Consider the following 236907-nt stretch of genomic DNA (forward strand, 5'->3'; position numbering starts at 1 on the left):
GCGGCCGCGGGGACGACGGGGAAACGACGGGAAGAGTAAAAATTCAAGACGATCGTCGGTTGAATTTCAAAGTCGCGCTGCGGACACGAGCCGAATATCCAAGACAGAACCAGCGCGTGTATCGTCGGCACGAACGCTGTTCGGATATTTCGAATAAAAACCAGCCGCGCGGTGCGGAACGCACGCGTAACGCGTACGCGCGCGCGTCAGTTTTTCCCCGGTGAAAAACTGGTATTTAATTATACCGTCCGGTTCGACGTGATTTCCTGTAATTAAATCCTGTCGCCATAAAATTACCAGGTCGAAGCGTAGCGACGATATTTTTCAATTAAAAGAAAAATATATTCGATTACGTCCGGCCTGGGTTTCGCGATCGCCTCTCGCCACCCCCAACTCCCGACACACCACCGCCTACCCCCGCGAACAACTATTTTCCCTTCGTTTCCTTTTTTTTGCCTCTCTTTCTCCCTCTCTCTCTCTCTCTGTCTCTCTCTCTCTCTCTCTCTCTCTCTCTCTTTCGCTCTTTTTCTGTCTCTCTTCCCCTATTTTCTGCTCCTCTTTTTTTTATTATTCGTTTTAACTCACTCCCGGCCTGCCGAACGCCCTTTCGACGGTAACGATACTCCATAACCCGCATCCGACACGGTCCACATAATCGGTATCGCGGCGGTGAATGCTAGGCGATTATCGACGCACTTTTCCGTACAAATTAATTGGCCCAATTATCGGGACCGAACAATTACCTACTGGCGACCAATTAGATCAACGCCGGTCGTGTGCTCGCATCATCCCCCTCCGGCCCCGCTCCGCCTAACCCCCGTTGCCGCTCATCGCGAGCGCGGTCCGGCAAGAAATAATTGGTGCTCCCGGTTCACCGCCCGCCTAGCACCGAAAACCGTGGACAGAATGATCGCCGACGAAAAAATATTACGGACTGCTCCTACTGAGCGAGGAAACTTTCAGAATCAACGGTAAGAAGATAAACATTCAGACTCGACTAGCTAAGATTCTTAGAAACTGATACCTAGAGAATACATCGCTGAAGTCAGCGAAGAATCATCTTCTACCTTCTCTCCTTTCTAATCAATCTTTTCATTAACACTAGAACTACAGAGCACTTAAGTCTTTCTAACATTCCTTTATAAAAGCTACAATGAATTTATTAAGATTCCAATTGTATTTCAGTTTAGGTATTCCTAAATCAACTTCTTTAATCATTTCTTAACACTAGAACTACCGTACCAGTCAAAATGACTGGTTTCAGTTTTCCTGTTTCGTAATTATTGATATCTTCAAAGCATTGAATATTCGAAATGATTTTGAAAATAGTTTCACTTGAATATAATGAATGTCTGAAGAAACCGAAAATAATCTATTGTTACAATATTCATAGCGATTATATTTCAGTCGTATCAAATGCTTGGTAGTTCTAGTGTTAAACAAGTATCTGTACCTCACAGTAATCCTGAAATAAGAAATTAGAAATTGGTCACTTTTCCCTATAGTTCTAGGGTCACGAACAGAAAAACACTCACCCTATACCTTCTCAAAGCTAGAGATTCTCAAAAGATAAACAATTACCAGACGAAATATACGAAAACCCAAGATCCCCAGGAACTTACGGATCCGTCGCTGGAGAACCGTCTTAATCCTCGATCGATCTCCGGAAGAATCCAGTTCCGGGTCGCCGAATAAATAAAAACGACGAAGTATCCAGAGTGTCGGCGGCTGGTCCGTTGTCAAGAAGAATCGCCGCGTGACTGGGAATTCCCGCGGTGCACTTTGATTTTCGCGGGTTTCGCCGCGGCACGAGCGTATCCGGCGGCAAGGGTTGTCGGGGGTCGCGTTCCCGGACCGGAGGTAATCACACACGGTTAGCACATGTTGGCCGAAGCCAATTCCCGAAAAAGGCCGCAGCTCGTCCTCTAAGACGACCGCTTGTCTTGGGGGGGTGACTGGGGGGTCCCGGGGGCTGCCGGGCGAGAGGAGCTGGCCCGCGGGGGTGGAAAAGGGACGGAGACGGCAGGGAGGCGGCGCCGTAGGCGGGTCGCAGTTTTTCCAGGTGCAGTGCGCATGCGGCCACTTTTATACCCCACCAACGGGGGCTCCCGCCGCCTTGGCGTTCTTAAAGGCTTCTTAGGGTGAGTTTTGTCCCCTACTTCCGCGCCAGCCGTCGCGCACACACCCTCCCCGCCGTCGGTGTGTGCCCGGTGGTGGGGTGGAACCGAGGCTTCCCAAAGGGTTGCAACGACGACACGATGCTTGCGGACGATGACAGTCTCGGTGAACCTCCGGCGACTAGAATCTTTTTGCAGTCGAATGGGATCGAATCTATTAGCTGCGAAGGGGGTGAGTTCACGGTTGGTTCTGCGGGAATTGTTTCGGGAAGGGTTTCGGGGATGGTGATTTAGAATGGAACGAGGTGGCGGGATGGATGGGTTTAGAGAGTATAGAGTATCTTTGCTGGGTATTAGGAGTATTGAGATCGGGAGAGATTTGAAGTTGGTTTTTGGTAGCGTAGATTGATTTTGGGGTTAGGAGTTGAAAGGTACTAAAATAATAAGGAAAGTAAGTTAATGGTTAATGAACTGTAGGAGACAGAAGTTCCATTGTTTAAATGGATACTTAGGAAATCATGTGATTGTTGAAATTAATTAAACTATTGTACTTCGTGGTATCTATTTCAAACAATGTGAGGTTCAAGGATTAACTGAATTGACTTCCACGAGCGTGTGAAGGAAATTTAAATAAAATTCTCATTGTAGACTGTGGGGCTTGCAGTTTATCAAGGTTTATTACATTCGACGAAGTACCTAACGCGGTATATAACGAAAGAAGGGACTGGCCGGTGTCGAAGGAGTTAGCTAGTCAGTCGGGGATGTTGTGCAAGCGTATCATCGGCACAAGATTCCGCGTTTCCAAGTCCGCGCCGATCCTACGTAACAAGATTGTCGAGAGAAACCAAAGGAGTAGCGCTAAGGAGTTGTTGGTCTGGAGGCGGCTGAAATCAGATTAGCAGCCAGACGCGTAATCGGGGCTTCTCGACAGCTACCAGCGGACATCGCGTCTCAGCGCGGAGCTGCATCGTCTAATCATCGATGCTGCCTCGTAAAACAACTGAGCCTTCCACCACCCGACGATCTTCGCACACAGACGCACTATTAACCCATAACTTTCTTACCCTCTTCCGAACAAACTTTCGCCATTATTCTCCCCATGGATCCCGGGATACTTAAAAAAAGAAACAGGAACGGAGAAAGAGGAAGAGGGAAACTTTATACCGACAACATCTAGAAAACACAAAACGAATACAGAGGGAAAATTAATACTGAAAATAATTAATCAGATCCTACATGCGAACTAAAAGGTTCCTGAACCTAGTTAATTACCCACCAAGAATTTCCGATGAGTTCCAGAAAATTTGGACATAATCTTTATACCGACAGTATACAGAAAAGACAAGAGGAATAGAGAGAGAAAATTAATACTGAAAACAATCAGATTCTACATGCGAACTGAAGATTCCTGACATTGAACCTAGTTAATTATCCAGCAAGAATTTTCTATATATTCCAGAAAATTTCGACATATTCTTCAGATCACCAGATTCTTCAAGGAAAAGGAGTAAGAAGGCAACTTTACACCGATATCAAGTAGAGAAGGAATAGAGAGATCCTGCACGTGTGCCAAAAGATCGCTGACATTGAATCTAGTTAATTATCCACCGAGAATTCCCTCCATATTCAAGAAAACTTCAACACAATCCTTGGATCACGAGATTCTCCAAGGAAAAAGAGTAAGAAGGAAAGTTTGCTGAATAGCAATCAAAGAAAAGGAACAAGGATCAGGGTCGAGGGGTGCAAAACCATGAATCAGATTCCACCTGTTTACCAAAAGCTTCCTGACATCGGATCTCGTCACGATTTTCCACCGAGGACTGTCTCTATACGTTCAAGAAGAAAATTGCCAAAGGAGAACGTCGCGGATGGGGTGGACTGTAGGGGGCTCATTTTTCGATAGGGGTTGCAACCGAGACGACGCTGAGCGACCTACGCGCCGCGAGAACGAAAGAGAGAGAGAGAGAGAAAGAGAAGAGAAGAGAAACGAGAGGGGAAGAGAGAAGGGAAGAGGAAGAACGCCTCGTCGCGGAGAAAATAAGAAAGCAAATTACCTAGCAGTCACCTACCCCTAGGGGTGGCGGAGGTGTCGATATGACATGTAGGGAGACAAGGGACCTCCGGCTGGCAACCCCTGGGGTTTATTACAAGGGTGGAATCAAATACACCGGGTGTCAAAAAATGAAACGCCACCCCACCGCGTGCTTCCTTCCCTAGCACCGGGAACGCTCGTGGGATGAGGTCACGGTGAGTTACGAAAAGGGTGGGAGGGGTTCCAGTTGTAACCGAGTCGGATGGTTCTTCGCGGGCTGGGGACTGCAGATGGCTTTTCCTTTGTTGGAGGTTCGATGGAATATTCTGCTACGTTGGCTTGGAAACATTTTATTTGATAAATCATTGGGTTAATTCGATTAATTGGATTAGGGTGTATTAATTGGATTGAGGCTAGAAATATAGGTACATGACGGTATTGTCTTTTTTTTATGGAATATTCTGCTACGTTGGCTTGGAAAAATTTTGATAAACCATTGGGGTAATTTTATTAGTTGGATTAGGATTCATTAATTGGATTAGGCTATTGAGAAAATATATGTAGGACACCTATTATTTTTTAGTGTACCCTAATTTGTAAGGGGTTGGCTTTCTACAAACGTAACACATTTAGTTTTGTTCGTTCCGTTACGTTTATAGAAAATTGATATCTGAGTTATTAAAATAGTTCTATCGATTAGATTAATATAGATTAGATTGATATGATACTAGAATTGTACTTTCTTACATAACGGTACTGGTTCTCTATAAAATCTTAAGCAATTCTTCGTTAAAGCCTGAATCAACGGTTGTTTCAGGCTTTAGCAAAATTAAAAATCCTCCCCTAAAGAAGTCTTCCAAAGAATGACTGGAAAATCCTGTCGAACGGTCCTCTCTTTCCCCAATCTCGAAATTTCCTAGGAATAATCAATTCCACCCTCGGCTTATTACAGAAAATCGTTGTCTTCCGCGGAACCGCCGTCGGAGACGACGTCTGAGGGGATATCGTCGTTCTCCCCTGCATCGTCACCCCATTTGCCGGCTTCGCGCTCTTGTTTGTTTCGTAATCTTTAAGATCGGAAGGGTTCGGGGCTGTAACGCGCCCGGGAATCTATTGCCCGACGCGGTAACTTCCGCTCCCCTTGATTCTCGATCGAACAGACCTCAAGAATTCCATCGAGCAGCAAATGAAAGAAATTCTAGAAACCCTTTGTTCCGTGAAAAATCTGTTTTCTTTGATATGAAACGATGTAGGGTAGAACGAGGATTAGTTTCCGGTGATAAGGACGATTCATTTCCACCCTTCAACGGCGAAACTTCTTGCCAGCGGGACGCCGGAACGAGGAGTGATTAAATATTATGACCAGCGCAATCTTCGAGGACGCCGCTTACGAAAAACGTTACTTAGTGTAATTAAAAGGACGTTCCGTAGGCGGCGTTAGCGCGCTGGCGCGACGTGCACACGCGACAGGAACACAATTTTCCCATTCGAGCCCCTTGATCGTGTTAATCCTTTTGTGCGAGCTGCCCTGTGTTCTGGTTTAACCTGCTGCGCTTCGAGAACGAGCGATGCACTGGGAACTAGGAGAATTTTGGTATTCTGTCGGTCAGCGAACTGATTGTTTCGTATTATTTATTAAATTGATCAAGGAAATTCCTATTTCATTAAATGTAGTTTAAAAAGATCTGTATTAGAAAGAAATTCCTTATTGTTATTAGTTGAATAGTATATTATTTGAAAAAATTGCCTGCGTTAAGTAGAATATTAATCGGAAATTATATCAAACCTTAACGAAGTAATTTTTAATTTGTGTTGTGCTAGGTTCTGTGAAGTTGTTTACTCTTGTTATCTAGGTTACGGTATTTTTCTGTTGTACGTCATGTTGTAATGCTTCCTGCCCTCAAGCGTTAATTGTTAATATAATTTTAGAATTTAGAAATTCATTTCTCGTTTCGAGATGTTTGAGAAATTGAGGACAAGATGGCAATCCAGTTATAGTTCTCTGGTGTCTCATCTTTACGTTGCACTTGCAATTAGCCGTGTTCACGAAAAACGCATAAAATCCGCAGTCTACCGATAATAGTCCGAGAGATATGCCCTCGACGAATGTGTTCAGCGATTATGAACAGTAGTCCCTCAGTGAAACGAGTGTCCCGGATGATGCACGATGAAAACGTCTTCCAGACGACGGTAATGTCGTCTTGGACACAAGCTGCCGAGACGAGGGTCCGTTAGTGTCAAGAAACGACTCGTCACACGAGGGGTGCACTCCCGCCGACCTCCGCCCCCGCGTGTTCCCCCGACTCCACCTAACTTTCTCACCGTTTCTGAGCAACCTCCGATTACCCTGGTTACGGGAGCGTCTCGAGTGTCTCAAATGTTCCAGCGGTGGCGAATCACGGATTCCCTTACCGCCTCTGCGATCTCGTTTCTCCGGGAACAAAGAAAAATCGCTGGTACTAAATTGTGCCTCATATTTGTACGTTTCGTCCAGATAAACTACTGAATTCTGATCAAGTCGATACATTCTTCAATTGCAGGACTTTCTTTGATATTCCATGGTACTCTTTAATAGCAACAATGAAACTTCCCTTCGAAAATGTAGCTTCCAGTGTGATTAGTTTCGAAAACTGTGTTTCGAGGAAAGATTCTCTCACTAGATTTCTGAAAATAATACCTGACATTCCTAGAGAATTGAAGAACTAAAAGTTCGAAGGTTCTTCAGCAGATCGTTGGAACGTGCAGCTGTCATTAATGGTATGGCAGTAAAATACTAAGTATATCATTCCTTATATGACAAAACCTTTGCTCACTGAATGATTCCTCTCTAAAAAAGTATATACAAAAAATACATAACATTGATCTACATTATCCTCTCACGCAACCAGTCCTTCACATACTCTACCAACAGAAACTCAACATGTTGAAGGCACGACTTCATACAGCAAAATACACAAAACGAAAAGATTCGAATATGAAATCATTCAATTGAATTGCATTATTCATCGAGCTGAATGTCACCGCATTATCCAGCATTATTTATAATACATAAATCTTTCTTGACAGTCATCGTCTAATTAAATGAACTGTAGTAATTCAATTTGGTTGGGGTCACCGATAACCCCCATGTCATCCAACGTGTCAAACTCTTGACTACCTACCAAAATTTCCAAAACCAATCTACCCAGGATCTCCCAAAGCCACTCAACTAAAAATTCACGATTCACCATCAGACGTCCAACAATTACACCCCAAAGATCCAACCCCTAACGACCCAGCATCTGACCGAACAATTCCTACGAAGATCCATCTCACACGCATTGCTCCATCATCCGAGGCCATCATCGCGATATTAAATCCGCCCCAGCATTCGGAATCTTTCGAACGTCGCCGACGTCTTCCAGCACCTGTGCTCATTTACTTCGAGGGTGGATAGTCGTTGCTTGGTGACCTCGTAGATTAAAGACGAGCGGCAAGTACAGCGGTCCCAGGCGACCCTTTATGTTCAGCCACGTTTCCACGGTGCTTCGACTACGTAGGGGACGAGGGCCGAGGGACAGAGGGGGGTGGGTGGGTCACGCCGAGCGGAAGATGGGAAAGCTACGGCGGGATGGAAGGAAGCAAGGTGGTAAGACTCACGGCAGGACGGCGGTTGGTCGGAGGTTACAAGGTGGAGCCGGAGCTGCTGTCGTGGCTCTAATAAGCTAACCCCCGGCCCTCGTTCCACCTTACGAGCTCTCGCGATCCCTTCGCAAGGGGACAGAGGGCACGCCGGGTCGCCGGTGCAATTTGATAAACTGTCAACGGGGAACCAGCCTTGCCACGCGAGACTGTCTGGAAAACCGAGCGTGTTCCTCGGTTATCGGGTTTCGTTTCGATCCCTGTCTTGACCCGGCGACTTAATTGATGCGGAATTGTCGGGGCTAATGTCCGCCGATAATGCGGTTAAGCGACTGCCACTCGGCTGCCCGTGAACAACCGGAATTTAAGGGTTGACCGAGTGGTTTCCGGTTTCGGGGAGCCGAGGAGCGTCGAGTTTTTGTTCCACGCGGTTTTTAGAGAACGTTGGTTGAGTGTTCGGGAGGCCGGGGTGGTTGGAGGCTGTGGGATAGTGGTATTTTGTGATTGATCTCTTGTGGCGTGGGTAATTTTGAGATTGATTGGTGAGATTGATTGATATGGTAAACCTGTTGAGGTTTCTTGTGAATTTATTACGAGGCGAATTATTTGGGAATAATAATGAATTGGTGATATGGATATTGTGATGTAAGTAATCACTGTTTTGTGATATAAATAGTTTGTAAGTAATTGTTCACTGGTAATATTGATGAATACAACAGTTTCGAGGTTTCTTGTAACGTCAGTAATCCCAGTTTTGCGATGAAAATAATTATTAATATTATCAATTGATAATTGTCTACTAATTGTTTTATGGTTATTTAGTAATTATTTAGTAGATTATTTAGTAATTATTCGCGTAACATAATAGTAATTACTTGAGATACCTAGAGAGAGTTGTATTTATTAATATTATCAATTGATAATTGTCTACTAATTATTTTATGATTATTTAGTAATTATTTAGTAGATTATTTAGTAATTATTCGCGTAGCATAATAGTAATTACTTGAGATACCTAGAGAAGGTTGTATTTATTAATATTATCAATTGATAATTGTCTACTAATTATTCTATGATTATTCAGTAATTGTTTAGTAGATTATTTAGTAATTATTCGCATAGAATAATAGTAATTACTTGACTAGATACCTAGAGAGAGTTGTATTCATTAATATTTTTTCCAACACAAGCATCTGCCTCAATGCAAATTACTAAACAATCATCAACCAGTAACATCAATATAACCATCCAAAACAAATCCAAGACATCACACCCAACCATTCAGCGACCTCCCAAACCCTGTAAAGCAAACTAAACACTAATCCATTCGACTGAACTCAACAGATGATCCCGTTCGGATTCCATTCCGCCCAAGAACTGAAACTCCGAGACACGCGCAATTTCCATGCAAATAACCGGGCCCATAATTCGAGGATGCGGCTTCTGGGGAAAAAGATTACGTCAGTTAGTTCCGGGCTAGGGGTCGCGTACCGTAGGAAGCCCGAAGTTATTAACCTTCAGAGTAGACCGAAGTGACTGGCGCACAATTTCATTATCAGCGATCGCTTCTATCGTGAATCCTGTTTTCGATACCGTTGGATATATTGATCCTTACAGCTGGACCTGTACCCGATGGACCGAGCCGGGCAGCTGCGCGCCGCAGGACCTTGAAGACCACCAGGAACCCCAGCCTCTTGGGAAATGATACCACTTTGTAAGGAGCGAATGGAAATGACCCTAGGATCGCCTCCGGCCCGGACTCCTCTCATGGGTCGTTCTTGGTCAGAGACGATGACGACTGCGAGGGACACCGGCTACGATACTACTCTGATTAAGGAGCGGTCGTGTACAGACCGTCCCTTCAACTATCCCTTAACCGTCTACACGCGGTAGCTCCATTCTTTGTAATTGCCGACCGAAGTGTCTTCGTCGCCGATCGTTTGAGGCGGAATTTTATTGATGTAAGATTGCTTGAATCTATCGAGGGCTGGGTGTTATTTATATTTAATACTACATTTACGGAACTCGTCTCTTTGACGGATATTGCATTTTTTAATTATTTATTTAGTATCAGTTTAAGTCGAGTTTCATTCGTGCAATTATGCGAATACGCGTTGCAATAATATGGTTTTGACGTAATTTTCGCGATTTATATAGACGAACACATAGTTTTTTGGAAATAATAGAATAAAGTTTAGAATAAATGTAATCTAGTGTTCATCGGTTACTGATTTAGTGATTTAATGATGGTTGTTGATTAATTGTGGATTTATGGAGGTTCATTATATTATTTCTAGGAAATTTGGTTTACATACATCGTGAAATTTGTAGATTAAAAGAGTTTAATTGTTACTGAATAATTGAATTGAACAGCAAGACTACTTTATTTTAATATTTCATATATCGATGTGTTATACAAAGCTTGATGTTCAATATTAAACTTTATCATTTCGCTGTGTCATGTTTATAATAATGACTGAGTCTATATTATATAGAATTAAATTAATAGAAAGAACACCTCAAAAGCAAACATCTTACAGCAAAACTATAAAATTGAATATTTAGTATTTCAAATGAAACTTTCCATTGCTATAGAAAATATTTAAATAAAACTACTTCGTCCCTTAATTTATCTGTGAATTATCTTTAGATCAGTTTCAAACAGTGTCGTCTGTCTCGTCGAAAAATGTTGAATATTTCCAGTGAAAAACTTCCCGGCGCAAGTGGTTAACAAATTTGAATCGCCAGATTCAACAGAAAAATCAACAGAACGTTCAATAAATAGATACGAATTTCATCCTCATCGCAACAAATTCGAAATAAAAATGTTAAATATTCCCAGTGAAAAACTTTCCAGATCAAGTGGTTAACAAATTTGAATCGCCAGATTCAACAGAATAATCAACAGAACGATCAATAAATAGATACAAGTTTCATCTTCATCGCGACAAATTCGAGCGATGAAAATTCTGTTAGAATCCATGTCGGGCCCGCGCGCTTCAAGTTGAACGGCGTCGTCGGTCGATCCTGCTCGGAAATAGATATCGACGCGTGCCCCCGAGGGATTTGTAGTTCTTCACGCAACACCGGGACCGCGTGTACCATCCTGATTCAAAAAGACGGTCCGCGCCAGAGTCTCTCCAGGGGGCAGTTTTAAAATTCAACCCCCATACGAGATCTAAAGGGCCGCACGCTACACGGTGCTCATATCAATACGTGGGATCAATAGAAAGATGCCGTCGCCAGGTCCTGGCCAGTGGATTCTCGATGCAGGATATCGGCGGACCGATTCCGGGGGAATTACACGCAGTAAATTTGGCTAGGGGTGGCTCACACCCCTTCTGCCCCCGTCTTCTGAAAAACAATTATCGTAACTCAGATTTCAGCGGGATTCTCATCGATTAATCTCTTGTTTTACAATATCGTGTGAGAAGCGAAGGTTACTAATATGGTTTAACACTAGGTTTACGGAACGCGTTAATTTGACGCAGATTGAATTTTATAAACATTATTTGGTAAATGTTTCAATCCGTTTTCGTTGATCCAATTACACGAATATGAATCCTGATTGTCTATTTCTATATCTACAGTTTCCTAAATCTAAATGAACGAATATCAACTTCCCCGGGAAAAATAGAATAAACTGTACAATAAATGCCCGAAAACCTAGTGTTAACCCTTAGCAAGCAGGTTGAAATGATAGAGAATAAGGGAATTATGTACTGACTTCTTGCTGTTAGTAGCTGAATCCTTCGTTTCCAACTTAGTATTACAAACGTGGAAGTTTAACCTCGACAGAATGTCGACATTCGTCTGTGAAGAGTTAATAGTTGGATATCGATTAACCCTTAGCACTCCAGGTTGTTTTGTAATCAGGAACTGCGACTAATTTTTATAGTATTCCTAGCAAAAATGAGAAATATTTCTTCGATCTTTTATTTTCTTTCTTAGTAGAAAATTTGGATGTGTGGAGAATCTTTAGGGTAGTTTTTTTAAGATTCATTAAAATATTTAGTTTTGAATATTTTATGTTTTGAATATTTTTTTGGCTACTCATTGATCAGATACAAGTGAATGAGGCCGGCGTTTGGGCTAGTGACCGATACGTTGCCCGCGCTCAGGCTTTAACCCTTTGCACTCCATAGGCTCCTCTCAGTCGCCACTCGATTTGGTACAGAAAAATTATGGAGTATAACATTTAATGTTAAGTTTCATGTGATGTTCATTAATATGTGAAACATTAAAATAAAACAGTCTCTTTCTTCAATTTATATACGATTTTTCGTGAAGCCAGTTTCAAGAAATGTTAATTATATTCCATCGGAAAGTGTTGGGTATTTTTGGTAGAGAACTCTTGGAGTGCAAAGGGTTAAATGTCTCTTAGATCGCCGGCGCTCAATGCGCTAAAAATATACTTCATTCTCATTCTCACATGTACAATCTCAAAGTTGTCAGACTGCTGGGAAATCTCGTCAAATTTCGTCGAAACGAGCAAACGTTCCCAGAGCAGACAGAATCCCTTTAGTCCGTTATCAATATCTCCGTCGATACTCGTCGAATCTGTCCGACAGATCGCTTCGTTCTCTTTTTTTATGACCGTCCCTTTTTTCCGTTCGCGCGAAACCGTTTACACTGTTCCTCGGCCCGTGTGTCTTCCGCGAAGGGAATCCTTCGGTAATCCAGATTTATTTATCCCTCGATAATGTCCAGTCGCCTGGTGCATCGGGCGTCGCGACTCCTCCCCGTGTTTTCCATAAATCAAGCGCACCTTCTCCCCTATAAATAACTGGCTCTCTCGGTGCCGCAGCGAGCGACCTGGCGAAAATTGATCGGCACTGGGTTAAGTTTCGATGCGTGTCGGCTACGGCCGCGTCACATACGGCTACGTTAGGTACCTGTATAGATAGGTACTCGCGCGCACGCCGCCACCGCCGCTAATCGTATCGATCCCAGCACTCTTAATCCATTAATGAACTTCCCGGGCTCGTTTTACGCCGGCTACCTGGGGCTTTTCACGCCTCTGTCCTCGGCACGCGCGACGTAACACGGTCTGGTTCCTCGGTTCTTAACATTATTTCTATCGAACGTGTTAAAAGACGTCGTTCGCGATTTTACCTTAAAATTACCTTCCATTTCCCGTATATTCTGAATTGACTGTTCGGATTTACTAACGATTGTGAAATTAACTGTAGGGAATGTTCGAAATTCAATTGAGGAATGATTGAACAGAAAATAATTTTAACACATTGCACTACGAAAATTTGTCGCTAGAAATATTCAATTTAGTTTTATGAGATATAGATGACTTTTTAAACTAACTTAAGAAGGAATCTATTTCCACGTTTCACGTATCGACAGATTACTCAAGACAATGTTAACACGTTGGCTGCCACGAGAATTTCGAGCGTTTCGTTATACCAAGATTTATTCCTTTGTAATGCATGAAAATAGTATTAGAAACAATTATTAATGTTCTGGTATAATAGTTCTCATATTACACTGTTATCTAGCTTCTTGTGTTCTGAATATTTTGATTCAATGGCAATTTTCTTGTTGTAATTGTTTTCAATTTGGAAGCTCCGATCACCGGTGACCCCCATGGCAGTCAACGTGTTAAATACGAAATTTTACAATTTTGATGCAACAATCGAGTGGTGACTGGCATCTTTCGAGTGCAAAGGGTTAAAATAGAATTTCAAGAGCATTCTGATACCTTCGTGTTTCAAACGATGAGTAGAAATGTTAATTGAAATTAGGTTTCCACTCTCCTTTTAGTGTTCTTGATTGTGATAATTATGAACATGGTCAAAGTGAATATTTAAAAGAAATGAGTTTATTATATCGTTTCATACTAGATTAACCCTCTATGGGCCGAATTTTGTTTCGTGATTATAACAAAATTTACGCAGTATGAAATTAATAAATATCAACATATGCACATAAATTAAAAATGTATTCAACAGTTTTAATAGTTTTATTAAAACGAATATATTTTGCAACTTTGAAGTTATAATGACGTTGAACGTAAACGTCTGCGCGTATAAAAGTTCAAGTTGATTAATCATTTAATGTCATCCGTCATTTTGCAATAAAAAATTAAATGAATCAATTTAACTTAGTCTATTAATGTGTGACTTCAAAGTTACATGAGCTTATAGAGGGTTAGAATAAAAAAAATATATGACATAGACCAGTTTCATAATTATGGATATAATTATGGGAAATGGACGAAGGAAATTAAGAATGAGTGTGTTGCAGGAGTCATCGAAAGAGGCTTGTATTCTCCCACGATAATTACATCGTCAGCGGCAGCCCCGTACCGAATTCTGTTTTCATTCTTGCCCTCGCCCCCATGCATTCTGCATACGGGGATTGACTGGAAATCCTTGCTTACAAGGGCTGGTAAACAAGCGATAGGTTCACCCGATGCCCGGCCGTCTTCCACGCGACGACAAATTCCTCAAATATTTATCTGTCTTTCCCTTCGTACCCTTCAATCGTCGTCGTCGCCGCCCCCAAAACGCCACTTCCGTTTCACGACGCCCGGGAGAGTATGTCAATCCGGACGCCTATCGACGTATGACAAATACCTCGTCCCCGATGCTTGCACTTTCCGTCAGCCCTGACGACCGGGACAAAAGGAAGTGTCGGGGGGATGAGAAGAGTCTGCACGGGGGTGGCTTGGCGCGCCGAGTCACCGTGGCCTCTTTCCTTCCAATTCTCCATTTTTTTGGCGCATGTATATATAAATATATATATATATATATATATATATGCGTGTGTGTGTGTGTGTGTATATGTAAGAAACATCCCCTGCTGAATTCCGAATATAATAATTCGACGCCTTGTTATAGGGGTTGGGAGATTCTGCAGAAGAAAAAGAGGAAAGTAGAAGAATAGAAAGCAATTAAGACTCTGCGATGAATTTAGTAATATTGAAAATTTGCTGGTATCTAAGAATATCAGTAGAAACTTTGAGTAGACCTAAGCATAGAATTTTTGAAAAACAGAGATTTCGACTGATGCAATTATGCGAATACTCATTACAATCCTGTGTTCTTAAAGCACTAATCTACGATTTCTCCTTTCTACTATTACCGATACAAATAATAGAAGTTTCCCTAAGAAATTATAAAAAAAACCAAATCATGACGCAAACTGAATCACAAATCAATTAAAGCTCCAATAAACACGCTCTTACAGTTTCCATAAAAACATTTAAGAAAGTCCATTCAACTCCTCGGTAGTTCCACTGTCAAGAAGCAAGAAGAACACCAAGCAATCCCATCTGAAAATTTCAATAAATCGAAACAGTCGTTCACCCCCACTTTTCCCTCATCCAGTGAAAGCAGTCGTACCCTGAGCAAGATTCCCGAAGCTCCGATGGGCGTAGGCCGCGTGTTCCTGACACACGCCGGTAGTTCGCAATTAATTTATTTTTCTGCAGTCGGCCGTTAATTGTTAAACTTAGATGGGCGGTCGTCGGCAATCCCGCGGCGGGACTAAGACACTGCGGGGACAGGATCCGGGACGCGTGACAGGACCGACGGAGGAGCGAAACGCGGGTGTCGCCGAAGAGGGAACAGGAACGATGACGATCGACACTCCGGGGTGCAAAGGGTGAGGGACCGAGCGGAGGGTGGAGAATCCGCTAGGCAGGGCGCCGGTGAATCGAGAAGTTCGGCTAGGGAACCGAGGCAGGAAGCCAAGGAGCGACGCGAACACTGGATTGGGTTACCGGGATAATTAGAATGATGATTAGGAGAGAAGCACGCCTCGTTGACCAATTCTTTCTTCAGTCCTCCGACCGATGTTGCTTTTAAGATCGGCTTTCCTTTCACCCTCTCGCTCGTTTTTCGTGGTTGCACACTGAATTGTACCTAACATTCCTAGAGAATTCAAGAACTGAAAGTTCGAAGGTTCTTCGACAGATCGTTGGAACGTGCAGCTGTCATTAACCCTTTGCACTCCAGAAGCTTTTTACCGGAAATATTCAATATTTTCTAAAGACTGATGACATTTTCTTAGATTGAATTAAGAAATCTCACATGCATTGAGGAAGAGAAATGTTTTCTTTCAATATTTCGTACATTGATGCATTATACAAAGTTTAATATTAAGTATCTTTAATATTCTATTCCATAATTCTCTAAACTCTTATCTAATAGCTAATTAGAATAACTAATCTCTTATTCTCTAAACTTTACAGTTTTGCTGTGTCAAATCATTTGACTGAGAGGCGCCTCTGGAGTGCAAAGGGTTAATGGTATGACAGCAAGTACTGAGTATAACATGTTAAATACTATACGTTAAATTACTGTTATACGAAACAAGCATTACTTCCTTTTATAAACACTCTGGATCAAAACCTTTGCTCACACTGAATGATTCCTCTCGAAAAAAGTATATGCAAAGAATACATAACATTGACCTACATTATCCTCACACACAACCAGTCCCTCACATACTCTACCAACAGAAACTCCTCAGCACGTTGAATGCACGACTTCATACAGCAAAATACACAAAACGAAAAGAAGTGAACTCGCTCGTTTTTCTTGGCTGAGCACGGTGCCCACTAGTAGATTTTCTACGGGAATCTTTGATTCTAAATGGATAATTTGATAGATGAGTCGATGGAGGGTTTCTAGATGAATTGTAGCTAAATAGAGTTAATACATTGCGTACCGGCTAATTTTCAGAAAACTGAATTGTGATGGCAATTTTCACTGAGGTTAACTTATATCACTATACACAGAAAAATTCAGATATCATATTGTTATGTAATATATTTTAAACAGATAATCAATTCGAATTAAATTTTATATTTTTTCAATGCTGTGGTAATTAGCAAAGTTACATAGCTAAGTGTCTTTATATAAAAACAAGATAAACATTGCAATAATAGATTATTTTCAGTTTCTTCAGAGATTTTTTATTCTAATGAAAATACTTATCTTCTGGATCATTTCAAATATTGAATGCTTTTAATTCCTTGCCCTACAATATAGTGTCAGACCCATAAAGATTTCAAATAGAGTTTAACAAACATAAATATTATTCAATTTGTTTGAATGTAAATTATAGTCTATTCCTCGGTCATCAATGATTATACCTTAGATCACACATTGACATAAAACAATACTCGAATTTATTTTCAATAAATTATTCAGGACAAAGTAGCCAGATCGTTCACAGTTCAGAATCATAATGGGTTAAAATAATCATTTCAAAACAAAACAATCGGTCATTTTGACGGATAGTTCTACCATTAACAAGTTCTCCAGTAAGAAATTGAGAATCTCCAAGAGCCAAGGACTTAATGATGAACTAAACGAAGCTAAGAAGCTGCGGAGCACGTTTAATATGTCCACCACGCTTCACCGAAGGATCATGTACCCATTGCCAGTTAGTTAGGAGAGAATTTATGTGCGCAGGGAGAAGCAGCAGGGCAGCCGATAAAAGGAAGGAGGCAAAAAACGCTGAAGCTAACCAAATTCATCGAGGACCACGGGTAACCATCAAGACACGGTAGGCGGAATGGCTGTCGACAAGGTTCGACCGGTGATATTACAACACCCAAGCGACGCATTTTTATGCGCGCCAGCGTGATTGGTCGTTCAAGTTGATCCCTCCGGGATCGCTTAACCGGATGCCGGGTAACCATCGTAAAAAAAAGGAAGGCAAGAAGAAAATCGCTGAGTGGCCCGCGTCACGGCGGAGCTGAATATTTAGGCCGCGCCGATGGAATTATCAGGTGTCCGGCGGCCGTACGTTTTCTTAAGCAGCCATGAAAGATTTTTCGAGGGAAATAGTGTCGGACAGTTACACAGTTTCTGTACTCGACGCTGCTTAGCCCCATCCGCGTTGAAGTACACGTGAATATTTGATCGGCCCTTCAACCTTCGCCTCTTTCGCCCTCCCACAACGTTCGCCTCTTACCTAACCCTCAGTCCCAGCTGCGGTGAATTATTTAACGCCCCCAGGGACACCAGTTACCAACATACATCTTTGTGTCAGCGAGATTCTCAAACTCTTTGTTCTCGTCGCTCGCCGATGACATAATGGACCAACGGCCTCGATGGACGCTCTTCGAGAACGCTGATGGTAATTAGGCTTTCGAGCAGACTGAATTTATATTAATAAAGCTGTAGATTTTTTAACCCTTTGAACTCTGTAGGCTCCAATATTCCACTAGTTATAATATTACATATTTGAATAAATCTTGAAGAAACTACCCTAAAATTATTCGATTTTCCACACACCCAAATTTTCTACTAAGGAGAATAAAAGATCGAAGAAATGTTATATTTCTCATTTTGGCTAGGACTACTATAAAAATTAATTGCAGTTGCTGATAGATTACAAAGCAACCTGGAGTGCTAAGGGTTAATCTATCGTCTGCATGATTTTGAATTTATGAATTTTTCGATTTAAGGATGAATGCGTGTTTTTATAGAGGGGAGATATTACGGGAATGCTGTCGGAATGATGGTATGGAGTCGATGATGGTCGATGCATAATTGAGACGTATTTATTATAATAATAACTTCCCAAGGATCGGGTAATCGTTCCCGTGATTAACGCGCGTACTCGTTGCCCCCGCGATAAATGAATTCACGCGGTTCCACGTGAAATCGAGTTTTGATTGCTTTAATTAATCGCCGCGTGTAAGGTGAAAGACAAATTTCCAGCGTTTAACGTCCATTCGTTTTAAATTAAATTAGGCCGGAACAGGGAGGACAAAGAGACGACGGGAGCGCGACACGGGGTGGAATCGGCAAACTCGGGGTGATGCGGGGAACGATCACGTAGGGAAATCAATATTTTTCGTGTAGTCAAATTATTAATTTTCTTCGGTTAAAATTTTCAGATGGTGTTAAAAATAACAATCGTTATTCATGTAGTGTTTTAAATTAATAATATTTCATGAAGAGCTTCGAATCATTCGTGATCGATTAGAAAGTGTACAGTAGCGCTCAGTGTTTATTCTACCATGGACTGTACCAGTTTAACTAACTGACAGTAGTTAAATAATTCTCTGTCAAGGTGATTGAAACAAATTTGAAAATATATCAAGTATATGTCTATGAATCTTTGAATTTTCGTTCAACCCTTGTTAAACACATCGCCGCAATAAAATTTACGTAATAAGTTAATATAACCGATTAATATGTTAGTAAATGTATTTTAGTTGATAAATTATAAATTATACAATAGTAATCTTATTATTATTGTGAACAACAAAGGTTTTGAGTAATTGTTCAGTACAGAAACGGATGATTCTTACCGCTTCTACCGTAAGAATCTACGTAAATAGCGGCACGAATTATTTGCTCTTTAAATCTGCACCAAATGACCCGTGGCGCCATCCGTGGTAAAACGCTCAAACTGGTAGCCAATCATTACCGACGAGGTAGTGAGCTAAAATGACTGTGGCGCCATCCGTGGCGAAACACTGAAACTAGTAGCCAATCATTATCGACGGAGGAATAAACTCTGATTACTCGTGGCGCCATCTTTCAGCAATATGACGACGTTAGTAGCAAAATAAGTACAATCATTCTGCCGCTAGATGACGGGACTAATCTTGGATTTAAATTAAACTGAACCGCTTTTTAAAAGTATCTGTTTTTTCTAATGTGAATTCAAATATGTAATTAAAAACAATTAATGTAAAAATGCTATGAAATTTGCACTCCCTTTAACTAATTATCCCTTCCAAATTACCTCTGCGAAATAATTATCTTGATTTTATCATGTTTAGTGTAAGTACAATCAAACTCTAGAATTGTCGGCCGCTAGATGTCGCTAGTGAATTCACCACCGTTTTACAAAATTCCTATCATATATTATTTTTGATTAATATTAAGAAGTAGTCTGTATTTAAATAAATCGCAAAAACGAAAGACTGTCATTTAAATTTTCAGACAATCGTTCAATTCAATTCAATTATAAGCTTTAAGCGAAAAGAATCACTTTGTTCGTTCAAGTATTCTATTATTATTATTTAATTTATAATTCTAATACTCTTACACTTATCATTTCAACTATTATATTAACATCATAGAACCTCGAAGCACGGAAACACTGTCGACAATTGAAATAAAACGTAAGAGGAACGAAAAAGAATAGACAGCACCTTTCCCCAAGACACGCGTAACTCACTTTACCGAATAAGACGAAAACACGTCGCATAAATTATCCCGTTGTCTCACGTTTCTGGGACGCTGCTTCCGCTTCACAAATATGCGGTTATTCATTCATCTCGAGTCTGTCGATTGTAATTAGCATCACGTATTGCCAGTAAAACGTTAGACAGCGGAGCTTATCGGGAATTTCTGGGCGTTCGTATCGGTTAGCCGGGGCATCGATCGTTCAACTCGTCGAATTGTATTGAGCCGAGGTTAAAAGCCCGGACCGCGGCACTTCAAAGGGCAATGTGCACGCGTGCATAACTTATTGATGAGCTTCCACCTTTCATTGAAAGTTCACGGGCCCGTTTTGACGAAAAAAACAATCAGTATTCGGCGAGGTTCATCGAAAGTATCCGTCCCCTCGACACGATTCACCTCTGCGTTTCCAGGATGGACAGTAAATCGCGTTCCTTCGCAGCCTAAAACACTTCTCCGTCATTAGAGAGCCATTTCCTTAATGAATTTCTCACTCAACGACGCCTCGTGCCTTTATTCTTTGAAACTGAACATGACTTTGCTTCTTTTCTAAGAATTCCATTGAAAATGGAATCTTAAATGAAAATTAGAATCTGTTCTCTTTGTACACGAAGCAGTTCCATTGTATAGATAAGCATCTACAACAAACTGCAATCAATCTATCCAATCAACGCGTTTCCGTGAAATACATTTCTCAAATAAATCCCAGTAAACTACCTACCTACAACCATTACCATTCAACTGTACACAGCAAAATCAATTCCTAACACGCAGCAATTAGAGTAATCCAATAAATCTACCCATATACAAATTCTCCAAAAGACTAAGGAAGAAATCCTTACAATCCAAACTCCAACATTCAAAGTCAAACCATCCACACGACGAGCCGTCCAGATAACGGAACGCCGCACAAAACAGCCATTCGCATAAAGTATACTTCGCTGAAGCATCTCGGAGCGCAACCGACATCCATCTCGAACGGAACGACTCAGGGGTTGAAGAGGGGTGGCAAGAACAGGAATTCCCTGGATCTCGATCCGCGCGACTACGCGGTATCGCCGCGAACGACCGTGCAGGACTCGTCCTCACGTTGATCGTCCCGATTTTTCTTGCGGGTCCGCGGCGAGCCGGTAATTGGCCGTCATCCGGAACCGTCGAAGCGTCCGTCGAGGAGACGCGGCTAGGCGAGCGAGCGAGCGAACGAGCGAGCGACCGAGCGAGTATCCGATGGGCCCATAAATCAATTAATTTTAGCCAGGTTCGATACGCCGGTGGCTCGGCTTTAATTTAAATTCTTTCGGAAGCCTTTGGACTCGGTTTCGGTGCGCCGAAGAGGAGACTGTCCGCTCGGCCAGTCCGCTAAAACCGCGTCTCCGCCGATGTCGAACGATCCGCGCTTCGCTCTGGTGGGGGGCTGATTGGTAACTTACGGGGCGAGGAGAGACAGACTCCGGCGAGGAGCAAAACGAGCCGGAGACACGCGGTGGGACGGAGAAAGAGCGGAACCGGGAGAAAGAGGGACGGAGCAGGGGAGAGTAGACGCCACCTTAAGTATTTCTGATCGAATTCCAAATGGCTGGTTCGTCGTCCGGTCGGACGGTCGGTAAGAATTCAAACCGTGACGAGCAAATGGACAAGAGAGCGTGTGCGTCGCTTGATCGTGGAACTGGCGGCGGGTAGGGTTGGGGAAGGGGCGGGAGCAGGCAGGGGTGGACAGAGGCATCGCGAAACCGAGAAAGAAAGGGACAGGTAAAATAAGGAACGGTGAAAATCGCGACGCAAAAAGGCGACCGCGAGTCCCGTCAAACCTCTCGCCACCCCTTTCGCCTCGACCCCGCCCCCCTCTCGCCGGGGAGAGTCTAATCAGTTCGCGGGTCGATCGATGAACCCTGACGATACCTTTGCTCGTCGTTTTTCGACGTTTTTCCCCGCTCTTTTCTGGACGACGCACCACGGAACGAAACTGCTAATAGTCCTTACGTAATTCGGTCTCTCCCTTGGGAAGATCGGCGGAGCGAGAGAGAGAGAGCCAGTCCCATCGGAATCGGATTATTTATAGGCAAGACCGGTCGGTGGACTGGCTAATTTAACTTAATACGGTGATCTCCGGGAGAGGATCGAAGCCTGGCGGGGGCTCGAATGGTCATTCATTTGCGGATCGTCAGTTTTCGATGCGAATACGATGGACATGTTTGATGGATGATGGACAAGGGAAGTTTCTGGGGACTTTGGGGGTGGAGGTAGCTACTAGGACATAGTTCTATGATTATCGGTTACTAATGCTTTACTAATACTCGTCAATATATTGCAAAACATTCGTGAATTTACAATCCTCTTACAGCTTGTTCTCTTTGAAAAAAACAACCCCTAGACAACATTCACGAGAAACTTCTGTACGTGAACAGATAATACCTGCAAAGCGCAGGGATCAACACAATCAGCCTGTAATTACAAAAGAAACCAGCGAAAGGATTCCACGAGGCATTCATCGGACATAAACAGGAAGGGATGATTCCCAGCGAACTGTCGCATTTGAATCGGTCGCAGCCGGCTCGAGGAGCCAAGGAGCCGCGGGTTTCGGGGAGCATCGAACTCGATCTCCCGTTTCGAAATCCGAATATTAATGACGCTCATAGGTCCGCGGAACGGGGTGACGAGGGAACACGCAGTTGCACGCGTCTGTTCCTCCGTTCGGAAGATAGATTTTGCATAGGTCGCCGCGTAGTAGGGGTGGGGAATTACTTTTCATGAGAACGTAACCGGGATCGTATATCAAAACGCACGGCTACGCGACGACGGATCGAGGATTCCGTGATGCGGCGGCGGGTCACGGTGAAATCATTCGTTATCGCGGCGATTCGTGAAATTCCGATCCGTAGGAGGGGCCGGTGAGCCGAGGCACGCCATTTTGTGTCTCATCGGCTTGTAACGACCGGCACAAAGCGCATCGCGTGCAAGCTAATGAGAGTAATCACTTAATAAAGGCGGCCCGGCATCGCGTGACCCTCAACACGCGCATAACTGAGAATCAATATTTGATTTCGAGGTTTCTGCCGCGCGCCCGGCGCATCTTCTCTCTCTCTCACCCCCTCACCACCCAACCTCTCTCACTCTATCTCTCTCTTTCTTTCTAGAGTGCCTGTTTTTTTCTCGCCTCCACCCTCCCCGGGTTACCGGTAAACAAGACCGAGCCGGTATGTTTCTTTTCTTTGTTTTTTGCCTCCTTTTCCCTTCCTTTTTTCTGTGTTTTTCTGGCATTTTATTTGGCCGTTTTGTTGTTACCGCGGTTGTCGTTGTTGTTTTGCGGATAGACGCCACTTTACGAGAATAACATGCATTTTACTGCTCACCGGGAAATTGGCCGAGCATCCCCTTCCCTCGTTTTTTTTTCGGCTCTCACGTGTTGTTCTCGCGCCACGGACGCCACGCGAGATGGATACTTCCGAGAGGGACCGGTCACGCTTCCTTCCACGTTTCCTTCGAACACGAGCCAACTCGTGTCCGGCCAATTTGTCCGATTCGGCGGGCACCGTGTTTGTCTTCGCAGATGCGCCGAGCGATCCTCTTCCACTTCGGCTTCGATCTGTGGTTCAGCGGTTGCAATAAATTCGATTTGAATTTAACTGGGGCCTGGGAGTATCAATCTTTCCTTTATCATCTATTCCTTCTGTTGATATCGAAACTATCCTGTAAATTAACTGTTGATAGCTAAATGCAATAATCAAATTTCACTAGAAAAATTCTAGATGATTCGAGTTTTAACTATTAACGGAGCAATGCCGCCATATAAGCGGAATGGCATATTAACTCTTTGCACTCGGAAGTTTTTCACTGGAAGTATTTGAACGTTTTTTCATGAGATAAAGACGATATTTTGTGAAACTAACTCGAAGAGAAATTATACGTACATTGAGGAACAAAGCTATTTTATTGGAATATTTTTTAAATTGATGAATTATATAAGGTATAATATTAAGTATCAAATTCTATAGTTTTACTGTATGAAACCAGGTGGTGAGTGATAGTTACCTTTCGAGTGCAAAGGGTTAATTTTATCACTGCTATTGCAATATTTACAATTAACACGTTAAGTATCGTGCTAGGACTTCTATAAATTTCTTTCCACTTGTTACCTATCGTTAAGTATCTCTTAACGACAAGTTAACTTGAAACTCTTCCGATCTTAACGATCAAAACGTCTCCAGATTCTCTTTTATTTTCATCTAGTAATTACAAACGGGCAAATGAAATATTCCCAAGGCGCAACGTGTAATAAAACATCCCCCGGGAGAAATGAAATTCTTCAGGTTCACGTGCCTCGCGAATTAATCTCCGAAATCACGGATTTGCATAAGCATGCGCGGCGCGGCCAATACTGATTAATTAACTCCCCCGTTGGGCGGGCCGGGTCCGTAAATAATATTCGAAGAAGCGAGAGAGCGAGCGGTGGCCGCGAGCCGCCGCGCGGTTTTTTCCGATCGCCGTCCCGTACCTATCTCGTGGCCGAATCGTACGAGCCGGGTTTTTGTTATTCCGTGGCGGTGAGATCTGGTAACGATCGGTTCCCACATGGTGGAATTAGCATCGTGCCGTCATCAGTCACTCGTTTTGACACGCCGAAAATAAATAGTCCGGCGTGGATCCCAGTGCCTCGACGGAGAAAGACAGAGGTACGCGGCAGAAACGGAGGGACAGAGGGAGAAACAGGGGAAAAAAGGGGTAGCTCCTCGATTCGACGACTTTGGCGAACTCGGATCGCTTTCTGCGCGCTCGAAACGTGGAAACACGTTCGATCGTGAAGCGAAGCCGCGAATTTTCCACACATGATCGCGCCTCTCCATCCATCAAATCCACGGGACGCAGATTTTTAACGGATATAATCGAGTCCAGGGAACCATTTGTCATCCGGCAGCCAGCACCGGGGCTTTCTCCGGGTTCCGTGGCTTGGGAGAAGTCGGACCCTTTTCCTTTTTCCACGCGAATCCCAAGGATGCCCCTGGCTTGATGATGTAACCTTTCGCTTTGCTTTTTTTCCGTCGAGGTTTTTTTACGGAATTGATGAATCTGTTGGCCGTTGCTCGCGTCTGGAGGAAGGTGTGTTTTAATGATGTGCTATTGAGAGAGGGGTGGAGTGGTTCTTCCTTGATGGGGTTGCGTGGTTGGCGAATGTTCGTGCTGGAAGAATTTTTGGCTTGTGAATGTTAGAGGATTGTAGATCTTTTAGTAAAGATTCTGGGATGAATAAGATGATAATGCTTTGTAGTCGGGAGACTTTCGGTCAATTGATTTGACAAGGTAAAATTATGAAGCTTGATATTTAATATTGAACTTTGTATAGTGCGTCGATATGTGAAGTATTGAAATAAAACAGTTTTGCTCCTTGATTTACGTGCGATTTCTCGTCAAGTTAGTTTCGGACATATTTCGAGCGAAACACTTCTGGAATACGAACGGTTAAAAATGTGAGATATTTGAGTTTCAAATGAGCGATTTCGAAATATTACCGAATGAATTCGACGAAAATGTGTCCAAAGATAGAAGGTTCGAGGATTAAACGATTAGGTCAAAGAAGGGTTCCCATTAGAGGCTAAAATTGGCGAGTCCGTGAAGCAAGCGAACGAGGGTAAGCCGCGTGAAGGGTTGAAAAGAGAAGGCCCAGGTGAAAAACGAATTTTTATCCAGCCGGTCCGTACAAAATTCTAATTTGACGTTAGAAACTGACGGGCAAAAGGGTGAAAAGGAAGTGGGGGGTTCATTTCACCCCTTGGGAAAGGATTTTTACGTATTATACGCGGCGATACCCGTCTCTGCTGCGAAAGGGTGAGACACGGTCCGGGGTAGAGGGGTGAAATCGTAGGAAATGATAAACAGGGTGAATCTTATTCAAATAGAAAGACAAGATCCTGGATTCGAGAGAGGAACCCCCTCGGATCCTCCGTTGCCCAACCGCGTCTACCTGAGCCATGGGAAAAAGGACTACGGGACTTCCAACTTTTCGATCGTTTCCTCTCAATTTTTTCATCCTATGGGGATTAAACGTTGCGTAGATTCTTAGATAACGTAATAGCAGTTTGCAGAAAGGCAATTTCAAAACTTCACAAGGAATTGACTTGGAAGGAATTGTGAAGACTTCTTCGAAGATTCTCTGTCAATATAATCCTCAAAATGAATGTCCGAACAATATTAACCCCTTGGCGTACTGTTTACTTTCGCCGCTAAGCTCGTGTACCATTTTACTATCGAAAATTTGGAAGAAGTGCAACAAAATTGTCCATTCTACTTGAAGTGGAAATTTTATTTGAAGATAATACAATGATAGCAAAATAGTTGTTTGCTTTGATCCGTGGGTAATGAATAACATCGATTGTTGTTAAATTAGTCTAGAAATCTTCACGAGTCTCACTTGTTATTGCACGGCAAGGCGTTAATCGAACAAATCTTTAACTACAACCTATCTAAAAACTTTGAAGTAACAAATCTGCGAATTCGCAAGCTAAAACATTCTATTTTCTCAAAACGAATATCTACTGAAGTCCCTACGCACACAGATTTCTCCGGCCATTCGATCCATCGCAGAGGAAAGCAAAAATTCCTGTAATCAATACAACGCAATTTCGTAGACCGAGAGCGATTAATCACCGAAAAGGGACAAGGCCGAAGGGGTTGGTGTCCTCGTTCCCGTGGAACGCGATCGCCGCGACCGAAACCGACACTGGGCCCGGGGCCCAGGACGTTCCGCCGCGGGATCAGGATCTCCGCGCGCAGACAGTATCAGGATCTAGCGTCAAACTCGATCAAAAGCCACTGGCGCGATCCGAGGGAGCGTAGAACCGGCTTGGCGAACGAGGTAAAAAGAACTCGGCCCTGCTCGCCGAGCAACAAGACTCTGTACAGGGTGAACAGGGGGAGGAGAGGGGTAGGCGCAGAGGCGAAGTCCGAAAATTCGAAATCCCTTGAGAAAACACAGCTGCCCGGCAGGTAACGCGCGAGGGTTCCGTCAATCTGGAAGAACCAGAAAGGAACCACGTCACGCAACGCGCGCGTAAACCCGAGGAAACGAGGAAAGGGGCGGAGGGGGTTGGCGGGACGGAAAGATGACATCTTGCGCAATTTTTTTCCCCTCTTTCACGGGTCTGCGGCGGTCTTCCCTAAAACTGGTCCTTATTCAAAACGCGAGAAAGAGAGGATTGAAAGGGTTCACCGTTGGGTATTCGATTTCCTCGCGAGACTCTCCCCTCCGCCGCCCCTCGCCATCGTTTCCCCTTTCTCGTGGAAGCTACCTGCCCCAGTGTTTTCGCTTCTCGGGTTACTAAAGACGCGGAAATCCAGAAGTCGCGGAGCGCGCGCCCACGGAGACCTTCTCCCCGTTTCTCCCCTTCTTTTACAATTTCTGGCGTCCTTCTTTATTCCAGGAGGGATTCAATGGCGCGATTTCGATCGTCTCTATCCCTCTTTCTCCCGGATCTCTCACTCTACGCCCGTTTCTTTTTTTTTCTTTTTTACGCGACGATCGAGAAGGTCCTGCCTCGTCTTCTTCTCCGAACCCCTTCTTCCCTCTCTCGCGAGTTTTCTCCTTTCTTCCACTATCCGGGGAGGTTCTTAACCCCTTTTTTTCCGTCAGCTGCCGCGCAACAGCTGTATACGCTCGGCCCGGGCCTCGGGGTACGCGTTTCTCGTGTGCGTGAGCGAGACGACGCTTTGTGCGCGTGCACACGTACGCGCGACGCGTGAACTGTTGCGTCGATCGAGCCGCGATATTATCCAGGATCGTTATCGACGCCTCGCATCGCGCCACGATTTCAACCCCGCGGAACAGGGCGACGGAGGCTATTGTAACGCTTTATGGGATTTTTCGAGGTCGCTCCTGGTCGAGTTTCGGCGGCGGGAGGGAATTTCGGGGAGCATTGTTCCGCGGAGCTGTTCTCGAGACGCGCTGTTTAGACTGAGGGTCGATCGCCTGAATTATTGTTGGACAAGGTTGGAAGGGTTGCAGAGTTTCGACGTGGTCGACGCGATTTTTGATTTCAGATGAAGAGATTGGAGATGTTTCTCATTCGGATGGTTTCCGAGGCATGACGAGGGTTGATATTAATAGTAAAACTACCGAGCAGTTGACTTCTTGAAATTTCTTGTAGCAACTTTAAGAGTATCTGAGGCTTTAATCGATCAATTCAGTTTGCGTATTGGTAAATCAACTTCTTCAGTAATTTCTCAGAAAAAGATCTGTTTGTATTTTAATAATTGCAGGATGAAGGAACGAGGGAGATCATTTGGACCCGTCTGGTAATTTTCACCCTTTGCGGTCCGAAGTGTTCTTGGTTTCTCAGTTTGAGGTTCACGTCGACGTTAGTTCATTCAATTACAGCTTAATATCACGTTCTATTTATTTATTCAAGAATATTTCGGAGTCATTGAAATATTACCTTTAAATGCTATAATCCTGATACTACAAATAAATATAGAAAAAATGGTTAAAACAGGTAGAGGCTGCAATACAATATGTCGAGTCTGACTCGGCATAGGACTGCTAAGGGTTAATATTGATCTATATATTCTTTTGGTGATCTCAAAAGTTGACAGATGAAAGGGAATACTAAAAGACTAAATACTAAGTTCTACTTGAACCAGTACTTTCAAACCTGATCCTCAATGAAATATCAATTTCCCAAGCTGTCCACTGCACAATATGAGAAACGCAGTTCTTCAAGACCCATTAGATGATCGACCAACCCATCAAGATCCCTCAGCTCCACAGCTCCACGTAAATTCACTTTCCCAAGATGCATCGTTCAGCTAAAGTGTCTCTAAACAAAACGGATTCTCCGGAATCAAAGCAATCTTGAAGAGCTCCTCGGCGATGCCGCGCGAAATTCTCACGCCAGCGCTGCCAGGCAAATATTTGAAAGACACGTAACGCGAAGACACTTTCCTTGGAGATCCTCCAGAGTACTCTAAACAAAGGTGATCCTTCAGGATCGTTCGTGGAGGAGTTCTCCGCGAATTTCTCACGCGGCGCAGCGACGATTACTAAGGCGACAGTTTAGAGGATGCTGGCTCGCTCGGTGTGCCTGTTGCGCGTCTCTCGTGTTGTTGTTTGGGTAATTGAATTCGGACAGCTTCGAGTGGCCGAGAGGGACGGTTCCCGGGCGCGCCGCGCGCCGCGGCGTCTGAAAAATCTCGAGTCAGAGGCCCGAGGCGTGATCCCCCGTTCGAAACGTGACTCGCGTGAAATTCTTCAGATCTTACGGGGGCCCACACGAGAAAAGAGGGGCCGGGCGGTGGGAGGAACGGTGGAAGAGAAAAAAAGAGAAAAATCCTGTTTCGGGGATCGTGGATCGGCTTAGCGTCGTCTATGGATCTAACCGTGTATGAAACGAACGGACCCCAGCCCCTGAAAGGAACGGAGTCACTGTAAAAATAGCTCGAGATAATGGAAACCGTTGAATGGGTACACGTGTCCCGACGGAAAAGAGGAGAAATCGTGATCCTCGTGGATTCCTTTACTCGTCAATGATCTTCCTTCCGAAGACGCCAACTCTTCGACATTTCTATCGTGCTTAACCCTTCGCAGACGGGAGTTCCTTCGACTTCTGATACCTCTGTTCAAGAAGAACTGAATTATGGAAAAATGGAATATGTATCCTTCGTTGTTTGAATGATTGACACCTTGGCTGGTAACGTGGAGACTCGTGATGATTTTAAAGAGAATTTAGCAAAAACAAATATTACTCGCGTCTTGTAGATTCGAATGAAATATCATGTTCCAGTTGTCAATTATTATATTTTAGAGCAAACGACATACAATATGCATACAATTTTTCTCTTTGTTCAATATGTTGTTGATGACAAAGTTATTGTGTTAATCACAGTTGAGAAATAAATTAAGATGAGAAAATAATGAAATGGATTCTAACGTATTGACTGTCCAAACTGAAGTTTCCACGGAGTGAAATGCAGATAATACAAGAAATACGGTGCGAAATTATTTAATTAAGTCCTACCGTTGTTCTTTGTACGTTTATCTTGCTAAGTGCCACTGGTTTATATTACATTATTCATAATATTGAAAGGTTTACGAATAATATGATTCAGCTGAACGAACGACAGTAATTCGGTTGGAGTACTCAAGTGATCTGAATTGTCATTGACGGTTTGACAAATTTATTGGTTACCGTTAGCGTGAAAGTCACTCGAGCCAGAGACGTGGCAGAGTTCGTTGCACCCTGTCCCTCCCTTTGAATTCCTCGCCGAGGCGTCGCCCCTCTCGAACACCCCCGCGCCGACTTCTCACTTCGCGCGGTCTAGTGGCTCTTCCGATCCGAAAAATCATGCGGCCGTGTGATCCACCCGTTAAGTTTCACTTCCTGAGCCACTCGAAGCCTCGTTCAATGGCGTAGAAGCGACTGCAATTAACTCTGCCGGCTGTTCCGCACCCTTTCTCCGGACAATTTTCATTCAGGAAACCGCGGTCATTAAAGTTTTGGCAAGATTGGATCAAATACTAGTCGTGAAATACTCGAGGTGGACGTTAAAACGTTACGAAGGAAGCCTGACGAATGTGATCGTTGTTTTTTACCATTTTCAGCCTTGGTTCTAACTGATTATCTCATTTGTTTCATTGAAATTTCATTTTCGAGGGGTGAAGAGTGACTAATGGTATTTTGAGTGAAAGGATAGATACTGTATTATTTCGTGGAACTGTTCGTGAATATTTATATCTACTCGGGGATTAGTTGTTTGATTAATTAACATTTCATAGAACAATTACGCAGAAGGGTGGAATTTACGAGGAGCATGGAGGCGGCAGAGAAATGTTGGAAAACGGATGGGGATGTTTATAAATATCCGTCGTCGAGGACACGTAATTTTGGCTACGCCGGTGCGGAGACCATTATCATCCACCAGAACCATCCTCCTCTTCATCGTCTTCGTCATTTTTGGAGGCGTTCAGAGACCAAAAGTCGATGAGATAGGGAGTTGAGAAACAGCAGGCACCGAGAGCATCCCCTTTTTCCCACTGGTGTGCCTCTGCGTCGATTCCTAAGAAAGGAACGCGCACATGGCCCGCTTTGCCGCCACTTATCGGTCGACTTTATAATTTTAGATTTCGGAATACCATGATTCGTGTTCCACGGAGCCTGACGTCGATAGCTGGCGAAAAAAACGCCGGACGCAATTAAATACCGTGAGGAGCTGGAATATTTTCGACTCGGACTGCCGAATTATTTCTTCAGGGTGACTTCACAATTCCCGAAACTCTCGTTGTGATCCTGTTATTTATAAGATTCAGATTCTGTGCAATTAAAGGTGGTGAAATATTTAAATTATATCGGTAGATATTATTTTCATAAAACTAGATAATTCCTGTGTATTATTTCGTAAATTCTCTCTACCCCCACTGTGAAATATATTATTTGGAAAATAATTTTAATGTACTATGATAAAATAGCAGTAATGCTTGTTTACTGTTTGTTTAATAAAACTATTATAAATAGTAGTAGCTTCAAATCAAATTACATACTTCCCACCCTAAGAAGTTCCAGAAACTTCAAACTTCCAAATATCAACTCACCCTATGCCCAAGATTACCTAGAAAAACCTACAAATTGAAAAACGATCAAATTACGAAGGATTAATTTTTAAACATCAACCTGCCGCGCCCCTGTTTTATCAACCCCTATTCCAAATATTGCTTCCAGAGCAAGAACCACAATTCCCAGAGCCAGTGGACTAAAATAAATCCTCAGTTTCCTCGTATTTGTCAGCCCAGCAATTCCCATAACCAAACACGCCTGGGGGTGGTTTTTTCGGATTCGTTTCCTCGCTCCATCCTCCCTTGAAATTGGAAATCGGGGGCGTGACAGGTTGTGGGAAACAGGCTAATTCCGAGCTCGCCCACGCGCCACCTCCTCAAGGGTTGCGGACCTCCGGTTTCCGGGGTTGAATATTTTTGGAAATTTTGTTTTGGTAATTTGCAACCGTGCTTCCTCGGGGGGAGAAAAAAATTATGCTGCAATGGAACAGGGGAGAGAGTCCTAGGGAAACCGGGGAAACTGCAGGGGGTCGGATCCAAGTATCGATTAATCATCCCCGTTTCTATTTACCTTCGTACCTGATCGTTTCATTTTTTTTCTTTCTCCTCCCTTCCCTCGAGTTTCACCCTCTTCTTCGAAATTCCATCGTTTCCGAAAATTCTTCGATCACGCGCGTTGCGTTTTTTCCATCGTCCTCCGACTCGCCCTCGCGAGATTTTCTATCGGGAAGGGGTTTCCTCTTTCTCCCGGATCCATCGATCAGGCACACGTGAAAGAGTTCCATGGCAGCGTGAAAATTCTAATGATCGAGCGGCATGAGAACTTTCTTAATCGTTCCATGGATTTTCGCGGTTTTGATCGACGATTCCTCGGAAAACCGTTGCTCCCGCGATTTTCAGACGATTCCGGGGGAAAGTTTGGATACCGTGGCGCGTAAAAATGAACGTTCCACCGGTGAGACTGTTGCTTTACGGTCGATCTTGTTTTAGCTGAATATTTCTGCCCGTTAAACGCGGCCACGAGAATATCGAAGATTCAATTTGCACCGAATTAAAAATTGATTTAGTGTGCAGTAAAATCGAGGCTACTCCGACGGAGGTGCATTAAAATTGAGGTTGATCTCGCTAAGAAAATAATTCTGCCACCAGAGAAGCTATAAACTTCGAACACTTTAGACCAGGACGTCACAAAAAAGGGCTCGATAAAAATCTCCGGAGTGAACCACCTTTTTTCGTGGCTGTACCGAGCGCGGTCAATCACTTTACACGGGGAACAAGACAAATTACCGCACTCCAAGACCGTTTTTTCGTCGGCGTTTCCCACGCAATATCCTCGTTTCGGGGGTGCGGAGCGTTTTTACTCGGTAAGGACACGGCGCGGCCATTTGGTACCTGATTCCTCGTTAATTCCATCTGCCGGTGCGTGTCTCTCCCTTCCCGTGGAAACGCATCCCCGCGAGGAAAGCCAGTTTTTGTCGCGCCGGAAGTCCTGATCCTACTCCGATCCGCTCGTAACCCTTCACGGGATTTTTTGTTTTCCACCCAAATACACGGGCGATATTGTCGTGGGAACGCGGCGGATACGCGCGGACGTGATTCAAACCGGCCCACCTTGTAGAGATTAGTGTACTATATTTAAATACCGTGCGCTGGAAACAGACGCTTTTTCGAGAAACCCATCAAAACGTGCCTCGTTCGAACCCTCTCGAGTGAGCCACGGTGTCTCGGGGTATCGACAATTAAGAATTTCGTCGTAAACATGTCCAACATGTGGAATCTGTCATCGTTAAATTAAGTAGATTAACGTATCCGTAATTCTCGATATCTTCAATACGTGGGACGCTCAAACTGAAATTATAAATACTTCAACGACGTGAATATATTTTCCAATTTCAATTAACGCGACATTGTGATGTATAAAATCTTCTAAATTTATTTAACATTCGATTCCTTTAACCTTCCAAGTTCCCGAGACCGGAAGTTTCATCAGAATCCATAGAATAAAATATGATCCATTGAAATTCGATCGAAAATCGGTAATCACCGCGGGATCGATCGGTGCAAACGATAAAGAAGACCCATAATATCTCGATACAACGGAGATTGCTATTCACTTACCGATAAGATAATGCGAGTCAAAAGCCGCGAAAAAATAGAGAAACGGGGGAAAAAAACGAGAAACGTTAATGTTTCGCGTGCCACGTCGGTGATCAAACTATCGATTATCGAGTTCGCCGAGTGTGGATAATTCGCCGCGATCGTTGGCCAATTAAAAGGACACCGGACTTGCCGGGTATCCGTATCTTTTCTTTTTTTTTCTCTCCGTTCCCTTTTCGCATGCTGTTATTATTATTGTTGTTTCCGTTGGAATCGCTGGGCAAGAGATTCGGGAGTTCGTTGTCGTCGATCGGATCGGATCGATCGATCGTCCGCAAGAGTAAACCGGTAATCTAGTTGGCTACACGTGTATACATCGCCGGTGGAGACCTTGAGGAGAGCCGCAGCTGCATCGTTGCACCGCCCCATCGAGAAGGTAAAGGACAAACGTATAATATGATCTAACAGATCGCAGTCAGCAGCGGCGCGGGCTCGCGCGAATCGCGAAATCTCGATCCATAGATCCTCTCCCGTCCCGCTCTACCTCCGTGGCCTGGCCCGATCTTGAAATTTTATCGGCCGGTCTAGGCTTCCCCATTGTTCCGCGCTACGCCAGCCGGTTTATTATTTAATCTTCCTTTTCGTGGGAATAATTGCGCCGGGGAAAATTGTTCTTGCGCTAGGAGCGCAACTACTCGCTCCGACTACTCGCGGCCTGTAGAATCTTTGGCGAGAGCAAGATGGCCGCCCGTGAGCCTCCGACTCTCGGTTCTTGCGATAGAAACATGCGTTCGTTTCGTTCGAACGCGAACGAATATATTATTCTTATCGACGTGATCGTTTGAGAGAAGATTTCATAATTTTGTATTGAATGATAATTACTCTGAAATTGTAATGTTGTACTTAGAATTCGGAATATCGCTTTGATCGCACAGGAAATTTTCAAACTTCGAATGAAAAATTACGAGTTTCTCCTGACTGAAAGTTAGCAAGCTACAAAATAAATTGATTAAAACTGATTGTAAAGTTAGAAGTATAATAACGAATGAAACACAGATACACGATTCACAGGAATATTCATTTCGAAAGTACGGAGAAAATCCACGCGAAATCGTTAGACATTCCAAGTTCCAGTAACGTTACGTTAGGCACTGATCGAGATAATCGATCCATTAGCGCAGATACGGATAATTGAGCCCGCCGTTTAAGTAATTCAACGTCGACGTGGCCGATCCGGCGAGATCGGTCGGCCGAGCGAAGCCAGCGGTTGACCACCACTGCGGGCATTCAGCGATTCAGGGTCTGTTGGGCCCTTCTACGATAATTACACGGTGCGAGCTGCGAGTCGGCCCAGGAATATATGTTCGATCGGCCGGTTTTTGAATTATTTGAAAAGAGACAGACCCTGGTATAACCGCGATATTATGGTATCGCGATTCCTCCTCCTCGAACCTTCGATCCCTTTTCTCCCTTCTTTTACGACTTTTTCTACCCTCTCTGCCTCCTCCCGCTCCTTATTCCCCGGCTCGTTTTGCTCGGTTTGCATCCTCGCCACCTCGGAGCCGCGCCGGCTGCTTTTGAAAATCCCGGGGGAACATTCGGACGCGCCTTGACCGACATTTTCGAACGAAACGCGCGGTAAACATAAAATACTATTCATATTAACGCCCAGTCTCCATTTTCAGCGAAATTACTGTCGTCGTCGAATTAAATGAATTCACATTATACCGCCGATCCGTTAGAAAGGAACGGCGCGCACGTTTAAGAACGCGTCCGACAGAGATGACGCGTACCGTCCACTTTAGAAGCTGGTCCCCTTCCATCGATTAGATTAGATAGCGACTTGTCACCGTATAATCGGAAACAATAAATGTTCCCTCTCAATTATCTGCTAGTTTTCGCTGTCGACACTCCACATATTCTTCGCCGAGATTATCGGTCACCGTGAATTTCAATTGCCGCGAATTTATTCGGGACGTTTTATCTGTTTCCCAGCGTATCATCGATCGATAAATGGGAATCTAGCAACGCGTGGCCGAAAATCGGGGTCGCGATTAGCTAATCTGCGATCCCGATCGCCGGCACGCCGACGCGAGATGCATTTTCGGCGGATCGATTCGTGGGCCCGGGTCCCGGAGTCATTACCTGGCCCAGAAAAACAATGGTCCCCCGGTTGATACGCTCTCCCCACGGTCCGAATGGCCGCGGCCGCGTCCGCCCCTGGTCGCAGATGTTATAATTTCGAAATAGCATAATCTCCCGGACGAGCGCTCGAAGATCGACTGTAGATCGGGACGGGAATGTCGGGGTGGGAACGGCGAAAAAAAAGGAGGGGCGAAGGGGTACGCGGATCGGGCACCACGTTCCCGCCAATGACAAGAATCAGAGGAGTCCTGGTGATTAGAGGCTGATTGCTGACGGAAACGGAACGGGCTGTCATTACGGGAAAACTTATGCAATTGCAGGCTTCTCGGGGGATTCATATTACACCTGACCCTCGATTTGCGCGGTTCTTTCTTGCGTGAGTTCTTTCTTTTTTTCACGGTAAATTAGAACACTGTTTACGAGGCAGTTTGTATAAGATAAAATGTACTTCTCGCTTTATAGAATGACGTTTATTTGTTTATAGTTTTTAGAATAGTTTTTATATTTTTGTAGGATAATACTTATATCTTCTGAAATGTCATTAGTATTGTTTCTTTTGTTTGGTTGCGTGAAGCAAGTATGCAAGTGATTAGATTTTGTTAATCGTTTATGGCTTTCTCCGAGATTTGTGCCACGAACGCAGAAGGAATATTCAGTTCGATATTCCTTCGATATTCTGACTTCTTTACAATACCGCGCACGCCCACCGCGTTCAATTAATTAATCCGCGCCAGTGTTTTCCTCTCAGCGTAACGCTATCTCCGTCAGATCTTCGATCGCCGAGGCTCGCGGTAACGATAAAGCGGCCCTATTTCACATCAGTTGTCACTGTAATTCCTGCGAGGCTCTAATTTCAAGGCGATTGGCAGAGAAAAAGAGAGAAACGACGAAGGAAATCGTGAAACGGAAAAGGGGAAACGATAACAGGATTCTTCGGAATTGATTAATGATCTCATGCGTGCTTGAGCTGTCCCAGGTGATTCATCCGAAAACAATATAATAGAAGTCTAAACGTATTATTCTATCATTCCACAAATTCCTAAAATTCAACGAACGTTCGTCGATCGTTCACCGACATTCGACGGACAAAGTATTCGTTAAAGCCAACGATCATTCTCGAAAACTAAATGTATTCTTCGAAATTCAATGTTATCAACACGATAAGGATCGATTCGTTCGATCGATTTTCAACACGGCATAACCAATTACCAAGGGGATGAAGATAGAATAGAAATTCGAATCGCAAAACGTACGTGTGGTTCGACCAAGAACAAAAGAAGAGAGAGACGGAGAGAAACGAGAGACGCGACGTAAAAGCGGAGCAACACGGGAGACAGAGAGGAAGGAGAAGGGGGACCTTTATCTGGCCCCACTCCTGCCGCAATGCGGCGGCCCTATATGTGCACCTCCAACCCTTCCTCCCTACCACCTCGACAGTTTCGCGAGCCTCGGGCGGGATTTTTAAATTTTGTCACGTTCAAGTTTAAACACAGTCATTTGTTGCGATCTCGGCCGACCAGTGCCTATGCCTTTTGCCAATGCCGATCTTGTCCTCTCCTCCTCGTCCCCCCGTCCACCCCGCCCCGTTCTCCTCGCCCTTGCCGCGGTTCTCTGATTTCTTGATTACATTCCTCCTTTGTCTCCAGAATTCATAGGTACGCCTTTTTCGTCCTCTCATCATGCTCGCCTTCGACGTCCGCTGGACGGCCTCACCTTCATTCCCTACGCCTCTCGTGGCCTCTTCGACATGCTTGTCCGCGGCCCCCGGCCGCCATTTTGTCGCGTAACTCGTCGCGGGGGAATCGTTGCTTCTCGCCGAATGCTTTTTATAATATAATCGTTCTTTCGATCGGACGAAACAGAGTTATTTATGACGCTTTCGGGTTGAATATGGTTTAATCGAATTAACCCTTTGCACTCGAAAGGTGACTAGTCACCACTTGATTTGATACAGCAAAACTATGAAGTTGAATATTTACTATTTCAAATTAAACTTCGTATTGCAATGTGAAATATTTAAATAAAATAGCTTTGTTGCGTAATTTATCTGTGAATTATCGTTAAATTAGTTTCAAACGATGTCGTCTTTATCTCATCAGACAATGTTCAAATATTTCTACTGAAAAACTTCCGAGTGCAAAGGGTTAACTGTGAAGTAAAAATAAAAGAAGAACCGGTGCAGGTAATTGTATAGTAGAATTTAAACTGCTTTTTTCCGATCGTTGGCGAAGAGTTTGTGGAATATCATTGGAAGTTACTGATTCTAAATATTTTATTTATCTAGTCAATTGAATAGATTAAAAGGGAGAAACACGTTTCGAAACGATACAGGCTCTCTAGCGAGTTAGTTTTAATTATATGTTCAATTAATTTGACAGAAGGTTCCAAGCGGTAGTGTAGAACGCGGAGTCAAGGAAACCAGGAATTCGTAATTTCGTAGGCTGTTAGACACGGATCGTTACCGGCAGAAAAATCTCCGGGCGAGCGCGCTTTGGAAGTCCAGCTCTGGAAGAAATGCCACGGCCGGGCAATTAATCATATTTCGAAAATCATTCCGGCCGCTGAGATCTGGCCGAGCAGATAGAGTCGAAGAGCTCCTCGAAACTCCAGAGTCATAGGGAGCCACTATACGCGCAGGGTGTTTGACCGAGCAAAGCTCTTTCTCTCTACGGAATCTTTCTCGTTCGTCTGTTTTTTTCGACGCTCCCTTTCTCTCGCTCCTCGTCCTTTTTTCTTTAATACATTCCGAGTCTGGCCCGAGAAAGAAGAGAAAGAAGAATGATAAGTTCACCCTTCGAGCCGGACGAGTTCCGACCGATCGAGTTTCCATGTTTTCGGGGAGTCTTTTTTTTAACAGCTTGACGTCTCTATCTCCGAGTATCTTTTTATTGCGATATCTTTATCGAATCTTCTCTTTTATCGTACACCGTAACAAACAAATTTCAGAAATGTATATCTCAAAATATTCAAGAACCCTCGATTTCTATTGAACGAGACAACCCCTTTACAGAATTCCACGGAATATTCTATAAACATTAAGATAGAGGTGTGTAGATAGAGAAAATGACTAATAATTTCGAATATACGTCGAAGTCGGCATCGTAGGAGAGGGGAACGTGGAACGAGAAATAAGAGCAACGATTACGAGGGGGAGAGAAAGCGGAGCGAGCTGCGAAGGGGTAGGGGGAGTTTCTGCGGCGTGATGTATTAGTTTCAACGCATACAGAGAACGAGGTTTCGGCCTCGTGGCCATTACAATGCGTCGAGGAGTTCTCCAGTTCGAGATATCTCGAATCGGAGCGCGTTCGATTCATTTAAGAGATAAGATCTTTCGTTCGAAATATGAATATTATATTATAAGCGCAGTCAGTGCTGGCTCCCCCCCTCCCGCCCGGCCGTTCGGCCTTTTGCTCCAGTCTCTCCCCCACTGTTCCTTCTTTTACTCTTTTCTCCGGTCGTCTCTTCTTTTTCCACCCTTCCTGCTCCTTCCCCCGCTGCCAAACCGAATGCCTGCATTACCGCAGCAACACGAACCCCATCTCCACCCCTCTACCACGCCGTTGCTCCGGCGAGAAGCTTCACCCCGCAGGTGTGATTAATTAACGCTCGGAGTTTCCAGTTTTCAGATATTTTTCTCCTACCCGTCGCGGTCCCTTCTCATCACTCTTCTTGACAGAGACCGGATAGACGCGAGAAACGATATTCCGCTTTTTGTTTCTGTTCGGGGGGTTGCTTGATTGAACGCTCCGGCTGGGAGTGCGTACTGTTGAACGATCGAGGAATCTTCGAAAATATAGAGTATCTCACACCTTATTCCCTCTCAATAGGAAGCTTCTAAAATATCAAACTACAGGCGAATAATAAAAGATCGTCTCCATCGTCTCCTCACTCAACCCTTTGCGGACGAAACCTACGGCAGATCCTGTCGAATTACACATCGGATGCTTAAATGATAGAGAAAAAAGAAAACGTACTGATCTTTCGCTGTTTCAGTAACTAAATTGTTCGTGTGCAACTTAATATTACAAATATGAGAGTTCGATCTCGGCGGAGTGTCGACATTCGTCCGCAAAGGGTTGATACACCGAAACTATAAAACTACAGAACAAATCACAATATCTCTATCACACTTTCCCATCCTCCCAATCCCCAGCTCTCTAAACATCTCAACCCCTAACCTCGTCACAGGTCATCACCATAAACCGACCGAAACGTGGGCATCAGTCCGCGAAAAGGGGTGACGACGTCGCGTCAGGGATCGTCGCGGGACACGTCGGATTCCGTTGAAGGGCGGCAACCGTGGAAAGCGATGGCGATCTAGCGGATCGTTCAATAAAGCAAAGTCGAAGGGACGTTTATGTATCGGGGCGCGGGTCTTCGGAGGGGGACGGCGCAAGAAGCTCGATGGAAGAGTGGAGGGGTTTAAGGGGGGCGAGCGAGAGAGCGCGCGGAGGGTGTAAAGTGACTAGAGAGAGGATCCGTGGGACGTGGACGAGATAATAATAATAGATGATCGTGTATTACAAGCTATAAACGTCAGCCGGCTCGGTTTCCTCTTTTATTTTCCGCGGATGGTCGCGTGTGCACGCGTAAAACGCGCGAGAGGGCCCCCGGCCCGAGACCGGGGCCCGCGGTACTTACCACTCCCGCTGTAATCACTTTACCGCGAGCTTTTAAACGACATTCTGATCGTGCCCGTCCGCCCGTATATACGCTCCACGTCCCCGTCGCTGTGTCTGTGGCAGCGTGCGTGTGCCCGGGCCCCGCTCCCCGTCCGTGTTCGTTCTTATTGTTGCAAGAACCGAGGAGCCGGCTGTAATTTCACCGATACCACCGAAGAGAATGAACCGTACCGATGGTAGGCGTACCCCCGCGGCGTTATTAGAATTTAGATTGAAAATTAAGGATTCCACGGACTTTTACTCTTTATATTCGGCCACGGTGCTGCTCCCATCGGGGATCGCTTTCGCCCGGGAATTACTTTTTCGTGCCCGCTTCCAGCGCAGCGCGGCGCGGCGTAGACATACGCGCCGCGCGTTTTAAACCACGAACGGATTCGTTCGGCGAGTTTAATTGTGCCCCGGTGGACGCTCGCGTTGACCCGTGGTACGCGAGGAGTCTAGCGACGAGCAATGCTTTTTGCGCGGTTTAATGAAATAGAAAGTTTCACGCTCGATATGGTTTCGGTTTAATCTTGCGATCTGATCCCGGGACAAGTTGATCGGTCGACTTGGGAAAAAAGAGGTTAGTAATTAGATGAGTATCTGTAAGTTTGTTTATCGTAATCGTGTTTTTTTGTCGAGGGACTTGTTCTAGTCCGTTTCCTAGTCTCGGAAATGAAGTTTCTCATGTAGAAGTTTTCGATGCTTCCAAGTTCTTTCACATCTCCGCTGGGAAACGAGGATCATTTCTCAAAGATTCTATCTCAGGGAAGGGCGACAAGTAAAAAAGTATCGAAATTAAAATCGTCCGGCGAGCGCTATCAATTTCAGAGAGCCGCGGTCGGAATTCCTCGGTGTCTGGAAATCCACGAAACAGGCCGGCGATCTCACTTTTCATTCGAAATATCGTTTTACCCGCGGCCGCGGCGACCTAATCCCGATTCTCGTCTATGTTACATTAACATACATATGAGGGACGCGCGCGGAGATTAAATCAACGTGCGTGTACTCATATCGGCCGCGTGTGTGAACTAACCGTGGCGGGAGCAAGAGGCGTGCGGCGGGGGCCAGAGAGGCGAGCTCGAAAAAGGGTCCAGGGGTCCCGAGACTCCTCTCTGTCTCTCTCTTGTCCCTTCCTCGTCCCGTTCGCCCTCTTCTCTCTCGCTTGCCCGCTCAATCTCTCTCTTTCTCGATCTTTCGCTCGGTTCTCGGCCAGGCAGTCGTTCATTTTTTACTTTCAAAAATCATGACGATGCTCATTTTTCTGACTCGTGAAGAATTCTTCAAACTGACGTGTAACCAAACGGGGTCCCGGGTTTTTCGGTGGGCGGCGGGCCAGCCGGGCAGGGGGAGGGCGAGACGGAGTCACCTCGGAGGCTCGAAATCCTCCACCTATGAGCCCACGATATTCCACGGGGGAATCCTTTCTGTATCCTATTCTTCGCCGGGGCCCCGTTCCTCGAAAATCACTCGGCGTTTCGTCGGATTCTTATTTTCCTTGGAAACAAGCCGCACGGGACCCGAAGCCTGACGCGCGAGCGAGCGAGCGAACGAGCGCGCGATCCCCTTTTTCACGGACCGTTTCTGGCCCCGCTCCGTGTTGTCATTATTCCGGCCTTTTTATGGTTACGTCCGGCGTGCGGAGTTATTAAGTTATTAGTAATTATACGGAGCCCCCGGTGTTTCTCGCGACGCGCGATCCGGATGCATGGTATTATCGCCGCGGCCCGCGAGCATGGAGATCAACGCGTCCGCCGAGTGTCATGCGGTTCCGTAATTGCCGTTTCGCTGTTAGCGTGAAAATGTCCGAGTTTGATTTGTGTCTTTCGGTTTGGACGTCTTATCATTGGATTTTTGTAAGCTTCGATAAGATCGACGTGTCTAGTTCGATAAGATTTTACGGAGGATCGCGGAGAAAGCCTCGAGAAGGAAATAATGGGGAAGAATATTCTATACAGCGAGTTAATTTTTCAATTAGAAAGGCGCGGTTCTTGCCTTCTCTAGCCGTCCGACTAAATCCTATTAGCCCCGATAAAAAAAGGAGCGCGGTGTAATTTATTCTACGAAAAGGAGGAACAAGATAATGACAGAATATTGCCGGAATAATTTACTTCGTATTTCCGGAATACGCGAATCTGCATAAATTAAACGGAACAAGAAAGCAGACAATAACAGAGTGTATCGAATTCCACGGAGCCGATCTTCTAATCTCTGTTACATCTCTTCCGCTCCAAATGGCCAGTTTTTCTCATCGTCGACCAGTTGTTACAGTCATGAGCGAGTTAATCGGTAAATACCGAGAGATGTTTTAGAAAGCGAGAGGCAGATAGGGGAACAGGGACAGGGAGAAGCAGAGAGTGTCCGAGAGAGTGAAAGAAAGAAAAAGAGAGAGAGAGAGAGAGAGAGAGAGAGAGAGAGAGAGAGAGTGACTGAGAGGGGGAGAAGGGGGAAAAGGGAGAAGAGAGAAGCGAGCAGATGAAGAGGGCGAATGAGCAGGGCCTTAGCAAAGGCTGATTGGCCGTGTAATCCCCATTAGGCCCCACGAATCGATTCCCGTCCGTCCGCGTACGTTCGATATTCAAATAATCGAACAATGGGGCCCTGCCGCTCAAACGCCGCTCTCGACTCCAACGGCAAAAGGAACAAATTTAAATAATCATAATCACGATAATGCCCCGAGGACCGGGGCAATGAAAGAGGACTCCTCGAGGCGGGCAACGCGGCCCGACAAAAAGAGGACCGCGCTGCCACGGTTTATTCTTCGAGTAACGAAAAAATCGGGGGAACCTTTTTTTCCCGCTACGGACACGGGAACTGTACGCGCACCGATAAATTCTTTGACGGTGAATGATTTCCATTGGCCGGTCGCCGATAAACTTATTGGCGTTGCCGAGGACAAATAGACTTTTCTCTCTAAGAGTTTTGTTCGACGCATTCGGCGATCCATAGGAATGATTGATTTTCTTGTAGGTTTCGGTCAGCTGAAAATTAAAATTTTTCGTTAATTAGATGGATCATTGGCATTAATGAGGACAAATAGTTATTTCGAAGAGTTTTGTTCGAGGAATTCGGCGATCGATGGGAATGATTGATTTTTCTGTTGGTTTTGGGTAGCTGAAAATTAAAATTTGTCGTTAATTGGATGGATGATGTTCAGAGGTTTGGATTATAAAGAATAGAGAACTGTTTCGGTGGAGTTTTTGGGAGATTAAGTTGATCGAATAGTTTCTAGAGGTGAGAGGAATGATTATAGAAGATTCTTTTATTTTTGAAAGGCGTGTGTCGGAATTTCGAGACGAGAAGACGCTCGAGGGAACGGAATATTGTTCTGGAGCAGATTCAACGCGAGACGGTTACGAGGAAGCGTGACTGGGTTTGCAGAATTGAAGCAGCTCCTATCTAGGAGTATTTAATAAATATAAGAGGACCGATGGTTTATCGAACGGTGAACCAGCCGGCGATTTATCGGCCGGATTACCGCGAATCAACTCCGATTTCATCTCGCCCGTCAAACTTGATGACGCGCGGGAAAGTGAAACCGACTGTCTATATTAGTTTCCAGCCGGTTGACGTCATTGGACCCATTCCCATCGTCATCGTGGCTGCGATAATTCCGAAACGGAGTCGCGGAAGAACTCGATGATCCGTTCCGGTCGGCCAAACGAGTCTAAACTTCGAAAAAGGCACGACTCCTCGGAATAATAATTACCAATACACATTACAATCCTTCTCCTCCAGAATCGACGAACTTCGAATCGTATTTTAGTGTTACTTTCGAATTGGAATATTTATGTATGCTCCGCGTCCTCTTTGACGGTTTCAGAAGTCTTTAATCCGACTGATTCAAAAGTCTGATGGCCCAGAAAAAAGGGAGAGTAATCCCTGGAGTCATATATTAATCTAATTAATACGGATTCACGTGTCGTCCTTGGATTTGGAGAGAGGCCGAGGATTCATTCATTCGCGGTCATGAGAAATCACCCTCCCCATTTTGCCCCATACGAAAAGAGTCTTCCCGATGAAACCACCTGACTATGATGGATCGGCCGTGTGTCTATCCGTATTCGTTCTAGACGCGACGCTAACCGGTCGGTCGTTTTGCCGTAAAAACTGACGCAAATGTCTCGTGAGAAAGAAAAGGTCCCTCCAGAACGTGAAAAGAAGATATTCGGCCGACAGCCGACAGAAAAAATTGACGGAACACTCGGAACCTCTGTTCTTGCCGTGTCCAATCGGAGCGAGAATTAAAATCGAACGGTCCCTTCACTCTTGACACAACGATCTTCTTTAGATATCGCAAAAAACGGGGAATTGAACTAATATCTTCGATAGAATCGTCCACTGGATTCGAAAGTGTGCTTAAAGAATGAATCTATTCACCGTGGAGAACTTCTTCAATATTAAAACGATTATTTTCCTACGGTTGTGTTTGATTTAAATGAAGCTCGAATGATTCACGATTCATTTAAATATTTGTATACCCCATAACTCTTGAACTGTTAAGTTCTACACCGTGCAGGAAGCTCCGCCGACGTTTTACCTTTTAATCAGAAACCAAACAACATTTTTCCCTGGAAATAATCCAACGCATATGTCAGAGTTTCACAAGAGCCTCGAAGGGTTCGGTGTCGATCGAGTGAGCCGAGCGAAGCAGAATTTTCAAGAGGGCAGCCCGGAGCACCGGCAAGATAAATCGTTGGACCGAGAGGGGCTGTCAAACAGCTCGCGGTGCTGTTCGACGAATAAATTTCCGAGTGCTGTTGAATACTTCGTTACCACGTTTAAACAATGTCCATCGGGATAATAAATAACCGGTGAACAATGGCGGCCCGGAGAAGTAGCTCGCAATTACGAGTCAATCAATGCATATTCATATTCGAACGAGCGTTCCTGGAATACAAAAACTCCTCTCGTTCCTCTTCTCCTTCTTCTTCTTCTTCTTCTTCTTCTTCTTCTTCCACCTCCGCCTGTTCTTCTTTCTCTTCTCTTCCCTTTCTGTGCCACGGTGTCGAGTCTGCCCACGCAGAAGAACGCGCGGAAAGAGAAGAAGACGAAAAGGAGAGAAGGCAGATGCGGATCGGGGAGGCGGGCGGGGCGCGGATCGAGAAATGGGAGGGCGAAGGGATCGGGAATCGACGAGCGATTCGAGAAACGCAGCGGAAAGATTCCATAACGTCGTACAAAGAGAGCAAACCATCGGGAGAAATTAATAAGCAGCCGCGGCTGCTAGCGCTCCGAAGAAGAAGAAGAAGAGAAGAAGAAGGAGGAGGAGGAGGAGGAGGAGGAGGACGAGGAACTGGCGGCGAGAGAGAGAAGAGAGGAAACGGGGAGAGCCTCCTGTGTGGGAAGAGAGAAAAACGGACGAATGGGTCTGTGCACTTCGACGATCTGTTCCTTTCGTTCACTCGATATGTCCCTTTCCTCCCGGATGATAACTTTGATCGAGGGGAACTTCATTTTGTGAGCCGATCGTTGCGTCCTGTTTGCTCCTTCCGATAGAAACTTGAGCGGTCTTTATTTATCGCCGAGATTTAATATTCAGTTTCCTTATTGATTCGAGAAGATAAATAGTGACGTAAATATTAATATCGATAACTATTATGAATGAGCAATTATATTCAGAGATGATAGGAAGTCGAATTGGGCGGTAATAGGTTAACAACCTTTGACTCGATCAATTGGAATTGGTTATTCTTATGTTTCTTTTAATCATTTTTATGCATCTTTTGTCAATGAAACAGTATCGTGTTACTTTACGTTTTCCACGTAAACATTCCTGGAACACCATTAAGAGATAAATCTTCCACGCGGGAGAATGTTTTGGTTGCCCATATAAGGGTTGAAAAATGCGAAAAAGCATTTCGGTCAACCAGCAACGATCCCCGTTCTGCTAATTGAAAAATCAGGATTGGTAACCGAATACCCCCGATAACTCTTCCTTTATATTACGTCGAAAAACATTCGTGTCCGAGCCAGTTACTTACTCAAAAGATAATTTGCCTCATCCGGCAAGAAGAAATTCGATTCCCATCCGAGAAGCTGGCGCGGAGAGCGGTTCTATTGAAAGCAATCAGAAACAATATCGGGCTGCCTTTTCCATTCCCCAGTTAGAAACTCTATCGAACAAGCACGAGGTCAGCGTCTCGCGAGCAAACAAGCGATTCCCCTGAAACGTTTATCTAATTGACCATTAACAATACCGATATTCTCGAATCCGCTATGTCAGTGCCGAGTGCCGACCGTCGACCGTGGAACGACGATGATACGTATGATGGCGAGGAGGCGGAGGGGGAAAAAAAAGAAGCTAGAAAAGTCAAGTAACTACTCGTTCGAAATTTAAACGGTCCTGATGGACCATGAACAACGGCACCGCGAGGGGTGAAGAGGGACCGACGGAGATCGAACGTCTAAAGGGGGTGGCAAGATGGAAGCGAGAGATCCATCGGTTGGGCCCGAGGTCTTCGGGGTCCGAGGCATCCTTTAAAATTGGAATAATAATGTTCTTTCATCTCTCTGAACTCGAAATGATGACTCGACGCCTTTCAATATTGTGGGAACAAAAATCGGTTAGGAACACGTCGGCCGGTTTCTTCGTCTTCTTTTTCTTCTTTCGCTTCTTCCTTTTCTTCCACTTCGTCTTCTTCATTATATTCGGCGAGGAGACACGAACAGCGCGATGGCTACGTTTTATCTAGATTCAGGGAACACGAAAGTGTTGCCTCGATAGTGACGTTTTCGGGAAGGTCTCGACACCGATGCATCTTTGAATTGGAAAGTAACTCCGATTTTTTGAAAAATGCCTTAAAGATTAGATTGAATCATAGAACGTTGAGAAATCGAAAATTGACGTTGGTCAATTCAAACAGATGTGGTTATATAATTTATTAAAGAGTTTTAGGGGATGAATTTCAAGTTTGAAGACCTCTTACACTCGGAACAAAGCTTTACGCATTCCTCCGCTGAAAATCGTCGGTATGAAGCTTCACTACGCCTCGTGGAATTTCCGGCTACAATCAAGATTAACCAGCGGGATGTCGCAGACGCTTTCTTTTAAACATTTTCACGGGATGATTGGCGAACGTTTGCGCCTCTCCCGACAAAAGGCATTAACGACGCTATTGAGAGGTGGATGAAATTAAAAAGGAACGTAAACGACCGGCTCGACAAAAGAGAGAAGAGACGATTTGTAATTAATGCGCGAATGTTAGAAGTGGGGGGGTGCCACGGGGGGGATGGAGGATCGAGAAAGACGCGGAAAAAAATGACGTAAGTCATCCTACGAAGCATTAGATTGAGCTTGATTACGAGTAATTATTCTTACTGCACGGTTTCGTACGTCCTTATAACGTCTGGTAACGAGGCCGGCGATCTTTGATCATTGCCTCGATCGAGATACACATCGCCGGCACGCAGAACGCGTCGAACCCAGAGATTGATCGGAGTTGTCTCTCGATCTTCTGCACCTTGGTGAAAAGATCTCATCGCGAGCCTTCCAAAATCGACCGAATAAAACTCTCTGCCGCTCTCTGTAACTCATACTCGACGATCGACGGTACATAAAGCGATTCAGGGATGATTCTCTTTCGTAGAAATGAAAAGGGATTAAACTCGGAAGTTTCAGGATGCAGAGAATTTCAAGGAAATCGTACACCGGACAATGAAAAAAGTCGAATAACAGAGCGGAGAGCACACGAAAAATGATAGTAGCTGGAAGATAGCAAAACGGACAGAGTTCAGAAGAGCTGTAACAGTAGTAAGATAAAAGAAGCGGAAGCAGTGGCTGTAGGGTGCTATGGCGGAATTCAATTATGATGATAGAGGTATGATACTAAGGAGTTACAGTGGGAGGAGGGCACAACGGAGCCATGTTAGTAACAGAGTAATATGGCAGAATTCAATTATGATTATGGAGGCTTGGTAATAAATTGTTATAGTGAAACGTATGGCGATAGAGAGGAATAGTAATTCAAAATTACAGCGCGCTGCTACCAATAATGATAAAATTGAAATTATTTACGATTTTAAATAAAATGTCGAGCCGTAATAGTTTCAAATCCCTCTGGATAAAAGATCTTTTAACCCCTCCGTCTTATAACAGCGAACCGTACGACCGACAAAAACGGTAAATCGAACGCAAATACCATAAACATTTAACTCCGGCAACATTCAGCCACAACAGAAACATGTTTCCCTATTGAAAAATCCAAGCACCGAAGAACACATTGAAACCGTCCAATAAACAAGTAACTCAAATAAGTTACAACCCTCTCCGACACCTAATTTCCTCCCCCCCCCCCCCTAAAGAATCGCATCGAGAGCCTAGATCCGACAACAGATCGCTAATTGCCATTCATGATTCCGGTAAAACGAGAAAAAGGAAGGAGAAACCTACAAAAAGCCAAGACGATCCCTCGTCCACCCTCGATCCTGGATCCTCGATACTCTTCCCCGGGTTCGCACGCATGTCCCGGGGGGACACCGATGAATAACGAACGTCTTTTCCACGCCTCCGAAATGTTGGTGATTAGCCGTGAAATATCGGTTTTCGTATACGAAGAAATTACACGCGGCGAGGGCCCGGGAGAAGCGAGGAAGGCCGTGGATCCCCGCGACGAAAAATGGAGCATAGCGGCTGCGCGGCGTCGGCGGCGGCTGCGGCTGCGGCTGCGGCGGCGGCGGCGGCGGAGGACGGTGGTGGTGGTGGATGCACGCCACGTAATATAAAAGCTCAGATTCGCATCGTTCGGGTACCAGCGCGCCGCCATAAATAACACCGGCCGCTAATCTACGCTCATTAATTCATCTCCGGGGGATTCATTTTTCGCGGGGAGGCGAGCCTCTCTGCCTCTTCCTCTCTTCCTCGCTAGAGCGCAACGGAGCGCACGCGCGAAACGCAGAAAATCCGTGGCGCGGATCGAGGGTACAACGCGGCCGCTCGCGATCGCTCGCCGTGGTCCACGGGGCCCGCTCTCGTCGGGATGGGAGTGGCCGAAAAACGGCGAGCGGCGAGAAACCGATTTGAGAGCCGGGGCACCGAACAATTAAACGTCGCCCGGGCCAACGGAACACGTAGGAAGGGAGAAACACGGGGAAGAAAGGGCAGAGAGTAAGGAGACGGGGGCGAGGAAGAAGAAGAAGAAGATGATGAAGAAGCAAAACGCAGAAGAAGACGAAGAAGAAGAAGAAGAAGGAGAAGAAACATAGGAAGAAGACGAAGAAGGAGAAGAAAAGTATGGAAGCAGCGGCCAAAGAGCAGAAGAAACGAAACCAAAGGGGAGAGAGAGAGTATAGTAGGAGTTCCAGCCAGTCGAAAGTCTCTCCGCGTGGCGGAGAGGGGAAAAAAAGGATGAAAATCGCGGTTGTAAAATCCACGCGGGTTGCACCAAACGCAATTAACCGCTAAACCCGAATCCCCATAGGGGCCCGGGATACGCTCGGTATATAGGTGGAGAGAGTGCCGCAGAAGAAGGGAACAACGGGTGGACCCGGTGAGTACCGGGCGAAAGAAGAAGAAAAGAAGACACCGTGGAAAGAAAGAAAGAGGAAAGAGAGCGTCGTTCGTCGCTTGTGAAGGTGGAGCACGTGGAAGAGACGAGGAAAGATTACCAAGAGATGGAGAGAGAGAGAGAGATTGGTGGACCAAGAGAAATGGAGGAAGAGGAAGGGAGAGAAGAAGAGTACGCGGAGGGTAGAGGGAACGGGGAGAAGGGAGAAAGAGAGAAAGAGATCTGGCCCTCTCGACGACTACTTTCGGTCTGACCAGCCCTGCCAGCCCTTAGGGCTCCAGACGGAACGCTTTTAAAATTTATTGACAATCATAAATTTCGAAAATAAAACCTTATATTCCGAGAGGCGCGCGCGTGCTCTCCACACGCACAGCCAGGGACGGTGTTCCGCAGGGACATGGCGATCTTTCAGGGTGTGCGCGCCGGGTTTGTGACTCTTGCAGGAGGCTGCATACACGGCTGCAGAAAAGGTTTCTGCCCAGACGCGGACGGTGCCCCGAACTTCGTTTTCTCTCTTCTGCGTGGCCCGTACAACCACCGTCGTGGTAGCAGTCCCGGGATCGTTTTCTCTTCAGTTGCTCGTTTTCTCGGGGTGCTCGAAACAAAAGAATTCGTTACGAATTTGCCTCCCCCTACTCTCCACGCCGGCTACGGCCCCCTTTCCTCTTCGGAACCGTTTTCGTTCCTCGCCCCTTCCCCTCGGACATTCTCTCTCACCCTCTCTCTCTCTCTCACTCTCTCTCTCTCTCTCTCTCTCACACACACACACTCTCTCTTTCTTCCTTTCTCTGTATCGTTGTTCCACGGCTTGCCAATTTTTCGTCGTGGATCGGGGCCGACGTGTGCTCTCGCTCCTCCATCCCTCTCATTTTCGGGCCCGGGCGTTATTAGTGGCATTGCTCGAAATTGGAGGGAAGCTGGAACCCTCTTTCGAGTTTGAAGGAGGACCGAAGGATTTCAGCACAGAGAAATGGGAATTGGGTTATGTGTTTATAAGTAGATTAATCATTCGCGTAGAACGTGAGATGATTTTTAATGGAATTACAATTGTTTTCGCTTGGCAGCGTTGTGTATTTGAAATCATTGTTGTTTATTTTGTATAGTAAAATTGGAACTGTAAATATATTTGTTTGAAGGATTATTTAAACGATGATAGCAAAAGTCAGAAATTAATTGCAACGTATAATGTATGGAAAAGAGTTTTAGACTGGAAAATTCATCATCAATTATTCATCCCCGATGATTGGAAGCTCGCCTTCGAGCTATCGGTCCCCACATTTCTCTGCAGAGATGATGCGACAATTGTCCTAAAGCCTCGATCCACGGTCGGACGTGTTTAAAAAGACGAAAAGAAAGAAGGATGAGTCGAAGTTTCAATGTTAATAAGCGGCTCCCCTGCCTCTGACAGCCATTGTAATGACTTCTTATTCGATCCCTCGCCTATCCACTCCGGTTATCTTCGTTTCTGGTATGCATCGAGCGAGAGGGATGACCCTCTGGAAATTCTCACGATTTCTCGTGGCCGCAGGATCCATCTTATCGATCGAATCTCGGGGAAGAGATAGAGACCGACTATGACTCTTTCGATCGGTGGACGCACAGAATTTCTGTGGAACCTGCTGTGTGTCGAGCAGGATCTGAAAATCTCACTGCTCGAATCATTCCACGGGATCGATGAACAGGGTCATTTATTATTGGAGCAATCGAGACGTTTTTACGAAGAACGAGGACTCTCCTTCCACGAAACCGCCGTTGCGATATCCACACACTTGTTCCGGCCGATGGAGGCTAGGCATTCATCATTTCTCTAGTTGTCACTTTGCCGACTCAACCTACAACCAGAGTTCTGCGGACAATGAAAGCCGGGCTCGCGTGGGTGGATGCTTTCTTCAGGTGTCCAGGTGTCTGGCGATCTTCCATGTTTCACCATTCGTCTTCAGTCGAGAGTTGCCTTGTTCGACTGTTTCTGCGATTCGACGTCTTCATTTCTGGCCTGACCGGAAAAATATTACGTTACAACCATCGGAACGGTAAAACTTTCTTTGCGGGCCAAAAAAACGAACGTCTTTCGAATAATACTTTCAAAATACTTTCAACCAATAAAGATGCGAACGTATGAATAACGGCTGCCAATCTTTCCATACTATTTACTCTACTTTAAGAACAATATTCTATAAATCAAATGCTGCCAAAAGATTTGTTCATATCCTTCGTAATAAATTCTGCTAACGCACCGTAACCAAAGAAAGATGCTTCCTGTTCTACCTGTGGTTACACAGGACTTTTTTCTGTCGCGTTCCGCTTAAATGGAGCCAAAGCAAAGCGAGTTGCGCGTACAACACGTGGGCCAACGTTGAACGAGAACGAACGTATCCTGTAACATCTAGGGAACGAAAATGTCGCTAAAAATCGACCAGACGTCGGAAGGCGGAACCCGGACGCGGCGATCGTCAGAGCGGGATTGTGAAATAGGAACCAGTTTCCGCGGAGACGTCTAAGTACGCGTGTCGCGCACGGTCTTAATCAATTAGTCACACGGCTCGGGTCGTTTCGATCGTAATTTGCTTACCGGCATAATAAACCTCGTCGATCTCTTCGAAAGCCTGCCGTTCTCTCCGCCCCCGCCGACCCCCCCTCCCCCCTCCCCCGCCACCATTCGCGGGTTCTGGCGAGGAAACGACACGGTTGTCGTGTTTATAAGCGTAGCCGGGCCTGGAATCCGACGTGTTTAAAAATCCGCCGGCGGAACGATACCGCAAATAACAATTCGAGACGATCGGATGAAACACGACACGCGATATACCCCGTGAATGACGCGGCTGACAGGCGCGGGTGGATCATCGGGGCCGGCCGATCGAGCCGGCGCGCGACGATTTAGGGGCCGCTCTCGTCCTTGTTTCTTGCGCTCCTCCGCCGGCTGGACGTCGTGCGCTTTCGAACTGCCAATAAAATTTTTTGCGCGTGGCCGCGATGCATGCGCGCGGAACGATACCCGGCTCCAAAGAAGCGGGATTAAAACGGCGTTCGTTAGAAAGACGGCTTCCTCGGGGACCGATCGACAGCTTCGGATCGCGGTATTCAAATGGGATGCGAAAGATACTGCCGCAGCCGCCGCTGCTGCTGCTTTAACGGATAAATAAATCGTGTTTGTCGATGAAGTTTTACGATTTCAAGGTGGCACAGGATTTATCGACGCGTTTCCCGTCATTCCTGTGCTTCACTTTGGAAGGGAGCATGCCGTTTTATGTGGCTGCTCGACGCCGGGATTCGCGTGATTGTACAATAATGTCTGTAACGGTAATATCTTTCGATGATCTAGTTGGCAAATCTGTTCTATCTCAACGTCTACCTTAACGAGTATCCAGTGTAAAGTTCTCTCCTTGACTTCCGCCTCGTCTTCCAGATAATTCCCATAGCTCGCGAAGGAATCTGCAAAAATGCACCCGAGGATTCGCTATCGCGCGATCTGCGAGCGGAAGATTAATGGAAAATCATTTACCCCATCGTTTCCGTTCCTCTTCGGCCTCCTTGTTCCTCGCGCGCGTATCGAGGCGTCCATCCAGCGCCGGGAATTTAGTTAAACCACGAAAGGCGCTCGGTGAGTCCGCGTCGATGGAGATGGTTGGGTCACCAGGATGAAGGAGGGGAAGGGGTCACGGGAGTAAAGGGTTGGCGGGATGGGGGGGGTTGGCTGGGAAGGGAGGAGGGGGCGAATTCATCATCAGTCCAAGTCAGGAATTATAACGGAGCGATTCATCACGAGAGGCCACCGATCCGTCATGCCGATCCACGTGTGCAAGCCGTTTTTGAATATCCCGCGGACGTATATCTGTATATCTCAGTTAACCCACGTAATATCCAACCGGGATGGTTTTTCACCGGCGACCTTGACGGCTTTAAGACTTCTCCTCCCTCGAACAATGCGAGGAATTTTTACGGTGGCCCGCGAGCGAAATGCAAATCCCTCCGTACTACCCTACCGTACCCCCCTCCTGCGCTCGTTCTGTTATTTATATCTGACCGCGCTCACCCCCTTTCACCCCCTTCCTTTGATTAATCGATCGCCTCATTAATTATGACAGTCTATTATGTATGCATTGCCTCGCGAGACGGTTGGTGCACGGTCGCTTGTACATTGAACGAGAGGTGGTCGCGATTGGTGGAGGGAATCGATGGAAACGAGAGAATTTATTCCGTGCCCCTTTCACCAACGAGGCTGGTTCGTTTCTGAGGAATTGTTCTTTCTTTGGGACCGTTTGAAGAATTACACTCTTACTTCTAGGAGACCTAAGTGAATTTTATTAAGATTCTTCTTGTGTCTTTATATTTTGAAGAACTTACCTTTACCATGATCTTCTGAAACAATAACTCTAAAAATAATGCTTCGTCATGATCTTTCTACATTCTTCCCTCTCCCTCTACAGCTCATTTCGGAAATTTTCCACATTTCCACCCCACAGAGTAGCAATCATCAGTCGAATCCATCTACCCAGACCCCCACGATTCAAAGCCACGATGGTTCTAGACCACGGTCGTAGACGCAGCGGCGTTTCTATTGATTATCGCACTTCGTCGGCTGCTCGTATCATCCGCCTGTCCGTCCATCATTGTTTTATACGGCAACGCGTACCAGTACGCCTATCAGCCGATCAATTAACGGGATCGATTAAGTCGTAACCATATCCCGACGCCTGATAAACTGGCGGCGATACGATTTTTTTCTCCCGGCCAACGAATCGACGAATTGCCGTGGTCCGCGAGCTGCGTTTACCGGCCATAAACCATCGTTCGAGTGTACCTGGTGGTAACATAAATTCGGGTCACTTTTAATTTCGACGCGGCAACACCGTAATCACAAAACCCGAGGGCCGAGATCCATGGCCGACCCCGCGCGGCCGATAAATATATCGATACACGTATTTATCGAGGCGAGGCTCGTCGGATCGCGGCCCGTTTTCTCGATTAAAATGAGCGACAGTGTTCCCGGTACGCGGCCACCGCGCACCAGGAAACGGAAGTGACGTCACCCAGTCGACTCGAGCTTCGCCTGCGCGACCGTTCACTCGGGACTGTTTCGTTTATTGGAATCGTTTGTTTGCTTTGACCCGGAGGAAGCCTTGCCGATGCAGTGGGACTTTGCCCCGACGAGCGACCCGCCGAAATTATGCTGCCTCGTGAACCGACATCGTATGCACTCCGTTGCATTCCAAATACTTCGCAGCCGTTGTCTACGGTGACGACTGTACAATAGAGAAGTGAAGAAAATGAAAAGAAAAGAGTGAAAAGATACGTTAGAAAATGTGTTGCCTCTAAATTTCTTAAATTTATTTTCCACGATCATCTTGCGGTGGTTTACGTTTCATATTAATTGGAGTTCGATGACTGATCGTTCGTACTCCACGGCGTTTATTTTCCTCCTTGTTTTTGATTGAACTCAATGGCTCCTTTATTAAGTCGTTCCTCGAGCATCGTGGAACCTTCCACGCCACTTTTTCCGCTCGATGACCACGAAGCACAGGCGCGCTCTCTTTCCCGGGCAGGTTTTCGGCCAACCGATTTACCGATCGATACGTGGAATCGATTGTGTATTTACGCGCCGGCGGACCACTCGAGTCCCCCGCTCTGGACACTGACCGAGGGAATCGGATAACGTTTACGTGCGAACCGGGGTCCCATTCACAGAACGTACGTGCTTTTCTGTACGAGCGAAGAGATGTGGCCCACGGTGGAACAACACGTCTCTTTTCAAAAGTTTCTAAATGCATGACTGCGCCCGTGATACGTGTAAACGGCCCTGTCCCTGTCACGCTCCGACGGCGACTCGTTTTTACTTCGTTAACCGCGATCGACGAACGATAACGCACCGTTACCGATCAATTTCGGCCGCCCTTCCTTTCGTCGGATACGACAAATCACCCGTTCCACCTTTGCGCGAATTAATAACGTTTGTCCTGCGTTCCTTTAAGAAGAAGCTTTTCTTTAGTGATTCCTTTGGAATTCAAACTGAACCACTGAGCTTTGAGAAAGAAACTTCACAGGACAATCACGTAGCTGTATATCGATAAATTTTTGTGTCTTCGCGAGAGAATTTTGCGGAACGAATAATCGACTGTAACGATCATACTACTCGAGAATCTAAATATCTGTATAGATCCATAACGTTTCACTGCCAAATTGTGGATTACTCGAAGATAGAAATAGTTTGTAAATTAGACGACGTTCACAGTCGAACAACAAAGAAAGAAATATTTTTAACTATCAACGCGTCCTCCAGAGCGAACTTTTCTCCAAACAGTTTCGCGGAAGGTGCATAGAGAGATGGCCGGTCACGAACCGGGTCGATCGGGGGCGTCGATCGATCGTATTTAAATAAATCCATTAAACCGGGCACGCTGCGAACGTCAAACGGCCGATCGTACTGGTTTTTTTCGTTTCCAGGATCGGCCGGTGGCCACCGGTATCACCGGCAGCCTCCTCCACCTTCTCTAATTGACCACGATCCGCGATCTTGCACCCCCGACGGGCCACGGGGTAGGGGGAGACACACGGACAGAACGAAACGGTGGAGTGTAACGGCCTGGCGACGGAGGGGGCGAGGCGAGGAGGACGCGGGGACCACGGTTAGGCAGGGCGGGCGGGCGCGATTTTTGAAATTTCAAATCCGGATTTGCGTTGCAGATGCAGAAGCCCCCTTGGGGCAATGTCGCGCTCGCGGAGTATAATGTTTTCCTCTCAATTAAGCCTTAATTAAGTTAAAATTAACATCGTGGATTTCTCCCTTCCCCACGTCCCTTCCAGGGAGCACCCACCTCGAGTCCTCTCCAGCTTTGGGTGGCCTGAGCCGCGTACAGCCACTGGCAAAAATCGATCCCGAAATTATCGATCGGTTCCCGTGGCCAGTCCTCCTCTGGAATCGAGTATCCCGTTCGCCGAACGGTTCCCACGTGCAACGTCGACGCGCAATCGTAGGAAATAAGAAAAAGATACCGAATCGATCGGATGAAAGGATCTACATAACAATCGGGATCCTCTTTGGACACGACCTTCGAAAGATACCGGAGCTCATTTCCAAGGATACTCCGTGGTACGTAGGGGGTCCCGGAGGATCATTTTCCATTCGGCGTATCGGAACGCGCCCCACGGAGAGAGGGAGTGCATCCGAGTGATTCGATTGTAGAAAACGCTTCATCATAAACGATCCACGGAATAATCGGCTGTCTCTTTCTCTCGGCGGGCCCCGAGCGGGTCAGACTTTTGTCCGAGGATGTACGGGCTGGTGGCTAGCACCACCGCGAAGGTGTCCACCACCACCACTGCATACGTGTGGTATGGGTTCTACTGGGAATCGAAAGCCTTCAGATAAACCAGCCTTCATTAGGGCGAGGATGATCAGACAACGCGATGGCCAACGTTGCTGGGCTCCTGGCTCCTGGGCTGCTGCTCCCGGCTCCTGGCTGCTGCTGCTGCTGCTGCTCGGCCTGCCGGCTGCTGGTGCTGTTGCTGATGCGCCAGGGCTGCCGATGCTGCGCGCCGCCGCTCACCACGACACATAGACGCTGGATTGACCGTGGACACGCTCGCGCCCAGACGATCCCCGTGTGTCCCCGTGTGTGTCCCCGGCCCGGTTGTCTTCGTGGCTGCCTCCTGTGTTCCTACTCACCGTGGGTCCCTTGTCCGGCCGGGGATTATGCTAAAAGGACACACGGGGAGCGCTTCCACGTCTCGAATTAGGAAGACTCTTCGCAAGTTTTATCACTACCGGAATTCTGACCCGGGACCCTTCCTTGCCGCGACGCGTCAACCTGGACCTCTCTGCCACCGCGTAATCGATGAATAGGAATCGCACCGCTCAGGCCCCTCGCGTTGCTCTTCTTTTTTGGGGGGCGTCCTTCTAGAGCGAGCTGAGACGAGGATGAGCATCGGGATCGGGGATTTGCCGGTTCGTGGACGGTTCTTGGGGATTTGAAGGATGAGTGAAATTTCATTATTTCCAGTTCCGTTTGGTTGAATTGTCTGGATATGGCATTTGTAATCGAGGCTTGAGTAAAGGAATTCTCGAATCTTAGTAGTAAACAGTTGATAGCAGATGGGAGATTGCAGTAGTAGATTCGAGAGATAATCAATGGAAGACTAAGACACACGAATAACCTTTCAATATTCATAGTTCCTATATCATCCTTCAGTGAATAGAATCAACGACCGAACGCAGAAACGCGAGTTCCACATAAATCCCATCGAAGGTTTCCCCGAACGTATCGGGTCTCTCGACGAGCATCGCCATAATCCTTCTCCCAACGAACATGATTCATCGAGGAACACCTTGGTGCCCTCCCCCCGAAACTTTTGCGAGCCGGCAGACATTTCTCTCTTCCACGGAGAGCGCAACTACCGAGCGGCCGGTGCGGTGGTTCGCCACACGGTTCTAAGTTTAACCATTTCTCATGCGGTTCCAGTTCCCCGCTGTCGAGTGTATCTCGACGGCAAGACAACGCTCCATCATCGGGCCGCGACTATTCAATCAAACTCTCGAAAGAGCCGGGGCCGGAACGGGGTCCGAAGGCACCGGTCACGTGTGGTTGCACGCAACGTGACGAGCAATGGTGCGTGCCAGCGCGTCCCGGGTGTCCGGGCCCGGCCCCGTTGGGTCCGAGGCATGGAAACGAGCTCGACGGGGCCGGGGCGAGCAATTTTCCGGAACGTCTCAGTTCCAGGCTACGATAGATTTCCAGAACGATTAGAGGCCGGCTCAATTTCCTCCTTTTATCGTTCCACGGGACGCCCGACCCGCTCGCGCACGATTTTTATTCGATTCGCGGCCGCGTAATTCTATTGTTTTCACGGACTATTAAGTGGCCGGGTAATGGCCCGCTTCCGGTCGGACGAAGGATGCCCCGTGGAACCGTGGAGTCGGAGCCGACCGATGCTCGGTGGAACTCGTCGAATGCAGGAAAGGGCGCGGCCCGGGCAGCCTAATTCCTTGAAAGATTAAGGAGAGGCATCGGCTGCCTTCTACACGGCTCGCCTCGACCTCCATTTCTGCCCGCGACCTCTCCCCGTCCACCTTTTACCCTACGTCTGCCCTTCGGGGTCCCACTATAACGCTCGTTATCCACGAACCAGTCGCTATTTCGCTTCCTTTCTCACGTCGTTTGTCCTCCCTCGCGATTCCGTGCCGGCCGGGATTATGATTTACGATCAATACCCGCGAGATCCTCGCTCGCGCTCACCCTTTTCCCTGCCCTTACGGAGAAACCGGGGACGATCGGCGGACAGCCCGTGGGATACACTTTCGGGCGACGCGGGAACGCTGCGCCCGTAAAATCTGTCGGAATTGAAATTCTTCGAGGGATGCGACGACGACGGCTGAGAGTTGCTTCGATGTTTACTCGTACGTCCATGGAAGATGAATGAAATAAGCTGAGGGCAAAGGGAAGATCGTATTGAAACTAAATGCAGCCACGATGCAGGGAAATTGAAAAATTGTTAGTGTAAAAATTGATAAAGAGATAGTAAAGAAAATGAAACGTTTCAGGGAGTAGAGATTGTGCAAACGCTTTTGTAGTCTAGTTGCAATAAACATTGAGTATCCCTTTCTTAATCGTGATGGTTATGAATGAAAAGGTTCTTCGATTTCGCGTCTGCCCACAGTAAGTTCCTAGAATGCATCGACACACGTTAGCGCGTGTCGACGCCGACATCGTGAGTAGAATGTCCACGACTGATTAATTTCGAACGTTTAACCTACATGCGAGTAGTAAGCGAAGGTCCCTGTCAGACAGCGCGTATCATATCTACATAGACCTCGGCCGTGCCACGTAGGATCAGTCTGCTTCGATCGATACTCGATCAATGACTCAATTAACGCTACCACTTATCCGATTCTACATTAACATTTCCATTGACGTGCTAAAGCATAACCTGCTACACGCTTGACGATAAATATTCCTTGCTTTCGTAGAGTTGTCGTGCGAGGAGCATCGATATAAGAGTAGAATACATTTCTTAAGGCATAAGGAAACTAGGGAGTTCGAAGCTCGGATCTGAAAATCACTAGAAAAACAGGTTTTCAAGAATTAATGCAATAATGCAATAAAAGAAAATCTAAGAAAGAGGTATTCAATTTTGAAATCTTTTCATTCCGATCTAAAACAAGGAACAAACGAAGGAAATTAAAAAGCAACAAAAGTTCGCAAATCAGTAGCCTCCAAAGAATAACTTCTTCCATCGAGTCCACGAAATCCCAAGCAAACTCCCTTTGAAACATAAAAAAATCGACAAGTCCGGCAACAAGGCTAATCACAGACCTCTAGGATCATACTCAGACCAAATACAAAACCACGAAAATCGTGAAAAACCAGTGGCAGTTGGCAATAAGCAGAAAAAATGGAGGGAAGCCCGAAAGGATGATCTCCGGTAGGCGAGCGTTGTCTCCGTTCGTATCGTAGCGGCGCGTATCGAGCCGGTCTACGTAAAAGTGCAGTCTATAGTCTCGAAAGCGTAGAGAGACCGACCGAGCGGCCGCGAGAGAAGGAGCGACCGCGATATCGAGTTAAAAGAGAGGAGGAGAGAGAGCCAGAGAGGGAGAGTGCGTCCTCGGGAGGCCCTCGAGGTTGGTCGGAGGTGGCTCCGCCTCGTGTCCGCCTCCAGAACCCGATTGGATGGCAAATTCTCCCGCCTCGAGGCTCATTTGTTTATTAATGTTGTAATCACCCGCGTGATCCTCTTTTGTCCCGTTCCCTCCGTTTCTTCCACACGGCTCTTGTCCCGCGGAATGCGACCAGTTCCGTCTCGCTTCTTGCCATCCTCTCCTCGTCCTTCGGCTCTCCACTCCTCTTCATTCGTTCCTCGGCAGCCTCCCTCTCGCTCGCTCCACGAGTCTTTTCTGGTCGATTCCGATTGCTCTCTCCCTGTCTGTCTCTCCTTCTCTCCCGCCCCTCCGAACGCGAGCAAACACTCTCTCCGTCAGCCCTCATTCTCTTTCTCTGCGTTATCGCTCACGGTCTCGCTCATTTTCTCCCTCCGTTCCTCGCCGCCCTCCCGAGGAGAAAGAGAGAAGCAGTACTATGGTAGGTATAGCTCTTTCTCACCCTTTCTCTCTCCTTCTCTCTCCTCTCTCCGTCGTTTCTTCTCATCGTCGTCGTTGTCGTTGTTCCCCTCGCTTTTCTTCGTCCTTTTCTTCAGCCGCGGGTGGCTCCTTTTCCACCCGAGTTCGCGCCGATCGCCCTCTCTTTCCCTCGTCCTGGTCCCGACGATTTTGTCCTTCTCCGCTTCAACTCCTTCTCCTACTCCACCACCTCCTCCTCCTCCTCCTTCTCTTTCTCCACCTCCTCCTCCACCTCCTACTCCTCTCCTTCTACCACGGCGAGGTTCTTCTTATTCTTATTCCAGTTCGTTTTGCTCGCTGTCGATCGCGGTTCTGTTCGAATGCGCTCTTCGAATTTAAACGCGCCTCGGTGTCTTGTATCGCTTCGTAAATGAACGAATGCCATGCCCGCCGCTTTATTGCGCCCGGGAATCGCTGTTAAACGATCATTTTCTGAGCTTTCATTAGCTTCCCATCGTGGATCCTTCGCCTCGCTCGCCCCGTGCCTCCCCCCTGCAGCCGCCCCCCGCCCCCTTCGCCGCGGTCTTCGACGTCGATGGTTAACGATCGACGGGGATGACGATCCTAGCTGGAATTCTGCGGAACGCGATGAAGACCGATTTCAGCGATTAACGCGCCGCGGACTCTCTGGGCGCTCGATTAAATTTATCCGTTCTGTTATTTGATCGTTTTGGCTGATTGAAAGACAGTAACTTCAGCAGCTCAATGTCTTCGGGATAGTCAAAATAATGGACATTGTACGGCGTGTCTGTATGCACCGGAGAGGTAGCGAGTCGCCTGATGCAGCGTTTGATTAATTAAATTCGATTAAACGGAGTCGGACGGAAGTTCTGGTTTGGAAATGTTATGAAGCGGTTCTATGGGGAGTAAATATTACCTTGGAAATTGACTGACGAGCTGTGATTGGCTTTTGAATGAGGATTAATCCTTTCTCGGCGTGAGTAGAGTTCCTTGTCGACGGAGGATGATCCCTGATATTTGATGATGACGTTTAATCGAGGTTTCCCTCGTCGGAGTCCAGGATTTCGTGGCCCGACCCGGTGACGGACTGTTTATTTGAGCTGTCTTCGACGCCGTCACGAAGGCAGGAAGCGTCCCGACGACGAGATCGACGTTGAGGGACGTTTACTCAGCGAGTCTGACGTCTTGGGCGAAATCCAAGATGTCGGGGGCTTGCTCGCTAGCGACGTGGAACAACAAGCCGAGCTGAAAGGATCTAAATAGCCGTTCCACAACGGGGGAAACCGTTTTCCCTCGATAAATTTTATTTTTGGAGCCGGGAGTTCGATAAATTCGAAGCAAAGTCGGCGCGTACGGTATCGCGGGACTTTTATCAACAGTTTCGTTCTTATATCGACAGATATGGGTTTGATCCACTGAAATTGTTCTTCGAATTATTATTTGAATTTTTTGAAGTCCTTGAATTCAACTTTGTGAATGGAATACCTGAACGATATGAAGTTGTTGGCGTAATTCTTAAGTAGAACTTCGTCGAACCCACAGCGATGAAGATTTATTCCTACACGACGTGATATTAAAGCCAATTCTTCTTCGTGGAAGAGATAATGATTAAGTAGAAGACTCGGTTTTGTAACTAGATTATAAAGGAAAAATCAACCGTTACTAAAACAATCCGCGAGAGTATTTTGTTACCAACAAATAAGTGTACTTAGTACAGGCGGGTGTACACAGATAATTTTTTATGGATTTTATATGTTCCGTTACGCATTTACCGGCAGCGTTTTACATTTGTTGCACAAATTTGCCGGCGTTAACGAGCCCGTCTCTCCGCTCCAGTTTTATCGAGATCGAAATGGCGTGCACGTGGACGAAAACACTTAACGCAATCATCCCGATCCTTTTCGGGATGCCCTCACGTACGCCGGCCTCACGTGAAATCCGATTTCATGGTCGTCGATTATTCTCCGATCGGTTAATTGAAGAGATCCGTGGGGATCGTCACGGGAGTCGGCTCAACTGTCATTAACAGGCTTGCCATTAGCGTTTTCTTGATGTTGTTAACTTTTCGGCTCGTACACAATGTAAATTCAATGTTTCGTTAATGGCCCGGTTTCACTGATTCACCGCGCTGGCTGGGAGGTTATCAAAAGTATAGATACGTCCGGGCACACGCTCTTGAAAGCACAAAATGTCCACCGATTACTCAAGTTATCACCCGAAAGGATTAAGGGCAAGCATTTCGAATCTCTCGCTAATGTATTTTACAGTCACGAAACCTTTAATTGATACAAAACACCGCCAAAATTTCATATAAAAATTTCATCCATTGCGTTTCCCTTAATTAGAAGCACCATCGAATCTCTAATCAAAAAATCTATCGCAAGGAAAGACGATGCAACGAGTACGTACGAAATAAAATAAATGGCACACCGACCTCGTATTTAAGAATCAAACCTTACAACAATCTCCTATCAAAACCTGCCTTCCCTCCTGCCAACTTCTACAAATAAACAATACCATTCCCCTCCCAGACACAACAGAACCACAACAATACCAGAAATAAACCGAATCTTCATCCTCGCGCGAGTCAGAACCATCCTCCACCCCTCGAAACTCGGCAACCGATCATCCACCCGCCATCAGGATCACGGTAGATAGGTGGGCCTCGGAAAGTTTCCTTGTTTCCACGCGCGGACGTGTTCCAAATGTAGAATTCCTCGCGCGGAGGGCGTGGCGCGCCGGGTACGCTTCGTTGTTATTCCGAAATGACGAATCATAATGTATAATGCCCGGGCCTTTTTCTCCGGCGGCGGTGTTGGTGCACGTAGGTGCACCTGTCCGTGAAAGCACCTTTGGTAGTAAAGTGATATGCCACCCCCTCCCTTCGACCGCCTTCCCCCGCGCCCCGCACGAAACAGCCGTGTGTTCTATTTCTATCCTCGTCCCATCGGGTTCCCTCTTTCGTTCGTATTCGTTCGCGCTCCCTTCTTCTTTTCTGCAGCGTCCAGGTTTGGCCCCTGTAACGGGGCCCCGGCCCGGCTAGTACTTACACGGCTTATTCAAATGAACCCGGGATTGCTCGATGTATCTCGGGACTAACTGGATTCTCAAAATTAAAAAAGGAGTGTGTACGAGGACGGGGAACGGGGCGAAGGCGGCTAAGGCAGAGTGGAACGAGCCGCCGAAACGAAGCGGTTCGAGGAATGCTTTTGCTTCTTTTCTATCACCGGCAGCTACGCTCCGATCCTTTCTCGCTCTTTGCTCCTCGCTTGCTTGCTCCTCTTCTTATTCTTCTTCTTCGCCCTCCTCTTCTTCTTCTTCTTCTTCTTCGACCAGCGTCCCCATCCTCCTTGCCCCCGCCGCATCGTCTTGGTCTTATCGTTTCGTTTCTGTTAACGTTCGCCTCGTCATCGTGCCCTTCGTCGTTTAGTAATCGCTCTTTCTTCTTGCTCTCGGGACGGTTTCAAGGAGTGGCGCTGCGACAAACCGAACGCCGCCCTCCCCACGCCGCTGACACCCGCCCCAACCCCCGGAGGACTTGTCCACGGTATTGTTCGAGGAGACGGGAAGAGTCACTCCCGAGATCGATGCCTCCGATCGAAGTTTTCGGAGAAACTTCAACGGATTGTCTTCTCGTTGCGAGGCAGGCTATCAGGGGATGCGATCGACTGGAAATGAAACAATGAGGTTCAATGTGTTGAGGAGGATCGTTGAGAAATGGGATTCTCAAGTATTTGTGTTTTACGTCCTGTAATTCAGATTTCGATGCATGTGGCTGTGTTTATGAGGATAGAGGGAAGGGAAAATTTGCCATTTGCTGATGGTTTTCTATCATTAAAATCTCATCTATCTAAAGTCGCTTCTTACCGTTGAAAATATAGAAGAAACCTTTCGATTCAGGCAACAGACATTTGTCACCACCTCGGAGGCCCATTTTCCGATCCAAACCGATCGCCATTGTGTCTTTTCACGCGAGAGATGCAATTCATCGCGAAGAAATTGCGTAACCGCAGCCTGGAAGCTCGGGGATCCTATTAAACACGTGTTTATTGGGTTTCCTGACATCTGGAAAGGGTCGAGCGTGAAAATCCTACATTTTCCCGCCTCCAACTGACGTAAGGCGCTCCCATTCATCCGTTTTCGGTTCCTACCCGCCCGTTGCGAATTCCAAAACCGTGGACACTCGCCTGCTGACATCCTGCAGGAGAAATCAGGTCGGAAACCCTGCAGGTCGACCGTTTTGTCCGTTCCTCGTGCGTCTAGTAGATCGAACAATGGCGAATTGCGTGACTCGACACGTCCGCTCAGCTGCTCGTGCCCTAAAAAATATGTTTGACCAACAGATTTCCAAGTTTCCAGCTTTCGAGAGATTTATCCGCTGGTGCTTTATCGTGTTTACCAAGAGCGTTATAGAACGACGAGACGGTTCGGCGAAAGAGACAAATGGAAAACGGTGATTCCGACGCGGTGAGCTAACGATCGAATGACTCGCGGATTCGTGAAACCGATCGCAATTTAAATTCGAAAGTCTCGCGTCCGCTCCCGGAACTCCCGACCGGTAAATGACATTTCGCGTCGATCGCGCGGATCGATACACTCGGGGTGTGGCGGTAACGATGCTGCGGATGAGGCGATACTTTGTTGCGCGGCCGCAAAAAAGAAAGTTCCTGTCACTGGCGTCATCCCGGTGACAATTTATTCGGACGTTAAATTTGGAGCATAACCATTATTACTCATCTCTCCCTTTATTGTTATTTATCTTCCCCCGCGTAGCTTTATAAATCCTCGTCGACGAGAAGGCCTCCATAGACACGAACGCAACGGAAATCTCACGACAAATGAAGTCCAAAGCACAAAGAAACCAAAGTAATTAATACGAGGAAAAAATACTAAAAAGATCCATCCGTTTCCCGAGACCTTACAACGTACAGACTCACTTGCCTCGAGCTCGCAGTGCACCTTCCGCGTGGTGCATCGCGGCGAGACGCATCCGGCGCGGTTACGATAACGCCGCGGGGCGATTAATTTCCCAAAGATGACCAGGCCGGTTCTTTATTCGTCCAGTATCCGGTCGCAAGCGGTTGCAGACGCAACAGTTTGCAAGCTGGTGGGGCACGTTTTACGGAGAAACGACTAAGCATAATATTGATATAGCCGGTACGCGAGCGCCCGCGCCCGCGCGCGAGCGCGCGACGTTGATATCGTTCGAGCGATACCGCCGCGGTTGTCCGCCCGGTCCCGCCAGGGTTCCATTCGTCCTGGCCGGTGAGCCACATCGTCCCAGCGATCCCTGGAAACTCACCGGGGGCTTCCCTTCGCCCTTTGCCGCGCGTCTCGCATCGCCGGAGAGCCGGACCCCTTTTCTGTCGGGCCCCGGAGGCCCAGATAACGCGAGCATGCGGCGTGGGCGAGCAACCGTACGCTCCGATGCGGTTCGGATTTCTGCAATTGCACGCTCACCTCCGTCGGGTTTCTCTCCTTCGTTATTTTTCTCGAACCTTCCTCTTGTCCTCTAACGCTTCTACTGTTTCTCTTTTGTTCTCATTGATAATTTATTTCGAGATACTAGGCATTCCCGAAATTCTCTTCTTGGAACACTGATTCGCTCTATAACGCGAAATTATTTTCTTTGGACGCGTTGACGTTTTGCAAAGATCAGACAGAAAGGGACTGGATAATGAGATATTGTATTCTTTTACGAGGATAACGATTACTTCTAATTGACGGCTAATTCGAAGGCAAACTTCTGCAAGCGTCAATAATACGTTTTACCTTCTTAGGAGACCACCCGATAATCCTATGGCCAGGTATAATGAAACGGTCCCAGCTCACAAAAGCACCTGGCCGCAACAATGTCCTCGTTGTTAGCTTTTGCGGCTGCACCGGCTGTGACCAGCGGGTCACTCGACGGGTCAGTTTCTATGGACATCGATTGCTCCACCTGTTCCTCGTGCTTCCATCGATCTGAAGGAAACTTCGATACGTCGGATAATGCTTCACGAATCTTCAATTAATCACAGAATATTCTTATCGTCGTAATCAAGAATAATTTACATCGGAACTCAACCCTGGAAACATTGCTTCTACGTGTAGCTTAACAAATCTATTTAGATCCGATTTTAACAAGTCTCTATCTATTGTCCATTGTTATCGCACAATGGCTCCTTCGAGATACTCGGACGTGTTGGCCGAGCCTAGGCCCAGGGTTTCTGGTTTTAGAAGCTGCATACGCAGGACGTCGAGGATCCGAACTCGATCAGGATTGTCTCTCGGCCGAGAAGTAAAAAACGAGTAAAATAAAAGAATCCTGCGTCTCCCCGGCGCAGAATCCGACCTGTTAATAATCCAGACGGATCATAAGTCAGCCGGGTGTCTACCTGCGGCGCGACATTTCACGCGGCCTGTTCTCGGGCAGGTACAATGCAGGAGGCGGTTGCCCACACAGAACCCCAGCTTACACATCCACCGAGCGATGTAAACTCGCTCGGTCAGTATAAAATCCTCCCGGTACTGTTCGCGATGGCGACAAGGCCAGCGCTCGTATTTCAATTCCCCGTGAGTCGAATTCGAGTCAGCCGCCCCGTATCTGCGCCCCGTTCGATAACGGAATTCTTTCCGCCGTATCGTTCAATCTGCCCGTCGGAGAGCGCTGGCCCGGTTCCGGTGTCGCTGTTCCGGTATCGCGATCGATAACGCAGCCCGAGACGAGAAATTTCGCGAGTTCTTTGATCCTCGGACCTCAATAGGACGGATTCTCTAGTACCTCTCCTCTTCTTCCTCTTCTTCGTTGAATTCTTCGTCGAGTGAACCTAGTGTACTGGTTCATCAATTCCGAGACGAGAAGTTTCGCGAGTTTTTTCATCGTTGAACATCAATAGGCTACGTTCTCTATGATCTCTTCTATTTCTTTCTATTGGTATTTTTCATCGTCAAGTTACTCACGGTGAACCCGGTATTCTGGTTAGTTCATTACTGTTAGCGTACTTGATCATTTAATTAGTTCATTCCAGTGTTTTGTGACCTGCTAGCGAGGTGCTCCGATTTTTATTATCGAAGCGATAATTAATCTTCATTGAAGTGTACAAATCGTTGCGTTCTACATAATTGAATATGTCGTAAACGCATAAAGATCGCGGCACATTTGTTAGGGAGACTAATAATCAGATGCAGAGCCGTGTAATTATTGTAAGTGGTTATTAACAGCACTTGCCTCAGTTTTTCATCCGTTCCGTCCGTCTAATGCCAGCATACCTACCGTGGAAAATATTACACAGTTTTAATCACCGTGACTTCTGTTATTTGTCTTTTACGCTGACAATGAAATATAAACTCTCTGGAGGTTATAATGAGTCTAGAAAAGAATTTCGAATACAATGTACGTCGTGGATCGAAATAATGGTCTCTCTTAATGAGGGAAGGGAAAGAAAATGGGGGCAGAGCGAATGGAAAATCGCGAGCAGAAGGGAATTTCCGGTTCCGTTTCGGGGCACCGAAAATCGAGAAGCGTCGCTTACACGCGTCGATGCGTGTACCGGCGTCGAACCCCACGTAGGATCGCGTCGTATGCTAATCAGCCGATAAATCAGGGAAGGACATCTCGGGTTGCCGATTCATTACCGAAATGGCAGCTGCCAATTGGCGCGCATGTGCCGATTACGAGCGCGCGGGGTGACTTTTGCCGGCGAAACGAGCGAGTTTAAATAGGAGTCCTCACGATGGAAATAAGGGTACCGAGGTCCGCGGCCGAGTGTTCGCGTGAACGTGTGTGTACGCGCGCTAGCGCGCTGCGTGCACGTTCGGTGATCAATGAACCGCTTCCGTGGGACGAGCACGCTAAGTGGTATCTGCTTTGCATTGCTTTGCAAGATGAATTGTGGGCCGCTCGTACCACGTGCTCCACTTTCTTCCGCTCCATTGTTGTTTGCCTCCTGTATTTGCGCTCCCCCGGAAAAAATCTACAGCCTCGATGGATTTATTTATTTATTCATATGCGACGGTCGTTTCTACTCTCTGTAATTGGACCGTGTTTAAAAGCCAGTTGCGTGGATCTCTGTTTCATTGTTTTTCTATCTGACTTTGCGCGACAGTAACGGTGATCGCTGTTTCACGTATGGAGCAGGTTATACGAGTTTCCCTTTCGCGTTTGTGTAATTTTCTGTTGGGCGATTGATAGTATTTTTTCTAAAGAATTTTGATTTTCAGGACATCAATGTTAGCGTTTAAGTTGAGGGTAGAGAATAGGAAATATACGTGGATATTAAGAAAGGGGTGAGTATCGAGTACTCAGTATTTACCTTGTTACACGACGAGCTGGATAATTTGCATACCTCTGGCTTCACGCAAACGACTTTCGCCTAATTACAACTCTTAAAGAGACATTTATCCGCGATCGCCGGATGAGGTCCAAAATCTGTAGGCAGCTCGCGGCGCGTCAAACACGTCCAATCGATTTATCTCGCGAGGCGCGAACACCGCAGCCGTGTTCCCGTTAAGCAACGATTTATCAAGCCGGCGCGTTAATGTATTCGTAAAAACGGGCGCAGCTGCTGCCGCTGCTGCTGCTGTTGCTCCGCTGCTGCGCCAACGTGTCTTATACAATGAGCCGACATGCACGGACCAACACACCGAAACACGGGAAGGGTGGCGATGATTTTTCGTGAACGGTGCCGAGCGAAAAATAAGAGAGCCGAAACAGAAACCGAGTAACGAGAGACACATATTTAAAAACAGAACCCGTCGGCCGGGCAAGAATTAAATTCTTCCGTCGTGGGAAAAAAAGGAAACCGATTTCACGGGTTGATATATTCGATTACAGGTTCGTTAAATGAAAAATTGTCACGCTAAAACGTTTTCACCTTTGACAAATTAAACGATCAATATCCTCGACTAAAATATACCCTTTCCCTCTACGAACGAAACTCGTGTCTCCTTCTCGGATGTTTCATTATGCAGCGAAGGGGTTGACGAAAGCCTACGGTAGCCACGGCGATTCTCGAGCACGGGAATTCGTGTAAAGCTCACGAGATAATACCGGGTGTCGTGAAAAAAAGAAGGAGATCGCCGGGTTCGTGTACGGTAGGATAATAAAAGAGAAAAGGAGAGGACAGGGGGCGGAAAGGGGATGACGAGGATTTTCAATCGACAATCAATGAAGCGCGTCCGCGGGATTAAAGGTCCAATGGAGAAAGATAGATCTAGATTCGCGGTACTGGCTGAGCCAATCGGATCTGGTTCAAGGAACCCCGGGGACCCGCGGCTGTATTTGCAATGCAAAGCAGGCGAGACCGTGCGTCGTAGCTACCGGCGAACGAGAGCCTCGCACACGCCATACGTCCTCTTCCTTTCGAAACCGTCCTCCTCCTCTTTGTCGCGCCACGACACATGGCTACGTTCGATTATTTAGATATGCAGATGATCCCGCGGAAAGACCGACCGGGACACGGAATAACCGAGATCGCACGCTGGCGGGAGCGAGATAACCCGAGCGGAGGGAAATGGAAAATATTCTCTCCCTCCCACTTTCGCCGGTCTTCCTGCCTCTTTCTCTCTCCCGTTCGAATCGGCCAACCGCGATGCCAACGTGAATTGCGTGCGCACGGAAGGGCCGGGACCATTTATACCCGTAGATACTGCTACCGGTGAAATATGTAACAGCCGCGGAGCTAAATTCACAGAGGGAAATGGGAAATCCCCCTTTTTCCTTTTTGCCCCGTACCACCGGTGATTAACGCTTCGCTTATGGTTTACTCGGACGAACGTTTGCCACCGATCATTATCAGCCGGAAACTTATTAATGGACTCTTTAATCCCTGTTTATGTATATTGATTTGTTCTCCGCTATCGGGATGGCGTCGTTTGAAATCCCCCGAGACCGCGAGCCGTTTAATCCACTTTGTCCATTACCGGGCAGGGAAAAAAGGAGCGTTACGGGGATACGATCGAAGAAAATCGTGCAAAACGACACTGGAATCGGCAATGGAGTACAATAACTGTCTCGGGGATGATATTCGTAACGGAATATACGATTTCTCTGTGTGCGACGGTGATTTCCTACGCATTGGCTTCTCCGGTGGCTTAATCAGATATTCATTGCCGTTGAATGGAACATTTCCTTTTTCCATGGAGTGACAAACTGCTGACTCCGCCCCCTGATGCTTGGAGAACACCCTGGAATTGAAATAATCTAAGCTGAAAAACTATCAGAAAATGGTCGAGCTGTTGGAAAAGAACGTAGGAAAGCCATTGATGTATCTCTCTTCAAGCTGACATTGCTAGGGGTAGCAACCCCCACCTTATATGAACGAAGGGAGCTCATTGTTGGCCAAGAATTTGCATGTCGACGCACTTTTCGACGCGTGTTCAGGAAGGGGTGGTCCCTGGCTAAGCTGCCCCCACCAGGATGCTCATTTTTTCGGGCATATGCGTGCCCTATTCTAGATCGTCCGGGGTCCCAATGGCGGGTGTCATCGACACCGATCTCTACCCCGTGCGTCGAGAGCGATTTTCTTGGTGATTTATCATCCCCCGGCCCGTAGCTCGTTTGCATACTGCGCCATGGCGCATTTAATCCCTTCGACGACGCGTGTGCGTCCATTTTACCACCTCGGGTCCCTCGTGAACTACTTTCCCAGACGTCGCAGAAGTCTATTTGCTAAAAACATTTCATATCATCTGAATATTCCTATGAATTTCCTAAGACGATCATCTTTCACAGCTTTTAAAATTGCAACAGTGGTTGCATCGTTAATTGAATTCATTCTATCGTTTAAATACCAGCTTGTATAATATGAAACAGTGTATTTAAATTAGGACACAGTGGAATAATTTCTCAGGTGAACAGGAAACCTGAAATTTCATTGTAAAACGTAGCATGCTCGATGGAAGAGCGGCGGCTAAGAATACCCCACACGCTTCCTGTCCTGTCCCCATTCGCCGGCGTTGAAATCACCGGCGTGTCTTCCCGGAAAGAAGTTACCGAGTCATCGACAAGATTTCTTCAATTAATGGCCGGATGATAGGAGAGGCCACTATGTAGTGGAATTGTCGCGAAGTATCAGAGTCGGTCCGCTTTAGACCAGTTGACAATTAAAACACGTTTATTGCGCCAATTTGCTAATCATTGGGTGAAATAAACGGCGGCCGGGTATCGTGGACAAGATACCGCTATAATTACATAAGTGAGGAAGACAGGCAGGCCTGGGTCCATCCGCGTTCTTTTTCTTCGTTCGTCCGTTCGTTCGTTCGTTCATTCGTCTACCGTGGGCCCACTCACGCCGATTTTCTCCTCCCTTTTTCTATCCTTTTTGCGCCACGGATTCGTCTTCGCCTGGCGTGTCGACTGTCCCGATTATCGATCGACCACCTTGACGACGGCTCGGGAATTAATTGGGACGACCTCGTTAGCGGCGGATATCGGCGACCATCGAAAAAGAAATCGAGGGTTTTCGTTTGCACCCGTAAAAAAATCCTGCTCTTTTATTTGGCCAGGTAGGAGAACCCGGCGCAAGAAACGCAGCTGCTCGAATCAATTTTTATTGAACAAGTCCTTCGTTGCTCTTTGTCTCCGCCATGTTGTACCGGGATTCCATTCTTCCCTTCCTCGAAGCTTCTCGGTATTCCATAGAACAATCCCATATAAATATTTCGTGCAAGACTTCCGTCACAACCGACAACAATGCAACTTTCCATTCGACAACAGATTCAATTCTATTCAAATCTTCGTTCAATCCTCCATCCCTAATCTTTATAAACCTTAAATACAATAATTAACACGTTGAATGCCGTGGGGATCACCGATGACTCCCAACTAAATCGAATTACCACAGTTCTCTCAATTATACGATGATTAATTGAGAACACATCTATATTATAAATAATGCTACCTATTGTGACATTCAGCTAGACGAACACGCAATAATAATTCAATTCAATCAAATATTTTCATAATATACTCTTTCCATTTTATGTATATTATACTATGAAATCATATTAATCAAATATTATAAATATTCTAATATAAAATACTATAACCAACTACACCAGAAATCAAACAAACGCCACAAAACCAATCACATCTTCCATCCTACATTTCCATTAATTTCATAATTCCATATTCCACACGTTACTAACCGAATAATCTAATAATCCACGCTCCGAATCATCGCCTAATTAAACCCCGAACCGATCAATATTCCGAGCACCAAACGGAAACAACGAACCGATCGATTCCCGCGCGCGCGCCGCGGAATTTGAATTTCGTTCCTAATTTACCTATCGATATCGGCCGGGATCTCGCGAGCCGCGTTCACAGCGGTGCTACATAGTCGCGCATGCGCACTGCGGAATTGGTATTCCCGGTTCGCGCCGGTCGGGCAAAAACGTGCCGCGCTGAAACAAACGAAGAAAGGGAACAGGAGGCCGAGAGAATAGAGTTGTAAAGCGAACGACGAGTAGCTGCCAGTTTTTCCGAACGTGTTTCCTCCGCGGACTCGTGCAGCGACGTGTAGATCGGTGCTCCGGCGCGCGCACACGGCGAACCCACACACTCCCGGGGAAGCAGTCCAACGCCGGGGCCGAGATAGCACCGGAGAGGTTTTATCAGACGGCAAAACAATGACTGGATCTTCGACGAATCTGGTATTCCTTAATGATTTACTCTGATCTCTCGCCAAATTAAGAGGCGAATATATTTGAATAATCGCGTATGCAAATCGAACGCGGTTAATGCTCCAGCCGCCTTCCAACCCGTAACGCGCGCCAGCGAGTCAGGTTATAATGAGACTTTAACACATTGAATAGCATGTTACTGATTAAGGGAGATAGAATTATTAGCTGAGAGCTGAACATTAATCTAGGTAATAAGATACTGATAATGGTAATTGGTAATGAAACTCGGTTATTTATTTTAGACTGTGTTTTCACTCCGGTATAGGGTGCATTTATATTCTGGGCATGCGCGGGAGAAAAAATGGCGGAAGTAATGTTGAATATGAATCGTGGAATATGGGCTGGGAGTTGATTTAAGTTCCTTGGTTTTGGTTATGTTTGATGTGTGAGTGAATATGGTTTGAAATTTGTATTATTAAGAGTTTGGTGGTGGCAAGTGGTAAGGAAACTCGATTATTTATTTTAGACCGTGTTTTCAGTCCGGTATAGAGTGCATTTATATTCTGGGTATGCGCGGGAGAAAAAATGGCGGGAGAAAAAATGGCGGGAGTTATGGTGAATTTGAATCGTGGTATATGGGCTGAGAGTTGATTTAAGTTCTTTGGTTTTGGTTATGCTTGATATGCGAGTGAATATGGTTTATAATTTGTATTATTAAAATTTTTGTGGTGGCACGTGGTAAGGAAACTCGGTTATTTAATTTAGACCATGTTTTCAGTTCGATGTAGGCTGTGTTTGTATTCTGGGCATGCGCAGAGGTGGGCCGTTGAAAAAATGGCGGGAGTAATGTTGAATTTGAATTCCGGTGTAGAAAATCGGTTGGAACCTGATTTAAGTTTCTTGTTGTTGGTTATGTTTGAAATGTGGGTGAATACGATTTAAAATTCTATTTCAAATATTCGATTGGTTAATAAAAACGAGGAATATTTAAATAAGCCATTCGAAAAATATAAGAATCTCAATAAGCGAAATTAACTTCCAAACTGAGAACTTTAAATAACTGAGAACTCTAAATTGTTCTGTAAAAATCTCAATAGTGCAATTATTAAAACTTGAGTTGGTTTGCAATTCAATTTGTGTTTTGCTAAATCCGTTTCTTTAGTACTTTTTCAGAGAAGCATCTGTGATCTGTTGAATATCTGGAAAAACTGAAATCAGGTGATTTTGACTCATCCGGTAGTTTTCCATTATTCAACGAAACAGTACAAGTGCGTGACCTATACCTGCCTTATAATTAATTCCATCAGGAATTCAATTACATCAACGCGCAGCTTCACCTACAATGTCTAGATCCAGAAGAAGTTCCTAAATCATCTTGAAACTGAATCAGCGGTTCGTGCAGCTCGTCCATATTTCATAAAAGTCTATCGGGTTTTTCCTTCTCTCGGGAGAGTTCTGCCTCTCCCTCGCCGTCCTTCTCTCTCGCAGTCTTTCTCCCGGTGCCTCGAGGCGCCTCGTGGGAATGAAGCCAAAGGCGGAATAGAGTCGTAGAGCTGCCAGTTTTTCCCGATGAGCTTGCAGCGATCTATCCTCGCCGCGGACACGGTCTCTCGCCGAGTCCCTCCGTGTTCCCGGTTCTTCCTATCCACCGGCGTGTTCCGCGAGCGTGTGCGTGGCGAAGGGAGGGACACGCGTGCACACGGCCGACTTGGAAGCGCGAACGCGAGGGGACACGCGCTAACCTGGAACGCCTCGTGCATACGAGATCGACGAGGTTTTCACGAACACGTCTCTTTCCTCTTGGACACGCGATGACCGCGGCGATTCGAGATCCGATGCTATTTACAAGTAATTCATAAACGTCACTGATTCACTGAAATTTCCGATTTCATAAAGATTGAACGTAGCCATTCAATGGTTCCATCCGAGACGCAATACGATTGCACTCGATGCACTTGGTAAGAACGCATAGAAATTTGCAATAAGAGTACGAAACTTAGATTAGTCTAGGAAATATTCTATTGCTTAGTCTACCGCTGTTCAAATATATCACTTGCGACCAATAATCTATATTCCAGAGAAGAGAGTGAGTAGATATTCGATCGTCTGTACATTGAGAAATGGCGAAACTATCTAGCATAAATGTATCCAGAAAAGTCCAGGTTTCAATCAATCAAATTTGAAACAGCAATCGTCTACCTAATCTCTTTCCTGATGAACCGTGACTGAAAAAACCGGCAGCACAGATGTTGCTATCCCTGCGATCTCGGTGAACCATATAGCATTCGAAGAAAGTTGTTCGCGAATCGCAATTGGCCACGATTCCGGGAAAGAGGACGATAAATAACATCGTTGGTCTGTTCGCAGGCCACCGCGACCGATTTGTTCAGTTCGCGAGCGATTGGCGTGCGTGGCGGGCACGCGACCGCGTGGCCAAGCTTCATTCACCGGGATAGAAACGCGGTTGGCGTCGTTCGTGCGGAACTGCTTCCGATTTCCGTGATCGTTTCCGAAGAAACGGGCCCCGTTGGTGCGTGGGCCGGCGCCGATGGAACCGGGACACCGACGCAAACGCGGGGCGACCGGCAGCAGTGCGGCGTCGCCATGGTGAGTGAAATCTTCTCAAATAGAGCACGATGGCGGACGCGTTCCACCTCCGGCCGATCCGACTTCGTTCCGCGCCCTATTGTTACCTAGTTACGTTCCTTTCCATCTGGGATGATCATTCCAAGGGTCAATCACCCCGGCAGGCTTAACTTATAAATTACAGAATTTATTGTAGGATGAACTTCTGTTAAGACGCTTCCCGTACCCTCCTTACAGCTTGATCCCCTTCCCGTAGCTTTATTAAAGGACATAAATTCGATATTATTATATAATTTATGGAGCCCCTGTCCGCGGAAAATAAAATCGCGCGGTTGCAGAGGGCCGCTGTTTTATTAAAGGATATAATTTTCATACTTTTCGCGCGCCTTAAGCGGCCATCCATCTTCGCGCGAATGAGATTGTAAATTGCTGGAAACAAACTGTTATCGTAGGGATTTCGTTCTTGTGTTTTCTGGTTTACAGTTATACAATCGCCGTTGGCTATCGAATTTCTGCGGAAACCGGGGAATTCGAGTCGTCGCCGATTAAATGGATAACCGCGGCGGCTCCCTGTGCATAGCGCTCGGCTGTTACGATTTGGATTTATGAATTAAGCCGGGGCATTCATCAAATTTCTAGAGAGAACGCGCTACTTCCAGCCGCGATCAAAGAGTCGGCCTGACCTTTATAATGATCTGATAATATTCCAGAGCGAAGTCGGTAGTCCGGTCGCTATCGCGTGGGTGGCTCGCGCTGCGTTCCCCGTTCCCTATCGCGATTTAATCGAACGCGAATTACACGGGTTATTGAGCGATCCTTAAAAAACCACCGCCGCCGTTCGGATCCCGGCTGGTTATTGGTGTCCTTGCCGGTGGCCCGATAACGCGGCCACCGCGCTTTGGAGGTCGGGGTTTCTGTATTAGTAGAATCGTATAAATCCACGGCGGCATTCCCATTCCTGCGCCGATAGCGGGAAATCCTTTCTGGACTAGAAACGCAGATAGCAAAACCGTTCATTAAGCATAAAAATCAATTAAGAGCACCGTCGGTTCTCCATTGCGATGCAGGAATCGTACTGAAATGGTAACGGGCGTAGCTAGCGACTCGATTTAAGCGGGATAGAGACGACAGATGAATTCCCCGTGAAATCGATAAGTCTTATCCGAATCGGCTGAAACGAAGGAAAAAGCTTGGACTAAGCCTGATCGAACCGAGACACCTGGTAAACAGGATTGCGGCGTCGCGTCGTTCCGTTTCGGTTGTTTTTTCTTTTTTTCGATCGAATACGAAGAAAACGAGCACCGACACGCGTTGACAGCGCTGCCACACGCAGGTGGGTGCGTGCCAGTGTGCTCTCACCGTTCTGCGTGCCATTGTCGCGGATGTGTTGGGCATAAAAGAGGCGTGTTAATTCGCGTAGCCGCATTGTCGGCCGCTCTCGGACCCCGGGCCCGTCCGAATTCCCCCCGCCGAGCGGAGCCGAGCCGGCCGGGCCCGGACGATTCCACGGGCCTTTTATCTCGATCTAAAAAATTCCGAAAATCCCAGGATCCCTTCGCGGAGGACACGCTTATTAAGGTGCGGGCCGCGTAATCGTCGAATCGGCCCGAGCGAAATCGTTTCAGGGACACGATCGTTACGTTTATCCGACCATCAGACCCCGTTAAACGGTTTTATCTGCCGGAAAGTTATTAACAAGCGTGTTAGGTCGCTTGGGAACCGACCATACAGATAAACACACCAGTCGCGCTAATAGCCTACGATGTGAATTAAGTTTCCTCATCGCTCGGAAGCCGATTAGATAGACCGTCGACGTGTAATTACTTCACAGCCCCGGACTTGTCGAATCGCGGGAAAAATCGTTGACTTATCTCCCATCGTACATCGATGGTCGATCTAATTTTCTAGCGGATTACGCTCGAACGGTGGACGGTCTGTCGGCGTTAGATCAATCTCTAGATTTGATATCCTCGCGCGGGGACATCGATCCTTTGTACTCGAATCCTCTTACTATTAATTACAAATCCTATTAGCCGCGAGATATCCTACTATAAATTATCATACAATTTTTGTTAGTCGATTGATTCCCGTATTAGAGGATCACCTGAAGAATACTGCACCAGTTATATTGCTTCGCCAACTTTTCTCCGACCTGTAATTCCAATTTATCGCCGGGCATTCTGTTACCATATGATTCTCTCGTACGCAACAATTTTTCAATATATACCACGAAATCCTCTTGCTATTTATCCACAACTTTTCTCGAATTCTACTGTCACTGGAAAAGCTATTACCGCGGCGAAGAAAGAAATTGGAGTGACGCTTTGCATCAGCCGCAACCGATTGCATAATCGTCCCCCGTGGCTGGTCTAGAAGAGAGCCACTCGGTATTCAATTTCAACCAGTTGCAATTTGTCTCATGAAATCGCGGGGCCGCGCGACGAACGGTCGCGGCCTGCATTCGCCGAAAAAGGTCACGGTTTTTCGCAAACCCTCCCCGGCCGGGTCCCGTCCCGTCGCGTTTCGAGCGTCGATTTCCACAAAAGAAACGGCGGGGCACGCGCGGCTGATAGAGTATGATAGCTGCATTCCATCGGTTGCAACATGTGTGTCATACGAGACGTGCCGTGATTTTCTATCGTTTCGATCGGATCGCCGTGACTTATTTACGGCTCGCGGCGGCCCGCGCCCTCGAACACAACCCGTAAAGTGGAATTAATGGGCCGCGTTTCTGCCGATTTTAACGGCTCCGCTCATACCTGCTTTATCACCGATTCCATGATCAGCCTCCTCCTCTTCGAGCGATCGGGAGATTTATTGGAACATAAACAATAATCTGATGGCTCCGAGAAAACGTGCTTGCGAGCATAAAATTCGGTGACAGAATTTTCGGCTCGATCTTACGATCGTACGTCGTAGAGAATTTTGTAACCGAACGTCTAGGAACAGTTACTAGATGATGCCGTTAACATATACGATCGCCCAGGGTTGAGGTAGAAGGGTTTAGTACAGTGTATTTTATTATTTAGTCCAATAAAGGAGAAACAGTCCACCGTTCGCAGCAAGGAACAAGCGAGACTGAACTTTCGCTCTAATCTGATATTGCCCGTGATCCTTAGCGCTCGGAGTCGTCGAATTTGTCGCCCGAGCGCGGCCGATCGCGCGACCAAGATAAATCGTTGCGAAACGTGCCTGTTGTTAAATAGTTTAGCGTCGTTGTTGGCACAATAACGGATGGCCGGCGCATTTCGCAAGAATGACTCGTTGCTGTCGTAAATTTTGTTTGAAAAATATCCCGTTCCTCGGCGACGATCCGCTGCGGGAAAACACGGCTCATAGATTAACTCTTTCGGTCAACTATTTCGATAAATATTTATGAGCGTGCCGCGGACCGTCTTCGGTTGCAGTAAACCCATGCGTTTCGCCGTCGATCGATGTCGCTTCTGAGACCGTGGGCTCACTTTCATTAAACATCAAAGTCAAATCATTCTTTCACTTTCCAACGCACGCTAATTCACTTCGAATTCGAAAATCAATACCGGTCTCATCCTTCGCCGACTATCGATCGAGACTCAATTGAAACAATCCAGATCCGTCGAATACACAGAAATATCAAGACTTATCGAAGTTAATTGGTCTTCCACCGATCTCACAAGTCCCACCGGAATCCGATTTACAATACACACGACCGGCGCAAAAAAAAAAGAAAACGATTTTCGAGGGCCGCGGAGCGAACAGCGCCCGGCCGCGCGTGACCGATGCGGCGGTTTAAAAGCTTTTGAAGAATGTTATCCAGTTTGACGGAAAGGAAAAAAATCCTTCTGAACACTGTCACGCGCGTGGAAGGCAGCGTGCGCGCGCGCGCGCACGAGCGCGGGGTTACGTCAGTGATCGGGGCAATCTTGTAGAAACCAACGCGGCGTGTCCCGGTCGTTGAAAGAATTCACGCCGCGTGGAAACAGTGGTGTTGTCCGTCGGTTTCCTAACGAGAAGCCTGGGCGCTCGGCCGCCAGATAACAGACAATATTCACCGATCTAAGTCGTCCATGATAATGCGGGCATTACCATTCCCGTTCAACTATGAACCGCTGCATTTCTGCGCATATAACGAGTTTTTATTGTCTCGTTCTTGCCCGCGTTTTATCCGGGCATAATGGTGGGACGATTGCGACACGCGCGCGACCGCGAGCGCAGCTTTCATGAACGACAAAAGAAATTTACGATCGGCACGTTTTAAACACCGCGTTTAACCGGAGAGCGGCTTTGCATACGTCACGGTCACGACGTGTCTATTTTTCCGTAGCGCCATCGACTTTTCTGCGTTACGATATCTACGCCCGCGTGTCTCTCTCTCCCCCCCCCCCCCCTCCCCCGCCCGCCGTTCGCCGTCTTTCCCCGTCGGTCTCTTTCTCCTCATCACGAATAAATCACGGCCGACCACGCGTTTCACCTTCCCCGGTGACAGCGGACCCTTCGGCGTGTCCTACTAATTCCATTAATTCGTTCGATCACGCGCCGTAAGTCACGACGGAATCCTCGTAGGCGCGCGGACTGTGGAGAAGCGGACCGAAACCGTTCGTGGAAACGTGTGGCCCGTGCCACCGGGGATCCGCCGCCTTCGGTAATCTTAAATATCACTAATTCACTAAATCACCGTTTACCAGGGTCTAATCTGATGCACAGCCGGCCGTGGTCGCATCTATTTCATTAACCACGCGCCATCGAGAGAAAATCGGGAGTCGTAAATTAAAAAGTAGTCCCGGGGATCTGTCCGGTAGCTCGTCGACCCTTAAGCCGCGTTCACGCGTGGAGAAATCACGGTTGATACGCGTTTTGATACTTCTTGACTCGTGGATCGTCTTTGATTCTATTGATTTTACTAATTAATCTATAGTTCCTTCTTTACGTAGGAATATTCTACCGATTATTCTTAACAATTTCATCTAGTAGAAGAAACTTTCATTACTTGTACACCGAATTTATTAGTCGTAGAATAATACTTTAATATTTAGCTTTGCGAGAGTTGATCGATACTTTTCTGTAACAAAGAAACGACTCTCAAGGTTCGATAAAGATGAAAAGTATAATTTGTTTCTCTTTTAAAGAAACTGCGCTACTTTCGATCAGTTTCCGTTGCTTGTCAATAAGACAATCGTCTGTTGAACGGTTGTCAGAAGTGTATCTTTGTAGAATGAGAATTGCATCGTCATATAAAGTTGAGTAAGAACGGAAGGGGTTAATTGGATGGAATATCAAGTGTGTAACAGGCTTAAGGAACGGCTGTATAGGAGTTATACTTATGCGTACACGGTGTGTACCTGGTTGGCCCGAGTGGGGGAGGGTTGGGACCTCACAGGCACGATTAACACGTGTCACGCGTCACACACATACGCGCGTTCATCTATCTTTTCACACTTGCACGCGCGATACCCGCACATACCCGGCCGGGCCACGTATGTACGCGCACGCAGCAGTCCATATATCTACCTAACCCGCCACCAGTCACCATGTAGGACAATAAAGGACAGAGGTGGTACGTAACATTTCCATACATTCCTGGGCAGCAACGGGCCGGCCATTTAAGAATTTCTCGCCGTACTGGAACCGAGGTGAGGTACCGCGCATTTCAATTGGCCGACACGCGCCAATTCTCGCCACGAAAATTCACTCCGGCGAAAGAAAACGCTGTTCCTCTTCTTATTTGACTCGGTCGGTCTACCACAGACGGACAACTCCGACAAGAGAAAACAGAAATTTCCCGTTGTTCCCTGTATTCCTAAAATATTCGATGTCTCAGAGGCTCAATTAAGCGATCCCCCTAATGGACACGGGGATTCGGATGTCGAACAGATTTTATGATAGGAATTAGGATAGTTTCATTCGGGCTGTTCGTAAAATCTGGACTGCTCGTAAATTGTAGTTTCATCTATTAGGGGTTACGGAACGGGCCTTCTCGATTGAATTATTCTAAATTTCGATGGCGAACGACTAGGAGAATTCAAAGTAAGCATTCCGTTTTATATTCAATGACGACTCGTTCGGATACTCGACCAATTACGTTGATCCTTGTCCAAGAAAGATAAGGTATCGACTTAATAGGCAGGCCGTTGGGCTAGCGTTCTGGATTAAGTCATCACACAACTAATACGATAAACACAGTGTAAAGGAATTCTGCTACAAGTATCTTATATTCATAGTTATCCCCTGGCTAATGTCCACTGAATTCCGAAGCTAACCCAGACCCTTGGCCTTATTATTATTATTATTTCTCCTTTTCCGCTAATCCACTAGAATGGAAATCGAGATTGAATCCAAAGATTAATAACTTCATTACGAGTCCAACTCGATATTACCGGTCACGGGTTTAATCTCTTCCAATCACGCTTTCCTCATTAATGGAGAATTCCAAAATAGCTCCACGTCCCGTTCCAATTTCAATTAATCTAATTCCAAACTTCCTCGGCTAAACCTTTAATCCTCCGCGTTTTAAATTTCTCCGTCCACATAATCGCGAATTAATACCCCGAGGCCTGTACACGTGTCTCCTCCCACACACCGTCGTCGTCTCGAACATTATCAATTTCACGTTCGTGAAAATTGGAACGTGTCCCGGCCAGCAAAGATCCCGCGGGTCATTACGGGACAGTTGCATGGAATCCGTGGAATAAACAGTCCCACCAGACAATCCATCTTTCGTTAATCCCGCCGTACGGAGCGTCGTGTGCCTGAAAGGTGTCGTAAACCTATATATCCCATCCTCATTTCCAGGAGGCAGACATTCCTCTCGTTCATTGCACCGGCGCCCGATTAATCAGCATAATACTAATTGCGACAGCCGGTGCCAGCTGCGTTCATTTCCAGTGTCTGCTGGAAATTAGCTTTAAATAAGTCGCGGACCGTTTGAAAACAATGTTGCGTTCTGGAATATAATCGTAATAGATACGAATACGTTTGAATACATTTGACATTTCCTTTCGTATTATTAAGCTTCGTGAGGCAATAAAATTGCGGCATTGAATTGTAAAGTCGCCAGAAGTAGTTATCGTCCTCGATAAATCATAATTAACTTTCAGAATTGAAACACTCTCGCGCTTGTTTATACAAGTGACCCGTTTTCCCTCGATTTTTCCCGTTGATTTTCGATTAGACGTTTTGAGAATCGATCTATATGCGAGCAGGGTAGACGGGCATGCTTCCATTCACGAAGAAATCATGCGCGGCTGCGGAAATGAGCGAGCGTCCGTCTATATTTAACCTGTCGAGTGACGACAGGAAGGAGCCTCGACGTGCTCGTCACATCGCCACCGAACCGAACACATTTTAAGGCTCTCCCGCCTTTTTCTTCCTCAAAACTTCTCCGTCCCCCTCACCCACCCGCAATCCGGCAAGACGTGCATCGATCTCCTGCATTCTGTTGGTTACGTGGTTTATTTTTGTACCCTCGCGCCTTCCAATCGGCGTTTCTACACTTCGACGCGTCCCTTGACCATTCACATTCGTCCGTTGCACGGAATAATGGTGAGATTATCTGTGAAAACAGTTTCTCGGGTAACCGAAGCTTTCAAAATAGCTACCGGCGACCATACGTTCGAACGTTTCAATCTACATTTTCCTAGATTTCCCTCCCGACATATAATATTTATTATATAATGTTATAGAATTTCATAACACGCGAGTGGAAATTTGCAATCAGTTCCCAGTAGCGTTATAAAATAGTGCATTACTCCGATAGCGAACACCTTCGGCGGGCACCAGTGTCGAGCAAATTACTCGAAACGTAGAAAGAGAATTCCCGTGACATTATCGGGTTGCGGCAATCAATAATTAGCAGCGATATAAAGTATATTGCGTCTAATTTACGATTCGACGAGGTAGCCAAGAACTACATACGCGAGGTATGCAGCGCGTTTGCTAATTAGAAGCCCAAGCTCATCGAGGATTAAACGCGGACTGTTTGATCGTTGGTTAATTGGATAAAAGGCGCGTGGCCTTTATTAGGCGTTACAGGGAAATTTTCGAAAGCGTTGCGCCGGCCCGTCGACATTTCTTCCTCGATTTGCGCGTGACTGAATGCGCGGGCCGACGTATATATACGTATTTCCTGGCGGTCACGCAGTCCCCGTGAAAACGTGTCGCGAGCGTGCCGTAATGGTACGGACGAGCCTGCTAGCGGTGGAACGAAACGGAGTGTGTCGAAAGCGCGTACAAAGTATCTCTAATCGTCCCATTGTATCGTTTCTCCTTTGTCCGTTCTCGCGGGTGAAAGCTTCGTTAAAACCCGATCGCCTAATGCCCCCGTTGTTTTTTCGCGAAATGAGAACCGGACCGCCACGGATACACTCCATTGCAAAGATAACGAGACAATGAATTGCTCCTCGGATCCTGGACCGTTCTCTTTCCCCTAGCTTCCCATTATCAACACCATTTTTTCCTCCTCACCCCTTCCTCGGCGATCCTCTTGGCGGAAACCTTGACTTTTATCGTTGCAGAGCTTTTTTCCGCTTCGCCCATTGTTTTTCGTAATCAGATCCGCGCCATTCTCTTTAGCTTCCCATTAGCAATAGTTCTCTTTCAGACTTCTTTTTTAATGAGACTAGAATATTTATTTTTAAATAGGTAGTTCGTTTTATATCATACTGCAGTTTTTTACGCTATTTTGTACGTTTGACTTTCACACGACTCAACACACCGTTCTTCTCGATGCATCTCTCGGAATGCAACAGTTGCAATTTTGCGCGTGTAATTTAATTTGGCGTCTGGCTCGTTTAATTAAAACCGTGCCGAAAAGGGAGGGGGACCTCGATGGGAGAAAAATCGCGGAATTCCTGGGACGACCGAAATTCCACGGAAACCGGTATACACGGGAGTCCGTTCTTAATCCGTGGCCGATTAATAATCTTTCGAATCGGCTTGGTCTCGCGCGCTTTCCGCAGCACGCATCGTGAGAAACCAACCTCGAATCTTTCCCTCCGCCACCGACGTTTCCGCGAGAGGCTGCCCTGAAAACTGCCGCGCGAAGAGCAAAAGAAGCGCGGGGAAGAAAAAGAAGGAGGAAGAAAAAGGGGGAGGGGAAGGGAGAACGAAAGGGACGAAAAGAGGAGAAAGAGAGGAGAGAGAGAGGAGAAGAAGAAACGAGTCTCTCTCGGTGTGTTCTCAGGGTAGCCCGATAGGAGTCCATGATTTCTGAGAAACGCGTATCTGATTCCTCTAGACGATCGCGCGACCAACTTCCACCGTGGGGGGATTCTTCAAAACGAATTACGCTCTCATTAGCACCTCGCCGTCTTGTTTTCACGCAAATGCAATTTGCGGGCCAGGGTATTAATCACTCTCCGTGATCTGCGCCACGAGAGAATGGAGGAACTGTTTGCCGGCGCGCACACGTGATTTCGAAGTTACGACTTTCTGGCGGTTCGTGAGCCCCTTTCGCAAACATCGACGCGGTCCCTGATATTCGAGAAATCGGAAAATAAACAGGACGATACACGATACCGTGAGTGTACCAATGGTTTTGGAAATAAAATGAAAATTACTGCCGTAGTTCTCAAGAGAACGATGAGGATTCGATTGATTGATTTCATGGATTTTACGGCGAATTACGTTTTATATACCCTTCTAAATGCATTATTTCGCTTGGCCGATGAATATTCTGCAGTTTCAAGGTTCCCGATGGTTAAATTAACGAACGGTCCCGAGATTTTCTGGCGCGGACACGTTAAATATTTTTTTAATCGGCGATAAGGGCGCGCGTCCCGCGAAGGAAGCACGAAACGCGCGTGCATTCCATCGATTCGGACGTGTGTACGCGCGCAGGAAGTGCGTGCACCTCGGATCGAATCGAATCGAATCGCGATACGGACGCGTGTTGCGAATGCGTGTGCGCGCAAGGGGACGAGAGAGGGGTCTGGGGGGGTGGCTAGCCTCGGCGGAGCTCTGGTTTCGCCAGCCCGGGGCTACAGGGAGCGAGGAGAACGGTCAAGAACCTAACACCTAATACGAGTATTAGGCTGGTTCTCTCCGTGTCCTATAAACGTTACATATTACTTCTGCAAACTCTCCTCCGTTTGGCAACCGAGTCGCTAAAAATAACCTTGGTAAGATTCAACAATCTCTAGAAATATACTCATATCTTAAAACATGAAAAGAATCAACCTTTTACATAGATAACAGAGATTCAAGAGAATAATAGGAATCTACTGTTATAATAATACAAACTTTAATATATATTATATTGTACAATGCATTTTAGATATTTAATATAATTACCAAATTCAACAATTATTCTTCAAAACAGAACGCTCGAAGCTTCTTCCAGAATATACAGGCTCAATCGAGTGTCCAGTGTGAAACTTTGATTCCAAGCATCCTTGTCTCCTCCATATCTGAAACGAAAACAATGAACCTCGTGATCCGTAGTCCTGCAACAACCTCGATCCCGAACTCGAATGTGACCGGTCGTGGCAGGGGAAAGAGGTTAGCAATCAGCCGCGGCGGGGATCGCCGGTCCGTAGAAAGTGATAAAAAATCCTTCTTTATGAACAATAAAGATGGGAAACCGAAGCTGGGCACCGATCATTTACTGAAACAGAAGATCGGGGCTAATCAGTTCGCTCTCGATGCACCTAAATCATTCCCCCAGTTCCGCGTTCGGGATCGCTGAAACTTCTTCCGCGACGTATCTGGCACGATAGATCGGCCTCGCGTCGTAAAATAATTCAGCTGTCACGGTGGGGATGCCGGGGGGGAGGCTGGCCGGGGCTACGCTGGCCAGGAGGGGGGAAAGGGATCGCGCCGGTCGAAACGATCGATTCCGTATTATCCGGCGTTTTATCCGTCGATTTATCTAACCGTGGCTCGGAGCGGATGCAAAGTGGAGCACACCGTGGCTCGACAGCAATATCTCTCCGCGGGTATTGCCTTGTGCCCTGGACAAACTGGATATCCAGTTTCCAGCATTTCTCGGTTCTCCACGCTTTCGAAGGCCCTAATCCGGTGTCTCGAGGAACGGCCTCAGCAGTAAAATCGCCGCGGTATGTATATAAGACACGGCCGGAGTCTCTCTACCAGCCTACGGTGAAGGAATAATTTCATCATTCCGGCCATGCGTGCGAGAACCCGCGCCAGACACCAACGGAACCAGAATCGCTCGGGCTGCTCCTTGGTCCGCGGGAATGCATCCTCGCCGGGATCCGATCCTACGGGGGACAATTTTTTTAACCCCTCCGCACTTATAACGCCGAGTCACACTTCGACCGCCGCGACTAGACTGGTCGGAAATCACGGATGACGTCTCCGCGGGGAATTATTCAATGTGTTTGTTCGTGTAACGAAAGCTGCTTCGTTATTGCGACGTGTCGCGATTTTTCTGAGTAGCTTGAGAACTAGTCGTCGGTAGGTTTCATTTGAATGTATAGAATTATTGGTAGTGTTTAATAATATTGTCGATATAATCGTTAAGGAACAGATACAAGGATTCTTAATTCTTCTTAATTGTAAATAAATTTATTCCGATAGCCATTCAAGATTTCCATATCTGAAATCAGTAACACCGGTTCGGCAGAGGAAAGAACAAGAACTGCATCCTCTCGGCGGTAATAACCTTTCCCGCGAACGAATCGATACGCAGAATTCATAAATATTATCTGAAAATCTCAATCAACGACTCCGCGCGCGATTAAGTAGCGGCTTGATAAATATATTCAGACAAAAATACCGGTGATTTTTGCCAAAGTGTTTCCAAGCTGTTCCATTAGACTCGCTCGGAAACACGGACATACTAAAAGGAATGTCAAGGATCAACGTCGGGTTCCCGGGTATCCTATTGCTCCTGATACTAAGGCGGCCGTGGCGATCGCGGTATACGATCGATCGTACGCCGTTCGATATCTGCCAAGTATTCCGGCTGGTGGCCGGTCACGATAGCCTCGAAATTCGCGGTAGTCGTCGTAAATCTGCGGATCTAAAGCGCTCCCACCGGCACGATCCACGGCCGATCTAACAAGTTGCGCGAATAACGGGCTATTAAGGCCTGATACCGAAACACGGATCGGGGCCCGATACTCGGTCTTTCTGTCTCGCGTGGAAATCGCGACAATCGCTTTTGTACACGGCCGGCAATTAACGGAGCCCGGCCCGGAACGTTTGCTCGTCAACGCGTTTAATAATTCTCCGCGGCCGCGCGACCAATGGCGCTGAACGGGATCGTGATCCGACCCTCCGTACGTCGCCATTTTTCACAGTTTTCGTTCCACCAAACCGATCGCGACAATTCTCAAATGCCTCGGATAGTTCACTCTTGGAAATCGCTCCCGTTACCAACAAAAATGGACTGTCTTTACCAGTTTCTTTTCGCGCTGTTGTTAGATAGCGAAACTTGTCCAGCAACTTCGTATGGTTTTCGATCCGACCGAATAGTTTCATTCTGTTCCGTTCGCGACGGAGAAGAAGGATTTAATCTAGTTTTCTATAGGTGATTCGAGTCGGCGAAAGAACCTGTCGGATTCCTTGGAATAAATGGCGGAGCGCCCGACGACCGATGGACAATTTGCCATTGCGTTAATCTCATCTGTGTCCGATCCAATTGAATTAAACCGCTATCGATCTTCCTCTTCTTTTCTGGCCGCCTGAGAACACCGGATTCCTTTTCCCTTAAACGTCTTTGATAGATCAATCGCGGCACTTATGGTGACTGTTCTGGTGTGCTGTTTTCCTTCGGCCCGCTCGATCGAGCCGCCGATCGTCCCGATATCCTTGTTTCGATCGCGACCGCCTGCAATTTTCTCGGATGCTTCCAGTCCAGGCTAAATTTAGCTATTTAGAGCGCGATGGGTGGCTCGGTTGCCACTCTTCGCTCCTGCTTCTCCCAGGATCGTCTAAACATCCAGTTTCTCGGCTTTCCTTCGATAAACATTGCTCCAAACAACACTATACATCCTAATCTTCTTTTCTCCAATCCGTGCTTCCCTTTCTATTCCTTAGAAGCTTACTAAACACTCTAACATATCACAGAATAGTTCCTCGATAAAACACGTCTCACAAATGAATTTTTAAAGAAAATACATCTAGTATTTCTCACAATTCTTCATCGACACAAAGCTTCCCAAATTCATTTACAGAACACCCTACATATATAACAGAATTCGTAATTACTGTATCTTTACAGATTACCTCACAAAGAATTACCTATTCTCTATCCATTACAATCGAAATTCCTTCGGCCAACGAAATCCACAATTCCCCTTGACGCAACATTGAGTCATCCGCCGTCCAGGCGTAAAAATTGCTTCCAACGGGAACAAGGACCGAGGTTGCAGAACCAGTAGGTCTATCGATCGCGAATAATCTCGAAGCCACGCGAGGCCTCTGTCGCAACCGATTTCCTGGCGCGCGCGAGCCGATACCTCGATTACTTTTTGGCGGACACGTATTCCAGTTTCGTAGAACGACGACGACGACAACAGTGACGACGACGACGACGACGACGACGACGACGACGACAACGACGAAGGCGACGTTCTCCGGCGAGACGTGCACCGCGCCACGATAGATCTAGATTTCACGGTTCGCGCTGCCTCGACAGACAAACCTGATCCGGGCAATATAACCGGCGCGGTAGAGGCGTAAATTCTGTTCCACGAGGTTTCTAGATTATCGAAATACCAGCGGCCGGGTGGAATCAGGTTCCGTGCTCCAGATTACCGGGGCGAACCGCGCGAGAAGCTATCGGTCGCCATGACCATTTCAGGATTATTAATCTTGGTCACCGTGTTGCCTCTGTTTCGCAGCTCGCGAGCGAGCGAGCGCCGAGCCGCGAGATAAAGTCGAGCGAGCCGGCGAGCTCGTGCCGGAAAAATAAATCTACGGTGCCGGGGACTACGAGTCCCGTACGACTTCGAGGTCGGCTCGCCAAGAGTACGTGCCTCGAACGGGGACTTCGATACCTCGAATTTCCTCCGCGACCGGTTTCCTACGAAATTTTATCGATTGTGTTTATACCGCCGCGGCCGATTCGGTTTTCCTTATCATGCACGGGATTAGTTTCTACCTTGTACTTCTTGGTACTACCGATGATACGGGCACGGTGGTCTGACAGATATTATGAAACTAATTATAGTCGTGAAATCTCGATCTTTCAACCGAGAAGAGAAGAATTTATTCGATTTCGATCGTGACTCTCGCGTGATCTCTTCCTCCTATACCTATAGATTCTATCTTATAAAAACAGATCATTCGAACCCATAGTTCTTCGCATAATTACTCTCCCTTTCGTATTACTAAATTATGTTCTAATCACTTCTCCACAAGTGAAAGAAAGACGAGCGTGAACTCCACTGGCAGTAAACGTATCTCCAAAGCTTCGATCCCCAGATCGAATTATTACAACTTATCGATATGCAGAAGCATCGAGTTCCCGAGCGCGTCTCGAAAAAACATCTGGCCCGATCGAAAAGGGCGAATCGAAAGGAGGTATCGAAATTCTTTCCGCAGATAGACAATGAAAATCGGACAGGACCGCAAACGGAGCGGTGGAGGGGCGCGAGATGAGAGTCGAAGTCCGGTCTGCCCGTAGCAGCAACGTGTGTCGTTTCTCAGTTAAGTCTCTCTGTGGTTTGAAACACGATCGGCCTGAGAGTGTTCCATCATATGTGTCTATAAAACAGCGCGCGGCCGCGCGACGGTATTGGTGCGTCGTGCGTGTCGGCGGTGGTGTGCGCGCGCGCGCGCAGCTCCGCTGGCTCGCTCGACTGTACTTGGACTGGTTTCTTAGAAGGAATCAGGAGATAATTAATTGTCCTCGCGAACCGGGCATAACGAACCGCCGCTCCTCTGCTCCTTGGTCCTCCTTCTGCCCCCCTCCACCCCGCCCCCGCCACCCCTCCTCCGGTGCCACCACCACCCTTCCACGTCTTTTGTGCATAAAACGTGGCTGGTCGTGCGCACAAAGGGCCCAGCCACGAAAATCTCTTCTTCTTCCATATCGTTTTCGCGTCCAGACCTTTCTCTCTCCTCTTCTTCTCCTCCTGGTTGAACAGACTCGGTTAAATGGAACCACGAAGAAATCTTTCGTGGCCCCCGCCCCGCCCTCTGCGCCGAGCCTCGTCCTTTTTTCTTGGTTTCCGAAGTGAGCACGCCGATTCCGCGAACCGGCCGTGTTTTCGAGCCGTTGCGAACGATAAACGATGAAATTCTCATCGGTTTTTAATTCGATGTTGCGGTTTCGTGCCAACAGCCGAGTAATCCGGCCGTGCTGATGAATTCGTGTGTCTCTCGGGTATAGTGGGCAGGCGTTCGCGTCCTTTCCATGCTTGTCCCGTTGAAAGTGTTCGAATATTTTGGATCTGTCGTCGCGAACGGCTTCGACGCGAATGTTCAGTGGAGCGGTAGGATGGAAGATTCGTCTTCGAGAATGGTAGACACTAGTGATCTAGAACTTTATTACTATCGAATCTGAGTAGATTATCACTGCAAATATTCAAATATTCGTTTATTCAACTTGTAAATATTAATCTTCTGATGCTCCACGAGTTCTTAGTGCTTTAACAAACACTTCATCAACGCAGAAGTGTAGAACAAAACGAAATAAAATAAATAATATCAGAATTTGATGAATACCAAAGCATATACCGGGATTCGTTGATGATACAATAGAATCAGCTCGAGATTTGTCACTGTCCAACCCCTATCGCGGCCGAACATAAAATATCCGGCGCACCGAGCCAAGTATCGAGAGTGAACGAAAGCCAGTTTCTCGCGAACCGCGAGGAGTGCCGATAGGAGCGATGGCAATAAGAATGGAGGATCGTCGTGCGACCATATGGGCAACGCGGCGGTTCACCGGCGGAATATAGCTCGTATGACGTCACGTACACGGCCGGATGCCGTGAACGTGTCACACGGCCCGCGTGGCTCCACGGAATAATAAAGAAAATCGAAACGGTGGGCAGTTAGGTGGGCCGGGGGAGGGAAAACGCGGTGAAAAAGGAGAAGTTACTCGGTTCCTCCTCGATTCTGTAGGGATCTGACCGACCGCGGTGACACGTACCGCGCGCGGCGCACACGTGTCCGTCCGATCGACGTACATATACGTCGGGATTTTTAGTCGGAAATCGAGACGACCGGTAGCGGTGGTGGGAACGCGAGTGCCCGTTAGTTTCCTTCAACCGGCTAATGAAACGTGGAAGTGGGGGCGGATGGACGAACGGCCACGAAAGTTCACCGCTCGCGATAATTATCCATTCTAATGATGATGGATGTCTTTATCCGTGGGCTTGGCACGATTAGGAGGGTTAATGGCTCGCAACAGGTCGAACGGCGAATTTCTGCGACCCGAGTTTCTAGATCGATACCAGGAAAAGGCTTTGAGAAATCGAGGGTTGTTAAGCAACTAGCTTTCTACTTTCTTCAATGAGCTCTTCAATTATCAAATAAACAAGTCAACATTTAGAAGCACAGTGTTAGGAAAGGGAAAGTCACTGCGATCACAGCGAAATAAGCTTCTCTAAAATTCTCTGGAATAAAAACTCTTAAATCCCCTTCTTATTTTTATTTTCTGAATAATATTCGAAATTCTAGTCTACTCTAAAATTTAGACGAACCTGTAATATTTAATGTTATATATAACAACACTTCGATGTCACTCATCTTTACTTCCTTAAATCATCGTCCGCGCATGATCATCCCCGAAGCCACCCCCTGGAAGGGCAGAATTCCACGAATGGGCAAGTGGGAAGCGGATTTTGCGCGAGAGGGTGCGTGTCGTCCGCCCCCTGGAACCTGGAAACCGTCGATCCCTCGCCCCCACTTGAACTCTGCGAGCCGGTACTCGAGCGAAGGGTTGAACGGGACCGGGAGGAGGGTTGATAAAGGCCAGCCAACCCCCGTGACACCCCCAGCAGTGGGCGTGACCGGTTCCTTTTTCCCTGGGCAGAGACGCGCGGCGTCGCGACGCTGCAAAGTAGGAAGGCGTTCGGTTCCCCGCGAACTGCGGCCAACTTCTGGGGCCGAGTGTTGTTTTGCCGCGGGAAATTAGAATAATTCGATGATACGTAACTGTTGCGGCCAGAGACAACGGGGACGGGCTCATTTGAATATCTGTATAATCGGAACGCCGTTAGGGCGGATCCAGAAAACGGCGGAGCCTGTCGTCGACACCTTTGGCCCCTCGTTTCTCGCTACTCTCTAATCGACCTAAAAAGATTCCTTCCGGCTTCTTCTGCCCCTCCCTTTTCCCCGCTTCTGGGTTATATATCGAAGGAAGGACGAGGCTGGAAACTTTTTATGGCTCATTCTATTAGCGTTCCTTTGTGATCGTTCTCAGACATATTTTCTAGCGATTTTTGTCGACCGTCGCGTCGTTTCTGAAGGAACGCGGATTGGGTCTTTTAGAATAGGAGAATTTGAGAATGGGTAATTATTTCAATGTATTACAAACCTGTTTGTGTCGCTTTCGTATTGCTACGGTTTGAGTAATTTAACGGATATGTATGTTAAACGTGTAATGATCCTTTGTGGAAGTGTTCAAGGATACTAAAGATATTGGCGCAGTAAATCAGTCGGTCCACAGTTTTAGCAATATCCTTCGTCATTAGACGACAGATTAATAATCATTAGACCCGTTGAAGCGTGTTCATTTACCTGGCCGGAACGAACCACATAAATTTCGGAATTCACGGATTTTTTTACGCCGGATCTTTAAAAATTATTTATTAGCGAGAGGAACCGATCGCGGCGAGTTTCGAAATGGAACCGGTCGATCGTTTTTTCCCCGAAGAGCCGGCAATGCCGGAGCACGCGTGTGTTTCACCACGGCCGCGGGTTTGCCCGGCCAAGGAATTCATCAGCTAAAGGTTGGCAAACGTGCACCACCATAAAACCAAGTGATTTACGCCCGACACTTTATGGGCCCGAGCCAGACGGCCCGGCTTCGCGAATTTTTCGTCGATTTTCGGCCGATACCAGCCGCTCGCTCGAGACATTCCCCGATTCGTCGCAATCCCCGGCGTCGCTCGGTATTTTTTTCAATCGGGATTGATACGTCGATCACCGGAATACCGGCGATCGATCCGTACCGGGCACGCCGCTTTTGGCGCGGACGGTACGACCGTGTATCGTTTAGCTCGGGGCGAGACTCGAGAACTATGGAAAAATCTGTTTCATTACACACGTTCGCTACGTGTACGACTGGATTGTTAATGTTTCTCTCTCTTCTTCATTCCGCCTCGACCCGGCTGTTCTCCTTTGATGGCGGTTCGGGGGGCTTGATTGCTTTCCAACGAAAGTTTCTCCTTCGATTTTTCTGGATCCCTGCACGAAAGACGGACCTCCTGCGATCCTTGCTTGCCCGCAATCTTTTGACAATTCATTTCCTACCGGAGAAACGCGTCAAGCATCCAATCACAGGTATCCGATCAACGTAAAATTTTCGTCTTTATCGTGATCCTTAACGCTTCTATTCGATCCCCCCGTATCGTTCGAATAACTGTTATATTCGCGTTCTGAGGATCAAACGGGTTTAATGCCGAAACCTAATTACAGTGGAGACCTGTGCTCGATTAGAAACTGTTGATAATCAGCGCGTTTATGTACTCTTTTCTAACGAAGGAGTATAATTAAAAGCGACGGTTCATTTGAAGAGAAATTTCGAGATTTTTATCGTTCGGTTCACGCATATTCGCATGGGAAACCGCGACCTGCGCTCGGCGTGAATCTGCCACTGCGATACGTTTCACGGGATGAAGAGAAAAAGATGCGGCAACGATTAATAATAAAATAATTCCCGGAGGCGACTGCGCGTCGAAGTAGTCGCGGGATCGTTCTACATGCCCGCGCGTAATTACTGGTCGCATGTTACGTCTGTGTTTGCGAGTGTTTGCGCGATTTGATGAGATGCAGCCAGCACGACGCATCATCGGGACGTCAACGACCTTTTATTGGGCGGCTCCTTATCACTTTAATCCCTCGTAATTTTCTCGAGCTACTGGCCGCGTGTTTCCGACGAGCAAGACGATCGATGCTGCGATATTGCCGGATAGAGAACGTTCAACGAAGCTTACGTGAAAATCTTCTGATGCTTCGAGTGTACTTTAATGTGAAATAAAGTCAGCCCTATTTTCTATCTTCCAGCGCGTAAATTACAGATCAAGCCTGTGTGGACAGATCCACGTCGTCTTCGCTTTTTTCCGAGTGTTTTTTGAGTGGTTGAAAATTGGGCGAGATGCGGGAACGAACCTTTTTTTCTCGCCTCTTTCTCAGGCGGTGGCCACTTTGGGGGAAAAGCGGATGGAACAGGGAAATTGGGGTCCTGGCCAGTTTGTAATGGATCTGTCTGCGGGACGAATGACTTATTTACTGAACGCGAGGAGCGGGACACTATATTTCAAGTTTTTTCAAGAGATCCCAATGCAAATCTCCTTGGTTTCTAGAAAATAAATAAATGTATACAGAAACTATTTCCAAAGTTTCACCAATTTAGAACTGAATTTCAAATGAAAATAGAATATCAGATCACACTGTTTCACAGTGAAATTTTTATATAAATCACTCTTTCTTCTCATAATTAACACTAAAACTACCAGATAACCAAAATGACTGATTTCTGACGTCTTCTTTTTGCAATTACTAAAAAACAGATGTTTCTCGGAGAAAATATTAAAGAAATTAACTTAACAATATCAAAATCCCCACAGATGCACTCTTAGAGTTTCTATAGACGAATTTCAAAAAGTCAATGTAACTGCTGATAGTTTGTGTCAAGCTTCAAAGGACGTCATTTTCGGAGAACCCTTTCGAAGTGAAATTTCAAAACAGATTCACCACGGTCCCGTCTCGCAAGGAATTAGAATACAGCCGAGTTCTCCATTTCGCTCTCCGGTTCCACGGAAAAAGGGCACAATAACACCTGCCCGTTGAAACGAGAAAATTCCTCGGGGAATTTAGCAGGGGCCCGCCTGTGAAATTGAGCCGTTAATACCTGACCGTCTCCCTCCAGTCGATCCTGCGAGAGTCCAGGGAACACTGACCCTGTTCAAGGACCCCCCTGGTCGCCGCCGAATCCCCGGAAAATCGGCCGACAATGGCGGACAGTGCGCGGCGAGAAATATTTTGACAAGTCCCGATCGACGATCCTCCTCGACTGACCTCTCCTACCGTGGCGGGGAGGCATTAAAAGCCGATCCGAGGCTTGTACAGGGGTGCGAAGATTTCACGAACCCGGGAACCGACATTTCACAGCGGTCGAGCTGAGATAATGGCCGCAAAAAAGCGACGAAAAAACGGTGGACCGAGGCTGTAAGTAGCCATCATGGCGAAATTTATGTTCTTTTCTAACCGTGCGAAAATTGCTTTTGCCGATCGATGATGGAATAATATATTGTAGAAAAAAGACGTTCCGGAGAAAAAGAGTGATAATAAGAGAGACACCGGAGTATTTCTTTTTTTTTTCTTAAGGGGCCATTTTTGGGGAGGGTGAGTCTCTGTTCGTTTTTTCGTCGGCATCGGTGAAGATGTTCCCTTATGGGGTAGCTGTGGGACACGTTGAGTGCAGGCAGTGATTAACGTATATTTTTTGGAAGAATCCTAGAGATTTTTCTCATTTGGGGATGTGATATTTTCGGCTGGGAAATTAGGGTATCCGTTGATGTACGATACGGATTGATTAATAACAGGAAAGGTTCTTCGAACGTTCCAGAGATAGATTATTCCTTTGTTCGTTTTCGAATAATCCGTGTGATTTGTAGTCGATTAGTAATGAACAATCATTGCATCCGGAATCGTGACGCAAAGGGTAAAGGTTTCACGGAACGATAGAGCGTTTTCACCGGTACATAGAAAAGTCTCGCGGCCGTACCGTGAAACAGGCAATATTTCACGGTTTACATACGCATTGTATGCAATCCCAGATCAACTAGCGACAATGTGCTAAACGGCCGGCTAACAAGTTCAAACGAGCCAGGACGGTTTGTTGCAACAGGTAAACGGTTACATTAAAAGCTTTTGCTGCTACGACGGTGTTCGGTCGCATACCGATGTCGCTTGAACTTTCACATTCAACGACAACGTTTTCGCATCGTAATCGTTTATTCCCCGTTCCAGCCTGGAATTCGCTAAGTGGGAAGCCTTTTGTTCGGCTCTTCCGATAATTGCGCTTTCTATTTGCGCTCGTCACGGCTCGGCCTAATGCGATTGTCTAACCGAGCCGATGACATCCGATTCCTGACCTAATCGGAACCGTTTCCATTACATCCTTACCGATCTCCTAATAATTCCACTGTACTCCAAACTTCTATTTATCTCTTTTCTGGAATACTATACAAAATCCATTCCAATCTTTTCGGAACTATCCTCAAAAAATGAATCACGAAAACCGAAAGAATCAAATCCTAAGGAAACGACCAAGGCACCATTCGAACAGAACAGTTCCACTTTATAAACTATCCTATCAATCATTCCAAATATTCACTTAATTTCAAATTTAACAAATTCGATGCGTAAATGAAACTTAAGTGTTCGATCATTACCCGAAATTTCATCTTCAAAGTTCATCATTAACGCGGCCGCCACGCTAAGAATTATTATTCATCCGCCATTGAAAAATCTCCGACCATTCACCAATCACTCCGCCGTTCAATGAAACGTTTCCAGCCTCGAACGTTTCACGGAAACAGTGTGGGACAGGGCGGAAAAAAAGAAAGAAATATGGTGAAGAAATTCCGAATGCGATCGACAGAACGCCACGCGTCGCGAGTTGCATTCTTATCGGGCTGCCATTGTTTCCTCGACTTCCCAATTAAATGCCCTATACGCAGCCGGCCACGTGTCCCCCCTCCGCCCCCTCGACCACCCTCGCCCCGTCGTTCCTCGATTCATCCTCTTCCCGTTTCTCTCTGTCTCCGTTCCCGGCCGTTCCTCTCCGTCTCGGTCCGTGAAGCCGTGAATGGGCGAGCACGCGATTCCGGGAATTTAAAAACGGGAAGGAATTTCTAGAGAAAGGCAGAGAAAGAAGGCACGCTCTACAGGTGGGAGGGAAAGAGACTGACGAACAAGGAGGGGGGAGAGATAGATAGAAGGAGACGCTGATAGCGTGGGGAGATTAGCGAGAGAGAAAGAGAGAGAGTGAGAGAAAGAGAGAGAGAGAGAGAGAGAGAGAGAGGGACAGTCGGGTTCAGTGTGATGTAGGCACAGAGACACGTGGTGGGTGTGAGCTACTGGTATTTTATTGTTCGCCGGTGTGATTTGTGGTGTTGTTGTGTTGTCGTGTAGACGACTTGCTACACAGGGTGTACCGGTTTGTTTAGAAGGCCTCTGACTGACGTACAAGATCGTTTCGTGGCGAGGCACCGACGCTTTGAAATCGAAAACCTTGGGGACCCTGGCTGCCGCGTCCTGAAATAGACCGGGAGAGAGATTTCCTTAATAGATAGAGAATTTTCCTTGACTCGTCGTCCCGCGGCGGCCAGTTAACGAGTAACTTGTATGTCGTGATATTAATATCTGGGCGCCTGGTCTGGTGTCGTTGAAATATTACTCGCATTGTTCCCTTTCTTGCCCGTTGCCTGGCTACGCGGACTTATTGGCCGCGGACGTTCTATATTTTCTGTCTGACGTAGCGAGTATTCGCCGTTGCTGGATACATTGAATGGGCGACGGAGACGTTGATCGGTTGGGTTCCGAGTTAAAGTGGAGCAGAGCCGGGAATTAGGGAGATTGCGCCTTCGGATGCTCGGAATTGTCTTCTGAACGAGTTCCATGGAAATTGCCGATTTGTAGCGGAGAAGGTTGCAACATCTTGAGATTCTCTTGTTGAAATGGACGTAGCAGTGAAACTTTTAGGTGGACAGTTTGATTAAGTTTTTGATAGTTCCAGACGGGAAAATTTAATAGAAATCTTAGATACAAGTAATTGGAATATTCGTTACTAATTTTGACATCTTATGGTGAGAAACTGATACTAAGTTATGGACATTCCAAGGTGGAAAATTCTTAACAAATTTCAGACACTAAGGTGCACACTTCCTTGAAGATTTTCATACATTGCAAGCTAATATAATAAATCATTAAGATGCTGAAGACTCATTCCCAAGATCTTCTTCAATCGATCAATCTTCAGGTATCCAATCCATCGACTCCGATTCCAGGAAATAATAAAGTTACATCGGTTCAGAATCCAAAGGGTTTATCAGAGGAAGTCAGCCGCTGCTCTCGAGGAAACGTTCCTCCAGTGAACGCGTGGGTTACCTACGGTACCCTGAAGAAATGAGTGTAACCTCGTCGGTATGCAAGTATTATGTGTCCCGTGGAAACGGGATATCCCCGACCTGACTCGGCAAACAATCGATACCAGAGTAAAGGAGTCGATACTCAAGCGTACGCGCCGGACGCCCGCACAGAGACACGTTCGCATCATGATTCCATGTTTACACATATACCAGCTAAAAATCGCGCATTGTTCGAAGCATGCCGCGCGTCTTCTCGCGATCACCGTTTAATCGATTCCCACGATTCGCGAGGCGACCTTATCGCGTTATCGGGTTACGTCCTGGATCAGTTTGAAACATCTACATCTAATTAACGCCGTGAGAAATCGATTTACCTCGCGTAGTCGAAAACAAAATATTGCTTTCTAGAATCTTACTTCTGAAAGTCGAGTTTTCCTAAACGAAAGTTGAACTATTACAAATGATTTCAATAGGAACAAGAAAAAATCGTTTCTGGACGCAGAGAAAAGTAAGAAAATCGGGATTCCAAAATGAACGCTAAAACCAGCCACGTCTTCATTTTGCAATTATTACAGACAACAGATATTTCTTTGAGGAATTATTCAAAAAATCGATTCAGCACCACGCAAATGAACCCTCAATCAATTACAGTTCCCTTAAACTTCCCATAGAGGACTCTCAAAAATTCAATTCAACTACCTAGTAGGTTTAGTGTTAACGTAACTAACAATCTAACAATATTCAAACTTCGTTAACGCTATCATTCTCCCATCCACGCCAAAGCCCAAAAGAAAAGAACTACTACATTCTACAAATCATTACCGAAACAAATGCCCAAGCAATTAGCGTCACGGCTACATCGAAAGTTCCTGCAACCCTGGAGTTCCATCGACCTGCGGAATACCCGATCCCAAGAATCCGCGGCGAAGCGTGTCAGATCGGGAGGATCCCGAGGTTATCGCGGCGCTCGTCCGGCAATTACAACCCCCGCGTTCCCACCCCGTCCACCCGTTGGGCATAAACGTCCCGATATTATTAATTATCCGGCTCCTCGGTCCGGCGCGGACCCGGCGAAAAGAAACTTTGAGGCGGACTGTAACGACGCTCCCCGCCGAATAAGACTATAAATTCGTCTGTGTAAATCACGTGGGAGGGTAACGACAAGAGCAACGGAGACGGGGTGTATTTTTTTCGTCTTTCCGTACGCGCGAAGCCGGGCCCAGCGCGCAGCGCCGCGCTCGCGCGCTGGTAACGCCACGGATGTGCCCGCGTGCCCGTGGAGATGTTATTGGTGGCAGGTACACGTGTGTTCCCGAAGGGAAGCACGGACGTGGCCAAGGGACAGGAAAGTACAAGTGTTTCAAGGAACGCGTAATTTATATTCGAGGCCCGTCGACGCGCGAGCCGGAGCGCACGGTTTTATGTGCCTTTCGGGAAACAACGTTACGAGGCAATTAATTTTTCGAAAATCGCGATTAACCGCCACCGCGGCCAACCCCCTCGCGCCCCTCTGTCCCTCTTCCGCCGCACCAGCAGGCCCGCGGCGGTGGCGGGCGCACACTGTCTCGCTGTACGCGTTCAAACGCATTGTAATAAAACGGTCCGCGGGTCTGTGTTTCGCGCGAACGGCTTTTATCGTTCGACCGGCTCGCTCTGAAATTTATCGGCATCGTTCCGCGGCGAATTTGTTGCTCTAGCAACTATCGGCTCGAGGAATTTTGAAATAATTGATAACGCCTCGGTCGAGCGGCCGCCGCGATGGAAGCCGGACAGCGGGATGGGGCTGAGGGAAATGAAAGGGTGATTAATGCTTTGCGATGTTGTTGGTGCTTCGGTTTTTTGGAAAGAGGCATTGTGTGAAATTGAGAGTGTTAGGTGTTATATAGGAGGAATGGTTAATTTGTGGTATTCAAGTTTGTCGAGTTTGGTATTGGAATATTTGTATGAGTTTCATGTTTGATGAAGTTTCCGTCGTTTCCGTTAATCTTGGTGTATATATCAGGATTTCCTGGATGGAATCGGTAAGTTAAATTAATGATCGATGTTGCGCGGAATGCGGGAACATGTAATGATTGCAAAGACATTCCGCGTGAAATCCGCGATCGAGAAACGCCTCTAACGGTGCCCGTGACTGCGGGGCAAAAATCCTCGGTTACGTTTGCTTTTTCCAGCGACGAACGTTGTTGACTACGGTACGCTCCGTCGCGCTAGCTGGAGGTTCTAATTAGTTTCAAAGTTCCGACTGATGTCTGGCTATCCTACTCTACTTGCTCCGACCGTGCTATTCCCACTAGGAAGCTCAGAAAATAATTATCCCTCCTTTCGGAGCCGAGGAACGGTGCTTAGACAAATATAGCGGCCCTGGTTTCGTCGAGTTCTTCGGCGAGCGGTATTGTACTAATGCTTTTTTTCATTTTACCAAATTCTATTGGATTATCGATGGTTCGTGGAATATGTAGCACGATCGACATAGTAAAGAGTACTTACAATTACCATGAGCTACTCACCAAATGATTTCTGAAGTGAAAACCTCAATTACGACCTTTAAATCTCTTTTGCATTTAATTTCCTATCATTCAAGAATAATTAAAGCAATCTTCAAACTTGGAGTAATTCGTTAACAATAACTTCATCGATCAAAATTTAAAAAATCTAAAAATCTTTCTCATTTGCAAACAATTCCTATGTTTCTCAATTATCTTCTACTAAAAAAAAAATACAACAGAAACATCTCACGAGAGGAAAAGCATAAAATTCTTGGAGCCACCCGAAACACATTCCCGAGAATCGAGGGATTCTAAATACCGTGGACCAAGAGAAGAAAGTTTCCTCCTCGCGGTCTCAATATTCAGAAGTCTCGGCCACTTTAGAGGCTCGCGCTCGCGCGTGTGCTCTCGAGCAATCGCTAGGACTGGTTTTCAATATGACTCACGCGTGTAACACCGTTCGATCGTGTATTGGTGTGCTCGTATATCAAAACCAGTAGGCACCCCCGACATTGCACGATCAAATACGCTTGTTGTCCGCGTGTCTCGTACGTGCACGTCCCGGCGCGGCCGTGTTCGTGCCCCAACACCGGCGTGTACGCACGAGTCGCTCGCTGCCTCTCCACAACGGCGTGTCTCCGATTTTTGCAGACTACCTTAAGTCTAAGTCGTTCTATTTAAGCGAGCGCATGGAATTAAGTAACAAGCCGCTGTCTTTCAGCGCCACATCCGCCTCGTTCTCGCTCGCGGAATCGTTCTCTTTCCCCGGGTCTCTCTTTTCTTCTCTCCTCCCCCCTCCCACACGCCGCGCTCAAGTGTATATATACGTTCCACCGTCCCCGTAGCTCTGTTACAGATGGCCACGCACGCAGAAATGTGCGTACACGGCGACCTATTGCTTTCCTACCAATTATCTTTGATCTCGTTCTCCACGGAGCCTCTCCCTCCCGCCCCCTCGCAGCGTATTCGAACCGTGAACACCCTCGATCGCGTGGATCCGTCCACCACATGAATCACCGTAACCATACGAGACACTTTTCAACTCTGTTTATTGTCTCTTAAGCTGAACGTCTACTAAACTTTACTGAAACAATAAAATTTAATACTTTACCTACTTTTAAGGGATGATTCTTTAGATCTCGAGTAGTATATTCTTAATCTATTCGAGATCGACCTTCGAGAAGCTTCAATATACCTACTACGCGGGTATCGAGGAAACCCAATCAAACGTAATCGTATATTCTATCGAGCACGCTTCGTCGCTGGATCAAAAACATGCTCCAATTTTCGATGCAACTGGTTTATCAGTGCCCATTCCGTAGACCACAAAAATCGAAGAAATTCAATTCCACGCTCTGATAAATCGTCGGATCCTCTATCCGTCTCCAGGAATATTGAGTTTCCACGGGTGTGTATCGTTCGTTCCCGTTCTTCTCACGAGCGGGGAAATGATCTCGCCGGTAAGAACCGGGGCCCCGGAGGAATATTGTTTCTGTAGTCGTGATTATCGATCGATAGAATTCATGACTCGCGCCCCCGGTCGAGAGGATTCGTTCCCCGCCGGTTTAAGGAGGGCCAGATGATTGTTTTCGCGGATAATGGAGAGTAACGCGCGGGTAATGGGTTCGCCGAGGCGGACCGTGGATATCGCTTCCACGGATTGCGCCGAACGTAAACTATTTTCGCTAACGTGACGGACCGGAGCGGCGGCCCGCGTGAGCGCGCGAGCGCGTTCTCCGCCCGTGGCGGTGAGATGGATGCCATTGCGGCGGGAGGGAAGGCTGCCAGTTGGCGTGGCGCACATGAAACGAGGCAATAATGACAATGCGCCCGGTATACGAATGGATTTATTCATTACCGTTCGCGTATCTCTCGGAAAGAAAGCTTTATGATCTGAATAGGCCTTGGATTCGAATGAAAAATTGCTCGTTGTATCTTCCGAGTATTCAATGGAACGAGCACGGAGTCGTATCGCATTCGGATTTCAACGGGGGAAAATATTTTGCTTAGAATGTGCAGCGTTGGACACCGTTGACTAAGTAACCTCCGGTCATTGGAGTCGGGATGGAAAAATTCCGTCGAATGTAATAAAATCGATAACTTCGGCGGAATTGGAAATTATTGTTGTGTCACTGTCGTGTTACCGTGATAAGTTCCTTGTCAACTGTCTCATAAATATTCATTTTCGCGTCAGAATTCGCAATCTAATGAACAGATACCTGTTGTAACCGACTATTTCGAAGTTTTATTTCGTACAGAGGGAAATACCTTATCTGAGGCTGCGGCGCGCGTGCTGAATTTATTATGTTAAGTTTTAATAATCGGAAAACCATTGCCGCCGGTTGTACAGACATACGCCGCTTCGACTGTAATACTTGTTTCAATTTACTTTAATGATACTACGGCTGATAGTTCTGCTCTATTTGTCACACATGTTACACTGTAGTATCTTAAATTGCTCCATTTACTACGCTGTCCGTGTAAGCATTAATAATGTTTCAGATATATTTTATACATAGTTCGCCTATTAAAACTCTTTACCGTGGTCTCTTCGTTTTCTCCGCGCATTATATCCCGTATATCTCCCATTGGTCCCCTTTTACAGGAAACGTTTCATTCACCTTACTTCCCCTATTGCCTCTGCTCATTATGCATGCTCCATCAACCATGTCGATTGCGTCTGTTTCGACAAAAACGCGAACCCATTTTCCGTATTCTCTCTATCGCAAAAACCGACTTTAACTATCTCAAACTCCTACCGCGCTTCTATACTTAGTCTAGATCCTCTAACATCAGTTCACCTACAACCCCCGGCAGAAATTCCTCCACGGAAAAACCACCTGACATTATTCACATTATATTACACCTCTGCCTAATGCTTCGCCACACATTTCATTCCCAATACCTGCGAATAATCCCTTCGCTAATCGCGATAACGGTTTCGACAAAACGCTAAACCAGGGGGTAGTGCATCAACTCTCTGTCTGAGCCAACCAGCCGCTAATTAATCCATCAGCCACGTCAACAGTCCGCATTCCGATAATCAGAACCGCCTATCAACTCTATCAAGCCTCTCTATCTACAATCACCGCCGAAAATTCCCTGAAACCGGCGTACACGCTCCCGGGATCTGATTCCCCGCGCCAAAGAAACACAGGAGCGCATTCCAGCCGACATAGTCACATATAGAGCAGCCGCGGCGAGTCGCATTCCCCAGCGCAAAACTCCCTGTCGCCGGACCATCGAGCCGGTTTTATTTTCCGTGAAAATACAAAATCGGCGGGGCGAACGGGTGGGGAGGGCCAGGCCTCGCTGGAAATCCGTGTACCGGCGACGCGTGTACGGGTCGCGTATTACAGGCAGAAACCGGCGAGAGAAGCGGTCAGGCAGCGTATCCACCCACGACGTGGCATACTGTAACGAGGCTACAGTCCATTAAGTGCGTGCGGCTATTATGGCTAATGCATTACAGGGCAATAAAAAACGGGAAGTATAGCGGCGGCGGGCCGCGTGCGCACGCCCGGGAACCGGACCACATTCCATGTCGGACGAGTATGTACGCGCTGCTCAATGCATTGCCTTCAAGTACAACGCTCGTAGATACGCCGACGACACGCGCGCGCACACCGCGCAAACCTCCTCGCGACCAGACGACTCCGATCCTCTCGCGCGCGCTCGTATATCTGCGCCACCGCGGCTACAAATTCTTTCGGGCTGATAGGCTTTCCGTGGACCGCGCGGCCGCAGTGCAATTTTCTGCTTTCATTAGGCAAGCACTGGCCGATGGTAATGGATATCGATTTTAAACGTAAGGACGTCGATTGCTGAATGATCGTTTCGACGGAATTTTCATCACCTTCTGGATTGTTTTTTTTTTGTTGGATTCTTAGTAGATTTTGTACAATTTTCTGTTTTCATTAGGTTGGCTCTGGACAATGGTAATGGATATAGATTTTAAACGTAGGGACGTTGATTGCCGGATGATCGTTTCGACGGAATTTTCATCACCTTTTGAGTGTTCCTTTTTGTCGGATTTTTAGTAGATTTTACAATTTTCTGCTTTCATTGGGCAAGCACTGGCCGATGGTAATGGATATTGATTTTAAACGTTGGGACGTCGATTGCTGGATGATCGTTTCGACGGAATTTTTATTACCTTTTGGATTGTTTTTTTTGTCGGATTTTTATTAGATTGGTTGAAGATATTGTTTATCGAGTACTGAGGATTTTTTGGTCGATCGAAAATGAAGATGTTGGACGCAAAGGGTTGGTAATAGGTTTTATTGTGGCGAGAACTTTGGTGAATTTGGTTCTGATAATTATTTCCGTGGATTGTAGGTTAATTGAGAGCAAATTAGATTACAGAGGTTAACCGTTGAAGCATTCGGAACGAAATTTGTTTGAGGGGAACTTTGATAGATGTAATTGTCCATGAGTACAAAGGAAGATTGAATTCTCGGCTCCCTTATTAGCAGAACCGCACTTCAAAGTCCGACAGAAGAGCAATTACCTCGAGAGACGAGGAGTCACCGAGTTTACGAAAAAGCCACGAAACGAAAGTTGAACGTTCGCTCGGCGCGGCACAAAGTTTAAAAATACCGCGGCTCCGGCCCTTCGGCGGTGGAAATATGAATTTTTTATCTGTTCCCTCCGCGGACCATATGGCCGGTGCTCATCTCCACGAGGGGTGGAAAGACAAAAAAGCGGGCCGAAGAGAAAGAACGGCGGAAAAAAGGCCGCGCGAGTACGGTATTTTTAGAAATAGAATTTCCAAGGTGGTTTCCGTGGTCCCGCGCGACAGCCAGGAAAGAGGAAAGGGTTGGAAGCGCCTTTTCTCCTTCCTCTTTTTCCCTTCTTCATGTCCTTCTCTTTTTTTACGGGCCAACACCCCGTCGTTTCCGCGTCTAAATTCTTCTCACCCTTTCCCCTATCCCGGAGACCCTCTATTTTCCTTTTGAGGCTCGAGGATCCTTCAGCTGTCACTGCAGACTGTTCCTATTGCCTTCGATTCTGTACCGATTCTTCTCTCTCGATTACCGGAACCATATGAGGCACGTGCATTGAAAGCTTTTTCGGAGACATTTATTTTTTATTACCTTGGAACATCGTAATACAATCTTACAAATTATAAGATTTACTTAATTAGAAATATTATACGAATTTTTCCGAAGAATAATTACGCAGAGAACGTGGAAACATTGCATTTTTGATCCTTGATCATCCTTCTTTGTATGAAATCAGGCTTGTACATTTTATGCTAGGAATTTTAATTATTCTAACATTCAGGAAAAACTTACATCTGTAAGGAAAATAAGATCCTGCATGATAGGATTGTTCGATTTCGAAAACAGACGGCAATGATGAATGAAATCTTCATTTCCCCGGTTCCTCGCGAGGACTCCAGGTGTCCGCTAATGTCCCCCACTCTTCTCAGCTATCCTATAACGTGGAAAGATATTTCCATTGGATCCCGGCTACCTGGAATCAAAAGTACCGATTTTTTTTCCTTCACGATCCACCCCTCTGGCAAACGACGGCTGAACGGGTAGTCCGTTATTTAAAGGTTCCTTTTTGGCTAATGGTTTTCTCACACGGACGATGGAACGGTACGAACCCCTTCCTTTCCTGATATTCGAAACCCCACGGAAAAGCTAACGAGAAACTATTTCTGCCGCAAAAAACCATGACTTTGGTGTACCGGGATTACCGATCCTGTTAGAGACCATTTTAGAAACCACATGCCTTCGGTAAAAGAATTTCATAATCAAATAACCTTTCCAAACAGAAGTTTCAATCGAATTCGAAATTAAATGATTATTCTGAATTGCGTAACAGTATTATCAATTCTAATCTGAAATCAGTGAATCAAGAGAATCGAATATTCAGGAGTGGGTTTTTAAAAGAACTCAATGAATCTTACACTCAAGCCAATTTCGAGTATTTAACAAACGCCTCGAGATCCGCTTTAGATCCGCCTCGAGTTTCCAGTTTCATGAAAAATTCCCAGAGAATCCTGAGCCAGTAATTTAATCGATTTTTTACATAAATGAACGAGTCGCGTCGGACGGGTTAAGTTACGGTTAAGTGCATTAGTCGGCCGGAAAAATCGGGCAAATCTCGATTCGAGGAAACACGATATTTTATCGGGACTAAACGGATCTTTAAGGAAACGATCAGGGACCGGTATTCTGACCCAATTCGAGAGGGTTACGCAGCAACCCTTTCGCCCAGCGGTATAAATCTAACGGGTACGCGACTGCTTTTCCCACATTCTACTTTCCACAAAACGCCGGCTACCTGATTCGGGGTTGGAAATTTAAACGGGTGGATCCCCTCGCCGTGCAGGTGACGCAACAGGCTAGATAAAACGAAAATTAATTTCCTGCCGCGTTCTCTCACGAAAATCACCGTTCGCCGCATTAGCATCCCCCTTCTAATTTCTTTGTTCGCAGTTGGTTAAAATCATTAATTCACGGTGCATCCCTTTGGACGGGTTTTGGAACGTCAGGATCAATTTCCCTTTGCAATGCTACCTGAAAATTGGTAGAAACTGTATCAGAGAAAGGAAGTAAAAGAGAACGATGTGAATATTAAAATTAGAATCTTAAGTTTCGAATGTAACACAATGAGAACGTCTACCGAGTGATCTGTCTGAATACGATATAAAAAAGAAACAACATTAATCAAGTGTCACACGATCAATTCAACCAATTGAATATTCTTTCTGAAATCCTCGAGAACGTTACCCTCATCGCACATGTATCGCTCTTAATCCACTCAAACTCGAAAAGAACAAACAACGGACACCACAAAACGGACGAACCGAAATCAAAATCAATCAAGGATCTTTAAACTGTCCATTGTTCCAGACGCGCGACAATAGCTGCCAAGACACGCTCGCCCGCGATCGAGAGCCCGCCGTCCGGCGCGCGCAGAAGGGAATAATCGTGACAAATGAGGATGTCGAATCACACCGGTGAATCGAAAAGGAGGAGGAACGGTTCACAGGCCCTGGTAGCCCGTGAATCAGGCCCATTTTCGTTCATGACTCTTTTCAGCTTTAATCATGCTTAATCCGCGGCCATAAACTACCCGCACGATGTAAATAGCTCGGAAATGTCAATCTAAAAGCTGGAAGGGAGGATGAATTGGCTGCCGACCGAGGCGAAAGTAAAAGCGGAGCCGGGCTCCATGGGAACCGGCGCTGCCGCGGAGAGATCGTTTTAATTCGATCGTTCGCGGGCATTGTTTCACCCGGGGCGAGCCGGTTAATTCGACACATTGTTACTCCATTATGTTTACGACTCGACCTCTGGCGGGAGAATCAACCGCGTTCGTACGAGGGCTCGTGGCGAAAAAAGGGGGAGGGTCTCGAGAGCTCTGCCGAGGGTGGCGAAACTCTCGACATTATTGGACAAGAGCTACCCTTGCCCCCGATACTTCCACCTCCCCATCTCCTTGTCCCGAGTTTGCGCCCTGCGGACCCTTTGTTTCCGCGATTGTAACTATGGAAAGCGCTGAAAAGCCTCAGGCGGCGGGGAATCAAAGCAGACGGGTGTTGTAACGATTCGCCGTGGGACGGCGTGTTCGTTGAATATTTTTCAACAGGGGTAGAAGAATTTTTGCGTAACGTTTGTGGATGGAACCAGACTTGCGGACGGGGTTGAATATTATTTTATTGTCTGGGCATCAAACGAGTTTCGTGCGGTATGTTTCCTTTGAGAATTTTTGGTTAGGGACGGGATGGGGTAGTTGGTAGTGGTATTAAATAGTTTATGACGATCTTGTGTGGTCATTCTTGTAGGGTAGTTTTTAATATTTGAAACACCGAGGAGAGACACATTTTTTGCAGAAGTTGTAGAGGAGACGAGTGTTAGCGATGCGATAATTCGAAGATCAGGGATAGAGGGATTGATAAATGGCTTGTGATTTACGTAGCAGAATACTAGGCATTCTTACTAAGACTCTCTGTCTCAATTAGCAACCGGTCGAAAGGAGACCAGGGTAATTTCCACCCCTGCGAAACCGATCGCCGATAAGCGGCGACGACGACAGGAGCAGCTCGTTTCCGGGGGTGAAAAGTAGGAGGGTCTTGGACAGGGTGAATCGAGAGGGCGGCGTGACGTCATTGGCTGACACTGACGATTCTGCGCAGGGGTGGCTGAACGCGTCGTGAATCTTTGCGACCCCTGGATACAGTTCCTCCATTTCATTAAGAGCTTTTAGCATTTATTTGAAAAAGTGCATTACTATCCACAAGTATCTACGAAGGAAACTACCAGAAATCAAGCGTACGATTCTACTCAAACTTCTTCTACCAAAATTCGAAATCCTGTCTAGAAAATGATCGAATACCGCAGACTATTTCATCCATGAATCTCAACTTCACAATTAAAACTCTTTACCCTCCATCATTCAAACCCTTCAGAAAAACGATTCCATCAAATCAGGGACAACGAAAGGGCTCCAAAATCATCAACATTTCTCAAAAACATCGTGGCCCCGAGACACAGCCCGTCCGCAATCGCGCGCTCGAATCCATCATCCCCGGCTCGGTCCTAAGGAGACGCAACATCCTCATCGATCAGAATCAAGCATCAACCTCCCGAGAACCTCCCACAATCACCCCCACCAAAGTGCGGGGGGTTGAATCGGCGACAAGAAGCAGAAGCACGTGGACTCTGGGAAGGCTCGTGAAGGTAGCCGCAGGGCGCAGAGCACGCCGCTCGCCAGCCGGTGGACGAGTGCGCGACAGTAGACGAAGACCAGAAGAAGAACTCTCTCGGACGCGGTTCGGCCGCGAGACGGTGGCGAAAGAGAGGATAACATCTGTCCGTCCTCCTCGCGCCTGAGACGTTCCGTCTCCCTCTAGCTCCGTTTCAGTCAGCGCGGACAGAAGACTCGGTTCGAACCCGTCCAGGTCGGAGAGAGAGGGCCGACGCTGAGAAGAGCTTGTTTGGGGTGGGGAGAGCTGTGCGCTGACGGTCTGGGGCGCCGGGGCGAGGTGGAACGACACGAGGGCGGGGAGAACGCGACGTGTCGTTCCGTAGGACGGGGTGGGGCATCGTTCCAGGGCCTATGGTGGGGGGGACGAACCGTGGATCAGGAACGGGCCGCGAGGAGGGGGCCGTGATCCAACGCGTTCTCCCCTCCTCTCTGTCTCTCTCTCGCCCTTCGGAGGGGTTCAGTCATCTCGCGCCAGCCGAGCCACGCGCACTCGCTTGTCTCAGATTCTGGGCTCGGTGAAAGACTCTCTCTGCTCGCACACCGCCGCCGCACACGTTTTCCTCGCACCACGCGCTCTCTACGCGTGCTCTTCGACCCCTAGCATCAAGACAAGGGGTTGGGAAAGAGGACCTCAAACCGAGATCGTTCTCCACGGCTAGACACGATCCCGAAGCTGCGCGATCGGAGGACAAGCCATCGGTCAGTCGCGCGGACAAGCTCGGGGCACCACCCCCTACCGATGGAAACCACGGAACACCCCCACTTCTTGGACTATCGAGCCCCACCAGGTGGTAGAAACCAGGATCCAGTGGAAGAGTGCGTTCTTCTGTGCTGAACTAGTTGTGATCGTCGATCATCCCCTTTCAAACGTGTTCCTTTTTTTTCCGTTTCGCTGTTCGTCACACTCCGGAGGATACTCGAAGACAATACGTCCAACCCCTCCGCGAGGGAGGTTTCGCGAACGGAGGCGACATCGTCCTTCGATCATCTATTTTTCTTTTTTTTGCGTCTTCTCGCGGTTGCTTCTACGGGTTCGGCGTGTTCACGCGCGCGCACGCCCCACCCCTAATACTGTGGCTGCCGCCAGTCGGGGAACACTCACCACCCACCCACCCCCCACCCCCTGGGACGAGGAACGGAGACGCACGACGCGCGGGCAGCTCGTAGGCGAGGACAGTGGCATCAGATCGCGCGTCTCTCGACTTCTCTCACCCCGTTGGATGATCGGCGGTGGTGACGCACCATCGGGGGACTTCCGGCTTGTTGGACCGTTCCAAGGGTGGCTTGCTGTCGCGCGGTCCCCGGTGATGTTGTTGGCCGCCAGGGTGTCCGGTTCGATGACAGTGCGACGCTCCGGGAAACAGGGGGCCAGTGGTTGAATATTTGGTTCGCTGACGACGGTGTGATCGGCCGAGTGATTTTCTTCTCTCTCTCTCTTTTTTTTTCTTTATTTTTCTTGATTCGTGACCAAGTGTGAGATCCCAGACACCTCTCGTCCGGTGGTTCCGACTCGTGTTCGCGCGGGGGTGGTTGGTTTTTCGGTAGGGGTGCACTCGCTGGACGAAGTAATGTAAGTGACAACCACGGACCTGGACACACGCGTTCGAGCATTGTCGGTTAGTGTGCGTGATGAGACACGGTGACGGACCGCTTTGGGAAGCTTAGACGGTGCCTGGACACGAACTTCCGGTATCAGAGGGCTCCTCGAGGAGGACTATGCTGCACGGGGGAGTGCCGCGAAGAGGAGGCAACGGGGATACTCGCTGAGATTAGACGAGGTGAGTGTCGTTCGCTTATTGTCCCTCGATTGTCGTTCGAACCCTACTTCTTGGTTGCTGTCTCGAGTTTCTTGGTGATGAGACTTCGTTGGTGTTCCAAGTACTCCGAAATGTCGGATGTAGATAGACGAGTGTCAGAGTAATTAAGTACCGTTTTTAGGAATTCTTTGTGTGCTTTTCGAATGTTTTGTAGTGTACATAGTTGGCCGATTCATTTTACCCAGAATGTAGACACAATAACGGCTGCATTCTTCGTTCGGGAACGTATTCCTTCCGTTCCTCCTTTCGCGTATAAGACACGTCAACACGCGCAGATTAATTTACACTTAATTAGACCTAATTACCCTTACAACGTCCGTGGTAACCACAGGTCTTCGCGTTAGATTCACGGAAGATAAACGCTCCGCTGATCGACATTCATGTATTCAACCGATTTTCCATTATTCACTGGAAACATCGTCCGCTGCAATTTGTTATACTAAAAAGCTGTCAGACAGATTTAATAATTCGACGTCACTGAATCTCGATGAATATTAGATAAGCGTGTGTAACGAGCGCAGAAGGCCTTCGCTTTTTCCTACTATCGTCGAGAAAAATCGCGTCTCGCGTATTCCTACAAATTCAACATAACACTTTAACATTTATAAATCTCTTCGACCATGCTAACCTTTCCAACGTTCGAACGAATAAATTATATTCGAAAATCGTGTGTCTATCCACGTAAAAACGGTAACAAACAAGCGATTCCACGCACGAGCATTGACAAGATCGTTCGGCCTCATTAACGCGCGAGTCATCCGAAGCGTACGCGGCGTCCGCGCCGCGAAGATACATGCACACCTCGGGATCCTGGGGCCGTCTAGCCGCGCCGAGGCATCCCTAAGATTCGGGAAAAGCTATCAAACCGTCCGGCCGGTTTATTTATAATTTATACGAGACGGTGGACACCGGCACGCGCTGCAACAAAGTATTCAAATTATGTCAGCGAAGTGCGATGGGTTATTGCAGGGGAGGCTGTAAAGTCAGTTGGCAGCCACTTAGCCGGCTCCGGGATTCCGAGGGCCCAGGAAAGACGGATTTAGCATCGAACGTTTGCGCCCGCCGTTTATTGTTCGAATTACTTGTCCGGGGTCTGCGGCGGCCAGAGAAAAGTCTGGTCGTTCGCAAATTGTATTCTTGAAAAGCGCGCGCGTATCGGCTGCGAACGTGTAATTGCCGGGGGCTGCGCGAAACACGGGCTACGGGCGGGGAGGAGCACAATCCTACTTTACCTCGCGTTCTGTTAGAGCGGAAAATTAGCGTTGCTCACTCGGCAACTTGGAAATAACCCGCGAGAAACGGCGCGCCTGATTTTCTTCTCCATCTTTTTTCTTTTCCCTCCTCCTCCTCCTTTCTTTTTCTTCTTCGTGACGATCGTATCGCAGGACAAAGGGAGCGGGAGGAAGAAAAAGGGGGCTGCGATCCTGAGAGCCAGGCCGCGGAAAGAAACGCGATATCGCTGGGACCAGGCGGGGGTGGGTGGGCGAGAGAGGGTGGATTTTTATGGCGATTCCTTCCTTCGCCTGGGAGCCTGTAATCAGAATCGCGGGGAACGATAAGGCAAGACCCAAGGCGTACATTTGTCCGTACGTTCGTTTCCCGTTCGCTCAACCACCGTGAATTTTTAAGTGTTTTAGAGCTGCATTTCGTAATGACAGAGCGACATGTCGCGAATGTTCTCTGTAATTTGGGGGTTTCTGGGGAAGAAAAAAGTTACTTGCTGGAAAGTGGCGTGTGATGTTGCGGCGGTTGATAAATAGGTTTCCTAGGGATCGAGGAGTTTCGGTGGAAGGACTGTTCGGCTGGGGGATTCGATTTTGACGTTGGAAAAGAGGTTTGGGCGGGAGTCGTTGCCAAGGGACGGTTTAATATTTTTAACGATCGACGGAGGTATATACGAACGCGTGCTCTCATCAGGGAAGTATGGAGGAACTAAAATTAAATGCTATTCTATTTCCATCGTGAAAGATCGTGGTAAACTTTTTCGATAAGACTATTAATAATAAAATTGTAGCGTACGGAGTCTATTAAAGTGTGTGTTTTATACTTCTGTGTTGACTTTAATTAGCTATAAATACATGAAATTCCGTAGTTTATTAATGACGTTGCAGCACGGGTTCGGTACGAAACGGTTTCCTCGGTGTTTCGTTTAGATAAAATGGCGGAGAGTGTTGGATGACGACGAATATTTAATTGATTTGGTTTAGTGACAGCTTGATGGCCGTTGCTTTCTACCTCGTATTGCGCTTTAGCGAATTTCAAGAAATGAGGACGTAATTCGAGCCTACGCGATCTTTGAAACTGCGGAGAAACGTTTTCTCTTATTCATAGATTACCATCGCAGCTCATCGTTTCCCTCGATTCTCGCTCACCGAACTGCATAAAAACTTCTTTCCGTTCAATGAATAATCAACGATCAAGCAATTATAATCAGCGCTATTGTAAACGAAAGCGATTAACATTAATCTCCGGAGATCCGCAGAAATTGATCGACAGTCCACAAAAATCAAGGTCCAACGATTACTTGCAGACATCTCGATTCTGCCGTGAACTAAAAGCAAACCGAAGCGTGTTCCTTCGTCGGGAAGCCTCTCGATCCGGAAACCCCGCGATACAGACATCAGTCGCTCGTCCCCGATATCGATCAGCGTCCGAGCCGCGTCCGCGCATCGAAGTCTCCGCCGAAAAACCCGGCAAAACCGCGGTTGGAGGCAAATCGGTTAACGAAATGAGCCGTAAACAAGCGTTTAATGGAAAAAGCGAGGCAAAAAGGCCGCAGAAGAAGAAGAACGAAACGAATCGATAGGGTTTGCCCGCAGCAAAAAGATGAAGAAGAAGATCGAGAACAAGAAGAAATGAAGAAATCATGGGAAAAACGTGTACCGAGGGAAGCGCTCGTTGATACACGCTCGGTTCTCCCTTCCGAGGAGAGAACGAGCGAGAGAGAATGCTGGAAGGATACGAGGATAAAGGAACGGGAGAGGGACGGGACTGCGGACGGGAGAGAAAGAGAGAAAACCTCGAAACAATTGGAGGCGCGGAGGCGGCCGCATTTCATGTTGCCTGGCATCGGCTCCCTTTAAAGAGTCTCTTGCTTTTTGTTAGCTCTTCGAAAATTATGATTGTTTGTCCGCGAGATTTACTGCGCCCGGGGGCCTCCGCAGTGCGGTACAACGTAGCCGCCGTGCCCTCCGGGGGCACCCAAGGAACCTTCCTCGCGACGCTCGCACGGGGACCGCGGGGGAGGAGGTGGTTTGCCGAGATTAGAGAATCAGGAAAGTCACGACACGCTCTCCGTCCCGCTACCGAATCCCATATGCACGCGCCTCCCTGCTTCCTGCTTCTCCCTTCCCGCGACTTCTCTCTTGTTTATCGCGACCACCTCTCCCCCCGTTCTCACAGCATCACCGTTTTACTTCGCGTAATCTGCCGCGAAGATTAGTCTTGTTTGAATTAGCCGATCTTAGGAGACGATTAAAAGTTTCCGTTGCTCCGGTTCTCGTTGCTCTTATGAGCTTCAGATTGTTTTGCTTTGTCTTTCGGAGCTTGCGCGGCTTCGAACAAGATCGCAGTCGATTTAGGGAGGAGTTCGAAGATTTTCAGAGGATTACGGTCTCGGGTAATTCGATTTATGGAGATGTTGATTTTTGTTTTTGAGCCTGATCGTGTATCGAAGTTTTAGAGTTGTCTGTAACCTTGCTGGCTTCTCACGATAGGATTTTATATAACGTTCCGCCGTGCCTTTCCTTTGGGGTATCAATTTCCATTGACTCCGCTCGGACTCCCGACGATGAAAAACAAACACCTGCCGGTGAAATAATTAAGTACAGGTTGCGCACAACGTAGAGTATGTTAAGCGCGATAATTAAATGGCCGCCGATTCGAAATAAGACCGAGACGACGAGGAGATCTCCGGGGCTGAAAGAGGATCAGGCTGAGAACCGCTGTCACCGTGTTTATTAATGTCTCCAGGCAGATATAAACCGATTTAACGCCGGTCTTTTTATTTTCGCGCTCGTAAAAATGAGCTAATGAATCCGCAGGAGTTCCAGGAATCCCCGCGGAAATGTTTATTAAAACCGATAATTGCGATCGAGGCGATGGAACGCGATCGTATTCCACCCTGCGCCCTCGTTCCTACGGTTTTCCTTTTGCCGGGGCGGAAAAGTCGCGGATTTTCTTGCCTTTATCCGCGCACCGGAGATTCTGGTCCAAGCTCTCCCGCTCGTAAACCATCGACTTTTGAACCCGATACGCACGGTATTCCGTTGATTTATTCGGTATCTTATTGTGCCTCCGAACTAAACCCGGCCTGGCCATCCCAAAAAGTGGCTCTCCCTCGTCCGCTCTCACTCTCTCTCACTCTTTCTCCACTCTCTTTCTTCCTTTCTCTCGCTTTCGCTTCTTCCTGCTCGCACTCTCCATCTCCTACGTCTCCGGCGATCGCTCTATAAATTTCACGAGTCTTTCGAACCCTATATTTTCTCGTTATCCTCGCGTTTTGCACGACACGTTTTATTAAAGTACGATAATTTTACGAGGCGCAGCCCCCATCCCCGTCCGGCCGGCCTCGTCCTCGTCCTTTTTCTCGGCCCGGTTCCACCAATCCGCCACCCAGGCGGCTTTCCTTTTCCTCTGTTTCACCGTTTTCGAGGCTACGAGACTCCGGATCCGACTTCTGGATCGGGTTTCTTCGCTTAAACCCTGTGGCTCGCGGTATTCCGCTCGTAATCAGCGGGAACCTCGAGGAGAACGGCGCGCCTTCGATTCGTCGGCGAGAAATATCGATTTTCATCGACTTCTGCACTCGTAACTGCAGCGAATTTTTATTTGTAAGAAGTTCGAACATAAACTAGGAAACGAGTTATCGTTCTCGATACAAAAAGGAATCGCGCGCTTGATTGTGTACCACGCGAAGGAAGTTATTCGAGCGACATTGAAGAAACTCCGTCGTTTTTGCCCGGCAAGAATGTAAACGACAGATATAAAACGCTGATTTTTTCGAAGACACTTGAAGGAACATTAAAAGGAACATTCTAACAATACAACACGCCGTCCGGGGATCGAAGAAAAACCTCGATACAACTGTAACCAGCTCTCACGGGGTTATCTAATCGCAACAATATCGTTTCGACGCGGGATTCCGTAAAAAGACCCGTTCATTAGTAATTCCTCGCCGGGAGGATCGCGACAAGTATGAAGGAATTTAAACGCGGCGTATTAATCATCGCGTAGTACGGACCGACGCCGTGCCGCGAATGGATTCAAAGTTTCGAGAGGAACATTCAATTACCACGGTTCGATCCCGCGATTCGTCGAGCCGGGGGAAGGATCACGAACGCGCCGCGAGAAATGGTGTATCGGGGAACGGAGAAGAAGGCGAAGAAGAAGAAAGAAACGATGCAGAAGAAGAAGAAGAAGAAGAAGAAGAAGAAGAAGAAGACGAAGAAGACGAAGAAGACGAAGAAGAAGCCGAAGAAGAAGCGGGTCGTTCGTCCACGTCCGACTGTACCTTCCCCGGAGAAGGCAGCTCGGGCAGTAAAAGGCCTAAAGTTTTTAATACTTTCAGTTGTTTTTATGGCGGCTGGCATTTGCTCTTTTTTATTGTTCGTCTCCTCTTTCCTTCTCCCTCGCGGGCAGCAACACGCATACGACCCTTCAACCACGCTGGAAAGAAAGAAAAAGAGAGAGGGAACGATCGAGGGGGATGGCGGGAGGGGTGGGAGGAGAAATCGCTGGAACGGGAGTAAGACGGCGATGCGCGAACACGCGGTTACAAGAGAGAAGGAAACGAGCCAAACGAGAGAAAGACCTCAGTTCTCTCAGACCTTCTCTGATGTACGACTCGGCGGTCCGCGTGAAAAAAATCCCATAAACCAGTAAAAAAGCACGGGGTCTCTGGGCCAGAAGGGAGGACGAGGGCAGACGAAAGAACAGAGCCGGGACAAGGGAAGAAGAAGAGGAGGAAGAAGAACGAGAAGAGGAGGAGGTGGAGGAGGTGGAGGAGGAGGAGGAGGAGGAGGAGGAGATGGAGGAGATGGAGGGCCCAGTATCGCTAAAGGAATTCCTCTTATGACGAACCACGCGTGATTTTCTCTCATTCCTCCCCCTCTCTTCGGAGCATTCAGTCCGAATGCGCACTTCTTCACCTCCCTTTACAGCCATTCTACTATTTCTTCGTCTTCTTCTACTCCCCGTTCTTCTTGCTCGTCGTCGTTGTTGTCGTCGCAGTCTTCGACGCGGCCGTGAAACCGCGCGATCTCGATGCAACGAATTAAAACGCGAAGACAGAAGAATTTCGAATGACTAACGACCGCCACATGTGCTCCGCCGCGTCTATTCTTCTCTGCGCGTTCTGCTCTCCTCTTCGACGACTCGGGGATACGCTCGATGCCGCTTTCGCGTCTCGTTTCCCTTTGGTTTGGACATTTCTGTAGTTCGATGTAGGAGATTTGCTAGTTGCTTTGATGTTTTTCTTGTGTTTTCTTCTCGTATGGTTATGCCGTTTGCGTATTAGGAGAATCTTTGTTTTTTCGGAGTATGGAAGATTGAAAGTAGCTTTCGATCGAATTTGTCTGAACTGTCTATAAAATCTGAAGCGAATCGAATCGTTTTACGTCAATGTTGGTTCTGTTTCTCTTTCGAGGTCTTCCTGCTTATTCAGTTCCTCAAATATTGACGCGAAACTTGTTGATTTATTTGCTTGAAGTTGATTTACTTCGTCCGGGCGTCTTTCCGCGTGGAAGACAAACGGTAAGCAGTCTGAAGAATTTTTTAGTGAACGTACACTTCTCGTGTCCGAAAATTAAATGTCAATTTGACTGACACACGAATATTTTCGACGTTTCGATAGATGTTGAAACTAGTTCGCGGTATTTTCAATGCTACCTCTGTCGTCGGTGTTTATTGTTGTTTTAATTTCGCTGTATGGGGGGAGGATGCTTCTGGTCCGAAGACATCTCGTTTGTTCACGTTGCTCTCGATGATTGTTGCAACGCGGATATGCAAATGGGCGAGCCCGCGGACCAAACGGGAAAGAGATGAACAAAGAAGAATGAGAATACAGGTAGGAGGACGAGGAGAAGGGAAAAAAAAGAGAAATGGTGGGGAGAAGCGAATAGAATACTGGATTGTAGTTTTTAGCCGGACTGTAATGGAGTATCGCCGCTCTCTATGAATAGTTATGGCTCGTTTCGCATAAATTAAACCGTAAGAATTAATAGCTAATTCAGCAGGTTTTCAATTATCGTCGAAGCGAGAATTCAGTAATACAAGGCTTATAAATATGGAGGAGAGACGTTGTTGCTCCCACGGCACTGGCAGCGAATTTTTCGAAAATAATGCTCGACTAATTTCCACGGCGATAATCGAATTTAGATCGGACACGATCCTTTCCTGTTATTCTTGCACTGCGATCCACGCACAAAAAGCAAAACGTTCTTAAGCTGATTTTTAATTGATACGATCACGATCTGTTCCACTTTTGCATTTGCTTTTCTTCTTTCTCGTCTTCTTCTGCTTCCTCCTCGTCTTCGACTAGCCTCATCTGTCTGTCGCTCGAACGCTTGAACTTTTGGACTGTGAAAAGTTGCGTCGATTGACGTCAACGATCTGTTTCATTATTCAAATTTCAATCGAGGCAACGATTCTGTATTCGTCATGAAATTAGCGACAGACATGGAGTAGAATTAGTAATGACACGATGGAGGCATTAATGTCCGTGAACGAGCACAATGGCAGATTTCTTTCTGAAATCGTTGCTTCCGAAGTTGAGGAGGCAATTGTCATGGAACAACTATTACAAGTATTTTCAAATTTTTCATTTCCAAATGATCAAATATTAAAAATTCCAAATTTAAGAGTTCCAACGTTTACGATCTTAAAAACTCAAATATTTAAAACTTTAAAAATTTCAAGAATCTTGAACCTTTAGATCTTCAATTTTTACAACTTTCCATTTTCCACGTTTAACCCTTTGCACTCGAAAGGTGCTTCTCAGTCACCACTCGATTGGCGCATAAAAATTGTAAAATTTCGTATTTAACATTAAGTCTCGAGTAATCTGTCGATACGTGAAATGTGGAAATAAAATACCATTGTTCCCCTTATTTTGTGAATAGATTCCTCGTTAAGTTAGTTTAAAAAAACGTCATCTATATCTCATAAAAATAAATTGAATATTTCTAGTGACAAATTTTTCGAGTGCAAAGGGTTAAATGTTAAATTTCAAATTTCATCGACAATCGAATTCATTGAATTCATTGAATTGAACTTCCTAATGAAAAGGAAAACAAAGAACGGAAAGCAGCCTAGAGTCCCAGCAGCACGGTTTCGCTAGATCCCGCACAAAGGGTCCATCGGCGTCTCAGGATTCCCGCTATCGTCCGGATCTCCGAATCGAAAGGAAAAAGAGGAACGGAGAGAGGCCGAAGATCGAACCGCGCGCCGTCCGTAATTTCAGATAGAGTCGGTGCCGGGTGTTATTAAACCCGATAGGCCAGCGAATGTTTCTCCCTCGCGGGTGTTCCCTGACTTCAATTTAAATCGGTGACTTTGCTCTTCTGCTTCCCCCTTTCCTCTCCGGTTTCCCCCGTCGCTGGTATCGCGTGTGCACGCGTGTGTTGCGCGCGGCGCGCACATATATCTGTCCTTCGAGGCAGGAATCCCTTCGGGATCCTTTCGGCTGCGAAATGAAATGGAAAGGAACGAGATCTTCGTGCGAGAGAGTTGTTCCCGGGTCCACCGAGTCCCGATAATTATCGAATTTAATTGTCCGGTGGGTGGAAAGACAATCTTCAACCCCTTCTTGCTCATTAGTCGAATCTTTTGGAATTTTTCCTCTCCCGTCTTTAACCCTTTGACGGAAATTTTATAAAATATACGAAACCTTCAGCAGGTGAAGCTGAATTAGCTATCAATTGTTTAATTAATATAAATAAAGGGAACTACGTACTCTTGCTGTTCGAGTAATCAAATCATTCAACTTACTCTTCCAAATACGAAACTCTTATCTCGCCGAAACGTCGGCATTTGTCTGCAAAGGGTTAAAATTGTGAATCTATTAAATGCTGCAGATGATTTATGTAATTCTCGAGACAATGATAGGCTTTGAAATTCATTGTTGTTTTCTTCTTTATGATATAGTTTTCTCAAAAGGCTGTGGTATTCGGAGCGACCTTATTCGTTGCGCCAAGTACATTTAAAGTGTGCCGGCGACTTTAAGAAACGCTTGATTAGAAATTCCAGTTGGATACAAAGTATAATTACACGATTTCTTTCTACTTATTAATCCGACAAACACTCGACCATGCTCAGCCTGTCCAATTACAATTTCCTTGCGCACGAAATTTTTCTCTGTTCACGATCTCATGCTGACGCAATGAAAATCTGGTTCGACGTCGCGCGTTCGCGGAGAAGAATTTATCGAATAACACCGGACAACATTATTCCGTTGATTGAAAAACACACAACAAATCAAGCCGAGCGACCGAACAAACACACGGGCCGCGAACGTTTGACAGAGACACGAGTCGCGAAAGAAATCGCTATCATTAAGCCGCGTTTTAATTTACCCCCGACATTAATATCAGTCCTCCGACGAGACGTGGAAAAGAGAAAAAAAAGGGGATTAAATATCACCAGCATTCTCTATGAACGTTGCCGATAATAAAAAATTGGCGTTTCGTGAACGACGCGGATTAGAATGTCGCCCGACCACTTCGTCTAGGAACAAACACAAAAATATTCCCCATTGGAGAACATTGGCCGAGCTCTCTCCCATGAGCCGGGCCGAAATATGTATCAATAACAGCCATTACGAGGCGGCGCGGGGCTACTTACCGGTTAATTAAGATCCCGCGTGATAAATCTAGACCGGGCGCAGTTACACGTGAATTAATGATTTCCATCGATCACGTGGCGAACGCCGATCAATAATGCCGGCCGGCAGCCGGCGTAATCAGCCCCCATCGATTTAAATAATTCCTAATTCGCGGCGCGCTCGACGTCCACGTCGATACCAATCGAAACGCCGCTCGATATTGTCTCGGCGCGGCGCGGCGCGAGCTCGCGCGCGCGCGCTTGAATACGGTACGCGCGGAAACTCACTGGAACGCTGGCAAGTACGTTTAATTACCGATCAGGAGTGCAGCGTATCGGGGATCGTTTGTCACGATGATCCACCAGACAAGTCAATGCCACGCTCGCGAGTCAAAGAAATCATTCATCACATCGATGCACGGTGTCTCGAACGATTATTCGGTGTCTGCCGATCCCTCGGCTTCTTAGAACAAACACGGCCGATCGGCGGAATAGTTTTGCAACGATCCGCGCGAGATCTGATGCAATTCGAATTGCATTTCTGCGTTGGATGTACGTGTTGCGCCGACAACATCGTGTATAAGAAGCTTCGTAGAGGATGATTTTCTATTCTGGAGCGGCTTTATTGTTGCCAATCGAGGCACATCTTTATCGAAGAATATTCGATTGCGAAGAATTAAGATATTCTCTGTCGTATATTCGTCGACTAAAAATAGAGTGAACGTGTTCTATGAAAAGGAGAGGGAGAAAGTTCCGAATTAGTCAGTGTACGAATTAGGTGCAATGAAACACGCGCCACTAACCTAGATATAATTAGATCGGGGGAAAAGGGGGGCGCGAGGCGAGTGTACAAAAATGAAGATATTGAATAACATGAAAGAGCAATCTCTTTTTCCTTGATAGCTAAGACCACGTGATTTTTTATGGGACTCAAATCGCTCTGGTAATTAGACACTTCGGCTTCTTTTTTCCCTTCTCGGAGGGAGACACGGAGAAGATCCTGGAGCCCTCTCGACAGCGATCGAGATGCCTCGCGGTGGCCTCTTCGCACGCTTTTACACCGCGCAATTAAGCCGACCGATAACAGCTGATAACGCGCCCGGACGAGTTCCAGATCGCTCCCGGTAAGTTCAGGGTCCCGGGGAATCGTGCGTGGAGGAGAGGAGCGCGCGACCAACTTCTCCCTTTCGCTCTCTTCCTATCTCTCTCCCTCTCTCTTCCCCGGCCTCTCGCCCTTTCCCCGCGAAGAACAAAGATAAAGAAGACACTGGCTCGCGGCTCGAGATTCCTGAAACAGATGTTAATGGTCGGGAATGGTGTTCGGTTGTGGGTTAATCAGGGAACCCGTATGGGAGTTCACCGCTCGGGGATTCTTGAAACGCCTACCAGTGGCTCTTCCTCTTGGCGCTGATGAGGGAATAAAAATTAATCGTTGGTGGCATTCCCCGTTTCCTCGTCCCCTTTTTTCAAGTAATTCCCTCGAACGAATACCTTGCTTTTCAGGACTTCGGAACCTTAGATTAGATTCTACGCCGTTCTCCTCGATTCATTGGTCATTTGTTTATCGAGCGATGCTTAACTAATGCTATTCTGAGTGGATCACTCCGCGAATCCAGTAGCATCTCCAATTTTCCACTTTACAAGATCTTCGTTCCTTCGCGTGTTGCACCAGTCCTCAACATTCCAAACAGATTCAGTTCACTCTCGACCAAGAATCATTCATCGTTAAAATCTCCGCCTAAACCCTCGAAGAAACTTGAAAACTCCTCGTACAGCCGAGACACCGCGAAGCGAAGCAAGAAAAGAATTCTAAGGGAGATCGAATCAGGTGTCAGCTCGGTAAGAAAGAAAAAGGACGATCCCGCTGGAATCGCGGCTGAAAATCCGCTTAAGAACAATGCAAGGACCTCCCGTCGCAAGTTGAAAAGTCGCGGACGTGCCGGCAATCAGCTGATCCACTTGGGACCAGTTCTCCCGTAGCGCGACACAGTGCGAACGAGCCGGCCGGGCGAGCGAGCGAGTAAGCGGCGCAGGTAACGCCGACGAACCGATGCAAAATAACGTGTGTAGGTGAGAGAGCCATAGACGAAGGGAGACGTGGCAGCACAAAGGAAGGAGGAAGGAGAGAGAGGAGTCGCGCTCGCGCTCGCGCTCGCGCGGGGAAAAAAAGGAGAAGAAAGGAAAAGAAAAGCTGGAAACGAGGCTGCCATGGCGCGGGGACAGCTGTGCGGCGGCTGGAATGTGGGTTAGGCTCCCTATAGGTGGGCCGCTCTAATTATGAATTAATTCCTGAATAACGGTCGAACTCGCGCGACACGAGCGACCGTTCCTCGATGAAAACGCGATCCCCGGAGAACCGGTCGACGCCGACACCGGCCGCCGGTGTCCTCCTCTGACCTGGACACTTCCTCCCGGCCGCTTCCTGGAGCTTTCCTTCACATGCCGATGGAATTTTTGCGGGCCTTTGTTGTTTGCCTTGATTAGATCGCTATGTCTCCTAGAGACTCCAGGCTAGAATAAGCTTCGAACGTTTGGGATTCGTTGGAACTAGAAGACTGATCGATACAGTCTCGAGCTAACTGTTTAGAGGATCGGAATGTAAAAATTTTGATCTAGATTCATTCGATAAAATTTATTTCTTGAGACTTTTATATTATAATCGTCTACGTGTTCTGATCTAGAGATAGAGGATTGTCTATAGATTGCGTAGGATTTGCCGGAATTAGGAATAATTATTCAAGGTTTAAGGATAGATGATGTGTAATGAAATTTCTATTCTACATAGATACTCCGGATAACCTGTCTTTAATAAACGCAACAAGCTGGCAAACGTTCACGTCGAGGATTAATTCGCGTATCCAGATAGATCGGACAGTACCAGCTCGCTCCAGACAGTTCTCGTCGGACCGCGAACGTTTTAAGGCGCCATTAGCTTCAGATTTCCTTCTTTCCCGTTGAAATTGATCAATGCGCCGGCGAATTTCAATCCGTCCGACGCGGATCTCGATCAGGAGTTTCTAAATTTTCCCCGAAGGGGTCGGATCGATCCATCATCTCGTTTCCGCGGGCAAACGACGACGCGTTTCGAAACCGTCCGTCCGCGTAACGGATCGTCGAACGCGTGGGTGCTAGGAGGGATTAGAAAGTCGGCCTCTCGCGAATCCCAAATTCGAGGCGACTCCGATCGGGACCGAAGAAGGAATTTCATACGGGGGTCTTTGCACCCGGAGGATTCCAGCGGCGTCATTTATGGAACGGACAAGACACGCCATTAGATTTATGATTATGCAGCACGAGGTTTATATTTATGAAAGGCAACCAACACACATGCGTCGCCGGAGATGTGACGTTAATCCGATTGCCGGTAGAAACCTCCCGCGGGAGCGACCGGTCCGATTCGGATCACCTGATTTACAAATTTATCGCTGGAGGTTTGTTCGCCGGCGAGCGTTCGCCGTTAACGAACGCCCGGATATAGTAACCTCCTGAAAAAAGAAACCGCCGATTCTCGTTTCTTGCTCCGCGATCGTCCCCATTTTCATTTCAAAAGTAACTACACCGTCCTTCTTTTCCCTTAATATCGTCGTTCCTTTTTCTTCGTCTTTATACAGGCGAGACGACGACTTCTCGGTAATCTTAATCTGATTTATATGGCACCCCCGTTTTTCATTTCAAATGTAATTCCCGGGACACTCTCGTTATCGAAAATATTTCGATATTGATGATGCTCGACGGTTTTTTTATATCCTTTCCTTGATCGCCGCTGCGTTCGTTTCTAGCGGGCAGATTTTATTTCGGGCTTCGATTTTCTCGATGGTAATTGGAGGAATACAATTTTGCAAGTTGAATCGCGAGTGATCAGTTGTGAAACGTTTATGCGGAGGTTAAGGAATGTACGGTTGAATTTATTGCAGTTATTCTTTTTTTTGACCGGTTCCACCCCCCGGAATAAATCGGCGAGTTAAACGCGAGAGTCTTTTTAAAGCGCGAAAAAAATATTGCCGGGGTTTCGGGACAAGTTCCCGCTGTTTATGGTTCAAAAACTTTTATTATGAATACTAGGAAGCTGGCGTCCGCTCCCGTGGCGACTCTGGATTTCGAGGAACTAATTAGGAATTAAAATACTGACGCGTTTGCCTTGCAGCTGAATTTAAGCAAGCAATTAGGGGCTAAGTTATTGGTCCTCGCCGTCCGGCGAATGCACGGAACGGGAATTTTCGTCGAAATTATTGGCTATCCTCCCCCTTTCTGCACCTGAATTCCAATAAATAATACCGGATAACATTATACGGAATTTAGAGCCGGCCTCCCATAAAAATTAGTACTCTGTGCCAAAATGTTCCTGAACCGACGAGAGAAACGACTTCTGGAATATGGGAGCGTGTCACGGTACCTGTTCCCGTGGCTCGAACGAAACGGAACTGAATTTTCAAGCAATTCAATTCAATTTTATCGCGCAAAGTTCCAACGGAATCTCGCGCGAGCGTTTATGTAAAACAGAGACTTCGCATAAAAGGATAATAGTTATAAAGCGTATAGTAATCCGCGAGAGAACGACTCGGTAAGTGCTCCAATTAGTAATAATCTAGAGTTTACATGAAATTAGTATCCCATAAAGTGTCACAGAACGCCGGGATGAAGTCATCGGTGATCCTATAATTAATAAGATACGAATAATTTATTCAATAATTGCGATTGGTCGGACAGAGGCAGAGTACAGCGGTCTTTGATGTAAAATAAAGTTGTAAAGTTTCCGCGGAAATGAGTAATAAACGAACGGCGAAGCAGGCGGAGAAGAAACGAAAGAAATCGGATAGGATTGACATCGAGAGTTCCGTAATAGAGGGACGAGTGAAAAACGAGAATGGAATTCATAATAAAGAGTAAGCGAGCGGCCCGGCGAAGTCGTCTGCAGCCGCGATAAAAGGTAGAAAAAGGGGATAGGTGTTTTATCGATCCATCGAGAATAGGCCGTGTGTGCACGCCGGGCCCCGGCTTGCACGTCGGCCGGGCCGTTGTATATCCAGTTTTCCTGAAACGGACTTTTTGGTCGGCCGTTCGGCTCGTAAAACGCGAGACACGCGATACGGAACGGCTCGGTACGCGCTATCGTGCGTGTACCTGCGCGAACGACGATATCGCCGGAGACACTGTGCAACGGAAGAATGCAACTCGCAAGTAGGTCAGCTGGATTCTCTTGTTGCACGGTCTCCGGCTTTTATCTCCGCGAAATCGGACGATTTCTTCGCGCGGAACCGGCGTCCCCGGGAATTTCTGGAAATCGGTTTCCTCGATTTCCAATTACGTTTAATCCTCACGATGCGATAAGGAAATTAGTCGATCTCTTTGACGTCTGTTTAACTCTAATCGTGCCACGTGTTTCTAGAACGAATCATATCACGATGTGACTCTTAGTCAATTATGAAAATAAAAGGAATGATTAAAATGTTATCGTTTAAAGGGCCCAAATTTTAAAAGCGTAAGAAAACTTTTGGAAATGTAGTATGAAATAATCAAAATTTAAGTAGAAAGTTCAAATGTGATTCAAAGTCACATCGTAACAAAGATTTCGTTCAACCCTTGCGCACTTTGTTTGAATTTCAGACGAAAATCGTTCGTTTTCAATTAGATATTTACAACGGAGTCGCGATTTTAATAAGTTTCGCCCTTATTTGTGGATATTGATTCAGTTCAGTTCAAAGGAACATACAATTCCTCGTTCCACTTTAATCTTCTCGGAACTGTTAACGAAAGAAGCGATATTTTTACGTGGGTAATTTGATATTGAATAAATGTGTCTGTAGAAAAATCGATGTTCACTTAACCAGTCTTCGTTTTCTGATAGCCGCGCGGCGAGGTGGATAAATGGAAGAAATTCGATGGCCGGTATAGATAAAGCGCAGTCGGCGGATTTTCCGCGGCGTTCATCGATTTTCCTTCGCCGTTGGGAATTAACCGACGATTTGCACTCGGCCGCGGTCCACCAAGAATTTAGTGGTACAACTCCTAATCGTCCGTGGACACGAGCGCACCGTTGTGTCGTGTATACTTGATTTAATTTAATTTAAGTATACGCACGCCTCGCGCCAACAAATGACTGGTATTTCGAGGGGACGGTCGGAGATGGAGCTCACGTGCCTCGGGTTTAACGTGAAAATAGCAAGGAGGCGAAGCGTTACGACGCAATTTGTCATCGTTTCCATTTTTCTCACTCGGGCAAACCACGCCACCCCTTTCTGCGCCGCATCTATTCCGTGCAACCCTCGTGTTCTGCCTCATCCCATCGACCTAACCAGTCCACCCCAAATAAGTCTGGAAAACCAATAAAATTGAACGCAATATCGAAAGAGACAACTCTATCCTTGTAAAATATCAAGAACAAAGACTGCCTTTATCACTAAAACATGAAAAACTAATTCTCTACCTCTTACCAACAATCGTACACAATTTAATTTAATAATAACGCTTTAAACACTAACCGTAGTTTTCACTAACTAAATAATCGAAGGAAAATTTACATTAAATAGATTGTCGATTAATAAAATTCGGATCTTCGTGAGAAACATCGAACAATCTATAAGAATTCGAATAGAATACATTCTATTGAATAATAATATTTTCAATAACAAATGTATTTATTGATAAAATAATCTAAATAAGATTCTCGCAGAAGGCTTCTCAATCGTCAAGAGTTTTATTACAAAGAAAACTCGAGCGAGGCTAAAGGAATTCGAGAACGGGGGATGATGTCGTTAACTTCCGGTGAGCGACGAGCCTCCCGCGTTTTCGGGAAAAGATCAGACGAGCCTCTCCGCGAAATGAAGACGAGCGGCCGCGGAGACAAGCGGCGGCCGGGGAGAGAGAAATCGTAAATTTAAATTTAGCGAGGCTCACGCGCGCGCACGAGCGAGACCGCGCTCTCTCGCTCTCCCCGTCCCCAACCCTCTCGGCAGCGGCTTCCTCCGCTGGTGTTCGCTCGCGGAGAGCGCGAGAGACCGTGGAAAAAGTGGCGGGGCCCGCGCGGGGCCGATTTGAATTTCAGAATGCAGCGCGGATTGACCGGGTTTTGTCGTAAATTGTCGTGGGCCACCGTCGGAAAAAGTTGTTTCGATTTTTAAGTCGAACGCCCCGGGGCCCGGTCCCAATCGCCGGCCCTCATCGCTTCGTCTCAATAAGGAGACGAATAGGGCCCCCGGTTCATCCTCCGTTCGCGCAAGAAAGCGCCGTGCAATCGCCTCGGCTCACCCCCCATCTTTACGCAGGTTTTTTCTGCGAGGGAGCTTCGGTTTCTTTGCCGGACACCCTCGTGTGGTCGCCGACCACGGCACAACTTCTGGGGAGAATTATCGTTTCGGGAATATTCGGGAATCATCTGAAATCTGGGGAATATCCGTGAATTATCTAACGCGTTGGGAATTGTTGGGAGTGACTTGGAATTTGGGGAATATTTGGATATCGACTAGAATCTAGGTGATGTGGAAGAATATTTGGGAATGATTGAAAATTTCGGGAATGTTTGGGAATCATCTAGAGCCTAGATGATCTAGAAGAATATTTGGGAATGACTGAAAGTTTGGAGGTTAGTTGGGAATGATTGAAAATTGGGGGAATATTTGGAAATGATTTAAAATTGATGGAATATTTAATAATGATTTCAAATGTAGAGAATATTAGGAAATGATCTGGAATCCACGGAATGCTCAGTTTACCGAATTTTGGATTATTTCTGTGCTTTGAGTGATTGCTTTTGGATCAGTTCCAGAGGACTCAATTTAGACTATTTAGTAATCGAATTGTACTGATCGTAATTGACAAAGTAGAGACGAATTAGAAGTTGAGATTGAAGATGATCTTACTACGAAAACTAGCAGCTTAAAAATGAAGAATTCTTTATTCGCTTGACGCATTGCGGCGCTCAAGCACTCAGACTTCTCTACACCATGCCTTACAGTATCTATAACACTATAGAATTTTATTTGAACACTCGAAAGGACATCGAGTGAAATGATTATAAGTATTCGACGATTTCGAGAAACCGGAGAATCGACCGGATACGCCAACTACCCAGTTGCTTGCAAGGCAATCGATGTCAGTTACGTCGGCCGCGAAAGCAGTTACCGCTGACGCGGAAAAGTCATCGTCCGCTAATTATCGATGTTCCGCCGAATACGCTTTTTCTACCAATCTGGCGTTATTCGATCCGGTTCGTTCAGAACGATCAGTCGATTAATTCATGCATTGCATTTCAAAATTGCGTCAGTCCGACTAACATGACAGAGAAGATTGAAATATTAATGAAGACGGAAGATCGTACATTCATTCATCAAAACGTTAAAACCAGTATATAATTCTCGAATAACTTTCCAAATACCTTTTTCAATTGAAAATCATTCCACCGACCGATCTATCGATGATAAAGTAACAAAATATTACACGTTTCTTTCCAAACGAATTCCATCGGTTCATTAGAAAATGTCTTGCAAGAATGTTCTCCCGGTAATCTGAAATTCCAATCGATTGATTAAGACGCCATAACACCGCCCCGAATATGTTTTTTCGCGGCGATTCCATCAGGAGATTAGAGGCGATTACCGGCGCGGGGAGGAGCGGGTTTAATCGGCGATCGCAAGTTTTTTCCAGCTACCTACGAACCAAGGAGGAAAACATTTCTCCCCGGGGCCACCGGTTAAGCCGTTCTTAGTCGCTTATCTGCGGCTGGCGGCGTTAATTGTTCGATACACAGCCACCCACGCACGGAAGTCGACTTCCTCGCCTAATCGCCGGACGGAATTTAGTTTCTTGATTCGGTATTTATGGCCGACACATTTTTCACCGGAATTCCCCAGGCACAAATCAACCCCGATAAATCCGCGATTGTACACTCTAATGAATCCGAGAATTCACGGAATCGCGCGCTCGGAGTTGTCGCCGTTTCCAGGCTTCGATGTGTTGTTTCCTTACGGTTTTATCGCCGTTGCGGTTTACTTATCTAAATTTCACTGATACGGAAATGCGCCAATTGTTTTGTTTTGCATACAGAAACCGTGGAACAGTTTTTGCATAACGAGTGACTCTTCTCTCTCATCGAGCATCAACGTTCATTAGCTTTATATAAGCAGGATAAGATTGTAATTGTGCTTTTGTAAGTTCCGGGTTAATTGAGTTTGCTTATCGAGAACAAGTCGTCGAAGGAATAAATATTCGATAAATTGATCATTTCAATTTGGAGCGAACGCGGTGAATATTGAACGCTCCGCAAATTTTTTCCCATTTTCGCAACGGTTCATTTAGCACTCCGAATTACAGTCTAGTAATTATACGTTTTTTTCAGTGTAGTTACTCACACCTCGAGCGTTGAAACAAGCGTTCATAGGTGCGAAATTTGCATGCGATTGCGAGCGCGACCTTATGCACCCAATGCATTCCCCACGGCTGTTATCACACGATCTTGAATTAAGTCGTGACTATTTTCCGCGTTGCAATAATTTTCCGGGAGTGTGAAGTATTTTCCCGCGCGACGAGTTTGCCGAGCATCTGGGTCGATAAAAAACTGGCTGCAGGGGGAAAAAAACGCCGGTTGTCGTCGCAAGTCGCTCCGACGATAGCAAAAAGGTGTTTTGCAATTTACTATGTCTTCCTTGCGACACCTCCTTTACTCATGGATGCCCTATTTCAAACGCTTTTGCTCTATTTCATCTAAAATATATTTCAATTCGAATAACATCTACATTTTCACTCCACAATATAAAATACATAACATTCAATAAAACTGAATTATAACTTCTATACATTCTGAAACATAAAAATTGGCGAATTCAAAAGATGTTCGAGAAATAGAAGATATCTATATACACGTTGAATGCACGATATCATAGAGCAAAATACGCGAAATGGAACAAATAATATTAAATCGATGATTGAATTGCATTATTGCACGTTAATCTAGTTTAATGTCACCACATTAGATAGCATTGTTTATAATATAAGAATATTTGAAAATAATCATCGTTTACTACACTGAATTATAGTGATTCGATTTGGTCGGAGGTCACAGGTTAAATTCACAAGAAATTACTGTAAAATGATTATCGAGGCTTTCGCGTAGGAAATTTGTAAGCAAATTACTAGCAGAGAGGCGCACGATGACTTGGACCGAGTCGAAGGCAAGAAATGGATGTTCCCGAACCAAAAATCACCGCGAGGAGAGCGAGTAGGCGTAGAATAAGACTCGATGGATCGTGGAACGATCGCTAATGTCGTGCCTCGCATGCAACTAGGCCGCGGTGTTCGGGTGTGGCCGTTGTTGTCGCGCATTGTTTCTGAAATTACGATATTGTAGTTATTAATATTTATATATCGGCGAGCCGGAGGATCGTCGCGGCGCGCGCGCCGCCGCCAGCCTCTACTTTCTAAAGTGGTCGGAGCTGCCACCGCGGCGACGCACCTTGACCCGATGCCGGGTAAAATTATCGCTTTCGTAGCGAAAACGGCTCTCGGAAGTCGAGAAGCTGACGGATTATTGATCGGGATACGGCGTCTTCGCGTGAATCTCGAGATTGGTCCCATGAAACGATCTTGGTACCAGTGGAACCTGTTTTCTGAATTCAGAAAATAATCGTGAGAATCGTTTAAATTTCCCTTAACATTAGAACTACTAAAATTTAATTCTTCTTTTACAATTATTGAACAACTAATAGATCCTTCTCTAAGAAATTTCTAAAGAAAATGTTTTAATAATACAAACTAAGTTTTGAGTGATCGAAGTCTCGATAGATGCACTCTTGAGGTTTCTATAGAAAAATGTTTAAGTCAACTTGCTTGGTAGTTGTAAATTAGGATTAATAATCCGTTAGTGAAGTTATTTATATTTGAATGAACAGTAAATTGTCTTTATTCTTGATATATATGTATCGTGTTCTATAGAATGGTGTAGTAATTATATCTTGTATATTATTCGACAGATTAATCATGGATGTCTGCAACTAAATTACTGGTATTACTTAGTAAAATATTGAATATTCTTCGTGCATGAATTCTCATACGGTTCAGTGGATTAATGACTAAGTTGTTAATTTACGATATAATTTGCTCAAGATTGATGTGTAGATAATTACGTATTAATGTTTAAAGTTTCAATTTCCTGATAGCTTCGAGTGATCTTGAGACCTCCATCGCGCATGCCCGAGCAAAAGGATGAAAACAGGTGCACGTGTCACCCACCATCACTGCAAAGAGCCGCGTCGTATAGTCTTCGGCCAAGGTTAATACCTCGCCGACGTTGTGATCAGCAGAATATAATTGGCTGGCTGGCAGTCAAAGACCTAATTCCCTTTAGCTCCACCTACAAGCTTCAACTTTCCTCTTTAAACCTCTTCTCAAATTATATACAATAGTACCTCGATTAACCAGCTTAATCGGAAGACAAACAGCCCGGATAAATTAAGACTCGGCGTCTAGAATCGGGAGAAAAAATAATTAAAACTATTCTGCGTGCTGAGTGTGCTCGATACATACAAGACACTCGCACGATAGTCTTACATGTATATCGTACTAATAGCTATTCACAGTTCCTATCAAATAAGAAAACAATGGTCTCTAAATAATACACATTCCCTTTATTTCTACTTTCACATTATTACATTAATCCCAACGTACCTCAACATTACCCGATTAGAACATTCAAAAATTGCATCTTCAAGATTACGATTAAAACATCGTCTCCGCGTCAGAACAATCTTCAAAAACAACCATACCAACACCTTCCGCTTCAAATATGTCAAGTTCAACGTTCACGAGGCAAATCCCGAGTAACAGATGAAATACTCGGCATCGGTAATACATACCAGTACCCTGTCCAAGATACAATCCGAGATTTCAAGTAATGGCGGCCACACAACGGCAACAAGCGCCACTCGTACTTACATAATTGTTTGAAATATTGCCCGGTCGCGTCGGTTGAATCACGTGGGATCGGCCGCGACAATGAAAAAGAAAATCAACGAAAAAGGAAGCCTTTCAACGGGGATCCCCACGTGGACACGGCGATGACGGACGAACGTAGCCTCCTCGATAAGAGTCGCCCGACGACCATGTTGCCCGGTAGTTGCGCTGCCCGCTCGCAGCTGTTCGATATTCGAACGTCTAACCAAATCAGGTGGACGGCTCGGTATGCGCAGCATTGCCGGTCCCGGTTTGATTGACATTTCGGGGGCGCTCGTTTGTCACAGAAAAGTCGTAGTCCATTTGTTCCTTCGGCTGCCACTTCTGCCCCCTCTTCAGGCCGCTCGGCTCTTCCTCCCCGACCCGCCGGGCTACGCGACGCAACCGTTCGCACACGGTTCACGGTAGATTCACCCTCTTTCGTCGGGCTTGTTCCCTCGTTTTTTTAATTATTCCCCGCAGGTACGCTCCTTCTAGTCACTCGATTCGTTCCTTTTTCTCGCGACGCGTGCATTAAGATAACGGACACACAACACCGGGCTATCGGTCAAAGTCAGTCGAAGTTGTACGCGCGACACGCCCGGAAAGGATCGTTCCTGTTTCCTCTTCCCTTCCGCTTCGTTTCTTTCTCAACCCTCTCGGAGACCGTTTTTATACCACGCGTTCGATTGGATGCCTTGAACGTTCCGCTGTGGCTTTGATTCTTCTGGTTTTAAGAAAGCTTCAAATGCTTCTGAGAAGTTAATTCGGTAATACCCAAACGTCAATGAATCTAAATCAGCATTTATAGTTTCTGTAAAGAAATTTTCTAGTCGATAGTTCCAGCGTTAAATACTTGATTCTTCAGATGATCAGTAGGTCACCAGCTAAACAAACGATCACGAGTAAAAGTGAGAATATCGAAAAGTTAAGGATCGTTGTTTGATACATGGAAAGGAATAAAAAGGATCGATAAGAGAAGTCGGAGGCCCGTCGAGCGGTCAGATCGACATTCCCTGGATGAGCATCGTGAAAACGGGTGAACGGCGGACGCCATATCGCGCACGCTTGGCATGTTCCGCGTGTCCGCAGCATATTCATCCGCCAACCGGTCATATGGAATCGTCGATTCCGCAGCGAATGCCGTAGAGCGGTCGATAATTTATTTGTGAGACGTTGCGCGGAACGTGTCCCACCTTCGCAATCGCGCCCAGGGGCCCCCTTCGGCCCCCTTTCGTCCCCCTTCGAAGACCGACCCGCTGACATTCTGGATTTCGCGCCTTTTTCGTGCCGTTCCATTGTCTTTCGCGAACCGCCTTTTTCGGCGGCGTACCGGGATACGATCATCGACGATGATTATTAACGACCGAACGAGAACGCTGCAATCGCGAACCGGACGCGCATTTTTCCATCCACCGGGGGAAACGTCACGTAGCGATCGTGCGCCCGGTGACGACCGCCGCCGCCGCCGCCGCCGCCGGTTGTTCCGCCCGTAAGCATCGGAACTCGACGATACTGTCAATGAGCCATCGACCGGGCCAGCTGCTCGCGTATCCGGTTCTCCAATCTCATTTTTCGCGCGGGCTTCGATGAATTTAGTATTTTCTTCTTTCTTTTGCTGTTCGGATGTGAAGGCTTTGGGAACAGGGAACACGATCAAGGTTGATAATAATTCTCGTTGAAACCTGTTGGGTTCTCTGATTTAATTTCTGATCGGAGACATTGAAAGTTAACGTATTTTCTGGTTAATAACTAACAGGAAACGTGAAGCAAATACTCGCTTCGATTACTCCATCCTACAACAATCGTGCAGCTGTGAATATTAAAGTTTCTTAGAGTCGATTGCTGGATTCTCTGATTTAACTTCTAGTTTGATATTTCGATGCTACTTTTCCTTTGTCGCCTTCGAAATGTCCGCGTTTGAAATGTTAACGATCTCCGCGAGCTCGCACATTTTACAACAGTGTGATTCTAGAAATCTACCCGTGGCATTAACGATAGGAGCACTCGCGCATTCCGGTTAGAAGTTTTGTCAGCGTCTCCAGCCGCCATCGTGGAAGTCTCCGTTCATTAAGTGTTACGTGACATCGGTGGACGACTTCGTTTGTCCATTATTCAATCGGATTGACAATAACCCTAACAGTACCCGAGGCTCCGAACCTCCGACTCTCATTTATCAATCATTCAAGTACCCCGAACGGCCGGGAAAAATGAGACTTGACGCATTAACAATTAATTAACCGTTCCTGTTATCTCTAATGCCACGGTGGATGGAGCAGAAGTGCAGCTATCTTCGAGAATACCGCGAATAGTGTCAGTAATCGCCGCAGCGCCGTTCATTTGGTAACTTTTTACCGGTTAATGGCACCATTAGCAATAAAACTGTCGCGACCGCGGAGCTCGGGTCTCGCAACTACCAGCAACACGACTATTATTAGCGGCCGGAGCAATAATTATGTACTAATGCCACGGTCACTTCCTGCGATCCGGCTTTATTTTCTTCTGTCCGAGGCGGCCGCGTTCAGCCATTCGTCCGGAATCGAGATTCCCTCAATTTTATCGGGATTCTGGGGTTCGCGCGCCGTCAACGCTGATAACTATCGATTCCATCCGGAGAACTGCGGCGTTACGCTTGTCGAATAGCGCGTGGTCGACGCTTTCGAGGGAGGGAACGTGTTTGACCGAGTTTCGCGAAATCGGGGAACGTCGGCCGAATTCACAGCGTAAATAAATCGATTGCAACACTGGTTAACTGAAAACACGAACTCAACGTTACCACTGTTTCCATCTTTCAAAATTTCAATAGCCTCTGAATGAAGTGCTTTGAAATTTGATTTAATAAGAACGTAACTATTTGGAACCGTTTAGCAAACACATAAAATTTTCAAATGATTTTCTTTATATTTATCCCAGAATATCTTATTCAATTTGGTGCAGACGACATTTAAAGTTTGCCTACGTGCAGCAAGGTTGTAGATACAGAAGGAGATCGTAGGATCGATGATCCGTGGTCGCGCAGGATCCAGATGATCCCCGTACACCGTCGAACGGTTGCACATCGTTGTCGGTGTCGAGTACGTGCGTGTTTTCATTGTACGCGAAACACCGCGACGTGGGCACAGACGCGGAATTCCAACGAGTGGAACCCGACGAAAATGTCAATGAGTCGATCGCTGCCGATATGAGGAATTCAGAAGCAATAATCGCGAGCCGGCTCTATCGAACACGGAATTCCACGCTCCTACCGTTCCTATTGTGTCCCACGTCGGGTTCCAGCGGCGCTCGCGAGCAATAAACTCCGCGACCTGCAATGTCTCAATACTGGCAGCTGTTTTGTCCAGCTGCGAAATTCATTTGAATTTTAATTGGCTTCGATCCTGTACTTTTTCCCGGACTCCTAAACACATTTACCGAACCGTGGCACATTTATAGATCCGCCGCAAGTGCATGAGAAAAATATCTACGAAATCGCATGCTTTTCTTTCTAAATCGAATAAAATCCTCTACTCCCTTAGCATAAAGATATACCAGCGTCTCGAGGATATCGCAGAAACTAATGCAATTTTCAAAGAATTCCTCTCCCGTCCCATCGCGAGGCTTTTTACTATCCATAAATGCAAGAAGATCCTCAGACTATTTATCAAACTTGCAAACAATCCGCGTTCGCAACACTCGAGGGATCTTCTCTCGGAAGATCGGTGGCTCGTGGATCGCCGGCGTTAAAAATCCGGAGAGACTGCAGGCAGCTCTCCGCCAGGCGGTATCCAATTTCCTTCGCGAAATCTGCCACATTAGAGCGTTCCCTCTTCATTCCGTTGGAATTCCATCGGGGAACTCCGCGGTAAAGAGTGCGAAACGCGCCGAAGCAACGGGGTGCGTATCCGATGGGCGGCCGTGGAACAGAAGGAGAAAGAAAAAGGTGGCTCCGGGAACGAGCGGCGGAGGGGTTCACGGTTTATGGCGTTGAAACGATCATCCTAGCGGGCCCCGGTATCGCCGTGGCCGTGGAGCAATCGAAATCGATCGTGTGGCTTCTCCGCAAACATCCCGAACGAGGGCTTCGTTCACTCGTTAGCGGCATTGTAAATTCTGCCCGTGGTTTTATTGAAATCTTTCCAGAACGCGTCGATTCGTAATTGCGCTACAGGGCCCGGGCGTCGCTCGTAAATTACGACGGAACGAGTTTTTCTGCCCGTCGAATATGATCGAACGGAGCCCCACGATAGTCCATCCCGCCCGTGATTGCTGAAATTTATCGTTATTTGGAAAGCCGCCTTAACGACGCGTCGCCGGGTCCTAAAGCGACCGCGGGACGGAGGAGGTGCACGCGGCCATGCCGATAACTTCTCGCGAGGTGTTCCAACGATCGTTAAATACCCTGTTGATCTAGATTTATCTGCGCGCGTTCGCCATCGTTGATTTTATGGGTGGCCGATTCGCGGAGGGTGTTTATGCGGTTACCGATTTTCGCGGGGGCGGAAACTTAGATCGAGTTCGGGATGAAATGAAATGAAACTCGACTCGTATTAGAAGCTTCGCTGTATCGAGATCTAGACGATCCATTATCAACGCGTGAAATTAACAGGAATCTTCATTACTTCACTCTACAGTGCAAATATTCGATAAATCGCTCTCGGCTACTCATCAAGAAATATACTCCAAGTCGCTAACAAGAAAACAGAATCAATCCACCCAACGAGACCTCTGAAAGCGTTTCTCAACAACCCATCCCCGTTCCCACCACCCCCGGCCGTCCTCGCGAAACAAAAGACCAGTCACCGGGGACCACTAGACACCGTTACCTTTATCCCGCGATCGGGACGCCCGAGAAATTCCATTTCCAAAATCGTCCGTCCGCGGCCTCCCTTCCCCGCCCGCGGAGATCTCGCCGATCGAGCCGCGTACGAAGAAGAGGAGAGAGCAAAAGGAGAAGAAGAAAAACCTCGGCCGGCTCGACGATGGTGGGGGTGCTCCTTGGCGAGGGTGTAGCGGGAAGAAGGCCGAGGAGGGTAGAGGGGAGGCATTATCTCCGGAACTGGCCAGTGCCATTATCCATCGTCCATTTGAATTTTCAGCTCTCGTAATAACGACTAATACGAGACAAATGAACCGCTGGCGAAAGAAAGGCGGGGGGCCGGGGGGGCATCGGATCCCGTGGCAGAGGAGGGGGAGGACGGCGACGGTTGGCGGCGGCGGAGGCGGCGTAGGAGAGAAAGGGGAACGGAGAAGCCGTGATTAATGGAGTCTCCGCGGCGAGCGAGAGCCCCGACGGATAAGATCTCCGATGGAATTCCCGTGGCTTTTATATTGGATTTCTTTTAAATTCGTTACTTTATCCGGCACTATGTTAATAGCGGGCCGATATGAGAGCTCGCGGTTAAGAGTAGTTCATTTATCATTCGACCGGTCGCCTCTCTGTGCTTTCCTCCCCTCCCGCCCCCCGCGACCCGCGCGAGGACGAAGAAAAGGCGGCGGAGGAGCAGGCCAGAAGATGTTCGGGCCCCAGCCACGGGGACCCCGTTCGTCAAGGCGGCCGCGAAAGAAACGCTTCGATGGCCCCCGCGCGACCGTGTTTCGGGCATTTCCTCTCGCGGGACCCCCGTCGGCGAATTTGTGTCTTTGAACCCCGCTGGAACCGGTTCCGCGGTTCCAGACAATCTTTTCACGGGTTTTTGCGCCGCTGTGGGTGGGAAAGGGACTGCGGCCTTTGGACAGTTGGGAAAATGGGAAAGGGTTTGTTTCGGGTGCTTCGCGGCGCGGTCGTTTTGCCTCGGAGTTTATGAAATCAGGATTGATGAACGACCGTGGAATCGGTGGATTGATTAATAGGGACCTCTCCGGGATCGTTTCGGGAAGATCGATGTGAGAAGCCTTGGGAAATGTTGTATCGCGGCGACAGGAAATTAGAAGCTTTCCATTAGAGAGGATTCTTTGGATTCTTATGGGCTGGAAGATTGTTTTATCTAGTGGATGTGTTGTTTGGTATTACTTCGTAGGAACGATGATTTTGGGGTTTAGCCCTTAGCAGTCATATGTCGAGTCAGACTCGACATTCTATTTTATTGCAACCTTTACCTGTTTCAACAATTTTTTCTATATTTATTTGTAGTATCCCAATTGTACCATTTAAAGGTAACATTCCAATGACTCCCTAATATTCTTGAATAAATAAATAGAGCGTCATATTAAGCTGTAATTGAATGAACTAACGTCGACGTGAACCTGAAAGTGAGAAACCAAGAACACTTCGGACCGCAAAGGGTCAGAGACCGCTTGTCTGTTTGAAAAGAAATCGATCCTTTTGTGAATTTAAAGAATCTCCTTGTGAAACGTTTCAATTTCTAGTGTCTGTGAATTCTCCTCCGATTAGGTTCTATAATTGAACGGAAAAATTCACTGGGTGGAGTGTTCGAAGGAAAACGATGCCCTTTAACCTGATATAGGTCAGGCAACACGATTCCCGGCTGGCGAGTGATTGCAAAACGATTCCCACACCAGCCGTTGCAGTTTACATCCATTCTAGCCGCTCGTCGGGGCACGGAGCTGTGTCAAAGTGTCTCGGTACACGAGAAAATGGCGAGTTTCCCGGTGCCCAGTAAAACGAAGCATCAGAATCCGAAGCGTAGCTCGTTCGTCATCGGCTCGCGGCCAACCCGCCGGAGAAAAGCACGAGCGGATGACGCTGGAACACGTGTAGACGTCAAGGCGTTAATCCCCCGAGAGACGAAGAAGCATCTCCCTCGCGCTCGCGATGGCGCGCGCGCGCGCGCACGCTCGGCTGTTCGATCGCGAACAACCGGCCAAACAATCCGTGGCCTGGTGACGGGCCTGCGAGGGACCGAGACGACGTGGCTCCTCTCGCGGTTCCGCGGCGACATTCTTCGGGAACATTGCTTATAAATAGGATTCCTTCGGTTCCCATGTTCGCGTAGCTCGCTGTCACCGTGGCATCGTGACTTTTGATGAATCGCGATGACGACAGTACCGATATCTGATTACCGGCTCCTCGGCAGAGATAAAACGCGAATCAGAAGAGCTGCTGAAAAGCGAACGTCTCCGAGAAATTTATGAAACCGTGTAGCTGCTTATTTGTTTTACAACCAACAGAGACGAGACTCCCGACTGTCGTCCGTGTAAAAGAATCTAGATAGATTTTAATCGAGTGGCGATATCAGCGTGCGGATTCCTGGAATGTTTCCAACGTGTTCCGTCCATTGAAAATGGAGCCGGGTACTTTGATGCTAGGCGAAACTTAGTGGAAACTTGGACGTGTCTGGTTTTGACAATTTAGAGACGACAAGGTAGCCTTTCAGCGCGCGAGACCGCGAGGTTAGGATAATATATCGATCGGGAGTGAAAAAGGCATAGAGGGAGCACGGAACACTTGGCCATCCACTCTAATTCCTGTCCACCAAATGCTGGAACACGTTTAATGAGGTCTGAAGAGGCCACAGGCCGTTCTGCCACGCACACGGACAGACCTGGCGGTTTCCGAGCGGCGACAATGCGCGTACTCAAGAAGCGACCGCTCGACGCGATGTTAATGAGGGCCAATTAATCAACCGGCCAAGCGAATCTTAATGCGAGCAGGCGAAATCCTTGGGCCTTGTGCCCTCCGGCGAAAGCGCTTCCGGCGAGTTCCGGTGTTTTGGTCTCTGTAAACGAGGTGTTAAATATTGCCGATACCCGGCCGGAAATTTTCAACGTACATCACTCGCGTTGAAATTGTTCCCCGTAGATCCCCTATCGGTGATCTTCTTGCCACTTGAAATACTCGGTGAACCGATCTTTCACGCGTCAAAGAAACAGAGAATTAGAAAGGATTAAGCTGAAGTAATTCTTTCAATCGATACAATTTCACAATAAACTACTCAGGTGTATCTTGAATAGATTTTTATTTCAATATCGTGTTCGCCGTTTTCACTTTCCGTTTCGTTCGAAATACACGGTATTCCTCACTGGATGAGTGATTGCATGGATTAGAAATTTCCAACGTCGCAATCGATGTCTCGAGACATCCAAAGAATCCACGGCTGCGCGGCGCTGTATAAGCCTCATATCTCATCTGCGAACAAACCCGCGCATGTAACGTTCGAAGGAAGTCGCAATCAGTTACAAGCGCCGACATTAATCGAAAGACAAGTCGCGCCGACACCTCCAATTAAATGTTAATCAAATCAGTGATCGCGACCAGTTCTTCAAACGGCCAAAGAAAACACGGAATATCTATTAACCGGATGACCGCGGCGATCGAAGCGGTGTCCTCATCCTGTTTCGAAGGCGCACAACGCGAATATCGCGAGCGGACCGTTTCCCTCTCATTTTCCACACTTCACCGGCGAAAGTACTTCCGGTGGCAGCTGAAACCGATCGCTGACAGCCAGTTGACGCGGAGAAATCCGATCGAAACGCGCGCGAAACGATCGATTCTGTTCTCTTCGGGCTAACCGATTCCCGGATCGTTTTTCTCACGTTTTTTCTCTCCTTGTTCTGCTTTTTGTCGGACGATTTTCCGCGTTCGACGGGCCAGCTCGAACGATAAAGTATCGTTCGGACGAGCCTGTATGTCCGGGGAGACAGCCGAGCAAGTGTTCGCATCATTCACAGTCACCTAAGTGTCTCCATCATCGCCGCGGAATTCGGGTTCGCTGTCTGCGGCTTCGGGGCGCCTCGAATTTGTCAGGGAAAGCTTCGAATAAATTTAGGCGTCTTTACGGCACGCTCGCTCGGAATCCTCGCTCGACCATGCGTTGTTATTACCGGGCTTTGCGTCGGTCATTATCGATTTACTTTGAGTACAGTTTCAGCCGTTTGAACCTCGCTTTTATGAGTATTATTGTCTTCGGCTCTACCTAATTTTGAAGCAGCAATTCATAACGAACCGTGTACGCGGTGAATTACTTACATTTCTCTTCCATATCTTCCTCCGAATTGTTCGTATTAATATATTCACAACACAGCAAAGATATACCGAATACCCGGACGTGCCAAACACAAATAACACTCCGTCCGCACGATATTAAACGATTAATTCGGAAATGATCTATCAAAAAATTCCGGATAACCACCCGTCAGGTTCCAAAAAGGGGGCTCGTATTAAACCACGAAAACCGCTCGGCCGAAAACGGAGAAGAGGGCCACTCTCGTGTAGAAATCGGCCCTCTACCTCTTAATCCAGATTGAAAATATGTAAATAAATCCACTCGCGGCTCCGCAGGCCGGATGCCCACTCTGTATTCCCCGTCGAAAAAGTATTTTAATAGAAACGATTCATCATTCCGCGGAGCCTCCTCCGCCTAACCCTCTCCCCTCTGGACCAGCGTGTCTTTTTCTTCGTCGAGGAGGAAGAAGAAGAAGAAGAAGCTTCTCCGGCGTGTCTTGGCCCCCTTATCCGACCGTGTGTTCACCCACGAACATCATCTCTCTCTCTCTCTCTTCCCCTGCCGATCTCCCTTCGTCCCCCCCCGGATCCCCTTCCCGCCAGCTCGGTCACCTCTCTCCAGCCGAACGCGCAACATGACCGTCCTTTGTCCCTCTATCTCGCCTCCCTCAATTTTTACCGGATTTCGCGGAATTTCGACCGAACGGTTTTCGCTTTATCTCGAAAGCCTCGGCCTGGGTTCTCGTAACCCCTTCAGTCCTCCTCTCCCCCGCCCCCGGCCAGTTCCAGGCTCCTTATTCCCCCTTTTTGCTCGATCTCGAATTATGCGGGGATACGCGGCGTGGATTTCGCGGAATTTCTACGGTTCGCATCGCCTCCTTTCGCATAATTTCTTCTCTGTCCCACCGCCACCCCCTCCAATCCCTTCATCCTTCTCTCTCCCTCTGTTTCTCCGCCGAGAGAAAAGATCTTCAGGATCTCTTTGTGGGCCGCGACGCTCGCGATCTCGCGGCTCCCTTTTGTTTCCCCCGTTTCGATCGCGATCGGGACTCCCCGTTTCGCGGCTCTATCCGTTGCAGAGGTGGGAGGGGGGCCGACATGTCCGGGGACCGGGCCCCCTGGTTTTTCTGAGCGTTCTTCTTCGGTTTCTTCCGAGCCGGACCACGGGTCCGCCGAGTTCGATGTCTCATTATGTCAGAGCCGCACGGGTTTCGGGGGAATTCCATGCGATGGCCCCGTGCGCTTTCAATTTCTTCTTGTCCCCGTCTCCTACACCCCTTTCAGTGGGCTGCTTCTTTCTGGATTTCTTCTTGTACTCGAGGTTTTGTCCACTCCTGGATCCATTTTCTTCTTCGGCCTGACGTCGCGTAAATACGGCGTCGAGGAGACGCTTCTGCTGGCGTCTTTGTTCGCTTCTGGATCTCTCTTTTGCTCGGGATCCGTCGGGGATGAGAGTTTCATTTGTGAGAGCCCGTGGCGTTGACGCTGGTTTTTGTATTAGTATATACCGGTTGGCAATATCGAGGTGAACTTTGAACGGTGGCGTTCGTGGAACGGAGTGTTCCTTGGAATTTCGCGTGGTTTTAAATTGGCGACGATATGTTGATGAGGTTTGATGGATATACTGATGTATCGGATATTTGTTTTGTAGATGGCAGAGTGATTCGCCGTTCAAAAGGAGATTATGTCTCAGTTTTATTATATCTTGTTGAATAGTGAAAGTCAGAACGCGGTCGCGTCCGCGGCGATCTTGCAAAATGGATCCGCTTGAAAGAAATCCGCTGCGAGACACAGAAGGAGCTCATCTTTCGAACGTCTCCTTAGGTCCCGATACTCAATTGAGATTCTAATACGTCCCTTTCATAAAGTACACCATTCTTCGCCGCGCGGAACGACACCGCGTTGTTTCAACACCGCGCGATCCTCATTGAAACGGCCATGTTCCATCACTCCCGATGCTTCAATACCTATTTAGAAAATTGAATCAATCCCGCGAGATTAATTCTTCCCCTTTAAGTGCCGGCAACTCGATTTCTCGAAACCGTTTACATAATTCCGTTGACGAGACGTTGCTGGTTACAAAACTGAAACCGCGGATCGCAATCATCGCGGAGATCAAACACGTGTCTCGCGAATATCGCGTCGAAAAGAACGTTACCGCCATATTGAACGGCGTCGAGCAAACAAAACAGAAAACATTCGCGATACACGCAACCCGCTAAATTGCCAATTCCTTAGCGTCGCATAATTATTCGCGTCGTCACGCTAGAGGAATCAACTGCATCGTCATTCGAAAGTTATTTATTTAAACACAATTATTCGAATTTCCCTATTACTCTTACAATAACTGCGAGGCTAATAACAGACGTGCACAACTGTTGGAAAGAATAACCTGTTAGCCTTCCTTAGATAATTCCACTAATTACTTCGCAAAGAACTCGAAAGATCAACATTTTTTCGCCGTTGTACACGCGAGGGACGCAGGAATTCCACGTGTCGGCGAAATCGTTCGTCAACGGAGGTCGATCAGAGCGAGGAGGAGGAGGAAAGCAAGTGAAAAACGCGGCTGAGGGCTAACGGGACACCGCGGTCGCGCGTAATCCAGAAAACTCGGCGGCCGGATGATCCCGCGCGGCCGAAACGAGACCAGATTTTTCCATTATTCATTAACCCCAGGGACGTCGGTCACATCTCGATGGGTTTCTTGCGAGCAGCAGCTATTAGGAATCAATCAGGTATCGAGATAACGTCTGTGCCCGGCTGACAGCCGCCCGAAGATGTCCCGTAAGAACGTAACGCTCGACTTCTGCGGCGTCCGTCGTCTCCTCGACGCTTGTGCGATACGTTTCGGTCGTACAGTCGCGTAAAAACGAGGATTCGAGCCTTGGAACAGAGTTGTCGTACCACGATCGAGCGTACTCGTTTCTTTTTTCCACTCGGAGGCTAGAAGAAAGATCCATCGAGCGAATAATGTCGTTTCAAACGCCTGGATGCTAGGTAATTACGGTATTGCTTCGATAAACGATCGACAGTTACTTTGATCTCAAATTAGCTTGACTTCCCGTAAAACAGTATCCTACGAGTGTGAACCATTCGGAATTTGATTCTTAGCTTTGCCAAGTGAACCAGTAGCGGGGCAGTACTGTGCTCATACAACTGAAAACTTCAGTTTCTAATTAAGAAACCTATCCAACAAGAAAAACTTCGAAACTCATCGTCAACGAAAGTACAGTAACGTCCCGATAGTAAATCACATCTTGGACTCGACGTTTATCGGATAAAATTAAGAAACAACCGAAGGGAGGGGGAATAAAATTCATTTAGCGGTAAACCGATAATGGGCTGATCTAACGGTTATACCGTTTCCATTCTGTCGAATTCGCGAAGAAGTGATTTTTCGTTGAAATTTATTCGACGCGTTCTCGCCGTTCGCGAGTGCGCGGTGTCGTGGACCCCGGCGGTCGACGGAAATTCAGCGGAATCGCGGCTCCCGGGACGAGCTGAAATATGGCCGGCCTGACACCAGAGTGGCTCGTGAGGAGAACGATCGTGTTGCGGGTTGCCGAAGAAAGCGAGCATTCAGGCTGCGCGCGTTTCTTCGGCCGTGGAGACGTTTCGTCCATAAAAAGAGACCCCGCTGGAAGCGCCAATCGTTTCGCTTGGCAAGTGTAACGTTTACAGGCTGCCTCTAATTGGTGTTCGAGGCTGATGAACGCCAATGAAACATGGAAAAGATGGGAACGCGAGATACAACGGGTGCCCTCCGCATCCTCCTGTTGATTCCTCGCGCTCGTCGCCCTTGCCGGGATCACTCAAATCCCTACGATTATTACTCATGCGGGTCCCTGAACCGCGGAGAACACGATGAGCACGCTCTCCGGCCTTTTTTCCCTCTGAATTCATTTACCTCGCACCTCGCTCGTTTTTTATCGGACCATTTATCGCTGACGGCCGAGATTCATTAAGATATTCCTCTTATTAACCGATTCTCTGCAAATTTTTACCGCGGTTCCTACCGATCTATCCAATAAAGTAGCAGATTGGAAGCTTAATATCTGAGATTCTATAACGATCTGCTAATCTAAACGAAAGAATCTTCAATATCTGAACGAAATGTAATTCTTGAAATTATCCTTAGAAATCATCTACCAGTTTTTCAATCTCTATCTATATTTTCAAATCATATTGAAGAGGTCGTCGTGTGCACTTTTGAGAGGATCCAGAGCTAACACTCTGCAGGGGTACACGAGTCGCGCATTAAGGTCCTCCGCACGGAATATTACGCATCCCCGATAGTCCGCCCCTTCTTTGCTCGTTACCAGCAATATGGCCCCCCTTTTTAGTGGAAGCAACCCCGAATCGAACGAGGCCAGACCAGTCCGTGCCACTATAAATCTCAGAAGTTTTAATGCCGCGCAGCCTGCACGCTCTTTCTCTCTCTTACTCTCTCTCACTGCGTCTCCCTCGAAACCACCCTCCCCCTTCTCCGTGTGCCCCACGACCCCCCATTCGATCCACGAATCCATCCGTGTCCCTGTCCACCCCTTCCGCGCGCTATTTGCATACGCGCATAATAGGCGGACGCAGGAGAGAGAGAGAGAGAGAGCTACCCTTTACTATTAATTTTATAAAATCATTCCGGCTCGGCTTTCTCTGCGTCCCCGTTCCATCTTCTTACTTTTTTTTTGTCGACTCTCTTTCTCTATCTTTCTATGGTTCCTCGGCTATGTGCGTGCACACGCGCACCCCCGGGGACCCTCGGTCCCGGCTTATTTAAATAACGGATTTTCGAAATCTCGTTTTCGACGGGGTCGCGACGGCTGCGCGACCACGTGCGACCATATTTCGCCACGTGGTGACTGGAGCCGCACGGAAATTTTCCAGCCCGTGGGACCGGTGAATTTTTTTATTTCCATTTGGTTATTCCGATAGGGCTCCTCGGTACCTAACGATCTTTCGATTAAGATTCTTGCGAGGAGTTAGATTTTGTAAATTTTGCAACGGAGAGAGTTTGGAAGATTAAACGTTGGATTTATTTTGAGATGATATTAATTGTTCTGTGATTAAATGTTTTTCTTTTAATTCCGTTTGATTATTCGATAGGGTTCTTCGATACCTAACGATCTTATGATTAGGATGTTTGAGAGGAGTTAGATTTTGTAAATTATGCAACGAAGGGAGTTTGGAAGTTTAAACGTCGGATTTATTTTGAGACGATATTAATTGTTCTGTAATTAAACGTCCCGAATGGCACTGGGTTTTAGACGTGAACACCGATTCCGAGATAACGTAATAAAATTAAATTTCAGTCGGAAATTACAGTAATTTCGCAAGAGGTTTGATGATTTATGGATCGAGAGAACTGTTGGGGTTCTAAATTTCTGCGGACGGTTCCAAGTTTCCTTTCGAGCGAACAGGCAGAAAAATCGATTCGCTCGTGGGCCGTCCAAGAGGAAGCGTCCTCTGTCAGCACGTCTGTCCGCGGACAGGAGGACTCGATTAATTACTCGGCGCACGCTCGTTAATTAGCCTTGGAGGTTGCCAACGTGCATCTCCCCGTAGGAGTCGAATCAACAGCCACGACAACGCCTCAATTAAACATAACCGATCACGAAAAAGATAAGCTACGCTTTGTGGTATCATTAAACCATTAAAAAAAAGGAACGCCCGAGGAAGTTTAGGGGGGAAAAGATAAAATTCGCTGTTCTCAGTCCACTTAGACCGTGAAAAATAAATGATCGACTTCGCTCCGATATACTCTCACGCCTGGTTTTTTCTTCGACTACGAAACACCGATCGAAACAAAAAACCAGGCGAGAATCAGTTTTACAATCTGTCTATCTAAATCCGGAGCATCGAGTATCTATAAAAGAAATCTTAATTACCGCTATATCTCACTTTGAAATAACCATTCCTCGCGCTCGAATGCTCCAATCAACTGTCGCGTTAAAAAATATTTGAAAAAACCGATCGTGCAGATAAATCCGTAGGCACTCGTCACGAATATTCAACCGAAGGATGCCACGATCCCCGGAATCCCTCATTAGCTCCGCGATCGCGCGGGTTAGTCGCAAATCGGCCGATAAAAGTACGAGCAGAGAAACCAAAGAGAAACAATTCACGCGGCACAAATCGAGTATTTCGTCGTAGCGTTATGAAAAATCGACGAGCAGAAAAATATTCATCAGCTGGTTACAAGCCGGCAGGGAATCGTGATCCGAAAAACAAACTCATAAGAAGAAAGGGTCCGTTTTTCCGCGCCAGTAGCCGGGGGCCCATTAAGACGTTTTAGCGGGTTTCGTGAAACTAAGAAGACGAAGAGGAATCGGAGAGCAGCAACAGCACACACCAACACCATCGCCGGCGCACACCGGTAGAGGAGGAACAAGAAGAAAAGGAGGAAGAGAACGAGAGATGCTGGGACCCAGTGGGTCTACTTAGAGCCGATAGAGGCGGCCTAACTACCGTAACCGTATCCAGGTCTAAATAGTTGGAGTTACGCTAAGTAGCCCTAACCAGATTAGTAAGTCGTTGCGTGCTCTATTTTTAACGGCGCGCCGCCGGCATTCGAGGCGTTTTACGTGGAACACACCGCTGCAACCCAGGATGCCTGGCGAAACAGAGGGAAAGAGGTTAGCCAGATAAAAAGCGGCCCGAAGAGAGAAAAGGAGGGCAGCCGAGGGTGCCGGAGGATCGGAGGCAGGGCGGAGAGGGAGGGGAAGGGGGGTGGACAGGGGAGACAGTCTACCAGGAGAAGCTTTATCCTAATCCCCGTAAACGAGACACGTCCTTCTCGAAACGTTGCCCTTCTTTCCCGAACCCCCGTCGCCCTCCAACCCACCCGCTCACGGCGCCCCTACTCAGCCAGCGACTGTGTTTCGCTATCCTCTGACGGGTTTTGATCGAAGACGGCCATTTGCATAGAGATTACTCGCGGGGGCCGGCGAAAACTTGGTCGATTGCGTTGCACTTCGCCCGGAGAAGCTAGTTTCCTTTGCGCGCACTTTATTATCGCCCTCGAAATTTCTCTTTCACGCTCTCTTTCTCGCTGGTTCTCGGAATTCGGTTTGTTGAACCTTCGGCTCTTGAACTTTCGTATCTCCTCTTCGTTTCTTAACGCTAGATTTACCGACATTTATTCTATACTTTATTCTGTCACTACTAGAACGCTACGTTTGTTTATATAGGTTGCGGGAATTGGAGTTTCAAGAGCAGAGAATTATGTGTGTTCGTATAATTGCACCGAAGTCGAATTTATTACGAAATGTTCAAAGAATGTTCAGTGTCCGTCAAATTGACGGGTTCCGTAAATCTAGTGTTAACCCTTTGCACTCTGTAGGCTCCAATATTGCAGCAGTTCTAATATTAAATATTTTAATGAATTTTAAGAAAACTACCTTAAGATTATTAGATCTTCCAAATATAGAAAGTTTGTACTGAGAAGGGAATTACAGGTCTAGAAATGTTATATCATTGTTAATTCTCAGTAGGACTACTATCAAAATTGGTAGGAGTTGCTGACATATCACAAAACTATGTGGAGTGCTAAGGATTAATCCCCTCTTTTGGTTACCTTCGGTTACTTCTAAGTAATTCTACGTTTCTATGGACTTCTATCGATTTCGATCTTAAAACAATTGATATTTATATTATTGAATACTAGTTCCACCGTTCTCTTCTATATTAAGCCCGCGATCCTCGAAGGCACTCACCCCTCGATTGCACGCGTAATCATTCCAACAAGAATCTACATTCTCAGCCGCATCGACGGTATATTAGTCCCCGCTTTTTTTACCTCCTCGCCTCCGAAATCCAAATTTCTCGGCCCTCTCCCTTTCCGCTTCATTCCACGCGGTTCCTCGCGGTTGACGGTCCCTGCGCGCAGAAAGCGCCGCGCCGCTCTCCACCCCCGTCGCGTGTCCAACAAATTTTTCTGACATCCCCGAAAGCCAAATATTGTCGGCAAACATCGTTCCTCCGGGCCGCGGAATTTATTTGCACGCCGCTCGACCGTTAAACGTTCTCCACTTGTCGTGCGCCGGGACTACGCGCCGGGAGGAAACCGATGGAACAAGAGGAACGGCGGTGTCGGCCGAGTAGATGGGCGGCCGGGCGAGCGAGAGGGAGGCGGAGGAGGTGGCGGCGGCGGTGGAGGCGGAGGAGGAGGAGAACGTGAACACCCGAGAGCGGCGAACGTAGCGGGGGGAACAGGGAATTTTATTTCCGCTCACATTAATTTCAACGGCGCAGAAGACGGTCGCCACAAGGCGCAGCTTGAAATTACGAATATTATGACTTCAACCAGTTCTCAGAAATCTATGTTTTTCATTCTTTAATCTCGGCCCCTCTCGTGTTTCACACCATATCTTATGAACACACTGGGCTCCCTCTTTCTAGCCGTTCTGGGCTCACGCTTCTATCCGCGCGCGCGCTGCCCGTGTGCTCTCGAACCGCGCGCGGAATGCACCGGTTCCCTCGCGGTGTTTAAACGTTCCCTGGTGAATCGATTAATTCGCGGTTAATGCTTCATCGTTGGCACCTTCAACGCAGTTTCCTTGGAGGGTTGCCTTGATTAGATCTACTTCGTCGTCGACAATTTGTCGGGGAATCTGGGAATCTTAAATCAGAAGTTACGGGTCACTGCAAAGAATACTTTATTTCGAATCGGAAAAAATAAATCTTTTGTATTCATATTCAATAGACGTTTGTTTTGATGAATTTTTTAGATAAGGGATGGATCGTTATACTCGTGTCAGAAATCGATTGCATTTGAAATGCTGATAGATTCACGAGAGATTGTTGTCGCGACGGTCAAGCAGTGGTTCTTAGACGGATCGGAGACGAATCCCCGCGCGATTCTCCTCTCGCCGCGTCCCCAGGCCGAAGATTTTCGCGGGGGAGAGTGTTGCACTTGCCTCGAGCCTGTCCACCGTAAAGAGACAGCGGCTGACGGTGTTCAGACAGCTTTGAATACCGTTTGAACGCGGCCCGGTAATGGAGAGATGATTGATGTCAGCAGTTTAGCGATATGGTAGCTTTGAACCGCGACGCGCCGGTACAGTGACTTCAGAAACGGCGAGATAACCGTGCACTTTCAGAGCTGCTTTGATCGTGCCAGCCCGGCTGGAGGAACCACCGGTACTCGATTCGTGGGACCTTCGGTTCTTCTTGCTCCTAACATTCTTTAACACCGCCGGAATGTACGAGATTTCTTCTAGGTAGCTAGAGCAAACAGTAATTCGGATCCTCGAGGAACCTCTAGGTCTAGGAAATTCCAGGTTTCTGAGATTGACGAGTGTTTGGATAGTGACTACTGTCTTTCGACGGTCTACCGTTAAAAGAGTCCTCTGACGAGGTCTTTTCTAGAGATTGTTGTCCATGACACTCTTATCATCCTTAATTTCAACTTCATGGAATCAGAGATTCGATCTTCATTTGTTATTCCGTTTGAACACTTCATTTATCATTCAAAACTCCATTTACGACTTCAGACGGAAGAACTTATATTTTACCTCGAAACTCGAGACATCGGAGTTCTGTGTACGAATCTTCGATAATCGATCTCGCCAGGTCCAAAAGAGAACAGGAAAGAAGTTGCTCGGAGGGAAAGAAACGTCGGATATCTCGAGAAATGTATACATAGATCGGAAGCCCGGGCGAATTTGAATAATCCACCGGTATTCCAGCGGACACTTGAAAAGCCACACGAGGCCCGAAGCAGCCCCCAGGCCTGGCAACATTACATTCAAGTGTTTGACGAACGGACGAACGAACGAACGGACGAACGAACGCGTTACGTCGCCTGCCTTTTTTGTTTTCCCGCTTCTGGTATCGGCATCAGCGTCGAGCTATGTCGAGTGGCAGGCCGGCGCTGCCTCTCACGGACCAACTGCTGTCTCTTCTGGGTTCGGCGCGCGTTGCCAGAATCCGTGGCCCGATCGTTCCTCGTCTCTTAATGATCCTTTTGTCCCGGAACGTTGACCTTTCCGCCCTCCCCGCTGCCCCCCGCTCGATCTTTCATTCGATTTTTACTCGCTTTTTCCACCGATCCGGCATCTGTTCCTTATCCCCGAAATCCAAGATCTAATCCTGGAAACTGGATCACTGGCACTTCTGTCGGCTCCCTGAGGTGTTGATTATTCGCCCGTTCCACTTTCAACGATCCTCCTTTCGTGTTACCCGTTACCTGTTTTCGAAAACAAGATCCCAATATTGGTCTCGTCAACGATAAGCTTCTTTAAATAATGTTTGAACAATCTTTTAACGCGTCGAACGTGTTATTTACTATTCGATGTCCGAATACAAACCTTAAATCATAAGAGATCAATATCATTTCTTTGTATTTTCTAACGTGTCAAACGTGTTGTTTACAGAATTAGTCAATGTCCTAACGTAAACCTGAAAATACACGAAATCAGCATCATTTCATTATATTTCGAAACGCTTCGTTAAGAAGATAATTACATTCGCTACAAGCGAATTACAAATTGTATCCATTTAGACTTTACATAATTATTCAACGTTTAGCATCGCAATCAAGTATCCCCTCTCAGTAAAATGAAAGTCTGCGGACTGCTATCCCGAGACGCATAAATTCCCGGCGACTTCCTAATGCTGCCACCAGTCCCGGGCAAGTCCAGTTCCACTTTTGCCAAGAAAAGAGCCGGCCGTCGAGGAAAATGTCTCAATTTCCATCGCGGCGCGGCTCGGCCGTTCCTTTTCCGGCGACCGCGTTGAATTCATCATCGCCGAGTCGTGACAAGGGAGCAGCCGCGGCCGTTTTTCTAATCGTCCAGCTTCCTCCCGCTCGAATTGAATCATTAGGGGCCGCGCTTTTTACGGGTTTCGAATAATAGCCCGAAGAATCCCAAGGTTTCCGCGTCCCTCCGGCCAGTTTCCACTTTATTCTCGGTAAGTTCGAGACCGGCGCCCCAAGAATCTAGGCCAGCCGGCCCGGGAATCTCTCTTTTTCTCGAATCCGCGCGCGGAAAGAAGTAACCCCTTCGCCGAGGGAACAGAGCCAGGGACTAGGATAGATCGGGAAACCCGGTGCCGACCGGGCATTCCTCGCGGCACAACTCTTGCGCGTCTTTTCCACGCTCTCGGACCTCGAACGGCACGCTGAAGAACGAATTTCCTGCCATTAGACGCTTCTTTCGAGTGCACTCGAGAAATACGCAGGTTGGGTCACTTGGAACTGTCTCCTTGGTTCGCGTCGATGTTATTGTCTGCTCCGAAGAATCAGACTAAGACGAAATTACATAATTCCCTCCACCTGTAAGAATGTTCAAGAAATCTCTGCAACGGAGTATTTCTCTCGAAATAAAACTGCGTGAATGAAACTGCATTCTTCTTCGTTACCTTCAGAACCGAAGAAATCGCACAATCGCCACCTTCCATCTAAAGGATGTTCCTATCCGATAGAAGGAGCAACAATAACACGACACGGTCGAACTACGAGTACCCCGTACCAACAAAAGGAACTGAACTATATATAAATACGACAATAACACGCCAGTCGTCCCGCCGCGAAGGATTCATACGGTCAGCGCATATTAAACCCGGCCACGAAGGAAAACATTCTCCGCGCGCGAGTCGCGATTTAAATAGACAAGCTCGCGCAACAAAGTTGCGGGAAACGAGAATAAGTCCCCGAAGAAAAGCCGGCGAGAAGAGAGAAGGTGAACAGAGACAAAAAAGGGAACACGGGGCAATGCCCAAAAGAAGAAAGCACCGCGAACGGAGCAACAAAGAGGCTCCCAGTCCCATTGTTCAGGGTCGATCGCGCTGCACTCCGATTCGACGGCCTGGTGTACGTACGTTCATGTGCAAACAGGGTGATAATGTATTCAAGGTCCGCCCCGTGGCCGGTGGTGGGGGTGAAACGGGGCGGCCCGCTCCGGCCCGCGTACTGTAACAGATGTTAATTATCCCTTCTGTGTACAGCCGGCAAAAAAAGAATGCCCCGGTCCCGCTCGGACATATCGTCCACTCGCGGTGTGCATCCCCGTCGAGGAGAGGTCTCCTGTGTGTCCTCGGCTGCGAGTGGCGCGGGTCACGTGGCCCGCCTAGTACCCGACGTGTCCTCCAATCGCGTTCCACTTCCGGCGAAACCGCTAGGGAAATTTCTCGGCCTGGGACCTCCGCTCGGCTCGGTTCGAGTCCTGTCGACTTGTCAACTCGATGAAACCGCCCCCTAGTCTCCCCCCTTCTTACCCTCTCCACGTTGCAGCTACCCCATAGCCTTCCCTCCTAATCGATGCCACTAACTCGGTGACTTTGACGGCTTTGGTAACTCTTTCCTTGACGGTGTCAATGGATTTTTGGGATAGATGCACGCTGTTGTTTTCGATGAAGAGAGATAGAGTTATATTAACCCTTTGCACTCGAGAGGTGACCCTCACCACCTGATTTCATACAGTAAAACTATGAAATTTGATATTTAACCCTTTGCCCTCCAAGAGATTTCTACCAAAAATACCCAATACACCTTCCGATGAAATAGTCAACATTTCATGAGACTAATTTAACGAGAAATCGTACAAAAATTAAAGAAAGAGGCTGTTTCATTTTAATATTTCACATATTAATGTATCTTACGAAACTTGACATTACATATTATACTTCACAATTTTGCTGTACCAAATCGAGAAATAAAATATAGAAATAAAATGGCTTTGTTCCTTAATGTATGTATGATTTCTCTTCGAGTTAGTTTCGCAAAATATCGTCTTTATATCATCAGAAATTGTTAAAATGTTTCTAGTGAAAAACTTCCGAGTGCAAAGGGTTAAATTGGGATTTATACCGTGGATGGATGTATTGTAAATAATAGAAGAATATTTGATGGATAATGGGTATCGAATCTTAGAGGTTCTAGTATTGGTTTCGTTGTCTGGTTGATCCGTTTCGTCGACTGTCTGGTTTAAGATAGAAAGTCCTTCGGGGAATATGGTTGCAGAGTTTCACAGGGTTTGTTAGTTGGTAGACGTTTTTTTAGGAGTTGAATGAATATGCTGGCCACTTTCGACTCCTTTTTGTCCGCCGTGTTAAAGATGAATACGAGCTTCACGATCGTGTATAATTTGTTTTTTCCAGAGGGGATGATATATTGAAATGATCGACGGAGAGAAATAAATTTGTGTGCAACTGCGCTCTTTGTAAATTGCCCGGTGAACATTTTATTTTGCATAAAAATCCGCGCACTATAGATCAGAGTCAATTGGGTGGTTTTTGTTCGGGGCGGGGAATGCGAAGTCTCGGATGGCTGGGCGAGGTAGTTATGATTGAAATAATGATTATTAGCTGCATTTATGACGGTAATTATAGCTGTCCTTCATTCTCCTTTAATGACATCAGAATGTAGGTTTAATTGCGCGCATTTTGGGGAGTTCCGTTTCGGGTTACGTCGCGTTGAGAATATCATTGGGCGTATTAAAAATCATCTATTAACGTCGCGGCTGTATACTGAACCAGTTACACATAGATAAATTCCTAATTAAACAAGTTCATGGTAAATTCATAACTATATATCACTATCAATGAAGTTTACCGAATAAATAATTCACGACGCGGACTATAAAGTTGAAAAAAACATTGGACGACCGTTGCCTAGCTGAAACGAATAGAACGCAAAGCGGTTTATAACGACCGCATGACTCGGCGCTCATTTATTTCACGAATGATTCGAGATTTGTTGAAAAGGGGAGCGGTAAACACGTGAACGGTGTCGAACAACAGAGAGGAATCCGCTCGGTAAGTTTCTTTCCTTGCCCAACGCTCATCAGCAGTCATTTATTTCGGGCTGCTGATTGCTCGAATCATCGCGCCGACCAGTCAGCACTCCCCCCGAATCGATTTGGATAACTTGGACCGAGGCATCCGAAACACGCCGCCTAATTCGGCCTCAAAATCGTTAGTTCCGTTTTTGCCCGGTTCATTATCGGTTATTTATTTCCGCACTAAAACTGGCCCATTAAGGCCACCCGACGAATATGGCGTCGCACCGGTTCACTCGCGGCAAGAAATCATTTTCCTCCGTTGTCCCTTTGGAATTCCTCCGCTGCCCTCGCCAGGAATCACTTCCGTTTCGGGACCGTGAAACGACAGTTTCCTCGAACCTCGTCGAGACAGTCCCATTAATGACAGATTGCCAGCTCCCGTAGGAAAAACGTTTCATCGTTAAACTTCGACTAATGAACAGTTTGCTACAATCGTCAACCTCTGCTAACTCCGTTATATGTTCCGCTAACTTCGACCTAAATTTTCATCGATGCTTTTTAGAATCCGACCACTCTTTAACAACCATAAATTCAACAAATTCCGTAATCTAACGATCAAACGGTAAAAACTTCAATATTTCAAACGCGCGATTGATTGCTTCATTTCAACTACAAATAGTTCGGTTCATCGAATTATGACGGAAGACTCGAACCGATCGTTTCCAGAGTGTTTCGTCCAGGTTGCCAGCGGTTGACTCTCTCGTGGGTCCCCAAGAACGAGTCGTCCCGCGGAACCGAGAAACGAATTGTCCCTCGTTTCGCGTTATCGCGGGCCCGTCTGCTCGGCTGACCGAGCAGCGCTCGTATATCAGCCTAGCTTTTGTTACGACGACGTGCCTTTGTTTTCGCCTTGTTCTCGCGTCTCGTTCCAGTGGCGCAAACGTGGACGGCCCGTTCGTTCGGCAGCGTGACGGGCCTGTCCGGGGGTTTCGCTGAACTTGCCGCAACCCACTTTTGCACTGACACAGAAATAGATAACCCGGGAGGATTTCTTTCCCCGTTCCGGTGCTCGCGTCAGATCTTCAGGGAATCGAGGGTTTTCTTGCTCGATCACGCCGTTGATTCTTATGCTGTCGATCGATTGGACTTCGGTTAACATCACGTTACTCGGAGGTGGAGAAAAAAGTCTCGAGTAGCCTAAGTCCAGGCCCAGGAAGTCTGAATCTCTTTGCCGATGAATCTCCTGGGATTCTTCCGTGGTTTCATTAGAAAGATTGAAGACTGGTCTAAATTTCTGAAGGAATAGGTTGCTAGGTTTTTGGATGATTTGTGATCGTTTGTAAGATTAAGATTGGATACTCTGAAGATATGGATCGAGGATGAAGTAGTGTTTTTAGAATGAATGATGTTAAAATGAGTCTTCTGTTTGGACAATGCTCTAACGATTTCGGTACAATTCTGTTGCAGAATGCATTGAGGAGTCGGCCGGTCCAGGAGTATCGAGATGTCCGCCGTAACCAGCCCGTATGGCCCTAGTAAGACACTTCCTTTAACATCGCTCCCAAACAACCCACCGCCATTACTCAAGCGAGCCGAGCCAACTGCTTTCAATCACGTATCCCTCCGTTTTACCGAATCTTAATAGCCGCGCGAGTACTCTAACGATTCCGAGAACGTTCAATTAACGAGTGCCCCGGCTGAATTCTAATTAACGTTAAAATTTGATTTGCGGGAAGCGAGCGGCCTTCGCGTTGCGCAACTCCCGGGCTGGAATCCATCAATTCTAGTCACCGACGGTCATTTATGATGATAAAACAACTTAGCTCGCTCTGTTAGCTCCACTAACATCTAGGTTCCACCTAGAACAACTCACCTTAGAAACGAAATACTCGAACACCACGCTGTCTCCTGTTATTACAAAATTCTACGAAAAAGAAGCAAGAACTCTGCATACCCTAAGCATTGAGCTCTGATAGACATGACAGCTTCGGCGATAAAAAGCTTTCAACCCTTTATAGAACACGATTTCCAAAAAACACAATACAAAATTTGCTGTTATTAAACGTAGACGCTTACTGTAAATCAATTGAATGCGATTCGCTGGATAGTTAACAGAAATCAATGCGAAATCTCTTGAACAAGTTATTCAGCGACGTGTCTGGTAACTCGATGTACCGTTCGCATCGGTGATCTATAAAGGGTTAATTACCAGCCGCAAACCGATCCTGTAGATCACTCTGACACCGATCCCTTTCCATCAGCGGAGATGCTTTCCGACTCGGTGTACAACTACGCGACGACCCGGCGGGGGACCGCCGACCAGGACAGCGACTCCCAGTACGAGGCGCAGGCCCAGCTGCAGATCACCAGTATCCAGAAACCGCGGAACAAGCGGAAGAACTTCAAACCGATAAGCAGTCGTATGGTAGAGGTGTCCGATGACTCGGAGAAGGAGGACGAGGAGCTGGAAACGATGGAGGAGAGCTCCAGCGAGATCCTCGAGTACGAGAGAAAGACGATGCTGTTGCCGGCCGAGGACAGGTCCAAGCAGAGGCTGAACAACAACGAGGTCAGCCCGATGGACCTGTCCGTCGCGACCAGGCCACCTTCGTCGGAGGCTGACGATGACAGCGGCGACTCGCTTAGGCATAAGTTCATCCTGGAGCAGCTGAGGTCGCAGAAGCTCTACTCACCTGGCACTGAGGTATGACGTCTGTCAAAATCGGATTGATTTAGAATCTTCAAGCTTAGACGATGAAATTTAGAAAGAAAACATTCGAAACTAGAAATCATTCACGATCAATCCTATCAATCTAGCAGAGATAATTCTTTGGTTGCTAAATGAGTTATAGTAATAGGATTCTTAGAATACTTTGAACTCTTGCTATCTAAATACATAAGTTGCACCGTGAAACTGGCAATGATCGTAAGAAACAAACATGATAGAACGTAGACTCAACGAAAGTAGTTTATTGAAATTTCATGAACCAGGTATAATTTGTGAAAATGAGTTTGCTTCGGTGGTCCAGGCGAGGAGTCCAAACTCGGACTCGTCGGAAAAGAGCGACAGCGGTGTACTGGATACCGAGTCAGCCCGATTAGATGACACGCCGTTCGAGGATGATCGGGGACAGGACGCGGACGGCGAGGCCGACTGCGAGGAGAGGAAGCCCTTCGAGGGCATGAGGGAGTACGCGGAGTCGACTATGCAAGAGCTGCTGGCGATCTACGGACTGGCGGGTGGAGAGTTGGCCAAGTCAGTCAGCAGACAGCTACCGCCGACCTTCCTGAACCCTGCGACTGGCCAACAGCCACACGGTGAGTCCTTTGCTCGTATTGCTCTCTCGCCGGTACTTGGAATCGTTGCTTCGTTTAAAGGTTGCTCGAGGGCGCGCTGGAAATTCCATTAGAACACTTTCAGACTTCTGCAATGCAGCTCCGAAAGAGTTGATATCCACGTTGACGGTCGCTGCTGAGAAAATTTCGACAGGGTAAATCAGGGAGAGATGGCTTTCTTTTTTAACACTAGGTTTACGGACATTTATTGTACACTTCATTCTACCATTCCTAAAAGAATTGATGCTCGTTTATTTAGATTGTGGAAACTGGAGATTTGGTAGTAGGTAATTGAGGTACATGTCAGTGTGATCGCATCAATCAAAATCGGCGTGAACATTTACAAAATAATATTTCTAAAATCTAATGATTCCGTAAACCTAGTGTTAACGGAACTATTATATCGTGAAAATCATTGATACTCGACGAAAAGAAATATATTTATGAAAGTAGATATATGTAGAATAGATAAATAGGCCTATAGAAGATTCGATATTGAACATCTCACCCGGAATTACTTTCAAATCACGATTGTAGTTTTTAATGTGAGTTTTTATAGAAAAAATGTCCAGTTAGAATTATGGAACGTTCTTTGTATTCTATAAAACCGATAATTAGAATCTGTAGCTGCAATCAATCCTCTAGAGCCAAATACGTCTCTGAACTCGGGTCCACGTACAGAGCTCACCTCGCCAACCGAGATCTACATAGGCTAATTAGACCCATCTTGGCTAACAATCGTTAATAGCCATCCATGGCCTGTGTTTCTAGTGCCCAGCGCCTCTCGTTTTCCATTCTTGAATCGTGAAACGATAACAGGTGGGCGACGGCGCTCGTTACGGGAATCGGTATAAAAAAACGATCCCTCATTTTCGAAGATCCAGCGAATCCTCGGTAGAAGCGGCGTCGATCGTGACATTATTATTCCTCGAATCGTTATTATTCGTGGCAGGACACGCGGCTGTTCGCTGAAGAGAAATTAGAGTCGCTCGGTATTCGACGAAATGGTTAGCCGAGCCAACAATGGGACTCGGTGCGATTGGTTGGCATTGAATTCGGGGCTGGGCTAGCGGCAATTGACAACTATAACTGGCTGGCATTCCTGATCGTTCGTTGGCGGGAAATCAATTTCGCACCGACGACCTCAGGTTTCAGCGGAGCGTTATCGATAAACCGGGAACAATCGGAAAACGAATGGAAAAAAATTAATCCCTGCTGAGTTCCATTCGCGCCCCGTTATCGGTGCGATTGGCTCCGAGCGGTTTTGATGGTTATTGAAAACGAGCGTTGATAAATTCTTGGAGAGCTCGGTGTCAAACGTACCGTGAAAGTGGAATTAGTAATAGGAATTAATAGTTCGCCAGCTTAGGAGGCAGGCTGGCGTTCATTGGCTGGACCGAACGATCCAGATCTGCGTTAATGAGACGCCTGTCACGGGTTCATCCTCCTCTCATCAATAATTCCATCGGATCCCGTGGTTTCTTGCTTAATATTGATAGGCTTCGGGGGGTGAGAGAAGAAGAAGATCGTAGATCTTGAGCTCGCTAGATTGGTGGAGGCTAATGAGAGCCGAATCGCGTGGAAAAAGAGGAACGCCTCTTATCAGAACGATCGGCCAACTGTTTCGAAGGGTCTTGGACCACGAGAAATATAGAAAGTTAATAGACGATCGATCGTCCCGTCGAATAAAGGAGTCGCTCCTCTTATCACGCGTGTCTATCGTAGACACTTTCTTTTTGTCAGCTATCGTCGTAGCCTTGATCAGCTCACGGTGTTCGGCTCGAACCGGGTAATCCTCGAATTGAAATGTCGATCGTAAAAATTTGGAGCTGCCACTCGTAGAAAGTAGAACGCGCGATCTATTTATATTTATCCTGTCCCGTTCGGATCGGTACATCGAGCGATCGTCATAGTCAATGGGGAATTACGATCGTTGGAAATTTGTCATTGAAATTTCGCTGTTTTAACGTCCGCTTCGAAGCGACGAGCAATCTCCGGAATGAATTATCGTTCTAGCTTCAATCGGAGAGGAGACCGTCGCAGGTTCAATTATGTAACAAGCTGAATATCCCGATGGAAATATTTCGATCGATATTGCCCGTGGATCGCCGCGGAAACGTTCGCGAAAGAAGAACGCACGAGAGCCGTAATTTTTAGATTAGACTGTACGCGTGCACCAGAGCAGAATGTGGCACTTACATATTGCCAGTGCATCGCATATGCGCGCACGTGAATATGTGATGGCTCTCGCAAGATGGCCGACTTATAACTCATAAAGTCGGTCGGGACTGCGCGAACCGTTGACTGCCTCGCGATCGATGGATGCCTTTGAGATCAGCCAGCGTCATCGTTTCCCGTTGTCGAGCGTCTCGCGTGGGTTGACACTCTCACGAATTCCTCGGCCGGCTGCATACACGCGACGACCGTTGTTGTATTGTATACCCAGGCCTCACCTCGACGCACCGGCGACGGACGGACGGACGGACGGACGGTGCGCGCGTGCATGCTCTCGCGACTAACGAGTCAATTTCACTATTCTTCGTTCTCCTTTGCCTCGAAGATACTCGCCGTCGGGTTTTTGAATTGCCTTCTGCCAGCGCTGATTGATTCATAGCCGAAGCTGCTCGCTGGATCAACGTACTCGCCGCGAATTGGGTTTACCATTCGGGATGGCACGCGATTAAACCATTTTTTTCTTCGGTCTTCGGAGAACAATTCTAGATTCTGTTACCTTTTCGTTTTAACCATTCGGATGCTGAACAACTTTTGTGGATATTTACGAAAACTACGGAAGTGGGTGTGTATACAAAAAAATTAACCCTTTGCACTCGAAAGTTTTTTTAATGGAAATATTCGAGATTTTCCGACGAGATACAGACGACGTTGTTTGAATCTAATCTAACGATAGTTCACAGATAAATTAAGCAAAGATATTTTACTTAAATATTTCACGTAACAGTACAAAGTTTAATTTAAAGTACTAAATATTTAACTTCATAGTTTTGCTGTAGCAAATCAAATGGAGACTGAGAGTCACCTCTCGAGTGCAAAGGGTTAATAAAAGTACTTATCTAATGAGATCAGAAATATTGTGTTGTTACAAAAAAATATCAAGAAATAACATTTATTCAAATAAATTTACTTTGATTTAGTTCTTGAAGAATATAGTAAGAAAATTATAATTGATACTGATAAACAGAAGCGCCTCCGCAATTTTGGAACGACACAAGAGCGCTATAGCGCCCCTCAGCCCTCAAACGGTTAATTTTCTTGTATTTTCAGGAATTATGAGTATTTGGAATGTTATTCAGTTTGAGTTGGAGGTGTTTGAATAGTGTTAACAAGGGAATCTTGTTTGATTGGGTTGAATGGTATAAAGGATCGAGGAGGATTGCTGGACGATTCACTTTGGAGTTTTAATATTTCGGAATAGTTGGGTCTGTAGATAATTTTCTTCTATGGATCTTCAACATTAACACTACAACTACCGTACCAGTCAAAATGACTGGTTTCGATTTTTTTGTTTAGCCATTATTGATATCTTCGAGGCATTGAATATTCTAAATGATTTTGAAAACAAATAGTTTCACTAGAGTACTATAATGAATGTCTGAAGAAACTGAAAATAATCTATTGTTACAATTTTTATAGGATTTGCATATTAATCTATTAATTTGTGTATTAAATGCTCGGTAGTTTTTGTGCTAACGCCAAACCTACTTAACAGTTGACTTTTTGAAATCCCTACAGCAACTTCAACGATGCATCTATCGAATCTTCGATTACAACTCAGTTTGCATATTGCTGAATTGAATAGTTTCTCACAGAAATATCCGTTATCTTCAGAACAATTGTAAAAAGGAGAGATCAGGAATGATTCCCTTCAGCCGTCTGGTAATTCAGTGAATCATTCATTCGGAGGCTTTCTATTCCCAGAATCAAAGACATCAAACTTCGCGATAATCGAATGCCAACCAGGTTTCAATATCCTCGTTCCACGTTATGGCAAGCCGGAAAAATCGAAGTAACTTCTCATTGCATACAATCGCATACCTATTACTTGCAATTCCTCTCGCATTTGTACTTCGCCGAACCACCGTCGCGATTCGCCGTTAACGCAACACCTAGATCCTTCCTCGACGAGATCCCTCCCCTTAGAATCCGGACAATTTGCACCTAGCAACCATCCCACTGTCTTCTCCCCCGATCCCGATCGCCAATGTCCACCGGAGCATCCTTCCCAACGATCTGCGTCCTCCTTGAACCGGCACAATGCCGAGCCCGGGGCATTCGTCCGGTAAAACGCGCGAATGAACAAGGAGAAAAAGAGAAAAAATGCCCGGTTACCGGATTCTACCACGCGTCGACAGAATTCCCTGTCTGTGACTCATCGCGCCTCCCCTCGCTGCGTTGCTGCTCCGGCTCAATATTCATACATTATGTAAGTTAACCTTACGTCGATGTAAAAGGACCCTAACGGGCTTTCGCGGCACCGCTCCATTGTTACTCGATTGAGTCTTTCGGCGTTGGCCGCGGCCGCCGCTCGCGCTCCACACTTTGTCAAACGGTCTTTGTCGCGCTGCCCGGAGAGTAATCTCTTTCGGATTCGATTAAACTCGCACCGGCGAGCCGGGTCGAGCCGGGCGCACGCCATCCTGCCAATTACCAGAAAACGGACCGCGTGAAATTGAATGCGACATGCCTCGTAACACGCTCTCCCTCCGTCCCTTCCTCGCTTCATCTCTTTCCCTCTCTCTCTCTCGCGCGCGCACTTCTCCCTTCTCCCTTTTCGTCAAGAATTGGGAATCCTGCTGACACACATTCCGGCCGGGCATAAAACGTTCTCTGTTGTCTCTGCGCTTGAAACTTTCCGACGGCCTGCGAGAAGTACTGTTACGCATTAGCATGATATTTCATCGTCAAAGGTCAACGACAAGATTAGAGGATCGGCCGGAGGAGGAGGAGGCGGAGGTGGTTTCCTAGAGAAACCGAGAGGGAAGAAAAGGAAGAAACAATTTCCGTCGAGCGAGAAACGTCGCGACGATGCTTGTCATCGGTGGTCATCAGTCACGTGTGGAACTCGTTGCCCGGGAATCGGAGGTGTTTATTGAGCGGATGTCGGCGACCTGGAATCGGTTTCATTAGAACCGGGCCGTTGGACAGCTACTGACCTCTTCCCTCTCCTCTCGACGCGCGCCGGTGACGCGAGCTCCTCTCTCGCTCTTCCTTTTCGTCCTTTTTCGACAAAATCCGCGCGTCCAGCCAGAAACACGAGAGAGAGAGAGAGAGAGAGAGAGAGATTTTCTTCCTTTCTTTCCTTTCTCTTTTTTCCGTGGCCACTTACGCACGCTAATGGCCAAATTGTAGCAGTCTATTCGCAAACGGAATTCGTGCGCACGTTCCTATTTACAGATTTCAAACTGTTATTTCATTTTGAAATATTTGATTATGCTTTCTCTAATGGAAACGAGGATTCTGGTTTTTCTGTTCCGTGAAACATATGGTTAATGCGGGAATGAGGATAGACAGATTGATATTTTTAACCATGGATCGGTGAATTATATTTAGTGGGCACTTGGTTCGTAGACGTAAATATAGGACAGCTTCGACGAGAGATTAGTGAGCTGGGCTTCGAATGGTGCAATTGCTATGGACATTGTTGTACATATATATGGAACAATCCTTCGAACAAAAGGTTGTCTCTCGTCGGAACTGATACGAGGGAACAAATCGCGGATAATTTATCATGTAAAGCCGCGAACGAGTGTGCGTTGCAAACAGAAACACGGATGAATCGCGGAACCGTTGGGGAGGGGGGTATAGGGGGTGGACGGCGAGAGGAGCAGGATGGAAAAAGGAGGAGAGCCTCTTCTTGTGGCCTCTTCACATGTCCGTCGCCTTCTGTGAACCTTGGCTCGCCGGACGGACAGATACACTGTGTGTATCGGCTCCTTCCGCTCGTGAATACATTACCCCGGCTGCGAGGTTAATCTGGAAATGACCGTCGTTTAGGTAATCGTCGGCGATCGGTGGTTTCTGGGGTAAAGGAGATTTATGGAAATTTGCCTTTTCGGAGTGACGGCGAATTTACATGATCCTCGGTTTCCTTGGTGAACGGAGGATATTAAAGATCAATGAATAATAAATCGAACGTTATCGGAAATTCTGATCAAAGTACGAAGGAAACGAGGAAAATAAAACAAAACGAAACGTTAAATCAGAGTTCATTAAAGAAAATAAGTACATAATATTCATATACCATTCAAATCGAGCGTTTTAAAGCGAAACTCTCGAAGGGATACGGAAAGTCGTGAAGAAATCCTATCTAGGGGAAAATAAAACAAAAGGAAACTAAAATAATATAGGAAAAACGAAACGTTAAATCAGAATTCCTTAAAGAAAATAAGTACATAATATTCATATACCATTCGAATCGAACGTTTCATGGTGAAACTCTCGAAGGGATATGGAAAGTTTCGAAGAAATCCTATCTGGAAGATTCACTTTCTCCGCAAGAAGCTCGGCCAAAGACAATGCCACCCATCAGACCTCTTTAATCGGTCCATTTCACGGATCCACCTCGCGATCGCAAGATAATTCCGGAGGATGTGATGGAGCAGGAGGAGTATGAACCGACCGGATCAAGTCAGAGGCCGCGAGAGAGGTGCAGGACGAGGAATAATCCGGCGCGGAGGAAAGCAGAAAAGCTGCGTGTGTGCCTGCGGGTTCGAGCCTATGGAGGACACCGATGCCTCTGTGAACCCATTAATCATTTCTGGCCGGATAAAAGGCAGCAAGGATGAAAAGAGAAGACGGACAGTCGGACGGACGGCGGGCAGGCACGCAGGCGGCAAGAAGAAGAAGAAGAAGAAAGAGGAGGGAGAAAAATCCTCCTTTCTTTCCCTCTGTCGCTGTTTCGGTGTTTTGCGCTCTCCTTCCCACTCGGATATGAGAGGATCATTTTTTATTTTCTTCTTTTCGAAATTCGTCGGAGGCCCTTCTATTGTGGAGACCTTCTCGAGACTCATCTCGGTCTTTTCGACGGGGTGTAGATTCATTAACTGATAACGCGACTCTTTTCTTCGGACGTTCGCTTCTTGAAAGCGATATGCGACCGCGAGGATCGACGCTGAGAATCTCGGACACCTGTTGAGACTCCTAGCGCATTGTACTTGGGATTTTGGAATCGAATTATCCTGCGACTTGCGTTTTGCTTTTATTGTCTAGAGGAATTGTGATAATGTTGTCCTCGTGGACGAAGTTTTTAAAATTCTAAACGAGAACGTTGATCCTTGCTATTCGGATGATAGTTAATATGATAAGAGACTGAACGATAGTATCCTTTATTCTTTATTATAGTCGCAGACAAAATTAATGAAGCACTAGGTATTAATTTTGAAGAATCATAAGACATACGATAATAAGTTGTCCTCGTTCTGAATGCATTTTTTAAAATTCCAAACGAGGAGAACCTTGATTCTTGCTATTCAGATGACAGTTAATATAAGAGACTGAATATCCTTTACTCTGACTGATAGTATCCTTTACTCTTTATTATAATTGCAAATAAAATTAATGAACCAATAGGTATTAATTTTGAAGAATCATAAGATAAGTTGTCCTCGTAAATGCAGTTTTCAAATTCCAAACGAAGAGAACCTTGATCCTTGCTACTCAGATGACAGTTAATATGATAAGAGACTAAACGATAGTATCCTTTATTGTTTATTATAGTTGCAGACAAAATTAATGAACCAGGTATTAATTGTGAAGAATCACAAAGTGACACCCGAAATCACCACAGAAATTTACGATTTTCCAGTAGAAGTGACGCTGCAACTTCAACCTTCAATTATTAAATTAGTAGTCATCGGAAATGAAACATTGATTCCCGGTTCTTCCTCGAGCGATCGGAGAGCGAATCACGATTCGTTCCAGGGGAAACGATCGAGTAGTAGATATCAGAGACAAAGTGTTTCGTACTCAGCCATGTTCTCTCGCCGCCACGACTGTATCGGATCAGTTCGGGTTTAATTCGAGACTTCGGTGGCCTGGGGCCCGGGCGTATTAAGCGGTGGGGGATCCGGATTGTTCTGGTTACGAGCTTTTATGTCTCCACGTGTGCACGTACCCCACTCGAGCACGTAGGTAGAGAGTACCTACGACGTAGGTCTGCGCGAGATCGAAATCGGAGCTCCTTCTGCGTAGCCCGGGAGACAAAAGGGCCTCCGGTCCGGATGACAGGAGGTGTCGGAAACCTTTTGGGATCGGCGACCTGTTGAATCCCCGGCTCTCATAACCTTCAACGAATTCTGCGTTTATTGTGAAAGAAGAAAAACGAGGAGGGACCTCGAGAGGCCGAAATACGTTAACCCTTATCTGCGTTCCACAAAAAGGACGCCGGAATAATCACGGGAGTGCCCCATGTGGCCCATTATTCCTCCCCGCGCCGTTCCGCGTGGGCTTTTTAATTCATCTGGCCGCCAAACCGCGGCTGATTGCCGCGTCTAGTTACCACCAGACGTTACCGATACTGTCTTAATCCTTCCTTAAACGGTTTTCTGTGTTTCCCGAACCCTGCCGGATTTATCGCGTTCGAGGATATAGCTGCAGCTGCTCTCTGTTGGATTTTATTGTACCAACGAAAGGAGATATCGAACTCTTCAATGAAAGAAAATATGAAACGCTTTAATATACAACGAAACAAAGAAACATCACAAGCTTGTCTACAAATAGGAACATTCCCCGACAATAAACTTCAAAGGAACAATTCAAGAAACCCCAGGTCATCGAAGAAAACCCACGTCATTCCCACAGAATCTAAAACAATCCCAAATTCCATCGTTAACCTAGTCCCCTAAAACGTAGAAAAAAACCACCCGGAACCCATTCGTCCATCGACTCGTCGATCAACCGGGGAATCATCGTCGTTCCGTTAAAATCGCGTTCGGCGAGTGCGTTCCCGCGGCAGGCATTCAGCCGCGCCGCGCCGCATCGCGTCGCGCCGCGCCGTGGCAGCAGGAGCATCGAGAATCGCGGCGAATCAATGAAGAACTGGCATCCTTCTTGTAAATCATAGCCGGGAGGCGGGTTTAGAGCCTCGCGTGGAGCTATTACACCGGCTTTCCATGACGAAGGGGTTAAACGTTTCAGCTCGAAACGCGGCGACAATAAAACCGAACGCGCGTCGCCGTGGAATGTCTCCGCGCGAGGGGAACAATTATTCCCCCGTCGCGGCGTCGGACTCGAAGAAAATCGAGGAATTCACGAGGACGCCGAGAAAGGGAGAGAGAAAGAGTGAGACGGACGAAGAAGAAGAAGAAGAGGAAGAAGAGGGAGAAAGAGAGAGAGAGAGAGAAAGAGAGCGAGCGAGAAAGGGAAAGAGGGAGAGCCGCAGCCACCGCTCGCTGGAATCGTGGAACGTTTTATGAAAGCTTTTATGAAAGCCTTTACGAGCCGCGTCCCGAACTAGGGCCTGCTTCTGCTGAACACGTGACGGTCTTCTTCGCGGCTTCTCCTTCTCCCCCCTCTCCCCGCCCCTGTCTTCTTCGTCTTCTTCGTGTACATATTTGCATCACCGTGTTTCCTTTATCAGTCGTCGAAATTTATATTACGCTCGCTGAAGACTCGCCTGGGTTCAGTCAACCTAATCCCTCACGGAGGGATCCGTTTGTCTCGCCTCCGAAGCTCGTTCCCGATTTCCCAGAGCCGAGAGACGCCGAGAACTCGCTCCGTTTAGACGCACATTGAACCGATGTCCGGTTCCGGGTCAATTGGAGCTGCACGATGTTTTTTTTTCGTCGGTCGATTTAGTCGGAGGCCGAAGGGAAGGGAATTATTGACGTAACGCGATGTTACGGTTGTGTTTATTCGTGACCGGCTCGATTGTCCAGTTCTCCGTTCCGTGGAACCGGTTGATTTATCGATCGAAAGCCGATCGAGGAATTAGGGAATTAAGTTGCCGGTACACGGAAAGTACGCTTCCATGAATTTGAGATTGTCCTCGCGTTTCCACGGTGAAGAGTTTTACTTAGAACTTTATTCTGAAAAGGAAACGCGAGGGGACGATTCGCATTTAGTTTTAGTGTATTACATACGCCGCACGTCTCGGAGAAAAACGCTGCCGGTAATTAAGGGAGGAACAATTATCGAGAAAAACGGCGCAGCCATGAATCTTTGGAGCGGACGGCCCGTGGGAAAGAGGCTCCTCGAATTAGCGGTCAATTTGTCTGATTACGTCGGCCATGATCGATACGTCAGCCGCGAGCGAAGAAGCCGATGAAAAAGCTGCGCGAAGGTTTCTCGTAAAACGTGGAATCGCAATTGCTCGTCGAAAGAAACGTCCGGCAGGCCAACGGAACCGTTTGTTGCTCCCTCGTTCCCCTTTTTCTCGTGATATTAACATGATGATCGAGGTCAACGAGGATCCAGCAACGAAAGATGGAAACGAGGAAGGTCCCTATCCACGATCCACGACGCTTCTCTCTCTCGATCTTGTTCCCCGTTTCTCGCCGGTTCCTTCGTTTTTTTCTTTTTTTCTCTTCCGTGGGCGCACTCCACTGACGCGGCATCTTGTTTATTTTGCCCGTCAGCTCGCTGACACTCGGACATTCGTTTCAAATTTAGAATTCAATGGGATCCTTTTACCGGGCGCACTTTCCTGCCTTCACGGATTCCCTCGCGTGGCCTGCACCCCCGAAGATTATTTGTTTAATTCTGGCCCCACGTCGATCTCTCCGCGCGCGCGCTCCCTTCCTCTTTATCCTTCCGCTCGCTCGCTCGCTCGCGCGCGAGAACGCAGATGTCACTCGAAACGCGATGTAAATATTTTTATTGCCACGCCGGAGCAGTGATTTTTGAACTCCGTTTCAATCTCCTTTCTTTTTTTCAGTCACCTTTCGCTCGAGTTTCCCACTAACTTCTCGTTCGATGTTGCTATCCTTCGTAGAAAAAATATCTGGCTGACGCGCGTCAGGTTTATTATTACGATGATTGAATTATGAATTTTTTACGTACAACGTGATAGTTTGAAGTTGATGTAGTGTTATCGGTTTGTTGTTTGGAATTGTTATTTCGCGTAATGTTTAATTGATGGAATATATGGTTTCCGAGATCGTGAGTCGATCTCCGAATGTGTGAATCCACAGAAACTTCGGGCTAATGACTGCTAGGATCACGGAATCCTCGTTCGTTCCCGTATAATATATTTTTAATTACTAGGTTGCCGGGAAGTGCTATTGTCCCTTCTATCAGAGCATAACATCGCGGCTCGCCCGAAGTAATACCATTTTTTCTCTTACAATTTGATTAATGCAGGAAGCAGCATTTTTTAGCGGGAAATTAAAAAAATGATTGATAAGCGCACCGTCATCGCCAAGAGCAATATTCGCTAATACAACGACGAACGATTCAGATCAATTCCCTTTTATTATCGCACACGCTTCTAAACCGCTTAAGTGGAAAATATTTATTTTAATATTCCGCGAACAACTTGCGCTAAAGAGAAGAAACTCACGGCATTCGAATACACGTTTACGACACTCGCGCATCAAGATAGCACCCTCGTCCAATAAAAAGCCCAATCTATCATCCCCATCGAATCCCGCCAACAATAAAAATGAATTCTAACGAACAACTGCTCTACGTAAAACCGCTTCTCTCCGGAGTAATTTACCAAGCCAGGTGTTAAACAGGAAATTGCTTCTTCAGTCAGAGGGCTCGCTCGACAATAACTCAAATCATTCATTAAATCCTTATCGAGGAGCCTCCGACGAATTAAATTTCCATCCTAAGACATCAATATCGACCCCCTTCGTTTCATTTCCCTTCGGAACACTGGGAATCTCTTAAATCGCGCAAGAGATACCAATCGAGTAGCCAATCGCGCGTTCCGCGCGCGCGACTCCGAGCTTCTATCTTCGAGTTCCTGCAAGAAGCGACGCGGCCACAGCTTCCCCCGACTCAAAAGCAGAAACCCAACGTCCCGCTAATTCGCTGGCGTCGCGGGCGCCGTGTACGGCAAAAGAAAAATCACTTAATTGCTTTATTCCCGCGGCTGTCCCGTTCCTTTTCTCGCGGCGAATTTTACAGCCGCGAGAGATCCTGCTGGCTTCTCCGTGTATTGATCGAGGGGGGAGAGGAAAAGGGGACAGAGAGAAACAGACAGAGACAGAGAGAGAGAGAGAGAGATCGGTGTGCCGACTCGACTCGACGATTTTATTTTTACGAATACCGGTTCTCTTTCGCGAACGCGGAGAAGCGAAGCCGAGCCTCCGTTTATTCACCGAAATACGTCTCCTTTCAGTCCTCCGGCCCGCCCCCGCCGCCCCGTCTCGATCGATAATAACCACGTGTCGATGCGCGCGAGTTCACGGTTTCCTCGAATCGGTTTGATAACATAATCTTCGACGGTCGATCATTCGCGCGTTCGCCGGGTACCGATAAGCATCGACAGCTGTCCAGGCCTGCGGAACGCGTTTCACGCGAAAAGCTGGCAACCCGCGTTATCGGGGATCGATCTATCTTGGATCCGGGGAAAGAACCTGTCCGCCAGGCTTCAACGATCCGCGCGGAACTCCGTGAACCGTGCACGGGAAAGTGCGGGTGGCTGAGATTGAGATCGGTGACGGATCGTTGGAATTTCTTGGGGAGTTTCTTTTGTTTTCCTGCCTGCTTCAGATTTTTGGGAACTTCGAGTAGTTCATTTGTTTTTCGAGCCGACTAGAGGATGTAATTATTAATGGTACGGTAGTTAGTTTCTTTTCTATTCGCAAAGATATCGTATATACGTCAAACGTCGTGTTATCTTAATTTCATTTATTTGTCCACGTTAATTAGATGCTAAAGTATAAACGAGACTCGACACGCGGAAAGTAAAGAATTCAGCGAGCAGTTTTCTGCTATCAGAAACGAGACTGCGCAACGCGACGATAAATAATTCAGAGCGTAATATTTTATTATATAGTAGGCGTCCGTAGCATTAATACTCACACTGATTTCAACAACTCCAAATCCCAAGATTTATCAGCCCTCAATCATGCCGTGCAAAAAGCTGCTGTACCTAAAACCGGACACCGATCACAGACCGCAACGAGCTTTATTATTCATTACTCAATTATCCGACGTTTCCATGGGATTCAATAATCCCACCGCGTTCAGGCCGCAGCGAGCCGCGAGGGAAAAAAGGTGTGAAATTCGCCGCGATAATTCATAATTGCGAAACTTTTGCGTCCGGTCGGCCCGCGATCAATCTCGAAAGCGTGCGGACTTGGTAATAAAATCCTGTATCCACCTCTCTCGCCGAGAAGAGAGAGAAAGAAAGAGAAAGAGAGAGAGAGTTTACCATTACTCGGGCGAGAGCGTCGTCATCGTTCCCCTGCATTAGCATTATCTATCAAGCCGGAGGAATCAGCCGGGTCCACCGGAGAAGACGAAGAACGAGCAGAAGAAGACGACGACGACGACGAAGCAGAAGAAGAAGAAGAAGACGAAGAAGAAGAAGAAGAAGAAGAAGGAGAGAAGAAGCGTCAGGTTCCCCAATACGCAGGCATACCATAACGTTTCCCCGAAAAAAAGGGGGCAGAAGCTAACGTCGTTGATCCCTGTCGTTGTCCTCGACGGCAGGACGAGGCGAAGAAGGGAGTTTGAAGAGAATAAGGCCCAACGGGCCCTGGTAGCCCCGTGAACGGAGAAAGATGGAACGAAAGTCCCGGGCTGAACCGAAGAGATCCACCTCGGCTAGGAATGCCCGCTGATGGATTGGTCATCCGTGATTAATTTGACAAGCTGACTTTCTGGTTTTCGGAGACTGACAAGGGGCAGCAGGGGCCTCCGCGCCGCGGGGCCTAATGGGCCCTCTCCCGAAGCCCACGAGAGACGTGTCCAGGCTTCCTCTCTCCACCTCCCGCTCCTCGAGTACGTCCTCGGCCTCCTATCTCGGCCCACGAATCGATGAGTCCGTCGAGTGGGATTGTTTGAAAAATTAATCGAGGCCTCGGGCCCCCGGGTCCTCCGTGGAAACACTAATGGACAGCCGGCCGCCTTTCCTATCGGTTATGAATCCGGCTCACCCCAGAAATCGCTCGACAATGGGATAACGAGGATGGACGCTCGCGAAAGGAGAGCCGGCGGATCGGTACCGTTTTTCTTCGGTTGGATTGGGTCCTTTGATCTTTCGAGGTTACGTGTATCCCGAGGAATGCCCATGGAACTTGGTTTCTTGATATTTTCGCTTTGATATTGGGCGAATGGAATTGTGCCGGAGTTGGGACTACGTGATTCAAATAGCCTTTGGCAGTCGAAATTGTGTCCTTAGAGATATACGTTTCTTAACGTGCTACACATTCTTTGAAACTAACTATTGAAATGCACGTAAATTCAGAAACAAAGTTTATTTGTATATTTCACATATACAGATCATAATATTCGGTATAAGATTATAATTCTTCAAATCTAGCGATGACTAAGTCACCTCGAGCGAAAAGGGTTAGAATTCTGCTCAGAGCTTGACATAAATCTAGTTGAAAATCGGAACGACTCAATCTATTATTATTGTTTCAACGATACCGAAGTATCCATCGAGTTCCGCGTTTCGAGATACAACAATGCCGGCCGCCCGATCGCGCAAATCATCGCGATGGCAATCAGCGTCGCCAGAGGACCAATTAATTCACGGTAAGTTTGAAGATCGCCGCGCGATTTGGAGCGGCCTCAACGAGTCCCCCGAGAGATGGACCTTTTCCAAGATTCTTCATCATTAGCAGCTCCTCCCCGTCCGTTCAGGGCGTGCGCGCGATACACAAAAAGCAACGGAGAAGAACACGGTCGCGTGTATATTTTCCCAGAGTCCCGGCGAAAGTCGTTTCGACCGATCGACATTTTCTGGATCCGTCTGTTTGTTGACGCGCCGCGGTAATTACGAATCACTCGAAGATCTAGAGCAAGCCGACACACCGCGTTAAACTCCTCGGAAATCCTCGGAAGCGGGCGAAATGGTTGGAAATAAAGAAATACGGGGCGTCGCGTCTCATCTCGTCCCTTCTCGTCTCGTGGGAGTGCTCGGCCAGCGAACACATGGCTCGGTACAGTCCTCTTCGAAACGGCTGATCGTGATTTGCTGGTCGACGGGTCGCGATCGAACAGGGGAAACGATATCACCGGTCGGTCCGTAACGAGAAATATTTTCGCCCGATGAAAACGTCACGGTGACCGTTCTTTTTTAGTTGGCGATCGCACAAAATCTCGCCAGGCATTTGCCAACTATTTAGTATAGGCAATTGGCAGATTAGCGGTCACGCGACACGGTTTTAAAATCGAACGGAAACAATGGGATCACCGATTATATTTAAATCGGCGCGTTTTACCGTGACCGAACCCGCCGCCGTCGATCCTTTCTATATCATTTTCTAGAGCTGACTATTATTGGACCCGGCGTGCAATTAACAATGATGTCTCGGAACTAGAATACGACTAACGCTATCAACATTCTCGAGAATTCTTAGTTCGTGTTATAAATAGTGTTCAATATCCTTTATACATCTAACGATTCATACATAAAACAGTATTAAATCTAATCTTCACACATCTGAAACACTCATTCCAGCGTTCTCAAAAATTCTCCGCTACCAATCTCGAAATTAAACTTCAGCGAGTACCCACTCGCATCTTGAAACGCAATTTATTTACATCCTACGGTCCAATTGAAGTATAACGAAGCGAGGCCCGGTGCATCTCGGAGAAAAAGCGAAGTGTATCTTCGAGGAGGATGAATTAATCGAAAGCGCGGTTTGACGAAGAAATGGAGCAAAAAGTCGGCGAGTCGTTCATCTCGGCTGGTTCGTAATCGAAAATCGTCGGAAACGTAGAGCGCGGTGATCTCGCGTGGCCCGAGGGCGACATCGCCAAATAAAGGGTTAAGGGCCATGCCGAATCCCAGGGCTCTTTTATCCGGGGCCGATGCGCGCCGGATGATTCAGGGGAGAGAAAAGACCCGCGAAAACCAGTTTGTCCAACCTAATACGGTGCCAGTGGCTTCGACGATCTTAATGAACTTCTCTCTTTCCGTTCTCCCCGCACACGAACACACATGGGCACACACATACACAGACACGCGTCATTCCTCTCACCTCTCCGCCGGCCTGTCGCCGCGCGCCGCGGCTCCTCACGCTAATCTACGTTTTAAAAACCATCGGGGGCTTTTCTACGAATCCGCGACTCGTTGACTAATTAACGCGATCGAAGGGAACGGGGCGAGAAATCGTGGCGCCTGCGCGTCGACGCGTGGGTGGCTCGATTTCGAGTTCCTTGAATTTCCATTCCGGATGGCTTCGTTCGACGATGGACACGGTTTCCTTGGATCTTTATTTCTCTCGCTTTTAGATAGCGCAGAGTGGGATCTACTTTTTCATATCTGCGATGATGGCGGGGTGAAGGGAATGAAGGGAATTTTTATTGAGAAATACGGAGATGCTCGAGGTTTCCTTTGGGATCGAGATTAGTGTTTGAAGGTGTATATTGGATTTAGAGATCTAATGTATTTAGATTTTAACCCTTTGCACTTCAGTAGTTTTTCACCGGAAATACTCAATATTTTCTAATGAGATGCAGACAACATTTTCTTAGATTGAATTAAGAAATCTCACATGCATCGAGGAAAACTATTTTCTTTCAATGTTTCGTACATTAATGCATTATACAAAGTTTAACCCTTTGAAGATTCTTTGAAATGTACCAAACCGTCAACAGATGAAGCTAAATTATATATAAATCGCTTACGTAAAAGCAAAAACAAGCTACACGCTAATTTCTTGCTGTCGAACTAATTATATCATTTGCCTGCGACTTAGTCTTCCAAATACGAGCATTTCGTCTGGCCGAAATGTCGACATTCATCCGCAAAGGGTTAATATTAAGTATCAAAGTTTACAGTTTTGCTGTGTCGAATCATTTGGTGACTTAGAGGCGGCTCTGGAGTGCAAAGGGTTAATACGTTGATCATTGTCTTCGTTCTTTGTGTTGTTTAGTGCAGTGGAGGAGGTTGCATGATTTTTTCCCATTCGGAAACATTTGTTTTCGAGCATCGATGCTAGTCAGTAAAATTAAAGTTGTTTGATTTTCGTTTTATCCGAAGCAGTCTCGCTTCCGAAAGGTTCGCGAATGGGAGAGGGTTGTTTTTATATTGTATAAAGGGCCCGGATGGACGCGGGGGACAGTGTCGAGAATTTTAGAGACCTGTAATTGTTTCGGGGATGATTCCCTTTTGTTCGTTTTATTGAGGATCTCGCCGATATCCAGACGAAGGTTGCTAATTAATGGCCCGAATGGTCCGGGTGATTATGTTAATGAATGACGCGCTGCCTGGACGAATTTTGCAAATTCTCTTGCGCAAGCCCGCTGAGACGGGGGCAGGGAAGTTATTAACTTAATGAATGATATATTATTACTCGGCCCCCTTTAGTAAATTTCTACCCGGGACGTGGAAAAAATGTAGCATACGACGAATTAAACCGGACATCAAGCAAACCGCGCGCTCCACCCTCAAACCTTTATAATGTGCTTCGATCTTAAAATACCGGGACCCGTAATAAAAACAATAAACGAGAAGTGAAACAACCTAGCTTGGTGCACAATGAGCACCTATGTATCCAACTGAACCTTACAAATACCAAATTAACCGTTTACTAACAATCGCTCATCTGCCATCTCGCTACTTGTGCACAATCCCTTTCATTGTAACTGTTGCCATCTGAAAATTAACTGTCTCCTGTTTCCCTAATTATCCACGACACTTCGCTTTAATTAGACCTTCCAAAAATACAAGAATCTTAACTTGCACCACTTAACCCTTTGCACTCGGATGTTTTTCACTAGAAATATTCTCACATTTTCTGATAAAGACGATATTCTGAAACTAACTCGAAGAGAAATCACACGTACAGGAACGAAGCTATTTTATTTCCATATTTCTCAAATTGGTGTGTTACGCAGTATAATATTAACCCTTTGCACTCGAGAGGCGACTCCCAGTCGCCAGATGATTTGATACAGCAAAATTACAAATTTTGGTATTTACCATTAACCTTCGTATACTGCATCAATACATGAAATATTGAAAAAAATAACGTTGGTACCTAATTTATGTATGATTTCTTGTTAAATTCGTTTTAAAGAATGTTGTCTACATTTAATTAGAAAGTATAGAATACTTCAAGTGAAAAACTTTCGAGTGCAAAGGGTTAGTATCAAGTTTTACAGTTGTCTTGAAATCAAGAGTCACCTTTCGAGACCAAAGGGTTAATTGTCAACGTATTAATTCATTCCTCACTCTTCACTCTCAACTAAAGCGATGTCTGAGAAATTTCTCGAACCCACCCCATTGGGAACCGTTCAAAAATGGCTACTCCGCGCAAGCGAGCCCGAACGATGGCTGAAAGATAAACCGAGTCGGACCACCGAAGAGCGGCCGGGAATCTACTTTTGCTCGTACAGCTATATCGAAAACGGTGGACAGGCTTCTGCATAAGAACCGGGAGCGTGCGCGGAAACAAAGGTGGCTGGCGGGGGTGGCCGAGGGCGGCGCATAGTTTATGAAAACGTTTCGCGGTGAATTTTCGTGGCGGACACGTACATCGGCGGCGCGAGAGAGCACGAGGATAGAGAGAGGGAGCATTAAAGCTGGCCTAATCTTAATATTCAAATTCTGCGGCGAAACCCGGGCCACGGCCTGACGGGGGTGGGAAGAGGGCGGCGGGGTGGGAAGCACGGTAAAAGTGAGCCGAGGGGAGAGGAGGCCGCGCGCATAACCGATTCTCGAACTCATAAATTTTAAATTATGTCAAGCAAAAAGAAAGGACGCGCGGATGGGACCCGACCTCGGATAAAATAAGAGGAGAATGAGGGACGAGGGGCCTCACCTCCTCCACCCCTTCCACGTTGCTCCAGAAAAAAGCAGAAAAGCCTGGGCCCCGGGACCCGGGCCCCGAGGAACGCGAACGAGGACCGAGGGAATTAAGGAAGCTCGGTTTTAGAGAAATATGATATTATTAAAATCGTCGCTGAGAAATCGACAGTGGACTCTTTGTTGTTTGTTGCCGGACACAGTGGCTTGGATTGTCTTTCATCCAGAGATTATTTATAGATCGAAATGTATACGTATTTGTTGTATACTCAGTGTGTTAGTATTTTTTTATTCGAGGATTATTCAGAAGAGTTTCTCGAGGGGATGGAACGTTTGAAACTCGAGGAATACAAGTGGGTTTAGAATGAATATTTCTTTAACTAGAAATAACTTTAACAAAGGTGTTGAAACGACGAAGTGAAGTGGTTGTTTGTTCGTTCATTATTCTACCGGAATTTGATTCATAAAATTAATCACCCGAAAGATCGTCGAGCAAGTTAAGAAGACGAATACAATAACACGAGATAAAGCCGAGAGCAAACGATCCTCTAATCAAAGAACAGTGATTAATAAACGCTGCCAGAATCCCCTCGGGTTTAATTAGTATCGGAGAGGCGAACCGCGAGGTGGTTAATCAGAGCAGACGACGAAAAACGGGGCCGGTGCAAGGCTCTCGAATACCATGGAATTATTCGCAAAAATTTCTCGAGTCGCATTCCTCTTCGTCGACGTATCCTCCTAAATGACTCCCTCCCTTATCTCGAGGAAAAAGTAGAAGAACGGGTCCTCCGTCGAACGCCTAGGGTTTCTGCGTTTTAAATCCCTCTTTTAAAAAGAGCAAGCCATCCGACGTTCCGCGTCGGTTGGCCGGACAGAGAGGACGAAGGAGAAAGAGCTGGCGGTACGAGATGGGAGTAGCGAGGGCAGGGAGGGGAGGGCCGGCGGCTTATTGCCTCAACACGTTTTCCATACGCGAAACAGCTTTATGGGGGTCGCCACGAAATTTCGGGGGCCCCCATTACTGCGTCGCGAGGGGGGCCCACCGAGTCGAATTTCCGGCATTAATTCGACATTATGCGATATTCAAATCGGGGCCCCGCCGGAATTTTTCGGGTCTAACGAGATCCTACCCCCTTTTTCTCAACCCCCTCCAGCCGAGGCGATCCCGCCCTTCGAACGGTTTTTATGCGCCGCAACGACGAACCCGTCGCTTCTGGACGGAGAATCGAGTTACATTATTCCGTGCAATACTCGGAGCAAACCCGGGACACGCATATGATCGAATATTCTAGTTTTATCTCGTCTGAGTCATCCTCGAGTATGCGATCTCATTTGTCTTATTATTTCATCCTGCATCCGAAGGCTTTCGTTGCATTCTTTGAATTCAGATAGCTGGTTCGTTACTGAACCCAACCGAACGTTTACAGACGAATATCGAAACGTTTCAATGAATCGTTCCGTTGCCAGAAAATTTCGAGCACGAATATTCCATCGCGTCAGTCCCCGGAATCATTCCACCATTAAAAACCCATTACACCAGGAAAGAATCCTTAAAATCCAATCCGAACTCTCGCATTCCCGAAAGGGGGAAAAAAGAAATATTAAAAGTAACGTTTTCAATGTTCGATACGAGGAGCCGGAGGGGCGAGGAGCGTTTCCCGGCAGATCGGCGCAGCGGCCCGCTCTTTGTTCGCGGTCGTTTCATTTTTCGAGTACGGCGGATAATTAATCTTGGGTGGGCATAAAAGGGTTTTCGGGTTCGGTCGCGAGAAAAAATGAGCTCAGCTCTGGCTTCGGCCGTGGCCAGTTGTTCGCTGCCCCTTTTCTCTCCTCGCCCCACCCCCTGGTCACCGCTCAGAACTGCCCTCCCTCCTCACTCCTCGTGCCCCGGTATCCTCCGCCTCACCCCGTGTGTCTTTCCATCTTTATATTTCTCTCCGGTTGTTTCCCATTCCCTCTATCTTCCCGGTTCATCCGCTCGACATCGCCTCCCACACCGAGTGGCACCGCGGGATCCTAACCGTCCCGTGTGCGCTCGCTACCCCCCCCCCCCCTCCCCCTCTCTCTCCCGTTCCTTCGACGGCGTCTTTTTTCCAGAATTTGAGTCAATAAAAAATCGCCTGGAACAAAGGAACGAACGGCCGCCAATTTCTCACAGGATAATGTCCGGGGCCCCATCGTGGCCCCAGCGGAACGCTAATCACGGCCGGGCATCTTGACTTCTGTTAGGTGTTAAAAATGGGCCCCGCGGGGCCCTTCGGTCTTTATCTCGCGCCAGTCTCCTCTCCGTCCTCCTCCTTTCCTCGCTCCCGCCCCCGACGCATCCACTGTCCACCGACCCCATACCAGCTTCATTACTTTCCCTCCCCCCTCGCCGTTTCGCCGCGTTCCCCGATCGTCGACCGGCCAGCTCTTTCGGGCCGCCCGCCTCGCCCACCCCCTTCACGGTCAAATATTAAAATTTGGAAACGTTACACCCGGCCCCGATGAATTCCCGTCCCGCAGACGAGGGCCAGCGGCGTGGCGCGGCGGGGCCGGGCTACGGGGCCCGCTGAAAAATTACGCAGATGGCTCATTAATTCGAGCGCGGACCCCCGGCTCTCTCGCTCCCCGCGGCGATTTTTCTGCGAGAGATCCGGATCTCCGCGAACCCGAGAACCCTGTGTGTCCCGGACTCGTCGATTATCGGGCCGTATCTTCCGAATACCACGGGGACCGTGAATCAACCGGTGCCTGGCGGATTCTTTGTGTAAAAACCAGTCGAAACGGCGGAGAGGATTTTTCGCTTAGAACCCCTTGCTTTCGGGGATAAACGATTTCGAAGATCTATCTCGTGCACACGCGAGGAACATCGGTTACGTTTACGCTTTGAATTTCGATTATCTCTGAAACTGAAGCTCCTAGAGAAGAACGGTGATCCGTAATTTCTATTGGATTCCTGTCAAAGAATCACTTTCAATCGTCATTTTTCAATTACCGCGGTACGCCGCGTAAATAATGTTAAGAAACCGGCTAAGGGGACGCGTAAACGATCACTTTTCCCTATCATCGAGTTTTTCGGCCCGTCAGACATCGCTCCGGGTGATTCTTTCCGTCACGGCCGTGGCACGCCGGAACGAAGAACCGGCCGGTGGAGCTTTAATGACGCGAGTCGATTCGCCGCGGTCGATATATCGTCGTCGGCGATGACGAGCCGATGGAGAATCGACGATTTATTACACGGGATTCGTACCGAGCGCCGACGGTTTTCCATCCCGCGACCCTCCGGAGCCGGGCGCCGCGGCTCTTTGATGGATCGGGCCTTTTATCGCGGCGACCTTGAACCCTCAACAGGTGTCGGCGTCGACCGCGCTCGAATTGATTTTCATTTTTCCGCCGGCCGCGAAATTATTGGATTACACCGGCGAGCCCCTCGCTTTAACTGATGAACCGCCATTAAGTCTCGGAATTTTTCATGTCCCGCGCGCGCGCGCGCTCGTGTCCGGTTCGCTCGGCCGAAGCGACATTTTTCATCCCCCTTTTGTTTTTTCGCTTTTGTTCCGATCGCCTTTCGAATTCGACGCCGGATCCGCGAACGTGACGTGACTTTTTTACACCGGCGAGCGCGTTGTCTTCCCAACGCGGCGTTGCGAGCTATGTGGCGCGACCATTTTGGCGATGCCTGGCCGGAAAGTGGAGCGGGTACTCCCTCGGAATCGTTAATTTTTTAATAGGTTGCTTTCACTAATTGGTAGCTCGGCTTGATATCCTTTCAGCCTCGATTTCTCGTCGCTGAATATTTCATTCTTGTTTGAAACGTTTATATTCCCGATGTATGAAGAGATAAATATGTTCTTATCCATAATATTTCGTTTTGAAGTCGAGTACAGATTAACTGAACAACTGTCGAAACTAATGTTCCCACAGTTAATTTATAAACGCTATAAATTCTTTCTGTATACAATCTGTCTCTCCGTATAACGAAGGAGCCCGTTTATTAAGAGTCGCGTAATGATAAAATAAGAGGAGAGAGAGATGAAGCAAGCCGGTGCGTCAGGTTACGTCGCAGACAAACAAAGGAAGCGGAGCCGGGTGGGTAAATCGAAGAGTCCCGTGGGAAACGTCGTCTCGTTTGTTCACCGATCGCGAAATCCAATGTTTCGATTTCCACGTATGAACGTTAGGCATGCGTAACGCGAGGAATACTATAAACGCTCGCGTGTTTCATTACACGACGATACGCACGAAATTCGATTCTAATGGGAAACAAGAAAGCCGAGACCCCGGCCGACTCGTAATCCGACGTCCCGGCGCGTTTCAAATACCTAAATCACGAATAACGACGCGATTCCTCGTAAAACGGAGTGGCCTGGGTCCCCGACACACCGGCCGGGCCCCGGACTTATCGCTAATTGCGATATTACCGCCGCGGACAACGATCGTTTTTCGCGCGAGCCATCGAAACCCGACGATTTCGCGTTCTCCTTCCACCGTCGACGTATAAAATTCCACGCTCCTGTTAGTCCTGATGCTTTTTCCGCCTCTTACGCGAGCCTCCGGCACCAAGAATTTTCATCGGCGTACGGATTTCAGATTCCTTATTCGACGCAACGGGCCGAGTTTACTGTATTATCCCGACAGTAAAAAAGTAGTTCTGGTAAACATCATTCTTACGATTCTCCTCGTATCTACGTACTACCTCTCCTTCAGAGAATTATATTTATTCAACTTCATTAACGTCCAGGCTTCATGTTCTCCGTGGAAACTTAAGGGTGGTTCCGGAAGATTCTAATTTAAACTACACCCTGTATCAAATATTCCCTCGTTTCTTCCGATTTCGAAATTTTACCTCTCCAAGGATGATTCGCGAATCTACCGATTTTCCGAGTTCTCTCACGCCGATACCCGAGAACTACCCCTACCGTTTAAAAAAAAAAAGGGAACCTTGTGAAGAAAAAACATGGAAGGAATCCCCAGCTTCCGAGGTACTCGAACGTCCCGGAACGATTACTCAAATTTCTCAGCGAAAGGAGTGTCTCGTGTCTCGGGTTTTCCATCCCCGTACCGCGTCGAAAGGGAAACGATGATCCCTTTCCACCCCTTCTGCGGCTCGACCCCTTTCCGGAAGAGGAACGACGGGGTAGTGAGAAAAGAGGAAGAAGAAAAACGGCTCGAGGCCTAAAGGAGCCGGCAACCCCGGCGGGTCACGGGGTGAATACCGTTTTACCGACTATTAACTCACTTTTACCCTGTTTTCTTACCCCACCGGCGAAGGGTGGCGGAGAGGGAAGGTTCGAGCGAGGGTCGGGCTGCGAGCTCGGTGTTTTTCTTCCCCTTTTCGAGGTTTCTTGCGTAATCTTTCCTTTTTTCCACCGTTCCCCACCTTTTTATTTTATTTCCACACGTTTTTTTCCTGCCTTTCCCCCCCGGCATTCCTTTTCCGGGTTACTGGTGGCGCGCGTGCAGGTAGCCGGAGAGCTACCTGCGAGCCCCGTGGAAAAAAAACGTGATCTCTCGGGGGCCACGGTCGATTTAACCCCTGAGAAAAATCGCGCGCGACCCCCCCGTCGTACGGCTGTGTCGACAAACGGGGGTTAACCGATTTCTCCGGCGAGGTTTTTTTGAAACCGGAGCGCTCCCTGTCGCGCCGGCTCTCCGCTGGATCGTTTAAAGGCTTAAGTATCTCGTAAAAATGGGTGCGGCGCGCGGGGCGCGATTTTTTTCCGCCGGTCGGTACCTCGATCGGGTCGGGTGTCACCGTCACGGATCTTCGTTACGCGATGGATCTGGATTTTCGGCCCGTAAGTGGTATGAAATTGATCATTCGGCAGATAATGCGGGGTGTAATGAAGGATTATTTAAAGAGTAGTTACGCTGTTCGCTGGATTTCACGTGTTTCTCCTTGAGACATCAATCGGCGATGAAACATTCATGGACACTTATCGAAGTGGATTTTCCCTCTCGACGGCGTGTAAAGATTTGATGATTTTCTGTAAGTGCGTTTACTGCCTTGTAGGATCTTTCGCGTTAACTAAACGGTATCCTCGAAAGCTGTTACGCAAGCTCGACAATAAACGAATTGTTACATTGCCTCTCTCTGTGTTACACCGGGATATCTTAAAGTCCTTAAATGTCTTCTGATAAAAGGGAATGCACGTTCCATATTCTACTTTAATGGGGCATTAAAGTCAAAACTGAATCATTGGACAGTTAAATTATTAGATGAAGCAACTCTAAATCAAACTGCAAGGCACATTAACCATCTTCAACGTCCTCTAGCGTTTCTCGAACGAGAAAATGGCCGGAAGATCGCGCACAAAGTATATATATTTGATTAATTCGATCTTTTCGACGTGCATCGGTCTCTGTTACAGTGTCTTGTACGCCTAAAAAAATATTTCAATGAACTTTCGTGGAAACGCGTGTCCCGCGGGCGTGGCAATTACTTTTCCCAGGCGTTTCGATTTCACCGGCCACCCCCAACCCCCTAGGCGCGTTCACGGCGCGCCATTTCTCTGCCGCGTTTTTCTCTGTTCTTTTGATTTTTATCAATCGGCCTCGGACTGTTCGCGGGGCTGGCGCTGGCCGATGTGGAGCAAAGATGAAAGGGAGAACGTCGCGAGAGGAAGAGAAACACAGGATCCCCGCGGCGCGGGTTCCACCGCGGGTCGGCCCTTAAAAATCGAGTCGATTTAAGGATCCGGCCCGGGATATACAAGCACAACGCGGGCCTGCATGCAATCCCTCAGGAATATCTCCCGTGGAATCCATTTAACGCTGAAACGTGTACGAAATCATTTCAAGTCACTTCTCGCGGCCCTTCCTTCTCTTTCTCCTTTTTGCGTGGCGTCCGATTGGCGCCTCGTTCGGCTTTACATTTTGAAATTCAGAGATAAACCCTTTCACTCTGAAAACATTCAAATATAATCTACAATGTTTACAAGACTCTAGAGGTTCCAAAATCGAACCTGATTTTTACTGAAACGAAGATTAAAACAAGCGTCGTCCATCTGAGTCTATATCCCTTATTATTCATGAGATTAAAATATTTTCGATCTACGATGACTCAGAAAATCGATAAATTCCAACGCCTCCAGTTATTCAATTCCCGAGTTCATAAAGGGAAATTAAAGCGATAACTCTACTCGGGAGAGTTCATAAATCCCGTGGAAATCTACGAATGTTCCGTTCAATTAAAAAAACACCCATGGTCTCCCCCGAGAGCGGTTCCTAAAAAGAGGAACACTTTCCCACAAGACTCGTCTCCTAAATTACCTCGGAGGATAGTCATTTTTCATCGACGACGCGGCAGCCGCGTCGTCTCGTTAAACGACGCCCAGTCCACGGAGAAAAAAAAAACGGAAAATCCCGTTGGAAGGGGATGAAATCGAAGGAAACCGGAGGTAAAAATGACGCCTAAGGGTTTGCGTAATTTCGGTGGAAGTATAGGCGGTAGGGTGCCAGGGACGTTGCTGACGTCAGACCCTTTCAGCCCTTTCCCAATTTCCGAATCTCCGTTTTCATTCTCTGCGAAGCCCACCTCCCCTGTTCCGCGGCCACGAAAATCGACTGGCCAGGTCGGAGGCTGCAGGTACAGAAACATCGAGATCGGGTTTTGATGTTCTCATGGATCCCACCAGCGCGAATAAATCCCGGCTGATCTACCTGAATCCTGGGGGATATTAAAAACGGCCCTGGCACCTTCCGCCGAAGGTTTCAACCCCCGGATGCGCCAGGTCTGTCTCGTAGATTCGATAGATAGGGGGATGTTTTGGGAAGAGTCGTTGGGTTCTTAACTGTCAGAGATTACTATCATCCTGATGCATCGCTACAGAAAAATAGAAAAGTTAGAAATATTAGAGGACTTGTTTTAAGATCAAAGGAGTTTATAGTTTGTATTTATGTTTATAATTTGCATTTGATAAGGAACTTAATTTTTGAATTTGAGTTTATAATTTGAATTTGATAAGGAATTTAATTTTTGAATTTGAGTTTATAATTTGAATTTTATAAGGAATTTAATACTCGAGGGTGTAGGAATTGAAAAATAAATTAGAGTAGAAATGAAATCTTTGCATTGGAAATTTATGCAGCTCTAAAGTTCTGCGTGTTCGAAGTTTCTCTTCCTTACAATTAGTCTTGCTGTAAAGGTATTGGGAACGGAATCACCGAAGGGGGATGAAAATCCTCGGCTTTAACGCATTCGCCGTGACCCGGAGCAGATGTACCTGCTCGCAGTCGATTGCGGCTTTCTCGGGGATCGAGACGTCTCAATTTCACGTGTCTAGTCCTTCACCAGCAAGAACTTCCCCTCAGTCAGTTTTTTTCCCGACGCGAAGTCGGCGTGTTCCCATTCGTTGCTTGGTCTTCCGGCTTCCGACCAATCGGAGCCTGGTTCCCCACTCTTTCTCCGACACTTTCCGAAATCTTGGAAAATCCGAGATTCTTGGTCAGTCTCGTCGCGGAGCCCGTGCGAGAGTAATGTTCGATTATTTTTCCCCGGGAGCTAGGGGTAGGTAAAGCAAGGAGATACCTGTTTAAGGAAGTAGACACTTTACAAATTAAAGTAGATCTTTACAAAAGTAGATCTTTTACAAATTAAAAGAATAAAAGAACGATGTTGAATAGTGTCGATTAATTTCATGTATCAAAGATCACGCGAAGACGGTGATAATTAATAATTATACAGAATTAAATCTAGATAAATTACTTGATAATTACCAATTATCAGTTCTACAAATTAGTTTTCCACTGAAATATTTAGCTACCTTAAAAACTCCAAAACATTAAACATTAAGATACAGACCGAACATTCGAAATATCAGTAATTTCCATTAACAAAACCAACCGATTGTCATTTACAGGGAAGGTGAAAGTGAAAGAAGAAAAGGATGCTTCATCGATGGCGCCAGGAAGCCCTCCTACGCCGCCACACACCCCTCAGAGTCCGCCCCGACATAATCCACCTCCCAGCAACCTGTCTCAGTCCTGTCAGACGTCAAATGCGAACTCGCCCAGTCTCCAGCAGCAACAACACCAACAGCAACAGCACCAAGACCAACAACACCAACAGCAGCAACAGCAACAACAACAGCAGCAGCAGCAACAACAACAACACCAACAGCAACACCAACAACAACAATCCCTTCACGCGATGGCAAACTCGCCTCTCGGGCAAATTCTGGTGCAGAATCCAGCATTGGCTCAGCTGCTGCAACAAAACCCAGCGATCCTCTCGCAGAACCCGCAACTGGCGCAACTGTTGCAGCAGAATCTTCAGGTTCAGATGGGCAGCGTCCTCTTGCAGAACGTCAGGAGGGAGGAACCTGAAGAGCCGAGGGTGAGTCACTCGAACAAATTAATTAGACGGGGGTCCCTTTCATCCCCCGCGGCGCGTTCCGCTCTCCCTCCCACGTTTTTTTATCGTTCTCTCGCGATGGAAATCGACTGTTTCGCTTTCTTCTTTTTTCTCTCATCCCTTTCTCCTCTGTAGCTCTGACTGGATTACAAGGGTGAACGGGGTCGCGACGCGAGACAACAATGAAACAATTTTTTTCTCGGTGAATTTCATTTTCCATCGGCCCGAGTCGAAGAGTCACGGTCGCAGTTTATTTTCCCGTGATTTATGCCACGGGAAATTTAGAACCCTCATTACCCGTGCGATTTACAACGACACTTTATAAATATTCTCCGCGTCTGGCGCGGCGGATCGGGGAAAATAACTTTTGATATATTTCGTTAATAAATAACGTCCTACCAACTGCAAAATTGTACTCTTGACATTTTTACACTTTCGTACTCGGAGGCTGAGTGTCTTTAACGTTCTATCCTCAATTATTCCCGATGGATAATTACCGCGAGGAGATTAAAATTTCCAGCACGCAGTAGAGGGGATCGCCGCCTCGGCTTTCCGCGATTCCGCTGACTTTCGATCGTCTCGGGCGACGTGGATCGATTACAGGCGAGGATCGCGGCACACCGGGCACGGTTGATGATGACGTGACACCGGATTGTCAACATGCCGGCCGAGCATCTGCTACAGCGGTTGGATTTCGTTCAACTTGTTTCCACTTTAACGATCAACGCCAAGCGGCCGCGGCTGGCGAGCGCGACCGAACGCGCGCCACCGGCCAATTATATGAAAATAATTGTCCCGTTTTATTGGCGACTCGTATCATAAACTAGGGAATAATCTAGAGTGAAATATTACTCGTGACTCGGAAGCATTTATTAAATAATTAAATCCCCGATAATCACTCTCCGTCGAAAGTAGCACACGTCGGATGTTTCAAATTCTGGCGAACGCTCTGTTAATTATTTATAGCCGTCTTATCCGCCCGTCGTTAAACATTCTCTTTTTTCTCCCTCGCCTCGCTGGATGTTTAGCGACGTTTACAGATTCTTTCGGGATATCTCGTTTCTCCCCTTTATTTTCTTTCGGGGACACCGGCGAACGCTGGCTCTCTTGGTCTAGCGTGCGTAACGAATCGAGCTCGTCGATCTTTTTCGTTCAGAGAAATTGAACCGCGTCCAACAGCAACATGTACTACAGAATTGATGACCCGACAATGTTGTTCGCGTTGTCGCTCAGTGAAATCGCTCTCGTCCGCCGACGAGATCGTCGACTTGTCGTTTTTCCCTCGGTGGAAATCTTCCGATGATTTTCATCGATCCTCCGAGGGCGTTGTCCTTGTTACAATGGCGCCTCGCGCTGTCCCGAGGCACGGAATGTGTCTGCTAATTTCCCAGATTCGTCTCAGGGCTATTACGAGCCTGAACTGTTTGCTTGCTTAGACGACACAGATGATTTGAAGCGAATTGTACTTGTATTTACTGCAATAATATGCACATAATCGCGTATCGAATGATGTTACCGAAGGGTGTGTCGGAGGATGGCGCGGAATGTAAATTGTTCGTTTAGAAAGTTAATTCCTCAAGGTCTGACGCAATCCCATCGAAAATATAGCCGCTAATTCAGTTGCCTGCAACGTAAAATATTTATATTTATACCGATGCAACGGCGTTTATAAAAAGAGACGCGAGGAAGGTTGACTTTTTTCCGCGACATTATTCCGCGCTAAAAATAATCGTAGAATTGTCGCTCGGTTTATATCGATCCCCGAAACCGAAGGTTCGCTGTGTTCGTCTTCGGAAGTTGATCGTTGCTTCGCGTGGAAAGTGAAGATGGAACTACTGTCGCTGGCGAAGCTCGATTACCGCAATTAAATGCCGCGGCTAGTGATAAATTCGTTCGATACTCGTGTTGCGACACAAGACCGCATCAGGGTTAATAGGCGTGCACGATGTCGGGGAAGGGTTAATGGGGGGACTAATTGAAATTTACGTGAAATCGGACAGTTGCCGAACTCTAATGAATCTTACACGATGTTCGTACCTGTTGCAAAACCAGAATCTATTACAATCTCTTAATCTATCAAATCCTTTGATCTCTCAATCATTACAACTTCCAATTTTTCAATATCTAAGAAATCGAACACTCATAAACAATAATCCGACAGCCGACAAATTTCTGAAATTGTCATGCATCATCAATTCTTGATCAATACCGAATACTCATTCTCACGAAAGATAAGCGATTCTCAATTTCAAACGTTAACCTTCGCAGAATTCGCCGATTTTACCGATCGCGTCGACCTCGCTTGGAATTTATGTAACGAATTCAATGATTGAGTCGTCGAGGAACGAGACCACGGCGGCCATTTTGAGCGCGCCGATAAGATAAACGTGTCGATAGAGTCCGAAAATTTCATGGGGAAACTTTATTGCCAGCCGGCGATCATTCCTCTCACGGTTATTTTATCGCGACGCGAATCGAGGGGAAAGGAATCATTGTTCTCGTTTATTTTATGGGAACCACGTCTGAACGAATTAAGGTCAAGAATCAAGGGACTCTTTCGACGCCGCAGATTACGGCAATGGATATCGCGGCGAATTATTGTACGCCGTCCGCGGGTTCCAGGAACCCTTGAATTATTCTAACGCTGCTGCGCCACACGATTCTTTGCCGGCTGTCGACGACTCATCATCGAGTCATCAAAACGTGCCGGTGATTCACCGTTCGCCCTCGAACGTCCCACCAGTTTTCCCCCGATCCGTTGCTCCAAAAATTCTATTCGACTTCGCATCGTCGGTTCGATCTCGTTCGGTTTCCATTTAATTAATCTATATACCTTGCGCAACAGAAATAGTCTACAAATGAATAGCGACTTCCATTAGTCAGACGTAATTTTAATCGACACCCATAGTACAAGACCTACTTTAGAATCTATACTTTCAATCAGGAACGTTTAATTTACTATTTACATTCAACTAATTTAATACTTATGGTATTCAATATTACACTAGCATTTATACCCACCGATCGCTAACTGTACACTACTATAAAATCCAAGAACAAACATTGCATTCGCTAATTGAAATCGAATCATTTGAAAAACCTGATCCGCCGTCTATTTCCAACACTCGCCTAACAAACACTGGCCGAGAAACAACATTCTTCCAATCTCCCGGAAAGACGCCACTTTCGCGATTACCCTTCCCGCGGCGTCTGGCCCACAGAATCCACGATGAAGACATCAAGAGGCCCTCCGTCACCTCGGGGTCATCATTTTACAGTCGCGGTCGGATCGTGAAAAAAAAATGTTCATCGTGACGTAAACAATGGCAGTAACGGTGGCCGAAAGGAAAATTTACGGGAAACGGCGTGCATCCCGCGAAACGGGAAACGAAAGGGGGGAACCGACGAACCGGTGGCGCGCGCACAAGTACCCTGCGCCTTTAATGTGCACGCGTGTGCACGGATGCACGTATATGCGCGGCGGCGCGGCGGTCGAGTCGGTCCGGAGGAGACACGAAATGGCCCGGGAGGTTCTCCCGGCTCGGTGTATCGCCACGCTGGAATCCCATACGGGGAGAATTGAAATTATTCCCCCGATTTTTGTCGTGTCGTTTACATTATTTTCGCCTTTGAATATTAATGGGCATATGCTCTCCGGCGTTATGGCACAAGAAGTAACAACGGCGTATAATACTCGACTCTTAACGTTATTCTATTGTTTGCAAATCAGCTCTATTGTTTTCTCATATACCTCTATACTCTCCCGGTTCCCTCTTTGCCCTCTCCCTTCCCCTCTCCAACCCCGTCCCACCTCCCTACCACCTCTTTCTGCGTTTTCCCCTCTCTCCTTCTGCCACGGAACGATCTTCTTTCGCCCTCTCCTACTTCTCTTTCGCGGTGTTCTTCTTCCTTTTCGTGGTCGATCTTCTTCTTCTTCTCCTTCTTCTTCTTCTTCTGGTAAACTCTTCTTCGTTGTCCTCTCGCTGGCGCAACACTGGCTATGGTATTTTCTATTTGTTTTCTATGATAACCGCTTCCTTCCTCTGTGCCTTCTTCTTCTGCTTGTTCTTCTTCTTGCGGCTATTCTTCGATTTCTTCCCTTTTGTTGGCCAACCCTGCGAAGTCAGACCTGTGTGGGCTACTCTGCAATCGAAATCTGCTTCGCGGAGCATGCTGCTCGATCGACCTGGAAAGCTACTCGGCTATTTTCTTTTTTCGGACTGCGGTTCTTCCGGGATCCCTTTCGATTTTATTGTCGAGATCGCCGAGGAGTTTCGGCATCGACGGGTTTCCATTGAAAATTGATTCGTTATTGAAATTCAACCGGTTCCGTAGTTGAATATCGCTGTCGCCCGTTTCTTTACGCTATAAATACACAAAGTTCCCGGAGATGACAATCTTTGAATGACGGATTCGGGGCGAGGTGATTTCGCGGGACGGCGAGGAATTTTTTTAATCGATTCTTCCTTTTACAGCGGAGTCTTGGATTAAATCAGGTTGCAGGAATGCGACGCTAGGTGTGTGCCAGAAATTAAGATCGTTGGAAGTGATAAATGAGGACTGCTGAAAGATTTAGATGGCTTAGAGGAACATTCACGTGTCCGAAGCAACGCGACCGCGGTCTTTGCGAGCAGTTCTTTGCATTTATGATACATATCTAAAATAATCGAAGCCAGAACACTCTAACGTTGGCTTCCCTCTGTTAATTAACATCGTTACGAGGCATTAAACCAGATCTGGAACGTTCCCTCTAACTTCGGCCACCTTAAAAATAATATCTTCCAACCGTCATTCCGAATTTCGTTCGCCCATTCGTGCAATTTCCAACGATTCTCAACCATAGAATCCTACAAAGACCAATTCTCCTCGACGAAATGATTTCGAAGCTTCCCTGCTCCGCGCTGATAAATATTCAAAGCGAAATCTCGAGATCGACCCGCGAGATCCTCGATTTTTCTGAGGGAGCCCGATCGTCGGCGTTGAATTTCCCGCGGAAACGGCCGCGGCACATTCTATCCGGCGCATTGCCATGCGAAACGCACGCCGATCCGTAATATTGGGCATCGAAGGTCGACGATAATTATGAGCGCGGAATATAAATGGTCGATCGGTGGACACGGGGGATCGATGGAACGCGATTGCCGTGCACGTGAGACGCGTTCGATCCTTCCCGGCCCGGGGACAGAGATGAAGAAAATCGACGGCGGCGCACGTTCGGTTAGAAAATGGAAACGCCGCGCTGGCGTTGGTGAGGGGCGGGGTGGGGGGAGGGGGCAGCAGAGCCGCGACGTCTGAGGACGTACGAAGCGACGCGCGATGTGGCAATCGCTTCATAAATTCAGCGACGCACCGCAGATACGGCTTCGGAAATCGTACAGGATTCGAATAATTTGTACCGCGATGGGGCTTCCGGCAACTGGCGTCTGTTTCGCGCTGCTCTCGTTAACCGTGCTCCGCTTCTACGGTTTTTTCCTTGTCGCTCGCCGCGAACTGTCTTTGCACGCGCCAATTAGGATTCGATTAGTCTTTAACACTAGGACTACCGTGTCGGTCGAAATGACTGGTTTCGGTTTTCTTGTTTCGTAATTATTGGTACTTGGAGAATGTTGAATGTCCTAAGTGACGAGGAAAATAAATTCACTCGAATACTGTAATGAATAGCCGAAGAAACCGAGAGAAATCTATTGTTACCATTTTCATGAGGATTACATGTCAGTCGTATTAAATGACCGGTACTAGTGTTAACCTCTGACGTGTTATTTAGATTCTGTGCTAGGTGTAAGATTGTACTGTCGGTAATTTGGAAGAACAGCAGATAAGTTTTCTAGTTTATTCAGAAATTTCATTTGAAGATAATACATTGATAATGGGAAAATAGTTCTTTGATCAGTGGGCAATGAATATATTAATTTTTGTTCAATCAATGTAGAAGAGACTCTTCGCGAGTCTCACTCATTGTATGGCAGTGGGTTAACACTAAATATGCCAGATCAAAATTCCTGATTTCTTTGTTTCGCAGTTATTACAAAGACAAGGAATGTTTCTTTAAGAAATTATTAAGGAAATTGATTTAGCTATACGCGAACTGAATTATAAATTGATGAAAGTCTCGATAGATGCACTTTTGAAGTTTCTATAGTATTTTCGGGAAGTCAATTTAACGTTTTAGTGTTGAATACGTTCAGTATTCTTTCTTGTGAGAATTAGTAATTGTAACATCTTTCTAACGATATTTCGTGACGAACTTTCGATAAGCATTCTGTTTGATAGTTGTATTGAACGATAATCTGATATGTTTATATAGGTTTTCGAATCGAAGTAATTGAATTTGTCTTTGTCGTAAGGTTTCAAGCGTTAGCTTCGCGTTTATAGCTGATAATTATAAGATAGTAGACTAAAGAATGCAAAGTGAATAATGCATTGTCGTTTTGATTAAGCTCGAAAATCGGTTGCTTCGTTTCGTAGAATGGAACACCGAGTTGTTTGCGAAGTGTTCGGTTACATGAATTGGGTCGATGCAACATGCTTGCATCGGCGAGGTCGTCGACCCGCTGCATCGAGTCGGTATATTCCGATTCCAGGACGTTTTCGGGGAACCGGAAGCCGTTTCCGCTTCACCTAACGTCCCCGGGAGGATGTCGTAACGATAAAGACGCGATTCCTGTCGCCGTGAAAATTCGACGCGGGAGTAAAGGTTAATGCCACGAATTCTTCGCAGGATCGTACCTATGCATTCAACCTTCTCGTCTTTATTCATACCGTTTCGATTCTCAACTTCACATTCCAACACCACTACCCACAAACTACAAACCACTAAACTCAATAAAAGATACATTCATTTTATACAAAATTAGATATAAATCATTCCTTAGACAACAAAGAATTCTAATTACAATCATTAACACTAGAACTACCAGTCAAAACGACTGGTTTTAATTTGTTCGTTCCGCGATTATTGACATCTTAAAATCATTGAATATTCGAAGTGATCTAGGAAATAAATTTCACTTGAATACTATAATAAATGTCTGCAGAAACTGAAAAAAATCTATTGTTACAATTGTTATAGGGATTACATATTAATTATATATAATAGTTTCACTTGAATACTATAATAAATGTCTACAGAAACAGAAAATAATCTATTGTTACAATTGTTATAGGGATTACATATTAATTATATACAATAGTTTCACTTGAATACTATAATAAATGTCTGCAGAAACTGAGAATAATCCATTGTTACAATTTTCATAGAGATTACATATTAATTGTATTAATTGCTTCTAGTGTAAAAATCACTTCTTTCCATCGTCCAATCCACGAATCAATAACCAACGGAATATCTCGCTCGAAACAGTTTCACCGTAGATTTCCGAAAAAACCAGTTGAACCCCGAAGGGCTAGGGGGCGGTTTTCCCGAAAGGTCGCCGCGGGACCCGGATAATTTGGAGGCATTCAGCCTTTTCAACGACACGTGTCGCGAACCTCATAGAATCCGTTGCCCGTCCCCCACGGCTCGCGTGGGCGTCGGCCCCCCTTTTCGTCCCCGTCGCGAGCACGGCCCTGAGCATGCTGGTGCATTGTACATCGTAATGTATTTTCTTTTAGGTACCGCCGACAATAGCGAGCCTGGCGGCGATGAAGGTGGAGGCAGCTGACCCGAAGGTTTCCGGTGAGTTACTATTTCCTCCTCCTTACGGAATTATCGGGATCGTAATTAGATTCAAATCGAGTCGCCGGCGTTCGACGACCCTGAGCAGTCGCGACGCGCTCCCTGGAAGGGAGGGACGAAGTGAAACAAAGAATGATAAAGGGAAAAAATTGGCCGCAGCGTGGGCCGCGACGCGCGCGAGCGAGCGAACGGATCGGCGATCTGGTTCGATCGGATCCGATGCCCGTTGCTTCTTTTCAACTTCTTATGATTTAATTCCCGGGCAGAGCGGCCCCTCTTTTCTCTTTTAGTCACGTCGGCGAGTTTTGGTGGTGGATACCTTGCTTTTCGTGTTGGAATAAATGGGGTACGGTGAGAGAGCCAGTAAGTAGATCGTAGATGTTGGAACGCATAAACTGTCGCGGTATAATTCCCGGAGTACGGCTGCCAGTGTGAACGGTTGATGTAGTTTAGAGAGACTTAATATCTTTCCATTTAACTTTAGGAATACCGCGAATGGATTTTAAAGCGAGCACGGAAATGCCACGTTTAGTCTGGCCGAGTTGTGGGTGGATCATTCAACAGGTGGTTCCAAACTTTCCTGCTCGGACGCGGGAGCATTAATCCACGAGATTAACTCGACCTGCTCCTGTTGAACGTGCAGTATGAAAACTCGATTAATCTCAGTAACGTTCAACTTACCGTATCAATAATCCAGAAACGTTTATTCTTCGTTAAATATAAAACTAATAGTAAATACAACGTACCAGAACGATAACCACTAACAATAAAACAATCCACGATAATCAATTACAGTACGCATCTCAAAACCGTCATCATTAACCCTTAGCACTCCAGGTTATTTTGTAATCTGCAACTGCAACGAATTTTTATAATTCCTAGCGAAAATTACGAATATAACATTTCTTCGGTCTTTTATTTTCCTTCTTAGTACAAAATTTGGTGAAAATCGAATGACTTTAGGGTGGTTTCTTTAACACTATGTTTACGGGCATTTATTGTACAGTTTATTCTATTGTTCCTGGGGAAGTTGATATTCGTTCATTTAGATTTTGGAAATTGTAGATGTAGAAATAGACAGTCAGGATTCATATTCGTGTAATTGGATCAACGAAAGCCGATTAAAACATTTACCAAATAATGTTTATAGAATTCAATCTGCGTCAAATTGACGCGTTCCGGAAACCTAGTGTTAAGATTCATTAAAATATTTAATATTACAACTGGTGCAATACTGGAGCGTACAGAGTTCAAAGGGTTAATAAATTCCCAACGCGACGCGCTCTCCTCCGAAATTATTTAAATCCCTCCAGAATGGTCCCGCATCCCAATTATCAATTCCCACGGTCACGTGACGGCGAATCTGTAAATCTCGTTCGGGACTGTTTCTCTCCCGCTCCGATCCTCTCCGTCCGTCTCTCGCGCTGCACACTCTAGCCTCGTGTTCTGTATTTATTCGATTGAATCGGTGCAGGCTGGTGAAACGCGTGCAACCTGACGAAACGAGAGTCGTGTCCCATGCTTTCAGCGTTTTGTGGCCGGGGGCTCTTCCCCCTTTATTGGAATATCCGCCCACAGCATTATGGGAATTATCAAGGAAATAGGATGAGCGCAAGTGGGTCCCACGAGGGGGCTGAAGGGGGTTTCGCCCGGGCCGCGGACGGATCGGGAAAGAGAGGAAGAACGGGCCGCGTGGAAACGGACGGATTCATGCAGGTCCCCCATACACACCCACCCGCCCCATGGCTCTCTGTCCCATTCAAAAAATATTACGCCACTGATGGAGAAATTGCGCCGCTCTATCGTGACGGGAATCGTCATTCTATAGACTGTCAAATATAGTTAACAATATTAGCTGCGGCCGGCTGTGTATGGTTCTCTCGGACTGTCAATCAAATTTATTTTTACTTTTACTCGGTAGTTCGTTGCCTTCTGTGCCGTGATGGGGACTTTGTCGGCTCGCACGGGGGTGTAGGGAACTATCATTATCGCTATACGATTATACATTTCTGAATCTGTAGTCGTTTCATCTGTGAAATTTAATAGGCACGCTGAATGTTCTTGATTAAGTTTTAAGAACGAAACGAAACGCTCGCGGAATAGAATCGTTTTGTGCCATTGGAGAAATTATTGAATCGATTTGAGTTAAGGTGTCACAAGTGAGCCACGGGTAAATGGAGGAAAAAATTTGTAGAACGAAAGTAGTCGAAGGCATTCTAACGACTCCGGTTGATTTGAATTCGGCCGTAAAAGGCATTCGGTGCCGATCGATCAGTCGGACGATAGCGCGGTTCGAAGTCAGTGACTCGATGGGAATTTCATTAATTACGGGACATCATACAGACACAATCTCTCTGTACCGTTACGTAACGCCATTAATGATCATCAACAAATACACTAATAGAATGCACACCTCACCGTGACCGTTTCTATTAGAAGGATTATTATTCGATCGATGTTTGCCCACTAAAAATACCGATTTATTAACAATTATTACGATCGTAACGCTGACGACAATGAACCAAGTCGCACGCAATGTTTGCTATCTAATAAAATCACTGATCTGGGACAGAGAATGTTTCGAAATGACCAGCGAACGTCTTTCTTCGCAATGATTTAAGAGACACAGCTGCTTTTGTAAAAGATCTTCAAGAAAAATCGACATTTTACTATGCATTTTACTGCAGAATTCAATCGAAATGTTAATAAATACTCTCTTGGGAGTATAAGAAAACAGATATAAAGGAATTTGACTGGTCAACAGCTACGGTAGCGAAAACCAGGGCAGATTCTGGCAGAGCCAAACACACGGTGCTCCCAGTCACACGTTAATCGCGCAGTGACGGAAGACAGCAGCGGCTGGCTGCGATTCGCCCGGTGGATTTTCAGTTGAAAACGAAGAAACGAATCAGCAGTGACAGCGGAAATTACGGTAATCGGTTGACAAAGGACGGCGCAGGGTGGGGGAGGGATAGGAAACGTCAGAGATTGGAGAAAGAGAGAGAGGGACAAGAGTGGGCGGCCTCTCTCGGTGTCTCTGTTATCCAGAGACACATTCCCACAATTTCGGATCGGCCAATCAACGTCTCGCACTCCCGGACGATATTAAGCTCGTCGCGAGATCCGCGCTGAAACGGAATAAAATAAAATTGTGCGTTGCCCGACGACGGCGGCGGTCGTGTGTGCGCGCGGCGACCGTTCGTTCGTTCGTTCGTTCGTCCGTTCGCAGCACGACAATAAAAAAGAAAGAGACGAACCGGGTGAGCAACGCGTTCGCGAGCGAGAAAGAGGGAAAGGGTGAAACCTATCGAGGGAAGAGAGATGAACGGCAGCAGGAGAAAGAGAGAAAGAGAAGAGAGAGAGAGAGAGAGGGCAGCAATCAAAGCTGATTAAGCCCACAACTGGGGAATCTGTGGGGCCAGTGTCTCACGCCAATCTCGCCCAATCAGCCGGTTGGCCGGGGAGATTTAAAAAATAGAATGCCTACTGTCAATTGTCCCATAATTTAAATAAATCGAATAAATGGACAAAGTGGCCAATTAGAGTAGTTGCTGCTTGCTGCTTTAACGCATTATTCTCTCTTTCTCGCGGTGTCTTCGGCTCTCTCCGGTTCCTCCTCCTCCATCACCTCCTCCTCCTCCTCCTCCTCCTCCACCTCCTCCTCCTCCTCGTCGAGATGCTTGGACCGCACGGGGCACCCTCTTTCAAACGTCTCCTTCGAACTTCTTTCTTCTGCATCCTCTGTTTCCCCTACCTCTCTTCGAGTGTCTGATCTTCTACTCCTCCTCCTCCACCTCCTGCTCCTCCTTCTCCTCCGCGCTGTTTTCGCGCTCTGCCCTCTGACTCGACCGCGTTGTTTGACACCGACGTTACCGCCGGCCACCTTGCGTCGAGAGGTGCGCGCGAGAGAGCGCCGTTACGCCACGGATGACTTAACTGTCGGCCAGTACGCACACACTCGCGCCTCCCGCGTCTCTTCTCGCGGCACCGGAGCCTGTAGTTGGCGCTTCCGTCGATTGTAACACCGGACCAATACGTCTAGGCCGTTTCCATTGATTTTCACGGCACCCAGAAGGAATTTTTGGGTCCAGCGATTAGGGAAACGTTCGTTGTATCGAGCAGAAAGTGTTTTGACATAGTTTCGATTTCCAAGCGCGAGGGAGCAATGAAGTTTTATTGAAATTAATTTCTGTGGACGTTGCTCGCTCGTTCGGTTAATTATAAACGTCCCGCGAGATTAGAAACTGGACGTCGGCAGGGAACAGACTTATTTCCATTACGGTAAATCATGAAATTACAACTGGGAAACGACAATTATGGACACGGTCTCGTAAAACGTAATGCAATGTAAGTTTATAGTATCATTGGCTCCGCGGAGCGCAGTAAACTCTCTCGGAATGCCAGTCCTCGGAGATACGTCTTCGAAAACAGGAAATTGCGCGAGCATCCGCGTCGCCCGATAATGTTACGACCGTAACTTACGAACGCGACAGTGTCCACGGCTCGCGAATCGTATTTCCACGTATTATCAAAATTCCTTTCGGCGCAAGCACCAATAATTATGCGAATTTAAGCGGCTCGAATTCTGCGCGTAGGAAGACCGAAAAAAATTTATCGGTAATCGATGACCCCGTCGCGGTCCTCGGGCCGCGATCGTTCAGATCGGCACGGCCGTTCAGCCGCGCGACGGCCCGCCCGAGCCGGGCTTTAACAATTACAAGCAATTTACGACTTTAACAATTACCGTCGACGTACGCGGAGGACCCGACGTCTGCCCGGTTGCTGCACCTGTTCGACATTCATTTACGGCGCGGCCTTAACAGGCTCGTTGATACGGCACGGCCATTAATTCACTTTAAATACAATTTAATTAACAGTCTACGCGGCTCCGTGTCGCATTAATATTCGACGGCCCGCCGAAAATTGTCTATTACGTTCGATTGCCGCGCGATAAACCTTAATTGAACCGCCTCCGGAACCCCCGGCCCTCGCATCTTTACGAGCTTGCAACTTTGCTGCAGCCTTGCTAACATTTCCGAACGCCGCGCCTCGACCGATACCCCGCGTTCAATCTCTATCGCGAAATCCGATAGTAGATCGTATCGATACGAATGATTTATTTCCACGGATAGATTCGATTTTGTAATTGCCATTTGCTGCGCCCGCGAACGGTCAACTGATCTTAATAGATTTCTGGGTGGACAATGCAGTCTAAGCTTCTGTCGTCTCGAATGGAAATAATTAGACTCTCGTTACAGGAAGAAATAGAAAAGATCGTGCTTGCTAATCATAGAAACCATTCAGAAAAACAAGTTTCCTCTTCTTAAAACGCAACAACTTCATCTATCCTTCAAACATCACGTTCCGACATTGAAAGTTACAAACACGTTCCATCCAGAAATTCATTATTCCAGTCGCGATCATCGAGTTCTCGAGGAAATAAGCCTCGAACGTTTCTGGAACACGTCTTCCAATAAAAGAGTAGAAAAGGGGAGTATAATCTCGGCGTTCCAGGCAGAAATCGTATTGGATCCGCAGGGGTAGCAGGGGGAGAGGGTTACCGGCGCGCAGAGAGAGAGAATGGTTCAGTATTAAGCGGCCAATTATGCGAATCTGGGCTCATCTCGGCGAGGCAAGGCCGGTGTAACGCATGTCTCGCAGGTAGATAAGGTATATACCCTCTCGTAGAGGTGGCTGGTACACCTACGTGGGCTGTGGCAGTCTGGCAGAGCCAGTCGGCCAGGCAAATAACAAATAAAGCATAAACGGGAGCTACAATAAATAACTGGTGCACCGCGCGTTCTCTGCATATACTCGCCGAGCCACGGACCCTTCGGGCCTCAGTCCCACTCTTTCTCTCTCTACTCCCCCCTCTCTGTCTCTCTTCTTTCTTCGTCTATAGGTTCTTCCGCCCCCACCATCGGGCCCCCCTTTAAGGGTCCATATATATGTCATAACGCGGACGCGAAGGGAGCCGGGCTTTGAGAAAAATCGTTCCTGACTTATGCGGTTGCCGTGAAAACGGATTTGGTGGATCGGCTTTTATGTTTGCTCGACTTTTTTTATACACCCTGCGGCCCGGTCGACCATTTTTTTCGGGAATCGGAGGATCCTCGCCACCACGGCGAATCCTCTTTCCTCTTCTTCTCTTCCTCTTTCTTCCTTTCTCTCTCTCTCTCTCTTTCTCCCTCTCTCTTTCTCTTTTTACTCGTGTTTTATTCTTTCGTCGGGCGTGCTTGATTCGGGTTTGTGGAAGGATTTCGACTTCCTCTGGCGATGCTTTTCGGTGAGATGCCGTTCGGACCGCGAGAAAGTAAATAAAAGGGAATCGATTCTGTTCGCGATCCTGTTTGATGCCCGGCGCAATTGAATCTGCAATAAAAACTCCTGGCAATCCGACGGTTAAGAAGATCGGCGGATATAAAATAATCAGCGTAGGGGTATAAACATCGATTAACGTAACCGAGAGGTCGAGTTAATGATTCACTCGGAACTCGAGCGATTCTTCTCTCTGTTTTCCGACACTTTGGAACATTCGGATTCGAAGGTAGATCCTATCGGAATTTATAACGTTGTTTCGCTGGTGAATAGAGTATCGTTTAATTCATTGGTGCATCGAGGAATTGCATCGCTGCGAGCGGCAAGGAAAGATGCTCGGATCGAATCCCGAAGACAAAGCAGGGGTGAGTTTCACGCGCGAAATAATTATTGGCGAGGATCGGAGCGAAGGTATAGACGCACGGTGCCAGGCCTGGGGAGAGCGAATTTCACGGTTGATTAAAAAACGTTTTAAAGGGGATTGGAGCGGAGGAACGGTCGCGGCCGATGGTGGCTTAAGTTCCTCGAATTAACTGCTAAATAAATATTTGACAGCCGGATCGCCGATTCGTCGTCGCGGCTTTCCTTCTCGCCTCGCTTTCTCGCCGCGGCTCTCCGCATAATTGGTTACAGATGCATTATTCTCCAGCCGGGCTCGTTCCGCGGCCCCATGCATAAACATTAAACTCTTACGACATGCACCGTCCTTCTCTTTTTCTCGCCCCGGGCCTCGCGCCGATTGTGTTTCTAATTTCGCCAATATCCCCAAGCCATTCCACGCTGATTGAAAATCCCGTAATTATTTCGGAAACCCGGCCGCTACCATTTCGAGCTTGCCGTTTAATTTCGTTAGCAACCCGCGTCTTTCGCAATTCAACTTCCCGATGACTCATCCCGGCGCTCCTGTGTTTTCGAAATCGAAGGGTGCAAGGGAATTTTAATCCAATAATCACCTCACCTCCTACTGTACTACAAAAACATTCTACAAGTTTTTAATGAAACATCTACATTTCGCATCGTTAACTCAATCTTTCTACATACAATACAAATTCATATCAAAACCAATATCAAAATTCCAAGGAATTTCCCAGAAGACGTCCAAATCTCTCAAACCTCAACATCCGAAATCTGAATGCATCTCTTCCATCCGAATCATTCGATCCTGCAAGGGATGAAGGAACAAAAGAAGCTAGTCAGCTACAGTGAATTCGTCCTCAGAATCAAGACAATGCAAGTTCCCAGCCGGTCCACGTAAAAACCCGGCCGAAAGCCGGGGGCGATACGAAATTTTATTATTTATATTTGAAATTTATTATCGCCCGGAGCCGGTGGCCGGTGTCTAGCCGCCCCCCCCGTCCCCCGCGGCCCCCGTGTATTCTTTCCGTGGCGTTTCGGCGGCCTGTCCCTCTCCCACCTCCTCGCCTATTCGGTCGGTTCTCGCGCCGTCGCGCCGTCTCGTCGTCGCCGGTCTAATTTATCGTTCCTCAACTTTTTATTAATTTCTTACCGCTCGCGGAATCGCGATCGCATTAAAAGGGAACGGTCCGCAGGCCGTCCAGCGGTCACCGAAATGCATCGGTACACAGACGGAATGCCGTCCCTAATTTTTCGCTCTTCTCCGCCCCATCCCCCTCCGCGGCGAATCCAGCTTCGTGGTCCTCCGTTGGTTTTGCCACGCGGCGCCCGCCGAGGATCCTCTTGCCCGGGCATCGATGCTATCGGCACCCGCCAGAAGAAACGCATTTTTCCGCAAACTGCCGCGCTGCTGGCGCCCCCCCAGCTTCGCTCTCCGCCTCCCCCTATATATTCGTTCTGGTCAGTCGTTCCCCGCGGTAAAAAGAGAGCGGGTTGAAAATTCCGCACGTCGACCGAACGATTTTTCACTTGCTGGCGACCGAGCTTAACGATCCGAAGGCCCTTTTGGCGGAACGAGGGGAATGTCGGCTCGGAAAATTTTCGAGTGATTTCGGTGATCCTCGTGGAAGATTGTGAAATATCTAAGAGTTTAACGTAGGAAGTTAACGTTGCTTTACTTCTCTCGTAAACCTGTAAACGCAAGAAATGCGTGATCTTTATTAGAATAATCTAGGAAAATTAGAATATTCTTAGCAATACTGAATCATCTGTCTCTCCCTTTCGCAGGCAACCATAGATCCGAAGGTTAGAATCTACAAATGAAATTTTGATAAAAGTATTAGACGGTGTCCCCGATATTTCTCAATCCCCGCTGACTGAACCCGTCGAATCCGGGGGGTGAGCGCGAAGACGGATCGATTAGTTAATCGGCGCCGCGATAAAGTCGTATTCTTGGCGGTCGAAAAATCGCGAAACGTCCGCCAGGAAAAAACGGGGCCGGGCCTCGTGAAAGAGAACCCGTGCTGAACGGTGTGAAGAAGCGCGTGACGCGAGAAATACGCTCGATTAAGAAAGAGGGTTGCCGTGGCGCGGGACGGGGCGCGGTGAGGATTTTTCTCGCGCCCCCCTCGTGTTTCGATCTAAGGCAACGGATGGATTCCTGAGTGTTTCGAGGACGGCATGCGATTGCCAATCGTTTGTTTCCCGATACAAAGGCGATCGGGGCCAATCGCGCGGCCAACAAACACTGCGATGGCATTCGATGGTCCGTTTCGCAATTCCCTTTTTCGAACTCGCCACTTTTATTGCCAGATATTCTAGCCCCCGTTACAAGCGTTACCGACCCACCCCCTCACCCCGTTGTCCCCCTTTCCATTCTGCCGAAGCTGGCCCGGTCTCGCGTTAATTATAGCAGAGAGAACGGAGGGAAAAAAAATAAAACGACGTTCCTTCTTCGTCGCGCCCATGGCTGCGATTCTGTCGTCCTTTCTTTGGGAAACTCGATCGACGTCGACCGACGCGGCTATGATAGATCGCTGTCGAGAGGATCGACGATCAATGGGTACAAGGAATACGTGGTAGCTTGAAATTGAACCTCCGTTGAAAGTTTAATTACACTTTTGTCGCTTAGTCTGCTTTGAGAAGTTTCTATGACAATGAGGAGAACTGTACTTAGCTCAGGTTATGGATAAACTTGATTTAACCCTTTGCACTCGAAAGTTTCTCACTTGAAATGTTCAATACTCTAACTAGATGTAGACGAGATTCTTCCAAATGAATTTATTAAGAAATCCCATATGAATTAGGGAACTAAAGCTATTTTATTTGAATATTTCACGTATTGATGCACTATACAAAGGTTAATGGTAAATAAAGTTTATAATTTTGCTGTATCAAATCATCTGGCGACTGGGGGTAGCCTCTCGAGCGCAAAGGGTTAATATTCGAGAAGAGGAATAAGCAGACTGTTGCAGTTTTTAGGTTGAAAAACACAGCATCCCTTTAGTCATTAACCCTTCGCACTTTGATTTGATGCAGTGAAACTATAAAACTTAATATTTAATATTGAACTGTATATAATACATTGGTGTGTGAAATATTCGGGTAAATAGCTTTGTTTCACAATTTACTTGTGATTTCTCGTTGAGTTAATTTCAAAAAATATCTTCTTTGTCTAGTTAGAAAATGTTAAGTATTCCTAACGAAATACTGCCGAGTGCAAAGGGTTAATATCCCCATTCCGACGCAAAATCCTGTCCCAGTCGAGCAAAACAGACCGGAATCTATACTGCTGAAGGTCAACCGCGGATCGAGACCTCGATTCCGCGTCATGAGCCCGCCATCGGAACAATCAACCACTCGCCACTCGTGATTCGAGGCCCAGCTGACGGGAAGGGGTTGAAAACGCGCAAGCTTTGTCCGCGTTTCGCTCGTAGCCGAGGAATATTCCTCCTCTCTTTCGCCGATTCTGGAATCCGGCGCCCGAAACGGAAAGGGGAAGAAGACCATCGAGCACTCTGCATTCTTCCTCCCGTTCCCAACGCGGCGTTCCCCCTCTTTTTCCCTGACGTGGATTCGACGGGTCTTGCGGGGCTGGACCCGCGGGGAAAAAAGGGCCCCGGCTAATTAATAGAGCCGGATTGAGGAGGCCCGAGCGAGGATCGACGACGCTCGGAGGCCCCTGTACGAAAAATAAAATGCGCCCCCTTCGAGTAAATTAACGGGCCGAGGAGCGAGAGAGAGAGGTGAACAGGGAGCAGAAGCGAAGAGGAAGAGGGAACTGCCGCGAGCTAATTAATAGAGCAGCCAGGTGGAGCGAGGAGGAACGAGAAAAGAAGTCGAGAAACCGAGGGAGAGAGAATGGAAAGAATGAAAGGAGGAAGAGGCGAAAGCGAGAGAGAGAGAGAGAGAGAGAGAGGGTGAGAGAGAAAGAGAGTGATATCGCTCGGTCTCTCTCATTTTCGCCCTTTTTTGCGTGGATCCGAGAGGATCGCGCCGCGCGGTCCTCTCCAGTCCGATGGTCTTGTTTCCGTGGCCGCGTTCGCCCGCTGGCTCGCCTTTTATGAATCGATTCGATTTATATTCCCGCGCGTATAAATATTTAAGTATGCAATTAAACGGCCCCGGGACGCGGCGCAACGCGCGCGCCGGGGATGCGTCGGCAAAACGAGAAACGCGACCGTAATGATACGTCTGTCGATATACAACGGCTGCCAGCGGAAATCTCGCGGCTCCGCTTTCTGGGGCTACTTCCACGGCGACGACGCGAACAGGAGAGAGATAAGGAGTATGGGGAACGGGGGCAGGGTGTTTAAGAGAAACAGCGAGGGGGTTGGTTTCCACCGTCTGGCCGCCTTCTCGGTATTTTTATCGTCGAGGGAGGCGTGCACCGGGGCGATTCCGAACGGCTTCAGGAAATTCCGGTTAACTGTACGAGCCCGGCGGAGTTATCGATTAATTAATTTCGTTATGCATTGATAATGAATTCTAATCGCGGAGTGGAAACGACCCGGCCCCGCCTTTTATCTGTCTATCCGAGTGTCCGACACTAAGCCGTCTGACAGTTAATTGCGATTTTAAAGTAATTTTTAATTGAACGGTAATAGACATTCCGCTGAGAACCGTCCGACGTTTTTAATCCCCCCCCCCCCGTGTCCTTCGGGTTTTCTTTTGGCGCGGAATTCGGTACTCGGGAAATACGCGGGATCGCGGGATTAGCGTTCCGTATTGTTGGCAGATCGTTCCGATGGATTTTTGTGTTTCTTTTTTTTTTATTTTTATATTTGAGAGAGGTATAAACGTTGGATTTATGTGCCGAGGCGATTACTAGTTGATTGGATCTTCGCGTGGAATTTTTGTTGGGCGAACGTGAACGATGATGAAACTTACTGTTTTATATTTTAAATGTACCATTTATGTTACCATTATTCGATCGTCGGAGGAAGTTTTGTTGTATGACTCGGTCGGGTGTACTAAGATTTCAGAGTCAAGCGATCGGGATTTTTTTTCTCGTCGAAGGTAATGGAGACTCGTCGAAGCCACTCGACGTTTTTTTTCTGCGGTTTACCATTTTTTTCCCTTTCCCGTTCGAGGGAGATCGGAGTTAAATACACCGAGCGGTTCACAGGCGATCTAGGTGGATTCGTTTGAAAGGGCGATTTGTCAAACACTTTAACAGCTGCCGCACGCCGACAGCATTATGGAGCGAGCGAGAGAGAGCGAGAGAGAGAGAGAGAGAGAGAGTGAGAGAGAGAAAGGAGAGAGTGTATTATCGATTTTCACCAAGTAATTCAGACGCCATGCTCGTCCAGCCACGCGGAAAGCGCTTAATCCGAAACCCTTCGAACAGTTTTGCACACGTTAAACCGCATGAAACGTGATGTCCCCCGCGGCCGGCTGGTTCTCCGGGGAACACCTACGGGTTTCGGGATTTTAATTTGCAATTTCGAACGAAAACTCGCCACCTGTTCCGTTAACTACCGTTTTCGCTGCTGAAGAAACCGAGCAGAAGCTTTAGAAACCAATCTCTGTATCGTTGGTGGTGATATCTTCGTAAATAAGAAATTTGGGGAAACATTTTAGTTAATCCTTTGCACTCGGATGTTTCTTACTAGAAATATTTAACATTTCTTTACGAAGCGAAGACGATGTTCTTTGAGACTAATTCGAAGAGAAATCACCAGTACATTGAGGAACAAAGCTGTTTTATTCCAATGTTTCACGTATCGAGGTATTAAACAAAGTTTAACATTAAATATCACATTCTATAGTTTTACTGTGTCAAATCAAGTGGTAACTGAGAGTCACCTCTCGAGTGCAAAGGATTAATAGCGAAGTACCATTTCTATGGAAGGTATAATTAGAGATAACTTGATCTTAAAATCAGGTTTACCGACATTTTTATATACCTATCTCAATAAACTTAAACGACATAATATACACAATGTTCTTATAAATGGCACTATGAGATCTATGGATAAAAGTCAGTACAAGTGACAGAAAATGTAAACAGTTTCTGTAATTTCTCAGGAAGTTAGAAATGGGTGAAAATGACCAGCTCGGTAAATCTAGTGTTGAATAATTGAATTATTAAATAAACGCCACTGTTAAGTCACCGTTTCGTATGGTTTTTCTCGCTTGAAATCGAGCGCGTCGGTAAAAAACTAGTTCAATTTTTCAAGGATACTTCGACGAAGCGAATTGAATTTCTCATGGCACCGGCAACGTGTTCTTACCGGGTTAACAACGAAAGAAACGGCCCACCACGAGAGCGAGACCATGAATAAAGAACCGCGACGGCCCGGTATAATGTAGAAAATGGTCCCGCCGGTTCGGACTCGAACGCGCATTTTGTGATCGCCCCGCGGCCCCTTTTCCACTCGTTTCGCGATTATATTCTCGGAATAGTCAACCGGATGCCGGCCGACAGCCAGCTCGCGGATATTCCGTATATTTCTGGCGACCCTTTTTCCGACGAAAAAGATGAAGGCGATCCAGAAATCCCGCGTTGAAAAATCGCCACCGAAAACAGCTGGAAAAGCGAACGAGAAGAAAGACACTCCCGTTTCCCTTTCGCTTGCCACGTTAATAAGCCAAGTTCACTGAATTAATCAAAATTCTACGTCGAATCATTGAAACATCGTATCTTCACGGAAGAATAATTCCAACGCAATGATTTCAAAGCAGAAGAGCAAGGTTCGTTTCGTTAACAGCATAGCAACTGAACACTGCACTTATTAAACATGCACACGTATTTACATTGTATTACAATCCATTTGTCTTGCACATATTTTATAATACTAACAGTCGACAACTCCATAAAACTCCCCTGTCATTCTCAACGTCATTTTCGTCATGCGACCAAAACACATATGTGAACCAAATAAAACGAGTCACCAACTCTTAACCCTTCGCGGACGAATGTTGATATTTTGTGAAGATCAGATGTTCATATTTGCAACACTAAGTCGCAAATGATTTAATTACTAAAACAGCATGAGTACGTAGTTTCCCCTTTCCAATTATCTAAGTAATCGTATAATTTATTTTCATCTACTGATGGTTTTCTATATTTCAAAGAACTTTCAACAGACGAAACCAAATGATTTATCAATCGCTTAATCAATAGAAAAAAAGGAAACTGTGCAGATCTCCAAATGTTCGAGTAATTAACTCACTCGTTTGCTTGGTCTTCCAAATATGAACATTTCAAAATTACTCATTCCTGGTTTTTTCTTTTTACAATTATTAAAAGAATGACAGATATTTCTCGAAGAGATTACTCAAGAAATTGATTTAGTATCACGTATACTGAATCATCAATCAGTTAAAGTCTCGATAAATGCACTCTTGAAGTTGCTATAGAGGAATTTCAAAAAGTGAATTTAACTGCTCGGTAGGTTTAGTGTCAAACACCTATAAACCGACATACGAGTGTTTCAAACGAACTCCGCATCACTTACCTAACTCCCATCTTGCCGCATTTAACTAACCATTACCCCATTCGCAACCCCAATGATTTACTTGCATCCCCCGCGAGCGAATGGAGCGCATTCCTCGAACAGATGAAACCATCTTCCAGCCGATCAGGGAAGAGCTCGGTAAACAGTGGCGGAAAAGGCTCGGTTCCATAACCATCGCGAATTTCCGGTCCAAGGGGCCCGCGTTGTTCTCGGAAGCGACCCCGTAAATCAATTTCCCCGGCCGGTTCAGTAAAATCACAGAGAAAGGAGCGAGAGAGCGTGGCGTCGTGTCGCTAATAAATCGAGCTTTCTTCCCCGGGGTTTATCCCGGCCGTCGTTCCTCCGTCGTTCGCCATAAGTCGCTTAAAGCCGTTGCTCTTCGGCGCTTTAGTAATTCGAGTTAGCTGTTGAGGAGGCTGCTCTCCCTCCCCTCGCCATTTCCCTTCACCCCCGCCCCGACCGACTACTCGCTCCCTCTTTCTCTCTGTCCGTCTTTCTTTTCGTCTCTCCGTCTGCCTCTGTTATTTCGCGCTTGGCGAAAATCGAGAAAAAGGAAGGACGCGCGTCGTCGCACCACGTCGGTGGAAACGACCGACAGAAGAGTGGTGGAGAGAGACCGAGACCAAGACCACGAAGCGCCGATTGTTTTAGCCCTAGGCCAAACTAAAACGGCCGGAGAACTCCGGAGGGTCAGGGCCGTGCGAGAGGGGGGGTTGCAGGGGGCGCGGGAGAAACGCCGACGATCGTAAACCGTTCCCCCAGCCACGCGGAAATTTCGTTTTTGAACGGTGCGCAGCTACGTCTGGGAGCCAATGCACGCGTTGCGAGCGCGGCCTGTCTCAGCGGAACAGGAATTTTCGGGGATTCTCGGGGATATGGTTTACCCTTTGCGCTCGACGATTTTTCTCGTTGATAATAGTGACGGGAACTTGATGGTTTCTTTGCAACAACGTGTTTGACGATAGAGTTGTTGGATAAGTCAAAGTGACTGATTCTTGATTTCATTTTTCTGAGTTTTTCTATTGACGGGAACTTGATGGTTTCTGTGGAACAACGTGTGTGACGATAGAACTGTTGGATAAGTTAAGATGACTGATTCTTGATTTCATTTTTCTGAGTTGTTCAGTTGATGACGGATGATTCTCTGGAAAAGTGTTAGGGAAACTGGTTAAGTAATATACAAACTGAAATGCAAACTGACGTCTCAATAATTGCACTGTTGAGGTTTCTACAGAATAATTTCGAAAGGACAATTTAGCTGCTCGGTAGTTCTAGTGTTAACGATTTCTTGTTTTGCAATTATTGGAAAGGCACAGATACTTGATCTGTGGACGAATTCACGTGTTTCTTTGGTAGATAACTTAAGAAACGACATAATTATACAGAATGATGCTATAAATGAAACTATGAGTGTAATTTTTATATGGAATTGGAAATAGGGCACTCTAACTGCTGGGTAGTGTTAATTAACCCTGTTGGAGTCGACTATTGCTATTTGACTTGAGTTTGATACTTGATATATTTTTAATGAAAATGTTTGCGAAGGTTTAAGTTCGAGGATTGATTAGTAAGATAAATCTAGATTTCCGTTCTTAAATTAGGGTGGTTCACCCTTATTTCACAGAAGACGTTACTATGGTTAACTGCGTTTTTCGTTTTATTATTACTTATTGGCTACAGCCAGCTCGCTCGCGAAACGTTACTTAATCTCTTGTGAAAGATATTGTTCTCAGCTCGATGTCCATTAAAGAAGAATTCTATTTAAGAAATTTAGATTACGCAACGGATCGTAATAGATTTTACTGCCTCATATCTAGCTTTATTTATTTGTGAATTAGCTCGTACCCGTGGGTAAACATTCCTTACAGGAACGGTAGTGTCGTAAGGGCCTCGCAGCCGTAAAACACACGCAGACTCGTTGCGCAATATTTCATAATTCGTCTCTTGGAAAAGTGTAATTCGTCGTTCTGCGGAATCATCGGTTTGGACTTGTGCCCTCTCGAGATTAATCGATTCAATTATAATCCGCCTTCGTCTGGCACCGTCCTATTACCTCTGAATTCATTCACGAAGCCACGAGAAACTCGTGAATCCACGAAAAGCAGATTCCTCGAAGCTGAAATGTCACTGGAAAAACGAATTCCCGACGAGATCCTTGGTTTTGTCGTAATCGACGATTACGGTACTGAGTGAAGTTTCGCGAGAGGTTCGCGGAGAATCGCTGCCGCCGTTTTTCCCCGCGTTTTCTCCGCGCCGCGCGGCTCGCCGTCTTTCTTTCTGCTTGTTCTGGTGAACGCGAAACTGCCGGCGAGCACCGGACGACACGGGCAACGACGTGCCAAATCATGCGAGCGGAATCGGAGAAATTTAAAAAATATTCTAAATTTAATTACCCCCGTCGCGACCCACGGTGTTTCGAAATCGTCCGAGCTGCCAATGGCTGGTTGAAAAATAGCCGATCGACGAACCTCCGCGCCGCTGCGCGCCGAGCCTCTGGCGGGGTGGCATTTGCACCGCCGAAAAAAAGGGGAAAGAAGAGAGAAACGATTCCGCTCGCTCTTCCTCTCGTTCGCCGGTGCTCGAACCTCTTAACCCCATCGACGTCGAATTATTCATCGGCGGTTCTAAAGAAAACCTTCAAAGGGAACGTCGACGGATCCATCGACGGATTCGCGCGACAATTTAAAAACTCGTTCCATCGAGAGGAACACCGCTGGTACTCTTCCTTAATCGTATTTGTCTAATGAATCTTCTCGATCAAAGTATACTACCATGTTTCATCTTTGTTTTACTTCGTAAGTATGTTTAACTCTTTGCGGACGAAGATTCTTTGAAATGAATGAAACCTTCAACGGATGAAGCTAAATTATATATTAATTGTTTAAAGAATAGGAACAACGGAAACTACGTGCTAATCTCTTGCTATCTGAATAATTGAATCATTTGTCTTAGTCTTCCAAATATGAACGTTTCATCTAGCGGAATGTCGACACTCGTCCGCAAAGGGTTAATTTGGATTTTAACCCTTTGAACTCTGTAGGCTCCAATATTGCACCAGTTATAATATTAAATATTTTAATGAATCTTAAAGAAACTACCTTAAAATTATTCGATTTTTACATCCAAATTTTGTACTAAGAAGGAAAATAAAAGATCGAAGAAATATTATATTTCTCATTTTCGCTAGAAATACTATAAAAATTAGTTGTAGTTGCTGATGGACAAAACAACCCAGAGTGCTAAGGGTTAAGACTAAAATTGGAGTTGATAGGTCTTAAGAATAACGGTGAAGATTAACCATAATTTTTTCACTTAAATTTTTGGATTATTTCATATTGCATTTCCAAAAGTTTCTTTGGGCTTTGAAAATTTGGGCCCTGTAAACAAGAACAATAACATTTGAATCATTCCTTTTATTCTCATTATGACTGAGAGTCACATTGTGTTATGATTCGTTATAACCTCGTGGTACGATTAGGGTTAACCCTTTGCACTCTATAGGCTCCTCTCAGTCGCCACTCGATTTGGCGCAGAAAAATTATGGAGTATAATATTTAATGTTAAGTTTCATGTGATGTTGATTAATATGTGAAATATTAAAATAAAACAACCTCTTTCTTCAATTTATATACGATTTTTCGTGAAGCCAGTTTCAAGAAATGTTAATTATATTCCATCGGAAAGTGTTGGGTATTTTTGGTAGAAAACTCTTGGAGTGCAAAAGGGTTAAGAGAGCGTAGGTTGAATAATTTAATAAAATAACAGTAGTTATTCAGCGGTAGGTGAATTACGAATTATTTATGCTCTCAAATAATTAACACATTTCCTAAAAATTGCAATTGAAAAGCTAGAAGCATGTCTGATCCGTCGAGGGTACAGAGAGTCACAGACGAGGCAAAGGTCCTTTCACGGTCGTGCTAAAAAGCGAGCAGAAAGAAAGAGCGGACTGGGCAATGAAGAGGTCAACGAGAGCCCCAATTTCAATTTCTCTTTCCCACGCTGATCCGACGTCGAATCAATTCCCCGACTCCATATTTCACTCAATAACTCAGTCATCGAGACACGTCCATGAATTCAAGCGGTGCTCAATTGAGACGTCTGTCGTTCGTTTCGCGGAAAGCCGATAGCATCCTACGACCAATGGAAATAATAATTTCCTGCTAATCAAATCGAGTAATTTAGAAATCTCAGAAGAATGAAAATTAATCTCCCATATTCTAATAATTGTATAAGGTGGAGTGGGGTAAGTGCACCCCAGTTTTTAGTAAGTTTGACTTACAACCCATATATCTTTAATTTCTTTCATAATACTTTAACATTTATTAAAATCAACGAATACTTGAGTTAATACGCTTTAATTAACATTGACAAAAACGCGAATTGCACTTGTATATTTTAATTTCTTAAGAAAATTGTAAAAAATCCAACTGTGCACTTTCCCCGAAAATCGGGCATGTGCAAAACCAACCATTAAAACCGATTTGTAGTCTTATATCATATGCTACGAGACAAGAGTATAACTATTGATATGTTTGCTATGAAATACTTCTTACCGCATTCAAATATGTTATTTTGTTTTGGAGTAAAGCAAATAAATAAAATAAATAAATAAATACAAAGGAACTAGTGAAATAAAGCCTTAATATAAAAAGATCTAAAATATATTAATAGTAATGGTACAATGTTAAATGTTAAAAAATGATATTTTTGAACAAATGTATTAATAAGAGCCCGTTCATGCACTTACCCCACTCCACCTTACATCAGTATCGATTAAAAGAAAATGGTAACAATTCAACATTGACGGAGAACACATTGTTCAATTTGAAAAACCGATTGTTATTCGAATTCTTATCAGAGAATCAGGAGAAGCATTCTAGGGACCCGAAGGTTCGTACTAATTACACCGGATGAGGATAAAGTCCTTGAAGATCAGAATAGGCCAGGGTTTTCCGGAAAAATGTGACCGGACTAAGGGGTGGATCCCGACCAATCGCGGCTTGAACGTAGACGGAAACGCCACCGGGCATCGATAGAGCGTGGCGGCGCACTTAATAATAGTCCTCGCTCGTTACGCACTCGTCGAACTGCCTTGTTAAGGCTAACAGCCACTCGCTGTCGGGGAATATTCGAAAGTTATCGGACACGCGATCTCGTAAATCAGCGCGCGTTATGGGACATTGTGGAACTTTGAAATACGCTGCCCCGGCCACCGAAGAGCAAATAGTACGAGCGATTTGTCGTAGATTTTCGCTCAACCGCGAGCTAAGAACAAACCAATCCCAGGAACGCCATTTTCTCACCCGGAAGGACTATATTTCTCCCATAGCTACCGATCGTTCCATTTCTTCCTCGCAATTCCTGCCCCGGAAATTTATCGGCGCAGCTCGCGCGTTTGTTTCGCTAATTGTCTGAAATAATGTGATTATAAAGACGATCCCCGCTTCTAATTGGTTGCTATCTTTAGCGATGTTTAATCATCGAAGTAGTAACGGAAGAATTGTATGAGAAACAGAGAAGCTTTGAGGATTGTTAATATATAAATTCTATATAATTGAGTTTATTGATTAATCAGAATGAACGTGGAATATATAGCTATATTATCAAAGTTTCGAAATGTCATCAAGAACAAACAATAGGGGCAGTAAACACTCGAAAAGAAATTACCCTGGAAAAAGCTTATCAACCCCAATATACAGAGCAATTAGAATCATCGATTTCAGTCGGATGTCGTCTCGGAAACGTTGAACCACGCGGTCTTCCCTTAATTATCCTCGGCCTGATTAATCATCCCGACCCCTCACCCATCTGCAAGTTCGTAGGTTCAACACTATCGTGTTTCCAGTAAACAGAGGGCAATCGATCGTTCAATATTTCACCGCGACGATTTTATTACCGATCCATTTTCTCCGTGTCGCACCCCTTTCGCCCTAAATCCTCGGGCCCGGAAAATTCGTTGAATGAAAAATCAGCCCGTCCCCGATGATCGGGATTCGAATTTCATGTTTTGACAGCGGATCGATGATCCGTGCCCATTCCCTTCACCATCGATCTCTTTTTTATCCGTTCACCTCTATAGATTGACACCAGAAAATAAAGTTTTCGAAACTCGAACAAAAGGGGCTCGGGCGCGAGAGTAGGCTGGCTCCCTCTTCTGGCTATTTGAATTCGTAGAAAGGGTTCGATTCTGTTTATTTTCGGGCAAGGGGGCGGCGCGTACACGTGTGTACGTGTTCGGGGTGGGAGGACACGCTCACACGTGAACGGCCGATATTACGCGAGCGCGCCCCTCTCGCCCTCGTGAAAAGTTTACGCGTCCCACGTAAGAGCCGGGGAATTGGGGTGGCGAGTTCCTCGGGGGGCGCCCCACGCGATAAGTAGTACGCGTGTTTTCGCTCGAACTCAATTTACCCCCGTAACGGTGGAAACACCGGCGAAAGGGTGGCCTTTCCTTTGAAACTAAAAATCTTTATCCGACCGGGGGCCGGCTGGATTTTAGGGGCCGGCCGCGCTCGTGGAAAGTCCGATCGGCTACCCCTTCTTTTTTAAAATTTAAACCCCTCGCGTCGAGATTTTCTATTCTCGTATGTACGGCCTCTTTCGTGATTCAGACGCTGAACCCTCCGTACAGATGCGGTTGTGTCGGCCAACATTCCAGCGCGTTTGTTCTGCGAAATTTGGAAATTTCGGGGATTAAGGAGCACTCCAGATGGATTTGTAATTTATCGGCAACTGCAACTAATTTTTATGGTGTCTCTAGTGAAAATGAAAAATGCTGTAACATTCCTTATTTATTTTCCTTCTCAGTATGAAATTTGAATGTGTGGAAAATCGAATAATTTTGGGGTAGTTTCTTTGATTCGTGAAAATATTTGATATTATAACTGGTGCAGTATTGGAGCCTACGGAGTTCAAAGGGTTAAGAATTGAAGAATCGAAGATTTGAAGATTCAGGAATTTGAGAGTTTCAGAGTTTAGAACTTCGAGAGATCGAGATATAACGGTATGATACAATTTTCAACCCCCAAACCTCAAGCTTCGAAAACACGAAAGAATGGATCTCGCGCTTAGTATCCCTCCCAAGCGTTCAACCCTTCCACTTGCACAATTCCGACGCAACTGGCACATGTGCCCCGCAGCCAGTAACTAAGAATAAAAACTAAAATATCAACCCAGTCCCCTGGTCCACTGCAACGGAGCCGGTCAATAATTCCGGAAATCATTGTTCTGTGCGGGTTTCCCCCCAGTTAAATTTAACACGGCCGCCATAAGTAACACGGTGGAAGCGGGACGAGGAGGGGTGGGGCGCGTAGCCACGATTCCGTGAATAAGAAGGGGGTGCGTCTCGATGGGGAGGGGGTTGACACTAAGTAGTATGTCCGTGTAACAGTGGCCCGAAAAATCCATACGTCCAGAGCTAGATTAAAATGAGAGAAGAAAAAAGGAACGGCGAAGGGACGAAACGAGCGGCAGAGGGAGGGAGAAAAAATTCCGCGCCTCGCCGGAGGGGTAAAACGATACCAGCTATACGCGACATTAATGAATGCGCCTTTAGAAAACGGGCGAGGAGAGAGCGAGCGGCCGCCGCGTCGGAGGAACGAGGACAGAGGCGCGCGTAGCACGTGGCTCGATTGCTTTAACGACCGTTTGTACGCGCGCGCGTTCGCTCGTTCACGCACGAGGCTCTCTCCGCTCCTCACGAAAGGCTTCGACGATGGACTCGAGCCGCTGAATAATCGACGACGGTGAATAATCCCGTTTTTCGGTGCATCGGGATTCGGCCCTGACACTCGAGCCGCCTGCGATTCCCGCTTGATCAAAGGAAACGAACGACCCCCACCGGTTTCCTGAAAAGAAAACCCTTCCGACGGTCTCTCCTAGGTTTTCTGAATAGCTCGCAGAACCTAATCATCCTCGAGAAGGAACGAAGGGGATCGTACTTTTTCTCGGGCCAGCTTCTTTCGGAGTCGCGTTCGGGATTTTTCGTTTAAGTTTCGGGGGATTCGACGCTTTGATCGTCGATCGGAGGGGTGTAGATTTTGATAGGCGAATTTTGACGTGGAGAATGGTTTTCTGTGAATCTAAGTTTCTCAATAACTCGTGAAATTGATTGATTACCCTCGAAATGTGTGGAAATGGGAAGTTTTTTAGAGTAACGTCGAATTTCTTTATGTTAAGTCTTAGAAGATTCAAAGCTTCAACCCTGAATAAAAGGGTGAACACTTTGACAAATGAATTTTAAATTATATCCAGCTTCTGAACGGTCTTCAAATTACTTTCTAAGTATCACACGGCGAATTAATCACTTCTCATTTACTCTCCATCGCGTATCAAACGCTTCCTCGCTGGTAGAGCAACCGAAAGAGGCCAAAGAAAATTCGCGGGGAATTAGCCTGAAAACTAAAATTGCCGTGGCGGCCGTATACGGCGCAATCATCAATTTAGCCGCAACCATGAAAATCGTGGCGCCAGCGGGGTCACCCGAAAGCGAGCGCGGCGACGAAACGAGAAAGTCGCGGTTGAAGGTGGAAGGCGGTTGAGGCACAGCTCGCAGCGACTGGCGGGAGGGAGAAAGAAGAGCGGAGATCGGGACGAGAAAGCGAGAAAGCGCGAGGCGGACACTAAACTATTCTAAGATCCTCTGCGAGAGAGTGTCGCGGACTTATTGTCCCTCAGCGAGAGCAACGACGGCGTTATTTCTGTCAAAATTACGTTATGGTCGCCATTCTACTGTCCCGTTTCTCTCGGTGGTATCCGTTTAGCACCTTCTTCCACGGTGGTGAGTTTTCTTCTTCTTCTTCAGCGCGCTCTCTTCGTCTTCTTCCTCTTCTTCGTCTTCTTCCCCGTCTTCTTACCGAGTCCGTTTCTCCCTTTCTCCGTGCCGCAGCTCATGGAATCGGTTTCGCGCGCGTTACCAGAATAAACGCGGCCCGCGCAACCATCATTATAATTAACGCCGTTTCCTTCTTTAGGGAAGAAGCCGTGCGCTCCAGAGATGGCCGTGCCACACGAATCTCTCGCGGCGGCCTCCTTCCGACTACGGGAATTTACGATCCAACACCCCATGCCTCTGCCGATAGAATTATTCGCGCCTTTGTCTACCCGCTCTTCTTCCTAATTATTACCCGACCGTCCAGTCGCGGGATTTATGACCGTTATTTATAGACCAGGCCTCTTCTGATATCCGTGGATTCGACGAACGTTACTGGGAATTGCTCGAATTCTACGTTTTTCATGGGGGATGCACTGAACCGCAGTTCAAGCTCGTTCCCTTTGAATTCTTTTCGCTTTGTTTTGGCGAGGAAACGAGGATTATAATACTTTACTTCCCATGGTTCCTCGGGTTAGGGTAACCTCGAAGCACATATGGAATATTTGAATATTCAACTCTATAATAATTGTATTACTCGTCTGACGATGAACATCCTGAACTACTTACAGAAAATGAGAATCCGAGGCTATTTTATTCAGAACACTAACGTTCTGTAAAACTATAGAACACATAAAAATTCAGAGGTTTCGGAAGCATAGAATTCCGCTCCGGGACAGAAGTTAATATTTAGGGGTTGATACAACATCGAGGCTCGATAGACTCGCGCCTCATTGCTCCCGTTCAGTTGGAACCCTTCCTCTCCCCGAGCTTCATCAAAAATATTAAAACTCGCCGTCACAATATTCCCACCAGCCGTGTCTCACCCCCTCACCGCCCCTCGGCGTAGTCGAATCGACGCAGCGTCTCTATTCTGGCTCATTAAATCGCATCTGGCCGGTTACTCCTTTGCCGGAGCCGTTTTTCCGGAAACAATGTTGTGACGAGGGCCGTCGAAAAAAGGGGCGAAGCGGGGTGTAGCGGGGCGGCTGCCCGTTGGGAGTTCTTTTTTTTTGTCGGTATTTAGGCCCTCTCCGTCGAGAGAAAGAGAGAGAGAGCGAGAGAGAAAAGGAAGGAAAAGAACTGAATGGACCCTTCGCGAAAGAGGAGAACGGACTTGCGACGCAGCGGGCACTTGACGCATTATCCAAACACGCTGATTTTGCGGGTTACGCTCACCTCCGCCCTCCTTCTGGCCCCTTGAACCGTTGACAGTCAATTATTCGTTCAGTCAGACCGTCGAAATTGGTGCTAGAAGAATTGTTAACGTATAATTACTTGAACGGATCTCTCCTCTTTTCCATCTTCTTTCTTCCTTCTTCCTTTTTTTTCCATCGAGAATCATCCCCCCGGGTGTTTCGGGTTTTGTTAAACCCTCTACTCGCCGCCCCCCTCCGGAGGGTTGACAGTTAATTATTCGTTAGTCGGTTCTTCGAGCCGTGGCTGGATGCTACAGTGAGTTTTAGTACGGAATTATTCGAACGGATGTTATTTTTGAAGAAAGAGTCTCACCCCTTTGGTGGTTCTGGGATACTTTTATTACTGCGTCGACCCTCTTCACAGCTTGGTAATTATTTATTATTTACCTGGGACTTTGGCATCGGGCGCGGAGGAATTGTCAACGATTAATTACTAGAATGACCCTTTTTTTGTAATTTAAGAACCACCCCCTGTATATCTCGCGTCGTATCCTTAATTCTTTCAGCCCTCTCGATGGTTCAATAATTGATTACTCGTTAATAGTACCTTCGTAATTCATCATTAGAGTATTCCCAGCTATCATTCCCTTTCTTCAGTTAAATCATTGGTAACATTCTAACGAACTATTCACCACAAAGCAATCTACAGAGAAACTCGTTCGATCCACAAAAATCCCCTGGCAAAAAAACAAAATTCCAAAGCTCAGACTTTATCTATAGCTTCGAACGTATCAAACCCATGGTTCCAGGAGTCCCATTGAATCCTCTGTTCGATCGAAAACGAAAACGGTGCGTGCGTTCCGTGCGTCCTCGAGGATTTCGGGTGCGCGCAGGTTAGGCCCGTATAAAGGGTTACTCAGCCAAGAGCACGCGGATTAAATGATTAAAAAAAGGAAATAAAGAAAAAAAACGGGGAAAGAGAGAGCGAGAGAACGAGAGAGCAAGATGGAAGAATGAGTGAAGAGGGCGAGCTGAAATACGGGGCCTGCTTTTCAGGATCCGGCCTTTTTGAAAATTTCAAACTACCGGGGCCCCGTTTCCATCCGACCTTTCCCCTCCTGCGTTCGTCGCGCGAGTTTCAAGAACCACGAATAAAAGGGTTCTGGCTCTGTGAAAGGTGGATCCCGCGTTAAGGGTAGGAAAAGAGAGAGAGACGGGAGGAGGGGCGGCGGGCCTGGTGCGTGTGTCGTCCCCGTGAGTTTCTCATATTTTTTAAGATTTGCCCCCTTAAGCCGTGTCACGTTTCTCGTATTATTCGTGCCGGTTAGAAAACCGGACCGGCGTTTTTGAGCTGCCGTGTGGGTGGCGCGCCCCCTCCCCTTCGCTCTTCGTCCTAGAACCACTTTGAATGGTAACTCGTGTATCCGAAACTCGCGATCCGATCACAATGCCCGGGACATTAATCCTTCGCGTGGCCCCTTTCAGCTATTGATCGCGCAACTTTTTCGTCGCGACACGCGTGTGTGCTCGCTTCCAATGCTCGGAGATTCTCCTTTGTTTATTTCTCCTCGATGGATTTAGCGTTATTCGATTTATAGAAATTCGGTTACTCGGAAAGAGACAAAAGAGGGAAATAGCTGCGAATCTTTCTACAGAAATCTTTCGGTGATGATCTAGTTCAATTTAATGGAAATTATCTGCGTTAATCGTTACTAAGCTCATGTAATATTTTACTATCGACAATTTGTAAGAAATACAGAATTTTCCATTCTACTGCAGGTGGAAATTTCATTTGAAGATAATACATTTATAATAGGAAAATAGTCTGCTTTGATGCATGGGTAATGAACAACATTGATTCTTGTTAAATTAGTTTAGAAATCATCACGAGTCCCACTCGTCATTGTACGGCAAGGGGTTAACACGTTGACTGCTACAGAAACCAGCGTTTTGTATCACTCAATCTTTCTGTAAGATAAACAATTATTAATTATTGAGAATGACAATATTCCGTTATTATCTAGTTCTCTGCTCGACACTTTTATTCGAGTCATCTTACAGGTTATAATTATTTTCTTATAATTTGGAAACGGTCACCGGTGGCCGCCGTGGCAGTCAACGTAATGGCACCAGTAAATTGAAACTAAAGTGATGCCTTGTTAAATATCGCTACAATTCACCGTCTGTTGTGTCCGTTGAAGACTTTGTACGCCGTAATTGCCGGGACTTGCCAGGAACAGCCCGAAATGCTGGAACAAACGACTCTAGGAATAGCGAGCACGGATAAATAACCACGAGGACGGACGATTTACGAAAGAATATGCATCATTGTAGCTTTTAACGAGTTCCAAGGCCAGGTTCCGTTCGACAGCCGGTACCGCGGCGGTTTTGGCACGCTTCCTGCGACGCGGCCCGCATAATTAGGCGTCAACAAAATGTCTGACGTTCCCGGATACGAGGGGACGGAATCATGGACTCCCGTGATGCAGGCGTGGACCAACGTGTTTATTCTTAATTAATACGGCCCGATCGAGCCTTGACCTCGCCTCATCTCTCTCCTCTTTCTCTTTTTTACCTCTGCCCGCGCCGCGTTTCTCGCTCTCGCTCTTCCTCTTTCCGCGCTGCGACAAGAAACGCGGCTGTAAATTCGCGCGTATCACAATTTCCTCGTCGCGACTCGCCACTCGGAAGAAGGTGGCTCTAACGAGCGGCACAAAACACGCAGCTGCGTTACATAATTACCGCACACCGGAGGATAGATTAATAGCCATAACTGAACGTTACGCAATAATACGCGAGACCGTTCCCGCTTCAGCTGAATCGGATTATTAATTTAAACATCCAGGACGAGCCGCGAATTTCGTTAGTCGGTCACGCGATCACGGATGTTTCCCGATGATCTCGGTACCTTCCATCGGCAATCTGCAATTAGAACGAGAAACCATTGGAACAAACAGTTGCATATTAACGTTTCAAGACATTTACCAACATTCTCATCGATTCACCATCGTTCCAGATTCAATCCTCAACATCGATAATTCTAACAAAAATCACCACATTCATCTACCATTCTTATCCCTCTGATTCCAACCTCCAAACCGATCCCAGTTTCCCATAAACTTTTCCTACAATCACTACGCATCAACTTCCCAACCCATCTATCCGAGAAATTAAACAATCGACACACAGACGAGCGCAGTATCGTAGATTCAAAAATGTGCTTCGAACCGTCCGCATACCGATAAAATGGAACGATCCGGCTGAATAGAACATTGTGCAACACTCGAACCGAAGAAACGTCCGGGTTTCTCGCGGATTCCCCGATAGTTTGCGGAACATAATGCCGGAGCATAATGCTCGGGGCCTCTCCCTCGCAACCTTTACCATTTCGTCTCTTTTCCCCGTGTTCCTTTTTCTTTCGTTTCGGCCCGCGGGACGGCCAGGCGTGGTGGGGCCTGAGGGGCGTGGGGCGGGGGGGAGAGAGAGAACCCTTTCCTCTCTTTCGCGTACCACACGTGCGCATAAAACTTCTCCGGCCCCGGTACCGTATCCCCGGCAGGCCGGAGCGAGAAAAAGGGGGACCCCTAAGAGAAATATTCGACAATTTTTAAACTCGTTTCTGAACGCATTCAAACGTGCGCACAGTCGGCAAGTAGGAATTTCTCGGAATCAGCCGGGGCCCTCGCCGGGGCACGCCGAACTCGGGAACGTGGTTTCCGGCGAACGGGGGTGGGGGCCACGCTATATATTCTCCCCCTCGGCCGCCCCCGACCGCCGCGGTGGTTACATATTTCGCGGTTATTCGCGGGTTTCTCGGGACCGGTGAGAATCATGATCACGTTCGAACTTAATGGACGAGAAATCACGATTAGTTACCGTCATAAACCTCAATTTTCAACGGAATTCTTTTATTTACCGCTGTACCCGCGTTCCTCGCGCGGCAGCGGGAATTGCCTTCTTTCCTTGAATCGAATGTTCGGTTTATCGTTGGAAACCTGCATTGTTTCAGTTTTATTGTTGATTTTTCATGATTATTGGTGGATTCTTGTATTCGAACTTGATAATCAAAGTGTTTTAAAGATAGACTTTGTTTTTTGAAGTTTAATGAATAGTGTTTGTAATCGTCTTGTTGTTTTCATTGTTCTACATTGAAGTGTTTTTACAACGCTTCCATAATTTACCAAGCGCGTCGAATAACCAGTTTTTTGGAAGCATACTGTAGGTCGGCGAACGGTTCATAATTCTTAATATGTGCATCGGAAGCTGCTCTAGTATGTGTCGTTGAACTGCATTAATGCCGCCGCGGCTAAAACATTTTACGAACGCGGTCGTTAACGGTGCAGTCCTTCTTAGCGATGAATCCCGTTCTTACCGACCACCTGTTCTTCCAATCGAAGGTACGTTTACCGACGTGGTTCCCCCATGACGCACTGGTCGCATAGGAATCTACGTTCGGAGTCCCATTCGATACGAGTATCATTGCCGAACGACACGCGTCGATCTCGTTTCCTCCCACAATACATTTATTGTCCTATTGATACGTTGCAGATCGTAAATCGTCAGAGTTGTTAAATGAAAAGGAAAGAGATCTGAATCTAGAACACGTTCTCTGAACGAAAGTTGCTCGGTAGCCGCGAGACAAGAGCTTGACGTCGACTTTCCGTTTTCTGATTGCAGCCCTGCTGAGACAAAGCATGTCTCCTGTGGCGGATACCTTGATCGGTAGCTCGAAAAGCTCGGTGTCCCAGCCTATAATCGATTACTCGCGATACGTGAGGCGGTACACGTCCGGGCAAGAGTGCGGCAGCTCGTACTGCAAGGAGCTCGGCTGCCGAGAGCATTTTCACTGTCTGGACTGCAGTGGTAGGGTGTTCGTGAAGAAAGAGGAGATGATCAGGCATTTCAAGTGGCACAAAAAGAGGGACGAATCTTTGCAGCACGGTTTCATGAGGTACTCGCCGACGGACGACTGCTCGGAGAGGCATCCGGGCCGCGCGTGTCCCCACAATCGCAAACAGACCCACTACCACTGCATCCACGAGAACTGCGACAAGGTTTACATATCCACGTCGGACGTGCAGATGCACGCGAACTACCATCGCAAGGATTCCGCGATCATACAGGAGGGTTTCCAACGGTTCCGCGCCACCGAGAGCTGCGCTACCGATCACTGCACCTTCGTCGGCCAGAGGACCACGCACTTCCACTGCCGGCGACCCGGATGTAGGTTCACGTTCAAGAACAAGGCTGACATGGGTAAGAAACATGACAAATAGCAATCATTGCTACTTCTCAGACCATGAAAGCATCAAATCGATTATCCCCTACGTGTTCATCTGTCATTTATTAATTGTTTCGTTGTCCCGCTTCGTTCCAGACAAGCACAAATCCTACCACATCAAAGACGAGCAGCTCTCCCGCGACGGTTTCAAGAAGTTCATGAAGTCTGAAGCGTGTACGTTCGAGCAGTGCCGTTTCTCCCGCGTCTGCAACCACATCCACTGCATACGACCCCACTGCAGCTACGTCCTCCATTCATCCGGCCAGCTCTTCTCCCACAAACGGAAACACGAGCGCCACGAGTCCGAGCTAGCCTACCGAAAATACAAGCAGATCAGCTCGGTGTCCGGCGTTAGACCCCCTGGTTCCTGGCCACCTGATGATCTCAGTGGACAGAGTCTCTCTTTGAGCCTGAACGGAGAGAGTTCGAACGAGGATAGAGGATCGCCATCGTACTACTCTTTAGACGACTCCTTCCAAAGTGGCAGCGACCTGGCGATGGATCTTACCGCGCCGACGACTACTACGGTCTCTGCTAGTGGAAGCTCCACGATGACCATCGATTCCCAGCATCAGCAGCAACAGCAGGGTCAATTGACGGCGACAGAGCTAGCGTACCTAGTGCCAGGTAGCTCGGAATGCCCCTGCCACCTAGGCAGGGAGCATCATCATTGCGGACTCGACCGTTGCGGCGCTGCGCTGAGGGATCCTCGCGAGGTCAGGGAACATTTGAGGGAACACGAGACTCAGGAACGCATCACCGACGCTTTCTTCGAAGAAGGTGGCTGCGATGACAGTTGTCCTTACGCTGATAAAGAGAAGCACTATCACTGCAACTGGGAGAACTGTCGAGAGGTGATCCTCTCTACTGACAAGCCGTTCCGCAGGCTTCAACATTACAAGATCCACGAGTACAGCAGGCAACTGAACCTATCATGCTCCTCTCACGCTCTTTCTTCTGACGTGACGTTGACCCACTTGACGAACATCGACGCTATGTTCAGGCGGAAACGAGGCAGACCCCCTAAGAACAGGGTCATCGAAATTTGGTCTGGCGGCGATCCAACTACTCATACTCACGACTCGCCGCAAGCTATCTTCACCAGCTTCAAGCTACCTAAACCGCAGACCCCCAGTCTGACAGTGAACCCTTTGACAGAGGATCGCGAAGGGAGCATCTCTCCCTCAAACAGCCTCGGCGAACCGGAAGGATTCTCCACGTATAATCCCGACGGATGTCCGGATCCGGCTTGCGTCCTAAGGTCCACGAGACACCATCACTGCTCTCAGGCCAGGTGTCACTTCTCCACTGACAGGCCTGACCAACTGTTGATGCACAGCAAGGACTTCCATGACAATGTAGATATACCGGCTGGATTCGCGTTCTTCGATAAAATGGTGGACTGCCGGCTGCCTGGGTGTCACAGTAACCGCGTGAACCGGCATTTTCACTGCACCAGGCCCAACTGTGGATACTCCTTTGTTAGATACTCGACAATGGCGTTGCACGAAAAGCAACACACCGGGCACAACGACTCTGCCGGTCAGGAATCGGTTCACGACAGTCACCACCAGATTCAGTCGGTCGTACAGGAGGCCAAGCCTAGGATTCAGGTGAAGAATCCGGCGGAGCTGATCGAGAAGCCGGACGAGTGCTTGACCGCCGCGGATCTGGAGAACAGATCTATGATGGAGGAGAAGGAGGTGGAGATCCCCAGTCCCGATGCCAACAAGACGACCGGTAAGTGGCGAGTGATAGTCGGACACGAACCCAGTGCACCTGTACAGTACTGTGTTTTATTTTTAATAGAGTTTTGAGTTTGGTAGTTACACTCGAGACAGATAGTCGACTGCATGTCCTTTTTTCTGCACGTACACGCACCACAATTGTATATTCGAACACATCAGCACCACACCTTCCGATGGTACACATTGCCGAGATTTGTTTTTTTTTCTTTTGTTTTATCCCATTCCGCTTATCAACGATTTTACGCGCGTCTCAGCGATGCTGCGCGAGTTGCACCGATTTCCAGTGATGAAACGTAATCATTGGTTTGTCTAGTGGATTTTTAGAAACGATTGGTGATTGAAATATAGAAATCGTTACGTTTTGTTGCTGGAGACCCGAGGGAACTGGCGTTCATTTGGAGAATTATCTAATAAATCTTTGCAATCAGAAAGACTTTTATCCATTGCACGATGATTGTAAGCTGCCATAAAAATATTGTACATACGTATGAATAAATATATGCAAAGATTTATAAAACGAAGCAAGACATCCTCATCGCCCATATTTTTCCACCGTCACGTTTGTACATTGATTTTTTTTTTTATCTTTTTGCGTCTGATGTATCTATTGTACAAGGTGGTTGTAATTCTAGTGGGAGGTATATTTGAAGTGTTGGTTGTTTGGTTGATTGTTGCTAGTGGTGAGGGCGGCAGGCACCTATTATCCGGTCAGTGGACCGCCGAGTGAACCTGCACTTCCGGGCGTCGTGCTATCCATGCGAACTTCCGTGCATCAAGGTTCGTGTCTCTATCGACGACAGATTTTCTTGCCTTGAAACGTGTTCTCTTAGTATAAACCCAGGCGAGGGACATGGCAAAGGATTGTATCTTTGATCCCTGATGAACCGATGTCTCATTATCATGTAGATCATTGTTCCCTTGAGAATCATTCGAAAACAAAAGACTTGCAAGCATCGGATTTAGCCAGGTCTCGCCTGTGGCACCAGTGTCGTCGCAATTCGCGTCCCCGCGGTCAGGACTCTCGTCTAAAAAATACCGATCCTTACGATTCCAGAATCACCGGTTCTCCCATCGACCAGCTCAGCCTCGCCTCACACGCTGTACGGTCCGGAGCAGAGCTGCAGCAGACCGTTCTGCAAGCTGAAACGGAAGAACCACTACCACTGCAACGCGTGCAACCAGGCGTTCTCCGAGCTGGACCGGCTGGTAGCGCACATAGCGAAGCATTCGACGGGCGCGATCCTCAGCCAGCAGCAGCACGACCTGGCGAACCAAGTGCCCAATCAGCTGCAACACGAGTACCTGGCGCAGCTGTCCCAGAAGCACGAGTTCATGGCGCAGAACGCTCAGATGGCGCAGAACATTCAGAACTTCCAGAACCAGATGCAGCGTCAGATGCAGCAGACGCTGGGTCAGATGAACCAGCAGAGCCAGGTGAAGGACGTGAAGATGGAGCCGGCGAGAAGCGGAGCTGACGTCGGCGTGCAGAATGTGCCCAGCGTGAAGAGAGAGCCGAATGAGATCACCAGAGACGAGGGGAACAATTCAGTGATGGACGCCAACGAGAACGGACAATTGTCCCAGCCAAGCGTGCCTCCTAACGTCCAACAGTCTCCTGTCCCTACAAGCTTCGAGCTGGACCTCAGCCATGGATTCCACTTTCCCAGTCCCGCCGTGATGGCCGCCATGAACCAACAGATCGCTCTCATGAACCAAGCTCTGCCGCCGTTCCTTCAACACGGTGGCATGTATACCGGAGCACCAGGGCTGATGTTTGCTCCCGGTCTACCTCCGGCTAACTTCCTACCTCCTGCCAGGGACGAGAATCCTCTAGCCTCGCTGGCTGCGAACCTTAACCTCAATAAGAGGTCCCTGTCTCCGCCTGACAGCAATTCCCCGGAGGCCAAGAAACAGAGGCTGCATCACTCGATGAGGATGCTGAAGGATGAACCGGTGCCCGAAGGATACGTCAGGTTTGTATCGTTTCTGTATCCGAAAATGTCCTAGTTCTTTCCAAGAGTTAGTTTCACAGGAACTGTTAACGAAACTATTCGACATTCCAGGTTCCGCTTCAACGAAGACTGCAGGTACCCTCATTGCGGCTACAGGGAGCACCAAACGCACTTCCACTGCATGCGCCAGGACTGCGGCTACTCGTTCTGCGACAAAACCCGCTTCGTGCAACACACCGCTCGCCACGAACGACTGGACACCCTGATGGGCGGCGACTTCCAGCAGTACAGGGCGAACGTACCTTGCGGCAGAGCGCAGTGCGCGTACACGTCTTCGCTGGGCTCGATGCAGAACAAGGCTTCTCACTTCCACTGTCTGAAGTGCGACTTCGTGTGCACGGACACTAACAAGGTGGTCGCTCACCGGCGTCAGCACGCGAAGCTGGACAGCATAGCGGCAGCAGGCTTCCAGAAGTTCACCCCCAGCCAGCCGTGCGGCGGCGTGCAGTGCCAGCACTCCGGTAAACAGACCCACTACCACTGCCTGCAGTGTCAGTACGCGGTGCTGGGCCTGGCGCAGATGTCCGCTCACAAGTACAGACACATGGACCCATAACGACGTCCAGCTGGGCGGCTATTCGCTGGAGGAGGCTCAAGAAAGACGGTTGTCTTGGTCCCCGTAGACATTCCCCGAAGAGTGCATGCGTGCCCTTGAACGATTGGGGATGAAGAATATCGACGGGGTTTCGGTTGCATGGGATCAGCTGGGATCCTGCGAGTCCTGAGCACCGGAATCGATGAAAAAGACAATGCTCGCTCTCCCTGTAGACATTCCCCTGCGGCGACGCTATGTAATCAACTCTTATGGTTCTACAACGTGCCGGATAACTAAGGGCAACCCGACCTAGTCATTGAGAAGCTAGGATGGACTCCGATTGCCTAGTTTCGGGGGAGACGACACCGTGCGTCGGTTAAGCAGGTCTCTGCTCGATGACTCTTCGTACTTACGAGGATATTTATTTTAACAGCGGCCGGTAACCGACCTGCGAGTCCCGTCGTTACTTAGCATCAGTAGCTATCGTACCGACGGGACAACGGAACGGTTGAACCTGCTCGTTAAGGGCTGCAACGTTTGAATGACACGCTCGTGGTTGATATTGAGGAAAGACTTTTTCGATTCCTTTCGAATTATCTCGCGACGATGTTCGAGCGTGATGATGGAGGTGTTCAATGTTCAATGGAACCTGGTACAGAACCGTAGACAATAAACACGGACGATGAGTCTACCGTTATAGCTTTAGCGCGATGAAAAAAGACAAACTTGTAATATTTAATAGCAAAAGACCTTGTACATTTTTTTTTCTTTTGTTTCTTCTACTTCTTTTTTGTTTTTTCTTTCTTTCTTTCTTTCTCTTTTTTTTTAGTATCGTGTACCCTCCGCGTGGTGCAGCGGCGACTTAGGTCCTAGAGTAGATAGTTAATATATATACATATGCAATGAGAAGAAGAGAAAGAAAATCCTTGAAGGATCCAGCGGAAAGATCGACGAGACTTTTTGTTCGAACGACTGACGTGGCTCGCTTGGTGATGAACTGCCGAGGGCCAAGGTTCGGAGTGTACCGGCGAGCCGAGAAGGACATTGTGCTTCAAAATGGCGTCGTGTCTAGTCCATCGCACCATCGGTGATTTCAGGCGCAACTGAGAATTGCCTGTTAATCGGCCAATCAATTATACTCCACTGTTGGTCGATCGAAAACGGAAACAGGACAGAATCAATCAACGACGGTGCAATGATCTTTCTACCATCGGCAATCACTAAACTCTCTTATCGTCGACGGCGAAACGTTGCTGTACAGTTTCGTCGATCTCGTGTACGACGCAGGAAAGAAACATTCGACCACCCTGGTCTCTTGTAACGATTCTATTGAGAAACGCAAGAAACGCATCACCGATGAACAGAGAAATTGCTTCGAGCCGCGTCACAATGAAACTAAGAATACAAATAGAAATCTGTCTAATGCAATTTATCGATTGCCCGTGAAACGACTCGAGAAACTAGGGTAAGAGTGTTTTCTTTCCAGTTGTCGCGTGTTTTTCGAGAAAGAGGGTCAATCGAATCGTACTAAAGATTATACGCTTCTTCGGGGATACGTGCCGCGGCCGGGAGGGTACCCGTTCACGTTAATCGTATTTACGAACAGTATTGCTAAACCGAGAGTTAATAAAAAGACTGCCAGCCGGAGACGAGACCAGAGCAGACGATGAAAGTAAAAGAATGGCAAAAGATGTCGGACGAATGAGAGAGACAGAGAGAGAGAGAGAGAGAGAGAGAGAGAGAGAGAGAGAGAGAGAGAGAGAGAGAGAGAGAGAGAGAGAGAGAGAGAGAGAGAGAGAGAGAGAGAGAGGTGCGTCGTCCGCGGAGACGGTTTTCATGAAACTAAAGAGTATATTGTATATTGTGAAGTGTACAGTGGCGAGGAACGATAGAGCAGAAAGTATACGCGAGGTATACTCGAGAAATCAGGGGCTCGAATAGAGATGGATGAGATTTCGTTCAAAGAACAATTGATTTCTAACACGATTATGCATGACATGGTTTTTACCAGTTTATTTTTATTTTTGTTTACGTTTGATTGAATCAATTGATATTGTTTTCTTTTTGTTTACATTTTGTTTTCCTTCGGTTAGAGAAGCGTTTCGTCCATCTCTGAGCTTGAGATCGTCCAACAACTGCGTGTCTTATGCGAGAACGATCGAGTTTCTCGCGTTTTCAGCCCCAGGGATGCTCAACGACCATACGACCCTTGTATTTCCCCCGTTTTCACGGTTTCAAAGATGGCTGCAGCGATTCTGAGTACCTCCGGTCGAACTGTAACTCTGAATTTGAGCTCTAGTGACGCTGGGAGGGATTCTTCAGAGGATCCTATAGAATTTGTAAGAGTTTCATGTTTGTAATAGAGATCAAATCGAGGGATGATGATGGAAGGGTACTCATTCACGGGAATTATGAGATTCCATCGCGAATGTCCATCTCTGAACGTGAAAATTCGGTTCTTCCGAAATGTTGCGTTTGAATTCTTCCGGCGATAGGCCTGCACTCGCGATCGTCATCCTTGGAACTCGCTCCCTTTCGGAATCGTGTCTGTCGTTCACCGAGGAAGCTAATCTGAATGTTCTCAAACTTCAGTTTAAACTAATTATATATTACCGTCACAAAATTGAATTCTTAACCTTGATCGTCTTAACAAAGGTTTCTATTCGAAGTTAACGTAGGCTACGTTGAAGATTCCAATTGTATCAAACTATCAAAAATCGCTTTTACAAAAAGGAATTCTGAGCTTCTTCGATGGCGAACACGGCAATGATTCACCCTCGAGCGGAAATGCGAAAGAAACGCGTGCAGAATCGACGAGAACGATGTATCATGTAGATGTTAGCGGTGTGCACGAAAAGAAAGGCGGACCGAGTGTGGGTATGCGAGCGTGTGACCGCGTGTGACGCGCTAGGGTGCCTTTAGAGTTTCCCTCGAACTTGTAGGACCGTGCCTTAGCTCCGACGAACGCGCAGACTGTCTGCAAATCCTTTTCGAAAGCTGAACAATAAAACAGACTAGACAAATATAGCCGACCTAGATAGCTAGTGCCTTAAAATGGAAATTAGGAAGAGAACGATGTTTAAAACAGCCAAAAAAACAAGGAGACTCGACTTTCGAAACGTACCATTCAATGATCCACGAAGAATTCTCCACGCGATCGAAAGGGATCGTTTTAGAAATTATTTTTCAATAGAAATCGAAGACTCAATCGATCGAATTTGTTCCTGTACACAACGGTGGTTCATTATTACACGACGACAGATTTTTACACTGCGAAAACGGGGAACGACGCTCGTCCGCTGTTTCAGGGGTCAGCTTTTTCTCTTCGGCGGTCGTTTATCGACACCGACAGTAATCAACCGCGACAAGTTCGTAAATCATTTCGCCGCGACTGGTTTCGCTAACCGGATACGCCTGGCCTCAATTAAGATTAAAGGCGGAGGATGATTTTTTTCCCGCCACCGCGTCGCGAACTATCAAACGAGAAGGAAGGAGATGACAGAGCGCAGTTCCGACGCTTTCGTGAACCCTGGGTCGTTCCGAGATCTCGCTGCACGTGGAATTTGAAACCAGACATCGCTTTAAGTCATATGCACTCGAGGAAGTAAACAGGGGAACTTTGTTTTCGAATTGTTCTGTCCATTATCATTGGTTTCGATTTTCAAAAAAGAAGTGTTTCACGATTGTTGCATGCTTTTGCGGATACAATGATGATTTTTAAAATTGATCTGGACGAGCTTCATCCGTGTTACTTAACCCCTTGACCTATGGTTTTTTTCAACTCTGACCTACGGCTACTTTGTCATTAATAATTTATTGGAGAAAGAGAAAAATTCTAAGAACATGTTATGCTTATATTTCCTTTGAAGTATGATAGTTGATTAAAGAGGAATAATATTTACTTTGAATTTGAATGAACTGAATGATACATATTTCTTCACCACGAGTCTCACTCGTAGGACAAGGGGTTAAATATTCTCGATGCTCATTCGTCGATGAAAGAGGTGTACAACAAACTCAGAATAATTTAACCCTTTGCACTCGTTTTTTGCTAGAAATATTCAGCACTCTGATAAAATATAGACGATACATATTGCGACTAATGTAAATAATTTAATCGATAAATTAAGGGACAAAAGTATTTTACTTCGATGTTTCACATAGTGATGCGTTATAGAATGTTTAGTATTAAACATTAAACTTTATAATTTTCCTGTATCAAACCCAATTGTGAGAGTCACCTCCGAGTGCAAAGGGTGAAAAGATTTCCAAGTTATCAACATTCAACTTCCAATTTCCATTCAATACCTTCTATTCCGTTCTCTCCCTTAACACTAGAACTACCAAGCAGTTGACTTCTCACAATAATTCTATAGAAACCCCAAGAGTGCATCTACGGAGACTTCCATCAAAATTCCGTTTGCGTATTGCTAAAATAATTTCCTTCAAAATTTCTTAGAGAAAGATCAATTTTTCAATAATTATAAAAGAAGAATTTAGGAATGCGTCATTCTGACCCATCCGGTATTTCTAGTGTTCAATCATCAACTTCAATCATCAACCCTCTTGCATCGACCAAAGTATCATTCCAACGATCCAAGCCCAAAAAACCGCAAAGGAACCATTCAAGCCAAACACTCCGTTCAAGGTCAATGGGAGGAGCCATCCCCACTCGCTCTCTAACTCCTCCCACTTCCCTCCACGAAGCCCAGTTACCGTCGAGTGGTGGGGAGGATCTCGAGCGACCGATTCATTTAATCCAGACTATAGCGATTGATCGAGTGGCCGCGGCTCAGCAAAAATCCGCGGCGCGGAGAGATCGTGGGGCCGATTCCGGGGTGTCCGGTGTCTCGGTGTCCAGACGAAAGCGGACACCGATCGTGGAAACGCGACGCTCGCGCGCGAAAAATCAGCGGCGCGAGAAACGGGAGAAAATCACACGGAACGGGAGGCCGGCGTGGAGTTCCGCGCGTGTGAAACGGGAGCGAGGAACGGGCTGCGCGGGTGCGTGTGCACCAGCCATTTTAAAACGAGTGCCATAAACCGCGATAAGCGAAGAACCGATCTCTCTCTCTCTCTCTTTCTCTCTCTTTCTCTCTCTTTCTCTCTCTTTCTCTCTCTCTCTCTCTCTCTCTCTCTCTCTCTCTCTCTCTCTCTCTCTCTCTCTCTCTCTCTCTCTCTCTCTCTCGAGCCTGGAACCTTTCCGAGCCTCGCGACCGTTCCGGCCGATCTTCGCGAACGGTGAACGCGTCGACGGTGGAGCAAAGAGGGAGGGCGGGAGGAGGAGCGTGTCTGTAAAATAATTTATTTCTATCGGCGGAAGTATTCCCGTTCGTCTCGCTCCGGGGACGCAGCCGGAAGCGGATGGATCTCGACGGATCGTCGGGAAATCGGTGGACGTGGGTGGAGGGAGACGCTGTTAGGGGGAACGAAAACGGTTTAAATGTGTTTCGAGGAGCGACGGTGAACTGAGGTTGCCTTATAACTATCGAGCCTATATTATATATATATATATATAGAAGTATATGTATATATATATTGGAGTATATACATATATAACGTATATGTATATGGAGATATTGTAAGATCGTCCACGACGATCGAGATAAATATTTGAAGATGTATGGACGCGCGAATGGGGAAGTTTGTGGGAGTGTACGAACGTGTGTGTGTGCGCGTGCGCGTGTGTGTGTGTGGTTTTGCGTAAGGGAAGAGAGTGAGAGAGAAAGGGGAGAGATGTATACCAGTAGAAGACGTACTATTATTTGAAGAAGTTTAGAGAGAATCTATCGTACGGTCATTAGTATTAAAATATCTGCTGTATGGATGTAAGAGAAAAGAAAAAAACTATTATATAATTTTATCTATTATTATTATTATTAATTATTATTATTAATTATTGATTAATATGCTCTATTATTATATTATTATTATTATTATTATTATTATTATTATTATTATTATTATTATTATGAATGAGTATCCGGAACCACACATCTTATGTAGCTGTGATTTTGCTTTCGAACAAGTAAAGATTAAAAATATTTATAGCAACCGAACGTGTTCTATTCTGTTTTCTTTATTTTCTCGTTTCGCCTATACTTTCTCTCGTAACTCGCTTCGATCCTTGTGTTCAGTGTTCGTTTCTTCTTTTCTTTTTATTTTTTCTTTTTTTCTTCTTTTTTGTAACGATGTTCAGACGATTCCTGCGAGGATTCGTCTCCATTGGAAACGTTTTTGGAGCAATACGCTGTGAAAAATAAAAACTTTATTACATTAATCGTCTTTTGATACACACGAAACGAGCGGTTGAAATCAATCTGAAATCGATTCTGCGACTCGAGGCAGGTGTAACTCTGATATCGTTTGGGTGGACGCCGATATCGTTTCTTTTTTTATCGTTGCCCGTTAATAGAACCTTTCTCTTCCGATGGTATCGGCGTTTCATAGACGTCGCAATTAGCAGATCGAATAAATCAATTTAATCGGCACGCCGATCGAACCTCACGGAAACCAAAGCGCACCGCCAGGTCGCAGTCCGTCGTTTGGATCGCGGCGCTAAAAACAACCGGAAAATCCGAGGACGAACTTCGCTGAGCGATAAACGCGAGTTTTATCGTTTTTACCCCCCATTTTTGTAGACAGTGTCTACGTCTGATTACAAGGAACTACGACATTTCGCCGGGACCGTAAATAAACTGTGATCCGTCACCGGAGAAAAGGAATGCGTCCCGCGAACTTTGTTCCTTTCCACGTGCGCCGACGGAGGAACCACTTTGCAAGCAGAACAGCTGCGGGACGATCTTATTATTGAACGTCGTCACGTACTTACGTACTTGTGGCCACATTTTTATATTTAGCCTCCGATTACCAACGGTAGCCGGCCCGTTCGCCATCGTCCGAACGATAAAAAAAGAAAAGAACGCAAATTGCGGACGAAAACCGCGCGAGCGGTTCGTTTTATCGGCGCGTCGATAACGGTTGGGCGGTTCGCAGCGCGTTTAATTGACGGAAATGCAGGGAACTCGACGTCGAAGGAAAAATTTCCCGACGTAGTCGATGAACGGGAATGAAGTGAGTCGTTTGATGAGAGAGGAATTTTTGTTTGATCCGTGTTATTCCATGGTAACATGTGCTTGTACATAATTACGACAGATAATGCAATGAATAAATCGATAACGCGCGACGTCCAATTTTTCTGTCAGATCGTCTAGTGGACG

The 236907-nt window shown here is 46.8% G+C and overlaps 1 protein-coding gene and 1 long non-coding RNA gene across 3 annotated transcripts; one reads left to right on the forward strand and one right to left on the reverse strand.

Moving 5' to 3' along the window:
* Positions 1 to 111047: 111047 nt before the first annotated feature.
* On the forward strand, positions 111048 to 231485 carry LOC116426986 (zinc finger protein castor homolog 1). Of its 2 annotated transcripts, XM_076373664.1 has the most exons (11): positions 111048 to 112346; positions 158193 to 158260; positions 158987 to 159429; positions 159755 to 160043; positions 187800 to 188275; positions 195905 to 195968; positions 224789 to 225367; positions 225489 to 227132; positions 227819 to 227917; positions 228195 to 229113; positions 229204 to 231485. In XM_076373664.1, exons 2-11 carry the CDS (start codon positions 158230 to 158232, stop codon positions 229706 to 229708), a joined length of 5049 nt encoding a protein of 1682 aa, XP_076229779.1. In that variant the 5' UTR covers positions 111048 to 112346; positions 158193 to 158229; the 3' UTR covers positions 229709 to 231485. The 2 variants fall into 2 exon arrangements, with proteins under 2 accessions (XP_076229779.1, XP_076229780.1); XM_076373665.1 differs by lacking the exon at positions 227819 to 227917.
* Positions 132467 to 133407, reverse strand: LOC143175261 (uncharacterized). Its single transcript, XR_013000004.1, has 3 exons — positions 133319 to 133407; positions 132649 to 132802; positions 132467 to 132523 (listed from the first exon to the last, which is right to left on the reverse strand). It is a non-coding gene; the product is annotated as an uncharacterized LOC143175261 (long non-coding RNA).
* Positions 231486 to 236907: the final 5422 nt, after the last annotated feature.

The sequence above is a fragment of the Nomia melanderi genome, chromosome 14, assembly GCF_051020985.1.
Source record: "Nomia melanderi isolate GNS246 chromosome 14, iyNomMela1, whole genome shotgun sequence".
Lineage (NCBI taxonomy): Eukaryota > Metazoa > Arthropoda > Insecta > Hymenoptera > Halictidae > Nomia > Nomia melanderi.

Bases quoted from the DNA above. Each gene is read 5' to 3' on its own strand.
- LOC116426986 (XM_076373664.1), top strand. From the start codon at position 158,230: ATGTCCGCCGTAACCAGCCCGTATGGCCCTA. The intron at 188,276-195,904 runs GTGAGTCACTCG...ATTTTCTTTTAG, and splicing joins AGGAACCTGAAGAGCCGAGG to GTACCGCCGACAATAGCGAG. The intron at 225,368-225,488 runs GTAAGAAACATG...GCTTCGTTCCAG, and splicing joins CAAGAACAAGGCTGACATGG to ACAAGCACAAATCCTACCAC.